The sequence below is a fragment of the Coregonus clupeaformis genome, chromosome 20 (genome assembly GCF_020615455.1).
Source record: "Coregonus clupeaformis isolate EN_2021a chromosome 20, ASM2061545v1, whole genome shotgun sequence".
NCBI lineage: Eukaryota > Metazoa > Chordata > Actinopteri > Salmoniformes > Salmonidae > Coregonus > Coregonus clupeaformis.
Genome location: NC_059211.1, coordinates 24,457,521 through 24,709,375, shown reverse-complemented (window position 1 = coordinate 24,709,375; position 251,855 = coordinate 24,457,521). Strand labels below are relative to the sequence as shown.

Here is a 251,855-nt window from a genome sequence, read left to right as displayed (position 1 = left end):
CCGTCCCCCCCTACTCACAAGGCAGGCAATACGCTTGACCTCATCTTTACTAGATGCTGTTCTTCTACTAATCTCACTGCAACTCCCCTCCAAGTCTCCGACCACTACTTTGTATCCTTTTCTCTCTCGCTCTCCTCCAACACTACTCACTCTGCCCCTACTCAGATGGTAATGTGCCGTCGCAACCTTCGCTCTCTCTCTCCGCTACTCTCTCCTCTTCCATCCTATCATCTCTTCCCTCTGCTAAATCCTTCTCCCTCCAATCTCCTGATTCTGCCTCCTCAACCCTCCTCTCCTCCCTTTCTGCATCTTTTGACTCTCTATGTCCCCTATCCTCCCGGCCGGCTCGGTCCTCCCCTCCTGCTCCGTGGCTTGACGACTCATTGCGAGCTCACAGAAGAGGGTCCCCCGGGCAGCTGAGCGGAAATGGAGGAAAACTAGACTCCCTGCGGACCTGTCATCTTTTCACTCCCTCCTCTCTACATTCTCTTCCTCTGTTTCCGCTGCTAAAGCCACTTTCTACCACTCTAAATGTCAAGCCTCTGCCTCTAACCATAGGAAGCTCTTTGCCACCTTCTCCTCCCTGCTGAATCCTCCTCCTCCTCCCCCTCCCTCCTCCCTCTTTGTGGATTACTTCCACAGGTCGACCATTTTGAAAAGAAGGTTGACGACATCCGATTCTCATTTATTAAGTCAAATGACACCGCTGGTCCTGCTCACACTGCCCTACCCTATGCTTTGACTTCTTTCTCCCCTCTCTCTCCAGATGAAATCTTGCGACTTGTGACGGCCGGCCGCCCAACAACCTGCCCGCTTGACCCTATCCCCTCCTATCTTCTCCAGACCATTTCCGGAGACCTTCTCCCTTACCTCACCTCGCTCATCAACTCATCCTTGACCGCACCCCTCCTCAAAAAACCTACACTCGATCCCTCCGATGTCAACAACTACAGACCAGTATCCCTTCTTTATTTTCTCTCCAAAACTCTTGAGCGTGCCGTCTCTAGCCAACTCTCCTGCTATCTCTCTCAGAATGACCTTCTTGATCCAAACCAGTCAGGTTTCAAGACTGGTCATTCAACTGAGACTGCTCTTCTCTGTGTCATGGAGGCTCTCCGCACTGCTAAAGCTAACTCTCTCTCCTCTGCTCTTATCCTTCTAGACCTATCTGCTGCCTTTGATACTGTGAACCATCAGATCCTCCTCTCCACCCTCTCCAAGTTGGGCATCTCCAGCGCTGCTCACTCTTGGATTGCGTCCTACCTGACAGGTCGCTCCTACCAGGTGGCGTGGCGAGAATCTGTCTCCGCACCACGTGCTCTCCACACTGGTGTCCCCCAGGGCTCAGTTCTAGGCCCTCTACTATTCTCTCTATACACCAAGTCACTTGGCTCTGTCATATCCTCACATAGTCTCTCCTGTTATTGATACGCAGACGACAAACAATTAATTTTTTCCTTTCCCCCTTCTGATAACCAGGTGGCAAATCGCATCTCTGCATGTCTGGCAGACATATCAGTGTGGATGTCGGATCACCACCTCAAGCTGAACCTCGGCAAGACGGAGCTGCTCTTCCTCCCGGGGAAGACCTGCCCGCTCCATGATCTCGCCATCACGGTTGACAACTCCATTGTGTCCTCCTCCCAGAGTGCAAAGAACCTTGGCGTGACCCTGGACAACACCCTGTCGTTCTACGCTAACATCAAAGCGGTGACCCGATCCTGCAGATTCATGCTCTACAACATTTGCAGAGTACGACCCTACCTTACACAGAAAGCGGCACAGGTCCTAATCCAGGCACTTGTCATCTCCCGTCTGGATTACTGCAACTCGCTGTTGGCTGGGCTCCCTGCCTGTGCCATTAAACCCCTTCAACTTATCCAGAACGCTGCAGCCCGTCTAGTGTTCAACCTTCCCAAGTTCTCTCACGTCACCCCGCTCCTCCGCACACTCCACTGGCTTCCAGTTGAGGCTCGCATCTACTACAAGACCATGGTGCTTGCCTACGGAGCTGTGAGGGGAACGGCACCTCCTTACCTTCAGGCTCTGATCAGACCTTACACCCAAATGAGGGCACTATGTTCATCCACCTCTGGCCTGCTAGCTCCCCTACCTCTACGGAAGCACAGTTCCCACTCAGCCCAGTCAAAGCTATTCGCTGCTCTGGCACCCCAATGGTGGAACAAGCTCCCCCACGACGCCAGGACAGCGGAGTCACTGACCACCTTCCAGAGACACTTGAAACCCTACCTCTTTAAGGAATACCTGGAATAATATAAAAGTAATCCTTCTTCCCCCACCCCCAATTTAAAAAAATAAGAAAAAAAAGTGGTTGTCCCACTGGCTATCATAAGTTGAATGTACCAATTTGTAAGTCGCTCTGGATAAGAGCGTCTGCTAAATGATGTAAATGTAAATGTCTGAGGGAAATATGTGTCTCTAATATGGTCATACATTTGGCAGGAGGTTAGGAAGTGCAGCTCAGTTTCCACCTCATTTTGTGGGCTGTGTGCACATAGCCTGTCTTCTCTTGAGAGCCAGGTTTGCCTATGGCGGCCTTTCTCAATAGCAAGGCTATGCTCCCTGAGTCTGTACATAGTCAAAGCTTTCCTTAAGTTTGGGTCAGTCACAGTGGTCAGGTATTCTGCCACTGTGTACTCTCTGTTTAGAGCCAAATAGCATTCTAGTTTGCTCTGTTTTTTTGTTAATTCTTTCCAATGTGTCAAGTAATTCTCTTTTTGTTTTCTAATGATTTGGTTGGGTCTAATTGTGTTGTTGTTGTTGTCCTGGGGCTGTGTTCGGTCTGTTTGTGTTTGTGAACAGAGCCCCAGGACCAGCTTACTTAGGGGACTCTTCTCCAAGTTCATCACTCTGTAGGTGATGGCTTTGTTATGGAAGGTTTGGGAATCACTTTCTTTTAAGTGGTTATAGAATTTAACAGCTCTTTTCTTGATTTTGATAATTAGCGGGTATCGGCCTAATTCTGCTCTGCATGCATTATTTGGTATTTTTCGTTGTACACAGAGGATATTTTTGCAGAATTCTGCATGCAGTCTCAATTTGATGTTTGTCCCATTTTGTGAATTCTTGGTTGGTGAGCGGACCCCAGACCTCACAACCATAAAGGGCAATGGGTTCTATAACTGATTCAAGTATTTTTTGCCAGATCCTAATTGGTATGTCAAATTTTATGTTCCTTTTGATGGCATAGAAGGCCCTTCTTGCATTGTCTCTCAGATCGTTCACAGCTTTGTGGAAGTTACCTGTGGCGCTGATGTTTAGGCTGAGGTATGTATAGTTTTTTGTGTGCTCTAGGGCAACTAGAGATGGAATTTGTATTTGTGGTCCTGGTAACTGGACCTTTTTTGGAACACCATTATTTTTGTCTTACTGAGATTTACTGTCAGGGCCCAGGTCTGACAGAATCTGTGCAGAAGATCTAGGTGCTGCTGTAGGCCCTCCTTGGTTGGTGACAGAAGCACCAGATCATCAGCAAACAGTAAACATTTGACTTCAGATTCTGGTAGGGTGAGGCCAGGTGCTGCAGACTGTTCTAGTGCCCTCGCCAATTCGTTGATATATATGTTGAAGAGGGTGGGGCTTAAACTGCATCCCTGTCTCACCCCACAGCCCCGTGGAAAGAAATGTGTGTGTTTTTTGCCAATTTTAACCGCACACTTGTTGTTTGTGTACATGGATTTTATAATGTCAGATGTTTTTCCCCCAACCCCACTTTACATCAATGTATAGCAGACCCTCATGCCATTGTATAGCAGACCCTCATGCCAAATTGAGTCAAAATCCTTTTTGAAATCAACAAAGCATGAGAAGACTTTGCCTGTGTTTTGGTTTGTTTGTTTGTCAATTAGGGTGTGCAGGGTGAATACGTGGTCTGTCGTACGGTAATTTGGTAAAAAGCCAATTTGACATTTGCTCAGTACATTGTTTTCACTGAGGAAATGAACTAGTCTGCTGTCAATGATAATGCAGAGGATTTTCCCAAGGTTGCTGTTGATGCATATCCCACGGTAGTTATTGGGGTCAAATTTGTCTCCACTTTTGTGGATTGGGGTGATCAGTCCTTGGTTCCAAATATTGGGGAAGACGCCAGAGCTAAGGATGATATTAAAGAGTTTAGGTATAGCCAATTGGAATTTGTGGTCTGTATATTTGATCATTTCATTGAGGATACCATCAACACCACAGGCCTTTTTGGGTTGGAGGGTTTGTATTTTTTACTGTAGTTCATTCAATGTTCATTCTCTCTCTCTCTCTCTCTCTCTCTCTCTCTCTCTCTCTCTCTCTCTCTCTCTCTCTCTCTCTCTCTCTCTCTCTCTCTCTCTCTCTCTCTCTCTCTCTCTCCCTCCCTCCCTCCTCCCTCCCTCCCTCCCTCCTCTCTCTCTCTCTCTCTCTCTCTCTCTCCCTCCCTCCCTCCCTCCCTCCCTTCCTCTCTCTCTGCACTTTTTTCTTTTTTCCAGGAGCTATTTTTATCACGTTGAACATTTGCATCACAAAAGGAGGCAGAGCCTGTAACTTAAAGAAGGAAAGCCAGGTTTACCGGGTCGACCGGATGTTTGATATTTTGGTTGTATTAGGAGTTTTGGCACGGGTTGAACAACAGGCGGTACGGGGCTCATTGAACTTAGGGGGTGCTGGGGGTGTGTTAGGGGCGAATAGAGGGCTGCTATTTTGGAATCTTTGAAGATGAAGCGATGGCAGCCTGCGCTCAGCTGTGAGCTCAGGCCAGGGGGGACATCCTGCCCTCTGCCTCATATTCATCAGGCGATGAGGAGGAAGTCAGACAGACTGACAGCACTGGCACCCACACACCTGGACAGAATTACACACACCTGGGGAAAAAGACACGCACCCATAGAGTGCACACTCATGCGCACGTGCACACAAATACACGTACACAGTCGTACACACACCCACACGTTTATGTTAACCTATCTGCGTTCACCTCCAACTCCCAAACCTGTGCTTCAACATGCAGTGTTATTTATTATCTCTTATGGTGCCTGTCCTTCAGGGGTTCCCAGCATGGGATTTACACCTGCAACTCTCTGGGTTACACTTTCATCTGTTCCCCCAAACCCCTCAACTGTACTAATGATGCACCCACACAGTGAGAGAGTAAGGCCCTTTTTACATTGGTGAGAGTTGAAGGATATTCGAGGTATCGATTGTCGAGACACATTACTGTAATGAGAGGGGGGTGAGCGAGAGCGTCAAAGTTGAACACCATCTTTCCATGACTCCAGGGAGCAAACATCCCTTGATGTCACGAGAGTGTCTCTCACCAGTCTGTCTGTCTGACCTATGACCTTCAAGCAGTGTCTTTATTCAATCCATAACCTTGCCATTTATATTGCATAACTGTTCTGCTGAAAAGAGGGCACACAGACAGAGAGCAATGTTTGTATTTGTGTGTGTGTGTGTGTGGGGGGGGGGGTTGAGGTAACTTACGTGGTGGAGGAATGAGTGGAAGGGTGGAGTTGACATTGTTTGGTGGAGGAATGAGTGGAGGGGTGGAGTTGACATTGTTTGGTGGAGGAATGAGTGGAGGGGTGGAGTTGACATTGTTTGGTGGAGGCAGGAAAGGAGGCAGGGGGAAGAAGGGGGGCATCTTAGTGGGAGTAGGCTCAGCATCAGACCGCTCGGAAAGCACCTGTAATGCATGCACACACCCACGTACACACAAAAACAAAGCTCAGACTAGGTAGGCAGATTTACTAGATTAATCAAGAGGAAAGACAAGGTGTAGTTTAGAATAACACAGACACACAAACCTGGATGTTATTTCCTATATTGTGACGTCTCCGTCCCTCTACCCGGCTGATGGTACCATTTTGTCCTCTAATAACATTGATGGTGCCGCTTGACTTTCTACTGGCCAGAGCAGAACAGAGTAAATATACAAAAAAACCAGCACAATATGTCTCTGTGCATGGATCATGTATAAAAAGGTATGCATGTTTGGGTAAATCTCTTGTTTTTGACATGTTTTAAATCTCAGGATGTGATCTGCTTACCAGTGTCTGGGTAACACCCTGATGTGGCATAAGAAGTAAGGCCTTTGCCTTAAAATATATACATTCAGCAAAAAAAGAAACGTCCTCTCACTGTCAACTGTGTTTATTTTCAGCAAACTTAACATGTGTAAATATTTGTATGAACATAACAAGATTCAACAACTGAGACATAAACTGAACAAGTTCCACAGACATGTGACAAACAGAAATTTAATAATGTGTCCCTGAACAAAGGGGGGGTCAAAATCAAAAGTAACAGTCAGTATCTGGTGTGGCCACCAGCTGCATTAAGTACTGCAGTGCATCTCCTCCACATGGACTGCACCAGATTTGCCAGTTCTTGCTGTGAGATGTTACCCCACTCTTCCACCAAGGCACCTGCAAGTTCCTGGACATTTCTGGGGAGGAATGGCCCTAGCCCTCACCCTCCGATCCAACAGGTCCCAGACGTGCTCAATGGGATTGAGATCCGGGCTCTTTGCTGGCCATGGCAGAACACTGACATTCCTGTCTTGCAGGAAATCACGCACAGAACGAGCAGTATGGCTGGTGGCATTGTCATGCTGGAGGGTCATGTCAGGATGAGCCTGCAGGAAGGGTACCACATGAGGGAGGAGGATGTCTTCCCTGTAACGCACAGCGTTGACAACAAGCTCAGTCCGATGATGCTGTGACACACCGCCCCACACCATGACGGACCCTCCACCTACAAATCGATCCCGCTCCAGAGTACAGGCCTCGGTGTAACGCTCTTTCCTTTGACAATAAACGCGAATCCAACCATCATTCCTGGTGAGACAAAACCGCGACTCGTCAGTGAAGAGCACTTTTTGCCAGTCCTGTCTGGTCCAGCGACGGTGGGTTTGTGCCCATAGACGACGTTGTTGCCGGTGATGTCTGGTGAGGACCTGCCTTACAACAGGCATATAAGCCCTCAGTCCAGCCTCTCTCTGCCTATTGCGGACAGTCTGAGCACTGATGGAGGGATTGTGCATTCCTGGTGTAACTCGGGCAGCTGTTGTTGCCATCCTGTACCTGTCCCGTAGGTGTGATGTTCGGATGTACCGATCCTGTGCAGGTGTTGTTACACGTGGTCTGCCACTGCGAGGACGATCAGATGTCCGTCCTGTCACCCTGTAGCACTGTCAAGCGTCTCACAGTACGGACATTGCAATTTATTGCCCTGGCCACATCTGCAGTCCTCATGCCTCCTTGCAGCATGCCTAAGGCACGTTCACGCAGATGAGCAGGGACCCTGGCCATCTTTCTTTTGGTGTTTTTCAGAGTCAGTAGAAAGGCCTCTTTAGTGTCCTAAGTTTTCATAACTGTGACCTTAATTGCCTACTGTCTGTAAGTTGTTAGTGTCTTAACGACCGTTCCACAGGTGCATGTTCATTAATTGTTTATGGTTCATTGAACAAGCATGGGAAACAGTGTTTAAACCCTTTACAATGAAGATCTGTGAAGTTATTTGGATTTTTACTAATTATCTTTGAAAGACTTTGAAATACTTTTTTTGCTGAGTTTATATATACTGAAAAAAAATACCAAAATATAAAATGCAACATGTAAAGTGTTGGTCCCATGTTTCATGAGTTGAAATAGAAGATCCCAGAAATGTACATCCCTGTTAGTGAGCATTTCTCCTTTGCCAAGATAATCCATCCACCTGACAAGTGTGGCATATCAAGAAGCTGATTTAACATCATGATCATTACATAGGTGCACCTTGTGCTGGGGACACTAAAAGGCCACTCTAAAATGTGCAGTTTTGTCACACAACACAATAGCATAGATGTCTCAAGTTGATGGAGCATGCAATTGGCATGCTGTCTGCAGGAATGTCCTCCAGAGCTGTTGCCAGAGAATGTAATGTTCATTTCTCTACCATAAGCCGTCTCCAACGTCGTTTTAAAGAATTTGGCAGTACGTCCAACCGGCCTCAAAACCGCAGAGCATGTGTAACCACGCCACCCCAGGACCTCCCTATCCGGCTTCTTCCCCTGCGGGATCGTCTGAGACCAGCCACCCGGCTGATGAAACTGAGGAGTATTTCTGTCTGTAATAAAGCCCTTTTGTGGGGGAAAAAATAATTCTGATTGGCTGGGCTTGGCTCCCCAGTGGGTGGGCCTAGCCCTCCCAGGCCCACCCGTGGCTGCACCCCTTCCCATTAATTTGAAATCCATAGATCAGGGACTAATTAATGTATTTCAATTGATGGATTTCCTTATATGAACTGTAAAATCATTGAAATTGTTGCATGTTGTGTTTATATTTTTGTTCAGTATATACACACACACCGTGTGTACAAAACATTAAATACACATGCTCTTTCCATGACATAGACTGACCAGGTGAAAGCTATGATCCCTTATTGATGTCAGTGTAGATGAAAGGGAGGAGATAGATAAAAGAAGGAATTTTAAGCCTTGAACCATTTGAGACATGGATTGTGTATGTGTGCCACTCAGAGGGTGAATGGGCAAGACAAAATATTTAAGTGCCTTTGAACAGGATATGGTAGTAGGTGCCAGGCACACCGGTTTGAGTGTGTCAAGAACTGCAACGCTGCTGGGTTTTTCACGCTCAACAATTTCCTGTGTGTATCAAGAATGGTCCACCACCCAAAGGACATCCAGCCAACGGCAGGCCAGTGGTCGAAAATGGGTCATTGATGAAAGAGGACAAAGGAGGCTGACACGAATTGCGCAGAGCAACAGACAGTGTCCAAAGTCCAGTACAACATTGGTGCCCAAAGACACATAAAATAATGCACAACTCTTCATACCTTGACATGAATGGGGTATGACAGCCGACGACCTTACAGAGTTCCACTTCTTTCAGCAAAAAACAAGAAACTGCGGTTGCAGTAGGCAAAGGAACGAAAAAACACTGGACACTGGACAATTGGAAAAACATTGCCTGGTTTGATGAATCCCGGTTCCTGCCGTTTCACACTGATGGGAGGACTAGAGTATGGAGAAAACCACATGAGTACATGCATCTATCCTGCTGCGTTTCAGCATTGCAGGCTGGTGGTGGTGGTGTGATGGTGTGGGGTGTGTTTTCATGGCCCACATTGGGCCCCTTGATAAAGGTGGAGCAACATTTGAATGCCCCAGGATATCTGAACATCATTGCCAATCAGGTGCATCTCTTCATGGCAGCAGTGTATCCATCTGCGAAAATATTTTTTCAGCAGGATAATGCCCCATGACACAAGGCTAGGATTGTCCAGGAATGGTTCCACGAACATGACAGTGAATTCAGCTTACTGCAGCGGCCTGCCCAGTCACCAGATCTCAATCCAATTGAGCATCCGTGGGATGAGATGGAACAAGCTATTTGGAGTAGAGATCCACTACCAGCCAACTTGACAACTGTGGGAAGTATTGGCGTGAACATGGGCCAGCATCCCTGTGGAACGCTTTCGACACCTTGTAGAGTCCATCGGCCAACGAATTGAGGCTATTCCGAGGGCAAAAGGGGGTGCAATTCCGAGGGCAAAAGGGGGTCCCCCCCAACACAGATGGGACACTAACCCCTTTTCGGTCACTAGGATTTCATCTGAAGTAAACGTTATAAAGGGAAAGCATAAAAACTGCAGCAACCAGCCCCCCCCCCCCCTCTCTGTCACTCCCTCTGGCCTCTAAAAGCACCCTAATATCAAATCAATATAAAACACAGCAGCTTTGCTGAAGCCGATACTACTTTACCTACTTTCTCAAAGATACATGGAAATAAAATGTGACAGACAAGAAAGGCCCACACAGGCTCCTAAGCAACTTTGCAGTATTTTTGTTGTTGTTGTTGTTGTTATTTCACACGTTATTAGTCTGTTCTTTGCATTATTACATACAGCCGGAAATAACTTTTGAAAAAATAAAAAATACTACAAAGAGGCGGTTACTCACCAGCATTTCGACCAGGAACACGACTTTCCTGAATTGGATCCTTTGTTCTTTCTTAATTCCATGATTTTACTTTTAGATTTGTGTGTATTGTTGTGTATTGTTAGATATTACTGCATTGTTGGAGCTAGGAACACAAGCATTTTGCTACACCCACAATAACATCTGCTAAAATATGTCTATGCGACCAATAAAATGTGATTTGATTTTAGGGAATGTGGAGAGAATACAATACAACACAATATGTGCTCCTTCAACCAAGCATCAAGTTTGCACCACAGAGTTTCTAAACCTAGAGGCCCAACATTGCGAGACTTCCGGGAATGCTTGCGAAGCAGACTCGGCAGACCAGACAGGGGTTTTGAGAGGTCAATGAGAGAAGTGAAAAATGATTCCTTAGTTGTTAATTTTCTCGAAATCTAAAGGCACAACATAGATTCGAGCCAATGTCTTAAGTAGCTGAACATGTTATTACTACAACCTCGTGAAAGTGACAAATGGACATGTTTTCATTTTCGTCAAAAACAACTTTATTTCAAAGGAGTGCCATTGATTTGAGAGCCTGCACATATGCAGTTCAGCGTGAGACGACCGTTAGAACCAATTACGTGTTTCTGCGAATTGGCTTAGCTAACCGAACGTTGCCATGACATCGCCTACAAGCATGATCTGGGATTTCTACTGAAGAAGCAGTTTCTACACATCTTCATATTAAACCATCTTTGTTTGAACTTTTACCCTTCCGGAGCCACCAGTGTTCTCACAGCTCAACAGAGGGAGAGAGAGGGTCTGTAGTGTAGGGAGGCCTCATTTAACACTTCATCTGCTGTACAATGCTGTGTGTATTTGTGTTTGTCATGCTCAGACTTCCTGCTTCCCCTCTGGCCCGGTCGGTCGTGTCACCGAGAGAGAGGGAGAAGCATGACCGCTGAGTAACGCTCAGACTCACATCACCTCCCCTGAGGGGAACCTTGCTGAGGGAGACGGGGAGCGTGGGCATCGTATAGAGACGGACCTTTAATTAAGTGGCCTGTGTTAGTCACCCTTATCCCCCTCAGTCTGTAGTCTGGACCACCGTGACAGGAGCCCTGCTAAACTCACAAGAGACAGGATTGGAGGGAGCGAGCGAGCGAGCGAGCGAGCGAGAAAGTAGGAGGTGAGCGGGACAGAGCCAGAGGGAAAGCAAGAAGGAGGGGAGGGGTGGAGGAGTGTGTGTTTGTGATAGTCCATCACTCTTCCTTATGAGGCGTAGAGCACCTGGTCCCTGAGTGGAACCAGAATGAGGCCATGGGGCTGAGAGGACAGGAGTGTTTACGAACACAGTCTGCTAATGTCTGCTGCTACGGGCCCAAGCCCGTAAATGATTGGCCACTGTAATTGAGCAGTAAAACTCCATGGTCCCAGTCTTCACACGGTAAAAGCAGCCCCCCGTAGGGCTCGGCTTGCCCCAATGCTAAAAACTTCCCTTCACAGGTGGCCGTTAACGGGAACGTGACGGGAGGTGATGCACATGAGGACTTCATTAGAGGGAACAGACCAGATTAACTAAGCAACGCTCGCAGCACCTATACCTTTATTTCTAGCCATTTAATAGTTAAGTGACTTAACATACCTTTCATGACTTATCACTTCAAAACATTTCAGGATGTAATGTGTTCGGTAAGAACATTACCTCAGACACAGGTACCACTGACCAATACAAACCATTGACCACCCTGATGGGTTCCAGGTGGCAGTGACCAGGGAAGTGAGGCAGTGATGACCGGCTGGTAGTGGTTACCACAGACATGTGTAGTATGGTTATTCATGCCACAGCTGCTGTGATACATACAGTGGTAGAGAGGGGAGAGGGGGACAAACCAGGGTACCTACCTGGACAAGGCTGATTTGTAGTGGTTGCTGGGGGAGGTGTAGTCAGACCTAAAGCAGGGAAGGGCACATCCCTATCTCTATGGGCTGAACGTCCCTGGTGGACTTAAGAGGAAGAGCAACTCACTCACACAATGTCAAAGCCTGAGAATGTTTCTTTAATGGGAACAATTATTGCACTTATATTGTGATAATGCATAATCTTGAGTGGCGCAGTGGTCTAAGGCACTGCATCGCAGTGTTAGCTGTGCCACTAGAGATCCTGGTTCGAATCCAGGCTCTGCTGTAGCCGGCCGCAACCGGGAGACCAATGGGGCGGCGCACAATTGGCCCAGCGTCGTCCAGGGTAGGGGAGGGAATGGCCGGCAGGGAGGTAGCTCAGTTGGTAGAGCATGGCGTTTGCAACGCCAGGGTTGTGGGTTCGATTCCCATGGGGTATGAACATTTTTAAAAAAAGAATAATGTATGCACTAACTGTAAGTCGCTCTGGATAAGAGCGTCTGCTAAATGACGTAAATGTAAATGTATCCATGTCCAAAAATAAATACATATTTTACCATGAGTTTAGTGGCTGAAGCGTGGTTCATGACCTCATACCCCATGCGTAGTCTCCTCTGTTTTTCACAGTAGGCTTTCCAGGAGTCCTCGTTAAAGCCATAGTTAAAGTAGTCCGAGAGGTCCGAGCCTAAACACAAACACAACCGAAAGCTGAACATACCGTATCACAGACCATTCATCAGCCAGGCCTGAGCTTACACCTGCAACAGAACACGCACACAGACATCATCTCACTCCAGGGTTTTCGTTAGGAAAATGTGGCACTGGACATTTGACCGGCAGCATTTGATTTTACCGGACATTTGAAATTGGGTGCGTAACCTGCTTAGGGCATCCACCCACATTGTTCAGAATGACAGAAATCACATTTAGATTATGGTAATTCATATTAACAGAACATGCAAGTCAAGGATGCAACGACGTGCGTCATTCTTACCAAATTCCGATGCGCACTTTGAAGATGTTAGAATAACCATCCACATTTACTTTCTCAGCCAATCTACTGTCCCCCATAGTAGAAAAGTTGACAGGACACACAGTCAGTGACACATTCACTTCACACCCTTGTCACTATAATTAATGAGGGTCTGGATGAGTAACTAATGCCGCGTTCACGTGCTAGTCGGAATTAGGAAACTCAGAAATGTCCAACTAGCACGTGAACTCGGCATAAGCATGCACTGACACATACATGACCTAGGTGGCCTAGGTGAGGGGTGTTTACCTGACGCATGTGTTCTCCCTGCAGCCTTAATGTTGAAATTAACAGGCGTGGAGCCAAAGGCACTACACAATGAAACAAACAAACCAAACACACACAGTTATCATCATCACCACCAAGGGGACACGCACTGAGAGACATGCTGCCTCCATGACTCTGGGCAATGTGCTTTGAAGACCCCTGAAAGTGACATGGGTGGTGAGAATAAGGCATGCTGCCAAATATGCATACTGTAACTTGGAACCATAATCATGACTCATAAAATGATCTGAGAAAGGAGAGGCAACAGCAACTGATGTCAGTCGTGCTGACAGTCAGGTGAAAAAACGCTCTCTACAAAAGGTTTTTCCATTTAACAGTGTACAGGGTCTGATATATTATGCTCTTCTCAACTCAAATTGGAGCTTCAAAACTAATCCAGATTTCAGGACAGTAACACACTGCTGTATTTAACACATTGCTGTTGTCTAGATTCTCATCTGAACGGCTGAGACGAGGCTCCGGTCTTTATATCTCCAATGGTTACACACACGTCATCATCATCATCCTCATTGTCTTGGTCTTCGTGACCTGTATCCTGACATTACAGAAACACAAAGACAAAGATGGAGACAACATACATTCATAAAAGCATGACATGCATCACACACACAGTTAATGAGGAATATGCCAAGTAGCAAGAAGGGTTCTGAGGGACTTCCATGATGGGTTTCCATCAAAACAGAAAAGTGTTGTTTATCACAGGTCGACTCCTCCATAACCCTGAGCAGTAGGTACCTGCTTCACTATTACATTCTCATGGACCTCAGCAGTTGGCTGGGGCTTTGCACTGTGGAAAAAACATAACATCACTAGAAACACACAGTCTGCTTACATTGAGACTTTTGTAACATTTGAAGAATAGAGTACAGGGAAATGTTAGAGATTTGCAAACAGGGGTATTACTTAACTTGTCTGCAGACTGCATACTGTACATTTCCTTGTAAAGAGATGAAAGTAAAATGACAGCCTATTGCTTGAAGAATCCCTAATGTAACGTAATGGTCGAGCAGCTCAAAGAGAGACTGTTTGATTCTGAAAACGCTGCGTTTACTCTGAGGTGATACGCTTTAACAAAGCCGAACACAGCGACCATCATAGCCCCTATCTAATGGAGCCTTAGATCCACTTTACCACGCTCACAAACAAACAGCGCCTGCCCGGCCAAGGATTTAACAAGCATCCAAATAGTTCTTAATGTTCCACTTGACTGGCTGCACATTTCAGGCGTTGCACATAGTGGCGTCAGACACACACAACCCAGAGATAACGATATTGCTCAGTCATTATTGAGCAGTGAAAAGTGCATTATATCTAAACGCTTCATTAATAAAGCACAATTGGTCCTAATGGGAAATTAAGCTGCCATCCCATATTATTCTGAATCAGTTCACTGCTTACTGTCGTAAGTGATCACTCATGGTCAAAATGGTTTGAAAGCAAGAATCATTTAGTGCAAATAGGGGAGATGAAGCTGGAGATTATAAAACAGGTAGGCTATAATGGCAAAATGTGTAGAATCGGTACTGGCTGACTGAGTGAATACTGTGACTATGTGTTGTGAATATCAAAAAACATCAAATAGAGGTGTGATGACTATTATTCGTGTAGAAAACTAAAAAGGTGTCATTTGTGTAAAAGCCAAGTTATGCTTGCTTTGGAAATATGGAGGTTGTGACGCAATTTCGAAGACTCCGTAGGCTTTTGGAGGCCACATCGAGCTCTGTCCCGCATCGCTGTGCGCCTCCCAAATTGTTTAACAATGCGAGGGCTCGGTATAGCTCCCCATTGACATGATTGGTTGAAGGTAGGTCGGGGCGGGAGGTCCTTTATAAAAAACTAACTTCCTTGACAACTTCCTTCACAACATATATGCTCTGCTCCACGAAGAGCAAGAAGTATGAATGCTCTGACTGACTTCTGCGGAGGCCGCATCGCAGTAAATGCTGTACGGCCACTGCAGATATCAGATTGACTATGCAGTGCTTTAAGTGGCACAAACAATGTGTGTACCACAGGTGTGAACAAATAATGTGTGAGTGTGAATGTGAACAACATTTGTATTTATTATGTTGCGAGTATATACAGCTAATTTATGTGGGGCATAAGTATTTTACAAATCTATCACAGATAAGAACAAGTATCAACATGTTTACATCATACACTCAAAATCAAAACAGACAATATCCCAGCGATCTTCAAATATCTAAATGCCGGAACTCAATAATTCCTTCATAGTCACTGGACATTGTTCTCATATTCGCTCCCTACCAAAAAGGTCACAGGAAATAAGCAGTAGGAGAAAACATCCCAAACAGCTGTCGCACTGTCAACGTGGTACGCTGTCGCACGTGTTGTTTCTGGTGTTGTGGTTAGCTTGCTAGCTAACAGAAATTTGACAGCCCATCATTTGCCAGACACCGAATGGTAGCCATACAAAAATGTAACTATTTAAGAGCTAAATAGTGTCATAACATCTGTTTTGACAACTTCCATATAACCATTCTTCCTCTTCATAGCCCCTGCTTGCGTCAGAAGCTTTGTCAATTTCTTCTGTGGACATATCTCTCCAAATTCAGTCACTTCTTCTGAATCACACAATTTGACAGTTACTCTAGCAAATAAAACAACTCGCAATGAAATAACAGTTATTTCGCCAAACTCGCCAAACTATTTCACAGCACAGATTTTCAAGTTTCAAACTGTTAGTTACAACGGTGAAATTAAAAAAATAACGGAAAGGACAGCGTGTCACCTTATCGGTCAAAAATAGTGACAGTTTACTTTAACACACACGTTTCTATAGGGACGTTCACTTTTCACCGACGTATATGCACGTTGGAAGAAAAACGAGTCTCCTATTGGTCAGTATGTCTTGAGATTATCTTTTTTTGCTACAACGTATAAATTTCTTGCAACTTTGTTTCTGAGCTTCATGATAAGCATATATATTTATGTATGTTTTTCTTATTTTCTTCAATTTATTCAAGGCATGTATTTTTGTGTCGTGTAGCTAGTATATTGCTATATGAGGAAACTCAATTCAGGCTAATTTCATTTTTTTGTAAATAGCAAATGCAGAACAATACAAAATTAAACCGGTGCAGCAGATGTATGATTACGTATATCTGTCGCGACGTGGAATGCCACGTCACCATTAAGAGACTCACATGTGTTTGTGTTGTTGTTTTGGAATGGCGTCTGTCTGACAATTTTATAGAAATCTTGCACTTTTCGGTCGGTCTAAACAACAGTATCATCTCCACAATGTTACCAACTGAGGGCTTTACATGTTTCCCCGGTCAGATGTGGGACAAAGTGTTGTCAAAGGTAAAGAAAGCGGTGGTTTTCATGGACGACAAGTGTGCTGAGAGTCTTCATTGGAACGGTGGAGCTTCCATTGTATTTGAGGCTGGTGCTCGTAATTTAAAGCAGTTTTCGAGCTTCGAAGCCGGTGGTGAAAACGAACCAAAGGCGGTGTTTGTGGTGAGCACTCTGCTCAAAGGGAGAACAGCTGACATTATACAAGACATCGTTGGCCTCAGTCATTTTCAGTACTGTGTCGTTTTCACCACCGTAGCCCACTCCATACACCTCCTCGCTAACAATGTCACTGCTGAATTAGAGGGGAACCCTGTGTTCGAGCAGTTTGAAGATAAACTGTGCGAGTGGATGGGAGATATTAACTACACCGCTGAAGTCATGCATGCACCTGTAGTCTTTGCTCCCATATCACCACAGCTCCTTCTCGCGCCCACCTTCGCGCACCTGTTCCCGCTGCTGCCACCAGACCTCGAGACCATCAATATAAAGCGCCCAGAGAAGAAGAGGTTCGGTAGCTTGACTGATGTTGACATGCACTCTCTTACTCCGGAGCTGCAGATTGAAATTAAATCTCTGGCCTCTGCGGTTAATTCCATGTTTGAGTCCACCAGCACCCGGGAGGAGAGCTTTGCCTTGGGTCCAATGAGCCGTCTCATTGCTGGGGAACTGGCCAATCATCCTCAAGCCAAAAACCGCAGAAAGACAGCCCCCAATAAAGCATCCATCGTCTTCATCGACAGGACACTGGATCTAACAGGTGCATAACACAGTCTTGTACAACTACTGATGTCCATAAACATGCCAAGCCAACCCAGAGTCCAACATTCTATTGTCACACTTCCTTAGTCCATAGTCTATTCCCCTTACGCACAGAATGAATTCATGTTTACTTGGACCTTGTTTTTGGTTTAAATCTCTCTCTGTTTTTCCTTGTCCTCAGGGGCTGCTGGTCACCATGGCGACAGCCTGGTGGAGAAGATTTTGACTGTGATGCAGCCTTTGCCAGGGCACACCACTGATGTGCTGGTGGACATGCTGGAGCTCACTAACCAGCAGCGCACCCCTGATTCACAGCCTACCCTGGCTCCAGGCTGCCTGGCACAGACCCAGTGAGTACATCTGTGCTGGAGCAGTTATAGTAAAAATATTATACTACTGTTGAAAAGTCTAATTTCACATGATTCAGATACTGTATGATAGTTCATTTTTATGGACCCTGGAAATACCTTTTTGAGAATCAATCTGGGATTTGAATGGGGATGGAGCGAGATATTGTTAGGGCTAGGGTTAGGATTTGAAAGAGGGTTGCATTTTGGCTGGGCCTAGAATTATGGTTCACGTAGGCACAGGGGATATAGAGAAGGCGGAGACTAGAGAATGGGTTTTGTATGTTTATCTGGCCTAGGTCACCTCTGATCAGCAGTCATTATACTGCTGTAACTGTTCTTATTTTCTCATAATTTAAGCAAAACTTTGCTTGACTTGGTGGCCTTTCTGCCCATGTTATTTCCTTTGGCCAGGTTTTTGTGTTAATCTGACTGTAGTTCTGCTATGATGTATGTTTATTCATCCAAGGCTCTAATATATCATATCTACTGTATAACAATGTTTCTAATGTTGCTGTAAAACAGAATATGTTCTCAGTCAACTTACCTGGTAAAATAAGGGTAAATAAATAATATATGTTGAGGTTCATTTCTCTTGGCCCACAGGGGGTAAACAGTGTTGTGTTGTGCTTAATCTCTCTCCTTTCTCTCTCTCTTTCACTCATTCTGTCTCTCCCTCTTTCTCTCACCTACTCTCTCTGTCTCTTGCTCTCTCTAATTTTTTCTCTCTGAGTCTATCCCAGTCATTCTCTCGCTCTTTCACCCTCCCCCGTTACCCCCTACGTTTATGGGGAACACATGACTTGTATTAAGTAACAGAGGTTCAGTGGAGCTTGCCTCCAGTCTGGCTATTGGGCGTGCACGTGTTGGCGTCTCGCAGTGAGGCTGTTGTACATGGCAGGGATTAGTCCTAACATCATGTGTTCCACTCTTCCTCTGCCTCTTCATGTGGTTGCAGGAGGAAAATACTTTCATTGGCTATGAGAATGGTTGGCCAGCTCTGCTCTACAATGTTTTCTAACTCTTGTCTGCCTGAATGGGCACCCGCTCCTACCCAGTGGGTGGTTGATCTGGAATGGAGCAGGCCCAGTTTGAGCGAGGTGGGAGGTTCAGTTCTAATGGAACGGTTCTGCTGGTTCTGCTGGGTAAGAGCAGCTCAGACAGGGAGGGTACTGTAGCGTTTAATGTGAGCACAGCAGGGGGTAGGGCAGGCCCCACTGACCCCCAGACAGAGGTCTTCGTCTGGAGCATTTAGGCTACACCAAGCACCTGCACATTCCCACAGATCTCTCACCATGTGGACGTACTCAACTTACTGTGTCCTGATTAGCAAATCCAAAGTGTGTTGATCATTTGGAGGTTCTGGTGGCTCTACAGGAAGTCTTGCAAATACAGCCTACTTCAGACTTTAGTCATGTGACATGAGATTACTAGCCATATTGTCTAACATCCAAAAAGGGGGATTGAGGTGATGGACAAGGCTGCAGTTTGTTGACCTGTATTGGGAAGCAGACCTTAGGGGGTGTTAGGCTGTATTAGATAGTATCCTATTCCTTGCTATCAGTTTTTAGCATCAGCATTCAGACTTTCATCAGAGAGAGACTCCGAGCCAAATGTCTTATCGCAGAGAGCAGTCGGGAAGGATGGGATCAGCTATATCTCTCTCTCTCACACACACACAAGTGGAGATAGCAGTAATAGGATGATCTCGAACCCGGGGGCCGTGGTGTCTGTAGGGGCTGAGTGTGTGATGTGCCAGCAGGAGCGTTATTGCCTTCCCTATCTCGTAGCAGATGGGCCAGTTATCTTATCACAGCTGTTTAGGAGATTGAAGCACGGCCCAGACACAGTAAAGTTAAAGCACCTGGAGCTCCTGGCCCATTTTACACTCAAATAACATTTGTTCACTGTGGAGTGAAATTACAATCTTTTGGTCTGAAGTTGTAATGTGTTCGTCTATACCGGGAACATAGTTTCAAGTTTTTAATGTCACATGTACAAGTACAGTGAAATGCCTTTCTTGCAAACTCAAAACCCAACAATTCAATAATCAGTAACAATGTAATACTAGAAAAAAACATGAGAAATAAGAACAATTATGAAGAACACAAATGGCTGCATGTAACTTCATAGACTGGTGGAACCAGCCTGATCGCTGCGTTCACCATTCTATTTCACTTCAAATAGAATGGTGAAAGCAGCATCAGGCTGGTTCCACTAGGCTAATAACTGTATGCACATGTTTTGATTTATTGATGGATGGCTTGGGATCAAGTCTGTATAGTTTGGCTGTGTAGCCCTGTTCATATGATACAGGTACAGTATGAATTGTTATAGGGCCCAGCCAGGCAACACAGTATGATTGGCTGTATTATGAAATTCCTCCCAGTCAGCATTGATATGATTTGTGTCCGACCGCCTCGATTCGGTCTTATATTGCAACATTTTAAATGGTGTTTTTTACATTGGATAAAAGTAGAGACTCAGAGCTAGAAAAGGGTATATCATACACTGCAGTTGAGGAACAATGGGAAAGTAATTCTGCTTTGAAAGTTGATAAACTTGTAACCCCACTTTTGAAAAAATGTCCCTTGAATGTTTTGGTACACTTACTGGAGACCTCTTCTTTGTCTATACCCAATCAGCATCGCTCTTAAGCCCCACTCATCTCTTTAAGGATTCACATGTGAGGCCATGTGCTAAACAGAGTGAGTAGTTTAGTAAACAACCAAAGATTTCAAGACTAAAAGTGGTAAAAGTAGTAGCCTACAATAAGGAAAAACTCCTGGTAAAAATACACTTTATCTAGTCCTTGGCCTATACCCTAATCTGACTTTGGTGCAGGTCATGTTGTTCTTCACATTACCGTCTCTGTTAAACACACACTATATCAAATAAAATCTAAGTTTATTTGTCACATGCACAGGATACAGAAGGTGCAAACGGTACAGTGAAATGGTTGCTTACATAGTAGCAATATCAAAAACAGAAAGTGTCCAGATAAAGATATTTCATTAATATTTTATAATTATTCGATGACGCTTACCAGACACACTTGTCTAAATTGATGGGTAATGTGCCACATCTAGCTAAGTGGATGGATCACTATTGTTTAGACATGTACACATGAAATACAATAGATGGCCGTAATCACCCCCAGACACACCTGGCTTCCCCAGAGTCAGGTAAACTCATGGATACCATTTTCATGTCTCTGTGTCCAGTGAGAGGAAGTTAGAGGTAGTTTTGCGAGCCAATTCTAACTAGCGTTTGCGCAATGACTGGAAGTCTATGAATATCTACTAGCGTGCTAGTTAGCGTTGGCTTGCAAAACTACCTGTAAACTTCATGCTGGACTTCATGCTGGACACAGAGACATAAAAATGGTATCCACGAGTTCATCTGACTCTTGGGAAGTGGATAAAGAACCTCATTGCCAAAATCCCGAAGTATCCCTTTAAATAGTAGGCAGGGCCTAATTTAGTATTTTATTGTATGATATTTCCCTTTTGTAATTTTAGGATATTTTTATAGATCACTATGTTTAGGGCTCCTATGGGTGGTCGTTGATTTTAGCTTCCCAAACGGACCCCACACTTTGCTGTGCAATTAGTATGATGTTTCATGACCTGGTGTGAGTTTACCTTCAACACGAGCCTGGACTTTAACTGTGTTTTTCCAGCTCGTACCAGACAGACCCCAGATTTTCTCTAAAGTCTAAAAGTATACTGTGTGTGGCTGTGTGCCTACACATGTTTTGCATTTAAGTTTGCTATGTGTTCAAGGTTCTGTCTTTGTCAGTGAGAGTAGGTTATATGGTGGTTTTGAGCATGTGTGTGCTGTATTTTGGTTCAAACTCTGCATTGGTGTACAGTATGAATGTGGTGATGTTGAGAGTGTGTGTGTGAAGTCCGGTATCCTCCAGACCACTCTGTGTAATGTAATGTGCTTGGCTGGTACTCAGGTTGGTGCACTTTGATCCTGTATGGGACACATGAATCCTCTTGGCCCAGGGGGCTATGTTTCCCCTTCTCAGACTGAAACCAGCACCGCCACCTCTACCCCCACCGCTGGGTACCCTGGACTCTGATCCTATGATGGGCAGACAGGCGGGTAAAGGCAGGGGTCTGTGCGTGTGGCCAAGGTGTTCCTGGTCTGGTCCAGGGGCTGCCGAGCCTTGAGACAAGCCTCAGAAAAAAGGAACCAACCGCACCCTGCCGTGAGAAAGCGCAGCAAGTCTGACTCTGCCTGCCACCAGAAAAGATGGAAAACACACCTATTTGGACAAGCTAGGAAAGGAGAGAGTTAAAAGAAAGAAAACACACAATTATTTCTGTGGCAGCTGCATGGTAAAGACATGGGAATGAACAGGGATAGAGTTCGCCAGCCTGTAGTCCTAAAACCCGGAAATGAGTTACCTCTGGTTCGTTCAGCCATTCCTATGGGGAAAATGAATGGGGTTCTGGGATAAACGCCGAAAAGAAGGTCTGAGGTAAACACAGGCTTATACATTTTGTTCTATAAGTCCGTCAACATGACCTTTATCAATTATGAAGCCTTTATGTTCTTTTTTTGGTCTTTTGGTATTTTATTGGATCCCCATTAGTTGTTGCGAAAGCAGCAAAAAATGGCTTAAAAATTCACAAAACGTGACGTTAGCTGATGAAGATTATCTCATAGAACAAAACGAATAAGGTCTCCTAAGCCTGTGTTTACCACAGACCTTATTTTCGGCGTTTATCCAAAAACTCTATAAAAAGTCAATTCATTTTCCCATAGGTTCTGTCTAACGAACCATTGCGGAGTTAGTGCCTACAAAAATACGCTATTACTATTGCTCTCTATCGGAGAGGACTAGCAGGAAAAAAATAAAAAGAGAGACATGGGTGTGGTCTGTGTAAATTACCCGCTGTTGTTTTCTTTGGCCACACCCATCCTCTGGGTTTCCTATACTGACAGCTTTTGCTTTACTTATTAGCCTGTCAAAATGATATTGTTCAGCTCCATATCACACACCCAGCAAGACCAAGAGAATGACCAACGCTTGTGGCTGGCTTTTGGCTGCTCACTGCATCTTCTGGCTGTCTGACTGACAGAGGTTGTGCTGTTGAAGTCTAAGGCAGTTCAACTGTATCTAGTACAGCATCGAATAGCATACTCTGTCAATAATAAGGCCAACCAATCCTGCCCTGATAACCTTGGCATCAGCTCTGGTTCTCTATGAGGCTTGTCTTGATTGTATTTCATTCTGTATTTCATGTACTTGGCTAACTGGTGATACAGACCTGTTGCTTGACTCTTTTGAGTAGTCTGGTCAAGTGGATCATTTATACTCCACTCACTAAATACTTTTAAAAGGAGTTCCTGTCCTGCTAAGGAGCTATGCATTCTAGGCAATGCTTTTCTTGCTAGATTTCTGGAATGTGTGGAGCCAGAATCTAGTTTTTAGGTCCATTCCATTTGATTGAGACTGAAATTGTCTTGATTACAACAGCAATTTACTCTACAAACATTTACAAACAGGCTGTGTAAAATGTTGGAAATAGGAATCATTTCTAAACCACTTTACAAATGCAGGCACATAGGATCAGATCAGCTCTGAAAAAGATCTGATGTGAAAAGATCTGATGTGAATGGTCAAAAGACCAATTAGTGTTAGGTCAGCACGGGTACACAGTCTACAGAAGGGACAAGAGTGCCCCTTTCAGGTTTAGAGAAGCCTCTTCTAGCAGAGCGAGCCACACTGGAGCTGCACTCGCTCACACACACACAAATACAGGATGTCAGGCACACGCACCCCATGGCCTCAAGCCCCTCTATAGTAGAGCAGTTACTCAACAAGACCCTGGCTGGTTATTGGGCCTTGTCTCACACCCTGCCAGTACAAACGTCACCCCCACCCCTGTCTGACCAAACGGCCTGGGGAAAACACCAGGGGAGAGGGGCGGCGGGGCAAAATTGAACCATACCTCCTCAACCCCCCACATTCTATCCCTTTATAAGACCTCTCGTCTTCCTGGAACCCACAAAGATATACAGGCTCATGGGCTCTTCCCCTCTCTCTCTCTATCTGTCTTTTCCCATCTCTCTCCCCCCTCTCTCAATCTCTCTCTCTCTCAATCCCTCTCTCTCCCCTCTCGATCTCTCTCCCTCTATCTCTCTCTCTCTCTCTCTCTTCCTCTCAATTCAATTCAAGGGGCTTTATTGGCATGGGAAACATATGTTTACATTGCCAAAGCAAGTGAAATAGATAATAAACAAAAGTTAAATAAAAAATAAACAGTAAACATTACACAAGTTCCAAAAGAAAAATACATTTCAAATGTCATTATGTCTATATACAGTGTTGTAACGATGTGCAAATAGTTTAACTACAAAAGGGAAAATAAATAAATATGGGTTGTATTTACAATGGTGTTTGTTCTTCACTGGTTGCCCTTTTCTTGTGGCAACAGGTCACAAATCTTGCTGCTGTGATTGCACACTGTGGTATTTCACCCAATAGATATGGGAGTTTATCAAAATTGGATTTGTTTTCAAATTCTTTGTGGGTCTGTGTAATCCTGAGGGAAAAATGTGTCTGTAATATGGTCATACATTTGGCTGGAGGTTAGGAAGTGCAGCTCAGTTTCCACTTCGTTTTGTGGGCAGTGTGCACATAGCCTGTCTTCTTTTGAGAGCCAGGTCTGCCTACGGCGGCCTTTCTCAATAGCAAGGCCATGCTCACTGAGTCTGTACATAGTCAAAGCTTTCCTTAATTCAGGTATTCTGCTGCTGTGTACTCTCTGTTTAGGGCCAAATAGCATTCTAGTTTGCGCTGCTTTCTTCATAATTCTTTCCAATGTGTCAAGTAATTCTCTTTTTGTTTTCTCATGATTTGGTTGGGTCTAATTGTGTTGCTGTTCTGTGGGTCTGTTTGTGTTTGTGAACAGAGCCCCATGAGCAGCTTGCTTAGGGGACTCTTCTCCAGGTTCATCTCTCTGTAGGTGATGGCTTTGTTATGGAAGGTTTGGGAATCGCTTCCTTTTTTGGTGGTTGTAGATTTTAACGTCTCTTTTCTGGATTTTGATAATTAGCGGGGATAGGCCTAATTCTGCTCTGCATGCATTATTTGGTGTTTTACGTTGTATACAGAGGATATTTTTGCAGAATTCTGCATCTGGTGTTTTTCCCATTTTGTGAATTCTTGGTTGGTGAGCGGACCCCAGACCTCACAACCATAAAGGGCAATGGGTTCTAGAACTGATTCAATTGGTATGTCGAATTTTATGTTCCTTACAATGGCATAGAAGGCCCTTCTTGCCATGTCTCTCAGATCGTTCACAGCTTTGTGGAAGTTACCTGTGGAGCTGATGTTTAGGCCGAGGTATGTATCGTTTTTTGTGTGCTCTAGGGCAAAGGTGTCTAGGTGGAATTTGTATTTGTGGTCCTGGCAACTGCACCTTTTTTGGAACACCATTATTTTTGTCTTACTGAGATTTGCTGTCAGGGCCCAGGTCTGACAGAATCTGTGCAGAAGATCTAGGTGCTGCTGTAGGCCCTCCTTGGTTGGTGACAGAAGCACCAGATCATCAGCAAACAGTAGACATTTGACTTCAGATTTTAGTAGGGCTCTCTCTCTCTCTTTCTTTCTCTCTCTCTCCCTCTCACTCTCTCCCTCCCTGCCTCTCTATCTATCAATCTCTCGCTCCCTCTATCTATCTCTTTGTCGCTTATCTCTCTCACATACACTTACACAAACAGTGCACATTAGGTCCCATTCACATGCATGCATACACACGTATGGCCAAGTTACAGCCCAGGTATTTAAACCACGATAACTGTGTCCGTTTTTACGACACGCTTAATCATAACAGGCCCCCTCTACCCAAGCCCAGCATACAGCTAAGCCCATGATGCATGTCTTCCTGAGGAAAAGTCTTAGCAACTGTTTTTCTATAAATGACTCCAATGTCTCTGTCATGCTTTTCAGAGAGTTTGTGGCGTTTGTTGAACGTTTTTAAATTCTTCTCACCCACATTCATCATCATAGTGACAGTGAAGTGAACCAAATGTTTATCTGGCAGTGTAACTTCTAATATTCCATTATAGCTGTTCTCTTTGTGGAGGAGCAGTGAGTCTCTCTTTGTGTCTCGTTTTCAATGTGAAGATGGCGGTCGGCCCAATTTGAGCCCCTCTCTCCCCGTCCAGCCCAGGGTCTGGAACCGATTACATCTGATATTAAACACATGGCAGTTAGTGAAAGAGAGAGTGTGTGAGAGTGTGTGTGAGTGTGTGTGAGAGGGAGAGAGACTAATAAGAAAAACAGAGTAGATTTTAACATTTTGGGATCCGTGTCAGTGAACCCCCTCCTCCCGCTCTCTCTCCACCTTTTCTTTCTTCCTCTCTCCTTCATCCTTCTATCAGAGTAGAAAGGAGTTGTCTAACTTATTTTTATATTTTTTTCACACCAGATACAAACATACACATACGAACAACAACTTACAGACGCACACAAACAACTACTACATCTCCTCTGCCCAGACCAGCATGCTCACACCCCCGTCCCTACTGCCTGCATTATTGTTTGCCACTTGGCCTTAAATTGGACCAATTTGTTTTTCTCGGGTCGCCCATGCTATTTCAAATGTTCAATAATAAATAATTTTTCCATTGTGTTAATTATGGCAGATTGATTGATTTCCAAGTTTTTAGTATGTGTTTTTTCAAGATGAGTGATGAGAAGAGAATCGTCCAGCCCATTGGGTATCTCACTACACCCCCATATGCCATGTCTTGAAATATGCAGACAGACGGATTAAAAGTAAGTTTACATTGTAACACTTCTGACAGCCAACTTTCTAGCTCCGCCCATAACTTTTGGACTTTATAGCATTTCCAGAAAGCATGGATTATTGAGTCATTGATAGTTTTACACTTAAGACATGACTCTACCGTTGTGCTGTAGAATTTGTTAATTTTGTCTCTTGTATAATCAATTCTATACATTAGTTTATACTGGTTTAAGTGTACATTTTAGTTAACTGTAATTTAGTTAGTTATGCTCCAACTTTCCCTCCATCTTGTGCCAACATCAGTTCTTTTTAAGTCTTGGTTCCAATAGTTTTCTTTTTCTTTTTTCTAAGAGATTGTCTGTTGGATATGCTCTCTGCCAGGTTTTGTACATCTTCCCTATCATATGAACATCCTTTTCTGACTCAAATAAGATTCCCTGAAGGTTGCTCTGATGTCTAAAAGAGTTCAACTCAAAAAATTGTTATATGTTACTTTTAAATTACATGTATTTTAAAATATCGGTCAGCCCAAAATTGCTTTTTAATTCTGTCATGGAAATAAATGTATTTCCTGTTACCAAGTCATTTACGGTTTTTATGCCTTTAGTTTTCCATGGGACCAATTTATCTGTGAATTCTGAAAAGCTATCCAAGGATTGTTCCATAGGGTTGTGTTTTTAGGGAGTGAGAATACATTTAATTTTCTTCCGTAATGTTGTAGTGTTCTTAACTATGAAGTTGTTAATGTTCTTAGCTTTATCCTTTTGAAAATAGACACGTAAAAAGATTCTGGGGATGAGCACGCGCATGCACATCTTCAATATGTACCCACTGTTCCTCTTTAGTGCATTTAACTACACTGAGTATACCAAACATTAGGAACACCGTCCTAATATTAAATTCCCCCCTCACCCTCAGAACAGCCTCAATTTGCCGGGGCAGGGCCTCTACAAGGTGTCAAGCGTTCCACAGGGATGATGGCCCATGTTGACTCCAACGCTTCCCACAGTTGTGTCAAGTTGGCTGGATGGGTGTTGGACCATTCTTGATACACATGGGAAACTGTTGAGCATGAAAAACCCAGCAGCGTTGCACTTCTTGACACAAACTGGTGCGCCGGGCACCTACTACCATGCCCTGTTCAAAGGCACTTAAATCTTTTGTCTTGCCTATTTCTCCTCTGAATGGCACACATACACAATCCATGTCTCAAATATCTCAAGGCTTAAAAATCCTTCTTTAACCTGTCTCCTCCCCTTCATCTACACTGATTGAAGTGTGCATCTTAACAAGTGACATCAATAAGGGATCATAGCCTTACCTGGATTCACCTGGTCAGTATAAGTCATGGAAAGAGCAGGTGTTCTTAATGTTTTGTTTACTCAGTGTATATGTCGCAAGTAAAAGCCTTGGGTAGCGAGTTGATACAATTCCAAGTCTGGAAGGTTAAAACCACCCTCAGACTTAGGAAGATGTCAAAGTTTCCTTTTTATTCTATGAATTCTATTTGCCCATATAAAGTCTGTTGTCAGAGTATACTTTTTTAAAGAATGTCTTCGGTGGGGTAATTGGTATTACCGAAAATAAATACAAAAACTTTGGGAGCCATGCCATTCTGAAGAGGTTTATTCTACCTGTAATATTTATGGGAACATTTTTCCATTTCATTAGATCTGCTTTCATATTTTTGAGTAATGAGATGAAGTTATCTTTATATATCTGGTGTTTGTTGTAATTTATTAAGCATCCTAACTACTTTCATACTTTTTGTGGTCCACTTAAAGAAGCTCTAGATCGTGAGTTATTATTATTTTTCCTATTGCCATTATTTCATTTTTTTCCACGTTAATTTTAGATCCAAAAGTTTTTGAGTATTCTGAATTTTTCTTTAGCAAAGGGGGCATTGAGTTTTCAATATTGGTCTGGTATCTCAGGAGATCATCTGCAACTAAGTTTGTAATTTATATTCATTTTTACCATTACTGATACCTGTTATGTTTGGGTCCTGTCTGATTCTTTCTGCAAGAGGTTAATTTGCCAGTGAAATTTCATCAGATAATGTACTATTTGTGTATATTTATTATTTCAGCTAGAAAGTTGAAAGTTTCCAACGTTTTGAATATAAGAGGCCATTCAAGACGGTCAAAAGCCTTTTCGGCATCAATAACCATTAGTGATCAATCTATATCTTGTTTTTTTGCGTACTGTATTAAACTGAAACATGTTATTGTAGTTGTTTGTAAGTGTCTATTTTTAATAAACCGTGTCTGATATGTATCAAGTCTGGGAAGACTTTTGCCATTCTATTGCTTATAAGCGTTGTTATTATTTTATAAGGCAGGTCCTCACCAGACATCACCGGCAACAACGTCGCTTATGGGCTCAAACCCACCGTCGCTGGACCAGACAGGACTGGCAAAAAGTGCTCTTAACTGACGAGTTGCGGTTTTGTCTCACCAGGGGTGATGGTCGGATTCGCGTTTATCGTCGAAGGAATGAGCGTTACACCAGCGGGATCGATTTGTAGGTGGAGGGTCCGTCATGGTCTGGGGCGGTGTGTCACAGCATCATCGGACTGAGCTTGTTATCATTGTAGGCAATCTCAACGCTGTGCATTACAGGGAAGACATCCTCCTTCCTCATGTGGTGCCCTTCCTGCAGGCTCATCCTGACATGACCCTCCAGCATGACAATGCCACCAGCCATACTGCTCGTTCTGTGTGTGATTTCCTGCAAGACAGGAATGTCAGTGTTCTGCCAAGGCCAGCGAAGAGCCCGGATCTCAATCCCATTGAGCAAGTCTGGGACCTGTTGGATCGGAGGGTTAGGGCTAGGGCCATTCCCCCCAGAAATGTCCGGGAACTTGCAGGTGCCTTGGTGGAAGAGTGGGGTAACATCTCACAGCAAGAACTGGCAAATCTGGTGCAGTCCATGTGGAGGAGATGCACTGCAGTACTTAATGCAGCTGGTGGCCACACCAGATACTGACTGTTACTTTTGATTTTGACCCCCCCTTTGTTCAAGGACACATTATTCAATTTGTCTGTGGAACTTGTTCAGTTTATGTCTGTTGTTGAATCTTGTTATGTTCATACAAATATTTACACATGTTAAGTTTGCTGAAAATTAACGCAGTTGACAGTGAGAGGACGTTTATTTTATATATATATATATATATACAGTACCGGTCAAAAGTTTGGACACGCCTACTCATTCAAATACTTTTCTTTATTTTTAAATTGTAAAATAATAGTGAAGACAATAAAAAAACTATGAAATAACACATGGAATCATATTGTAACCAAATAAGTGTTAAACAAATCAAAATATATTTTATATTTGAGATTCTTCAAATAGCCACCCTTTGCCTTGATGACAGCTTTGCACACTCTTCACATTCTCTCAACCAGCGTCATGAGGTATTCACCTGGAATGCATTTCAATTAACAGGTGTGCCTTCTTAAAAGTTAATTTGTGGAATTTATTTATTTATTAATGCGTTTGAGCCAATTAGTTGTATTGTGACAAGGTAGCCCTATTTGGTAAAATACCAAGTCCATATTATGGCAAGAACAGCTCAAATAAGCAAAGAGAAATGACATTCCATCTTTACTTTAAGACATGAAGGTCAGTCAATCCGGAAAATTTCAAGAACTTTGAAAGTTTCTTCAAGTGCAGTCGCAAAAACCATCAAGCGCAATGATGAAACTGGCTCTCATGAGGACCACCACAGGAATGGAAGACCCAGAGTTACCTCTGCTGCAGAGGATAAGTTCGTTAGAGTTACCAGCCTCAGAAATTGCTGCCCAAATAAATGCTTCACAGAGTTCAAGACAGACTCATCTCAACATCAACTGTTCAGAGGACATGTGTGAATCCGGCCTTCATGGTCGAATTTCTGCAAAGAAACCACTACTAAAGGACACCAATAAGAAGAAAAGACCTGCTTGGTCCAAGAAACACGAGCAATGGACATTAGATCGGTGGAAATGTGTCCTTTGGTCTGGAGTCCAAATTCGAGCTTTTTGGTTCCAAATGCCGTGTCTTTGTGAGACGCTGTGTGGGTGAACGGATGATCTCCGTATGTGTATTTCCCACCATAAAGCATGGAGGAGGAAGTGTTATGGTGTGGGGTGCTTTGCTGGTGACACTGTCTGTGATTTATTTCGAATTCAAGGCACACTTAACCAGCATGGCTACCACAGCATTCCGCAGCGATACACCATCCCATGTGGTTTGGGCTTAGTGGGACTATCATTTGTTTGACTACCAATTGAGATGGTTTGGGATGAGTCGGACGGCAGAGTGTAAGAAAAGCAGCCAAGTGCTAAGCATATGGGGGCCTCCTGTAGCTCAGTTGGTAGAGCATGGTGCTTGCAATGCCAGGGTTGTGGGTTCGATTCCCACGGGGGGCCAGTATGAAAAATGTATGCACTCACTAACTGTAAGTCGCTCTGGATGAGCGTCTGCTAAATGGAAAAATATATAATATACGTACAAAAATGTTTTAAATGTAAACTCCTTCAAGACTATTGGAAAAGCATTCCAGGTTAAGCTGATTGAGAGAATGCCAAGAGTGTGCAAAGCTGTCATCAACGCAAAGGGTGGCTATTTGAAGAATCTCAAATAAAAAATATATTTTGATTTGTTTAACACTTATTTGGTTACAATATGATTCCATATGTGTTATTTCATTGTTTTGATTTCTTCACTATTCTACAATGTAGAAAATAGTTAAAAAAAAAAAAAAAAAAAAAAACTTGAATGAGTAGGTGTGTCCAAACTTTTGACTGGTACTGTATGTAGCTATCTAGCTGAAATAACTGTTTGATACATGGAACTAGGAAGTACTGAATTGAGTGACATGTGTGTTGTCATTTGTCTAAATAGGGGCGCTATTTGTCCCAAAATGTTGAATAGAATTCTATGGGAAAGCCATCCATTCCTGGTGCTTTTCTCCGCACGATTGTTTTAACAGTATCTAATATTTATTTTTGGGTGTTCTCTGTTTTTAGTGCTCATAATTTTTCAGGGTTGTTGAATCTAATAAGGCTATAAAATTCGTCCAGCTGTTGTTTAATTCTGATTTATATACATCTTCATAGAAGCTTTTAAAGTTGTCATTAATCATGTTGTTTCTAATTAATGCATTTGTATCTTTATCTTTTAAAATTATAACTGGTTTAGCATGTATTCGTTTTGTGAGAGCTGCAAGATATTTACCAGGTTTATTTGCCATTAAGTAGTATGCTTTATTTGAGTTTAACCTGTAGTTGTAGTCTCTCTTCAAAAGTTTTCCTGCTTAAGTTCAGAATTTTTATTTTCTGATGTATTTTTCTTTCATTTTCCTTTCTAAATTAGATGTATCTTTTGCCGAGTATGAGATTATCATTCCCATAATGTATGCCTTAAAGGCATACATTATATCGGGGGTCAGCTTTTCTTTGTCCTCTGTCTACATTTGTAATGGTAAAAGTTTTAATTTTTTCGTTTACGTATTTAATACATTTCCGGTCCAGAAGATGCGCTCTGTTCATTCTCCAAATTCTGTCAAGTTTATTTTCTATTGGTTTAATTAAGCATGATACTGGAGAATGATCCGATATCAATATATTATGAATTTTTTAATCCAGTAAATTGTTGAGTGCAGATGAAAATGTAGTCAATTCTTGAATAGCTTTTATTACTTTGAGAAAAAAAGGAATAGTCTTTTGTAGTTGGGAATAGTAATCTCCAGGTGTCCTGTAAATTACTATAGAGATTACATTTTTCAGCCTCTTTGGCGGCTCCCTAAATTAGCCTTTTTTATGTCAATCTTATCGAATGTATGATTTAGGTCACCTGCTAAAAGAATAGTTCCTGTCTGGATTTGATCTAATATAGCTTGAATTCTATTTAAAAACACCCGATTTCCACCTGGTGGGATATAAAATTAAATCAATGTGTATTTTTCACCATGTAAGGTACAATTCAACATTAGAAAACATTCTTCTTGGTCCATGTGCTGGGATATAAGCGACAAAGGGCGTATTCTTATTTATCAGGATGCCTACACCTCTGCTGTTACTACAGTAGGTGGCAGCATAGGCCTCTCTAACCCAGCTCCTCTTTAAATATTACATTTCTCTTTTTTTTTTTTATGTAACTTTTGCAAGAAAACTGAATTTATAATTTACAGTCTATAATTTTAATGGTAGGTTTATTTGAACAGTGAGAGAAAGAATAACGCATGTCAAAAATTTTATAAATTGATTTGCATTTTAATGAGGGAAATAAGTATTTGACCCCTCTGCAAAACATGACTTAGTACTTGGTGGCAAAACCCTTGTTGGCAATCACAGAGGTCAGACGTTTCTTGTAGTTGGCCACCAGGTTTGCACACATCTCAGGAGGGATTTTGGCCCCTCTTCTTTGCAGATCTTCTCCAAGTCATTAAGGTTTCGAGGCTGATGTTTGGCAACTCACACCTTCAGCTCCCTCCACAGATTTGCTATGGGATTAAGGTCTGGAGACTGGCTAGGCCACTCCAGGACCTTAATGTGCTTCTTCTTGAGCCACTCCTTTGTTGCCTTGGCCGTGTGTTTTGGGTCATTGTCATGCTGGAATACCCATCCACGACCCATTTTCAATGCCCTGGCTGAGGGAAGGAGGTTCTCACCCAAGATTTAACGGTACATGACCCCGTCCATCGTCCCTTTGATGCGGTGAAGTTGTCCTGTCCCCTTAGCAGAAAAACACCCCCAAAGCATAATGTTTCCACCTCCATGTTTGACGGTGGGGGATGGTGTTCTTGGGGTCATAGTTGAGTTGAGTTGATGCCAAAGAGCTCGATTTTGGTCTCATCTGACCATAACACTTTCACCCAGTTCTCCTCTGAATCATTCAGATGTTCATTGACAAACTTCAGACGGGCCTGTATATATGCTTTCTTGAGCAGGGGGACCTTGCGGGCGCTGCAGGATTTCAGTCCTTCACGGCGTAGTGTGTTACCAATTGTTTTCTTGGTGACTATGGTCCCAGCTGCCTTGAGATCATTGACAAGATCCTCCTGTGTAGTTCTGGGCTGATTCCTGACCGTTCTCATGATCACGAGGTGAGATCTTGCATGGAGCCCCAGGCCGAGGGAGATTGACAGTTATTTTGTGTTTCTTCCAATCGCACTAACTGTTGTCACCTTCTCGCCAAGTTGCTTGGTGATGGTCTTGTAGCCCATTCCAGCCTTGTGTAGGTCTACAATCTTGTCCTTGACATCCTTGGAGAGCTCTTTGGTCTTGGCCATGGTGGAGAGTTTGGAATCTGATTGATTGGTTGCTTCTGTGGACAGGTGTCTTTTATACAGGTAACAAGCTGAGATTAGGAGCACTCGCTTTAAGAGTGTGCTCCTAATCTCAGCTCGTTACCTGTATAAAAGACACCTGGGAGCCAGAAATCTTTCTGATTGAGAGGGGGTCAAATACGTATTTCCCTCATTAAAATGCAAATCAATTTATAACATTTTTGACATGCATTGTTCTGGATTTTTTGTTGTTATTCTGTCTCTCACTGTTCAAATAAACCTACCATTAAATTTATAGACTGATCATTTCTTTGTCAGTGGGCAAACTTACAAAATCAGCAGGGGATCAAATACTTTTTTCCCTCACTGCATGAGGGCGGTGGGCATTCCATAGAATGGGAGAGTCATGGTATAAAAATATAGTTATTGTATACATTACATATACACTGTATAGAGCGTGTGGGCATGTAGGCTGAGCAGACATTTAACAAAAAGCACCCCAAAAAAAGCTTTTACGGTTCACCTCTCTTATTGTACCAAGAAATACAGTGGATGCATTGGAGAAAGACTGCCACTTAAGTACTGTGGTCAGTTTGTATTACAGTGGCTTGCGAAAGTATTCACCCCCCTTGGCTTTTTTACTATTTTGTTGCCTTACAATCTGGAATTAAAATGGATTTTTTGGGGGGTTTGTATCATTTGATTTACACAACATGGCTACCATTTTGAAGATGCAAAATATTTTTTATTCTGAAACAAACAAGAAATAAGACAAAAAAAGAACTTGAGCGTGCATAACTATTCAACCCCCCAAAGTCAATACTTTGTAGAGCCACCTTTTGCAGCAATTACAGCTGCAAGTCTCTTGGGGTGTGTCTCTATAATCTTGGCACATCTAGCCACTGTGATTTTTGCCTATTCTTCAAGGCAAAATTGCTCCAGCTCCTTCAAGTTGGATGGGTTCCGCTGGTGCACAGCAATCTTTAAGTCATATCACAGATTATCAATTGGATTGAGGTCTGGGCTTTGACTAGGCCATTCCAATACATTTCAATGTTTCCCCTTAAACCACTGAAGTGTTGCTTTAGCAGTATGTTTAAGGTCATTGTCCTGATGGAAGGTGAACCTCCATCCCAGTCTCAAATCTCTGGAAGACTGAAACAGGTTTCCCTCAAGAATTTCCCTGTATTTAGCGCCATCCATCGTTCCTTCCATTCTGACCAGTTTCCCAGTCCCTGCCGATGGAAAAATATCCCCACAGCATGATGCTGCCACCACCATGCTTCACTGTGGGGATGGTGTTCTCGGGGTGATGAGAGGTGTTGGGTTTGCGCCAGACCTAGCATTTTCCTTGATGGCCAAAAAGCTCAATTTTAGTCTCATCTGACCAGAGTACCTTCTTCCATATGTTTGGGGAGTCTCCCACATGCCTTTTGGCGAACACCAAACGTGTTTGCTTATTTTTTTCTTCAAGCAATGGCTTTTTTTCTGGCCACTCTTCCGTAAAGCCCAGCTCTGAAGGAGTGTACGGCTTAAAGTGGTCCTATGGACAGATACTCCAATCTCCGCTGTGGAGCTTTGCAGCTCCTTCAGGGTTATCTTTGGTCTCTTTGTTGCCTCTCTGATAAATGCCCTCCTTGCCTGGTCTGTGAGTTTTGGTGGGCGGCCCTCTCTTGGCAGGTTTGTAGTGGTGCCAGATTCTTTCCATTTTTTAAAAATGGATTTAATGGTGCTCCGTGGGATGTTCAACGTTTCTGATATTTTTTTATAACTTCTGATCTGTACTTCTCCACAACTTTGTCCCTGACCTGTTTGGAGAGCTCCTTGGTCTTCATGGTGCTGCTTGCTTGGTGGTGCCCCTTGCTTAGTGGTGATGCAGACTCTGGGGCCTTTCAGAACAGGTGGATATATACTGAGATCACGTGACAGATCATGTGACACTTAGATTGCACACAGGTGGACTTTATTTAACTAATTATTTGACTTCTGAAGGTAATTGGTTGCACCAGATCTTATTTAGGGGCTTCATAGCAAAGGGGGTGAATAAATATGCACGCACCACTTTTTCGTTATTTGATTTTTTTGAATTTTTTTGAATTTCACTTCACGAATTTGGACTATTATGTGTATGTCCATTACATGAAATCCAAATAAAAATTAAATTAAATTACAGGTTGTAATGCAGCAAAATAGGAAAAACGTCAAGGGGGATGAATACTTTTGCAAGGCACTGTACCTTTATAAATTAAATTAAATTAAAGTATAGTGGCTGGTGTGGGTCTACTTGGGTAGTCGGTCCACCAAGAGACTGAAATGGGATGAATGGAGGCCCCGGTCACCCCCAGTCACCCCATCCCAATCCCCGGATAAAGCCCCTCTCCATTCTCACCAATAAACACCATTGAATCTTAGTTGTAATGAGAAACAAGGAATAATTATTAATCGACATCCTTTCCTAATCTGTCCAGAACTCTTATTCATTTTACAGCAGGTTTTCAAGTCATAAAAAAAGAAATACAATTACATTGTAGTATAATTAAGTCCTTCCTTCCTTCTCTCTCTCCCAAACCAAATACATCCCTCTCCACCACCCCCTCCCAGTTCTTCCCTCTTTACACCACCCAAGCCAAGCTTATCCTAACCTCCCATCTTTACTCACCCTTGACCACCCAAGACAAGCTTGTCCCACCTGCCCACCCAAGTCAAGCTTATCACCACCTCCCATCTTTCCCTCTCTTACCCACCCAGGCCAAGTTTATCCCAACCTCCCGTCTTTCCCCCCCTCCCTTCTCAGACATATTTACACCACTCTTCACATCTACTTACTCATCCATTCTCCTAAATTCGGACACAACATATAGCCTATGCGTCTGTGCACCCATTCTCTCCGCCCTCCTACACATATTAAAATTCACCCTCCTTCAGTCTCCCATTCATATGCAGACATATACACACATACACCCTCTCACCCACACACATCCATAGAACAATTATTGACATGCATGCTATTTTTCCTCTTTTATGTTGTCTTTTCAGTGTCCATGTATCTCATTGGCATTTGCTAATTATATCGTTACTTCCTAGAGAAGAACAGTTACTTGGAGACAATAGAGTCTAGATTGTTGTAATAATAATAATAATAATATGCCATTTAGCAGACGCTTTTATCCAAAGCGACTTACAGTCATGCGTGCATACATTTTTGTGTATGGGTGATCCCGGGGATCGAACCCACTACCTTGGCGTTACAAGCGCCGTGCTCTACCAGCTGAGCTACAGAGGACCACTCTGTATTGGGGGGAGGGGGAAAGAATATTGTCTCAACTTACGATAAGCTGGTTTTGGGCATCACTGTATGTAGCCTAGTGTGCTTATCACTTTTTTCCACTTCTTCCTCTTCACAGGGTCCTGGGCTCTCTTTCAACTGGAAAGGTTTCCTTCATCCTGTTTAGGCCTTCATCGGCGCTTGTGAACTCCATTCTCTGTGTTCTCTTCCATACCCACAGCACTGCCGGGAATCGGAGTTGAGACTTGATTCTTTTTTTTCTACAGTGACTGTCTGATCGGAATTAATTGCTTGCGTTTTTTCCTCAGACTAGCAGACCGATCCTGGACGAATCTGATGGGCTGGTCATGTATTTGGATCGCCTATGCCTTCAGAATGTTGACTTTGGTCTGATAGTTCCACAGCTTACACATTACCATGCGAGGGTATTTAACTTTCTTCTGTTTCACTTCGATGGCATCGCTCCAGATCCTTCGGTGATACATCTATGCCAAGCTCCTCCCATATCAGCTTGATCACGTAGCTGGAAAGGTCTCCTTTTTCCTCGTCTTCCAGTAGGAACAATACTCTCATGTTTTGTCATGTTCTGTTTTCTTGCTGGTCCAGTTCATCGTCTAAAGTTTGCACCTTTGTTTCCAGAATGTCAATTCTGTTGTCCTGTTCGTCCACGCGCCTGCCCTGTATATGCATATCTGACATGATGGACTCTACTTTCCTACTTTTTTAACAACAGATTGTAACAGTTTTAGCTATGTTTTCCTGGATATCCTTTAGCTGTTTGTTGCTCTCATTTGCATCTCCAAGTTGTTCTTTGTCTTTTCCTCTAAGGGAAGCCACGGCTTGTTGGGTACAAAATGGAGCTACTCACTCCCCATGTGTCTTATCGGTACGCTCAAGCGCCTCCCTTGTCTAACCATTCTAACATTCTCTGTTGTTGTCTCTTTAGTCCTGAGTTTGTGTACTAACTTCTCCCTCTCTAGTGATCACAGGCTCATTAGAAGTATGTACACATCAGACTGAAGGTCACAGATACACTGAGGACAAATCGAACAGAACAGTACAGATGCTCTGCCCATTTGATGGCCTTTTATAGAACCATCAAAGCATTGACATGTCTTTAAGAGGGGTGAGATATCTGAACAGAGAGAGAAATAGAGACATTGGCTCAGGTTCAGATGCAGAGGTCCTTTATAAAACCGTGTCAGCCTCAGTGAGGGTAATGATGATGAAATGCATTCGCAACACCCTTTGATTCTCTGGGTAAACGCTGGAAGCTCGTTTTACTGCTTATGGCAGATAAGTCTTAAGTTACACACATGACTCTCCTCGTAGTCCTGTTCTCCCATCTGAGATGTGTGATCAGTGTACTTCTTGACCTGGTGGAAAGAGAGGGAGGGTTACGGTGGAGCCAGATATGGTTCCTTGGTCCAGGTTCTGGTTTTGGGAGGTTCTGGTCATGTTGGAAAAGGGTTGCTCTGGGGAATCGGCAGCGTTTAGAGATGATTGGGATTGGGAAAGTTCCTGATGTTCCTCCTGCTAATTTTTGTTTTTTCCGGTGAGGGGTCCCACAGGGAGTGAACGCCCCCTATTACCCAGCATCCCCAACCTACAGGACGAGCACTCACTCATGTTCATGGTGGTGTGTGTACTGTGTATGATGTGTGTGTATGAGAGTGGGAGCGCTTTCCCTGATTTGTCTGTGTACAGGATATATGAACAAGACACACATATCTATATATTTGTGTGTGTGTTTACCGGTCTTTGGGAATATACATGTTGAGAGTGTTTTTCCAGTAGCAGCTGGGTGACCTTACTGATGTGTGTCTGTCCTCTACCTCTCAGGTCGTCCACGGCCAGGTTGCTATGGGAGACCATGCTGGCCAGTAAGCAGAAGGAGGCTGTGATGGAGGTTCGCAGACAGCTGGTGGAGGCCGCCAGCAAGGAGAACCTGCCAATCAAGATGAGTCTGGGTAAGGAAGGACCAGGACACACCAACCATCACACACAGACATACTGACTACACTCACTGTTGACACTCTCCAAGTTAACAGGCACTCTCTGACTCGCTCTCCCAAATCCCAATGCCACAGAATACACAGACACTATCTGATCTAGGGCTGAATAATAAAAGAGGGGGAATTTATTGCAATGAGTAAACACATAATTACATTATTATAATATATAGTCAAACTCTCAGAATTTGGAAGGCATAGCAGAGAGAGGAAAAGAGGATGGGGGGGAGGGGGAGGGAGGGAGAGAGGGAGGGGGAGGGAGGGAGAGAGGGAGGGGAGGGGAGGAGAGAGGGAGGGGAGAGAGGGGGGGGAGTGGGAGGGGAGAGGGAGTGAGGGAAGGGGAGTGGGAGGAGAGGTGAGGGGCGGAGGGGGAGGGGGAGAGAGGAGGGGAGTGGGAGTGAGGGAGAGAGAGAGAGAGAGAGTGAGTGGGAGTGAGGGAGTGAGGGGGAGTGGGAGAGAGTGTGAGGGTAGGAGAGAGAGTGAGGGATAGAGAGGTCCTGCTGTTTTAACAAAGAGCCACAGCGCCACCTACAGAGAGCTGCCTCTGTGTGTGTTTGCCCATGTGGCCACAGAGGAAATGTGAACCACATGTTGGCTCTCTGACTCACACACACACACACACACACACACACACACACACACACACACACACACACAGCTCTCAATGACTTTTGTTGTTTGTTAATGAAGCAAAAGGGCCTTAAGCAGAGGGTAGAAATACTTGCAGAGACGTACACATCACACACATTTTGTGTACTTAGACTCCTATTTGACTCACTTAGGTGTTTGCATGCCATGAATCATATGTAGCATGTCTTGTACACACACACACACACACACACACACCACACACACACATTGACTGATATGTATGTTAGCATGTGGCAGGTCTGTGTGTCTGTGCAACAGTAATGGAGGGGAGGTGAGCTGGGAGGGGCTCTGTGGTCCCACTGCTCCTGTAATCACAGAGGTAACCCGGCTCGCTTAACAAGCAGGTTGGAATATGTGCCGGGGGGGTCACACACACACACAAATGCTACGCACACACACATGCTGCCGCCATGGTGGTTTCCTTTCACACATCTGTGTCTGAGAGCAGCGCCGTCGTTCTTTCTAATCCTGGGTGGCTCGCTCTCTTCTGGGTTTATTTTGACCAACACACCTCAGAGAAAGAGAGGGTAGTAAAGAGAGAGAAAGAGAGGGGGAAAGGGAGAAGGTGAAGGGTATGGATCTAAAGAGGGGGTTTGAGAGAGGACCAGACCTGCCCTCCCCTTCCACTCCCCTCCTACCCCTCACAGTGCCTGTCCCACCCCCACACTGTTCCCATCATGCCCACCAGCACTGTGGGACAACACATTCTACTCTAATGCCTGTGGGGTCACATGTCAAGGGAGGAAACAGAGCTGTAAGTTAGACAGATTTCACACAGACTACACACACTCACACACGTAGTAGTATTCATCCACACACTGTACACTAACGCTCACACACGTAGTAGTATTCATCCACACACTGTACACTAACGCTCACACACGTAGTAGTATTCATCCACACACTGTACACTAACGCTCACACACATACAGTACTGTTCACAGCATCTACTTCCACTGTAGCATTGTTCACATACATACTGTGTAGCTTCATGCAAGTTGTATGACATGTACTGTACTGTATGTATATATCACAAGCACATATAGTGTCTGGATCCAAGTTGGCTTCATTTCACCTCACAGGAGGATCAGACTCCAGAGAAAAAGAGACAAGTCATCTCTCTGATGCTGCTGAGCACGTTCAGAGACGAGACACATTCTCACAACAGAATAGGCTTGTGAAACCCTGTGTGCACGTGTGTGGATGTGTGTGTGTCAGTCTGAGGGCGTTCAACGTTGTTTTTGGGTGTTTGGACAGCTTTGGTTTCAGTGTGTCAGTATACGTGCGTGTGCGTGTGCGTGTGTGTGTGTGTGGAGATCTGTATTTGTGTGGGGGTGTTTGTGTGTGCCTTTGATTGTGTGTGTGCTTTGTATTTTATGTGTGTGCGTGGATGCATGCGTGTGTGTGTGTGTGTGTGTGTGTGTGTGTGTGTGTGTATACAGTGGGGAGAACAAGTATTTGATACACTGCCGATTTTGCAGGTTTTCCTACTTACAAAGCATGTAGAGGTCTGTAATTTTTATCATAGGTACACTTCAAATGTGAGAGACAGAATCTAAAACAAAAATCCAGAAAATCACATTGTATGATTTTTAAGTAATTAATTTGCATTTTATTGCATGACATAAGTATTTGATCACCTACCAACCAGTAAGAATTCCAGCTCTCACAGACCTGTTAGTTTTTCTTTAAGAAGCCCTCCTGTTCTCCACTCATTACCTGTATTAACTGCACCTGTTTGAACTCGTTACCTGTATAAAAGACACCTGTCCACACACTCAATCAAACAGACTCCAACCTCTCCACAATGGCCAAGACCAGAGAGCTGTGTAAGGACATCAGGGATAAAATTGTAGACCTGCACAAGGCTGGGATGGGCTACAGGACAATAGGCAAGCAGCTTGGTGAGAAGGCAAAAACTGTTGGTGCAATTATTAGAAAATGGAAGAAGTTCAAGATGACGGTCAATCACCCTCGGTCTGGGGCTCCATGCAAGATCTCACCTCGTGGGGCATCAATGATCATGAGGAAGGTGAGGGATCAGCCCAGAACTACACGGCAGGACCTGGTCAATGACCTGAAGAGAGCTGAGACCACAGTCTCAAAGAAAACCATTAGTAACACACTACGCCGTCATGGATTAAAATCCTGCAGCGCACGCAAGGTCCCCCTGCTCAAGCCAGTGCATGTCCAGGCCCATCTAAAGTTTGCCAATGACCATCTGGATGATCCAGAGGAGGAATGGGAGAAGGTAATGTGGTCTGATGAGACAAAAATAGAGCTTTTTGGTCTAAACTCCACTCGCCATTTTTGGAGGAAGAAGAAGGATGAGTACAACCCCAAGAACACCATCCCAACCGTGAAGCATGGAGGTGGAAACATCATTCTTTGGGGATGTTTTTCTGCAAAGTGGACAGCACAACTGCACCGTATTGAGGGGAGGATGGATGGGGCCATTTATCGCGAGATCTTGGCCAACAACCTCCTTCCCTCAGTAAGAGCATTGAAGATGGGTCGTGGCTGGGTCTTCCAGCATGACAACGACCCGAAACACACAGCCAGGGCAACTAAGGAGTGGCTCCGTAAGAAGCATCTCAAGGTCCTGGAGTGGCCTAGCCAGTCTCCAGACCTGAACCCAATAGAAAATCTTTGGAGGGAGCTGAAAGTCCGTATTGCCCAGCGACAGCCCCGAAACTTGAAGGATCTGGAGAAGGTCTGTATGGAGGAGTGGGCCAAAATCCCTGCTGCAGTGTGTGCAAACCTGGTCAAGACCTACAGGAAACGTATGATCTCTGTAATTGCAAACAAAGGTTTCTGTACCAAATATTAAGTTCTGTTTTTCTGATGTATCAAATACTTACAGTGGGGAAAAAAAGTATTTAGTCAGCCACCAATTGTGCAAGTTCTCCCACTTAAAAATATGATAGAGGCCTGTAATTTTCATCATAGGTACACGTCAACTATGACAGACAAATTGAGAAAAAATATCCAGAAAATCACATTGTAGGATTTTTTATGAATTTATTTGCAAATTATGGTGGAAAATAAGTATTTGGTCACCTACAAACAAGCAAGATTTCTGGCTCTCACAGACCTGTAACTTCTTCTTTAAGAGGCTCCTCTGTCCTCCACTCGTTACCTGTATTAATGACACCTGTTTGAACTTGTTATCAGTATAAAAGACACCTGTCCACAACCTCAAACAGTCACACTCCCAACTCCACTATGGCCAAGACCAAAGAGCTGTCAAAGGACACAAGAAACAAAATTGTAGACCTGCACCAGGCTGGGAAGACTGAATCTGCAATAGGTAAGCAGCTTGGTTTGAAGAAATCAACTGTGGGAGCAATTATTAGGAAATGGAAGACATACAAGACCACTGATAATCTCCCTCGATCTGGGGCTCCACGCAAGATCTCACCCCGTGGGGTCAAAATGATCACAAGAACGGTGAGCAAAAATCCCAGAACCACACGGGGGGACCTAGTGAATGACCTGCAGAGAGCTGGGACCAAAGTAACAAAGCCTACCATCAGTAACACACTACGCGCCGCCAGGGACTCAAATCCTGCAGTGCCAGACGTGTCCCCCTGCTTAAGCCAGTACATGTCCAGGCCCGTCTGAAGTTTGCTAGAGTGCATTTGGATGATCCAGAAGAGGATTGGGAGAATGTAATATGGTCAGATGAAACCAAAATATAACTTTTTGGTAAAAACTCAACTCGTCGTGTTTGGAGGACAAAGAATGATGAGTTGCATCCAAAGAACACCATACCTACTGTGAAGCATGGGGGTGGAAACATCATGCTTTGGGGCTGTTTTTCTGCAAAGGGACCAGGACGACTGATCCGTGTAAAGGAAATAATGAATGGGGCCATGTATCATGAGATTTTGAGTGAAAACCTCCTTCCATCAGCAAGGGCATTGAAGATGAAACGTGGCTGGGTCTTTCAGCATGACAATGATCCCAAACACACCACCCGGGCAACGAATGAGTGGCTTCGTAAGAAGTGTTTCAAGGTCCTGGAGTGGGCTAGCCAGTCTCCAGATCTCAACCCCATAGTAAAACTTTGGAGGGAGTTGAAAGTCCGTGTTGCCCAGCGACAGCCCCAAAACATCACTGCTCTAGAGGAGATCTGCATGGAGGAATGGGCCAAAATACCAGCAACAGTGTGTGAAAACCTTGTGAAGACTTACAGAAAACGTTTGACCTGTGTCATTGCCAACAAAGGGTATATAACAAAGTATTGAGAAACTTTTGTTATTGACCAAATACTTATTTTCCACCATAATTTGCAAATAAATTCATTAAAAATCCTACAATGTGATTTTTTGGAAAAAAAATTCTCATTTTGTCTGTCATAGTTGACGTGTACCTATGATGAAAATTACAGGCCTCTCTCATCTTTTTAAGTGGGAGAACTTGCACAATTGGTGGCTGACTAAATACTTTTTTTCCCCACTGTATGTCATGCAATAAAATGCCAATTAATTACTTTAAAATCATACAATGTGATTTTCTGGATTTTTGTTTTAGATTCCGTCTCTCACAGTTGAAGTGTACCTATGATAAAAATTACAGACCTCTACATGCTTTGTAAGTAAGAAAACCTGCAAAATCGGCAGTGTATCAAATACTTGTTCTCCCCACTGTATATATATATATATATATATATATATATATATATATATATATATATATATATATATATATATATATATATATATATATATATATATATAGATGTGTGTGTGAATGTGTTTAATTGCAGTGGAAGAGAAAAGTGTTGACAGGATCTGTACTGGCTCTGTAGCATATGGCCTAATTCCCCCAGTGTATTGTGGGATTTCTCACTTTGCAGAAATAGGGGACTATGGCAGATACTTGAGTGTACGCACACACACACATTTGCAGCCAAACCAATGCATCAAACAACAGCTATTTCCTGCTCTCCCAGCCAACAAGATCAGAACCATGCCAGAGGAATCAAAACACACACATTCTCACATATTATAAACAGGAGAAGAAGAGCTAGGCTACATATTCTGTGCACTTATGAACATGACACATGCTGTATGCAGCTACACAGTCTCTCTCTTTCTCTCTTGCTGCTTCACTCATTTATAAACACACACACCCACACACACACACACACACACACACACACACACACACACACACACACACACACACACAGGTGCAGCGATGTGGCTGAGCTAGGTGTGTTGTGTGTACTGTACTCTACTCTACTGTACTGTACAGTCTGGGAGTAGGCCCAGTGATGTGTCCATAAATAAAAGCCCCAGGTCTTTCCCCTGCATAAATACAATTCCCTGCTCCTTCCTCTGGTCCAGGCAGCACCGTGACTTACGAGCCAGGACTGTGAGCGAGGCAGACCACTGTTCAGCTTCATGCTCAAACAGTCAGTACTTCATAGTCCCTGAATCACCCACATACTGTCCAACAAAAATGCAAGTCATCCCCCTGGTTCAGTTTTAGGGTTAATAATGGTTGGCCCTTGGCTTCCTAGCATTGTTCAGGGGTTGAATGATGGTTGATCCTCAGACTCATTGTGGGCCTTTCATTCTTCTCTCTCTCATTCTTCTATAATTTTCTATTTCTTTCCCTAGCTTGTACTCCCTCTCACACTGTACCCCTACCTCTGGGTTAGATTATGGTTTTCCCCCAGTATATCCCTCTCTCAGGCCTATTCTAGGGCTAAATTATGTTTGGCCCTGGCTGTGGTTCTCCTTCCCACTCCTGGGCTGAGTTATTGTTGGCACATCAGGCTCAGTGATGCTTGGGTATACTGCCAGGCCATTTTACTGCCATGGCCGGGGCTGTTCACAATAGGGCTTTTCACTGTCTGGATATTCCTGGACCCGGATCCATTCCTCAATTATGTTTTAATGTTGGAAAGGTAACTTGATTCGCTTTTGAACACATATCTTCCATTCTGCCCATTGGTGCCACACAGAGAGCACACAGGTTGGTTTAGGATGATGAGAAGACCACATTACCCAACAGGCTGAGTTTCAGCAGTCTTGCACACTGTCAACTTTACTCAGCACCAGACAATGCTTTCTGGGAATAGGAGTCCTTTGTTGGTAGGTTAACGCTGCTTGTCTAACCGTTCTTGACGAAAACGCAACACGTTTTATAATCCAGCATTAATAACAAAGTTGTTAAATTGAAGTCGTTACGTCTGTACTTGACATGACTCCATACTTTTTATATTTTGTATTCTGGAACGTTGTGCCCCATTTTTCATTCCGTCTGTCTGTTTCTCTTCTATTCATGTGTTTGGCCCCGCTAAAGAAAACATTGGCCGTGTAATCCAACAGGAAATAGTCCCACATCTGTTCCTGGTTCTGAACATCAACATGAAGAAGTGGGGTTTATGGGGAGTTAATGTGTACCCCTCTCGCCCCCAGTCCTGGGGTCGCTCCGTCCCCCTGTCCGTCTCCCTTGCCTCTACCTCCAGGCTGCCCTCCTCACCCCCACCTCCCCCCTTCTTCCTGTGTCTCTGTGAATCATCCTTAGAGGAGGGAGGGCCTTAAATAGTATGAGGAACCCAACTTCACTCTGCCAGCTCTGCAAATAATCAGAGACAACCACTGATTCACACGTATTAGGCAGACTTAGACAGCCTCACAGGGACTCTTATCAATAGTACACACACACACACACACACACACACACACACACACACACACACACACACACACACGTATATACAGTGCCATGAAAAAGTATTTGGCCCCTGTCTGATTTTCTCTAATTTTGCATGTTTTTGATACTGAATGTTATCAGATCTTCAACCAAATGCTTCCTGTAGTTGTTGATCAGTCTCTCATATCGGTTTTGGCCCACTCTTCCATGCAGAACTCAGCAACATTTGTGGGTTTTCAAGCACAAACTGCTCGTTTCAAGTCCTGCCACAACATCTCAATTGGGATTAGGTCTGGACTTTGACTAGCCATTCCAAAACTTCAAATGTGTTGCTTTTTAGCCATTTTCATGTAGACTTGATTGTGTGTTTGGGATCATTGTCTTGCTGCATGACCCATCTGCGCTTCGGCTTCAGCTCACAGACGGATGGCCTGACATTCTCCTGTAGAATTCTCTGATACAGAGCAGAATTCATGGTTCCTTCTATTAAGGCAAGTCGCATCCCCAAACCATCACACTACCACCACTATGCTTGACCGTTCTTACTGTGGAATGCAGTGTTTGGTTTTCGCTAGGCATAATGGGACCCATGTCGTCCAAAAAGTTGACTCAAGTGTGCCAAAAAGCACCTGGATGATCATCAAGACTCTTGGAAGAATGTTCTATGGACAGATTATTCAAAAGTATAGCTTTTTGGATGACATGGGTCCCATTTATGCCTGGCGAAAACCAAACACTGCATTCCAGAGTAAGAACCTCTGTCAAGCATGGTGGTGGTAGTGTGATGGTTTGGCGATGCTTTGCTGCCTCAGGACCTGGACGACTTGCCTTAATAGAAGGAACCATGAATTTTGCTCTGTATCAGTGAATTCTACAGGAGAATGTCAGGCCATCTGTCTGTAAGCTGAAGCGCAGCTGGGTCATGCAGCAAGACAATGATCCAAAACACACCATCAAGTCTACATGAAAATGGCTAAAAAGCAACACATTTGAAGTTTTGGAATGGCCTAGTCAAAGTCCAGACCTAATCCCAATTGAGATGTTGTGGCAGGACATGAAACGAGCAGTTTGTGCTTGAAAACCCACAAATGTCGCTGAGTTCTGCATGGAAGAGTGGGCCAAAACTCCTCCACAGCGATATGAGAGACTGATCAACAACTACAGGAAGTGTTTGGTTGGAGTCATTGCAGCTAAAGGTGGCACAACCAGTTATTGAGTGTAAGGGGGCAATACTTTTTTCACACAGGGGTATTGGGTGTTGCATAATGTTGTTTATGAAATAAATGAAATAAGTATGTAATTGTTGTTATTTGTTCACTCAGGTTCCCTTTCTCTAATGTTAGGTTTTGGTTGAAGATCACTGTGTCCTCCTCCCAGAGTGCAAAGAACCTTCGCGTGACCCTGGACAACACCCTGTCGTTCTCTGCTAACATCAAAGCGGTGACCCGATCCTGTAGGATCAACATTCGCAGAGTATGACCCTACCTTACACAGGAAGCGGCACAGGTCCTAATCCAGGCACTTGTCATCTCCCGTCTGGATTACTGCAACTCGCTGTTGGCTGGGCTCCCTGCCTGTGCCATTAAACCCCTACAACTCATCCAGAACGCTGCAGCCCGTCTGGTGTTCAACCTTCCCAAGTTCTCTCACGTCACCCCGCTCCTCCGCACACTCCACTGGCTTCCAGTTGAAGCTTGCATCTACTACAAGACCATGGTGCTTGCCTATGGAGCTGTGAGGGGAACGGCACCTCCTTACCTTCAGGCTCTGATCAGTCCCTACACCCAAACGAGGACATTGCGTTCTTCCACCTCTGGCCTGCTGGTCCCCCTACCTCTGCGGAAGCAGAGTCCCCGCTCAGCCCAGTCAAAATTGTTCGCTGCTCTGGCACACCAATGGTGGAACAAGTGGACAGTGGAGTCACTGACCACCTTCCGGAGACACTTGAAACCCTACCTCTTTAAGGAATACCTGGGATAGTATAAAAGTAGTCCTTCTACCCCCCCACCCCCTACCCCCACAATTTTTGTTTATATATATATATATATATATATATATATATATATGAAACAAATGAAAATTAAAAATATACTCAAAAAATTTAAAATTAGAAAAATATTTGTTTTTAAATTGTAAAGTGGTTGTCCCACTGGCTATCATAAGGTGAATGCACCAATTTGTAAGTCGCTCTGGATAAGAGCGTCTGCTAAATGACGTAAATGTAAATAACATTCAGTATAAAAAATAAGCAAAATTAGAGAAAATCAGAAAGGGGGCAAATACTTCTTCACACATTCCATCACACACTATGACTCATATAAAACATAGAACCTCACACTTCAACAATAACAGTTGAAGATACAGATACACACTTTCACAGAATATACAGTATGCCCAATACATGATTATGGCTGAGGTTCTCACAGCCCGTCTCCTCCAAGCTTCTCTTCTCTCTCCTTTGCCTGTGGAGTCTGGCTCTCTGAGATAATATTATGGTCTGCTATGGTATCACTCACACTCTCTCTGTATGCCTGAGCTTACTCTACCCCAACAGGCTGCCGCCCCAGGCAGACTAGCATGAGTATGCTAGTGTGTATGCACTGAACAAAACAATATTGTTTATTTATTTTATTTATTTTTATTTTTAGGGGGTAGATCAGCTTTAATATTTCAGATAGATTGTAACTTCCATCAATGTAATTGTCTGCATCACTTCCAATCCCCCATATGTTTTTTTTCTCTCAAATATATATATGTGTGTGTATATATATATATATATATATATATATATATATATATATATATATATATATATATATATATATATATATATATATATCATACATATCCTTTTAAAAATTATATTTCCCTTCATTACTTTCCAACCCCACCACCCCTTCCCCAATTGGAGTAAACTAGTGAACAACAATGGACACAGTCAAATTCTACAATAATTATATTTTGTTTGTTTTTACTCCTGAACTTCCTCCGATCATTTTCATGTTAGCAGTTGAATGATCGACTGTTTAATTAAAGGACATTGAATAGATTAATAAGAAATTAATATAATTTCCTCATGTCTGTTTTGTCTCTCCCTCAGGCCGTGTGACCCCGGAGCAGCTGTGTTCCTACGTGCAGCTGTTTAAGAGCAACTGGGGGGCTCTAGAGAGTCACTGTGGGGTAATACAGCTGGGCCTGGCCACCGCCCATACCCTCCGTCACCCCACACTGCCCCGCTGGGACGCCTGCCTTGCTTTCGAGAGGCTCCTCCTGCAGGTATACTACACACACCCTGGACACACACACACTCCGCCACCCCATCCTGCCCCGCTGGGACGCCTGCCTGGGGGGGTGACACTGGTGAGGCAAGGTGACCACAACTTTGTTGGGATAAACTGTCTGTCAGAGAGAGAAAAATGCACTCTGACTGTCTCTACTGTGGTTTATAAACACATCCAGTTGTGTTTGTAGGAAAAAACATGCAGATCCTGTGTAAACTTCTGGGGGGAATAGCCTGCTTTCCAGTCAGTGTGTTGTTGGGGCAAACGGGAGAAGAGGAAGCAGTTTACCAGGGCAGACTGGGGCGGATGTGCACGTGTGTCAGACCATGGCAGGGTCAGAGGTTATTAGAGAAGGGGACAGAGGGAAAGACTGACAGGACAAGAGTAAGTTAAAGAGCAGAAGTGTGTCTCATCACACCTCCGACCTATAGCAGTGGTCTCCTGACAGTTTAGAATCTCTCTCATGCTGAGTGGAGACTCATGTTCTAGAGTCTTCTAATCTAACTAATACTACTCTATTCCAAAGCCTTTTCCTCCTCCTCTTACCTCTCTGTTTTCATAGTCTCTTTATATTCCTGAAGCTCTAAAGCCAGCAGCAGGACAGCACAGTATTTAGGAACTTATTAAAGTAAATCACGGAAAAACAAAACAGGCCTGCACCAGCCAGCGTCCCATGCCAAAGTGGAATTTGAAAACAACCTTGTAAATCTTGTTTCTTAGCTGAGCTCCTGGGAGGAAGATGCTTCGGCTTATTTGGTACCAGTATCCTTCATACCATGTTAGTCCACATCAATCCATATTACTCCCTGTCTGTCCTGTACCCTTCTGACCTCAGTAGTTCTCACAGTCCACTCTGCCTTTCAGCTTCAGTATCATAGTAGTCAGCAGGCTTTTATAGAAGAAAGTGGAAAATGTGTCCTCAGGTAAAAATAGATACCAGGTTGGCCCAGTGATAACCATCTTATCTCAACTGTGTATTGTTTTTGTTTGTGTAGGTGTATGTTTGGGACCCCATTCAAAACACATTCTTGGGAAATCAGCAGACCTGGGTTCAAATATCTCAATTACTTTTACATATATTCAAAGTAAGTAGCTATTCAGATATAAAAAAAAAAAAAAAAAAGTAGTTGCATATTTTTATTTTAAAATACACTTGGAAAGTATTTTGACAGTATTTTCAAATGCTATTTTCAAATACCTGGGTTAAATGCATGGTAGTGTATTTGAGTCAGTGTATTTGATATACAATTTGGCAGACTATTTGTTTTTTACAAATAACCATTCAAATACACAACAAAAAGTATTTAAAATACCAGATACCCAAATGCACATGTATTTTAACCCAGGTCTGGAAATCAGATCTCACAATCAAGCCTTGCTTGACTCGTGAGAGTTGATGTTTGCAATAAAAACGGACCCGTAATGTGAGCCCCAGTTTTCTATTGAGGTATTAAGTTAAATAGGATTCTGTGTGCTCCTCTCCCTCTCTCTGTTGATTTCATCTCACCACGATGTTTGGGCTCTGGCTACAGGGTGGACACAGAGAAGGGTAATTACATTGGAAACTGCATGGCTGGATGAAATGGCTCTTTTCTCTGGCTGGTGTGGTGGTTGCGCTGTTTACCCTGCCTGAGTGTGTGAGGGGAGCAGTGGGCAGAGCTGGGCACATGGTGCTGATGGACACAGTGCCAGACCCTGGTGGTGGTGTAAGGTTAGTTATGCCATGGGAACAGACTGTAACCATGAGAGTGGAGGTCCTGTGAGGTCAGATCAGGCCTTACTGTGATAAGGTCGACACCTTTAAACTCTGACCTCCCATTCACTCAGTGGTTAACAGTGAAACAATATCTGACTACAAACCACCAAACAGGATATTTCCTACTTTAAAACGCATGTAGTTCCAGTATGAAAAATGTATGCACTCACTAACTGTAAGTCACTCTGGATTGTCTGCTAAATGACTAAAATGTAAATGTAATGTAGGTACGTTTTCCCTCATGTTAGAAGTTAGTTACAGCATATTGGAATGTTTATAGGGTGACAGTTTTTATTTTTGTGATAAAGATGTGGTTGTAGTGATATAGATCTGGTTGAGTAGGCTGGCATGGTGGTTGGCCAGTGATCTAGCTAGATGTGGTCAGTGTGATAGATGGTGTTAATTCAGGGTGTTTACAGAGTAATGAAGGGGGCAGTTCAGGTACAGTAATTACCTCTGAGTAGTGCTTTACCTCAAGGTTGGGGGCACTGCCACCCTACCTACCAATGCTGCCCCTGCATCTGCCCCCTGCTATGTCCCATGCTGTGGACCCAGGGGCCCTGGAATGGAGGAGTGTTGGTCTGAATGGGGCAGATTGAGCAGGTTTGGGTCGTACCCAGCCCACAATCACAGGGCCTGTGTGCAGCCTGGGACTAGTACTAGACAGGGGTGGGGGGCAGCAAGGACAGTCTCAACAAACCCTTCCCGGAACATCACACTAGCTACCTCTACACCAACGGCCCAGACAGAGCTACTCCCAAACCATACATGTACTACATTCCTCCCATAGACTAGCTAATGGCTGAGTCAGTTAGTGAGGGATACAATCTCTCTGAAAGACTGAGTGTGTGATAAACTGAATGAACAGGGAATAGGCCTAACTCATGGGGGAGTAAGACTACTTCATTGAATGATGATATGAAAGGGATAGCGACAGTCAGTCAGTCAGTCATGGTGTGGTGTCTGTTGTTCATTAAGAGTCAGTAGTAAATGTGTTAGCAATAGGAGAGCAGAGCTAACCTCTCCACCCAAGCCTGTTTCTCTATCTCTGCTGAGATTAGCCCGGCCTGCCTCTCATAACATTCCAGCTGCCAGTTATTACTGGTCAGAAACAAGACTTCTGCTCTGTCCCCCTGCCGCTGGGTCACACATTACTAGAACAGCCAGCCAGACTCCATATCCCTGTCTGATTGTCTGTGAGTTGCAATTTCTGGCTATCTGACTCTGTTTGAATGTGTTTCTATTTTCATGGCTTTTCTGTTGTACTAATGTGCCATGAATGTATATGTATGCCTGTCTCTCTGTCAGACTGTTTGTCTGGAAGTGTATATGTTGTTTGTAGGTTATCTGTATGTATCTTTCTGTCTGAGCTCTGAGGTATTGTTAACCTGCAGTCTGGAGCCTAGTGACCCACGCGCCTCATCAGCCTCCAGTTAGTCTTGTCTTCCCCCTCTTCATGACTCCTAACCTCTAACCCCTGAACTCTCCTGCACAGGCTCAAACCTACAGCTGTGATAGGCCCTGCAGAGTGTCAGGGGGTTGCTAGATTTTTTTGTTGTGCAAAATCAATGTGTGCTTTCTCTTTATGTACAGTCGTGGTCAAAAGTTTTGAGAATGACACATATTAATTTTCACAAAGTCTGCTGCCTCAGTTTTTATGATGGCAATTTGCATATACTCCAGAATGTTATGAAGAGTGATCAGATGAATTGCAATTAATTGCCATGAAAATGAACTTAATCCCAAAAAAACATTTCCACTGCATTTCAGCCCTGCCACAAAAGGACCAGCTGACATCATGTCAGTGATTCTCTCGTTAACACAGGTGAGAGTGTTGACGAGGACAAGGCTGGAGATCACTCTAATAATAATAATATGCCATTTAGCAGACGCTTTTATCCAAAGCGACTTACAGTCATGCGTGCATACATTTTTTATGTATGGGTGGTCCCAGGGATCGAACCCACTACCTTAGCGTTACAAGCGCCATGCTCTACCAGCTGAGCTACAGGGGACCACTCTGTCATGCTGATTGAGTTAGAATAACAGACTGGAAGCTTTAAAAGGAGGGTGGTGCTTGAAATCATTGTTCTTCCTCTGTTAACCATGGTTACCTGCAAGGAAACACGTGCCGTCATCATTGCTTTGCACAAAAAGGGCTTCACAAGCAAGGATATTGCTGCTAGTAAGATTGCACTTAAATCAACCATGTATCAGATCATCAAGAACTTCAAGGAGAGAGGTTCAATTGTTGTGAAGAAGGCTTCAGGGCGCCCAAGAAAGTCCAGCAAGCGCCAGGACCGTCTCCTAAAGTTGATTTAGCTGCGGGATCGGGGCACCACCAGTGCAGAGCTTGCTCAGGAATGGCAGCAGGCAGGTGTGAGTGCATATGCACGCACAGTGAGGCAAAGACTTTTGGAGGATGGCCTGGTGTCAAGAAGGGCAGCGAGGAAGCCACTTCTCTCCAGGAAAAACATCAGGGACAGACTGATATTCTGCTAAATGTACAGGGATTGAACTGCTGAGGACTGGGGTAAAGTCATTTTCTCTGATGAATCCCCTTTCCGATTGTTTGGGGAATCCGGGAAAAAGCTTGTCCGGAGAAGACAAGGTGAGCGCTACCATCAGTCCTGTGTCATGCCAACAGTAAAGCATCCTGAGACCATTGATGTGTGGGGTTGCTTCTCAGCCAAGGGAGTGGGCTCACTCACAATTTTGCCTAAGAACATAGCCATGAATAAAGAATGGTACCAACACATCCTCCGAGAGATCCTTCTCCCAACCATCCAAGAACAGTTTGGTGACGAACAATGCCTTTTCCAGCATGGTGGAGCACCTTGCCATAAGGCAAAAGTGATAACTAAGTGGCTCGGGGAACAAAACATCAACATTTTGGGTCCATGGCCAGGAAACTCCCCAGACCTTAATCCCATTGAGAACTTGTGGTCAATCCTCAAGAGGCGGGTGGACAAACAAAAACCCACAAATTCGGACAAACTCCAAGCATTGATTATGCAAGAATGGGCTGCCATCAGTCAGGATGTGGCCCAGAAGTTAATTGACAGCATGCCAGGGCGGACTGCAGAGGTCTTGAAAAATAAGGGTCAACACTGCAAATATTGACTCTTTGCATAAACTTAATGTAATTGTCAATAAAAGCCTTTGCCACTTCTGGAATGCTTGTAATTATACTTCAGTATACCATAGTAACATCTGACAAAAATATCTAAAAATACTGAAGCGGCAAACTTTATGAAGACCAATACTCGTGTCATTCTCAAAACTTTTGACCACGACTGTACTGTATAGCCATAGCTAGACCGATCAATCAGAGAAAGTTACTAAGTAGAACAACATGCAGTCTATTCAGGTCAACACAACCAGTTTAGTCTAACATGCTGAAATAGGAAAAATTGCAGTATTGGCCGGGTCCTCTCTGTACCTGTACCTACATGCCACAGACAGAGGGGCTTTAAGCCTGTAATTGTCTTTACCCCAGGGGTATGGTGCCTGTCCAACAGCCAGCCAGCCAGCCCAGACATTCATTCCCGCTCTGGACTGTCTGCTGCTGCTGCCCCCTGCCTACCCCACAAGGCATTGTGACGTTATAGGGGGCTGGAGACTGTAACAAATGAGTGTGAATGACTGTGTGACATGCTGGTCTGAGACATCCAGGAGTCCATCGTCGCTGACCCCTCAGACTCCCCACCGCTTTACAGCCTCATATCTGAGCTGACCTGGACTGACCGTCCCCCCATCCAGCCCCGGGGGAAGAGAGCGGCCGGTAAGCCCGGTGGAGCAGCAGGGGGCTGGGAGTCCCTCAGTCTCTCTAGCGCTATGACAGGGACTCTCTGTCTTACTTCATTTACTCAGTCTCTATATATTTCCCTCCCTCTCGCTCCATCTTTACTCTGTCTGTACCCCTCTCTCTTAATCTATTTTCCTCTCTCCATCTCCCCCTCCTAGCCTATCTCTTTCGTTGTTCAGCATGTCATAAAAAATATAGTCTGGTTTATCAGAGAAGTTAGTTATTTACCAGTCTCTTCCTTCCTGTGTTTAGTTGGGGGGGATTACAGTGGGCCCAGACGGCCGGCTGGGAGTGAGAGCAGAGCGCTGATGGAGTTTACTCCCTGCCCCTGTCAGGAAACCCAGAAATAACCCCCTCTCTCTCCCCCACTGCCCTGGACCCTGAGACAGTCTAAGATGGTCTGGGACGGCTGTGTTTACATACATACAGCAGGCCTGACTATACCGCCACTGCACGGCCCCAGCCCCGGCCCAGACCCTGGACTAATGTACTATCTGTTTAATAGGGAGAGAGAGACCTGTTTATAGAGAAGGACCTTTTTAACTGACTGATGGACTGTTAGGTCAGAGGTCAAAGTTAACCCATGTTACTTCCTGTTATCATCACCACTCGACGGTCAGTGCTATCCGGTATCCTTTGGACGTCCCTACCCTAAACCGTAACCCTTACCTAACCCCAACCTTAAAGGGGAATTGAAACACTAGGCTTTAGAACACCAGCTAACTGTAATTAACTCGCCATACTGGCATTGTTGCATTACTGGCAGGATTTCCCAAAAATGGCTGAATCCCAAAACTGACTCAAAGACCATGACCTCTGCGTGCATTAATGAGCAAAATTTGCTGGTGTCAAACCATATATGAAAACATGATACATATTTTGAAAGCTAAGAAACAGCCCTTTCAAATGATATGACATACAATAGCACCACATCAATCAAATGGTAATCAGTCAAGAATAAACACCTGTGAAAATGTGTATCTTATACGAAAATCATTGCTTTTTTCCCCAAACAACTACCATTTACACAGCTTCCTATTGGAGATTGAAAAACGTAGAGTATATTGATGCTTCGTTATTTTGTGAGGGTTGAACATCTGAAATCAGAATAATAATACCTTTTTAGTGTGAATGAGTTACAGCCGTTTTAGAGAATGGTGGTATTTTTCTAGAATTCTATGGAATGTTCCATTATCAGACACTTTTTTATCTGGATTGTATATTAAAACGCATATCTGCACCAAAACATACACTACATGACCAAAAGAATGTGGACAATTGTTTGTCGAACATCTCATTCCAAAATCATGGACATTAATATGGCGTTTGTCCCCCTTTTGCTGCCATAACAGCCTCCACTCTTCTGGGAAGGCTTTCCACTAGATGTTGGAACATTGCTGCGGGCACTTCCTTCCATTAAGCCACAAGAGCATTAGTGAGGTCGGGCACTGATGTTGGGCGATTCGTCCGTCGGACTGCCAGATGGTGAAGCGTGATTGATCATTCCAGAGAACGTGTTTCCACTGCTCCAGAGTCCAATGGTGGCAAGCTTTACTCCGCTCCAACCAACACTTGGCATTGCGCATGATCATCTTAGGCTTGTGTGCGGCTGCTCGGCCATGGAAACCCATTTAATGACGCTCCCGGCGAACAGTCCTTGTGCTAACGTTGCTTCCAGAGGCAGTTTGGAACTCAGTAGTGAGCATTGCAACCAAGGACAAACGATTGTTTTACGCGCTTCAGCACTCGCCAGTCCTGTACTGTGAACTTGTGTGGCCTACCACTTCGCGGCTGAGCCATTGTTGCTCCTAGACATTTCCACTTCACAATAACAGCACTTACAGTTGACCGGGGCAGCTCTAGCAGGGCAGAAATTTGACGAACTGACTTGTTAGAAAGGTGGTATCCTAAGACGGTGCCACGTTGAAACTAACTGAGCTCTTCAGTAAGGCCATTCTACTGCCAATGTTTGTCTATGGAGATTGCATAGCAGTGTGCTCGATTGTATACACCTGTTAGCAACGGGTGTGGCTAAAATAGCTGAATCCACTCATTTCAAGGGGTGTCCACATACTTGTGTGTGTATATAGTGTATTGGCAATTAATCTTACATATGCTAAGAAAAGACATACACAAGTAATGTAATATTAATAAATGAAGAACGTTATTGAAATAACTTTGAGGAGAATACAATGTCTCATTCAAACCTGAAAACAAAATGCAAGTTACATTGAAAATTGGAATTACAAAATATGATAAGAATAAGGCATATAATAACAATAATTGTATTTTACAACATCAATTTCTTTGGTACATACATTCCACTAGGCCTATTGCCTAATACCGAGTGGTGCAGTGGTGTCAGTGCTTGAGGCGTCAATACAGACCCACTGGTTCGATTCCAAGCTTTATCACAACTGGCCGTGATTGGGAGTCCCATAGGGCGGCGCACAATTGGCCCAGCGTCGTCCAGGTTTGGCCGGTGTAGGCCGTCATTGTAAATAAGAATTTGTTCTTAACTGACTTGCCTAGTTAAATAAAGGTAAAATAAAAATAAACAAATAAATACACAGTCAGAATGGGAACAAATTAAAAGAATGCAAGGGAGGTGAAATGACCAGTGACAATCTGAGCTACTGGGTGAAGACTAGGAGTCCCTTTACTAGTGCCTGTGTCTGCAATGAGTCACACACGCTGGAGTACCACAACCTAACACCATTTCGGTTCCGTGCAATGCATAACTGCTTTCTCTTTCATTCTTGTGCAACACAAACAAACCATGTCATATCCTCCTTTCTATCTTTCCTGTAACAATGCCAACAATTTATAGAGTAGACATCCAGTACATTGAAGTTCACTTAGGCTCAACTAGGCTGTGATGGTGTGAATGTCCCTCAGCCTTGTCTGCAGCCTCAGCAGCATGTTGTCTAGTTTCTCCAGCGCCTTTCTGTCCTTGACACGATGGGGACAGCTACTGTATATTGACTGCCTGGTGCACAGGTGACATGTCTACAGTGTCCTCCTCCTCACACAAAGGTCTGAGAGCTGACAGTCCACCAGTGTCCTACAGACAGAGAGATAAAGAGAGAGAGAGTATTTAAAAAACATACACCTTATATACAGTGTATATAGGCCTAACAGTACACAACAATAATACATAATTTACAGTTTTTGATTTAGTTACCAAGCTGACTACCAGCCTGAGCTTTCAAAAGTCATAGCTATTAGCTAGCTAGCTATCATCATAAGGGTTAGGCTTCAGGCTTAGGCTACATTCATTCTTCCAATCCACAGCCAGCAGGCTTACTATATTTAGGAATCATATCACATATAAACAGACACCTAATGAGATATCAAACTATGTAGCTAGTTAGCTAGCTAGCAAATCACTATATGGGTGTCATACATTTTACTGGTAAATTAGCAATCCTGCAGCAGCCCTCTCTTAGTTGTGGCTGGTTAACTAGATAGTTACTCTAGCTAGCTAGCTACAAATCGAATCAGACACTAGCCAGTTCATTTTAGCTCTTAGCTAATACCAATGACAAGTGGTCTTCATATTGTCAATCTGATAATTTTATTTTGGACAGTTATCAAAGACACCAAGTAGGCTAGCTAGATACCTTGCCTCGTTTTTGACTGACTGTCTATCGTTGCTCGGCAGAAGTTCATTTCACAGACTCATCTTATCAATCGGAAAGAATACTCTAAAATGTACATATTATAATTACCAACATAAAAACAAATTGTATACAGTTTTGTAACTTAATATTGTTGTCCTGATCTCTGACAAAGCTGTCAAAGTTGTGAGAAACCATTCAGGTCCAGTGGAGGCGAGGCGCCTCCCGGTGGCAGCATTCAATTTCAGTCCCTGCACCAAAACTCACAATTTGCTCAAACCTGCCAATTACTTATTGGCGTCTGTTGTTACTATGGCAATTCAAGATGGCGCTACCCATACCTCTAATAAATGTTTTTCAATATCAAAAAATACAAATAGAGGTGTTTCTATGTTAAATGCACATGTTTAGTATATAGTGGATGGAATGCATCTCTTTGCTTAGCTTTACTTCCTAAAGTGTTTCCATTCCCCTTTAACCCTTACCTTAACCATTTTAAATGTAATCTTCAATGGATGTCCCAAGGATCCCGGATATCACGAACCATTACCACTCTGCTCTGAGGAGGATAGGTGCCTGGCTAGCTGGACTCACAGCTTTCCTAATCCTACATTGACTGGTTAGCCTAGTATCCCTTTAATGATAATGAATTTTTGTCGGTGGAGTGAAGTAGTATTTTGGATGGAGACCTACTTGCCTGATGACTCACCCTGAATTGAATTCCGCTGCTCTATCGATCGCTACATACATTCAGTCTGAAACTGCCATCCTATAAATAGTTTCTGTGACTTTAAAATGAGCGTTGTGCAAAACAAAATCATCAGTGATTGGATCGTCTCTAACCGATCGAAGCAATCAGAGTATCAAAGTTGATAACGAGTCTGGCCCAACCCATTGGTTTCTGGGACAAATCAGAACAGTCAGAATGTGTTCGTATTCTAGAAATCATCAGGGAGGGTGGCAAATCTGCGCTCATCGTGGAGAATAAATGTCAGTTGGCCTGAGCGATGTGTAGCCAGGCAAGAGACCTACAGTAGTTATATGAAAACATTCCCTCATTGAAGATCATTGGCCCATCACCATATTTTAGCTCTATAGTATTTACAGGATGTACTGCATTTTTATATGCACTATCACGCATTACATGTTAAGATTGTCATTACATTTACATTTTAGTCATTTAGCAGACGCTCTTATCCAGAGCGACTTACAGTTAGTGAATGCATACATGTTTTTGTTTTTTTCATACTGGCCCCCCGTGGGAAACGAACCCACATCCCTGCCGGCCAAACCCTCCCCTACCTTGGACGACGCTGGACCAATTGTGCGCCGCCCATGGGTCTCCCGGTCGCGGCCGGCTGCGACAGAGCCTGGACTCAAACCAGGATCTCTAGTGGCACAGCTAGCACTGCAATGCAGTGCCTTAGACCACTGCGCCACTCGGTCATCAGTGGAAAGCCTTCAAATCCATATCAGACACCGTTGAACTGAGACCTAATGACAAAGGCCTTGGTGTAGATAGAAAATGAGTTAGCCTACATTACTCCAGTACCGGTATACAGTATGCCAGAGAATGCTGAAACAGTTGAAGTACATAAAGGAGCCTTGGCTCTCATATCCTCACTTTTCTATCTTTCTTTCTTTGCATGAGTTAGTATTTTCCTTTGGCAGCGCGCCACGTGTTGTTAGAGCCATGTTCACCACATCAGTACTTCTCATCTGTGACACATTTTTTTACTCGTATTGTTTGCTATGGCTGTTTGGCTGAGGAGTCAGAACCATTGATGTCAGGAGTTTTCATGTGGCTAGGATTTATTTCAGTGTGGATGTGTGTGTTTTTGTATGTAGATAGCTGTAGATCTAATGCTTTTCCCAGTCATGGGAGAGAACATTGGGTGGCTCAGCAGGCTCACTTTTCTGACCTAATATCTCAACGTAGCCAGAAATGCACACTTTGTACAGACAACTCAAAGCAAACATCCTCATAATACAATACTAATTGCTAGCAAAGGGTACGTATCATAAAACACCCAAAATAAAGTCAGACATGAGAGGTTTTTAAACACATAGGTGATGTCATCTTCTGCATAGCGTTATGATGTTTGGTCTTCCCCTCTGTGTGTTTGGGGTTGAGACTGTGAGTGTCCAGGGGAGAGGGTTGCTGTGCGGTAGGGAACAGGGTCTAACGGTCCTCAGTAGAACCTCTCCTCTCCTGGTGAATCGGGTCAGTGTGGTCTGCTGTCTGGTCCCCCTGGCATCTGGCTGTTCTGAGCACTCTCCACTGCAGCTGGAGACCACAGACTGGGGAAAATCCCCCACAATCCCTACTTTCACCCCTTCACTCTAATGAGGAAGGTTCTGGAAAGAGCGTTGGGCCTTTGGAGAACGAGACCTAACAGTGACCCAGTGTCCCAGACGGACCCTGTAGTAACAGATTCAGCTGGAATCCTCTCCTCTGATGGACCCTCATCCTGCTGTCTCTACACCTCATCTACCTTTCAGTTCATTTGTCTATTAGTTTGGATGATCAATTCCCCTGCTTATACTGATTATGGTCTAGTTACGATTCATTGTAGATACAGTAAGTAGGTAGATGTATTGGCCTGAAATGCTTACACCTTCTGGTTCCTCTCAACACTGTGTGTTTGTATGGGTCTATGTGCGTGCACTCAGGCTGTAACAGTGGCTGTGCTTCCTGCCGTGTCCCATGGCATCAGCGTCGTTCCATTTCATGTCAGCAAGCCATGACACTCACCATTGTTCTGTAGTTAGAAATGGATAGGATAAACATTCCTTCAACATTATTTTGTTGAAAGTCAATTTGATCTCTGAGAAATCAAGCTAATTGATTGCACCCAAATTGGCCATTTAAATGTATAGAATTAATATAATATTAATTAAATATAATACCCAACATCCGATTTGGACCAAACCACTTCTTAACAATGGCTCAGACGTGAAGAATCCAAATAAATGGTCAAAAGCCACGCACGGACTCCAAAACCCCACACCAAGCCCGCCCCAATGGCCAGTATACAGTATCAGTTCTCTATGTTTGACAAGTAGTATGAAGCTGCGGCTTGGAGAATTGTTTATTTATACTATGTAATGTATTCTCAGTGAATTTGGTGATGTTTTTTTCCTCTGTTCAGAGAAATTAGCCATTGAAGTAGCTTGTATTTCTCCCCATAAATTAGTGTGAAAGTACCAGCCTCATTTATCAATATTGCATATAAATTTTTCTAAAACACTACTTACTAACAGAATTTAGAATGTTTGTACGCCTCCCGAGTGGCGCAGTGGTCTAAGGCACTGCATCGCAGTGCTAGCTGTGCCACTAGAGATCATGGTTCGAATCCAGGCTCTGTCGTAGCCGGCCGCTTCAGTTGTGGCTTGACCAGTAAAAATAAAAACATAGCTACAAAGAGAGGACCATTAGGACAATTAAAGTTGCTTTAACAATGGCAAATATACTTCAAATGAGTAGGCAACACTCACCAATAAGCCGTACATCCTCAACAGCGCCCTCCTGTAGACATATAGGCCAACATTGCTGTTCTGCAGAATGAACGAGCCATGCATTCCACCTGGCCACCTTGCCACCACATTCAGCAGCGCCTTTTGTGCATCACAACTCCTATCACCTGTACATTTAAGAGCATGGAAGCCTTTTCTGTTCGCATAGTTGAACTCGTTTTGGGATGTGCTTTTATGGCGATGTGTATTTGGGAACTCATTGATGGCAAAGAAACCCCTCTTGACTTCAACCTGTTGTGCGATGGTGTATGGAAATTGGATGTAACAGTTTTTTTGCTGATGATTGCATCCAAAATATCGGCTCATCGAGGGCTGTGAGATGCCGATCGGCAAGCTCCCGCTGAATAGTGCCCATAGCCAAAAACCTGAGGGTGTATAGCACTTGGATGTGCACCAGAATGGCATGTGTTTGCCTTTCTAAAGTAGGTCTTAATCCTCACAGAAATCCATAAGATTGTTTTTGGGAAACTATATCTGATGAGCCAATCTGTACTTTCTGCAAAAAGTCCCAACTGTCTCTAAAAATGTGCTCTATGCAAAATGCAGCATGTGCCAAATCTTCCAACAGAGCAAGATCAGCCGTCTCCCATTATATCGGTCTTTTATAGTATTTCAACAATGGTTTCACTTTCACACGTGCCTCTAATTTAACAAATTACTGTACTTTATATGGATTATTATCATAACAAATGCACTGATGTGGTCAAATTATATGATATAGCCTGTCAAGATATGTTGCATGAATTCACAATGGAAATAATTGTAACTCTCACAATTTCAACATACAGTGCATTCGGAAAGTATTCAGACCCCTTGACTTATTCTAAAATGGAGTAAAGTGTTTTTTTCCCTCATCAATCTACACACAATACCGCATAATGACAAAGAAAAAAAAGGTTTTTAGACATTTTGGCAAATTTATTAAGAATAAATAACATCACATTTACAATAGTATTCAGACCCTTTACTCAGTACTTTGTTGAAGCACCTTTGGCAGCGATTACAGACTCGAGTCTTCTTGTGTATGACGCTACAAGCTTGGCACACCTGTATTTGGGGAGTTTCTCCCATTCTTCTCTGCAGATCCTCTCAAGCTCTGTCAGGTTGGATGGGGAGCGTCGCTGCACAGCTATTTTCAGGTCTCTCCAGAGATGTTTGATCGGTTTCAAGTCCGGGCTCTGGCTGGGCCACTCAAGGACATTCAGAGACTTGTCCCGAAGCCACTCCTGCGTTGTCTTGGCTGTGTGCTTAGGGTCGTTGTCCTGTTGGAAGGTGAACCTTCGGCCCAGTCTGAGGTCCTGAGTGCTCTGGAGCAGGTTTTCATCAAGGATCTTTCTCTACTTTGCTCTGTTCATCTTTCCCTCGATCCTGACTAGTCTCCCTGTCCCTGCCACTGAAAAACATCCCCACAGCATGTTGCTGCCACCACCATGCTTCACCGTAGGGATGGTGCCAGGTTTCCTCCAGACGTGACGCTTGACATTCAGGCCAAAGAGTTCAATCTTGGTTTCATCAGACCAGAGAATCTTGTTTCTCATGGTCTGAGAGTCCATTAGGTGCCTTTTGGCAAACTCCAACCGGGCTGTCATGTGCCTTTTACTGAGGAGTGGCTTCTGTCTGGCCACTACTATAAAGGCCTGATTGGTGGAGTGCTGCAGAGATGGTTGTCCTTCTAGAAGGTTCTCCCATCTCCACAGAGGAACTCTAGAGCTCTGTCAGAGTGACCATCGGGTTCTTGGTCACCTCCCTGACCGAGGCCCTTCTCCCCCGATTGCTCAGTCTTGGTGGTTACAAACTTCTTCCATTTAAGAATGATGGAGGCCACTGTGTTCTTGGGGACCTTCAATGCTGCAGAAATGTTTTGGTACCCTTCCCCAGATCTGTGCCTCGACACAATCCTGCCTCGGAACTCTACGGACAATTCCTTCGACCTCATGGCTTGGTTTTTGCTCTGACATGCACTGTCAACTATGGGACCTTATAAAGACAGGTGTGTGCCTTTCCAAATCATGTCCAATCAATTGAATTTACCACAGGTGGATTCCAATCAAGTTGTAGAAACATCTCAAGGATGATCAATGGAAACAGGATGCACCTGAGCTCAATTTCGAGTCTCATAGCAAAGGGTCTGAATACCTATATAAATAAGTGATTTCTGTTTAATTTTTTTATGAATTAGTAAAAACATCTAAAAACCTGTTATCGCTTTATTATTATTATGGAGTATTGTGTGTAGATTGATGAATTTTTTATTTAATCAATTTTAGTATTAGGCTGTAATGTAACAACGTGGAAAAAGTCAAGGGGTCTGAATACTTTCTGAATGCACTACATACGCTGAACAAAAATATAAACGCAACAATTTCAACGATTTTACAGAGTTACAGTTCATTTAAGGAAATCAGTCAATTGAAATAAATAAATTAGGACCTAATCTATGTATTTCACATGAACAGCTCTGGTGGACATTCCTGCAATCAGCATGCCAATTGCACACTCCCTCAAAACTTGAGACGTCTGTGTCATTGTGTTGTGTGACAAAACTGCACATTTTAGAGTGGCCTTTTATTGTCCCCAGCACATGGTGCAATTGTGTAATGATCATGCTGTTTAATCAGCTTCTTGATATGCCACACCTGTCAGGTGGATAGATTATCTTGGCAAAGGCGAAATACTCACTAACAGGGATGTAAACAAATTTGTGCCCAACATTTGAGAGAAATAAGCTTTTTGTGTGTGTGAAACATTTCTGGGATCTTTTATTTCAGCTCATGAAACATGGGACCAACGCTTTACATATTGTGTTGATATTTTTGTAAAGTATATTTTCCCCATTCACTAGACTACGCATGACAAACAGTTCCCTTATTCCACCACTTGGCACTTTGCGCACGCATGGTCATGGCTGTGCATAAATGTACGTAAACTCTCAAGAATACATTCATATTGGTAAATCTCACACTTTGCATCCAAATGAGCCCACACCGCTTCCGCACAGATTTGTGCCTACGCATGATTGATAAATGAGGCCCCAGGTTTTGCCCACTAGATGCCGCTGTTCCTGCAGTTTCTGCCACTCTCTTTTATCCATTTTGCTGGTCTCTTGTGTTTATTAAATGGACCCTTTGCAACTTTGGGTAGAAAACCAATAACTTTTGCAATGAAAATAATGGTGTGGTCATCCTTACAATTCAAGCCAGTCCTCCATGAAAACAATTCAAAGACGCACAAAATGTCCTTCTATTAGGCTTAATCTGTGTCCAGGAAACGGATCCACTGTGTGTGTAGTTTATTCCCTTCAAAAAGGGTCTGGATTAGTTAGACCATTCCTGGTGAACTAGCAAACCATTAGGCTACAGCAGTGTTGGATTTGGGTTGGGTTTAATGTTAAATGTCATTAATCAAACAACATATAGAGATGTTTTTTCTAATCATTTTATTGAAAAACATGATTGCTATGTAATGGTTTATAATTGTATTATTTTATTAGGGTTGTCACAATATTTTAGTCACTAGCCCATTTCTCCATCATATTCTTGGGCTTGGAGGAAGTCTTCTTATGAGAATTGCACCATAGGGTCATTTGTTCTGCCATTTGTCATCTGCCATTTGTTGGACTATTCGAAAAGAGTTGTGTTGAAGCATTAGGTTTCTAAGAGAAGGACAAACTGAATTGCTTTCCTGCAGGACTGGCTTGACTTGTGAGGATGACCACACAATTTATTTTCATCATGAGCAAAAGCTTTTGGTTTTCTACCCAAAGTAAAAAAAATTAAAATAAATGGTGGTCCATGTAATAAACACAAGAGACCAGCAAAATGGATAAAAGGGTGTGGCAGTAACAGCAGGGACAGCAGTGTCGGAGGAAGGGTGTGGCAGTAACAGCAGGGACAGCAGTGTCGGAGGAAGGGTGTGGCAGTAACAGAGGCAGTGTCGGGAAGTGTGGCAGTAACAGCAGGGACAGCAGTGTCGGAGGAAGGGTGTGGCAGTAACAGCAGGGACAGCAGTGTCGGAGGAAGGGTGTGGCAGTAACAGCAGGGACAGCAGTGTCGGAGGAAGGGTGTGGCAGTAACAGCAGGGACAGCAGTGTCGGAGGAAGGGTGTGGCAGTAACAGCAGGGACAGCAGTGTCGGAGGAAGGCCCAAAAAATTGTCGAAGACTCCAGTCACCCATGTCATAGACTGTCCTCTCTGCTACCACACAGCAAGCGGTACCGGAGCGCCAAGTCTAGGTCCAAAAGGCTCCTTAACAGCTTCTACCCCCAAGCCATAAGACTGCTGAACAATTAATCAAATGGCCACCCGGACTATTTGCATTGTTTTTACACTGCTGCTACTCGCTTTTTATTATCTATGCATAGTCACTTTACCACTACCTACATGTACAAATTACCTCGACTAACCTGTACCCCCACACATTGACTTGGTACCGGTACCCACTGTTTACCCCCTGTGTATAGCCTAATTATTGTTATTTTATTGTGTTACGTGTTTTATTTATTTATTTTTTACTTTCATTTATTTAGTAAATATTTTCTTAACTCTATTCACTTAAAACTGCAATTTTGGTTAAGGGCTTGTAAGTAAGCATTTCACAGTAAGGTCTACACCTGTTGTATTCAGCACATGTGACATAAAATTGGATTTGATTTGAACTAGTGGGTAAAACCTGGTACTTTCACACTCATTTATGGGGGGAAATGTAATCGACTTCAATGGCTAATTCCTCTTAACAGGGGGAAAAAAACATCACCAAATTCACTGAGAATACATTACATAGTATGAATAAAGAATACTCCAAGTCACAGCTTCAAACTACTTGTCAAACATAGAGAACTGATACTGTATACTGGCCTTTGGTGTGGGGTTTGGGGAGGTTCGTGAGTGGCTTTTGACCATTTATTTGGATTCATCACGTCTTAATCATTGTTAAGAAGAGGTTTGGTCCGAATCAGATGTTGGGTGCTAGATTTATTTATTTAATATTATATGAATCCTAAAAATTGAAATGGCCAATTTGAGTTAAAATAATCTTTCAACAAAATAATGTTTCAGGAATGCTAATCTTATCTGTTTCTAACTACAGAAACAATTTCAGAACAATTGGAGATGGTGGGTGTCAAAAACCTCTTTGTTGTGCTTTCTGTGGTGGAACAACTCTGCTCAACCTTCTACCAGCTCCACCTCAGCAGAGATTAGCTATCAGCTCATTTGTCACTACCTGCTGAGCACAGGCCAGCAGAGGTCACATGCCAGAGAGTGTGTGTGTGTGTGTGTGTGTGTGTGTGTGTGTGTGTGTGTGTGTGTGTGTGTGTGTGTGTGTGTGTGTGTGTGTGTGTGTGTGTGTGTGTGTGTGTGTGTGTGTGTGTGCGTGTGTGCGTGTGTGCGTGTGTGTGTGCGCGTGTGCGTGCGTGCGTGTCCTCTGTGGAGGATCATGAGAATAGATTTAAGTTTTCATGGTGATTGAACAACCAAGGATAAAGGGCGTATCTGATTTGAAGAGTTAAGCATGTGAATTAATCCATTTGAGGGGCTGTAATGGATGATTGGGCTGTAGAGGGTAAACCCCAGCATGCCAATGCTGTACAGATGGAAACCTGACTGACTGGAATGTGTGAGTGTGATGATGAATGACCAGTCTGTGTGTGGGTGGACAGTGTACTTTTCAGTCCCTTATGGGAAGTTCAGAGCTGATCTGGGCACCATGGGTAGGGCCCTGTTGGCCTATAGGTTCCTGGGCAGTCTCAATTGGAAGACAGCAGATTGGTAGCACCCCCTACTGCCCACAGTTCCCTGGATGGGGCACAGACTCCCTCTTTGTGGACACAGGGAATGGGATGGTAAAACCCTGTAATTATACCCAGCTAAGACCCCTGGGCCCCTCCAGTCCTGCCCCAATCCTCCTGTCACTCTCTCTTCCCCACCCCAGTGCTTAGTGCTTACTCATGCCCACCCTACAGACCGCCCTCTCTCGCCCCAGGGATGTACTCAACCAAATGGAACTGGACTCCCCGGTCACTATGGTGACCGTGACCCCAGTCTCCATGGTAACTGTCAATCAGAGACAGAATCCTGCCACCCTTATACCCTGTAACTAATTACCAACAATTCCAAGGTGCTCTGATGCAATGTTAGCCTGTGAAACCCAACAGAATAGGTCCAGGTGAAGTTTAGTATGATGGGTTTGGCGTTTATCTGTCTGTAGCAGGGTGATGTTATGTGTTACACTAATCACACAGGTGAACCACCTCTGACAGGGTTTAGGAAACAACATACTCATGTTAGCCATAACCTGAGCCCACTCTTTGACATTTCTGTTCTTCTACAATATCTTAATTTAGGGAACCGTGTGGCCCTTGTCAGCCATGTCTTGGATGATCTTTGCCCTGAGAAGAGATATGTTCTTTCCTGTCAGATTGAATCATGGCAAAAGACCCATGCTATGGCAATGGGATGTAATGCTATTCTCTCAGCATCCAGGAGTCCTGAGCGCCGGTTGGTTGGCAAAGCGGACCGTGTTTGATTTGAGCGACCGCAGTATACAGAACTCCAGTCCTGTCCAACGTCATGTGTTTATATGTTTTGACAACTTCGGATGTATCTGTTTTTTAACTCAGCTTTCTTTCAACTGAAGCTGGTCTTTGCATTTGTGAGGAAATATGTGCATGCTGCTTTTTCTTTTCTTTTTAGACGGGGAGGGGGGGGGGTTCACATTTGTTGTTCTTGGAATCAATTTCTATGAAATGAATCTCTTCTGTGGAGAGCTTTCTGGGGGCAGCCCCCCTGTTACCTTCCTACCCCCCTCACAGTGTGATTGACAGATGGACACAGAGAGGGGGGAGATTTCTGCTAGGGTCTGGAAATGCTTAAATATCCTTCTATCGCTCCCTCCTATATCTCTCTTCATCCCCAATTTGTTTCTATAGGCTACCTCCTTTCTCCCTCCCACTCTGCGCCTCCTCTCAAACGTTTGTTTGGCCGGAGCGATGTAGATGGGTAGCCAGGCAAAAGGGATGGAGCTCTGAGAGCTGTGTGATTGACAGCTGGCTGACACATCATCCAACATACACTGATCCTTCCAGACACACACATACTCACACCCATTTACTCCAGCGCTAAGTCTGAGTGTGTGTACATATGTTTGTGTTTGAGTGTCTCTTGCTCTCTCTCTCTCTCTCTCTCTCTCTTTTCCCCCTTCTTTCTTTTATTTGTTTTATAGCCTGATTGGTGTCATGTGGTGATTGGTAGATCTGGGTCCCCTCATTGTATTCGAGAGGGATGAATCTGGTCCTGCAGTGTAAATGAAGACCATATAACCACATACTGTCAGATGTCCTCTTTCTGTGAAGGATCAATACCAACTCCAAACCCAGACCAGAGTTGCCTTCAGCAGTAAATATCTCCCTGGTCATAGCCAAGGCAGTCATCTGAATGTTATAAAGGTCTGAGAACAATGGTCAAAGCACTGGACATGTTTATCGCTAAAGCATGGTTAGTTAGAATGTATGATGCTTTTCATGACTATTTAGCAATGATAACACAAGGTCAGGGAAGGTGGGAGCATAGGTAGAGAGCTCTGAGCATGGTTATGATGCTGAGCATGGTTGAAGATACTGTCAAACTGAGTGAGTTTTTCCATCGCCTGCCATGATGGTTTGCAGTGTAAAACCAAACTACGCCATACTTTATACAACTGGAAAAATACACTCGGAAACACATGTAGGCAAAACCTCACTTGTTTCCCCATCTAGCTTTCATCTGTGGAAAACTCAAATGCCTCGTCTCTCTCTGCCTATTGTTCTGACTAGATAGACACATGTGGGCCTGTTTGTAGCAGTGTTGTTTTCATGAAAATGGCAAAAGGAATGAAAGTAACCCAAAACGAGCCGCCGACGCCAAACCGCTAATTATGAGTGGGTTTGGTTAAGGCGGACGAGAAGGGGCTAAGAAGGGGGAGTGGGGTGGCTCATACGCCTTCCATTCTCTCTCTCTCTCTCTCTTTCAATTGAATTTAATTTAAGGGCTGTATTGGCATGGGAAACATATGTTTACATTGCCAAAGCAAGTGAAATAGATCTCTGTCTCTCGCTCTCTCTCTCACTCTCTCTCTCTTTCTCTCACTCACTCTCACACACACACACACACACACACACACACACACACACACACACACACACACACACACACATATGTCCCTGTGTGTTATGTATGATGGCAGTGTTATGGCCAACAGCAGAGATGTCTGCTCTGCTCCTCTCATCATGGAGAGGAGGGTGTTGTCTGTAGCTGAAAGCCTTTGACATGAAGATGATTTATGGTTACCTTATGTGTTTGTGATCTGATGTGTGTATGGGTCGCCTTGTATGTGTTAGAAAAGTGTAATCTAGTGTTCTGGACCAGGCACCGTTGGTTGAAGGTTAGATGTTTTTCAACCAGTGATGGTGGAGGTCTCCAATCACTCTGACTTGTTGGGTTATGCTCCAGTATACTGAGTTCACAGTGAACATGCACACCCTTCAATAATGGAAAAGTCAGAAGTTCAGTGGTCTACTCAGATTTTGACACCACCACATTGTACAGAATCTAACCACTGCTCCACATCCTGCTCATGGCATTATAATAATACAAATATCAAAGTGCAGAATCCACACTGTATTCTGCAGGTTTGCATATCTGAAGTCGGCTAACTCATCCATTCTACCAGTCATCTCTGTCCAGCAGGGCTATTCCTATTTTAACTCTGAGTTTTTCCACCAACTTTTGATCTCTCCATTTAGGTGCTTTGCATATACTATCACTATTTATTTTCAGACTTTTGATCTCTCCATCTCTCTCTTTTGCTCTCCATCTTTAGTTTCCCAGAATATCTCCCCTATCTGTGTCTGGAGTGGTAGCAGACATCCAGGATGGAGAGAGAGGTGGAGATACAGATACCCCTTTCCTCGGGCACTTCCAAGCGGTGCTTGCCTGCAGTCTTATTCTTTCGTTAGGGTCCATCTATGGTCTAGCTCTTTTGATACAGTCCAACTCAACCCTGTATGGCAGACCAATGTAAGATACAACAGGAAGCTAGAGAGGGAGAGTGAAGGAGACTGGTGATTGAAGAAGGGAGTGATTGAAAGAAAATAGGAATGTAGAGATACAGTAAACAAAATAGTTCAGAGGGGGAAAGAAAGGTTTGTGAGCAAAACATAGAGAAAAAGTTGATGGAGGAGAGTCAGGTTGATGTGACCGTGTAGTTTGGTCTGTCTGGGTTATCAGCCCAGTTCCCAGTGGAGTAAAAGGAAGCGGGGAGCTCTCAGTTCTTTCCATAACAGGGTGATGTTTTATGGGCTTGTTTAGGGGCTGAAGTTTGGAGTGTTGTTAAAGGCTGGATGAGGCATTAGTGATGTGTTTACCATCTGGTCAGGAAGTGATGACCAGGGAGGATGAGGAGGAAGATACATTTTCACGGTATGGAGATGGGGGAGGGTGGAAGGGGTGGTTGTAGTCTGAATATTGACATTTATACAATCAGAATGTCAGAAAACTCCCACAAACAGCACTGTTCTATCACTAACTGTCATTCTGCGATAAGGCTACATACATCTTTACTATCAATTCAGAGGCATCGAGAAACAACCATTTAGAAAACAGCTGCACATATTCTGAACCTCTGCAGTACTTTCTTTCCATTTACAGTAGAAACAAGTCAGAACTCACAATGTAATATGTCAGAAAAACAACTGCTAGAAAAGAGTCAGGAAGTGTGAGAAACACAGCCAAGCTGATGCTTGATGGAGAAGCTGCTCTCTCTTGGTGTGTGAGGGGTCACAGGGAGGGACACGAGAATTCTGGAAAATGTAGGTGATCCATTAAACCCCAGGGAGAGGAGAGGGGGAGGGCTAGGCTGTTTACCCTGGCTGACTATTTTCCAACACCCTACACACACACACACACCGCCTCCATCCCTGCCCCCAGAGCCCTTCTCCTAATCACACACATAGGCTTTCCTGTGAAGCCTTGGCTGATTTGATTAGAGCTGTGTTATTGTAGTTGTGAGTTATTGTAGCTCTGAGTTTATTGTAGATATATCTTATGATTACTCAGAGTTATCATTGCTGGAATAGGAATTCTTATCTTCCCAGACTGGGAGGAGAGAGATACTCCGGGTCAGTGTGGTCTGGATGGAATAGAATCATACCCTGAGAAGCAGAGATGGGAAGGATGAGGGTAGAGGGAGGCATACAAAGAGGTTTAGAGAGCTGGAAAGAGATAAGAGGTAGAGAGAATACTGCATGTCTGGTTATTACTAACTGCATGACTGGTTATTACTAACTGCATGACTGGTTATTACTAACTGCATGACTGGTTATTACTAACTGCATGACTGGTTATTACGAACTGCATGACTGGTTATTACTAACTGCATGACTGGTTATTACGAACTGCTTGTCTGGTTATTACAAACTGCATGACTGGTTATTACTAACTGCATGACTGGTTATTACGAACTGCTTGTCTGGTTATTACGAACTGCATGACTGGTTATTACAAACTGCATGACTGGTTATTACTAACTGCATGACTGGTTATTACTAACTGCATGACTGGTTATTACTAACTGCATGACTGGTTATTATTTTTTGTTGGCTCTGGGAAAGTTTGTCCTGTAGAGACCAGGCTGTACCCCTGGCTTAGTGGATGTGTGTTGTTGTATTGTTCTGTTTCATTTTGTGTGTAGAGCGAGTGTCAGCAGACATGGGCTTGTGTTTTCACACACACACAAAGACCGATCCGCTGTGCATTCATCAGCCTGTAATCTGTCTCCAACCTGACTACCCCATATAAACACAATCCCTCTGCCAGCACCCTCAGAGAGCGAGAGAGAGAGACACTCAAACACAAACATATGTACACACACTCAGTCTTAGCGCTGGAGTAAATGGGTGTGAGTATGTGTGTGTCTGGAAGGATCAGTGTATGTTGGATGATGTCAGCCAGCTGTCAATCACACAGCTTTCAGAACTCCATCCCTTTTGCCTGGCTACCCATCTACATCGCTCCGGCCAAACTAACGTTTCTTCTCCACGATGAGTCTGGATTTGCCTCCCTCCCTACGATTTCTAGAATGCAAACACATTCTGACTGTTCTGATTGGTCCCAGAAACCGATGGGTTGGGCCAGAGCCAGCCTACATTATGACGACTGCCAGCCTACATAGATTTGTTATAGACTATCTAAGCGCTGATGAATTTGTTTTGTACAACGCCCCTCATTTTGAAGTCACAGAAACTACATATAGGATGGCAGTTTCAGACTGAATGTATGTAGCGATCGATAGAGCAGCAGAATTATATTCAGGGTGAGTCGTCAGGCAACCATCCCTGTCAGAGGAAGGCCCAAAAATTGTCAAAGACTGCAGTCACCCAAGTCATAGACTGTTCTCTCTGCTACCGCACGGCAAGCAGTACCGGAGCGCCAAGTCTAGGTCCAAAAGGCTCCTTAACAGCTTCTACCCCCAAGCCATAAGACTGCTGAACAATTATTGCATTGACACCCCCCCCTTGTTTTTACACTGCTGCTACGTGCTGTTTATTATCTATGCGTAGTCACTTTACCCCTACCTACATGTACAAATTACCTCAATTACCTTGACTAACCTGTACCCCCGCACATTGACTCGCTCGGTACCGGTACCCCCTGTATATAGTCTCCTTATTGTTATTTTGTGTGACTTTTATTTTTTATTGTTATTATTTTATTTTACTTTAGTTTATTTAGTAAATATTTTCTTAACTCTATTTTCTGAACTGCATTGTTGATTAAGGTCTAGTAAGTAAGCATTTCACGGTAAAGTCTACACCTGTTGTATTCGGCGCATGTGACAAATACAATTTGATTTGATTTGATCCTCATGTGAAAACTATATTTATATGGGTCTGTATGTTCACAAATGACCAGTGAAAACTGCCCTCTGTATGAGGGTGTGCTTGTTTGTCATTGTGAAAACATGGGTCTCGTTATGACTATGGGCTCCTTTTTTGTCTGGCGATAAGGAGGCGCATGTGTCAGGAGTGGGAAGGGTGGAAATATTTGAGGTGTGTCCTTAAAAAACGTATGCCAATTTCAGTGAGCGCAAATAGGGATATTTAAGACTGACCAAAAGCTGGTCTTAGTGGAAACGCATTTGGTTATGGCATGGATTTAGCCAGCGGAGGCGCACACAGTAGCCTAATGTACATCACCAATATTTTATTAAAATATCCCGAGCAGCAAAACAGTCAACAGACATGACCCTTTTTTATTCATATTGAACATTATTTTTGTCCATCTTTAGTGAAACTTTTGGACTCATTATGTGTGATGTCCATTGCATGAAGGTGTCAGTGACTATAGGAAGTCTGTTTTGGAACAACAAGTTATTTAAAAAGACTACTTATTGTTGTTTTTTTGTTTATCTTGTTTTTTTAAAGCCTATCCACTTTCCTCTGTTGGACTTAACTGTCAAATCACGTGAATTCCTATCACTCTCCGTGTTGCTGAAGCCGCTTGTAGGCTATACAGTGAGGGGGAAAAGTATTTGATCCCCTGCTGATTTTGTACGTTTGCCCAATGACAAAGAAATGATCAGTCTATGATTTTAATGGTAGGTTTATTTGAACAGTGAGAGACAGAATAACAACAACACAATCCAGAGAAACGCATGTAAAAAAATATATATAATTTGATTTTCCTTTTAATGAGGGAAATAAGTATTTGACCCCTCTGCAAAACATGACTTAGTACTTGGTGGCAAAACCCTTGTTGGCAATCACAGAGGTCAGACGTTTCTTGTAGTTGGCCACCAGGTTTGCACACATCTCAGGAGGGATTTTGTCCCACTCCTCTTTGCAGATCTTCTCCAAGTCATTAAGGTTTCGAGGCTGACGTTTGGCAACTCGAACCTTCAGCTCCCTCCACAGATTTTCTATGGGATTAAGGTCTGGATACTGGCTAGGCCACTCCAGGACCTTAATGTTTTCCTTCTTGAGCCACTCCTTTGTTGCCTTGGCCATGTGTTTTGGGTCATTGTCATACTGGAATACCCATCCACGACCCATTTTCAATGCCCTGGCTGAGGGAAGGAGGTTCTCACCCAAGATTTGACGGTATATGGCCCCGTCCATCGTCCCTTTGATGCGGTGAAGTTGTCCTGTCCCCTTAGCAGAAAAACACCCCCAAAGCATAATGTTTCCACCTCCATGTTTGACGGTGGGGATGGTGTTCTTGGGGTCATAGGCAGCATTCCTCCTCCTCCAAACACGTTGAGTTGATGCCAAAGAGCTCCATTTTGGTCTCATCTGACCACAACACTTTCACCCAGTTCTCCTCTGAATCATTCATATGCTCATTGGCAAACTTCAGACGGGCATGGATATGTGCTTTCTTGAGCAGGGGGACCTTGCGGCCGCTGCAGGATTTCAGTCCTTCACGGCGTAGTGTGTTACCAATTGTTTTCTTGGTGACTATGGTCCCAGCTGCCTTGAGATCATTGACAAGATCCTCCCGTGTAGTTCTGGGCTGATTCCTCACCGTTCTCATGATCATTGCAACTCCACGAGGTGAGATCTTGCATGGAGCCCCAGGCCGAGGGAGATTGACAGTTATTTTGTGTTTCTTCCATTTGCGAATAATCACACCAACTGTTGTCACCTTCTCACCAAGCTGCTTGGCGATGGTCTTGTAGCCCATTCCAGCCTTGTGTAGGTCTACAATCTTGTCCCTGACATCCTTGGAGAGCTCTTTGGCCTTGGCCATGGTGGAGAGTTTGGAATCTGATTGATTGCTTCTATTAACAGGTGTCTTTTATACAGGTAACAAACTGAGATTAGGAGCACTCCCGTTAAGAGTGTGCTGCTAATCTCAGCTCGTTACCTGTAAAAAAGACACCTGGGAGCCAGAAATCTTTCCCTCATTAAAATGCAAATCAATTTATAACATTTTTGACATGCATTTTTCTGGATTTATTTGTTGTCTCTCACTGTTAAAATAAACCTACCATTAAAATGATAGACTGATCATTTCTTTGTCAGTGGGCAAACGTACAAAATCAGCAGGGGATCAAATACTTTTTTCCCTCACTGTATTTGCTTGTTTGTTTACCTTTCTCAAAGTCACTACTGGTCATATCAACAGCGATGGAAGGCTATAGCTATATATATTTGGGAACAGTAACAAGTAGTGGACATTCACCTTTTTTATTCAATCTTTTTTCAACTCCTGTGAAAGTTTTAGATATCTACTTTGTCTTAGTTCTAATATTATATGCGCACGGGGAGCAATTATGGTGCCTCTGTAACTGCATTTAGACAGCCTATTTAAAACAAGTTGTTTTGTTTTATTAGAATTTGATTATAATTATTCATTGTCTTTTTAGGTCTTATTATTAGTGAACGTAATATTCCTTATTGTCCATGGTTCAGACATAATGCATTTTACAGTAGGCTTATATCAGTGCAAATGCTATGTCAGTGCAAATGCTGTTCAAAAACATGTTCAAAATATTTAGCAAATATGGGATAGGTCTACATTGTGTTATTTTGATTCTGTAAGCTATTTAACAAACTAGGCTATAACGGACTAACATTCGAATTGAAGTTGATGTCAACGCAGTACATAAGACTGTTGATACACAACTTAAAGCAACCACGTATTTAGCCATGGAGCACGTTCTGATTAGCCAGTGAGGGGTCAAGCCTCGACACACCTTCAACTTGCTTATTCATCAAAACCCAACCCTTTCGTGCTACTGCGCCCAAAATTCTGGTTGTGAAAATAAGACAAATATTTCTGACACCCCTGAACCTATAGCGCTACAACCGGCGCTTAGATTTACCATTGCACTAGGTTTGTTAAGATAGAACCCTATGTGTCTTTGTCATTGTGAAAGTGGCAGTTTGTGTGTTGCTCATGGTGAAAACAGCCCTCTGTGTAAAGGTGTGTTTGCCTTCTGGGGTCAGACTCAGCAGTGTTTTGGTGGAACTGCGTGGTTCCAACCAGTCTGTGTTAGCAGCACGCTAGCAGGGACGCTGACAGAGGTGTGCTGTGTGTGCAGAAAGCCTCTCTCACCTCTTAGATTACCTACAGAAAGAGCTTTCTCTTAATGCTCTGCTGCCTGCTATGCACTGACTGTAGCATGCTGTGACCGATGTGTTTACTGTGCTCGTTTGGGAGGAACCAAGCCTTTACACGCTTGTAAATGATTGTAATTCTGGCCTTCCATATATTGAATCTTTAACCATCAACCGTAGGTGTTGAGTTTCAAAAGACATTACCAACATTTTTAGAGTGGATTTGTCCACTGTCAGAGGAGCATTTATTTTGACCTTGCCTGTTTAACCTAACCGTTTTAGAGGCTTGACCGTTTGAAAAGAGGACTTTTGCTTTGAAAAGAGCACCCCCACCCCCTGCTGCGGCTTCTATTTCGTAACATTTCTTCTTTTCTTTCCTTTCTTTTGTGTGAAGAGTGGCTTTCCAGTAAAAAGGATGAATAACGGAGAGAATATGTCTGTACTCGTTTATCACGCGGTGCCCCTTGATTAATGCTTTCATTATGCGTGCGTGTGCGTCGGCATCATCCACTGACTGTTTTCTCTCTGTTAAACCAAATACCTCTGCTGTCAGCATGCAGGCCCACAGTGAATAATCATGATAATAATAATTGACTCATAAATATGAGTTTTATGAGTCACCTCACTGCTGCGGTCACTGGCGATTGCACCCCCTTTTCACCAAGGCGATAACATCTCTCCAAAGACGTCTCCTTTTCTCTCTCTCTGTTTTCTGTCTCTCTTTATCTGCCCAAACCCCAGTACACTACATCCTGAATCGTAAGTCCTGAATCTTTGGATTTTTCTGTTTTTCACAATCTTTAACTTTTTCCCGTAGATGACATTGAGCAAGAAGTTTCTGTTAAAGTTTGTAAAAAAAAACATGTTGTACAACTTTTTGTTGAATCATTTTTGTTCATTCACTTGTTCTTCCCCTAACTCTCTCCCACAGTTATGTGCTGCAGGCTGGATGTGACTCTGTGAATGTGTGAGTACAGGATTGCGTAAGTCTGTTTCCTGTGTATAGCCCTGGCAGACAGATGACTGTAAATGTTTGGAGAAGTGTAGGTGTGAGGAGGTGTGTTAATAGAGATGCAGGTTGAGGAAAACAGATGCAGCTTCAGCGTAATCTAAGTCAGACAGGGTCAGAGTGAAGGGTGAAGAGGTGAGTGCATAGAGGGGACTGGGATGGAGACTATTTATTTACTCACTCACAGCAAAGTCCCCCTCCCCATCAAACAGATGTGCAGATGTTGGGCCCCTTGCTCTCTGTCAGACACACACATGTGCGCGCCCGCACACAAGCACACACACATTATAAACACAGGGTTATCTCTGTGACCCCTGTACAACTGTGGGGGTTGTAAGTGGGGTACTGCTTCTCCCCATTTACATGACAAGTGTCAGCAACCCCCCCCGTGCTAACGGACTGACAGCAACACAGCTGTGCTGAAACTAATGTCTCAACCCTAGTATTCTAACCAATGAGACACTGCTAGGTACTCCTAGAGCCTTTGCAATGTTTTATACAAAACATAAGATACCACACCCTTGCTGGAAACGATGTAACAATGGCAGTTATGACTGACTGAATATCCATAGCTATGACGTACCGCTGAAGTCAACAGTGCAGAATGTTCAGTCACAAAGCAACAACACACACAAAACACACACAGCTAATAGTCTAAAAATATACTATCAGTCAAATGGTTTGGTCCCTGTCTAATAAAGACTTCCTCTCCTCTCCCTTGCCCTGGTTAGAGTGATGTAAAGAACCACTGATTGAGATCATCTGCATACTGAGGCAGTGACCGGAGGACCAGGGCTCTGCATGGTGCAATACTGACACCCACTGGTTCACTATAGAACTGTCTGGACGGACAAACAGTCAACAACTGAGAGGTTCTCGCATCCACACACACATATTTTCCCTCTTGGCCTCACACACTCATACACCCGCCCATACTTAAATGTTTTTAAACACACTAGTTAGGTCAGATCACACACACCCATTTCCAAACACACACGCTCAAACTTATTCAGATTCACAGTGAATGAAGGCACAACTCTTATTGTGAAAAAGCCCTCCCTCCATTCCTTTGTACTGCTCACACTCATACTTATTCACTGCTCCCCTCTCTCCCCTCTCTCCCCTCTCTCCCCTCCCTCCCTCCCCTCTCTCCCTCCTCTCCCCTCCTCTCTCTCCGTCCTTTCCCCTCCCCTCTCTCCCCTCCTCTCTCTCCCCTCTCTCCCCCTCCCAGTGTGTGAGACACTGAAACTGGAATCAGATGGGCTAGTTTAACCATTTAAACACCGCTTTTTCTCACTTTGAGAAAACATTTTTGGAAGAGAGACCAGACTCTTTCATTTAAAAATGAGGGAGATGGAGCTACTGAAGGATAGAGGAAGATGAGGATGGAGTGAGTTGTTTTGCTCTGATTATCAGTCGGTACACACTCTGTTTCACTTAGTCCAGAAAATGTCTATTTGCCTCAGGAAGTTTTTCTCTCTGCTGGAACCAGCAGAGTAAATGAGGAGTGGGTGTTATGGACTGTAATCCTTGGCTTTACCAGAATGGAGTGTACCCAAATTATCTGTGTGAATTTGTGTGTAAATCTGTGTGTGAGTGATTCATAATATCTCTCTGTCTCTGTGAGAAAAGTGCGGGAGGTTTTACATGGCCCAGGGGTTTGTGGCTGAATAGTAACTCTCATCTGGTGAATTACACCATAATGTGTTGCAGCCCATGTGGCAAAAACAGAAAACAGCTTCACCAATTCCCCCCAGTGTCCAAACACTTGGACGTGAACTACTTTAATACACACACACCCCATTACATGTAGAACTTGAGGTTATATGACATACACTACCAGTCAAAAGTTTGGACACACCTTCTCATTCAAGGGTTATTCTTTATTTTTACTATTTTTGACATTGTAGAATAATAGTGAAGACATCAAAACTATGAAATAACACATATGGAATCATGTAGTAACCAAAAAAGTGTTAAACAAATGAAAATCTATTTTATATTTGAAATTCTTCAAATAGCCACCCTTTGCCTTGATGACAGCTTTGCACACTCTTGGCATTCTCTCAACCAGCGTCATGAGGCAGTCACCTGGAATGCATTTACATTTTCAGGTGTGCCGCCTTAAACGTTAATTTGTGGAATGTCTTTCCTTCTTAATGCATTTGAGCCAATCAGTTGTGTTGTGACAAAGTAGGGGGGTATACAGAAGATAGCCCTATTTGGTAAAAGACCAAGTCAATATTATGGCAAGAACAGCTCAAATAAGCAAAGAGAAATGACAGTCCATCATTACTTTAAGACATGAAGGTCAGTCAATAAGGGAAATGTCAAGAACTTTGAAAGTTTCTTCAAGTGCAGTCGCAAAAACCATCAAGCGCAATGATGAAACTGGCTCTCATGAGGACTGCCACAGGAATGGAAGACCCAGATTTACCTCTGCTGCAGAGGATAAGTTCATTAGAGTTACCAGCCTCAGAAATAGCAGCCCAAATAAATGCTTCACAGAGTTGAAGTCACAGACACATCAACTGTTCAGAGGGGACTGTGCGAATCAGGCCTTCATGGTCGAATTGCTGCAAAGAAACCACTACTAAAGGACACCAATAAGAAGAAGAGACCTGCTTGAGCCAAGAAATACGAGCAATGGACATTAGACCGGTGGAAATTTGTCCTTTGGTCTGGAGTCCAAATTTGAGATTTTTGGTTCCAACCGCTGTGTCTTTGTGAGACGCGGTGTGGGTGAATGGATGATCTCTGCATGTGTAGTTTCCACCGTAAAGCATGGAGGAGGTGTTATGGTGTGGGGGTGCTTTGCTGGTGACACTGTCTGTGATTTATTTAGAATTCAAGGCACACTTAACCTGCATGGCTACCACAGCATTCTGCAGCGATACGCCAATCCCACTAAGCCCAAACCAGATGGGATATAATTTGTTTTTCAACAGGACAATGACCCAACACACCTCCAGACTGTGTAAGGGCTATTTTACCAAGAAGGAGAATGATGGAGTGCTGCATCAGATGACCTGGCCTCCACAATCCCCCGACCTCAACCGAATTGAGATGGTTTGGGATGAGTCGGACAGCAGAGTGAAGGAAAAGCTGCCAAGAAGTGCTCAGCATACAGTGGGGAAAAAAAGTATTTAGTCAGCCACCAATTGTGCAAGTTCTCCCACTTAAAAAGATGAGAGAGGCCTGTAATTTTCATCATAGGTACACGTCAACTATGACAGACAAAATGAGAGAAAAAAATCCAGAAAATCACATTGTAGGATTTTTAATGAATTTATTTGCAGATTATGGTGGAAAATAAGTATTTGGTCACCTACAAACAAGCAAGATTATTGGCTCTCACAGACCTGTAACAACTTCTTTAAGAGACTCCTCTGTCCTCCACTCGTTACCTGTATTAATGGCACCTGCTTGAACTTGTTATCAGTATAAAAGACACCTGTCCACAACCTCAAACAGTCACACTACAAACTCCACTATGGCCAAGACCAAAGAGCTGTCAAAGGACACCAGAAACAAAATTGTAGACCTGCACCAGGCTGGGAAGACTGAATCTGCAATAGGTAAGCAGCTTGGTTTGAAGAAATCAACAGTGGGAGCAATTATTAGGAAATGGAAGACATACAAGACCACTGATAATCTCCCTCGATCTGGGGCTCCACGCAAGATCTCACCCCGTGGGGTCAAAATGATCACAAGAACGGTGAGCAAAAATCCCAGAACCACAAGGGGGACCTAGTGAATGACCTGCAGAGAGCTGGGACCAAAGTAACAAAGCCTACCATCAGTAACACACTACGCCGCCAGGGACTCAAATCCTGCAGTGCCAGACGTGTCCCCCTGCTTAAGCCAGTACATGTCCAGGCCCGTATGAAGTTTGCTAGAGTGCATTTGGATGATCCAGAAGAGGATTGGGAGAATGTCATATGGTCAGATGAAACCAAAATATAACTTTTTGGTAAAAACTCAACTCGTCGTGTTTGGAGGACAAAGAATGCTGAGTTGCATCCAAAGAACACCATACCTACTGTGAAGCATGGGGGTGGAAACATCATGCTTTGGGGCTGTTTTTCTGCAAAGGGACCAGGACGACTGATCCGTGTAAAGGAAAGAATGAATGGGGCCATGTATCGTGAGATTTTGAGTGAAAACCTCCTTACATCAGCAAGGGCATTGAAGATGAAACGTGGCTGAGTCTTTCAGCATGACAATGATCCCAAACACACCGCCCGGGCAACGAAGGAGTGGCTTTGTAAGAAGCATTTCAAGGTCCTGGAGTGGCCTAGCCAGTCTCCAGATCTCAACCCCATAGAAAATCTTTGGAGGGAGTTGAAAGTCCGTGTTGCCCAGCGACAGCCCCAAAACATCACTGCTCTAGAGGAGATCTGCATGGAGGAATGGGCCAAAATACCAGCAACAGTGTGTGAAAACCTTGTGAAGACTTACAGAAAACGTTTGACCTGTGTCATTGCCAACAAAGGGTATATAACAAAGTATTGGAAAACTTTTGTTATTGACCAAATACTTATTTTCCACCATAATTTGCAAATAAATTCATTAAAAATCCTACAATGTGATTTTCTGGATTTTTTTTCCTCATTTTGTCTGTCATAGTTGACGTGTACCTATGATGAAAATTACAGGCCTCTTTCATCTTTTTAAGTGGGAGAACTTGCACAATTGGTGGCTGACTAAATACTTGTTTCCCCCACTGTATGTGGGAACTCCTTCAAGACTGTTGGAAAAGCATTCCAGGTGAAGCTGGTTGAGAGAATGCCAAGAGTGTGCAAAGCTGTCATCAAGGCAAAGGGTGGCTATTTGAAAAATCTCAAATATAAAATATATTCGGATATATTCTTTTTTGGTTACTACGTGATTCCAAATGTGTTATCTCGTAGTTTTGATGTCTTCACTGTTATTCCACAATGTAGAAAATAGTCAAAATAAAGAAAAACCCTTGAATGAGTAGGTGTGTCCAAACTTTTGACTGGTACTGTAAACTAAAAGATTTCACATGTGGATTATTGAGCGATAGAGAAATGTGAGTTTAGTAAGTAATGGTAAATTACTGAATAATGTCTTCTGGGCTTGAGGGGTTGTGTGTGTTATGTGATACAACTTGTGTTTGATAGTGTGTGTCGTGTGCCTGGCGGTCTGAGGTCTGAGTTAAGCCACAGTGACCAGTGTGTGGCTGGCGGCGGTGACAGGGTGGAGCGTGGGGGCTGTGTATGTCTGTGTTTGTGTCCTGTATACACAGTCTCCACTAAATTACTGCCTCTGAACCCAGAGGTCAGGCCAACACAGCCTCTGAGAGAGAGAGAGAGAGAGAGAGAGAATGAGTCAAATGGGGGAGTGAGAGAGAAAGGGGGGGTAGCTAGAAAGAAAGAGGGGGGAGGGATGGGCATTGGATTCAGAGTGAGAGGGAAGATGCGATAGGCAGAGAGAGGAATTGGCAGTGATAGCTGATGTGTGTCTCTCCCTCAGTGGGGTTGATGGGGGATGTCTGTCCCTGCCTCTGCCTCTAGTCTAACTCTGAATATGGCCGAGGAGAGTGTCCAGGCAAAGCCAGCTGGGTGGAAACGGGCCGGCTTGAACACACACTGTTGTTTGGAAATACAGGGCTCATTTAAAGGGGAAGATTTATGACCCCATGTTTCTATAAACCGAACAGGCAACAGGCTGATGGGCCTGAGTAGGCTTCACCTTACCTTTTAAGAGCTTTTCCATCCCCCTCCTGGAGTCCCTATCACTCCATCTCTCACTTTTTATTTCATTCTAAGTGCATATGTATCCAACAATCTGTCTCTCCATATCCACTTACTCTATCTCTCAACATATTTTTCTTTGTTTCTCTTTATTTTCCTGTCCATCTCAACCCCATTTTTCTCTCACTTTTCTCACTCATTTTGATAGTGATATCCTACACTGAGGATACCAAACATTAAGAACTCCTATGTAATGTTGAGTTGCACACCCCCTTTTGCCCTCAGAACAGCCTCAATTTGTTGGGGCATGGAATCTACAAGATGTCGAAAGTGTGACACAAGCCGGTGAGCCTGGCACCTACTACCATACCCCGTTCAAAGGCACTTAAATATTTTGTCTTGCCCAGTCACCCTCTGAATGGCACACATACACAATCCATCTCTCAATTGTCTCAAGGCTTAAAAATCCTTCTTTAACCTGTCTCCTCCCCTTCATCTACACTGATTGAAGTAGATTTAACAAGAGACATCAGTAAGGGATCATAGCTTTCACCTGGATTCACCTGGTCAGTCTATGTCATTGAAAGAGCAGGTGTTCTTAATCTTTTGTACACTCAGTGTATGTCATGTCCATTTTGAGTCTCGGTACCAGGTCGTATTGTATAATGTGGGTTGTTCGTGAACTTTTTCCAGAGCCTGACAGACAGCACAGAAACTGACTGACTCTGACCACTTTAGAGCAGAGCCTTTGATCCGCTCAGAAGAGGCCATCTTAGGTGCTGTAAAAGAGCCAGTGGGAGTAAGACATGTTTTACACGAGACGTTAAGGAGATAATTCACTGATGGACAGCTCACTGTCTCAACGCTAATAGATAGAGATAGAAAGAGTGAGTAGTTAGAAGACAAGATAGTCTGGATGAGTGGTGACCTGTGGACTGTAAGATGGAAAAACAGTAAGCCTGTGTTTAGAAGCACCGATGAAAAGAGTTGAATATAGATGCTGCAGAGCATAGAGGCAGAGGGACTGTGTTTATGTCTATGGTGCATTTCCGTTATGGTTATGTCTGTCTATGTATGAGTGGAGATATTCTAATGCAAATCCAATTCCATTCCCTTTTCGGCTCGCTTCTCTTATCTCCCTCTTGGTTTTATATTATAAGCAGGCCGGCCGGATGCAAATGTGTCTGAGATAGAAAGCAATGACCTGTCTGTGCACTACACACACATACACACACACACACACTAGAACTACTGTGTATAGGTAAACTCTGTGACCAGTTTCTCAACCATTCTTCCTCATTTCATCTACAGTATGAGTGTGTACAGTGCCAGTAGTCAGTGTTTATAGTATTATTTCCGCTCTCCTCTAAAGACTGTTTGATGTCCACACCTCTCACCCTGGACAGATTAATGGCCCTAAATAGAGACAAATATCAACTTCAGTTTTCCATTTCCGACAGAACTGAATAGAACATTTCCGTCTTCTGGTAAACAGAGAGATTCCGGTGAATGGGCTAGGATTCATATTCATCATAGTTGTCACTGTGGATTACAGTGTGCAGCGTGTGTGTCTGTTTTTGTCCTGGTTTTGGTGTTGTTTACATGTTCAAAGCCCTGCCACTCTATTTGGAGTGTGGCTGCAGTTGATTATGTTTTCCTCTTCTGCTCCGACAAATCAATAAAAGGCAAACCATGCTCACTATCATTTAGCTCTGAGAAACTCAATCATTCTCTTCTCTTCATCTCAAGATGTATGACTTATGTTGTCACCGTGTTGCCTGTCTCTCTTCCAGCTGCATATGTCTGTTGTGAATGCAAATTGTTGTGTGAGCCCATCGTGCGTGTCTGTTTCAGTCAAATTCTAAATTGTTTTTCATCCTCGTAGCCATAGCGATGGCAAGCTGTCAGTCATCCAATGAAAAGTGACTGTTGACCAGTGACGTGTCCTGCTCTGAAGCTCTCCAACCTGTCCCTAAAACTCTGTGCTCCCCCCCTGTCTCCCCCTTCCTGCTCCCCTCTCTACTCCTGGGCCCAGAAAAAGGTTCATTGTGCAGCAGCGAGCGTTCAGGGCCTGGTTGTGGTTAGCTCAGCTCCATCTGAAACACTCACCTTCCTCTAGGGACTGCATCTGGAGCTGGTTTCCTGTTCGGGCTGGCCGCGCAGCTCTGTGCTTGCCGGGGGAGGGGTTTGGCCCCAGCCCTGTGATTGGGCGAGATGGAGGCTTTATGAACCCCAGGATGGATGGAAGTGCCAAACAATAATCTGTCAATCACTGACTGAACTGACAGCATCAGACTAGAGCTCTCTGAGGGAGAGAGGGGGGCAGAGAGAGGGGGGGGACTGATAGAAATAGAGTTTGATTGGTGCAGATTGCCAAGCTGTTAAATCCCCTATCTGTCATCAAGTCTCCTTTTTTATGAAGCCTCTTTTATTTTCTAGTGAACAAAGAAGTAGTATTTGCAAGTTTTATTTTGTTTCAGTGTAAATAGTATGTCACGATAATGAACTGTACTGTATAGTATTAATTTAAAGTAATGGCATTATTTCAGTAATTGCGTGCCCTAATATTAGCATTGTTTGACAGAGTATTGCCATGGTTATTCTGTAATTGTGTGCAATGATAGCATTAGTGCATGGTGACAGGACCAGTAGATCCAGTAATGATAGCATTAGTGCATGGTGACAGGACCAGTAGATCCAGTAATGATAGCATTAGTGCGTGGTGACAGGACCAGTAGATCCAGTAATAATAGCATTAGTGCGTGGTGACAGGACCAGTAGATCCAGTAATGATAGCATTAGTGCGTGGTGACAGGACCAGTAGATCCAGTAATGATAGCATTAGTGCGTGGTGACAGGACCAGTAGATCCAGTAATGATAGCATTTGTGCATGGTGACATGACCAGTAGATACAGTAATGATAGCATTAGTGCGTGGTGACAGGACCAGTAGATCCAGTAATGATAGCATTCGTGCATGGTGACATGACCAGTAGATACAGTAATGATAGCATTAGTGCGTGGTGACAGGACCAGTAGATCCAGTAATGATAGCATTCGTGCATGGTGACATGACCAGTAGATACAGTAATGATAGCATTAGTCCATGGTGACAGGACCAGTAGATACAGTAATGATAGCATTAGTCCATGGTGACAGGACCAGTAGATACACTAATGATAGCATTAGTCCATGGTGACAGGACCAGTAGATACAGTAATGATAGCATTAGTGCATGGTGACAGGACCAGTAGATACAGTAATGATATAATTAGTCCATGGTGACAGGACCAGTAGATACAGTAATGATAGAATTAGTCCATGGTGACAGGACCAGTAGATACAGTAATGATAGCATTAGTCCATGGTGACAGGACCAGTAGATACAGTAATGATAGCATTAGTCCATGGTGACAGGACCAGTAGATCCAGTAATGATAGCATTAGTGCGTGGTGACAGGACCAGTAGATCCAGTAATAATAGCATTAGTGCGTGGTGACAGGACCAGTAGATCCAGTAATGATAGCATTAGTGCGTGGTGACAGGACCAGTAGATCCAGTAATGATAGCATTAGTGCATGGTGACAGGACCAGTAGATCCAGTAATGATAGCATTTGTGCATGGTGACATGACCAGTAGATACAGTAATGATAGCATTAGTGCATGGTGACAGGACCAGTAGATCCAGTAATGATAGCATTCGTCCATGGTGACATGACCAGTAGATACAGTAATGATAGCATTAGTGCGTGGTGACAGGACCAGTAGATACAGTAATGATAGCATTAGTCCATGGTGACAGGACCAGTAGATACAGTAATGATAGCATTAGTCCATGGTGACAGGACCAGTAGATACAGTAATGATAGCATTAGTGCGTGGTGACAGGACCAGTAGATACAGTAATGATAGCATTAGTCCATGGTGACAGGACCAGTAGATACAGTAATGATAGCATTAGTGCATGGTGACAGGACCAGTAGATACAGTAATGATAGCATTAGTGCATGGTGACAGGACCAGTAGATACAGTAATGATAGCATTAGTGCGTGGTGACAGGACCAGTAGATACAGTAATGATAGCATTAGTGCATGGTGACAGGACCAGTAGATACAGTAATGATAGCATTAGTCCATGGTGACAGGACCAGTAGATACAGTAATGATAGCATTAGTGCGTGGTGACAGGACCAGTAGATACAGTAAGGGTGTGTAAAAGTAACAATAGCGTTTAGCCAGCAGGTTACAGCTCCCTGTTAGGTTATTACTACAGTAATGGTCTGGTTTGGGGCTGCCTTCACGACAGCCACTAAAATAAGTATATTTTTACAGACTGGACCTAAAACTTTACCTGGATTTGGCATCAGACTTTTAGAGCCTGTAATGTGGATACTTGTATAGTGACAGGCAGGCTGAGGGGAAGGGCTCTGTCAGAGTGGAGGGGGAGGTACAGTGGCAGGGATGTCTGGCTCTAGTTTAGGGATGTCACTCTGGTATGACCAGGTAATGGTCTGTCAGAATTACACAATACCTTGGCTTGGTGCTGTTGGAGTCATTGTCTGTCAGCCATTGTATGGACTTTGGTGCTGTCTGTAAACCTGTTGCATTAAGTCCTCTCTGTTCACATCAAATGTTATTTTTCACATGCGCGGAATACAACTGGTGTAGACTTTACCGTGAAATGCTTGCTTACGAGCCCTTCCCAACGATGCAGAGTTTAATAATACAAATTAAATAGTGCACGAGGAATAAAATAAAATACACAAGAATGTAACTATATACAGGGAGTACCAGTTCAATGTGCAGAGGTACGAGGTATTTGAGGTAGATATGTACATGAAGCCAGGGTAAAGTGACTAGGCATCAGGATAGATAATAATAAGAGTAAAATAAAGAACAGAGTAGCATCAGCAAATGATGAGTATAAAAGTATGTGTGTTTGTGTTGTCGGTTTACGTGTGTGTTATGTATGTGAATTGTAGTGTATGTGAATGTGTGTGGGTTTTATGTCGGAGTGTCAATGTAGAGTGTGTGTGTGTATGTATGTATGTATGTATGTATGTATGTGTATATATATATATATATATATATATAGTCTAGTGAGAGTGCGTAGGGTCAGTGCAAGATATTCTGTGCAGATAGTTTGGGTACCATTAATTGAATATTTAGCAGTCTGGCTATTTAGCAGTCTTATGGCTTGGGGGTAGAAACTGTCTCGGAGCCTGTTAGTCTGAAAGCCGATGCGCCGGTACCGTTTGCCGGACGCTAGCAGAGTGAATAGTCTATGGCTAAGGTGGCTGGAGTCTGGCAATTTTTCAGGCCTTCCTCTGACACTGCCTGATATAGAGGTCCTGGATGGCAGGGTGCTCGGCCCCAGTGATGTACTGGGCTGTCCACACTACCCTCTGAGGCGATTTGCGGTCAATTTTTTTTTTTCCTTTATTAACACTTTCACGAAAACATATATTGTAACAAAAAAAAAACAAAAAATTTTCAACATTTAAATAATGGAGAAAAGAAAAAAAATATGGATAGAAAAATAAATTTATTTTATCACTGACTGGATGAAATGAAAAGATGATAAAATTGTAGTGAGAAAAAAATAAGGTGGTTGGTGGGTGGCGAATTTATTTGTGTGTACTGTTCGGAGGGACGGGAACTGGTACAAATGAAGTATGAGATAAGTGTCTCCAGCTTCAAGATTTTTGCAATTTTGTTCCAGTCATTGGCAGCAGAGAACTGGAAGGAATTGCGAGCCAAAGGAGCTGTTGGCTTTGGGGATGACCAGTGAGATATACCCGCTGGAGCGCAGACTACGGGTGGGTGTTGCTATGGTGACCAATGAGCTAAGATAAGGCGGGATTTGCCTAGCAGTGATTTATAGATGGCCTGGAGCCAGTGGGTTTGGCGACGAATATGTAGTGAGGACCAGCCAACAAGAGCGTACAGGTCACAGTGGTGGGTATTATATGGGGCTTTGGAGACAAAACGGATGGCACTGTGATAGACAACATCCAATTTGCTGAGTAGAGTGTTGGAGGCTATTTTGTAAATGACATCGCCGAAGTCAAGGATCGGTAGGATAGTCAGTTTTACGAGGGCATGTTTGGCAGCATGAGTGAAGGAGGCTTTGTTGCGAAATAGGAAACCGATTCTAGATTTAACTTTGGATTGGAGATTCTTAATGTGAGTCTGGAAGGAGAGTTTACAGTCTAACCAGACACCTAGATATTTGTAGTTGTCCACGTACTCTAGGTCAGACCCGTCTAGAGTAGTGATTCTAGTCGGGTGGGCGGGTGCAAGCAGCGTTCGGTTGAAGAGCATGCATTTTGTTTTACTAGTGTTTAAGAGCAGTTGGAGGCTACTGAAGGAGTGTTGTATGGAATTGAAGCTCGTTTGGAGGTTTGTTAACACAGTGTCCAATGAAGGGCCAGATGTATACAAAATGGTGTCGTCTGCGTAGAGGTGGATCTGAGAGTCACCAGCAGCAAGAGCGACGTCATTGATATACACAGAGAAAAGAGTTGGCCCAAGAATTGAACCCTGTGGCACCCCCATAGAGACTGCCATAGCTCCAGACAAAAGGCCCTCCGATTTGACACATTGAACTCTATCTGAGAAGTAGTTGGTGAACCAGGCGAGGCAGTCATTTGAGAAACCAAGGCTATTTAGTCTGCCAATAAGAATGCGGTGGTTGACAGAGTCGAAAGCCTTGGCCAGGTCAATGAAAACGGCTGCACAGTACTGTCTATTATCGATCGCGGTTATAATATCATTTAGGACCTTGAGCGTGGCTGAAGTGCACCCATGACCAGCTCGGAAACCGGATTGCATAAGCGGAGAAGGTACGGTGGGATTCAAATGGTTGGTGATCTGTTTGTTGACTTGGCTTTCAAAAACTTTTGAAAGGCAGGGCAGGATGGATATGGGTCTGTAACAGTTTGGATCTAGAGTGTCACCCCCTTTGAAGAGGGGGATGACCGCTGGCAGCTTTCCAATCTCTGGGGATCTCAGACGTTACGAAAGAGAGGTTGAACAGGCTAGTAATAGGGGTTGCGACAATTTCGGCGGCTAGTTTTAGAAAGAAAGGGTCCAGATTGTCTAGTCCAGATGATTTGTAGGGGTCCAGATTTTACAGCTCTTTTAGAACATCAGCTGTCTGGATTTGTGTGAAGGAGAAGCGGGGGGGGGGCATGGGCAAGTTGCAGCGGAGGGTGCAGAGTTGGTGGCCGGGTTAGTGGTAGCCAGGTGGAAAGCATGGCCAGCCGTAGCAAAATGCTTGTTGAAATTCTCGATTATTGTAGATTTATCGGTGGTGATAGTGTTTCCTAGCCTCAGTGCAGTGGGCAGCTGGGAGGAAGTGCTCTTATTTTCCATGGACTTTACAGTGTCCCAAAACTTTTTGGAGTTAGTGCTACAGGATGCAAATTTCTGTTTGAAAAAGTTAGCCTTTGCTTTCCTAACTGCTTGTGTATATTGGTTCCTAACTTCCCTGAAAAGTTGCATATCACGGGGGCTATTTGATGCTAATGCAGTGCGCCACAGGATGTTTTTGTGCTGGTCAAGGGCGGTCAAGTCTGAGGAGAACCAGGGGCTATATCTGTTCTTAGTTCTGTATTTTTTGAATGGGGCATGTCTATTTAAGATTGAGAGGAAATTACTTTTAAAGAACAACCAGGCATCCTCTACTGACGGAATGAGATCTATATCCATCCAGGATACCTGGGCCAGGTCAATTAGGAAGGCCTGCTCGCTGAAGTGTTTTTGGGAGCGTTTGACAGTGATGAGGGGTGGTCGTTTGACCGCGGACCGCTACGGACGCGAGGCAATAAGGCAGTGATCGCTGAGATCCTGGTTGAAGACAGCGGAGGTGTATTTAGAGGGTAAGTTAGTCAGGATGATATCTATGAGGGTACCCATGTTTACGGATTTAGGGTTGTACCTGGTAGGTTCGTTGATAATTTGCGTGAGGTTGAGGGCATCTAGCTTGGATTGTAGGATGTCTGGGGTATTAAGCATATCCCAATTTAGGTCACCAAGCAGTACGAACTCTGAGGATAGATGGGGGGCAATCAATTCACATATGGTGTCCAGGGCACAGCTGGGGGCTGAGGGGGGTCTGTAGCAAGCGGCAACAGTGAGAGATTTATTTCTGGAAAGGTGGATTTTTAGAAGTAAAAGCTCAAACTGTTTGGGCACAGACCTGGATAGTATGATGGAGCTCTGCAGGCTATCTCTACAGTAGATTGCAACTCCACCCCCTTTGGCAGTTCTATCTAGACGGAAAATGTTATAGTTGGGGATGGAAATTTCAGAATTTTTTGGTGGCCTTCCTAAGCCAGGATTCAGACACTGCTAGAACATCAGGGTTGGCGGAGTGTGCTAACGCAGTGAATAACTCAAACTTAGGAAGGAGGCTTCTGATATTTATGTGCAGAAAACCAAGACTTTTACGGTTACAGAAGTCAACAAACGATAGCTCCTGGGGAGTAGGAGTGATACTGGGGGCTGCAGGGCCTGGGTTAGCCTCTACATCACCAGAGGAACAGAGGAGGACTAGAATAAGGATACGACTAAAGGCTTTAAGAACTGGTCTTCTAGTGCGTTGGGTACATAGAATAAAGGGGACAGTTCTCCGGGCGTTGTAGAAAAGATTCAGGGCATTATGTACAGAAAAGGATATGGAAGGATATGAGTACAGTTCAGGTAATCCTAAGTGTTGGGTAACAATGAAAGAGATAGCGTCATTTGAGGCATCGATTGAGCCGGTCTCGGCGTGTATGGGGGGAGGAACAAAGGAACTATATGAGACAGTTTGAGAGGGACTAGGGGTTCTACATTGAAATTGTATAATAAGAACTAACCCAAACAGCAATAGGCAAGGCATAATTGACATGGGAGAGAGGCATAAAGCAGTCACGTGTTATTAGAGAGAGCTAAGACACAACTGGAAATAGCGATAACGTTTGGGCTAAGACTAAACAGAATAAACAGGACAGAGTACCGTGTAAAGGAACAGTCCAGCAGGCATCAGCTGTGCAGCTGAGTGATCATAAGGTCCAATGAACAGCAATATGTGAGTCCGAGAGCAGTTCAAATTGGTGCTTCAGCACAGCTAGCAGGGAGCTAGCAGGCTAGCTCAAGGCTAACTGGTGCTTGCTATATGGCAATGGTAATGGTAATCAGCCAACAACAGGTTGCAGCTAGCTAGCTGGTTGTGATGATCGGCGCTAGGGTCCAGTGATTCCGGCAGAAAGTCCAATAAGCTATGGGTCGATAAGCACGCTGGGTCGATAGCACGCTGTGCAGACTGGCGCGACTAATTGTCCAGGCTAGCTAGAGCTGGCTGGACATACTCTGGTGATGCATTTGCCATACCAAGTGGTGATGCTCTCTATGGTGCAGCTGTATAACTTTTTGAGGATCTGAGGGACCATGACAAATCTTTTAAGCCTCCTGAGGGGGAAGAAGCGCTGCCATGCCCTCGTCACGACTGTGCAGGTGTGTGTGAACCATGTTAAGTCTTTAGTGATGTTAATGCCAAGGAACTTGAAGCTCTCGACCCGCTCCACAACAGCCCCTTGGAGGTGGATAGGGGCATCCTTTCCTTTCTCTCTCCTATAGTCCACGATCAGCTCCTTGGTCTTACTGACGTTAAAGGAGAGGTTGTTGTCCTGGCACCACACTGCTACGTTTCTGACCTTCTCCCTGTAGGCTGTCTCATCGCCGTCGGTGAACAGGCCTACCACCGTTGTGTCGTCAGCAAACTTGATGATGGTGTTGGAGTCGTGCCTGGCCTTTCAGTCGTGGGTGAACAGGGAGCACAGGAGGGGACTAAGCACACACCTGCTGTAAGAGTGGTACTGTACCTCTGTAGTGATAATCGAAGTGCAGTGATTGAGTGCCAAGCATGTAGTGTGTGTGTGTGTGTGTGTGTGTGTGTGTGTGTGTTGTGTCATGTGGGAGAAAGCTGCAGTCAATCTTAAAGCTCCATACGTATACCTCTATTTCCTGTCCTGGCGCCACAGCAGCCAGCTGACAGCAGCTTTTATATGTCTCCTGAAGGGACTGAGTTTTACACACACACACACACACACACACACAAACTCACAGGATAAAGAAAGAAAGAGAGAGTGAGTGGGGAGATGGAGGGGAAAAGAAAGAGTAAAAGTGAAAGGTGGATCAAAAAGAAGTATACTGAACAAAAATATAAACGCAACATGTAAAGTGTTGGTTTCATTATTATTATATATATTTTTTTGTCATTTAGCAGCTCTTATCCAGAGCGACTTACAGTTAGTGAGTGCATACATTTTTTCATGAGCTGAAATATGCACAAAAAGCTTATTTCTCTCAAATATTGGGCACAAATTTGTTTACATCCTTGTTACTGAGCATTTCTCCTTTGCCAAGATAATCCATCCACCTGAAAGGTGTGGCATATCAAGAAACTGACTAAACAGCATGATCATTACACAGCATGATAATTACACCTTGTGCTGGGGACATTAAAAGGCCACTCTAAAATGTGCAGTTTTGTCACACAACACAATGCCACAGATGTCTCAAGTTTTGAGGGAGCGTGCAATTGGCAAGTTGACTGCAGGAATGTGCACCAGAGCTGTTGCCAGAGTATTGAATGTTCATTTCTCCACCATAAGCCGCCTCCAACATCATTTAAGAGAATTTGGCAGTACGTCCAACCGGACTCACAACCGCAGACTACGTGTAACCACGCCAGCCCAGGACCTCCACCTCCGGCTTCTTCACTTGCGGGATCGTCTGAGACCAGCCACCCGGACAGCTGATGAAACTGAGTATTTCTGTCTGCAATAAAGGCCTTTTTTGGGGAAAACCTCATTCTGGTTGGCTGGGCCTGGCTCCCAAATGGGTGGGCCTATGCCCGCCCAGGCCCACCCATAGCTGCCCCCCTGCCCAGTCATGTGAAATCCATAGATTAGGGCCTAATGAATTCATTTCAATTGACTGATTTCCTTATATGAACTGTAACTCAGTAAAATCATTGAAATTGTTCAGTATAAAAGGTCCAGTGAGAGCCAAAAGTAGAGAGAGAGAGTGTGCGTTTGCAGGGAGATGGAGGTAAAAGTAAGAGTAATTATGAAGGCTAGAGGAAGCAGTGACAGCCAGAAGTGGGAGGTAGAACAACAGAAACAGGACGGTGGAATTAGGAAAGATGGATACATACAGTTGAAGTCGGAAGTTTACATACACTTAGGTTGGAGTCATTAAAACTCGTTTTTCAACAACTCTACAAATTTCTTGTTAACAAACTATAGTTTTGGCAAGTCGGTTAGGACATCTACTTTGTGCATGGCACAAGTAATTTTTCCAACATTTGTTTACAGACAGATTATTTCACTTATAATTCACTGTATCACAATTCCAGTGGGTCAGAAGTTTACATACACTAAATTGACTGTGCCTTTAAACAGCTTGGAAAATTCCAGGAAATGATGTCTTGGCTTTAGAAGCTTCTGATAGGCTAATTGACATAATTTGAGTCAATTGGAGGTGTACCTGTGGATGTATTTCAAGGCCTACCTTCAAACTCAGTGCCTCTTTGCTTGACATCATGAGAAAATCAAAAGAAATCTGCCAAGCCCTCAGGAAATAAATTGTAGACCTCCACAAGTCTGGTTCATCCTTGGGAGCAATTTCCAAATGCCTGAAGGTACCACGTTCATCTGTACAAACAATAGTACACAAGTATAAACACCATGGGACCACGCAGGCGTCATACCTCTCAGGAAGGAGACGCGTTCTGTCACCTAGAGATGAACGTACTTTGGTGCGAAAAGTGCAAATCAATCCCAGAACAACAGCAAAGGACCTTGTGAAGATGCTGGAGGAAACAGGTACAAAAGTATCAATATCCACAGTAAAACAAGTCCTATATCGACATAACCTGAAAGGCCGCTCAGCAAGGAAGAAGCCACTGCTCCAAAACCGCCATAGAAAAAGCCAGACTACAGTTTGCAACTGCACATGGGGACACATATCGTACTTTTTGGAGAAATGTCCTCTGGTCTGATGAAACAAAAATAGAGCTGTTTGGCCATATTGACCATCGTTATGTTTGGAGGAAAAAGGGGATGTCTTGCAAGCCGAAGAACACTATCACAACCGTGAAGCACGGGGGTGGCAGCATCATGCTGTGGGGGTGTTTTGCTGCAGGAAGGACTGGTGCACTTCACAAAATAGATGGCATCATGAGGAAGAAAAATTATGTGGATATATTGAAGCAACATCTCAAGACATCAGTCAGGAATTTTAAGCTTGGTCGCAAATGGGTCTTCCAAATGGACAATGACCCCAAGCATACTTCCAAAGTTGTGGCAAAATGGCTTAAGGACAACAAAGTCAAGGTATTGGAGTGGCCATCACAAAGCCCTGACCTCAATCCTATAGAAAATGTTTGGGCAGAACTGAAAAAGCGTGTGCGAGCAAGGAGGCCTACAAAACTGACTCAGTTACACCAGCTCTGTCAGGAGGAATGGTCCAAAATTCACCCAACTTATTGTGGGAAGCTTGTGGAAGGCTACCTGAAACGTTTGACCAAAGTTAAACAATTTAAAGGCAATGCTACCAAATACTAATTGAGTGTATGTAAACTTCTGACCCACTGGGAATGTGATGAAAGAAAGAAAAGCTGAAATAAATAATTCTCTCTACTATTATTCTGACATTTCACATTCTAAAATAAAGTGGTGATCCTAACTGACCTAAGACAGGGAATTTTTACTAGGATAAAATGTCAGGAATTGTGATAAACTGAGTTTAAATGTATTTGGCTAACGTGTATGTAAACTTCCGACTTCAACTGTACAAAGTGGCTTGGTATTTTCCACAGATCCCATGACTACAGGTCAAGGTGAATCTCATGTAGAGCCGTCTTATTACCATGGCAATTAGTTTTTCCTGGTCAGATCATGTGGAACATTCCAGGGGGCAATAGAACCCATTTCCCTACCCTTCACCTGCTTCTAGAACCAGGCCAAGCCATTCTCAGCCCCCTGTGGTTGCTCCTGAATCCCTCTCAGTACAGATGAGCTCCTGGACATGTGTGGACTGACTGAGCAGTAGGATATCTATGGTTTCTCTGCTGAGAGTAGAGAGTGATGACAGATAAAGGGTGTTCGTCTTACCATGAAACCCTGAAACCTCTCTACTTTCTCCTCACAATGGAGAAAAAAAAGGAAGAGCCCAAACAAATACTTTTGAGTGCGGCTCGGAGAGATATTTGATTTCACAATGTTTAAGGAGAAAAATGTGATCTGTGATTTGGTTTGTGTGTTTGGATACCCCCTGGGGGCGGTGGTTGGCTGCGTCTGAGGCCTAGCTGGAAGAGAACAGGAGACTCAGAGCTCTGACACACTACAGTCATGCAACACATGTACTTGCCCTGGATAGATATCAAGCACGTTTACATTTTTACATTTTAGTCATTTTAGCAGACACTCTTATCCAGAGCGACTTACAGTTAGTGAGTGCATACATTTTTCATGCTGGCCCCCCATGGGAATCGAACCCACAACCCTGGCATTACAAGCGCCATGCTCTACCAACTGAGCTACATGGGACTAGACTTTAGCTCTCACCTGTAACACTGCTAGAGGGTAGTGCCAACTGTGATGGTCATTGGATCATTGGGCCCTTGAGACCATGGCCCGTATACACATAGCGTCTGAGCGTAGGAGTGCTGATCTAGGATCATTTTTGCCTTTTTTATCATAATGAATCAGATTATAATCAGATAATATGGACAGATCAGCACTCCTACTCTCAGAAGCTTTGTGGATAAGGGCCCAGATCTGAATTCACACACATACACACTCTCAAAGGCAGTTAGTGCAGTACTGGTGCTGGCCCAGAGGTATGTGTTAAGCCGGATTCCCCTCTCACTGGCCCAGAGGAGGTTTGTGATGGGTCGGACACTGGATTCCCTCAGTGGACCAGACCAGGCCCCGGGGCTCAGAGCTCAGCGATAGGAACAAGGTAGAGAGAGAGCCTGTTTGTCTTGATGGAAGGAATATTGAGGTCTTAACACACAGCTCACTCATTAAAATGTCATCTAGCCACAGAGGCATCCGACTGCAGCTCTATCTGATACACTTTCTCTCGCTTTCTCACGTTCTTTCCTTCTCTTTCTCTCTCTTTCTCTCTCTCTCTTTCTCACTCTTTTGTACACACACCCCTGGTCAATAGGGGTATGAGCCCATTCTGACTGTTAGGCTGTATATTGTGCTGTATGAAAATCATGTGGGACAGGCAGAACCAGCATGGGAGCAAACTCACTCACAGCAACACAGAGAAACAGGTCACTGCTCCTAAACAGTACAAAACACACTGTGTGTGCGTGCATGCAAATGAACAGGTCAATGATTTCTTATACACATTTGCATCATAAAATGAATGCACAATGAAGAAAAGTAAACGATAATTCATTTCCATAAAACTGGATAACTCATAGTCATAAAATAAGCAAATGCAAAAACATGCCGCTCTAGACATTCATTGACTTTGTGTTGGTATTGTAATTCTTCACATTTTTCCAAAGCAGTGCTAGTTGCTGTACAGTATTCACAACCCTTGACTTTTTCCACATTTTGTTGTGTTACAAAGTGGGATTAAAATTGATTTAATTGTTGTTGTTTTTCAAGGATCTACACAACATAGTCTGTAATGTCAAAGTCTAAAATAAAAAAGGATAAAATCAAATCAAATCAAATCAAATTTTATTGGTCACATGCGCCGAATACAACAGGTGCAGACATTACAGTGAAATGCTTACTTACAGCCCTTAACCAACAGTGCATTTATTTTTAACAAAAGAAGTAAAAATAAAACAACAACAAACAAAAAAGTGTTGAGAAAAAAAAGAGCAGAAGTAAAATAAAGTGACAGTAGGGAGGCTATATATACAGGGGGGTACCGTTGCAGAGTCAATGTGCGGGGGCACCGGCTAGTTGAGGTAGTTGAGGTAGTATGTACATGTGGGTAGAGTTAAAGTGACTATGCATAAATAATTAACAGAGTAGCAGCAGCGTAAAAAGGATGGGGTGGGGGGGGCAGTGCAAATAGTCCGGGTAGCCATGATTAGCTGTTCAGTAGTCTTATGGCTTGGGGGTAGAAGCTGTTGTGAAGTCTTTTGGACCTAGACTTGGCACTCCGGTACCGCTTGCCGTGCGGTAGCAGAGAGAACAGTCTATGACTAGGGTGGCTGGAGTCTTTGACAATTTTGAGGGCCTTCCTCTGACACCGCCTGGTATAGAGGTCCTGGATGGCAGGAAGCTTTGCCCCAGTGATGTACTGGGCCGTACGCACTACCCTCTGTAGTGCCTTGCGGTCGGAGGCCAAGCAGTTGCCATACCAGGCGGTGATGCAACCAGTCAGGATGCTCTCGATGGTGCAGCTGTAGAATCTTTTGAGGATCTGAGGACCCATGCCAAATCTTTTCAGTCTCCTGAGGGGGAATAGGCTTTGTCGTGCCCTCTTCACGACTGTCTTGGTGTGTTTGGACCATGATAGTTCTTTGGTGATGTGGACACCAAGGAACTTGAAGCTCTCAACCTGTTCCACTACAGCCCCGTCGATGAGAATGGGGGCGTGCTCAGTCCTCTTTTTTTTTCCTGTAGTCCACAATCATCTCCTTTGTCTTGGTCACGTTGAGGGAGAGGTTGTTGTCCTGGCACCACAGGGCCAGATCTCTGACCTCCTCCCTATAGGCTGTCTCATCGTTGTCGGTGATCAGGCCTACCACTGTTGTGTCGTCGGCAAACTTAATGATGGTGTTGGAGTCGTGCCTGGCCATGCAGTCATGGGTGAACAGAGAGTACAGGAGGGGACTGAGCACGCACCCCTGAGGGGCCCCCGTGTTGAGGATCAGTGTGGCAGATGTGTTGTTACCTACCCTTACCACCTGGGGGCGGCCCGTCAGGAAGTCCAGGATCCAGTTGCAGAGGGAGGTGTTTAGTCCCAGGCTCCTTAACTTAGTGATGAGCTTAGAGGGCACTATGGTGTTGAATGCTGAGCTGTAGTCAATGAATAGCATTCTCACGTAGGTGTTCCTCTTGTCCAGGTGGGAAAGGGCAGTGTGGAGTGCAATAGAGATTGCATCATCTGTGGATCTGTTGGGGCGGTATGCAAATTGGAGTGGGTCTAGGGTTTCTGGGATAATGCTGTTGATGTGAGCCATGACCAGCCTTTCAAAGCACTTCATGGCTACAGACGTCAGTGCTACGGGTCGGTAGTCATTTAGGCAGGTTATCTTAGAGTCCTTGGGCACGGGGACTATGGTGGTCTGCTTGAAACATGTTGGTATTACAGACTCAGTCAGGGACATGTTGAAAATGTCAGTGAAGACACTTGCCAGTTGTTCAGCACATGCTCGGAGTACACGTCCTGGTAATCCGTCTGGCCCTGCGGCCTTGTGAATGTTGACCTTCTTAAAAGTCTTACTCACATCGGCTACGGAGAGCGTGATCACATAGTCATCCGGAACAGCTGGTGCTCTCATGCATGCTTCAGTGTTGCTAACCTCGAAGCGAGCATAGAAGTGGTTTAGCTCGTCTGGTAGGCTTGTGTCACTGGGCAGCTCGCGGCTGTGCTTCCCTTTGTAGTCTGTAATAGTTTTCAAGCCCTGCCACATCCGACGAGCGTCAGAGCCAGTGTAGTACGATTCAATCTTAGTCATGTATTGACTCTTTGCCTGTTTGATGGTTCGTCGGAGGTCATAGCGGGATTTCTTATAAGCGTCCAGGTTAGAGTCTCGTTCCTTGAAAGCGGCAGCTCTACCCTTTAGCTCAGTGCGGATGTTTCCTGTAATCCATGGCTTCCTGTAATCCAACACTCATATATCTTGATTAGATAAGTATTCAACCCCCTGAGTCAATACATGTTAGAATCACCTTTTGCAGCGACTACAACTGTGAGTCTTTCTGGGTTAGTCTCTAAGAGCTTTGCACACCTGGATTGTACAATATTTGTCCATTATTCTTTACAACATTTTTCAAGCTCTGTGAAGTTGGTTGTTGATCTTTGCTAGACAGCCATTTTCAAGTCTTGCCATAGATTATCAAGCCGATTTAAGTCAAAACTGTAACTAGGCCAATCAGGAACATTCAAAGTTGTCTTGGTAAGCAACTCCAGTGTATATTTGGCCTTGTGTTTTAGGTTATGTCCTGCTGAAAGGTGAATTTGTCTCCCAGTGTCTGTTGGAAAGCAGACTGAACCAAGTTTTCCTTTAGGATTTTGCCTATGCTTAGCTCTACTACGTTTCTTTGTATCCTAAGAAAACTCCTTAGTCTTTTCCGATGACAAGCATACCCATAACGTTATGCAGCCACCACCATGCTTGAAAATATGAAGTGGTACTCAGTGATGTGTTGTTGGATTTGCCCCAAACATAACGCTTTTTTCCCCCCAGTACAAAAAGTGTATTTCTTTGCCACACATTTTTTATAGTATTACTTTAGTGCCTTATTGCAAACAGGATGCATGTTTTGTAATATGTTTTATTCTGTACAGGCTTCCTTCTTTTCACTCTGTCATTTATGTTAGTATTGTGGAGCAGTGGCGGCTCCTGAAAAAATTCTCAGGAGGGGCAATTTTTCTGATGATTTAGGTGACCTACACACATTTAAAAAGATAAATGTCCAGCAACAACATGAAGACAGGGGGCAGCATATAAGTCAATACCAGAAGCATTTATTGACTGATCTCAAAAGTGTTGGCTTACCAGGGTTGGTGGAGCCCTCAGTTTCATCTTTGCCTGTAAGGCTAACTCAAACACTCGCCGCAAACTTCACACACTGGATTAGCCGGCTGAGGATGTGGCGGTTCTTGCTAATGTCGTAGTAAATATATTTGTTATAGTGAATATGGAATATGATATGTTGAGTAAAATGTTGTGCTAAGATCTATTTAGGTCAGGAGCTGGTTATAAGTTATGCTCCTATCCAATAACAATGGACAAAAGGGTCCTATCTTGTCAGCCTTGTCAGCAGGTGGCCAAGGACAACACCCACGCCATAGGCCTCTCAGTTCTTCCAACTCACGAGTTCTTGCTCTGAGGAGACACACACACACAAACACACACACACACACACATCATCACTGTTAAACACACACACACACACACATCATCACTGTTAAACACACACACACACACACACACACACACAAAAATCCCCTCTCTTAGGCTGAACATTTGAAGACAGAAAACCCGACTCAGAGCCAATGCAACAGTGACAGTAGCCTGGAGGGGACCTCGCCCAACTCATCAGGACCAATCAGAAGATCAGAACTACTAGATTGAACCTACTTCATTTATTGCATAAAATGTCTGCACACAATGTTTCGGGCTCTCTTCAGATAATAATAATAATAATAATAATAATATGCCATTTAGCAGACGCTTTTATCCAAAGCGACTTACAGTCATGCGTGCATACATTTTTGTGTATGGGTGGTCCCGGGGGATCGAACCCACTACCTTGGCGTTACAAGCACCATGCTCTACCAGCTGAGCTACAGAAAGTGGATACTCATGGATGCGCATTGCAATTGTAAAATGTCAACACAATTGGAGACACCACGTCATTTTTGGAGACATGTTATTGACAGTAAACTATTGTAGATGCGACTGCTAACTAAATAAAACATTTTAGCTGGCTAGCTAATCATCTTAGCTAAATGTGGGGCAAACAATTCAGTTATTTACCGTTAATTTGAGGGATTGGGGTGAAAGAAATCGAGTTACATAGTGATACTTTACGATATACTGTATTGACAATATCGCAATATTTTAGCGCTAGTTGGCTGTACCTGCACCAAAACACCATTATTGTTCCTTCATAGCTTGTTCTCAATCTTTTCACATTGGGAGCCAATTTGTTTTCAGCACTTTTATTTCCATGACTGATCAAAACTCGTTCTCATGGCTTTCTGATCCCTCTGCAACAGACATATGGTGCGCAATAAAATCACAGTATCGAATCGCAATACGTATAGAATCATGAGACTCACCATGCTGAGGCATATATCTTATCGTGAGGTTCCTGGCAATTCCCAGCCCAAGTTCATTTGCCACAACAAATCTCTTCGCTAGCAAACGCAATGTGTCTCCAGCAATGTTTACTTTTTTGACGTTCTATGGCATCTCCACTTTCCAAGCATATATGACCACATGTAATATTTTGGTAAGTGATGCAAATAGTGAACTATGTAGGGCCAGGATGTAAAATATATGTAGCTGCAGCAATTTCTCTTATCTGATATGGTAAGTAATAGGTGATTTATAGCTCCCCTAAGAGTTTGACGAACGGGTCCGTGAACGCGATTGCAGATATCTTTACCTCTGAATAAACTGCCTTATATTATACAATTATCCACCTTGTCCAAAAGTCTCTACTTTTTCTCCGTTCTCCAGTAAACTTGTTTTATCAACAATAGTAAGGTTCAATGACACAGAAAGCAGTTCAATGTCGGGGTACAGTCGCTCTCTTACCAGGATCGCGGTCCGCTCTGACCAGGGTGAAGGTGGCCGGGCGCGCCACCTCTCTGCCAGCAGCGTTTTCATTATTTAGTCCGTTCGTAGCGGGTATGTACACGATCAACAAGATCAGTCCAAAACCGAAGATCAGTCCAAAGCAGAATGTTTGCAGAATGTTTGTAAACTAAGTCTACAAATTAAAAACATAAAATAACGCCACACTGCAGGTCGCAACATAGACGCTGATAGCCGCCATTGTCTTAGTTACGTTCAACGTTCGTCACGTAATGACGCGTAAGTGCATGCACACAGACACCCATAGAGAATGTATTGAAAGCTTTGAAATGTGAAAAAAATAGATTTTACATGACAGGCTATGAGAGACTTCTGGGCGATTTTCAACCTGACTGAAATCGCCCAAAAACGGCGGGCCATTTGAAGCACGACTTTAGCCTGATTTGACATTTAGTGGCTGGCAGATCAGACGTGAACACTGATAACTGCTGTTGCCGTGATATAATTTTTTATAAATTTATTTAAAAAAAATATAAATTTTTTTATTTTTTATTTTTTTATAATTGATTAGAAAAAAAATCCCTTCCTTTTCCCGTTTGGCAGTGCGTCGCCCATATCGCCCTATTGAACAAGCCGTCCCTGTTGTGGAGTAACTACAATGTTGTTGATCCATCCTCAGTTATCTCCTATCACAGCCATTAAACTGTAACTGTTTTAAAATCACCATTGGCCTCATGGTGAAATCTCTGAGCGGTTTCCTTTCTCTCTATCATGGTGAAATACCTGAGCAGTTTACTTTCTCTACGGCATCTGAGTTAAGAAGGGCGCCTGTATCTTTGTACTGTCTGGGTATATTGATACACCATCCAAAGTGTAATTAATAACTGCACCATGCTCAAATGGATATTCAATGTCAGCTTCTTTTTTTTTACTCATCTACCAAAGCCCTTCTTTGAGAGGCATTAGAAAACCTCCCTGGTCTTTGTGGTTGAATCTGTGCTTGAAATTCATTGCTCGACTGAGGGACCTTACATATAATTGTATGTGTGGGGTACAGAGATGGGGTAGTCATTTAAAACTCATGTTAAACACTATTATTGCACACAGAGTTAGTCCATGTAACTTATGTGACTTGTTAAGCACATTTTTACTCCTGAACTTATTTAGACTTGTCATAACAAAAGGGTTGAAAAGTTATTGACTCAAGACGTTTCAGCTTTTCATTTTTAATTCATTTGTAAACATTTCCAAAAACATAATTCCACTTTGACATTATGGGGTATTGTGTGTAGATCAGTGACACAAAATCTCAATGTAATCCATTTCAATTCAGGCTGTAACAAAACAAAATGTGGAAAAAGTCAAGGGGTGTGAACACTTTCTGAAGGCATTGTATGTGTGTGGTAATTTGATGTGTTTTGTGTCACTCAGTTTGTAGTTTCTACTTCATATCTCTAAAATGTCTCTGTGTATCCTGTGTGGTTTGCAGGCTCTGGGACACTCTGACTTTGCTGGTGTTCTGAGGCAGCTGCTGCCCCTGATGAAGCCTCGCGCTGCTAAGGGTGAGGAGGGGTCCAGCTCAGAGTCCAGTTCAGGGTCCCGGTCGGGGGAGGATGAGTGTGGTCCTGATGAGCTGCTGGTGCTGCTGGTCTACCTGTACTCACTGGCTGGAGAGGCCCAGCCTGCAGATGATGATGAGGAGGAGGAGGAAAAGGTGGAGAGGGAGCTGATTGGAGCGCTCACCCTAGTCATCACCAGAGAGACGGAACTCAGCCCCCTGCTGCAGAAACTCACCGGTTAGTACCTAACACAACCATAATAAAACCATAACACAACCACACCAATGCTGATCACTAATACTGTAACCAAGAATTACAACATGCTCTCGATAAGACTCAGCTGAACCAGATGCAACATATCACCACATTATAGTCATTCTAGAATGACCCCAGTTAACTGTTGATATGGTAGCAGAGAGATGGAGAAGGCATTGTTTATATCTCTGTGCTGCTGATGGCAGGAGGACTGTTAGCGACTTCACACCCCATCTCTCTCCCCGCTTCTCACACACACCCCTGTCAGGTCACATGGTAACAAACATCACTGTGGGAACCTGCTGCAGAGTGTGTATGTGTGTGCGTGCCCTTTGACCTCTCTCCTGGTGCCTGTGTACTATCTTAGCTTTGCTGGGCCCTGCCCACTTGCAATGTACTTTGTGAGAACATTTATATTCTAGAGGTTGGGAGTTGGTCTCTCTGTCTGGACTGGTCTCTGTGTGGCAGCAGGTCTTGTGGCCAGCTCTGGGGATGATGAATTAGCTCTGTACCTCCAGATCATAGTGTACCTCCCCCAGTTTGAGTTTCTATAACCTTGAAGCTGCACACACAGTCCTCCCCAGCCACGTAGCTCATCATTAGTGCTTCTTTTAGTTTGGCCCACTCTTTACCTTCTCTAGCTAACAAACACCCTGAAATATTACACTGCTTATTATTACTATGTTTTGTTGCCTCGTATCACACATGGACATGGTTGGGTAGTTTTCTCACTCTGTTTTTCTAAATGTTCTCTCTCTTTCTCTCTCTCCTTTTCTCTTTCTCTACTTCTCTGTCCTTTTCTCTCTCTGTTCTCTCTCTCGCTCTCTTTCTCTCTGCCTCCCTCTCTCCCTCTCACTGTAAAGCTGCTAATGAAGAATTCTGGCCTCTTTTTCTCTCTTCCTGTCCTATTTGGCTGAGGGGCCTCCTGGCAGGCGCTGGCCCAGAGATGTAGCCCATGTTAAAAACTTGACTCTCTGTAAACACTTCACTAGAAATTACGCTGTAAATGCGCACCAGGTGTGTCTGAGAAAGAGAGTACTTTTTCTTAGCTGTGTGTCCGTGTCCGTGTGTGTGTGTCGGTTTGGTTTTTATGGTTCCAGATTAAATGGTTTGTGTGTAATATGAGTCAGGGGGGCGTCTTTGTCCGAGCAGCAGAGAACAACATTGATTGTGACATTCGCCCCAATTAAAGGAGTCAAATGGAAACCAGACGCTGAGTGAAACCTGGTCGCCATGAGAACAATGTTTTTACAAATCTCATTTTTCTGTTCCCCTTGGCTACAGTAAGCAGCCTGGGCTCAACAGACACACACACACTCTCGCATACACAAACTAACAGATGAAATAACAGGAGGAGGACTGAGTGAGCATACAAACAGAGTGAATAGCAGAACAAACACACAGCTGGTTAAAGGCAGGCTAACAGTCTGTCACACTCTGGCCCTCCTAACAACCGCCTTCAGAGACACACATTAAAGAGCAGCGCATCCCCGTCCTAGAGACAAGCATGATGCTGCACTAATGCAATACATGCACACACACACAACAAAAGACACACACAAACACAGAAATGCATGCACGCACACACACACACACACACACAACAAACCCAGGAACAGCTGCGAGTCTCCTAGTCGGAGGGGATGTTGTTTACCAACATCAGCTGCTAGAGATGGAGGGGTACAGTAAGTGGAGGCAGCAGGAGAATAGACATGTTCTCAACCTCTCTCAGGGAAAGAAGGGATTGAGAGGAGAAGATGGAGGACAAAGAGAGAACAAAAACTCACCTGGAGAGTCTGAACGAGGGATTGTCTAGTGTGGATTTAATTGAAGGGAAGTGTGTGTGTAGCCTAAATGTGTGTGTGTGTGTGTTCATGTTCATGCATGCACTTGATGAATGTGAATGAGTACTGTATGAGTTTTGTGTGTGAAGTTAAAGTATGGGTTCAATTAAAGGGAGAAATGGTGTTTGCCCAAGAAAATGGTTCCGCTCAGACTAGGAAATGGGCTCTTGAACCAAGTGCTCCGCAGCCAACACCACATGTGGGAGGTAGAAGATGATTGGCTAAGAATATCACTGAATAGCAGAGGATGATGGTGATTGGACATGAGCCTCATCACACTTTTCAGATGTGGCAGATGATTGGCCGGTTCCTTTCTGTCTGTCTCAGACATGATTAGTGTATCAAATCAAATCACATTTGATTTGCCACATGCGCCGAATACAACAGGTGTAGACCTTAGAGTGAAATGCTTACTTATAAGCCCTTAACCAACAATGCAGTTTTAAGAAAAATAAGTGTTAAGTAAAAAATAGATAAAGGGCAGCAGTAAAATAAAATAACAGTAGGGAGGCAATATACAGGGGGTACCGGTACAGAGTCAATGTGCGGGGGCACAGGTTAGTCGAGGTAATTGAGGTAATATGTACATGTGGGTAGAGTATCAGCAGCATAAAAGAGGGGGTGGGGTGGGGGGGGACAATGCAAATACTCCGGGTAGCCATGATAAGCTGTCACTGCCTGGTATAGAGGTCCTGGATGGCAGGAAGCTTGGCCACAGTGATGTACTGGGCCGTACGCACTACCCTCTGTGTGCAGGTTGTAAATAGTTTTAATAGTTACTTCGATAATTTCCCATTTTCAGTTGTGGTTTTGTGTTTTAGTGTGTGTGAGAGAGGTTGGGGAACAGGAGAGAAACAGAGGGAGGGAGGAGAGGGGGTTTGTGGCAAATATTTAGAGGTAGAGGCCAATAGTTTGAGTCTAGTTTCTTCAGTGTGCCGTGGTTATGTGTGTTTAGGGGGTGTTATTACATTGGCTGTGACTCCCATTTGGTTGATGCTGTAATAAGGTGTAGGACTATATGTCTCAAAGTCACTGACAGCACAGTCATACACACACCAATACCTGGGGATTGGGTCAGGAACTCAACCCAGCAGCAGCAAATACCATCATAGTTGGATACTGCAGACACACCATAATATCCACATCCCCCTTCTCTGTCGTTCCTTGAGTTTGTTCCATTGCCTGTCAGGTTTCCTGCCAACCCGGGTAGACCCAGGTTTGGTTTAGCCCACAGTCATCCACCCCCTCTATTGTCCCACACTGGGAGGTAGCTCAAGATGGGGGTTTCTTGCTTTTCTGTCTGAATGTGTGTTTGTGAGAGTGTGTGTGTGTGTATGTGTTTATATAATAAGATGGTGTATATCTGTGTTTGTGTATTCTCAGCTCCGGTTACAGGAGAGTATGTATTTACAGTGAGAGTGTGAAATCCCAGTCCAGGCTCTGACCCATGATAGTGTTTTAGCCTGTACAGGATGGGTGATGATGATGATGACAGGGGGGTTTAGGGGAAGTATATTCTACTGGACTTGCACTCTTTTATGTTCTGAGCACCCCTGTCTCTCTCTCACACACACACACACACACACACACACACACTGGTTGAGTTTGTTTTCCATCCTGTCCTTGGAGTGTGTGAGGGGAAGCAGGGAGCGACAGGACAGATGGACCTCCCCAATGCGGCTGTTTAGGTTGGCATGGCAACGTGTTCTCTCTCCATGGACGGGAACAGTTCTGGGACATAAAAGTTATCTTACACACTCTGGCCATCAGATCTTTCTCTTTCTCTTTTCTTCTCTCTGTCTTTCCCCTTTCTCTCCCTGTCCCCCCTCCCCTCTCTCTCTCTCTCCCAGGCCCTGCAGCAGAGAGCTAGTTACAGGGGAAGCGGAGCGTGAGGGTACATGGGTGATGATTAGGCTTGATTAAGATTATTTCCCCAGTTTCACTGCATTTATGAAATGACTCAAAATTAGTCTGCATTTTTAATTGGAAGACTTTCCTCACATAAACCCATCGACCCCCTCTATATACACACACACACACACACACACACACACACACACCACTCCCTAAAGTCAGCGCCCTTAACCATGCTGAGAGGTGAACAGAGAAGCCAGTAGCTCTTTCTGGTTCATCAGATGACATGGAACCCCAGGCTTTAATCAACAGAAATTAAAGTAGACTCCACAACAGGACACGACCGGTCAGGAGGTTAGACCACGGGAGTGTGTGTTACACTCTGCCCACTTCACTTCCTTTGTAGTCATCAGTGTGTACAGTAATACATCCACAGTAATCCTGTTTTGAAGGTCTACCATTTAAATAGTGCTATAGGTTTTAACACAGACACTGGGATCATCTCTAGACCAGGTCCAATGTGTTGTTTACACCTCCAGACCAACCATCTGCTTTATGGAGGGTGTTAAACCTCAGCTCAGAATTCCTCCTCTGTGTATTTATGACAGGAAATGCACATCATAAAAGTCGTAAGCAGATATAAGCCTAGAGGGAATTGAACTACAAGGATGGAGAGGGACACTCCTCTCGTCCTCCTACACACACACACACACACACACACACACTCGCTCTTTCACACACACACACACACACACACACACACACACACACACACACACACACACACACACACACACAGAGACACACACAGAGACACACTCAGGCTCAGAGGGACGCTGTGACATTGGCCCCGCTGGCCCCTGCACACGCATCAGTGCAGGCTGGGGTCACCCTATAACACAGGGTCAGTGGAGAGGTGCTGTTGGGCCTGCTGTCCTCTCTACTCCCCCGTGTCTCTTTTTCCTCTCTGTCTTCTCTGACCCCTTTTACCCCCCTCTCCCCCTCTCTGTACAGTATGTGTGCTGCAGATGCAATAGTAGTTTCATATGACAGGATGACCCCCTCTCAGCCCCAGAACTAACCACATGGAGGGGGTCATCATGTCATATGAAACTACTATTGCATCTGCAGCACACATACTGTACAGAGAGGGGGAGAGTTTGAGGAGTCTCAATGCTAATGGAAATAGAAAAGGGACTGTGTGTCTGCGTGTGTACTCCTGTTCCCAGAGTGCTCAGTGTTTTACGGTATATCTGTGTTTAATCTGGCTGCTGTGGAAGAGCCTGTTTACATTACGGATTCCAGACCGCAGTGAGAGATGACCTGTCACTCTGTACCCGCTTTCCTCCCCAAACTGTCCCCTCACTCTCTCTCCCTCTGCCTCTTTCTCTCTCTCTCCCCTCACTCCTATAGCTCTGTTATCATCTACTCTCTACTAGCTATCTCTCACTCAGCTCAAGTTACTCTGTGATTGACTTGTTTTCTCTTTACAATTACGGCATGAAATGATCATACGCATTTTAATTATAGTTGCTTTGGGACTTTTGAGGAGGATTTGACAGCTTTCCTTGGCTATAAAGACATTTCTGCCCTATTTTTGACACCCCTGGCATACATTAGATGGTGGTAAAGGGACAAGAGGGGACTGCCTGTACTGAGCAGTAGTAGGGGGGGAAATACTGATACTGTGGTGTTACTCAATACTGGACAGTAGAGAAAGGATAAAGATACTAGATTGGTAGTTCTGTGGTTGTGTGTGCTCCTCCTAGGCGTGGTAGTTTGTTCCTCTACTCAGCCCTGACGCCAGATGGAAGTTCTCCCGCCTCTCGGCTCTGCTCGGTGCTGTCCGGGTCATTTCCTGTCAGGAGGCCTGGTGTTAATCAAGCCCAGAGCCAGGGGGAACGCCCCCTGCCCCCCCCTTCCTCTCCCCCATATCCTCCCACCACTGCCCCTCTCCTCCCCCTACTGCCCCCTCTCCTCCCCCTACTGCCCCCTCTCCTCCCCCTACTGCCCTCTCTCCTCCCCCTACTGCCCTCTCTCTCCCCTACTGCCCCTCTCCTTCCCTACTGCCCCTCTCCTTCCCTACTGCCCCCTCTCCTCCCCCTACTGCCCTCTCTTCTCCCCCTACTGCCCCCTCTCCTCTCCCTACTGCCCCTCTCTCCTCCCCCTCTCTCCTCCCCCCTACTTCCCCCTCTCCTCCCCTACTTCCCTCTCTCCTCCCCCTACTGCCCCTCTCCTCCCACTGCCCCTCACCTCCCCCTACTTCCCACTCTCCTCCCCCTACTTCCCCTCTCCCCCCCTACTGCCCCTCCTCCCTACTTCTCTCCCCCTACTTCCCCTCTCCTCCCCCCTACTTCCCACTCACCTCCCCCTACTTCCCACTCTCCTCCCCCTACTTCCCCCTCTCCTCCCCCTACTTCCCCCTCTCCTCCCCCTACTTCCCTCTCTCCTCCCCCTACTGCCCTCTCTCCTCCCCCTACTGCCCCTCTCCTCCCACCACTGCCCCCCTCTCCTTCCCTACTGCCCCCCTCTCCTTCCCTACTGCCCCTCTCCTTCCCTACTGCCCCCCTCTCCTTCCCTACTGCCCCTCTCCCGCCCCCTACTGCCCTCTCTCCTCCCCCTACTGCCCCTCTCCTCCCCCTACTGCCCCCCCTTTCTGCCCTCTCTCCTCCCCCTACTGCCCCGCTCCTCTTCCTACTGCCCCCTCTTCTCCACCTACTTCCCCCTCTCCTCCCCCTACTGCCCCTCTCCTCCCACCTGCCCCCTCCCTACTGCCCCTCTCCCTACTCTACTGCTCTCTCTCCTCCCCCTACTGCCCCCTCTCCTCCCCCTACTGCCCCGCTCCTCTTCCTACTGCCCCCCTCTCCTCTTCCTACTGCCCCCTCACCTCCCCCTACTTCCCCTTCCCCTCCCCCTACTTCCCTCTCTCCTCTTTCTACTGCCCCCTCTCCTCCCCCTACTTCCCCCTCTCCTCTTCCTACTGCCCCCTCTCCTCCCCCTACCTCCCCCTCTCCTCCCCCTACCTCCTCCTCTCCTCCCCCTACCTCCCCTCTCCTCTTCCTACTGCTCCCCTCTCCTCTTCCTACCTCCACCTCTCCTCTTCCTACCTCCCCTCTCCTCTTCCTACTGCTCCCCTCTCCTCTTCCTACTGCCCCTCTCCTCCCCCTACCTCCCCCCTCTCCTCCCCCTACCTCGCCCTCTCCTCTTCCTACTGCTCCCCTCTCCTCTTCCTACTGCCCCCTCTCCTCCCCCTACCTCCCCCTCTCCTCCCCCTACCTCTCCCTCTCCTCTTCCTACTGCTCCCCTCTCCTCTTCCTACTGCACCCTCTCCTCTTCCTACTGCCCCTCTCCTCTTCCTACTGCCCCCTCTCCTCTTCCTACTGCCCCCTCTCCTCTTCCTACTGCCCCCTCTCCTCTTCCTACTGCCCCCCTCTCCTCTTCCTACTGCCCTCTCTCCTCTTCCTACTGCCCCCTCTCCTCTTCCTACTGCCCCCTCTCCTCTTCCTACTTCCCCCTCTCCTCTTCCTACTGCCCCCTCTCCTCTTCCTACTGCTCCCCTCTCGTCTTCCTACTGCCCCCTCTCCTCTTCCTACTGCCCCCTCTCCTCTTCCTACTGCCCCCTCTCCTCTTCCTACCTCCCCCTCTCCTCCCCCTACCTCGCCCTCTCCTCTTCCTACTGCTCCCCTCTCCTCTTCCTACTGCTCCTCTCTCCTCCCCCTACGCTCCCCTCTCCTCCCCCTACCTCGCCCCCTCCTCTTCCTACTGCTCCCCTCTCCTCTTCCTACTGCCCTCTCTCCTCTTCCTACTGCCCCCTCTCCTCTTCCTACTGCCCCCTCTCCTCTTCCTACCTCCACCTCTCCTCTTCCTACCTCCCCCTCTCCTCTTCCTACTGCTCCCCTCTCCTCTTCCTACTGACCCCTCTCCTCCCCCTACCTCCCCCTCTCCTCCCCTTACCTCACCCTCTCCTCTTCCTACTGCTCCCCTCTCCTCTTCCTACTGCCCCCTCTCGTCCCCCTACCTCCCCCTCTCCTCCCCTACCTCTCCCTCTCCTCTTCCTACTGCTCCCCTCTCCTCATCCTACTGCACCCTCTCCTCTTCCTACTGCACCCTCTCCTCTTCCTACTGCCCCCTCTCCTCTTCCTACTGCCCCCTCTCCTCTTCCTACTGCCCCTCTCCTCTTCCTACTGCCCCTCTCCTCTTCCTACTGCCCTCTCTCCTCTTCCTACTGCCCCCTCTCCTCTTCCTACTGCCCTCTCTCCTCTTCCTACTGCCCCCTCTCCTCTTCCTACTTCCCCCTCTCCTCTTCCTACTGCCCTCTCTCCTCTTCCTACTGCTCCCCTCTCCTCTTCCTACTGCCCCCTCTCCTCTTCCTACTGCCCCCTCTCCTCTTCCTACTGCCCTCTCTCCTCTTCCTACTGCCCTCTCTCCTCTTCCTACTGCCCCCTCTCCTCTTCCTACTGCTCCCCTCTCCTCTTCCTACTGCCCCCTCTCCTCTTCCTACTGCCCTCTCTCCTCTTCCTACTGCTCCCCTCTCCTCTTCCTACTGCTCCCCTCTCCTCTTCCTACTGCTCCCCTCTCCTCTTCCTACTGCTCCCCTCTCCTCTTCCTACTTCCCCCTCTCCTCTTCCTACTGCCCTCTCTCCTCTTCCTACTGCCCCCTCTCCTCTTCCTACTTCCCCCTCTCCTCTTCCTACTGCCCCCTCTCCTCTTCCTACTGCCCCCTCTCCTCTTCCTACTGCCCTCTCTCCTCTTCCTACTGCTCCCCTCTCCTCTTCCTACTGCTCCCCTCTCCTCTTCCTATTGCTCCCTCTCCTCTTCCTACCGCCCCCTCTCCTCTTCCTACCGACCCCTCTCCACACCCTACTGCCCCTCTCCTCCCCCTGACCCCCCTTCTTCTGCCCCCTCTCCTCTTCCTACTGCTCCCCTCTCCTCTTCCTACTGCCCCCTCTCGTCCCCCTACCTCCCCCTCTCCTCCCCTACCTCTCCCTCTCCTCTTCCTACTGCTCCCCTCTCCTCATCCTACTGCACCCTCTCCTCTTCCTACTCCACCCTCTCCTCTTCCTACTGCCCCCTCTCCTCTTCCTACTGCCCCCTCTCCTCTTCCTGCTGCCCCCTCTCCTCTTCCTACTTCCCCTCTCCTCTTCCTACTGCCCTCTCTCCTCTTCCTACTGCCCCCTCTCCTCTTCCTACTGCCCCCTCTCCTCTTCCTCACTTCCCCCTCTCCTCTTCCTACTGCCCTCTCTCCTCTTCCTACTGCTCCCCTCTCCTCTTCCTACTGCCCCTCTCCTCTTCCCTACCGCCCCCTCTCTCCTCTTCCTACCTCCCCCTCTCCTCCCCCTACCTGCCCTCTCCTCTTCCTACTGCTCCCCTCTCCTCTTCCTACTGCCCTCTCTCCTCCCCCTACCTCCCCTCTCCTCCCCTACCTCGCCCTCTCCTCTTCCTACTGCTCCCCTCTCCTCTTCCTACTGCCCTCTCTCCTCTTCCTACTGCAATCCCTCTCCTCTTCCCTACTGCCCCTCTCCTCTTCCTACCTCCACCTCTCCTCTTCCTACCTCCCCCTCTCCTCTTCCTACTGCTCCCCTCTCCTCTTCCTACTGACCCCTCTCCTCCCCTACCTCCCCCTCTCCTCCCCCTACCTCGCCCTCTCCTCTTCCTACTGCTCCCCTCTCCTCTTCCTACTGCCCCCTCTCGTCCCCCTACCTCCCCCTCTCCTCCCCCTACCTCTCCCTCTCCTCTTCCTACTGCTCCCCTCTCCTCATCCTACTGCACCCTCTCCTCTTCCTACTGCCCCCTCTCCTCTTCCTACTGCCCCCTCTCCTCTTCCTACTGCCCCCTCTCCTCTTCCTACTGCCCCCTCTCCTCTTCCTACTGCCCTCTCTCCTCTTCCTACTGCCCCCTCTCCTCTTCCTACTGCCCTCTCTCCTCTTCCTACTGCCCCCTCTCCTCTTCCTACTTCCCCCTCTCCTCTTCCTACTGCCCCTCTCTCCTCTTCCTACTGCTCCCCTCTCCTCTTCCTACTGCCACCTCTCCTCTTCCTACTGCCCCCTCTCCTCTTCCTACTGCCCTCTCTCCTCTTCCTACTGCTCCCCTCTCCTCTTCCTACTGCCCCCTCTCCTCTTCCTACTGCTCCCCTCTCCTCTTCCTACTGCTCCCCTCTCCTCTTCCTACTTCCCCCTCTCCTCTTCCTACTGCCCTCTCTCCTCTTCCTACTGCCCCTCTCCTCTTCCTACTGCCCCCTCTCCTCTTCCTACTTCCCCCTCTCCTCTTCCTACTGCCCTCTCTCCTCTTCCTACTTCCCCCTCTCCTCTTCCTACTGCTCCCCTCTCCTCTTCCTCTGCCCCCTCTCCTCTTCCTACTGCTCCCTCTCCTCTTCCTACTGCTCCCCTCTCCTCTTCCTACTTCCCCCTCTCCTCTTCCTACTGCCCTCTCTCCTCTTCCTACTGCCCCCTCTCCTCTTCCTACTTCCCCCTCTCCTCTTCCTACTGCCCTCTCTCCTCTTCCTACTGCTCCCCTCTCCTCTTCCTACTGCTCCCTCTCCTCTTCCTATTGCTCCCTCTCCTCTTCCTACTGCCCCCTCTCCTCTTCCTACTGCCGCCCTCTCCACACCCTACTGCCCCCTCTCCATCCCCTACTGCCCCTCTCCTCCCCCTACCCCTTCTTCTGCCCCCTCTCCTCTTCCTACTGCTCCCTCTCCTCTTCCTACAGCTCCCCTCTCCTCTTCCCTACTGCCCCCCTCTCCTCTTCCTACTGCTCCCTCTCCTCTTCCTACTGCTCCCCTCTCCTCTTCCCTACTGCTCCCCCTCTCCTCTTCCCTACTGCTCCCCTCTCCTCTTCCCTACTGCTCCCCTCTCCTCTTCCTACTGCTCCCCTCTTCCTTCCCTACTGCTCCCCTCTCCTCTTCCTACTGCTTCCCTCTCCTCTTCCTACTGCTCCCCTCTCCTCTTCCTACTGCTCCCCTCTCCTCTTCCTACTGCTCCCCTCTCCTCTTCCTACTGCTCCCCTCTCCTCTTCCTACTGCTCCCCTCTCCTCTTCCCACTGCTCCCCTCTCCTCTTCCTACTGCTTCCCTCTTCTCTTCCTACTGCTCCCCTCTCCTCTTCCTACTGCTCCCCTCTCCTCTTCCTACTGCTCCCCTCTCCTCTTCCTACTGCTCCCCTCTCCTCTTCCTACTGCTTCCCTCTCCTCTTCCTACTGCTCCCCCTCTCCTCTTCCTACTGCTCCCCCTCTCCTCTTCCTACTGCTCCCCTCTCCTCTTCCTACTGCTCCCCTCTCCTCTTCCTACTGCTCCCCTCTCCTCTCCCTACTGCTCCCCTCTCCTCTCCCTACTGCCCCCTCTCCTTTTCCTACTGCTCCCCTCTCCTCTTCCTACTGCTCCCCTCTCCTCTTCCTACTGCTCCCCTCTCCTTTTCCTACTGCTCCCCTTTCCTCCTACTGCTCCCCTCTCCTCCCCCTACTGCCCCCTCTCCTCTTCTCACTGCTCCTCCTCTCCTCCCCCTACTGTCCCCCTCTAATCCACCCTCCCTTCCCCTCTCCTCTGTTGCCCCGTGTCTCTGAGTAGAGCCCTGTATCTCACCAGGCTCAACTGGTGGGTGAATGGAGAGATAGAGGAGGGAAAGAGATGAGTGGTTGTGTGTTTTGTTTGATCCTGTGTGTTGACATGCTGGTTAGTGTCTTTTCCTCTCTCCTTCTATCTTACTGTCTGTTTAGTGTTGTGGTGGACAGGCAGATAAGCTTATCTTAGTGCTTCTCCCCATCTCTCCTTACTGACCTCAGGACAGGGATCCATACCTATACCAGTAGACTTGTGACTCACTCAAACCCACTGTTCCACAGTAATATCCCGTCTCTTACACTGTTCCTTAGAAATGACAGACAGGTGTCAATCAGTTTCAGCATCATTGGTGTAGCTGCTGCTTCCAGCTGTGCCTTCAGGTGGAAGAGAGAGCAGCTGTTCCCCCAGCAGCAGCAGTGAGTGCCTAGTGCAAATAGGCACCACACCTGACCAACTGAGCTAATTGATCAGTTCAGTGATTGCCTAAATTTAACACACCTGATCTGCCATGTCGGTTACCTCAAAAACATGAAGTGCCTGCGGCACTCCAGGACCAGGGTTGCCTACCCCTGACCTAGAGGGAGATGAGTGTTCTTCCTGTGCTGTTAGTGTTACGCTCCACAGAGGAAGGGGATCAGGGTCTCTAATAAGCTCTGGCCTGAGTAAATACAGAACACTCACTCTCATGGTCTCACCCTCCTCTTTCTCTCTTTAACTCAAGCTCTCCACTCTCTCTTTCTTTCTCTATTACTCTTTCTCACTTTCTCCTTTGTCGTCTCTGTTTTCTTTCCGTTTTGCTCTCTCTCTCCCTCTCTCTTCCTTGCACATAAAAACACACTCACGTTCTCCCTCTTATCTGTTCTGAATGAGACAGGTCTGTGTCTTGGTCCTCTCAGGCTGTCTGTCTGTCTCCTGCTGGCTCACACACACACACACACACACACACACACACACACACACACACACACACACACACACAAGGTCAGCTCCACTCTTTGATGCTGACAGCTGCTTTCCGTCTGTGCTCCGTCTATGAGATCACCCCTCTCACGTCGGTCCGGCTAAACACTGTTTAAACCCAGGTGAACCTCTTACTGAGAGATGGAGAGAGGGATGGAGAGAGGGGTGGAGAGAGGGATGGAGAGAGGGATGAAGCTATGGATGCTAGAGCTGTGCAGACTTTACTAGGTGAGATGCAATTTATAGAGGAGCCCTGTCATCTCACCGCTCTGTTGTAGTGTGTCACGTTACAGTATGTGGTGTTAGGTTAGTACACACACAAACACATGTGCAAACACACACCTTCCTCCTAATGGGTCATTTCACTAGGGTGAGAACATGCTTTGGTGATGACATTTCACTTCTTTATGTTATAAAATACATTTGACCAAGACAAATATGATTCTTCATGTTCTGAATCGTTCAGTGGGGTCTTTCTCTAACATATCATTAAGCAATAAGGCCCCGAGGGGGTGTGGAATATGGCCAATATACCACGGCTAAGGGCTGTTCTTACGCACGATGCAACGAGTGCTAGGACACAGCCCTTAACCGTGGTATGTTGGCCATATATCACAAACCCCCTTATTGCTATTATAAACTGGTTACCAATGTAATTAGAGCAGTAAAAATAAATGTTTTGTCATACCCATGGTATACGGACTGATATACCACGGCTTTCAGCCAATCAGCATTCAGGGCTCGAACCAACCAGTTTATAATTAACATTATATTCAAAAAGTCTGATTTCATAACCTAATACATCCGATAATAAGCACTGAGCTCTGTTGACAGAGCAATGCAGCTTCATCGGCAAAACTTTGGAAGATTTGACATTTTGTGGTAGTCGTCAAAATTAGCACGAGCTGAATTAAATGTAAAAGGCTTTGAAATTAAAAAGATTGGGGTACGCTCAGTCCTCTGTTGACGTTTCACAGAGATACGCTTGTAACAGGAACTTCACATTAATATGAACTGCGTATGCTAAAATATGAAAATACTGCATGTCGTCTCAAAATCGACATCTATCTTACCTCAATTTTTTTTTACGTCCTCCGGATTTGAGAAGAAAGATTATTCTCACACAGCATGCAGCCTAGCTGACGCCATGCTTTTTTCCTGATTAAGACCTTTTTTATAAATTTTTTTTGACCATCCTACAAGGGTAAAAACTCATACATTTTGTGATAGAGACATGAGGTTTGGACACCCTACATTTAGTCCGTTGGGGTAAACCCTCAGAGCCTTCATACTCTGTAAGACCTGTGGATCCCCTCAGCCCTCTCTGACCCTGCAGACTGCCTGGCTGCCTGCCTCTCTCTCTGACTCCCCTGTTCAAACAACCACTGTTTTTGGCTGCCTTTTTAATTTCCCCTCTACTTTGTAGAGATAGCATATCCTAAGAATATTCACTGGAGGGTGTATGTGTTTTGTGTTATTGACTTACGGAATCTATGGTTCTAATTTTCTCGTTTCCTGTTGGCTCCATCTCTCCGCCAACCCTACCTCTCTCCTCCTTCCTCCTCCCTTCTTCATATTGGCTGCTGGAAGGATTCCTGGCTCCTGAGTAACACATCACTGTAGTGTTGATTAGTAGTACACAGTTTTTCTCTAACTCTTTTCATATTGATTCATAAAACACCAACTCATTGCATACAGTATTGTTAACAGTATCACATTAGTGTTCTAATACAGTGGTTCCCAAACTGTGGGGGGGGAAAAAGGCAATTTTGAAATTGGATAGCGCATCAGCAGTTTCCTCGTCTTGTCAGTCATTGAAGACCTTAGAGAGCTATTTATAATTTGTCAGAAATGTCCAGATCAACTAGCCCTTGTCAGCTAATGTTTTTAAATTTAGTTGTAATGTTTGAGTCACTCAAATATCACATGAACACACATAAGACATGGCAAATTTTGTAGAATTGCAGGAAATGAGCTTTAAAATGGCCCCCAAAACTTTCCCCAATGCTGGAAGGGGGGCCCGAGTGAGAGTTTGGGGACCCCTGTTCTAATAGATCATCATCTGAGTGTTGACAAAGGAAATTTTATAGTTTTATTCAAATTTGTATCGCGAGACAGATGTTTTTGTGCACTATTGTTGATTACCAAAGAGTTAATTGTTTTCAGTTTAACATATTAAAGTCTTCACATAGTAACACATTTATTTCTACATGTGTGTGTATTTTTACAGTAACACACTCTCCAGCTCCAACCCTCTTCATCCAGTCAGACCCCCTCTCGCTCTCTGTAACATCTGGGTCTCAGGTGGGAACACAGGCCTCCTGTAGGGCCTCCATGCATCACTGCACCAGTCAAGAGCCCTGACACACACTCCAACACACACTTTCAACAAGTCCACAGCCCTTACACACACCCATACTTCCCTTCTCTCTTTAATGTTGAACCATTCTTTATCAGGCTCAGTAAGATATGCACGCTGTCATTTAGAAATGCTCTCTCATAGTCTCCTCAGTCTTTTATCTATCTCAAATAATATTTTACCAAATCAAAATATTTTTGGCGTCTAGTGTACAACATTTGATAGGTTTGCTTATACAGTGCATTTTCTTTAACTCCTCATAACCTCTTTATTTCTCTTTCACAGTGTTGTGTGAGATTGGATTCGTTTTGTATGTTTCTATAGGACTCTGTGTGTATTGTGTGAGATTATGTTTGTGTTGGGTAGAGCCAGAATGAGGCTGGTAGTGCTGTGTGTTATTGTAACCCATTTCTATAAGCTACTGCTCCTGGGGTTTATGACTATACCCCTCTGTCCTCAGGCTGCATGGGGCTCACATACACACACAGACACGCTTTCCAGAGGGCAAAACCTGTGTGCGTGCGTGCGTGCGTGCGTGCGTTTAACCAGAAGTTGCACCAACTGGGGACAGTCAGTCTTCAGTCAGTCAGTCAGTCAGTGAGGTGTAGTCTACCTAACCCATGTGTGGGGCCAACAGCTCAATGCTGAAAATAATAAGTGGAGTGTGTGGGTACTAGTGGTCACCATGGCAATGGGCTGACCTCACCCACCCTATAATTGAGTCCGATGTGGACCTTCAAAGTGTGTGTGTGTGTGTGTGTGTGAAAGTGTGCGGGTGCTTGTGTAAAAGTGTGTGTATGTGTGTGACCAAACTGAGGGCTAATGATTGCCTTTGCTGTATGATGATGTTTATTTTCTTTTGTGTTCGTAATGATACTCTAAACCTTATAATCATGGCCATCATCCATCAACCTCTACACACTGTAGTACTATAGGTGTGTGTGTGTGTGTGTGTGTGTGTGTGTGTGTGTGTGTGTGTACTGTAGGTCTTCTCTGTGTGTCGTCCAGCTCTTGGTGGTTCATAACAGGAAGTGGGGTGGTGATTAGGAGGATCTGTCGGCTTCCTGTGATATGGAGCTTCTGCTGTGTCTGTGGGACTGCTGCCTCTTATCTCCCTTATTCTCTCGCTCTCTTCTTCTCTCTATCTACAAAGGCCTCCCTTCTTCCCTCTGTCTCTCTCCCTGCATATTAGACTTTCTCACACACAGGTGAGCTTGTCTGAGCAAATAGCATATATGTCTGTGTGTGTGTTTTTGTGTAAGTGTGTGTTTAATGCTTTAGTTTGGTTGTGTATGTGCCCCTATCCTGTATGGTTCCCAGTTCCTAGCGCTGCTGGTATTTGATGTGTTTGGATATGAGGTAATGCTTAGAGAGGCCTGTTTATTCTGACCCTCTCACCTTTCAGCCCTCACCCTCTACCCCTTCCACCCTTCCCTCACCCTCTACCCCTTCCACCCTTCCCTCACCCTCTACCCCTTCCACCCTTCCCTCACCCTCTACCCCTTCCACCCTTCCACCCTTCCCTCACCCTCTACCCCTTCCACCCTTCCCTCACCCTCTACCCCTTCCACCCTTCCACCCTTCCCTCACCCTCTACCCCTTCCACCCTTCCCTCACCCTCTAACCCTCCACCCTTCCCTCACCCTCTAACCCTCCACCCTTCCCTCACCCTCACCCTCCACCCCTCTCAGGCCTCTCAGCCCAAACATACCTCACTCCATCCTGCACCCCATCTCAGCCAGGTGAGGTGAAGTTGACATCAATGTGCTCCTTTAAGTATTGCTAAGAATAGCAATTTTGGAGATGCAGCAGATAATATTTTGTCTTCTGTTGAGATACCATTAGATCTTTAAGTTCACTATGCACTGTTGAACACTAGTTTCTAATGTAGTTCTTTCTAGTTTATTTCTGTCTGTATTATATAAGTACAGTATCACTGTGACTGTAGGTCTGCTGTAAGTACAGTATATCACTGTGACTGTAGGTCTGCTATAAGTACAGTATATCACTGTGACTGTAGGTCTGCTATAAGTACAGTATCACTGTGACTGTAGGTCTGCTATAAGTACAGTATATCACTGTGACTGTAGGTCTGCTATAAGTACAGTATATCACTGTGACTGTAGGTCTGCTATAAGTACAGTATCACTGTGACTGTAGGTCTGCTATAAGTACAATATATCAATGTGACTGTAGGTCTGCTATAAGTACAATATATCAATGTGACTGTAGGTCTGCTCAGTACCTCATCACTCTCCAGTGTGTACGTGTATGTTCTGACAGAGTCAGTCCTCAGAGGTATAGTGTGTATATGACTGGATCTGAACCACTCATGGTGAATTTGATCGTTTGTGAGTGTGTATGCATTTTTTGGGGGGGCAACTCTCAATTAATCAATCAAGTCATGAGTGTGCGTGATCTGCACTGTGCCTCAACATGTGGCTTCAATCACCAGGCTCTGTTTGGTCCCAGCCCAATCTACCCTTCACTGAGAGTTATGGCTATTGATGCTGTCTTCATGTTTTTCAAACTGGTCATTTTTGCCTGGGTTTCAGAAATGTAGCCCCTGTTACTGTCCAGTATGTCTTTTTGCAGACATTTTTACAAATCTGTTTCTATAGGAAGCCTGTGTGTGGCTGGCTGTGTGTTGACTGATGAGCATGTAAACAGATGTAGAGTGTCAGGTATCACCAAGGTTTATTGTACGCTCTAAGTGCAGATCTGGCAGGTCTGAGGGGTTTATTTGGGTTTCAGGTATCAAATGAAACCCACTGCTCTGTCTCACAATCACTCCCATCCACTCTATCTGTTTTCACAGTAATGGTTTTACAGAGTCAATACACACTCATACACACTTACTCACGCAAATACACACACTCACACACTGCTACCAAGTTCCCATGCCTTGCCTCCTTGTCTCTCAGGTCATTGTGGTTTCAGAGATCAGACGCAAACATTCATTCCACTGTACCCCGCCCCCCACCTACCCCCAACCCGCGTAATTCAGACCAGGAGCACCCAGGGACCACCAGAGGGGAGAGGCCACTCCCTCCCCTCCTCCTATCATCTACCCACAACCCCCCAGCCCTAAACACATTATCATAGGATCTGAACACAACACAGCCCCTCCACATTCACATTATCTGTCTCCCCTGAGAGCTAGCCCCATATCATAGTTATCATTCAACACACACACTCTCTTTCACACACACACACACACACACACAACCACACACACACACACACATTAACACAGAACAGAAAGGGGATCAAAGGTTAATCTTGTCTTTTCATCAGTCAGGGCACACTGCTGTCTCACTGTCCTCCTCAATGTAATAGATGTGTGTGCACAGTTTTTGTGTGGCGGCAGGTAGCCTAGTGGTTAAGAGCGTTGGACCAGTAACCGAAAGGTCGCTGATTTGAATCCTTGAGGCGACTAGGTGAAAAATCTGTCGATGTGCCCTTGAGCAAGGCACTTAACCCTAATTGCTCCTGTAAGTCGCTCTGGATAAAAGTGTCTGCTAAATGACTAAAATATAAATGTGTGACACACCCAGTTTGTGTGTGAGCTTGCCTTGTATATGTCTGTCTGTCCTAACTAATGAAGTATTTATTTCATACAATAAATAAACAGTCCTTTCTTTCTTCTCTGATTAATTATTTTTCTCTTTCTCTCCTCCTCTCCCCCTCTCTAGACCTACTCATGCCAAGGGTAGTTTTCCCTCTGAAACTGAATCTCTGTTTACTTTAGTTGATTTAATGCAAACAGTGTTTTCTATTGTAGTTGTAAAAGCAGCCATTAATTTGATCTACACTCTCCTATAAAGCTGTGTGTGTAATAGAGCCATCCAATCATTGAATGTGTTGGAGGGATTGCTCTGGGCTCTGCCAGTGTTTGTGAGGAAACATAAATACTTTGAGCGTGTTTTAATGCCTGCTCCTTACTCTCTGAGTGGTGTGGTATTGTTAGTACTGCTGGAGAGAGAGTGGCATGGTCTTATACATTTCAGACCATAAACCCCCCTGACTGCAACCGGAAGTGCTTATTCATTCAGTACGTATACATTTACAGAACACCCTCTGCTCTGCACGCTCTGGGATGGAGCATTTTGTGAAATGGGGCAGGAGCAAAAAATGGCTCTGAAATTCTATGAAGCGGTTCTGTGAAATGGAAGCCATCCTAAAGTGTTAAGGTTTAGAGAATACCTCCACCAGGGTCCCCCTCACCCTTTGTCCTCTCTCTTAATCTGTCTCGCTCACCACTCTTTCACTCTGTTACCCATCTTTCCTTTCCTGTTCTGAATTGTATTTTTTATTCTGCTGTCGCTCTTTGCAATGCAACTGCTTCATGTTGCAGATATCTTCATATTTCTCCTACAGGGGAAGAAAAAGTCATCCTTTGTTGATTTTACACATACTGGCTGCATGGCTGTATAATTTAGTCACTGTTTGAGATGTCGGTCTGCATATTTGTGAAGCATTAACTTTCTCATAAATCATGCATTGATCTCTAGATTAGTTTTCCAGGAAGTTGTACATGCAGTTAGGATTTGGCCCTTTGTGACCGGTTGTGGGCCAGAGTTCACATTTAGCTCCATGCCCAGCTCTGTCCTTATCCCCCATTATATACCGGGTGGTTTGAGCCCTGATTGGCTGAATGCTGTGGTATACAGTGGGGAGAACAAGTATTTGATACACTGCCGATTTTGCAGGTTTTCCTACTTACAAAGCATGTAGAGGTCTGTAATTTTTATCATAGGTACACTTCAACAAAATCCAGAAAATCACATTGTATGATTTTTAAGTAATTAATTTGCATTTTATTGCATGACATAAGTATTTGATACATCAGAAAAGCTGAACTTAATATTTGGTACAGAGACCTTTGTTTGCAATTACAGAGATCATACGTTTCCTGTAGGTCTTGACCATGTTTGCACACACTGCAGCAGGGATTTTGGCCCCCTCCTCCATACAGACCTTCTCCAGATCCTTCAGGTTTCGGGGCTGTCGCTGGGCAATACGGACTTTCAGCTCTCTCCAAAGATTTTCTATTGGGTTCAGGTCTGGAGACTGGCTAGGCCACTCCAGGACCTTGAGATGCTTCTTACGGAGCCACTCCTTAGTTGCCCTGGCTGTGTGTTTCGGTTCGTTGTCATGCTAGAAGACCCAGCCACGACCTATCTTCAATGCTCTTACTGAGGGAAGGAGGTTGTTGGCCAAGATCTCACGATACATGGCCCCATCCATCCTCCCCTCAATACGGTGCAGTCGTCCTGTCCCCTTTGCAGAAAAGCATCCCCAAAGAATGATGTTTCCACCTCCATGCTTCACGGTTGGGATGGTGTTCTTGGGGTTGTACTCATCCTTCTTCTTCCTCCAAACACGGCGAGTGGAGTTTAGACCAAAAAGCTCTATTTTTGTCTCATCAGACCATATGACCTTCTCCCATTCCTCCTCTGGATCATCCAGATGGTCATTGGCAAACTTCAGACGGGCCTGGACATGCGCTGGCTTGAGCAGGGGAACCTTGCGTGCGCTGCAGGATTTTAATCCATGACGGCGTAGTGTGTTACTAATGGTTTTCTTTGAGACTGTGGTCCCAGTTCTCTTCAGGTCATTGACCAGGTCCTGCCGTGTAGTTCTGGGCTGATCCCTCACCTTCCTCATGATCATTGATGCCCCACAAAGTGAGATCTTGCATGGAGCCCCAGACCAAGGCTGATTGACCGTCATCTTGAACTTCTTCCATTTTCTAATAATTGCGCCAACAGTTTTTGCCTTCTCACCAAGCTGCTTGCCTATTGTCCTGTAGCCCATCCCAGCCTTGTGCAGGTACAATTTTATCCCTGATGTCCTTACACAGCTCTCTGGTCTTGGCCATTGTAGAGAGGTTGGAGTCTGTTTGATTGAGTGTGTGGACAGGTGTCTTTTATACAGGTAATGAGTTCAAACAGGTGCAGTTAATACAGGTAATGAGTGGAGAACAGGAGGGCTTCTTAAAGAAAAACGAAGAGGTCTGTGAGAGCCGGAATTCTTACTGGTTGGTAGGTGATCAAATACGTATGTCATGCAATAAAATGCAAATTAATTACTTAAAAATCATACAATGTGATTTTCTGGATTTTTGTTTTAGATTCCGTCTCTCACAGTTGAAGTGTACCTATGAAAAAAATTACAGACCTCTACATGCTTTGTAAGTAGGAAAACCTGCAAAATCGGCAGTGTATCAAATACTTGTTCTCCCCACTGTATACCATGAATATGACCCCCAAAAATGGTTTTACTGTTCTAATTGCATTGGTAACCAGTTTATAATAGCAATAAGGCACCTCAGGGGTTTGTCGCTTCGTGCCTTATCGCTTAAGTATACTACAGTACAGACTCCCTGCTTCCTGTAGTCCTCCCACACCACAGACTGTACTGTCCAGTACATCTCTACCCCTCATTAGCACCATCTGAGGAAGAAACCCACTGTGAACTCTAGTTCAGTGTGTAAGGGAAACTAACTAGGCTATTTTACATTTTTAAACCTCCCCACATACATTGAGCAATGCATATCAACTTCTTATGTGTGTGTTCGTGCTCATGTTAGTGAGACATGTTGAACTTCCCCACTGTCCAACTTGCCTGACAACATCCCATTCCCTAGTCCGTACTGTAGTTCATTACTGTGTACCCCATGAGCCTGCCCTGATGTGCCCCCTTCCTCCACTCCTTCATTAGTGATGTATTCTGTAGAGGAGCCAGGCAGGCTACACTCTGGTGCTCTGACACCATGTGGCTGTCACACTGGCTTTCATACAGCCTGGTTGGTGACATAAAGCTTGCCCCTTTCTGGCCCACTATGGACACTTCTGTAGAAACCTGGTGAATATTTAAACAGGTTAACTTTTCACTTTTAGCACTTCCAAGAGTTTTAAACAAGAATCATGAACTTGGGTTTGTCCAATTTTTAAGTGTAAGAAAAGAAAAGAGCATTGGGAGAGAAGGATGGAGTGAGGTAAGTGGAAAGAGAGAGTAGACCAAGCGAGCAGACAGAAAGAGTAGAGAGGAAGGGGATGGGATGAGCCTTTAAGCCTCTTCAGCATAGTGCTGCACATCTGGGCCACAACCCGCCTTTTTTATCGAAACCAGAGAGAAGTTAGAGTAAAAAATGACGCTAATCTCCCTGAGGAGACTGAGAGAAAACAGTCCAGTCGTGGCAGCAGCAGCGTTTAGGAGAGAGGGAGGAGAAGGTGGGAGAGGAGAAGGAGGAGAGGGTGACTGGGCGTGGAGAGAGTGACTGCGTGGGGAGTGTGTGCGTGTGTGGGGTTTTGGGACTGTGGGGGTGGTGTCAGTCCACAGTGTACCAGTACCCTCTAGTGGTCATGTTGACTTTATCTTCTTCATGTTGAAGATGTGTGGAAAACAGCAGACTACAGAGAGATGTGGAAGCTATTCCAACACACAGGCAGACAGAGCCTCCAATAAGCTGTAGATTAGATCAGATCCTCTCTATTCTTAGTGGGCATCTGTGTCTGTGTTTCTGTCTGTCAAGCTGTGCATATTCAGAGATGTAGAGCTCTGTGATTTCCCTCTGCCTTGAGAACACTAGGCTATGTTTTGTCTCAGTCCCTTTACTGCCAACAGGGGAAAGGCTTGTACATACTTCTGATGGAAGAAAGAGACCTGTGACAGACGCCAGATGCTTGTCCAAATTCAATATGTTAGTGCTTACATGCTTACACAATATTTACCCAAGAGTTGTTTTTGAGCCCTGGTTCTCTTGGTTTTGTAATACAACAACAACTGCAGCCACTGCCAAGAGACAGTAAAACGGTCCATGTAGACTTTAGCCAGCTGTACATCATCCTTAGTTGTCAATCAAACAGGGAAATATGTGAGCTTAATCCAGCTAAGGTTTTAGAGACTTTCAAGGCTGATCATGTTTATTCATTTATTACATTGTAGTAACATGATTATAACAGCATTGTACATCTATGCATGAAGTGTCTTTTGTTCAGATATATATATTTTTTTACTGTCTTCTGTCTGTGCGTATGCATAGTTGTGTGTGTGTGTGTGTGTGTGTGTGTACTGCATATGTGTTTGCGTGAGCAGTGCGTGTGTGTTGCGGTGGTCTGTTACTTTAGCCCAGTGTGTTGCTCTCAGGAGTAACACAGATGTTTTTCTCTGGAAAACAAACAGAACAGAGGCCCTTTCTCCAGGACAAGGGACTATCAAAATAAAAGCTTTCCCCGACCTCCACCTTCCCCCTGTTTCATGGGGCGCGTTTTTGCTCTCACATATGCTGGGTTGTTCGGTTCTTACAGATTCTTCTATCTTGTCAATTTTCTTTCACAAAACGTGTGTACGCATGTGTGTGTGCGTGCGTGTGTGTGTGTCTGGTCCCTCCATTAGTATTGGAGCTGTTGGTGGGACTCGGGGTGATGACTCTTCAGACTGAGAGAGATTTAGAATCCTGAGGGGGAGGGAGGGAGGGAGGGATAGGGGGAGGGAGGGAGGGAGGGATAGGGGGAGGGAGGGAGGGATAGGGGGAGGGAGGGAGGGATAGGGGAGGGAGGGAGGGATAGGGGGAGGCATGGGAGGAGAGGAGAACAAACTTTGCCAACCCCCTTCCTCCCTGCGCCATGATTTATTGGCCCTTTCCCAAAATGCACTGTGTCATTCCACAGGGGCGTTGTGAGCCCACAGGACCAGTAGTAGACCTCAGGGATACAGAGAGAGAGAGAGAGAGAGACAGGCAGACAGAGTTTATGTGCACACAATAACTTTGATATTTTATGAATGTTGCATCAATAACATGAGTCTTCTGTATAGGCTTTCAAAATGGAAAGCACATGAGGCACATCAATCTCTAGGAGTTCTCTGGGTGAGGGATTGAAAAAGAGCACAAGGTGGATGAGTAAGGGAAAGTGCACATTGATAAGTGAGAGCGGTAAATAGTGCAGTTTGGAGAGAATGAGAGAACAAGCTTTTTGAGCTGTGAAATTGATGAGGATGTGAATGACGGGATATCATAAATAGCAGTCCTGAGTCTTCTCCATGGGCTGAGCAGACGCTGTATTTCTCAGGTTAGCGCTGCATTGTGACTGCTCTGTGAGCATCATCACTACTCGCTTCATGCAGAGCCAAGTGTTTGTGTGTGTGTCTGTGTTGACACAGCTGTGTATGTGTAATGTTTTGTGGGTGTGTTAGTATTTTGTGGGCCCTTAGAGAGGACAATAGCTACCAATATCATTACTCATTCAAACAGGAATGATGCTCCAGCATCCTCATTGAGCCAATACAGTTTACCGAAGGGGAGGGGAGGGTGTGTGTTTGTTGTTGTAATGGGAAGTCCAGGTGCAGACTCTCTGCCCAGAGGGAGGAAGCTCTTGTTGACTATATTTAACGTTGTGTTCGACCTCCTACTCCTATGACCTCTTTAAACATATACAGTCATATGCTGGTAACTTTAGATAATCAAGATGTTTAGTTACATATGTTGTAACTTAGTTGTGTTGTATTGTGTCAGATTTGATATTGGTAATCATATCACAACTCAAATTCAACCTCATGATTTTACCTATTTTCAAACATTGCTTGCAACATACACACGCTCACGGTCACACACACACACACTTGATTTTCTTACCCAGAACCTCATAGCCTTTTCTTTTTACTGTCTCAGTAAAATTTGTGCAGTGTCTCCCTTGGGGTTTATTTTTCATTTTATTTTAAGAACATGGTTAGCTACGTTTTCATACTGTAGTGTAGTCCCACTGCGTTTTGGTATATGAGTGTTGGTATATGAGTGTGTAATATGCCAGAGTCCAATGCTGCCAGAAGGAAGCACTGTTTCCCTCTGTGACAGCCATCAATGACTGCTGTGGTGTCTATGAAGTAGAAGACTACCTCAATACTTTCTGGAAGAGTTTTGGTCCATCCATGAGATATTCCAAAGAATACAATTTATTCATGAAGTATCAAATGTCGGAGACTGTGAAATGATCAGATCATCAATACATTCACTGAAACAATTATTATTGCAGCAGTGGTACGATGACATCCACTTCTCTGTACTGTTGAATAGTTTTCAGGATGGAATTCCAGAGTAGTTTTTCCAGGGTAGTCCAGTAGGGGGCAGAACAGACCTGCATTCTCTTCCTGGAAGTTAACCAGCTGTAAAGGATGACTCTGGCTTTGTGTGGCCAGAGAACAGTCTGAGAGATGTCCACAACCAGTTCATGATAATAATTCATGTTTGGGAGAGCATATCCTGACCCAGCTTTAAACAGCACATCTCTGTATTTACATTTAGTGGCGGTTTCCCAGACACAGATTGAGACTAATCCCCTGACTAAAAAGCATTTCTAATGGAGATTCTCCATTGAGCTTGGTTTTTAGTCTAGGACTAGGCTTAATCTGTGTCCAGGAAACCGCTTTACAGTGTACTGTACACTCCTCTAGTCAAGCAAGAAACGTAATGAGACAGACAAAAAGTAGGTCCAAATCAAGGCCATCCACCTCCGGTAAACGGTGCTCACATTGTGCCAACACTAGTGGAGAGATTGGGGAGAAAAGAGAAACTATTTGCTGACTTTCTCTGAAGAATAAAGTGATGTCTAGGATCTGTGAAGCCTTTTTAGCTACCTGGAATTGAAGGGTGGTGTAAACACGACTCACTTGTGCATCAATGTAGACACATGCTCGTCGCATATATCCACACACATACTTTTATTAAAACACTCAGAGACATGCATTTAATGGTATAGATTTGAGTATGACTGCGCACACATATCCACACATTGTCATCACACCTCTAATGATGTTCTCATGCACGCACGCACGCACACACACACACACATAGTTGCATGTCAGTATAATCACCAGGATTTGGCTGGATTCATTGACCTACATGTAGAGAAGTGGTCGTTGACTCTTTTCCGGAAATCCAGGTCCTTGACTCTATTTCACTGTTGAGTGGACTGAATACATGAACATGAATATGCGCAGCCGTGTGCTCCCGATCTCCGTGGTCGATGCAAGACATTCAAGTGTGTTAACCCTCACAAGGCTGCTGGCCCAGACGGCATCCCAAGCCGCGTCCTTAGAGCATGTGCAGACCAGCTGGCTGGTGTGTTTACGGACATATTCAATCTCTCCCTAGCCCAGTCTGTTGTTCCCACTTGCTTCAAGATGTCCACCATTGTTCCTGTACCCAAGAATGTGAAGGTAACTGAAATAAATGACTATCGCCTCTTAGCACTCACTTCTGTCATCATGAAGTGCTTTGAGAGGCTAGTTAAGGACCATATCACCTCCACCTTACACGACATCCTAGACTCGCTACAATTTGCATACCGCCCCAACAGATCCACGGACGACGCAATCGCCATTGCACTGCACACTGCCCTATCCCAAAAGGAATACCTATATGAGAATGCTTTTCATCGACTACAGCTCAGCCTTCAACACCATAGTGCCCTACAAGCTCATCACTAAGCTTAGGGCCCTGGGTCTGAACCCCACCCTGTGCAACTGGGTCCTGGACTTCCTGACGGTCTGACTCCAGGTGGTGAAGGTAGGCTGATCGTGGACTACAGGAGACAGCAGAGAGAGTCAAAAGCTTCAAGTTCCTCGGCGTGCACATCACTGAGGACCTGAAATGGTCCCTCCACACCGACACCGTGGTGAAAAAGGCGCAACAGCGCCTCTTCAACCTCAGGAGGCTGAAGAAATTTGGCTTGGCCCCTAAAACAATCTCTAACTTCTGCAGATGCACCATCGAGAGCATTCTGTCGGGCTTTATCGCCGCTTGGTACGGCAACTGCACCGCCCACAACCGCAGGGCTCTCCAGAGGGTGGTGTGGTCAGCCCAACACATCACCGGGGGCACACTGCCTGCCCTCCAGGACTTCTACAGCACCCGGTGTCACAGGAAGGCCAAGAAGATCATCAAGGACCTCAGCCACCCGAGGCATGGCCTGTTCAACCTGCTACCATCTAGCAGGCAGAGACATACAGGTGCATCAAAGGTGGAACAGAGATAATGAAAAACAGCTTCTATCTCCAGTCCATCAGACTGTTAAACAGTCATCACTAGCCGGCCTCCACCCGGTACTCTACCCTGCACCTTAGAGACTGCTGCCCTATGTACATAGTGTGATGTCACGAGAGGCTACACAGCTTTCAGCGGGATTGCTCAAGTAGTGCAAGGAGACCAGGTTCAACCAAAACAAGGATTTTATTAAAGGTCTTGGGAAACTAACGAAAGTATAACACAATACTGTTCTCTGGTGGCTCTGAAGGGTTAACAGTTCAGGGATGTCTCTTCCACATCCAAAATCATAACTCTCCCTCGCTCAAATAACTTTTCCCCAGTCTTACTGTCTTCCACGTTGCAGCTAGTGGCCAACCCAGCAAAACGTCCTTCCAAATGTCCCACACGTATTTCCACCGGTGCATATATCCAAAGGTGAGTATTTCCCCAAAGGTAAGTATCTCCAAATCCTTATATTCCTCCTGGAAGTGGACGTGCAGCACTCTTGTCCTCCAGAGAGCCCAGCTTGGAGACCGTGTCTCTTCCCTTCCCAAACCTTCAGCTCATCAGCTCCTCATTTGTTTCAGCTGCGTGGGAAGATTGGCCATAGAGGGGTGGAGTTCCCGACCATACCAGCAGATGGAGCCATAGCTGTCTGGGTTTGCAGCCACCTCAGGGGGATGTAACGTCCCTCCAGGACACAGCCTCTCGTGACATCACACATCCCCCTCCCTCGGGACCGACGTCCTCGTCGGGTAAAGGCAGCGAAGAAGGCATCACGCCGGGAGAGGGCGTCCGCATTGCCGTGGTGCTTGCCAGCCTGCTCTCTCTTCAACTCCTCCACCTCTAGGACCAGGGACTCAGCCTCCTGTTGTCTCTCCTTGAGTTTCTTACTGAACGCATCAGCCTTGGTTTTAGCAGAGTTTAGCTTCTGTTGAGCAGCTTTCAGTTCCTTCTCTCTCTCTGCCTCCGCATTCTTCATCTTGTTCTCCAACACCTTGTACTTCTCCTCTGCCTTCTTCTGGACCTCCTTACTACTGCGCAGGGTCTCCTCACACTCCTCGATGGTCCTGCGCAGCCTCTCCAGCTCCTCCTGTTGCTTAGGGAAGGAGCTCTGTTGGAGTTTAGCCTGGAGGATATCTAACTCTTCTGTCTTCATGTCTAACTGTTGCTTTAACAAACGATACCTCTCAGCGGTCCCCTTCAGACCAGACAGTTCTTTGTCCAGATTCTGTAGCTCCGTCTCTGTGTCGGTCTGGGCACCTGCCATCCCTATCAGAGCCCGGGCGGGAGTGAGTAACTCGGAGGATTGCACCGGAGCCTTCCCAGGATGAGTCTTGCCTCTCCGTTTCCGAGGTACTCGGGTTATCCTCTCCTGAGACTCTCCCAGAGTGGGTAAAAGGCTGGGCAGTCTCGTCCAATTAGGACAGGGACGGGGAGGGAATCAACCACCCCCGCCGTCGTGTGTATGGTTCCCCGTGTGCTGGTCATTGTAAGTTCAGTAATGGGGTATTCTCTGGTGTCCCCATGGACACAGGAAACTGGGAGGACTTTCCCCGGGGTCAGACACGTTGGGCCCACCAAATCCTTACGCACCAGGGTGGCCCGGCTACCAGAATCCAGTAAGGCCTCCACATCATGGTGATTCACAGTTACCGGGCAGGTGGGGGGTCGATCTGGGCCGCCATCTACGACTCCCAAGAGCGAGGCAAAGCGGTGTGTGGGTGCTGAGCTGGAGGACTCCGCAGTGGGCATAGGTTCATCGGCTGGTTTCCCACACTGCCAGGAGATATGTCCCATCTCCCCACACCGGTAACACTGTCGAGTTTCCCCCTCCTGGTGTACTCTTCTTGGACCCGCCTGGTTTCTGGCTCCCCCTGGAGCCGGGATAAGTCCTGACGTGGCTGGGTTCGAGACCTTGGGGTCCTTTGGACGGGTTCTTCCCATTTGTGGTGGGGCCGCACTCCTGGGGTCTTTTCGGAAGCATTCAGCATCTCCGCTGTGGCCTGGTACTTTTCCACAGCTTCCACGGTCAGATCAGCCGTGGTCAAGGCCTGTTGACTGATGAACCGTTTTGCCTCATAAGGCAGGGCGCGTAGGTAACGATCCACCACAACGGCCTCCACCACCGCCGCTGCTGTATTCCTCTGCGGATCCAGCCATTTCCTTGCGATTCGGACAAGTTCATGCATCTGCGCCCGAGGAGGTTGGTCTGGTTGGAAGGTCCAACTGTGAAAGCGCTGGGCCATACCAAACTTTGTGAGTCCATATCTGCTGAGGATCTCAGACTTCAGGGCATCATAGTCAGTCACCTGGTCAGGGCCCAGGTCCCGGACAGCATTCAGCGATTCCCCGGTTAGAAAGGGGGCTAACAGACCAACCCACTGTTGCTTGGGCCAGGCTTCCCTAGTGGCCGTGGCCTCAAATGCATGCAGGTATGCCTCAATGTCATCGGTAGCTCCCATCTTAGATATAAAGTCACTTGCCTTTATTGGGCGGGTATTTTGGACCACCCTCTGTCTCTGCAACTGCAATTCCTCTGCCTTCAGAAGGTTGGCTTTCTTTTGCTCCTCCAAGAGAGCCACGTTTGCTTGCATCTGGGCTTGCTGGCCAGCAACAAGGGCTTTCAATATGTCCTCCATTTCAGTCGGCAGGGAGCCTACGGCCAACTTGGAAAACTGGGTGATCAAACCTTCGGTATCCTCCTCTGACATGCACTATTAACGCTTGAGCGTGCCTGTGTTCTCCACCATCTGTGATGTCACGAGAGGCTACACAGCTTTCAGCGGGATTGCTCAAGTAGTGCAAGGAGACCAGGTTCAACCAAAACAAGGATTTTATTAAAGGTCTTGGGAAACTAACGAAAGTATAACACAATACTGTTCTCTGGTGGCTCTGAAGGGTTAACAGTTCAGGGATGTCTCTTCCACATCCAAAATCATAACTCTCCCTCGCTCAAATAACTTTTCCCCAGTCTTACTGTCTTCCACGTTGCAGCTAGTGGCCAACCCAGCAAAACGTCCTTCCAAATGTCCCACACGTATTTCCACCGGTGCATATATCCAAAGGTGAGTATTTCCCCAAAGGTAAGTATCTCCAAATCCTTATATTCCTCCTGGAAGTGGACGTGCAGCACTCTTGTCCTCCAGAGAGCCCAGCTTGGAGACCGTGTCTCTTCCCTTCCCAAACCTTCAGCTCATCAGCTCCTCATTTGTTTCAGCTGCGTGGGAAGATTGGCCATAGAGGGGTGGAGTTCCCGACCATACCAGCAGATGGAGCCATAGCTGTCTGGGTTTGCAGCCACCTCAGGGGGATGTAACGTCCCTCCAGGACACAGCCTCTCGTGACATCACAATAGTCATTGAACACGCGTCATTTTAATAATGTTTACATAATGTTTATTGTTCTGAAATCGTTTCTGTAGTTAGAAACAGATAAGATTAGCATTCCTGCAACATTATTCTGTAGAAATGTAATTTGATCTCTGAAAATTGTTTTTACATTTTAGTGTCTTGTTTCTTATTCTTTTTTTTATTTTCTTGGGATTATTTGTGTATTAGTATTGTACTGTTAGACATGTACTGCACTGCTGGAGCTAGAAACACTGCGTTTCACTGCACCTGCTTTAACATCTGCTTATCTGTGTACGCAACAAATACTTTGATTTGTGTAAAGATGTAGCCTATAGAGAGACAGGCAAAGTCACACACATACACATGATAACACACACACTCTACACACACATACACATGATAACACACACACTCTACACACACATACACATGATAACACACACACTCTACACACACATACACATGATAACACACACACTCTACACACACATACACATGATAACACACACACTCTACACACACGTACACATGATAACACACACACTCTACACACACATACACATGATAACACACGCACTCTACACACACATACACATGATAACACACACACTCTACACACACGTACACATGATATCACACACACTCTACACACACGTACACATGATAACACACACACTCTACACACACGTACACATGATAACATACACATGATAACACACACACTCTACACACACGTACACATGATAACACACACACTCTACACACACATACACATGATAACACACACACTCTACACACACGTACACATGATAACACACGCACTCTACACACACATACACATGATAACACACGCACTCTACACACACATACACATGATAACACACACACTCTACACACACGTACACATGATAACACACACACTCTACACACACGTACACATGATAACACACGCACTCTACACACACGTACACATGATAACACACGCACTCTACACACACATACACATGATAACACACGCACTCTACACACACATACACATGATAACACACACACTCTACACACACATACACATGATAACACACGCACTCTACACACACGTACACGTGGATATTGTATTGTCGATATGTGTTAGTAGAATAGGGGCCTGAGGGCATATACTTAATGTGTTATGAAAAGTGTTATGAAATGTAATGTAATATAATATTTTTTATTGTATATAACTGCCTTAATGTTGCTGGACCATAGGAAGTGTAGCTGCTACCTTGGCAGCAGCTAATGGGGATCCTTAATAAATACAAAAAAAAATTACAAATACTCAAAAGGCTTACATCAGTTCAAAGTTGCACACATTTCTTTAGTGGCGAGTCTGTGGTGTCAGAAAAATATAAATACTAATTTAAGCTGAACTGTTGAATTCTTCCTTTACATAGTTTGAATGTGTGTATGGAGGAGTGTCTGAGCTATTCAAGCTTATATAACAAAGCCCCAAAAAATCTAATTCAATCACACTCAACCTTCACATTGGAGAACAAAGTACCCTTTATACCTTTAAAACATGCTCAACAAGGGTCACCTTAATAATTGTACCTCTCTTTCTCACACACACACAATGGCAAACACAATTGCATAAGCACTCTGCCTATTCATTCAGACTGGCCTCCTCTGCCTTGTTGATCCCCTCGGGTTGCCATGTCAACAGCAGCCTCCTGCAACACCTCAACCATAGACTTAAGAGTATAAATAAAGCATCCCTGATATACAGGGTCACTGCTCCCTTGATCTCCACATAGCTTACAGTACAACAGAGTTAGCAACAGCTGTAACACAGTACTGTTATCATCATCCTATTATATGCCATTTAGCAGATGCTTTTATGCTAAACGACTTGCAGTCCGGCGTGCATCATTTGTTTGCGTATGGGTGGTCCTGGGAGTCGAACCCACTAGCCAGGCGTTGCAAGCGCCATTCTCTACCAACTACACTACAGTGTACCAGCTCAGTTGTCAACCCCACTTAAATGCTATGTTGATTGTTACCATGCATTTTCTAGTTGTACTATTTATCTGATTTTAATTGCATGTATGACAAGTATGGAATTTTTACTTCCTGTCCCACATACATTCAGTATGTGTGAGTGGGTGTTTATTTGTGTGGATGCTTGTATGAAAGCGAGCATCTGTATGTCCCTGTGTGCGTGTGTCTGTGTCCATGTGCATGTGTCTGTATTTCCATGTGAATCATGGCGCTTTGATTATGTAACCTATGGTACATTTATGAGACAGGAAGAGAGGTAACAGACCCAGTCATCCATGCAGCTAAAATAATGGAGCTTCACTGCCTTCTAAAGGTTTCTGATGGGGTTTACATTATTAAACAAGGAAAGTACAGAACAAACTCTTTCTTTCTCTCCCCCACTCTTTCTTACTCTGTTCTATATTTAAAACAAACTGTATTGCGTGAGGAGTTGTACTTGTCTTTATCTGAAATTACTGGCATTCTCTCTGCCCTGCTGTTTCTTATCGGCGCTACTTGGCTTGAAACAATATAACCACTGTTATTTTGATACACACTCATTCACACACTCCCTTACACTCTCACACACACACATATATGCCTACACACACTTGCAGACACACAGCACTATAATTATAGAGAAAAAATAAAGTATGGGAAGTTTTGGGCTGCCCCTGCCAAGGAGAGATGATGGGAAGGTGACAGGAAAACTGAATATGGCACCAAATCAGAGTGCACTAGGTAAAGGCCTCAGATTATCACATATAGTCAGGTGGTTGCGGATGGGTTATTTGCAATTGCGTGCGGGTGAACAAACAGCTGACCCGCACACCACTAACACACGTGTGTTGGTTGTGTTGCTGGGAGTTTCCCCCTCAATGGGCTGGTCCCATGCATCTGCCAGCTGTTTGATCTCCTCATGGCTGTTTAGAGAGAGCAGGACATCAGAGGAGTGTGATCACTGGCCTACATGCTCATCTATTAACACACAGCTCTGTGCTGTGCAGTCTGGCCTCACTATGGTAAATAACATCTTAAGTCATAACCTGCTTTTGTTTTCTCATCTCTGGGGATTTACAGTTAGGGACGCAGACAAATCATGGAAACATGACCATATGAGCACATTAACACAACAGACACACACCTGTGGATATGCTTTGATCTCATCCACAGTAACATACTTTGTTACACATGTCTCACACTCAGAAAGAGGTGAGAAGTGTTGGATGCTGTGAGAGTGTAGACCAGTCTCTCTGGCCTGTCTGTAGTCTGACTCAGTCTTGCAGGGCTCTCCAACCCTGTTCATGGAGAGCTACTGTCCTGTGAGTTTTCGCTCCAACCCTAATATAGCGCACCTGATTCGAATAATTAGCTGGTGACCTCATTCTCTAGTTCAGCTTGTGGTCCGGTGTGGCTCAGTTGTAGGGTTTTTTCTCGATCAAAATGGGGCTTAGGTGGTGGGTTTGGCGGGGGCGTGGCCGTGGCCGTGACCCATGGTGCGGTTGCGAACCCTTTATTTTGTATTTTTTAAGAGCTGCAATGACTACATTTGACTGCAATTCTACACATTTTGCCATGTAGCGGAGATTACTTTTAGCCATTTTTAAAGCTAATTTCATGCAATTCTACAGATTTTGCCATGAGGCTGAGAGAAAAATTTGCAGTTTTAAAGGGAAACTTCACCGCTATTTGGGTGTTTTTCCAGTCTCCCTACATAATAATTATGCTCTATAGCTGTATTTTTTTTTCTCGACGGGAGATCAAAACATTCATGGAGTCATGTTTGGTAGCAATTATTGTGGCCTTTGTGTTTCGTTGATTGCATGATCACGCTAGCAACGAGTAGATATGGTTGTCCTTGTTCAATAGAGCCATTGGACTTGTCTCAACGATGTTCCCATCTGCCAAGATATTGCAGGATATCTAAGTCGACTCATTTTCCTTGGCTTTGTAAAGACTACAGCCAGACAGGAGCCCTAATTCCTTGTTCCCACACTCGAAGGCAGGCTTTTCAAAACAGGAGCGGCACTAGTTTACAGGTTCACAGAAGCTATGTTACCGTGCACTGTCTATCCAAGATTGCTAAATAATTAGCTACAATGGCTGCTTCTGATTAATCGTCTTTCTATGAAGAGCTGGACGACATAGGAACGTACAGCCCTATTTATTTTAGCCGGAAAACACTGAAGAGGAGTTGAGATGGCAAGAAATATAATTGCCAGACCAGCAAACAGCGGCTGCGGCCTAGACCAGCTGCACCAGGACTCAGAAGGGCAAATGACAAACAAATAAGTTGTTTTGCTGTCGGTAGCTAGCAAGCAATATAAGCTCTCTTTTTAAACGAGGCAGTGTTGTTCAGTACAATACAATTTGATGATTGTTTCGGCCATAACGGGGCTTGCTAGTATCATTTAAAGGCAAGCTAGCCAAGTTTAGCTAGCTAGCTAGCTGTGTGTTTTCTATACCTAAAATCTACTGTAGTCTAATGTTATAGCTGGCTAGCTAACTAGCCTAGCTAGCCTCAGTGCCTCTCATTAGGAGCAAAAATTGAGAAATGTTACAGAGAGTAAAGAAATGACTCTGACGCTAGTTTATCCAAATACATTTCATGAATATCACAGTACACTTCTAAGAAATATTATATAAAACACTATTGTATACATATGTACAACAGCTAGCAATATTTATACCACAATGTAGTTGTGAGCATACTAGGCATTATATATTATACTACAACATCAGTCTAACTGAATATGGATGTATTGGTTGAATGTTCCAGGCAGGTTCCAGAATGTTCTTCTGCTGTAGAACCTCTTCTTGTGTTGGGTAATGGCAGCTGGTTTAGCAGGCTTTGGCACTGTGGCGATGTTGGCAGGGATGTTGGGTTTAAGGAGCTGTGACTCCGGCTCGCTGTAAACAACCGTCTGGTCCTTTCTGCACTCCACAGCCAGGTGGACAAGCCTCGTACACTTTATTCACCACCTACTGCTACAACCTCTTGCTGAAGATGTATTTGTACTGCAAGTCTCCTGGAAAGACATGAAGACTGATCATGAGTATGTGTAACCATACAATAAACAATGTTAATCTGTAAACATAAAAGGGTACAGTGGACTGGTATGTGTTTTGTTAGACTTAGAGTCAATAATGGGGCATTGAGATGGGCTGTTAGCAAATTATTAGCATATGTGAAAGGTTTAAGGGGGCTTGACTTGTTGACAGTCTAGTCATGTATTGTTGTGTTTTAGCACCTACAGTTGTGCTGTTGAGTAGACAAGCACTGCCAACAATAAAGTGAAAGGCTAGAAGAGTATACTATGAGCCCCTCTCCCCCATGCCAAATAAATAACTGCAAGGGGGGGAAAGGTTTGAGGAGCACTTGCCTTGTAGACAGTTTAGTGTATTGGTGATTTTGTTTTCTCAAGAAGGTATTGTGCTTTCATAAATACCTTTGGCTGTCCTGGCTTGTTTCAAAGTCAGATCATGTTGAGCTTGAGTTTATTCCAGGCTGAAAACGTACATCCAGTGGGTCTACAGGCTCTGTACTACTAAAGCTGGGGTCAAGGTCATCGTCATCAGCAGCAGCAGAATTAGTCTGTAGGACACACAGTAGTCAGTGATTAGCTAAGATTTTACACACTCAAACAAGATACTATATCCATCCACTCTCCTCATGTCAATAGATCACACATACTAACCTTTACACACAATACCCAGCCCCAACAGACACCAGTCAGTCACCCACACCATCCCCTCCTTACTAATACGGTAACCTCCCGAGTGGCGCAGTGGTCTAAGGCACTGCATCGCAGTGCTAGCTGTGCCACTAGAGATCCTGGTTCGAATCCAGGCTCTGTCGTAGCCGGCCGTGACCGGGAGACCCATGGGGCGGCGCACAATTGGCCCAGCGTCGTCTAGGGTAGGGGAGGGAATGGCTGGCATGGATGTAGCTCAGTTGGTAGAGCATGGCGTTTGCAACGCCAGGGTTGTGGGTTCGATTCCCACGGGGGTATGACAAATTTAAAAATAATGTATGCACTCACTAACTGTAAGTCGCTCTGGATAAGAGCGTCTGCTAAATGACTAAAATGTAATACCTCCTTTTCTCCAATTTAGACTTCAATAATAATATAATAATATGCCATTTAGCAGACGCTGTTATCCAAAGCGACTTACAGTCATGTGTGCATACATTTTTACGTATGGGTGGTCCCGGGGATCGAACCCACTACCCTGGCGTTACAAGCGCCATGCTCTACCAATTGAGCTATAGAGGACCAAGCATTGCATGAACAATCAACTAAGCCTCCATAATACAGAGACAACTACAATAGAAGTTGTAGCCTACTTGTAAACACACCAACTATAACAACAAGACACGGACCATGTTTATGCCTAGCTCCAGTATATTTATTTGCTCATCATCGAGTCATGGAAAGAAAGATTTAGTCGATTATAGAAGGTGACTTACAATAGTTCCTGGTGCTGAGCTTGATGTTGATGCCTCTGCAGATGTTGATGGGATCGGACTCAAACATTTTTACATCTATACTCCTGAATGCATAATTTTGGAAATGTTAGATTCTCCCCGACTGTCTAGCTTTTATTTAGGTTATTGTTAGTTCTCAAAGATGATATTATTTAAAAATATTTAAGTCCATTATCTTTATCTAGTTATTATCTAGTTTTAGTCGTTTAAGTTTACACTGAAAATGTTTTTCCATCCCGAAAATTCTTTACTGTTTGGACATAGGTGGCCCGAAGAAAACACTGAGGCCCGCCCAATACTTTTCTATGAAGAAAAAACCCTGAGTTGGTGGAGCATGGCTCTTGCAACGCCAGGGTTGTGGGTTCGATTCCCACGGGGGACCAGTTTCAAAAAGTACCAAAAAAATGATGCACTCACTCTGGATTAAATTAAGTCGCTCTGGATAAGAGTGTCTGCTAAATGACTAAAATGTAAATGTAAAATGTAAGCTCTCTGCCTCACATTTTACTCTGCCTCTTGTCCAAAATACCTCAGGAAGAGAGGACTAGCCAGCCATCTATTTTCTCTTCCCTATCTGAAACACAGCGAATAAACACTCATAGATCCACAATTTGCCCCCCAAATCTTCATGAATATGATGCAGGCATAGCTGAGTTACATCACTCTATCGGCTGTGGACGTCAGTAGAGAGGTATTGTTCTGTCCATACAGAGAGGGAGGGAAAGAAAGATGGAGAGAGAGAGAGATGGAGGCAGAGCGAGAGAGATGGAGGGAGAGAGAGAGGGCTGATCCTGGTCTGATTAGCTGGTCTTGTGTTTCTCAGATCACAGTCAAGAGGATTATGGTGTAAAACCGGAATCTGGCCAACTACAGCAGGAATTCTTTGTCTTCAGGAAATCATTAAGACTGGTCAGGTCGTTATTACTGGACTGTTGGACCGTTTGTTCATTCAGAGCCCCCACTTGAACTGACTCCTGAAGACGTGTGTGAAACAGGGACATTGTGGGCTAGCTTTGTGTCATATGGGTTTCCTGTGCCAATACATTATCATCAAATGAGCAGTTGCATAAGTAGGCTAAGATAATAAGAGAAGATGTAAAATATTCACTTGCTGTTTGCCCAATCCGTGATTTATAAAGGTTAATAATACATACAGAGCCCTCAAACTCAACTCTGGACCTCAAAGCCAGTTCCACTGCATTTTTTCATTGTTCTGCTCTAGTCAGGGACAGATTTAGACCTGAGACATCAGGTGGGTGCAATTCATTATCAGGTAGAACAGAAACCCAGCAGGCTCCAGACCGTAGGGTAAGAGTTGGATACCCCTGATATAGAGGTTAATACTGTGATTCATGACTTTCACACTCTGTGTCACAATATTCCTACCAAAACACATAACTTAGTAACAATATCCCAATTCATAACTGGCTATTTTGCTATGCTAAGAAAACAATTGCTCTGATTTTCACACTAAAGCTTTGTCAGAATTTTCCAACCAAAACACATCACTTAGGAACATTATTTCAATTCATAACTATTTTCCAATGGTTTATAAAAATATATTTCTCATGTCGTTTGTACATAAACCGGTACAAATGATATCGTAGCTGACAGTGTATCATTAGCACTGAGCTCTTCATTCTTTATCTAATCTTCACCAAGCTCTTCTCTCAGTGGCCTCTGCTCCACCCTGCCCAACAGCTTCACTTACAGCTCTGAGCAGCTCTGATTGCAAGTGACCAGAGTGTACTGTAGATTCTGACCTCAGATCAGAGGTTACACTACTACTATCCCTATGTGTCTCAGCAGGTCTGACAGTAAGGCAGGAAGCATCATCACGTAGCCTCTGCCTGATGTAGAGATGTTGTCCGCTAGACCTGACATTAACGTGTTACCATGGGGATGACGGGCACACCATGACCGGATGCGAAGTTGTTCCCTGAGACATGACTAAACCATATCTCTACAGAGACAACTGTAATATTCATGACATGTTAGAAGATGTCCTCTTCCTTACCCCCTACCTTCTCATAGTGTAGTGCCCCAGTCCTACTGTATATATACTTCCTCCCTGTACCCTTCTCTATCAGTGGGATTCCAGAGGACAGGAATGGGATCCAGGAGCCAGGCTAGAGCTCCCAAGTGCCAGCCAGCATTCTACAGAGGATTAAGTGGGAATGCTGATATAAGCTCTGGTGATTCCTCATCCCCAGGAATCTGTGTCTATTTCTCTCCCTTTGAAGTTAGGAAGCGCACCTCCTCTGCTTTTCTCACACAAAATAGAATTTCGGTCAGATGACAAAATCAGCTTAAGTTATTTATAGTTGGTTCCACTGTCTGACTCTGACTCTGCATTCCAGTGATAATTCTGGAGCGATTAGTCTTTATTCTGGGGCTGGGGTTGGGACTCTGGGGGAGTGTTTAGAGAGGTTGTTGAGGAGACAGACTGTGTACTCTAATTCAATGTTCTCTAGTGGAGCGGATCCTGGAAGCAGAGCTGTGTGCTGGTGATGAGTAATAAGTTAAATACCGGAATGTCTTTTGTTCTTCCTTACATTCTTTCCATAAGGACAATTTGTGCCCATCATTCACTAGTTAGAGCTGAGAGACTGTGCATGCACACACACAGCATCACCTCCCAGCATCACCTCCTGTCCCTACTGCTCTATTAGACCTCATTAAGAATGTTCCAGAAAGTCTACATCAACCACTTCCTGTCATAATGCCTGACTGTGTTCTCACTGATCTACTTAACACACATCAATACATTCTCTCTCCCGTTTTCTCCCTCCTATTCTTTCTCTCTTTCTCTCTCTCTCGCTCAGTGACAGGGTTCAGTGTGATACTGAAGGTGAGTCAGGGGCAACATCACATTAGTTGTGATTTGATAATGGAGCTGGTGATGGTATTAGGGGATAGGATTGGTAAATAGGCCTAAAAGCTGTTTTACAACAGAAACGTTCTATATGTACATACGAGGCCATTACAGACACAGGGCTATTACAGAGAAACAGTCATAAACCATATCACATTATGCATCTGTATGCATACGAGCAGACACACATTCATTCACAAATACACGTTCATATTCATATGCATGCTTATGCATGCATAAGTAAACCCAACATTTTACACACGCATACAGGCGTGCACCTACATAAGCCAACTAATTCACATACAGTACACTTATAAGCACTCACACACACACACACACACTAATGTTTGTGCTCAGTGTTGTGGTAGATCTGTCCCAGAGTTGCGTGAGAGGCAGGCAGACAGACAGATGGTGTGTGTGACAGAGTCCCGCAGCAAGGTGTTCTGCTCTACCACGGACATTTCGTTCCGCCTGGCTGTTGTCAGAGCAGCAGCACCTGGGCCGGGTTGGGCCGCTTGGTGCCGTGGCGTGGCGGTGGTGTGATCAACATCTCAACCACAGACTGTGTCCCGGCCTGGCAGGGCCTGCAGCCTGCTCCAGACATGCAGCACTGTGTGCTTTGGCAACCAGTCAACCAGCCCTCTCACGCTCCACACAGACACACCTCCCTCCCTCTGCCGCTCTACATCCATCCTCAACCCCCATCACAGCACTCTCACGCTATACATGCTGAGACACACCCTCACTGCAGCAGAATGGCATGGATATAAACCCTGGCGTTGTCAGTGTGAGTGTATCTGAACTGTGAGTCAGATGTTCTAACTGTAAATATAGCTGGTTTGCATAAGTTCCTGTAAATGCAAGTCTGGCTTGCCTTTTATTTCTGTGAATAGACATTTTTGGGTCTGTTTTCAGAATTTATACTTGACAAAATGCAAACATGCTCGCACACACACACACACTCACACTTTTTACGTAGTGCAGGATGCCTCTCCTGTGCAGGCCGTCTTACATCCACGCTGTGGAATGATAAAGCCCACATCCGACCCACTCTCTCTTCACGCTACTGTCCATCTGATAGGAGAGCAGGGCTGTTTTTCCAATTAGCTAACCCCTCCGACTGAATGGGAAGTGAAAGCCACAGCGCAAAACGCTTTACATTCCAATAGCCAGCAACTCATAACAACACACCCGCCAGGGTTAAATATGATATCAGCTCTATTTGGAGAAGGGCGTAACAATAACCATGATATAATACAGATGAAATCATGACAGTCCTGACATTGAGTCAGGCCGCTCTGTGTACATTATCTCTCTGTGTTGTTGAAGTGCATGTGGGCATATTTAACTCTCCAAAGTAGAATGGACCAAAATACAACTGGCCAGCGCTGTTGACTTAAATTACAGATCTTAAACACTTCAGAGGGAGTTATGGGGCAAAATAACTCGCTGTCAAAGTACATTGAGTGTACAAAACATTAGGAACACCTGCTCTTTCCATGACATAGACTGACCAGGTGAAAGCTATGATCCCTTATTGATGTCACTTGTTAAATCCACTTCAATCAGTGTAGATGAAGGGGAGGAGATTTTTAAGCCTTGAGAAATGGATTGTGTATGTGTGCCATTCAGAGGGTGAATGGACAAGACAAAACATTTAAGTGCCTTTGAACGGGGTATGGTAGTAGGTGCCAGGCGCACCAGTTTGAGTGTGTCAAGAACTGCAACGCTGCTGGGTTTTTCACGCTCAACAGTTTCCCGTGTGTGTCAAGAATGGTCCACCACCCAAAGGACATCCAGCCAACTTGACACAACTGTTCTGAGGGCAAAAGGGGGTGCAACACAATATTAGGAAGGTGTTCCTAATGTTTGGTACACTCAGTTAATATCAATTTATACATGGGCACAACTCCAGTTCAGTTTTGTTAATGTGCGTGAACAAAATACATTTCATCTGGAAGAGGTTTTATGAATATTTATGGCAAGTAGGGATTTTTGTGTGTAGACATACATACATACTGTACACACACACACAATGTAATGTTGTATTTTCCCCCAAAGAGGGAAGGGGAGTTCTGGATAAGAGCGTCTGATAAATGACTAAAATGTAAATGTAAAATGTGGTTATGTACTGTTAAATTAAGTGCTTTGCTTTTGTTTCGTGGTTTGACGGAAACCCCGTGGTGAATAAGGGGTTTATAAGTCATGCATGCTAATTGACATCCAGTCAGAGTTGAGGTGTCTGGTAAATCTAATCTACAAAGAAAACAGGCAGCGCACTTAACTCTCAATAGTAGTACTGTTTTTAGCCAATTATCTTGTTCTATACTTTGGGTTTACTGGGTTGGTATTGGGTTGCTTTCTGCTCTTAGCTCACAGGAAGTCAATCCACTGGGTTAATCTGTTGGTCAGTAGTTGTGTTCCTGATTATGGAGGAAACAGAAGCTTAGCGCTCCAGACTGAGAGAGTGATTGGACAGTATGGTAGCAAAGTATTCCTTTTGATATGGAGTCTTTGGACTGAACTCTAACCTCTAGGCTAGTAGCCTACATATATAACTGTTCCATTAGGAGAAAACAACCCCAGAGAATCTTATGTAAGTACAGGTAAGAATGGCCGTTTTTTACGATACCAATTGTGCTATTATGTGTTTTTTCTCGTTATTTTTAATTTATTATGTACATAATGTTTCTGACACCATCTCTTATGACCAAAAAGAGCTTCTGGATATCAGGACAGTGATTACTCACCAATATTTTTTCTTCAACAAGTCGGACGCAAAGGATATTCTACAGACACCCGACAAGGCCCAAATCCCCGTCATTCGCATGAGAAAGAGACAGAGATATCATGGACGTAGGTCGGGGTGCCTTGTAAGGATCCGACGGCGAGTGAGTACTCTGCCTCTACCATCAGTCCTATTAGCCAACGTACAATCATTTGAAATCAAAATAGACGACCTACGATCACGGATATCCTACCAGCGGGACATTAAAAAGTGTAATATCTTATGTTTCACCGAGTCGTGGCTGAACGACGACATGGATAACATACAGCTGGCGGGATAAACGCTCCATCGGCAGGATAGAACGGCTGACTCCGATAAGACAAGGTGTGGCGGTGTATATTTGTAAACAGCTGGTGCACGAAATCTAATACTAAGGAAGTCTCGAGGTTTTGCTCGCCTGAGGTAGAGTATCTCATGATAAGCTGTAGACCCCACTATTTACCAAGGGAGTTTTCATCTATATTTTTCGTAGCTGTCTATTTACCACCACAAACTGATGCTGGCACTAAGACTGCACTCAATGAGCTGTATAAGGCCATAAGCAAACAGGAAAACGCTCATCCAGAGGTAGCGCTCCTAGTGGCCGGGGACTTTAATGCAGGGAAACTTCAATCCGTTCTACCTAATTTCTACCAGCATGTTAAATGTGCAACCAGAAGGAAAAAAAACTCTAGACCACATTTACTCCACACAAAGAGACGCGTACAAAGCTCTCCCTCGCCCTCCATTTGGCAAATCTGACAATAATTATATCCTCCTGATTCCTGCTTATAAGCAAATCTAAAGCAGGAAGCACCAGTGACTCGGTTAATAAGGAAGTGGTCAGATGACGCAGATGCTAAGCTACAGGACTGTTTTGCTAGCACAGACTGGAATATGTTCCGGGATTCTTCCGATGGTATTGAGGAGTATACCACATCAGTCACTGGCTTCATCAATAAGTGCATCGATGACGTCGTCCCCACAGTGACCATACGTACCCCAACCAGAAGCCATGGATTACAGGCAACATCCACACTGAGCTAAAGGGTAGAGCTGCTGTTTTCAAGGAGCGGGACTCTAACCCGGACGCTTATAAGAAATCCCGCTATGCCCTCCGACGAACCATCAAACAGGCAAAGAGTCAATACAGGACTAAGATTGAATCAGGCACCGGTGGAGCGGACTGCTCTGGCTCCGGAGTGGAGCAGCTGACCGGTGCAGGATCAGGCACCGGTGGAGCGGACTGCTCTGGCTCCGGAGTGGAGCAGCTGACCGGTGCCGGATCAGGCACCGGTGGAGCGGACTGCTCTGGCTCCGGAGTGGAGCAGCTGACCGGTGCCGGTGGAACGGGCACGGGCCGTGCCGGACTGGACACACGCACCACTGGTCTGGTGCGAGGAGCAGGCACGGGCCGGACCGGACTAGGAACACGCACCACTGGCTTGGTGCGGGGAGCAGGCACCACTGGCTTGGTGCGAGGAACAGGAACGGGCCGGACCGGACTGGGAACACGCACCACTGGTCTGGTGCGAGGAGCAGGAACGGGCCGGGCTGGACTGGCAACGCGCACCACTGGCCTGGTGCGAGGAGCAGGAACGGGCCGGGCCGGACTGGGAACATGCACCACTAGTCTGGTGCGAGGCGCAGGAACGGGCCGGGCCGGACTGGGAACACGCACCACTAGTCTCGTGCGAGGCGCAGGAACGGGCCGGGCCGGACTGGGAACACGCACCACTAGTCTGGTGCGAGGAGCAGGGCCGGGCCGGGCTGGACTGGGGACACGCACCACTGGCTTGGTGCGGGGTGCAGGCACGGGCCGTACCGGACTGGGAACACGCACCACTGGCCTGGTGCGAGGAGCAGGAACGGGCCGGGCCGGACTGGGAACACGCACCACTAGTCTGGTGCGAGGAGCAGGAACGGGCCGGACCGGACTGGGAACACGCACCACTAGTCTGGTACGAGGAGCAGGAACGGGCCGGGCCGGACTGGGGACACACCACTGGCTTGGTGCGGGAAGTAGGTACGGGGCGTACCGGGCTGGCGACACGCACCACTGGCTTGTTGCGGGGAGCAGGCACAGGCCGTACCGGACTGGGAACACGCACCACTGGCCTGGTGCAAGGAACAGGAACGGGCCGGGCCGGACTGGGAACACGCACCACTAGTCTGGTGCGAGGAGCAGGAACGGGCCGGACCGGACTGGGAACACGCACCACTAGTCTGGTACGAGGAGCAGGAACGGGCCGGGCCGGACTGGGGACACACCACTGGCTTGTTGCGGGGAGCAGGCACAGGCCGTACCGGACTGGGAACACGCACCACTGGCCTGGTGCAAGGAACAGGAACAAGCCGGGCCGGACTGGGAACACGCACCACTAGTCTGGTGCGAGGAGCAGGAACGGGTCGGACCGGACTGGGAACACGCACCACTGGTCTGGTGTGAGGAGCAGGAACGGGCCGGGCCGGACTGGCGACACGCACCACCGGCCTGGTGCGAGGAGCAGGAACGGGCCGGGCCGGACTGGGAACACGCACCACTGGCTTGGTGCGGGGTGCAGGTACGGGGCGTACCGGGCTGGCGACACGCACCACTGGCTTGGTGCGAGGAGCAGGCACAGGCCGGACCGGACTGGGAACACGCACCACTAGTCTGGTGCGAGGAGCAGGAACGGGCCGGGCCGGACTGGGGACACACCACTGGCTTGGTGCGGGGAGTAGGTACAGGGCGTACCAGGCTGGCGACACGCACCACTGGCTTGGTGCGGGGAGCAGGCACAGGCCGTACCGGACAAGGAACAGGAACGGGCTGGGCCGGACTGGGAACATGCACCACTAGTCTGGTGCGAGGAGCAGGAACGAGCCGGACCGGACTGGGAACACGCACCACTGGTCTGGTGCGAGGAGCAGGAACGGGCCGGGCCGGACTGGCGACACGCACCACCGGCCTGGTGCGAGGAACAGGAACGGGCCGGGCCGGACTGGGAACACGCACCACTGGCTTGGTGCGGGGTGCAGGTACGGGGCGTACCGGGCTGGCGACACGCACCACTGGCTTGGTGCGGGGAGCAGGCACGGGCCGTACCGGACTGGGAACACGCACCACAGGCCTGGTGCGAGGAACAGGAACGGGCCGGGCCGGACTGTGGAGGCGCACTGGAGGTCTGGAGCGTAGAGCTGGCACAACCCGTCCTGGCTGGATGCCCACTTCCGCACAGTAAGTTTGTGGCGTTAGCACAGGACGCACTGGGCTGTGCACACACACTGGCGACACAGTACGTAGAACCGACGCAGGATATGCTGGACCGAGGAAGCGTACTGGAGACCAGGACCGTTGAGCCGGCATAACCCGTCCTGGCTGGATGCCCATTTTCGCACGGCACGTGCGTGGCGCTAGCACAGGATGCACCGGACTGTGCCGGCGCACTGACGACACACTGCGTAGCTCTGCATAACACAGGCGTTCTAGCGTGACTATGGGGAGTTGGCTCTGCTCTGAACCCTGGCTCCGCCAACCACCCTGTGTGCCCCCCCCCAAAAAAAAATGTTCTTGGGGCTGCGTCTCTGGCTTTCCTCCTGACCGAGTCCTTTTTGGTCGCCGTTTCTCCTCTCCTGCCTGGGCATCTACCTTCGCCCATGGTCCTTTCCCAGCAAATATCTCCTCCCAAGACCACAACTTACCCACCTGTGTCCAGGGTGTTTGTTCCTCTTGGGCACGCTGCTTGGTCCGTGTTTGGTGGGCTCTTCTGTCACGTACGTTGAAGGACGGGTCAGACCAAGGCACAGCGTGAAATGCATACATGTTTATTATATAAACTAAACACACGAACAAAACAACAAAACAACGTAACGTGAAGTCCTCAGGCTAAACACAATACAAGCCTATACACGGAACAAGATCCCACAACTGAAGATAACAAACAGGCTACTAAAGTATGATCCCCAATCAGAGACAACGAGCGACAGCTGCCTCTGATTGGGAATCACACCCGGCCGAACATAGAAACACAAAACCTAGAATGAGAACATAGAACTAATAACATAGACCTCCACACCCTGACTCAACATGCAAGAGTCCCATAAATCAGGGCGTGACAGTGCCCAAGAACACTAAGATAACCTGCCTAAATGACTACCGACCCGTAGCACACCTGTTAATTGAAATGCATTCCAGGTGACTACCTCATGAAGCTGGTTGAGAGAATGCCAAGAGTGTGAAAAGCTGTCATCAAGGCAAAGGGTGGCTATTTGAAGAATCTCAAATATAAAATATAAAACACTTTTTTGGTTACTACATGATTCCATATGTGTTGTTTCATAGTTTTGATGTTTTCACTATAATTCTACAATGTAGAAAATAGTAAAAATGAAGAAAAACCCTTGAATGAGTAGGTGTGTCCGAACTTTTGACTAGTTGTGTATTTTATACTGTATGTCTTAATACCACTGACCTTCTCATTAACCAACGACAACCGCATTCCTTAGCAGGGAGAGAGAGGCGCAGGTGCCGATGTTACCTACACCTACCCGCCTAGCTAACAGCACTCCGACATGGGCATGGAGAGCCCCCGTTCTCTCTGTCGCCCTCTCGCATTCTCTCTCTCTCTCTCCCGCCCTCTCTCGCTCTCTCTCTCTCTCTCTCCCGCCCTCTCTCATTCTCTCTTTCTCTCCCGCCCTCTCTCTCTCTGTCATTTTGGTTTTATTGCTGAGCAAACTTTTGCTTCCCCATGCATTTTTTGGAAATGGGGCCTCATGAAATGTTGATTAGACGTGAGGAGGACATTCTCTGGTAAATAAAGGGCCTCTTTAAAAATAGCCTAAATTGAGTTTTACTATGGTGTCTGCCGTGCATGGCTGGATGAAATCTCGGGCCCGGTGAAAGACCATTTAAAAGATCCGCCTCTTGGCATCGTAGAGAAAATGTTGCCGTTTTCAAGCTAATTTCCTGCAATTCTAAAACATTTTTCATGGGGCAGAGAGATCTTTAGTTGTTGCAGCGTTAAAGCTAATATCCTGTGTAACCTCTCTCTCTCTTCCTCCCGCTCTCTCTCTCTCTCTTTCTCTCTGTAGGGTGTGGAAGTATTGAAGAGCTGACCATGGAGAGGGCCCATACGGCTGTAGAGGGGGTGTTTGACACCCTCAGAGAGTTGAGCCATGCCCGAGACCACCTCAAACAGCTCAACTCCGTCTACACAGCCAGCGATGGAGTACACCAGGTCAGTCATTCACTAACACACACCTCAACAACGTCATTGGCATCAGTGGTCGCCCTCAGTCAGGCTTTATGTGTTTGGAGGTGACTGTGGAACCCAATCCCTCACTAACATACAACTACTCTCCATCACACCTCCACAGCATCCTCCAGTACACATTACTATTACTATTTCCTAGTATTGAGTTCAACTATTCATACATTTTCTGCTCATACGTACATATTGTACGTACTGTATCCATAGATCTCAGGCAGTTATTCCCCAATTTCTCCTTCCCTCTTTCACACACACCCTCGTGGCAATGACATTGACATCAGTCCATCCATTCACTTGGAGCCACCCCATTCTACTGGTAATGTCACAGGTAGAATAGAAGACTTTGACTTCTGCTCTTCCTTTCTCCCTCTCATCCCAGTCTTGCGTCAGAGCCACAGTCTTCTGAATGAATCTCTCACATCATTGTGTGTCAGAGTGGCGCATTTTCCTGATGTAGCACACAGACAGTCTTCCTCCTCTTTAGAGTGAGTTATTGGTGTTTGGAGGAGGGCACTGCAGGCAGGCACCTGTGAATGGCTTGCCTTTACCCTCCGGTTTCAGCAGGAAAAACAACAATGACTAAACCAGTGTGGTAAAGTACTTAAGTAAAAATAAGTAGTTTTTTGGGGTACCTGTACTTTACTATTTATATATCTGACCACTTTTACTTTTACTTCACTATATTCCTAAAGAAAATAATGTATTTTTACTCTATATTCTTTCCTTGACACCCAAAAGTACTCATTACATTTTGTAAAGGTCCAATGCACACACTTATCAAGAGAACCTCCCATGTCATCCCTACTGCCTCTGATCTGGCGGACTCACTAATCACAAATGCTTAGTTTGTAAAGATGTCTGAATGTTGGAGTGTACCCTTGGCTATGCGTAAAAATAAAAATAAAGAACTTGGTGCCGTCTGGTTTGCTTAATATAAGGAATTTGAAATGATTTATACTTTTACTTTTGATACTTAAGTACATTTGAGCAATTACATTTACTTTTGATACTTAAGTATATTTAAAACCAAATACTTTTAGACTTTTACTCAAGTAGTATTTTACTGGGTGACTTTTACCTGAGTCATTTTCTATTAACGGATCTTTACTTTTACTCAAGTATGACAATTTGGTACTTTTTCCACCACTGGACTAAACAACACAAAGGAATAGCCGGATCGTTCCACTTCCACTGTCCTGAGCCTCCACTGTGATCTGAGAGCTGATGAGGAAGGCATTGTGTTGACAGGGAACTGAATGATTAGATGTAGTGAATGGATTCATCTAGATAACCATGTCCTTAACTGTCAGAGTTATTGTCTAGAGTGGATGATGTGACATAATGCTACCTCTCTTCTGAAAGGAAAACCATTAGCCCAAGTCATTTAACAGAGTGCTACTGTGTAAAAGGGAAGGCATGTGAAGATGGCTGTTGAAAAAAGGTGGAAAGTAGTAGTAGTGGAAAACTGTTTAGGGGACAAAGGGAAACATGACCTTGGTATGCTGGGGTTTTCAACTTTCTGTCTGTCCATGTCTCTCTGCCTCTCTCTCTCTCTCTGTCTGCCCCTGTGTCTCTGCCTCTCTCTCTCTCTCTCTCTCTCTCTCTCTCTCTCTCTCTCTCTCTCTCTCTCTCTCTCTCTCTCTCTCTCTCTCTGCCTCTCTCTGTCTGCCCCTGTCTCTCTGCCTCTCTCTGTCTGCCCCTGTCTCTCTGCCTCTCTCTGTCTGCCCCTGTCTCTCTGCCTCTCTCTGTCTGCCCCTGCCTCCCTCTCTCTCTCTGTCTGCCCCTGTCTCTCTGCCTCTCTCTCTCTCTGTCTGCCCCTGTCTCTCTTCCTCCCTCTCTCTCTGTCTGCCCCTGTCTCTCTGCCTCTCTCTCTCTCTCTCTCTCTCTGTGTCTCTGACATAAAAACACACTAAAGAAGTGCGAGACACTAACCAGATATGGTGTGTTTCGTAGGCAGGCTGAGAACATTGCATAACTTTGGGCTGACATAAATGTCTCCTTCCACAAAACACGTGTGTGTGTGTGTGTGTGCATGCGTGCGTGCGTGCGGGCGGGCGTGCGTGCGGGCGTGCGTGCGGGCACGTTTCTTTGTTTTTTTTCTCTATCAAATAAATCAGTACAGTATGTGCTGCCCATTGTAATATGACATGCTCACACTGGCATTTGCTTTTTGCACGGATTCTCTCACATGTCTATACATATGAGCTTTAATGAATAAATCAGGAATTACACTATCCTCATAACTGAACATCATAGCACACACACAATGCTCAGTAACATATGCAGTGCACACGTATATGCCTGCAATATCCATTGGAACTTTTCATGCTGTGGGGGGGTAAGAGCATGACTGGGATGGCTTGAAGAGGAAACATCCATGATCTCAGTACTGCTATCAGTGGGAGATAATTCCAAGACGATCTATCAATTGAGTTTACCTGCACACACACACATCGTACTGAGAAACCTAGAAAGGATATTGGTTTTGGTTGGAAGGTTGCAGTGGTATTGTTAGTCTTACATAAAGTAATCATTTTCTTCCATTGCCATAGTAACCACTCTCTCTGAGGAGTCTGACGAGACTCTTGTCAATCTGGGGGCTAAACGGAGGAAGGTCCACCTATTCAGCAGGAAGCACTCAGCAAACTAACTAAGTGGGACTAATTCGCTCTCAACACACAATACAAAGTTCTGTCCATAGACTCGCGGACGGTGTTGGTTTAATTTTTTCAGGGTTTAGCGCTGATCCTAGACCAGCTTTTGGAACCTGAAGCCAGCCAGAGACATGTTATATCAACTGATAATCCAGGTCATCCTAACCTCCATTATAAACTGGGTGGTTCGAGCCCTGAATGCTGATTGGCTGACAGCTGTGGTATATCAGTCCGTATACCACAGGTATGACAACATGTATTTTTACTGCTCTAATTACGTTGGTAATCAGTTTATAATAGCAATAAGGCACCTTGGGGGTTTGTGGTATTTGGCCAATATACCACGGCGTTGCGTCGTGTATAAGAACATCCCTTAGCCGTGGTATATTGGCCATATACCACACCCCCTCGTGCCTTATTGCTTAATTATACTGTTGTTAATGGTGTGGGTGTTTGGCGTGAATCATTTGTTATCCTCCTCTTTAGTAGGTGAGTCCCAGGGGGAATGAATATCTATTAGTAACAGGGAAACTCATTCAAACGTCATGGGAGGCCTGGATGATAGCAGGATGACTAAAGATGAGTCTATAAATGACTGTTTTTGTCTTGTGGGTGGATTGGGACATGAATGAATTGGTTTGTTTGTTTCATTTGAACGCGTAGGCCAATGTGTCCAAACCTCTCTCTCTCTCTCTGTATGTGAGTGTGTGTTTAGATGCGTTAGTAATGTGTTTACTCCCAGGTTTGTTTGTTTGTGTTTGCTCACAGAGCTGACCTGTAGTTGCATGGGGAAGTTGAAGTGCTGGATTATGTTTTTTTTAATAAAATGTTGCTTTTATATAACAGTCGGTCTCCCCACACATGCCTAATATGGCTGAGATGGCTGTCAGCATGGGGTAGAGTCACTTCATTAGATACAGGGCAGGGCTGATGGGATGAAGTTGGTTGACAGTTGTCAAAGGTGTGAGGATGCCATGTTTGAGGTCAGAAGGGTGTGTCTACCTGGATATTACTGTATCACACCTGAGTCAAGCAGAGGAGGATGGAACTCTTTGCTCTTTGTTGATACTGGTTGCTAGTTGTCAAGAAAATCTATCTCTTCAAGTATTGAGAGCACAGTTTTGTGTGTGTGTGTGTGTGTGTGTGTGTGTTAGCTACCCTTTCCAGAAAGAAGCCAACCTCCAGACCAATGTTCCCGCAAAAACATTTAGGCACTGAGCAAATTTCAGGTCTGCTGAGCGCAAACTTGAACGTTGAGAAAATTCTGTGCAAATTCCAGTGCGCGTTTACTGTGAACACTGAGGCTGTACCCACTTTAAGTTACAGGTTTAACAGTGGCCATGTAGGCTACGGTGGCTTTTTGATTGTAATGTAGGCCTACCAGTGGCCTACCATCACAAACAATGGAGAAAATGCATCCTATAACATTTTAACATGGAAATAGCTGTTCTATCATTCAGCCTACAGTAGCAGCCAATGTGTGGTGTTCAATGTAGGCCATTCCATGAGACTTTTGAAAAAAAACATGCAGGGCTTGACCTTAACCTGTTTATCCACTTGTCCTTCAGACAAGGAGGTGACTGAAAATGTTGTTTTTGATGCAAGAAACCCTTTCACAAAATAAATTATTATTATTCCCATTCCATTATTAAAGAGAATCAGACAAATTATGTTACCCTCTGCCTATTGGCTACTTAGCTTATTCAAGCCTGTCTCAAAATACAACACTGCCCCTTTAAGACCCCCCAAAAAACACATTTTGTGCTCTTGTAGGAAGCAATCACTCCCCTATTGCTGACTACAAATGACCTATTACTGGGCTAATAACTCACTAACTAGCAAAGGATATGAACAAAATGTGCACACGTGGCTACATGCAGCTCTCACTTTGATCTCAAAACAAGCGCATCTACTCACAACCGCTCATGCTGTAAACACAGTCCAGTTCAAAGTAAATGGCACAGATCCATATATGGCAATGGTCTGTTTACATATAGGCCTACTGCAGCTCTGATTGTTTATGCAGCACCGGTCTGTGTAGAGTACGGGCTGAGTAGTGCATGTCGATGCAATAGAATCCTACTCCGATGCGTTCTGCCTACAACAAAATCCTTACCACTGCTACACCTGGCTATCAGCAGAGCCTTGTCTGGCAGCGAAACAGTTAATTCAGCCTCATTTACTGCCTTTTCAAAAAACATAGCTAATATGGCTGACTTGCTTAAACAACTGTGGTTTCTACTGACAATTGAGATGTACAAACTATGGCATAAGGGGACGACGAGCAGATAAGAGGCAATCCGTAATTTCGATTAAGACATTAATGAGCGAGCTAGGATGGACGTAGTCAATATAACCATTTGTTCAGCACTTTTGAAATGTACAGCGACAGAATTCAGAACATGGGCCTACTTGGTGCGCAGTGCAGCTGAATCCGGTGCACCTACCATCAACAGCCCAAGACGAATAAAAAAAAATACGAACACAAGGCTTTATCGTTGAGATTTATACAGAAATGTTTGGCAATCGACTAGGAATGCCTTGGTGACCACTGCTCTAGAAAATGGAGTGAAGTTCAATCAATTCAATTCAAGGGCTTTATTGGCATGGGAAACATATGTTTACATTGCCAAAGCAAGTGAAATCTCTTGCTTCTCTCTGTTGGCTGATATTTCTGCATGGCAGTCTTGGGGCTACTGCGCGCGCACGTACGCGCACATTTTAGAGGGAACCTTGCGCCAGACCCTTTTCTGAGCGCTCTGCTATTCAGAGAATTATCATTAAGCTCTGCCAAACGTTAACTGTGGCTGCATTGTTCACTCAGGGAATGAACTTCTCGCACATAAAAAACCTGGTTACCTTGTAATCTAAAAATGGACGGCTTTATAGGCCTGGGTAGCTGGGCAGATTAAACCTTCGTTCAATGAATTCCTCTCTTTCTTTCTTGCTCTCTTTCTCTCTCTCACTCTCCCTCTCATTCACGCTTTCTTTTTTTCTCTTTGTCTTGTCTCTGTCTCTCTACAAACAATAGCATTGTATGGAGTTTATCAAGTGCAATCGGAAAACATTACTGGGTTTATCCTTAGCACATAACAATGAAGATAACTTATTGTATAAAGGTCTTTTCAAAGTGCCCTCTCCTTCATGCTCAGCACTCCAAGGTAGAACTTTTGAACTGAATACAGTAGCGTGTTAAAGTGATAGTGCTTTTAGTGTGCAAGGATACAATAGGTACAGAATATATATATCAGTCAAATGACTATTTAATTAAGAAACTCTAACTGGTGAGTGTGTGTATGTGTATGTGTGTGTTAGAGGTGGAGTGATGACATATGCAGCTTGTGAAATATACACCTCCTGGGTGTGTATCTGTAGGGGTATAGTGTTCTGCCAGGGTTTATCGGAATGCCTTGCCTGTCTGGAGCGGTTGGGTATTTTGGTGGAGCAGGTTGGGTCATGTCGCATTGACTATTCATCCATATTCACCTAGCTAACAGCCGAACAGCCTGCCTGGCTGACTAATACCTGGCTGCAATCAGTGTATGAGCCTCACAATAATCACCACGGTAGACTAATCACACAATAACAAGGCAATTTTCAACCAAATCATCAGCACACACACACACACACACACACACACACACACACACATAAACACTTATCATACAAACACGTCTTCAACAATACCCTCCACAACACACTGGCTCATAACCGAAAACAAATCTATTTAAATCCCCAGCAACAATAACCCACTTATAAACAACTCAATACCCTCATCTCATCTGCATGGACCATCTCAATCAGAGGCCTTCCCTACAGAGAGGAGCTGTTTATAACTCTACTTCATAGTTATTCACATCACACATCTCTCATACATCCAGTGATGGGGGGGACTAGAGGATCACACCACTGTTGAGGGCTCTTCACACACAATATTTATTATAATAACCCAGACAGATACATACCTAGCACAGAGACTTAATACACACTACCACTCAATATACAATCCCTGTGCTATATATCACTCACCATCCACTTTGTTGTCACTATGGCATAACTCACAAGTACAAAATAGGACAAAGCACAAAGAGACTGGTAACTGGGTTTTTATTCTGCAGTAGCTAACTAGTGATGTTTGTATAAGATGTTTTGACTGGCCCTGTTCCTGTGTGTTCTCCAGGCGACGTACCGTCCGTTCCTCAGACAGGTTCTGGAGGAGATCTTCCACCCAGACAGACCTGAGTGTCCCGACATAGAACACATGTCTGGAAGCCTTACTGACATGCTTAAGACTGGCTTCAGTATGTTCATGAAGGTGAGAGACTGAACCAACAACACACACACAGAAGTCACACACGTGAGAGGGCTATTTATCAAAGGGTAATATTTGGCTGAGAGCTAGGGGTTGATGGATATAGAGATTGGGCCAGAGGTTTATGTGTGTAATGCACTGTATATCCACCACAGACTCCTTTCAGCCAGTGGTCTGACTTCCCCACATCTGGTGTGACTGGCCTGTATAGAGAATTAGACTGGTGACTGGCATGTATAGAGAATTAGACTGGTGACTGGCCTGTATAGAGAATTAGACTGGTGACTGGCATGTATAGAGAATTAGACTGGTGACTGGCCTGTATAGAGAATTAGACTGGTGACTGGCATGTATAGAGAATTAGACTGGTGACTGGCATGTATAGAGAATTAGACTGGTGACTGGCCTGCCTGTATAGAGAATTAGACTGGTGACTGGCATGTATAGAGAATTAGACTGGTGACTGGCATGTATAGAGAATTAGACTGGTGACTGGCCTGCCTGTATAGAGAATTAGACTGGTGACTGGCATGTATAGAGAATTAGACTGGTGACTGGCATGTATAGAGAATTAGACTGGTGACTGGCATGTATAGAGAATTAGACTGGTGACTGGCATGTATAGAGAATTAGACTGGTGACTGGCCTGCCTGCATAGAGAATTAGACAGTTTCACTGAAATGAAGAACCATGCTCCACAAACAGACAGCCTACCAAGAAAGCCCATACCATAAAGGTCACTTTCTCTGAACCATAAAACCTCTATAGTAATACTATACACACCCTCCATACAGTAAAGCTTCCATATAAAACTCACTGACCATGGCACAGTATAACCTTTAACCATAAAACACATGGTTACACCCTTTAGTCTGTACCACAATGTACCTTCACTGTCTAGCTCCCTGTCTTCACTGTCTAGGGAACAACTCTCAAAAGACCCCATCTGTAGTTCCTTAGAGGTGTGTGTCTGTCTGTCTATGCTAAGGTGTGTGTGTTGCTGTTTTTGTTCGCTGGGTTCCTGTGAAGTCTTGTCTAGACAGACTTTGAGTCGTACAGACTCCTTGGCTCCTTTTCAGCTGCAAACCTCATGCCACTCTGATTCAGCCTGCTGAAAACAAAGAGGACACGTCTGTCAGTGGAACGCTTTTAGCTCACACATACATTTACATTTTACATTTAAATTTTAGTCATTTAGCAGACGCTCTTATCCAGAGCGACTTACAGTTAGTGAATACATATTTTTTTTATACTGGCCCCCCGTGGGAATCGAACCCACAACCCTGGCGTTGCAAACGCCATGCTCTATCAACTGAGCTACATCCCTGCCGGCCATTCCCTCCCCTACCCTGGACGACGCTGGGCCAATTGTGCGCCGCCCATGAGTCTCCCGGTCGCGGCCGGCGGCGACAGAGCCTGGATTCGAACCAGGATCTCTAGTGGCACAGTTAGCACTGCAATGCAGTGCCTTAGACCACTGCGCCACTCAGGAGTACATACAGGGAGTGTGTGGATGTGTTAATGTGTTTAAGTGAGTGAATGGAGAAATGTTACATTTTGTCTTCATAGCACCCCCTCCTCTCCTCTTCCCTCCTCCTTTCCTCTCCCCTCCCCTCCCCTCCGCCCTCCTCTCCTCTCCTCTTCCCTCCTCCTCTCCTCTTCCCCTCCTCCTCTCCTCTCCCTCCCCCTCCTCTCCTCTCCCCTCCCCCTCCTCCCTCCTCTTCTCTTCCCTCCTCCTCTCCTCTTCCCTCCTCCTCTCCTCTTCCCCCCTCCTCTCCTCTCCCCTCCCCTCCTCCCTCCGCCCTCTCCTCTTCCCTCCTCCTCTCCTCTTCCCCCCTCCTCTCCTCTCCCCTCCCCTCCTCCCTCCTCTTCTCTTCCCTCCTCCTCTCCTCTTCCCTCCTCCTCTCCTCTTCCCTCCTCCTCTCCTCTTCCCTCCTCCTCTCCTCTTCCCCCCTCCTCTCCTCTCCCTCCCCTCCTCCCTCCTCTCCTCTTCCCTCCTCCTCTCCTCTTCCCTCCTCCTCTCCTTTTCCCCCCTCCTCTCCTCTTCCCTCCCCTCCTCCTCTCCTCTTCCCTCCTCCTCTCCTTTTCCCCCCTCCTCTCCTCTCCTCTCCCCTCCCTCCTCCCTCCTCTCCTCTCCCCTCCCCTCCTCCCTCCTCTCCCCTCCCCTCACTCACTCATACACATGTATCAGACACTTGGTTGGTGCTACAGTGCAGTGGGTTTGTGTTGCCAGATGGGGGGCAGGTGTTCATACCGCTTTAAGGATGCACATGTAGATGCTGTGTACTGGTCTGCTGTTCTGTGTGTGTGCAGGTATAACTAATTCACAAATGCATGCACACGCATACAAAGACTCATACAGTACATACTGTATGTAGTATGAATACAAATGAACACAAAGACCCATACCCATCTGACCTACCACATTGCACACACATGTTCGGTCTGACATCCACACACTTGTGCATATTGATGAATGTAAACACACACACTCACTTACTTACTCACATACACACACACACACACACACACACACACAGGCTGCCTATTGTAAGACACATGTTGAGCCAGCCCAGGCAGACAGTCCTGATGCACATGTCCGGCCATCCCAGACCAGTCCCCACCCCCCTGCAGCTTTGATTGCACGGTTATTTTTCAAAGGCTGTTGTTGTGGTGTCGTCGTCGCTCCCCAGCCAATAGAACACAGCCATTATCTATAGGCCAACCAATCACACATAGCAGGCGCACCAGACCCCCTGACTCACACTCATGGACAAATCCGTGTGTGTGTCTGGAATGAGTGTTGTTTAAAGCCTTCATGCTGAATAGTCCCGCCAGCTGGGCAGTGACTCAGACCAGAGAGAGGAGAAACTGAAGGACAGAGGGGGAGAGAGACAGAGAGAAGAGAGAATGAGTCAGTTTATGCTGAACTGTAATCTGGCTCCACAGATTGCCTTTAGAGTTTCAGCTCACAAACCATAACATAACCTTCAATTATGATATGGTTAACTTGTGCCAATTAAATTACATGAGCTAATTTTGTCATGTTCTTTTCATCCCAATCCCTAACCACTCCCTAGGTGAGCCGTCCACACCCCAGCGACCACGCCCTGCTCTTTCTCTTCCTGGTGGGAGGAGTCACTCCCTCTGAGCTCCGCCTGATCCGCGAGTTAGTCTCCACCCACAAGCCGGGCACACAGGTGAGAGACCACAGCCATTTGCTCTCAACTCACCTGGCAGAGCTTGAATCGAACAAACAAAGCAAAGTAGGAGGATTTGGAGAGAGAGGGGAAAGAGGGTGAGGTGTAAATAAATCAGAGGAGAGGAGATGTGAGAGGCCAGGTGCAGTCTTCGCTGCTGTGGTATGGATGTGTTTTTTAGGCTACAGCTCTCCAGGTTATGGCTCGGTGGCATTACATAACACACTGTGATGGCTTTGTCATCAGTCTGAGTGACATCAAAAGAGGAGCTTGAGGATAAAACAAAGGGAGGGGACGACCACAAAAATCTGGGTGCTGAGTTGACGATGTTCCTTCATCTGCCCTGGAAGAAAGTCAAGAGTAGCTAGATATTATATAAACAGTCACTCACACACACACACACACACAGAGACATATTCTCAGGCGACAGACAATGGATAGTGCAGAAAGGAACTAATGTTATATACACACATAAGTGTACAGTCATTGTGTGTGTTTGTGGTAATGCATCTGATTGTGTATTGTGTGTGATGCAACAGACACTCCGACTCAACCACACTCTAAACATCAGTGTGTATTGTACGTTGTGTGTACATGGTTAGTGAACTGTAAGCCAGTGTACTGCAGTACAGTCTAATCCCTGGCTAGCTGTGTTAATGAAAGTCATGTATAATGGAGTTTAGAGGGAATGAAAGGCCTGAGCAGCATCAAAGGATGATGTCATGAATACATCTCGAATCAGAACAACAGAAGAAAGAGAGGCTCTTACTGTAGGACCCTCATCCTGCAGCCAGCGGCCCACACAATGTCTGACCTCAACACGCACTCCGACCCCAACCCATTCAGCCTGCTCGAGTTGTCTGTCTGCCTCTAGTAGTGTTCTGATAAAGGCTGCGTCCAGGAACATAGAGGTCCTCTAAGTCATTAATTAACCCAGATTTAAAAGCAGTCTGGACTAATGACACGTATGATATTTGTTCAAATACAGTTCAAAGTGAATAGCGTGGGGTTTGCCTAATGTAAGAACTGAGTCATTGGGTCATATACTGAATGTGGAAGGAAGGCACAACAAACTCATCTTTATCTGAATCAATTTGAATGATTTCTATGGAGAGAGTGTTGTGCCTTCTGTTCACATTCAGTATCTACTTATTTAAAGCAGGATGTCTACTCCAGTTGTCTGAACCAATGGTCTGAACACAACCAACTGTTGTCTTTGTCCTTTGCTGATTTAGCCACTAGCTAGTCTGACTCTCTATCCCAGGTGCTGGTCCTCTCCACCAGACTGCTGAGACCTACAGACGTCCCTGAGCTGCTCTTCACCACCCAAAGACTGGTGCCAGACATCGGTGTGTGAGCACGGAACAAGGACCACACACACACTCTCCACCGACACGTACCGCTGTCTGGAGAGGAGAAATTAGATGCTCCATTGAGGTTGTGTGGTTTGGTAATGGATTGGAGTCATGGGTGTAGTGAGCAGCGCAGATGTGGAGGTTCATACCTAAGACTAGATGATATAAAAACAGGATCTATTTAGGCTTTTTCAAAGGCATTCCTAAATGTATTCTTCAGTTGTCCCTTCCCTTGTACTCCCTAAATCACGTTTTAAGGCAACAATTAAGTGTTTATGGATTTATTCCAAACTGTACTGAATGTAAACTGGGGTAAAGAGGATTCTGTCTCGAAGCTCAACTTAAAACAGACAGATGACATTCAAATCAAGTTGCTTTAATATATATTTGTTTGAATTGAATCTGAATACGTTGAATAAACCTTGTATATTTGTGAAACTCATCCATGTGAAATGAAACGTTCTTGTGTTAGTTGGTTAGTGAGAGTTGTATTGTTCCGACTGTGGCGCTAACTGTCCTACACAATGTGTGAACTCATTACAGGTGAGAGTGAAGTAACGTGAGGAGTCTTGCTGGTTTTTATATTCTGGCACAGTGAAGAATTAAACCACTACACTGTCTAATAATAATAATAATAATAATAATATGCCATTTAGCAGACGCTTTTATCCAAAGCGACTTACAGTCATGCGTGCATACATATTTTTTTGTGTAGGGGTGGTCCCGGGGATCGAACCCACTACCTTAGCGTTACAAGCGCCGTGCTCTACCAGCCGAGCTACAGAGGACTGCATCGGGTTCTCCCCGAGAGAGAGCTAAGGCGTAGGACAGAGATGAGTGTGGAGGGCCTCTGTAGTACTGACAGGCCATGGTCTGTCCAGCAGGAGTCACCAGTTGAGTTTTACACAGTACACGTCACTAACTCTGCCCTGAAGCGTAATTTTTGTAAATGTTCAGATGGGTGTTTCACGTTGACTGGAGCCTGATATTCTCAGTCTAAAAGGACAGTAGACTACAGATCAAATCAGCATGAACTGTGAACCTCGCTAGTGACAGGAACTGTCACATTACCTTAGAAATGACGATCAGTCACGTAACTCTGGCAAAGACACCACAATGCAATCACAGTGACAACTGCCGTCAGTCACACCACCCAGGTTTAGGAACAGCACCTGAGGACGAGCCTGGACTATGTTCATGGGTAGAAATGGCGTGGTGTATTATGCTTCATTGTAGGTAATGTCTATGCACATACCCTCACCTATAATCCATATGTCTTTACCTGGTTCATACCTGGCCCGTATAAGTCTGTTTGTATTTTACTCATATGAGGTTACAAATCAGAAGACAAGAGTCATCATGTAATGCAATCATTTTATTTTCAAAAGTATAACAAATACAAGTAAACCATTTGGATTTCTTAAAGTGCATTACAAATACCTCCTACACCCCACCCAGCCCTGTATCCAATCCCTGCTGCCCCACAGTGATCCTGCCTTCCACTCATAGTTCACTACCATGATGTGCAGAATGATGATTTTGGCTGTTGTACAAGTAATGCACTGGGGAATTGGAGATTGTGACAGATGAGAAACTGAACAGTGAACAAACTCAGAGCTCTGACTCAAGTGCATGGCTTGTCTGACCATATCAGTGCTCTTTTAGCATTGCCATGCAGAGTGGCAGCCTGAACAAAAACAAAAAACTGTCAATTGGCGCCAGCTAAAAATACTCTGCGCAGTGTCCTTCAAGGCTTCTGTTGCCAGGAGAAGATGTCAGTGTTCACACAATCATTCAGCTCAAGGACCGCTCCTCTTTGTCCCTTCTGGTGGCCTGACATACCAACACCACCCAGCTGCTGTCCCTCATAGCAGATGTCTGCAGACTCAGTGAACAGTTTCAGACAGGACAGGAGTGACGGTGACAGACAGGCTGACACCTGCCCACCCCACAGGTCATTACCTCTGTCAAACAGTGACCTCGGTCAGAGGTCAAAGTTGAGCCTCCATTTTGTCTCTGCTTCTCGTCGCAGGTCAGGCTGCTCTAGCCATACAGAGGATTGAGTCCCCAAACGAGACCGGAATCTTCTGCCCTCATTTCTCCTCATTCAATTTATTTTCTGTAGCCACTCTGGACCACGTTGTGTAGTAGACGAACCCAAGGCCTTCTCACACAGAGGTGACCGTCCTGACTTTAGCCGACAGAGCCTGCTTGAAGCGCCTCTTCAGGTCCTGCATGTTGGGGGACTTGGGCCTGGGGATGAGGGGTGAGCGCCCCTTCTTTTCTGCTGCTCCAGTTGTGGTGGTGTGGGAGGACAGGGAGGCTTGGGGCTGCTGCTTTGCCATGTGGCAGCACAGCCTGTGGAACGCCTCATGCACCTGGCTGTAGTCCTCACTGGCTGACACCTCGTAGAAGGAGCAGCCCAGCGCCACCGCCAGCAGGGGACCCTGTTCGGCATCCACCCGCCTCATGTGCAGCAGGTCCGCCTTATTGGCCAGCAGGATGACAGGCGGCACGTTGGCCCCACCTGCGCGGGCCACCAGCTGGTGCAACTGGCCAATCAGGTCGAAGCTATGGCGGTCAGTCACAGAGTAGACCAACACCACGGCGTCGGCCCATTGGATGGAGCAGGTCACATGATCAGGGAGGCTGAAGCCGTTACCTGTCACCTGAGGAGAACATGGAGGAGATCATGGTTAGAGAACTGTTACATTGGAACCCATTTGGAACAGTGTTAAAAATACATTAACTTAATAAAATCCAACCTAGACAGACTCACAGCTAAGTGATTTAAATTCATGCCAGACCAAACATGTTCCCATCATTATTCAACAGGTATTTTTTTATGAATGGAGTGCTGTAGTCTAGTCAACCAGTGGGCTGTAATGTTACTCCTCTCCTGCTGAGTGAGTAAAGGGGGACAGGGTGAGGGTGATTGAGGAGCCAGAAGTGGGGTATCATTTACCCCTGGCTCAAACATCCTCTCCTCTGAATGGGAAATTAGAAGGCTAGACTAAAAGGCTCTGTACTTTAGTAAGAAAAAAACTATGCGGGTTTGGACCACTGCCCAGAGCAGGGATGGAAGAACTCCGAACAGAAAGCTCAAACTCCACATAGCCTACTATGGTTATGCGACTACTGTAAATACTGATTTAATCATTCATAAAACCTCACACTGATCACAGAGAGGCTCTGGTGGACTAGCCTAAATAATGTTGGTCTGTGGGCACTCAAACGCAGCGGTCTCGAGCGCATTTGGGAACGTAGCAAACGGCAGATAGTGAACTTACATCAACACCCGGCGTGTCCTGGACTTGGATGGCTGCTTGCTCTCCTCCGTCCACCTGGACCTCTCTTGAATAAAGGTTTCCTGCGTTTCTCTCATAGTCGCCGATAAAGCGCCTTGTCAGGAATCTTACTACCAGAGCTGGAATACAAGACCATAAGTTAATCATCATGTAGCCTATGAATTTATATCAGTTACTGAAATACAGTTGTCAAATCATTTAGTTCAACGGATTTGTCAATTTACCTGTTTTGCCAACTCCGCTGCCCCCAATCACCGCTATTTTGATAGTCCGTTTGGACGGACACTCTGGGGCCGCAAACTCCGCGATGGTTGACATGTTCTGGATCAGACGCATTTTGGCTAATTCCTTGTTCAGTTTTGAAGACGATGCAAAATCCAAATTGTATTCAGCTCTGTCAAATAATGTCTCTGAAGAAGGAATCGCTTTTATCCGTGGGTTATTTTTATTTTTTTTAAACACTCTTGTTCACTGGAACCAACCGTGTGAATACTGTGCACTCCAAAAGCTCGGTGGCTTTTATAGTGCCAACGAAATGCTTCACGCTGATTGGCTACTGGCAACAGCACGCTCGCTCGGCTCCCTGCGGCCCTTCACGTGGATCCGCGAGCCAAACACAAGGAGAAAAATAATGCCCCGTGCTACAGGTTGGTCAGTTCGGATGAATTAACAAAACATCCTTTATTTGACAGAAAAAGTGTTAATAACTGCTGTAGAGGGGCTGGGGCGATAGTAATTGTCCAGATATATGTAATCTTCAATGACATGGAGCTAGGAACGCAAGCATTTAGCTACACCCACAATAACATCTGCTAAATATGTGTATGCAACCAATAAAATGTGATTTGATTATTATCTAAACCACGTGAAATGGTAAATGAGATTATAGGATAATTATTTATCCTAAATAGAAACCTAACATCCAAAAAAGTAATTTAGGCATTAAAAAATTTAAAGTTAAAAAAGGAGCATATAAGTATGATTGGACCACATGCACACATTTGCACATCTGCAGGAGTCTAACACATCACAGCACAATAGGCTTCACAGCAAAGTAAAAATGTATTGTTTAATAGTTTTCCTATTTAGAGATGCATTGACTGTAATTGTCTGTATAAAACATGCACAAAAACATCCAGGTAATTTGTGTCTGTCAGTCTGCATGTGCAAAAGGACTGGGAAGATGATAGCTGTCAGTTGTTCAGTGGCAGCCATTCCCTGTTGTGTAAATGGTATTTAGCCAGTTCCTATGTACTTCTTGGACTGTTGTGGTGAAATAGATCCATGCTTATGGTGGTGGGTGTGGTGTATTGGGGTTGTGCCGCAGATCATCATGGGAGTTGTGTATGTGTTGATGATCACTTTCAGATAAATGGTTGAACTGAATTCCTGTCTCCCGTCTCATCCTTATTTAATTGTTATAAATACGTGGTTATGAAACCCGTGAGACATAACAAAAGATTGCAGACGAGTATTCTTTGAGTATGACAAAAAGTATGAAAAATGTATGCACTCACTAATTGTAAGTCGCTCTTGATAAGAGCGTCTGCTAAATGACTAAAATGTAAAATGTATTCTGAACCTACAGGAACTTTTCTGTCCGGAAAAAGTCGGATTTAACAAGTTTAAAACGGTTATTTTCCGTGGTACAGTCTAGGCTAATGTTAGCACAGTGTATTGCTAGCAGAGGTAAGTAAGCATTTCACTGTTAGTCCTACACCTGTTGTTTACGAAGCATGTGACAAATCAAATTTGATTTGAAGTGCATAGTCGAGCTAGCTAAGAGAGAGAGTTAGCATCGTCATAGACGGCAGAAAAAGATTTGAGACGGACGTCGGAGTAGGAAAACAACATGATTAAAAGGGGAGGAATATACAGTGAGCAAAAGAAAGGACATTTATTCAACAGTGAAGACAAACTTTGTAATTAAAAACTGAATGGATGAAACGTTAGTGAATGAAGATCACGTGACTGAGGAAAATATTGCTGTGGTTGAGGACATCATTGAAGTGAGTGACAATCAGGAGCCTTTTGAGAAATAAAAAATGGCTGGAATTGTTGGAAACATTGAACAGTTTGATGAAAGTATTGAGCAATATACAACGGGCGGGTCTAATCCTGAATGCTGATTGGTTAAAACCGCATTCCAGCCGGTATCTATTCCACAAATTACTACCAGCTAAATCTATTACATTAAAATGCCTATTTACACTGTTCCATCTGACTGCGCAATCCACTGTCTCATCAACCCAGTCAGGCACTTTATAAACGTCATCTCCACTATACAAAGCATCTAGACATTATCTCACATTTGTTTTAGACTAACTTTTTGTTTTCAACAGTGGATATTTGTGTAAACCTTGCTGTCTGTCTCCGACATTTGCAACACTGTTTCAATATTCAAATTCGATCTCCTGCTGTCACAGAGTATTGAACGAGTCGGGACGAGACAGAAAGGCAGGCAGCGTTTCTCGGCCGGTCGAAATCATGAATCAGCTGGAATCATTTTTATGGATACAAAAAAAAATGTCAGTTGAAAAGAGGTACAACAAAATGCACCTAATTTGCAGTCTTTCCATCTTCAGTTTGAAGTGATTGTGTTACTGTAGCTGTGTTGTTGGCTAGCTCCTCTGAACAACAGTGTCCTGACGAGTGAGCACATTCTCTATGCCAGACGAAATCGCGCCTCATTAGCTCATTGTTATGGTTGTATCCAAATACATGTCACTTGAAAACAGCTTAAACAAATGCAAATGAAGCTACTTTGCTGTTATTCTGGCAGAACTTTTTGACTAAATTGGCCGTAGTTGGCTGGCTAGCAAGCAAGGGATAAGAACGTTCCCAACCAGTATGGCAATAGAACATTTAGAACGAACGACTGGGTCGCGTCTATAGATACTGAACGACTGGGTCGCGTCCATAGATACAGAACAAAAATAACGAATGACTGGGTCGTGTCTCTAGCAACCATAGATTTGTGTCGGGGCTATATCTTGTGGAAGGATGAAATAGTACGAATAAATTGATCAAAATAACGTTTTTAATGAAAATATGTCAATAATTATTTGAATACACTACCGGTGTTAAACAAATCAAAATATATTTTATGTTTGAGATTCTTCAAATAGCCACCCTTTGCCTTGATGACAGCTTTGCACGGAGTGAAGCTACACAAAAGAGACTATTGACTGAAAGTAATCTGACCTTGGCAAAGGCCATTGAAGTCAGTGTGTCTATGGAACTAGCTGCTAAAGAGGCTCAGCAGTTGAGTTAATTAGGAAAAGTACACAGAGTTGCAACTGAAAATTAGAGACTTCAAGGCACATGCTTCTGCTGTGGCAAAGCGGGACATGGGGCATCTATGTGCTGGTGTAAGGACATGGATTGCTGAGAATGTGGTAAAAAAAGGGCCACATCGAGCAAGCCTGCAGAAACCAAAAGAGCTCAGAGAAAACAAGAAAGAGACATTCCAACGAAAGGAAAATAGATATGATCACGCTGTTGAGCAAGAAAACACAGAGGTGAGTGACTCATCAGACGAGGAAGTCACACTGAATATACTGACTGTTGCTGGGGGTCCGCACGGCCAGCGCTTCTCCAGAGGGCGATGGACCAGATCTTGAGTGGATTACCAGGAGTACAATGCTACCTGGATGACATCCTCGTTACTGGAAAGGACGAAGAGGACCATCTCCAGAACTTGGATGCGACCTTACAGAGATTGAAGGACTACGGACTGCGAGTTTGTAAGTACAAATGTGCATTCTTCCAGTTATCGGTTGAATACCTTGGACACGTCATCGACGCCACGGGCGCATTTTAGCGTTTTTCGTCATCAATCTTGTTCTGGAGGCAACTCTGCAGAGTGGTCACTAGCTGGCACAGCCACAAAGTCATAAAATCTGATTTTAAACCTAAACCTAACCTTAACCACACTGCTAACCCTAATGTTTAACCCTAACCTTAAATTAAGACCAAAAAGCACATTTTAGGTTTCATGAACTTTTACATTATAGCTCATTTTGACTTTCCAGCTGGCCCATCTAGCAGAAATAGCTCAGTTCTGCCTCCAGGGCAAGATTCATGACAATAAACGTCATCCGGCACCATGGGCATTCACAAGGCTCCGTTCAAGGTCAAGGCTATCTTGGATGCCCCAGCTCCTCAGAATGTCAGCCAACTACGTTCACTTCGTCGGATGTGGCAGGGCTTGCAACCTATTACAGACTACAAAGGGAAGCACAGCTGCAAGCGGCCCAGTGACATAAGCCTACCAGACGAGCTAAATTACTTCTATGCTCGCTTCGAGGCAACACTGAAGCATGCATAAGAGCATCAGCTGTTCCGTACGACTGTGTGATCACGCTCTCCGTAGCCGATGTGAGTAAGACCTTTAAACAGGTCAACATTCACAAGGCCGCAGGGCCAGTACGTGTACTCCGAGCATGCGCTGACCAACTTGCAAGTGTCTTCACTGACATTTTCAACATGTCCCTGACTGAGTCTGTAATACCAACATGTTTCAAGCAGACTACCATAGTCCCTGTGCCCAAGAACACTAAGGTAACCTGCCTAAATGACTACAGGCCCGTAGCACTCACGTCTGTAGCCATGAAGTGCTTTGAAAGGCTGGTCATGGCTCACATCAACACCATTATCCTAGAAACCCTAGACCCACTCCAATTTGCATACCGCCCCAACAGATCCACAGATGCACTCCACATTGCCCTTTCCCACCTGGACAAAAGGAACACCTATGTGAGAATGCAATTCATTGACTACAGCTCAGCGTTCAACACCATAGTGCCATCAAAGCTCATCACTAAGCTAAGGACCCTGGGACTAAACACCTCCCTCTGCAACTGGATCCTGGACTTCCTGACGGGCCACCCCCAGGTGGTAAGGGTAGGTAACAACACATCTGCCACGCTGATCCTCAACACGGGGCCCCTCAGGGGTGCGTGCTCAGTCCCCTCCTGTACTCCCTGTTCACCTATGACTGCATGGCCAGGCACGACTCCAACACCATCATTAAGTTTGCAGACGACACAACAGTGGTAGGCCTGATCACCGACAACGATGAGACAGCATATAGGGAGGAGGTCAGAGACCTGGCCCTGTGGTGCCAGGATAACAACCTCTCCCTCAACGTGATCAAGACAAAGGAGATGATTGTGGACTACAGGAAAAGGAGGACCGAGCACGCCCCCATTCTCATCGATGGGGCTGTAGTGGAGCAGTTTGAGAGCTTCAGTTTCCTTGGTGTCCACATCACTAACAAACTATCATGGTCCAAACATAGCAAGACAGTTGTGAAGAGGGCACGACAAAGCCTATTCCCCCTCAGGAGACTGAAAAGATTTGGCATGAAACATGTTGGTATTACAGACTCAGTCAGGGACATGTTGAAAATGTCATTGCTCAGACTGGTCCTGTGTCCTACACTGTTCAGACTGCAGAGGACATAATCTGGAAAAGGCACACAGATCAGTTACTGTTGAGTAAAGCACCACTGACAGAAACACCAGTGGTGAGTGGTCCAGAACTGTTACTGGTTGACACCCTGACCCAGTAGTCGTCACCTAGGGGCTCACAGTCACCTTCTCAGGACAGTTGTTCATAATGAGGAAAATCTAAGTAGGAGGGGAGGAGATGTGGTGAATTAGGGGTGTGTCGCAGAGGATCATGGGAGTTGTGTATGTGTTGAGATGATCACATTCCGATAAATGGTTGAACTGAATTCCTGTCTCATTTTTACATTTTAGTCATTTAGCAGACGCTCTTATCCAGAGCGACTTACAGTTAGTGAGTGCATACATTTTCATACCGGCCCCCCGTGGGAAACAAACCCACAACCCTGGCGTTGCAAGCACCATGCTCTACCAACTGAGCTACAGGGGACTTCATCATTATGTAAATGTTATGAAGACGTGGTTATGAAACCCATGAGACATAACCATGGGTAATGGGAGCAGGCAGATGTGCTCCTACATGTCCCCATCCCTCTACACAGGGGGTTGATGTTCTCTGATGTTCTCCAAACGGAACCCCCCACCGCACTATCAGACCCCATGCAAACACACAGAGATGTGAAAGCCCTGTACCTCCTCAATTATTTACAACCCTCCATGTATAGCAGAGCACTTTAATATTTCCAGAAACAATGTAACTCAAGTTCAGTAGCATAACTTATTTTCTTTTTTTTTCTAACTTTGACTTTCTTTTGCTCACTTTGTGTGTGCGCTCGTGTTTGTGTCAGCAGCATATGCCGCAGCAGGAGTGTAAGTGCCTGTGTGCTGAGAGAGCAGTGTTTCAAAAGAAAGCATTTTGTCTTTATTGTGTCAAATGAGTTCAAATACTGCTGTTGAATAACCTACTTCTCTTTTTCAACCTATCCCTTCTCTTTGTCCCACTTTCTTATGTCTCCCTCTCTCCCTTCACCCACTAGCCCTCTCTCTGCCCCCCATCTTTCATCCGTGTTCATGCGTCTGCCTCCTGAGGTATGTTGGCAGCCAGTCGTAGTGTGATTATGGTCTGGTATGTATTTTTGATAAGAGCCCTGATGACAGGCGGGGGCGCTGAAATGTGAAATTAATGCCTAGAATTAGTCAGCAGACAGGTCCCTGCTAGCTGCACAGCACGACACGCCACCAGCCCCCCCACAGGCCACCTCACTACATCACAACCAAGCAGCAGCCCCACCATAGCCCCAGCCCCCAGTGCCTCATGGGCGTGTTTACCATGCCCATAATCAGTATGTTCAAGAGCCTCCTTTGTCCTGGTGAGTGAACTGCAACAATAACGGCTTCATAATTGTAGCTGCAGGATCTGTGTTGGTGATAAAGTAGTCTAGCTAATGTTACTCGAAGGGGTTTGTGACTGTGCCCTGGCTACACCTACTATATTATGCCATGATGGTGACACTCAGACTGTCCCCCCTCTACCCTGTCCCCATACAGGTGACTAACGGTGACACATCAGAGCCGTCATAGAGATGAGCTCGGTGGTCACCATCATGTCCGAGGTGTGGCGTTAGCAGCTCTAGGTGCCTGTTAGCCTATTGAAGGACTGGTGATGTCAACGTATTAGCTCCATAAAAGACTCAGGTGTCTGATACGCTGTGAGTCATTCATATAAAGAGTTTAAGGTGTCAGGTCATCCATCCATATAACATCTCACTGAGGGCATGCAGCACATGTCCTATTATGATATATTGTGTATTGTTGCACTGACAAAGTGAATTGATTGTGTTTTTATCAATGTGGGTCATAAAACGTCCCATTATTGGGTGAATGATACTGTGATACATACAACCTGGCAGTAAATCAATTGATCCTCATACCAAACTATAAGGATAGTTGTTGTTACTATTTTAGAGAGATATACTGTAAAGCCGGGATCGTCAACTAGATTCAGCCGTGGGACGATTTTCTTCTTGAGCAGATGGTCGGGGGGCATAATTATAAATAATGTGCAGACTGCAAATTGACCACAAGCAGGCCAAACAGATATCATATTTTACTAAAACATAATCATTTCAAAACGTAGTTAAATTTGTATACGATCACGTCTCTCTATTACACGTGGGAATACTTGAGAACAGATTTCCAAAATTAAAATCACTTGGAGCTGATTTGCTGGTATTTTTAGAGTCTTATGTCCAACAATGAAACATAAAGAGCAGACAATTATCCAGAGAGAATAAACAAATAACGGGAGTAGAACAAGGAATAAGCCAGGGATAGGGGTGTCACTCACACAGGGGTGACAATAGAAGGCTAGAGGGGACAGAATGGGGGTGATCTCTAGGTGGGGTGTGGACCCTCGAGGGGACAGGGCATGGAGCAGCAGGGGAGTGTCAGGGTAATTGGGCTGGTGGAGGGGGCAGGGGGAGGGAGTGATGTGGGGGTATTCTCAGAAGGATGTCCTTGTTGACACAAAGGTGAAGACTGACTTCCCGTGGTGCGGAATGGAAGTACCCCGCCTTTTACTCTCCACAAAGAGGAGAGGGCAGCGAGGAGAGGCATTCATTTAGGCCATAGACTGGGCCTCAGTACACAAATGCAGTGATCTGGGGGACAGGGACAGTCTGACATGTCATGCTTTGGGTCACACTTGTTAAGTCTGGATAATGTTTGATTTGTGTGTCACGAAATGGATGTTGGTGATATGCAAATCATCAGATTTCATCACTCAATGCCAAAACAGAACATTTTCGAAGTGGAAGCTGTGTCACGTAAACTTGCCCACTAGCAACTCATATAGTCATTTTGATAATTGCCATGTTTAGGGTCATACCTGTAACATTGCCAATGCCTGGTATCTGATATCAGTGGGATGTGTGCCATCCTTAACGTTTTCCCCACACCATTCCTAAGCTCCCAAGTGGCGCAGAGGTCTAAGGCACTGCATCTCAGTGCTTGAGGCGTCACTACAGACCCCCTAGTTCGATTCCAGGCTGTATCACAACCGGCTGTGATTGGGAGTCCCATAGGGCGGCGCCCAGCGTTGTCCGGGTTTGGCCGGTGTAGGCCGTCATTGTAAATAAGAATATGTTCTTAACTGACTTGCCTAATTAAATAAAGGTAAAAAAATAAATTTAAAAAAAGCAGGGGGAATTTGGAAAACAGCAAAGAAGGGAAAGGGCTATTCACTTATCTGTTTATATCTCTCAAGTGCATTAGCATTTGCAGTGACCAATATAAATGGTTTTGACCCATTTGTCACAGCAGCTCTTGGCCTGGACAAAGGATGAGAGGTTGTTTTTTCTAATTGAAATGTAAACATTCAAACATGTTGGTCTATTTGCATAGTCCTGCATGTCAACATAGAGACTGGGGGGGATGAGGGTGCTGGTGGGATCTGTGTTGCTGTGCTGCTGAGTCTGAATTACAATAGCCCCTCTCCTCTCTGTGCTGAATGTGCCCCAGGCTCTTACAGTGTGAAGTTAACCATCATTGACTTCTTCAGAAAGGAGATATTTACATCAGGATTTCACATCGCTTTTATTGCTCCTGTTTACATTCCGAGCCTGATCTCTAGCAGAAGATTGGGTAATTGGTGTGTGTGTGTGTGTGTGTGTGTGTGTGTGTGTGTGTGTGTGTGTGTGTGTGTGCTTGCGTGAGATTGAGAGAAAGAAAGCCCAATTACAACAGAAGGTATGGGTATGATATACGTGTGACCATACGTGTACTTACTGTAAACCACCAGGATGATTACTCAGTTTTCTCTCCATGTAAAGTGGTTGTTTTTGCTGTTCATATGAGGGAGCTTGTAAGTGAAAGAGGGACAAAACGTGCCCTTGGAGGCTTTAAGTTGATCCGTTATACAGTATATTCCTTAAACCTATAAGGAGATAATCCACACGTGCTTTGTTTTTGTGTTTTTGTCTGAAATATGCATGAGCAGTTACAGTTATGCTATCTTGTGCATACTATCATAAAGGTCATGCATACCTTCTATGCATACTTTTTTGTGAGGTGACCCAATTTGCCATACACACTCTCACACTGAATAGAGAACCGGAGTGAATCAGTGAAACCAACTCTTTGAAACATTGATGTGTTACTTTAGTCTACTGTACATTTACTGTAGCTGAATAGATATCTCTTGACTTCAAAGAGAAGCAATTAGCAGCTTCAGGTAGTCCTTTATACTTGTACCCCTATACGTCTTGAAAATTGGAGATTTGGGCACAAATAACTGCCTAAATTGGAACGTAGTGGCTGTACAGTAACATGCTATACATGTCAGAGCTCTTGCTCGGCGCTTCACAGCGCTGTATGGGTCAAGAAGTTGAGCACCGCGCGCGACAAGAAGTTGCCCCCATCCCTCCCAATGATTGGGTAACTTTTGTACATTTGTCGTTGTCTGAATGAGGGAAATGCTTCAAATTAAGAGGACTTGATATATATTTTGAAAGATGAGACATTGAGGATTATAATAAATACTGCTTTGATGTCATACACACAAGCCAAACACCTTGCACTTCACATTTCCAAATCAAGTCTTACCCTAGGTTGTTCTCAACAGAATGAGCCTGTTTGTTTATTGTGAAGAAAATTAGTTGAGGCACAAGCACCTGAATGCACTCATGACTCCTTTCTATGCGCACCAAAATTGCCTTGTGAAAAACTAACACTGTAAGATCTTATTTTATAACTTAGCTAGTCATGTTGGAAATACCTGCCCACATGACCCAGATTGCGATTTATAATGGACTGTTTTTGGATTGTGTAAACAACAACAGTAATTGTGTGATGGGGGATGCTGGGTTGTGTTCCAAATTAAACAATTACAAGTGTGCTAGTTCCTCAATGGCGAGCGCTTAAAAAAGTACCTTATAGTTGAAGACTCTTCTTTGAGTCATAAAAGTGCATAGAAATTGATTAGGAACTGTGCACACATTGGAGAGGTGTGTGGCCACTTGGAGACACCAGTTAATCCTCACACTCAAACCCTCGTTATCAACAAATGCGGCGAAAAGTACACTAAATGTAAAATGCACATAAAATCAACAGTGTAATGATTGGATTCAGTCTTGTGTCTGGTGAACTGTCTTGTACTCACCTTTGGTCTAATACTTTTCCCATTATCTCCAAACTGTTCCCTTTCAATTGCTACAATGATTATGCATTTCATATTCCTTCTGTAAGAAACATTTCAATTTAGCCCTATCCATATAGGCCAATTCCCAACGAGTGTAAAGGGTTAAATGGCTGTGTTTATGACTCCCTAAAAACATACACACACACCCAGCAACAGTCACCAAAACAGAATCTAGCTGTATCAGACAGAGGAATTGGAGTTGTAAAGTGATTACAGCTGCACAGGGAACGTAAAGAAGCACAGACAACAGTAGACACTCTCTACACACACACACTCCTACAGTACAGATCATGTCGGGACGCAGAGCTAAGGGTCTGAGATTTATGGGTTTAGGCTACTGTCGAAGGCCCTCGTTTAGCTGGTAATTTAGTTGTACCCCTGGGGCCCTGTCCGTCTAGCCTGCTTTACAGCCCATTCCTCGTCTGGTCTGGTCTGTTTCTGGAGGGGTACAGCTAGGACTTCTGTTTTCAGATGCAGACAGTAGACACAGAGCTTCCCTAGGGGCTGCCTCTGGGCCAGCTCTGCTCTGTGTAGAGGATTGTGGTTACAGTCTGGAGAAGAGAGGGGAATGCAGGCCCTGGACCAGCACTTTAGGCTTTATATTCATGTGGGTTATAAATCTGACAGACAGGCAGACAGAGGTGAAATGAGAGTGCTCCAAAAATCAGACATTCTGTTATAAACAATTTTCCAATTGTTTCGTTATGAACAGAACCATTATTTTTTTTGTTCCGTTCCACCTTTCCAACCAGCAAAATAAAGTTGTGAACCAGTTCGAACCCCCCAAAAAGTAAAGGTTTAATCGTTCCTTTCAGTTCCTATTTAAACCTCTGAAATTGATTTTTTTTTAAACATTTAGCTCAACATTAAATGACTTCACCAATCAGTGCAGATAGAGCAGCTTGCTATGGAGGGGCAAGCTATTTACAGGCATTGGACAGAGGAGTGTAGGGCGCAAGATGCGACTGAAATCTTGCGGGTGGGGAGAGAGCGAGAGAGGGAGGAGGAGAAGTCTTGACTTGAAGCGCTGGGCATCTTGTTGTTAGGACATGCATTATCTGAATTAGGCCCACAGAATTATATATATGGAGAAGCAGCTTCTATGAAGGAACTTTTAATGTCTTTGAAATTCAGAGAGTTGGCTTTCCGTTGGACCAGCTAGCTAGCTAGTTTACGGAACGGTATAGATCACTTTTGTTCTCGGTTCTGATTCTGTTCCTCAAAAAATGACGTTATTTTCCAGTTTTCGGTTCTGTTCCCTGAACCGGTTCCAACCCCTGGTTATAAGAGGCATCAGTGAAAGGTTATTTTTGGTATTCAGACAGATTTGCATCACCCACACTCAGGTCGTCTCTCTGTGTGGTACTGTGTCACTCCTGCCTGGGTGACCGTCACAGCAGCCCCCCTCTCCTCCCATTACTGTAACTGCCCTCCTCACAGGAACGAGGTGACCTAGCTAATCAGCACACTCATGCTACAGTGGAGGCTCCTCTAGGAGAAAGGGGAGGACCATCCTCCTCAGTGAATTTCATAAAAATAAAAATGTTAAAACATTAAAAAAGTTATCCTTTTTAGATAAAACTATTCTAAATATATTAATATGTTACCAAATAATTGATTAAAACACACTGTTTTGCAATGGAGGTCTACAGTAGCCTCAACAGCACTCTGTAGGGTAGCACCATGGTGTAGCCGGAGGACAGCTAGCTTCTGTCCTCCTCTGGGTACATTGACTTTAATACAAAACCTAGGAGGCTCATGGTTCTCAGCACCTTTCATAGACTTACACAGTAAGTCCGGAGGACGTCCTCCAACCTATCAGAGCTCTTGCAGCATGAACTGACATGTTGTCCACCCAATCAAAGGATCAAATAATTAATCTAGTACTGAAACCATAAGCTACAGCTAGCTAGTACTGGAATGCATAAAATGTGGTGAGTAGTTGACTCAAAGAGAGAGAAAGACAATAGGTGAACAGTTTTGAACTACTGTAAATAATTTATTCCAAAATGAAGGAGAAGAAAGAGAGCGAGATTGTCATTTTTTACACTTACTTAGCTAGCAAATGCAGCTAGCTAGTTTAGCCTACTCAAACACCCTGCTCAAACAGAGGGATGCAATGTTAGCTAGCTGGCTTTGACTAGCCAACACAACACTGGAACTCTTCCAAGTCAAGGTAAGCTTTTGGTTTTACTAATTTATTGCCACGAGGCCCGCTAAAGTGCTTACTGACTGTACACTGTAACGTTACTGCATGATTAGAGCGGGTTTACTAATGTGTTAGTTCTATTAGCTATGCTGACTATGGTGTTACTTTGTTACACTGTAGGCTGTGTGTAGCAGTTATGATATGGTTTGTAAACGTTTTTTTGCCTGGTCACATACAGCTGATGTGTTGTGCATTGAAGTCCACAAGCGAAGGGAAAAGGTGAGAGGAGGAGAGCGCATAGATGTGAGAAGGAATACAACGTGGCTGCTATGAAAGTGGACTGTGTTTACTCGTGATCAGGGGTGTATTCATTACGCAGATCCTGTTGAAAACGTTTCTTAAATGGAAGCAAACGGAACGAAACGGGGATAAACATACCTGAATTTGACCAATAGAAACTTGTTTGCAACTGATGGACTAATGATTACACCCTAGATCAGCTAGATGCAGGCAAGAGCGGTATTGAATGTGTCACTGTCTGTCCATGTGTCACTGTCTGTTACCTCAACATTTTCTCTCAACCTGTGTGCACCTACATTGTAAACTTTCATTCAGATTCTAGGTTGTAGCAACCTCATGATGGGTATAGGTAAAATTAGAGTATCATGTAGTAGCCTAAACCTATTGCTGTTACATTGAACTGGGTGAATGGAATATGAATGAGTCATCCAATATACTGTAATAGAAATAAGGCCATGCTCATTCAACAAAAAAAAAAGTCGTGCTCCCTCTCCAGTGCTTTAGAATCCTACTGTGTGTGTGTACAAGGCGGCAGGTAGCTTAATGGTTAAGAGCGTTGTGCCAGTAACCGAAAGGTCGCTGGTTCTAATCCCCGAGCCGACTAGGTGGAAATCTGTCAATGTGCCCTTGAGCAAGGCACTTAACCCTAATTGCTCCTGTAAGTCGCTCTGGATAAGAGCGTCTGCTAAATGACAAACGTTCTCTTTTGTAATTATTTAGTCGCAGCATTGGTGATGCAGCTCACTGTTATTACAAGCAGATGCCACATTTTATAACCATGAACCGCTACGACACGTTTTGTCTGTCCAGTGTCTCTCATCACAGACTAAAGGTTGCTGAGTTAGCTGACAGACAGGCTCACCCCTAGGTCCTGTCAATATAGTCTCTCACTTAAAGAATAGAGAAGTTTTACTATGGATTTAACACCTGTGGACATATAGCAGATCACACATGAACATGCACAAACACATACATACCAAAAAAATTATAGTTATATATGTATTTAGCTCATGTTAGAGAAAATATAAATGTGTAACTTGTCTGGAGTGGACGTTACGTCAACGTTTCCACCACTGTACCCTACAGGTGACACAGACATGAAAGCAGCACGTTTTGAGACGCATCACAGGAGTGGAGCGGGCTATGAGGTGACCGACACGTTTTAAACATGAGGGGGTTGAAAAATGAAATATGAGAAGTTTGTTTATTGTGACGGTCTGTTGAGCTCTCTGAATGCAGACCAGACACAGACAATGGCTCTCATAAACGTGCTGCGGCATGCTGCAGTTCTCCGCAGGTTTTCAATTTAGTTTCGGTTTAGTTTGATTTAGTTTAGTTCAGTATGATCAAAAGTCATGTTAGTTTTCAGATATCTGCAGTCCAACTACGAAATCAACAATATTGTTTACTAAATTGTATGATTATTTTCCGTGGTCTTTTCTCTTTCCCTAGCTGTAGAACCAGAGCTCAGTGAATAGGGTTGATCATCTCTTTTTAGATGGAAGGCAGTGTGGCTCCACTCCACAGGTCAGGCCACAGTGCTCCTCTTCTCTTTAAGGGATTCATTACTTCCCATTTCTCTTATTCGTCCTGGTCGAGGTCTCTGAGTGAGGAGGCCTCAAATTGCACCAATAATTGTGTGAAGAAGAAATGGGAGAGTAATTGTCTGTGACATGAAGCAGGTTCACTCTCAGTCAGCCTTCACCCACATGAAAATAGAGTAGTCATGTGGGGGACATTGCCTCTGGCCTAGTTTAATGTAATTCATTTAGCTTATGTTAGACTCTATGTGCTCCAGTTTGATTATGTGGAAGTTCAACCCGAGGTAACAGTCATCGTAGTGGATGCAATTAAAAGACTTTAAGTCCGGGAAAACTCCAGGGTTGGATGGCATACCAGTCGAGGTATACCAAACCTTTTTTGATATACTAAGCGGACCGTTATTAGCATGTTTTAACCACTCCTATGTAAATGGTAGATTATCTGACACTCAAGAAGAAGGTCTGATCTCATTATTACTGAAACAGGATACAAGTGGAAAATATAAAGATCCAGTCCATTTACAAAATTGGAGGCCCCTTACATTTCAGTGTTGTGATGCAAAAATCCTAGCAAAATGTATAGCGCATAGAATTAAAAAGGTATTGTCGGATATTATTCATTCTAATCAGACAGGTTTTTTACAAGGAAGATACATTGGAGATAATATAAGGCAAGTATTGGAAACAATAGAACACTATGGAAAATATGGGAAACCAGGCCTGCTATTCATAGCAGACTTCGAAAAGGCTTTGATAAAGTTCGACTGGGGTTTATATATAAATGCCTGGAGCATTTCAATTTTGGAGAATCTCTTATAAAATGGGTCAAAATCATGTATAGTAACCCTAGGTGTAAAATAGTAAATAATGGCTATTTCTCAGAAAGTTTTAAACTGTCAAGAGGAGTGAAACAAGGATGTCCACTATCGGCATATCTATTTATTGTGGCCATCGAGATGTTAGCTATTAAAATCAGATCCAATAATAATATCAGAGGATTAGAAATACAGGGCTTAAAAACAAAGGTGTCATTGTACGCTGATGATTCATGTTTTCTTTTAAATCCACAACTAGAATCCCTCCACAGCCTCATAGAGGATCTAGATACATTTTCTAACCTCTCTGGATTACAACCAAATTATGACAAATGTACTATATTACGTATTGGATCACTAAAAAATACAATTTTTACATTACCATGTAGTTTACCAATAAAATGGTCTGATGGTGATGTGGATATACTCGAAATACATATCCCAAAGGAAATAAATGATCTCACTTCAATAAATTTTAATAGAAAGTTAGCAAAAATAGATAAGATCTTACTACCATGGAAAGGAAAATACCTGTCAATTTGTGGAAAAATCACCCTGATTAACTCTTTAGTATTATCCCAGTTTACCTATTTGCTTATGGCCTACGCCTAGCGAACAGTTTTTTAAATTATATAAGAAAAAAATATTCAATTTTATTTGGAACGGCAAGCCAGACAAAATTAAAAGAGCATATTTATATAATGAATATGAATTCGGAGGACAGAAATTATTAAATATTAAAGCATTAGACCTATCACTAAAAGCTTCAGTCATACAAAAGTTATACTTAAATCCGAACTGGTTCTCAAGCAAATTAGTAAGATTGTCTCACCCAATGTTCAAGAAAGGCTTTTTTCCCTTTATTCAGATTACAACCTCTCACTTTCAGTTATTTGAAAAGGAAATAATCTCCCAAATGTCACTATTTCTAAAACAAGCCATAGAAAGTTGGTTGCAATTTCAATTTAATCCTCCAGAAACGACAGAACAAATAATGCAACAAATATTGTGGTTAAATTCAAATATACTAATTGACAAAAAACCTTAATTTTTTGACAGAATGTTTAAAAAAGATATAATCTTCGTATATGATATCATCGGTAGGACTGGTGGAGTTATGTCGCACATGCAGCTAACAAAAACATATGGAAATGTCTGCTCTACCCAAAATTACAACCAAATAATTGCAGCCTTACCGCAAAAGTGGAAGAGGAAAGTGGAAGGGGGAGAAAGTAAGGAACTTGTCTGTCGGCCTTGCATTAAAGAACATAATTGGTTAAGGAAAACTGTGATAAATAAAAAAGTATATCAGTTTCACTTAAGGACCAAAGGATTGACAGCCGTCCCATATAGATTGCAAAATAGTTGGGAAGAGATCTTTGACGTACCGATCCCATGGCATAGTGTTTATGAACTGACACGCAAAACGACACCGGATTCAAAAATTAGAATCTTTCAATTTAAATTATTATATAAAATTCTTGCTACCAATATAATGTTATTTATATGGGGGATACAATCTTCCCAGCTCTGCAGGTTTTGCTGTGAAGAGACAGAATCATTAGATCATTTGTTTTGGTTCTGTCCATTTTGTAGCTTGTTTTTGGACACAGGTCCAGGAATGGCTAAAGGATTGCAATATTTACCTGGAACTAACCTTGCAGATAGCATTACTGGGTGATCTGAAAAATCATAGTCAATCAATCAATAATATAATAATACTTTTAGCAAAAATGTTTATTTTTAATTCACAATCTGTAGAAGCAATGAGAATAGAAAGGTTCAGAATTTTTGTAAAACATCACAGTACGGTCGAAATATATATGGCAAATAGAAATCCTATATGGATGGTGTTAAGAGATAGATGGGAGGTATTGAATAGAGTTGAAGGATGGGACTAATAACAAATAACAACAAATAATAACAAAGATAGCTAATAATGTAAGCATACTGTGTCCATAATAAGTATATAGGTTGTATGTTGGGAGCTTGTGGGAAGGAGCACAGTTAGAAAGATATGGCATATAGAAGCAAACCGGATGGACACCATGAAAATGATCGGAGAGGTTGAGAGTAGAAGAAGTTCAGGAGCAAAAAAAATAAATAATAATATATATATATAATAGAATTATTGTAAAATTAACTCTGTCCATAAGGTGTAGATAGTAAGTATAGACCGGAAGTAGAGGCCTGGGCATTGTTGTTCACTAATTTACTCCAAGTAGGGAAAGGATGGTGGGGTTGAAAAGTAATAAAGGGGAGTATATTTATAAAAAATAAAAAAAACATGGGGGATTGGAAGTGATGCAGACAATTACATTGATAGAAGATACAATCTATCTGCAATATTAAGCTGATCCATTCCCCCCCCCAAAAAATAAAATAAAAATAAAAATAAAAAACAGTCATCGTAGTAAGCCTACATATTTGATGGTTTCACTTGTGTCCAGGGGGGAAGAGACATTGGCAAGTTTCCTTCTCTCTAGTGTTAATGTAACAAAACATTGAAGTCTTCACAAAGAAAAGGTGAAATGTGCATTATGGCACAGGATATACCACCAAATAAACACTCCTGTATGAGTCAATAGTTGTGTTGCAGTGAGATCACTACGCCTCCCGCCTGCTTCCGGACCACTAAGAGACGCTCCAGCATACACAGGCACAGCTCCAGGCCACTCTCACATAGTTTACCTTTGAGTCTTACACACATACACATACTGACACATTCAGTAAACACACACATACACACAAGGTGTAAACACTCAGTCAAACAGATACTGTGTAACATATACACACACATACAGTTTCCACGTCCTCCCCCTAGTCGCAGCCCGTCTGGTCGCAGCCCGTCTGGTGTTCAACCTTCCCAAGTTCTCTCACGTCACCCCGCTTCTCCGCACACTCCACTGGCTTCCAGTTGAAGCTCGCATCTGCTACAAGACCATTGTGCTTGCCTACGGAGCTGTGAGGGGAACGGCACCTCCGTACCTTCAGGCTCTGATCAGTCCCTACACCCAAACGAGGGCATTGCGTTCATCCACCTCTGGCCTGCTGGCTCCCCTACCTCTGCGGAAGCATAGTTCCCGCTCAGCCCAGTCAAAACTGTTCGCTGCTCTGGCACCCCAATGGTGGAACAAGCTCCCTCACGACGCCAGGACAGCGGAGTCACTCACCACCTTCCGGAGACATTTGAAACCCCACCTCTTTAAGGAATACCTGGGATAGGATAAAGTAATCATTCTACCCCCCCCTTACCCCAACCCAAAAACAAAATTGTAAAGTGTGGATCCCACTGGCTATAAGATGAATGCACCTATTTGTAAGTCGCTCTGGATAAGAGCGTCTGCTAAATGACGTAAATGTAAATGTAAATGTAGTCTGTGTGTAGCGTTGGCGAAGCTGATTCAGAGAGAGATGAGCCTCTGTCTGGATTCCCAAGGTCATTCTCTGATGGCTCGTGTGTGTGTGTGTGTGTGTGTGTGTGTGTGTGTGTGTGCGCGCGTGTCTGCGTGTGTGTAAGAGGTCAATGAAAATCTCTACGTCTGAGTCTCATTTAAAATTCTCACCTACAACAATGCTTCTGTGTATGTATGACATTTCTAAGACTATATGAGCTCATAGTTAACTTTTATAAATAAGCCCAATTTCCCTATATATGTAGTTGTTTCCATGGATGTGTGTGTGTGGTTGTGTGTCTTGATGAGTGTCTGGTTGTGTGTTTGCATGTCTGTTTGGTTGTGTGACTGTTCCATTTCCACTTTGCTGAGTGGACAGTGGTTAACGCTGAAGGTTCATGCCTGAGGCGATATCTGAAGGTCAGTAAGTGCATCCTCTCTCTCCCGACCTGGCCCGGCTCTCACTAACACATTCCCAGCAGCACCAATTATAGCTGAGGCAGAGACGAGGGACCAGTGGAGAGAAGATGAGATGTGCATCAGATATAGCTGGAGAGCAGTCCCCTTCGTCCTTACCAAAACATGCCTGGCATCTGAGAGGGACTCGCTGTGCCTGCAAATGGCTGGTTCACATGGTGCTGCTTTGTACCCCTGGGGAGAGAGAGCAGGCCCAGCCATTTGATTAACTTAGCAGAACCACAGTTTGTGTGCGCGTGGCGTGCAAGACAAGAAATCTAAGAATGTGTGTGACTGAGGACATAAGGAGGCAGACAGAATCATTGACAAGAGAAACGAGTGAGGAAAGTGAGAATAAGCAAGAGAACTTTCTCTAAAATCAATATTCCCTCTGTCACACAGAACCATCCTGCCATCCTAGTCCTGTGTGGCTAAGTCGGTAGAGCATGGCGCTTGCAATGCCAAGGGTCGTGGGTCCGATTCCCGCTAGGGCCACCCATATGTAAAATGTGTGCACGCATGACTGTAAGTCACTTTGGATAAAAGCGTCTGCTAAATGGCATATATTGTGATTATTATAATTATATTATAAGCTCTAGATAAACCTGTTTCAGTAAGATCTATTCTCCCTTTCCCCAAATCTCTACATCCTCCCTCTGAATTAGATTAGAGCCATATAAGAACAATGTTCATGTGGTAGCTCCTCTCCACCTGGCACTGTAACAGAGTTAAGGCAGTTCAAGGCGGTAGAAATTGGGTCAGAGCTGCCATGTGCACTGTAGCCTGTTGCATCCTGATCTGCCCGGTTTCTCCAGAAAGTTCCTTAAATAAACACAATTGTGTGTAATCAGGACAAGATACTACTGAGTCACTTCAACTTGAACATTCAGTTGGACTTTTGGCAATCGTAGATGTACATTTACATTTACATTTTAGTCATTTAGCAGACGCTCTTATCCAGAGCGACTTACAGGAGCAATTAGGGTTAAGTGCCTTGCTCAAGGGCACATCGACAGATTTTTTCACCTAGTCGGCTCGGGGATTAGAACCAGCGACCTGGCTTTATATGTATACACCAACAGATGATCAGTATCTCTCCCTCATTACTACTCCATGGTAACTCTTCTTCAGGTGATTGTGAAACTGTCACTCTCTCATAATACCTCCTGAAAGGTGAGTCACCCACTGCCCACTGTAGGGCTCTCTTAAGAGTGGATCCCCAGACACACACAGAGTATGAGTATGTCCATCCCATATTTTCACTGTCATTGTCCTTGATAGCAGTGGTATGCTGGGGAAAGACTAGGGCAGTGCTTCATTTAGTCTGGTCACACAGTGATGGAAGGTTTATAGAGTGATAGAGCATGAAGCTTACAGAAAAACCACATGAATTTCACGTGATCACATGTGAAGTGTTCCAAAAACACGTTTTCATGTGATCACGTGATCTTATGTGAAGTTAAAGTGATAACATATGACAACATGAAACTCACATGTGATCACGTGAAGTGTTCCATGTGAAATCATAAACCAATATACACAAGCAGTCAGGAAAGCAAAGGCTAACTTTTTCAAACAGAAATTTGCATCCTGTAGCACTAACTCCAAAAAGTTTTGGGACACTGTAAAGTCCATGGAGAATAAGAGCACTTCCTCCCAGCTGCCCACTGCACTGAGGCTAGGAAACACTATCACCACCGATAAATCTACAATAATCGAGAATTTCAACAAGCATTTTGCTACAGCTGGCCATGCTTTCCATCTGGCTACCACTAACCCGGCCACCAACTCTGCACCCTCTGCTGCAACTTGCCCATGCCCCCCCGCTTCTCCTTCACACAAATTCAGACAGCTGATGTTTTGAAAGCGCTGCAAAATCTGGACCCCTACAAATCAGCTGGGCTAGACAATCTGGACCCTTTCTTTCTAAAACTAGCCGCCGAAATTGTCGCAACCCCTATTACTAGTCTGTTCAACCTCTCTTTCATAACGTCTGAGATCCCCAGAGATTGGAAAGCTGCCGCGGTCATCCCCCTCTTCAAAGGGGGGTGACACTCTAGATCCAAACTGCTACAGACCTATATCCATCCTGCCCTGCCTTTCGAAAGTATTCGAAAGCCAAGTTAACAAACAGATCATCGACCATTTCGAATACCACCGTACCTTCTCCGCTATGCAATCCGGTTTCCGAGCTGGTCACGGGTGCACTTCAGCCACGCTCAAGGTCCTAAACGATATTATAACCGCGATTGATAATAGACAGTACTGTGCAGCCGTCTTCATCGACCTGGCCAAGGCTTTCGACTCTGTCAACCACCGCATTCTTATTGGCAGACTAAATAGCCTTGGTTTCTCAAATGACTGCCTCGCCTGGTTCACCAACTACTTCTCAGATAGAGTTCAGTGTGTCAAATCGGAGGGCCTGTTGTCTGGACCTATGGCAGTCTCTATGGGGGTGCCACAGGGTTCAATTCTTGGGCCGACACTTTTCTCCGTGTATATCAATGATGTCGCTCTTGCTGCTGGTGACTCTCAGATCCACCTCTACGCAGACGACACCATTTTGTATACATCTGGCCCTTCATTGGACACTGTGTTAACAAACCTCCAAACGAGCTTCAATGCCATACAACAATCCTTCAGTAGCCTCCAACTGCTCTTAAACACTAGTAAAACTAAATGCATGCTTTTCAATCGAACGCTGCTGGCACCCGCCCACCCGACTAGAATCACCACTCTCGACGGGTCTGACCTAGAGTATGTGGACAACTACAAATACCTAGGTGTCTGGTTAGACTGTAAACTCAACTTCCAGACTCACATAAAGAATCTCCAATCCAAAGTTAAATCTAGAATAGGCTTCCTATTTCGCAACAAAGCCTCCTTCACTCATGCTGCCAAACATGCCCTCGTAAAACTGACTATCCTACCGATCCTTGACTTCGGCGATGTCATTTACAAAATAGCCTCCAACACTCTACTCAGCAAATTGGATGTAGTCTATCACAGTGCCATCCGTTTTGTCTCCAAAGCCCCATACACTACCCACCACTGTGACCTGTACGCTCTTGTTGGCTGGTCCTCACTACATGTTCGTCGTCAAACCCACTGGCTCCAGGCCATCTATAAATCACTGCTAGGCAAATCCCCGCCTTATCTTAGCTCATTGGTCACCATAGCAGCACCCACCCGTAGTCTGCGCTCCAGCAGGTACATCTCACTGGTCATTCCCAAAGCCAACACCTCCTTTGACCGCCATTCCTTCCAGTTCTCTGCTGCCAATGACTGGAACGAATTGCAAAAATCTCTGAAGCTGGAGACTCTTAAAAATTTCCTGTAAGGGTAAGAGATAAACACTACTTTCTTCTGACTGATATTTTACATTTTAGTCATTTAGCAGACGCTCTTATCCAGAGCGACTTACAGTTAGTGAGTGCATACATTTTCATACTGGCCCCCCGTGGGAAACAAACCCACAACCCTGGCGTTGCAAGCGCCATGCTCTACCAACTGAGCTACAGGGGACTATCCCCACCAACACACTTGACTGTTTTTGCACGACAGAGAAAGAATGGAGGAGGTTTATATCATAATTGTTAAAGCAAAAAGGTTGTATAAGCATGCATTACTTTTTTTATTCTGCCACTATGCATGCATGTGTGCACACACATAGACACAGTTACACATACACTTGAACTCCTTGTAATAGATGGTCCCTCAGCATTTATGACCTTTTAAAGTCTGTCATGCAATGCACCTGTCTGCACATACATGCACTAACACACACACAATTACACACGCACTCACACATAGGTCACACTGAACTCTGCTTCTCCCAGCTGCTCTCTGTTTTAACGAGCACAGCGTGCCTGTTGTTCTGCTGTTGCTATGGCAGCGCTGTTGGTCTCAAATGACTGGGGCTAAATGTGTGGTAGCAGCACAGGTGCATTGTGGGGGAGTTGAGACTGACTACGAAGGCATCTGTGGAGGAGGCTGTGACAATGGGCCTTGCTCTTGCATGTTTCTGCATGTGTACAGTACCAGTCAAAAGTTTGGACACACCTACTCATTCAATGGTTTTTCTTTATTTTTACTATTTTCTACATTGTAGAATAATAGTGAAGACATCAAAACTATGAAATAACACATATGGAATCATGTAGTAACCAAAAAAGTGTTAAACAAATCCAAATATATTTTATATTTGAGATTCTTCAAAGTAGCTTTGCACACTCTTGGCATTTTCTCAACCAGCTTCACTTGGAATGCTTTCCCAACAGTCTTGAAGGAGTTCCCACATATGCTGAGCACTTGTTGGCTGCTTTTCCTTCACTCTGCGGTCCAACTCATCCCAAACCATCTCAAGTGGGTTGAGGTCTGGTGATTGTGGAGGCCAGGTCATTTGATGCAGCACTCCATCACTCTCCTTCTTGGTCAAATATCCCCTACGCAGCCTGGAGGTGTGTTTTGGGTCATTGTCCTGTTGAAAAACAAATGATAGTCCAACTAAGTGCAAACCAGATGGGATGGCGTATCGCTGCAGAATGCTGTGGTAGCCATGCTGGTTAAGTGTGCCTTGAATTCTAAATAAATCACAGACAGTGTCACCAGCAAAGCACCCCCACACCATCACACCTCCTCCTTCATGCTTCACGGTGGGAACCACACATGCGGAGATCATCCGTTCACCTACTCTGCGTCTCACAAAGACACAGCGATTGGAACCAAAAATCTTAAATTTGGACTCATCAGACCAAAGGACAGATTTCCACCGGTCTAATGTCCATTGCTCGTGTCTCTTTGTCCCAAGCAAGTCTCTTCTTCTTATTGGTGTCCTTTAGTAGTGGTTTCTTTGCAGCAATTCGACCACGAAGGCCTGATTCACGCAGTCTCCTCTGAACCTTTGATGTTGAGATGTGTCTGTTACTTGAACTCTGTGAAGCATTTATTTGGGCTGCAATCTGAGGTGCAGTTATTCTAATGAACTTATCCTCTGCAGCAGAGGTAACTCTGGGTCTTCCATTCCTGTGGTGGTCCTCATGAGAGCCAGTTTCATCATAGCGCTTGATGGTTTTTCCGACTGCACTTGAAGAAACTTTCAAAGTTCTTGAAATTTTCCGGATTGACTGACCTTCATGTCTTAAAGTAATGATGGACTGTCGTTTCTCTTTCCTTATTTGACCTGTTCTTGCCATAATATGGACTTGGTCTTTTACCAAATAGGGCCATCATCTGTATACCACCCCTACCTTGTCACAACACAACTGATGTGTTATTTCATAGTGTTGATGTCTTCACTATTATTCTACAATGTAGTAAAAAATAAAGACAAACCATTGAATGAGTAGGTGTGTCCAAACTTTTGACTGGTAGTGTAATATCTCTGGATTGTTTATCGTTCTGTAACTTTGCTGCGGTTTAGTCTGATACCAGTTCAGTATGTCCTCTGCCTCCTAAATGATGACTCAGCATCAGGATGATAACTCAGACAGACATGTACATGCCAAGAGGAGAGTTGACCCCACAGTGTCAGTAGCTCTGAGTCTATGAACACACAACTGGCTCACATCAACACCATCATCCCAGACACCCTGGACCCACTCCAATTCGCATACCGCCCCAACAGATCCACAGATGGCGCAATCTCTATTCACTCCACACTGCCCTCACCCACCTGAACAAAAGGAATACCTATGTAAGAATGCTGTTCATTGACTACAGCTCAGCATTCAACACCATAGTCCCCTCCAAACTCATCACCAAGCTCAGGACACTGGGACTGAACACCTCCCGCTGTAACTGGATCCTGGACTTTGACGGGCCGACCCCAGGTGGTGAGGGTAGGCAACAACACATCCGCCACACTGACCATCAACACGGGGGCCCCTCAGGGGTGCATGCTTAGTCCCCTCCGGTACTCCCTGTTCACCCACGACTGCGTGGACGCACACAAATCCTACACAATCAAGTTTGCTGATGACACAACGGTGGTAGGACTGATCACTGACGATGATGAGGCAGCCTATAGGGAGGAGATCAGAGACCGGGCAGTGTGGTGCCAGGACAACAACCTCTCCCTCAGTGTCAGAAAGACAAAGGAGCTGATGTGGACTACAGGAAATGGAGGGGTGAGCACACCCCCATCCACATCGATGGGGCTGTAGTGGAGTGGGTAGAGAGCTTCAAGTTCATCAGTGTCCACATCACCAAGGAATGAACATGGTCAACACACCCACACAGGCTGAAAATATTTGGCATGGGCCTTCAGATCCTCAAAAAGTTATACAGCTGCACCATTGAGAGCATCTTGACTGGCTGCATCACCAAACATTTCTGTAGAAAAGCCAACGATAAAGGCTTGCGCTCCTTTTATTCATTTTTTCACTGTTGCCGGTAGATGCACTTGATTCAGAAGTCCTGCGCACCGGGTAAGCAAAGTGCTTCCATTTCAAACTATTTTATTTGTCTCAAAAGACAAACTCTGCCTATCTGGCGGACTGGGAGATCTGTGGCTAAATGAGTATGTCTACTGTGCTGGCCAATCAGATAGCTGAAATCACCGTGCCTACAGCTTCCATGACCCCAGCCACAGCAAAGTTTGATACTAGCCTACATGAGATTTCATAACTTTTAAAACCTTGACCAGAGAGAGACTGTCAAAGAATACAGCAACAAGTTCATGTTTAAGTTTTTATTCAGGACTGTCAACACTGATTTTATTCAACACTATTACAAAGAATGTAACACGCTTCTCCCTACTTCAACTTGCGCTGCAGCTGCAATGAATGAGTAGCCAAGTGTATCGATAGCCCTGCGTTTTTATTATTATAGCAGCTTGTTCTAATATCGATTTAATATTTCACTTTTTCTGGTCATAGGAACAACATGAATTTCTGCATGAGGCAGATGCGGTGCGACACCATCAGGTGGAAGACTGTGTCCCCTCTCTCTGGTCAGTCTCACCAGAGAAAAGGAAAGAGAGAGCAGGGACTATGAGAGGTGGACCCTCTGCTGCGCTCTCCCTCCCTCCGCTGAGACTGATGCTCTGGAACTCGGAACTCATGGCGTTTAAGACAACTGTGAACTCTGAAAAAAACTAGATCCGACTGGGAAAAATCTTTTTGAACAGTCATCCAACTCTGAATTCCAAGTCGGAAACTCTGGCATCTTTCTTGAGCGCAGGCTTTCCGACCTGAAGATCACTGATGTCAGGATTTGACCTCATTTTTTCCACGAATTCCCAGTTGTCTTGAAATCACCATGACCATCAGATTACAGGTACCATCAGTCCAGTAAAATAAAAAAGCAAATTATTAAAATGTATGCTCAGCTGTGCCTCGCAAGTGCTACACCAACTGATCAAGATTGTTACACCAACTGTTCCAAGATGGCGAAGTAGTGCAGTCCTGTTTCTGTCGTGTGTCTGTAAATAGCCTGTAAATACCCTGTTTTTTTGTATTTTTCGTACATATTTCCCTATCAGACTTTTCATCCTTCTACAAAATATACTTTCCTGCAACCCGCCTCACTCAATGTGGAACGGATTCTATTATTGACTTACCTTTTATCTAGAATCTAGAATCTCCAGTTGAAACTAGCTAGCCAGCTAACTAGCTACTTGCTATTAGCCACAGCTAGCGGTGTTTTCACCCAGAACATTGGATTTTTTTCCGCGGGATTAATTTTAATCACTGGACATTGATCACCGGATATTCGGGCCAGTCTGCACAGCGCGTTATCGACCCAGAACATATCAGTTTTTCCACGGAATCACTGATTCACTGGACCTTTAACTCCGGATTCATCGCTACTAGCTGGCTACAACAAAACGGACGCTGTGGTCTGGCTAATCAACCTGAGCTAGGCCCATCTCCCGGCTATCTACCTCTCTATCAACCGGACGGGACCACATAGTATTGACACGGAGCCCCGCCGATCCTACACGACTGGTCTGCCGACGAAATCGTCTGATGTGGTTACGACGTAACCACGAAGATTCCATCCATCTGCTAGCCCTGGCCCGTTAGCACACGCTTACTCACTAAACTGAACTAGCTACTGAACTAGCTACTTGCTATTAGCCACAGCTAGCAGTGTTTCACCCAGAACATTTGATTTTTTCCCCGCGGGATTAATTTTAATCACTGGACTTTGATCACCGGATATTCGGCCAGTCAGCACTGCGCGTTATCGACCCAGAACATATCAGTTTTTCCGCCGGAATCACTGGACCTTTAACTCCGGATTCTTCGCTACCAGCTGGCTACAACAAAACGGACGTAGCACACGCTAGCCGTGGCCTCTTACTCACTAGCACTTCACCACCGGACCTTATGATAACTCAGCTATACAGCTGATATCTGCTGGACTGTTCCTTTTACGGTACTACATCCTGTTTATGTTTAGCCTCAGCCCAAACATGGTTAGTTTATTGTTGTTTCGGTTATTTCTAATTGTACTATATCACTGTAGACCCCCCAGCCTAGCTAAACCAGCCTTAGTTAGCTCCTTTGTCCCTCCACCCATACACTCAGAGACCGACTCAATTGATGCCTCTAGAGATACTATCTCTTTCAGTGTTACCCAACGCTTAGGTTTACCTCCACTTTACTCATATCCTTCCATATCCTTGTCTGTACATAATGCCCTGAATCTTTTCTATAACACCCGGAAATCTGCCCCCCTTTATTCTATGTACCCAACGCACTAGAAGACCAGTTCTTAAAGCCTTTAGCCGTATCCTTATTCTAGTCCTCCTCTGTTCCTCTGGTGATGTAGAGGCTAACCCAGGCCCTGTAGCCCCCAGTATCACTCCTACTCCCCAGGAGCTATCATTTGTTGACTTCTGTAATCGCAAAAGTCTTGGTTTCTTGCACATAAATATCAGAAGTCTACTTCCTAAGTTTGAGTTATTCACTGCGTTAGCACACTCTGCTAACCCTGATGTTCTAGCAGTGTCTGAATCCTGGCTCAGGAAGGCCACCAAAAATTCTGAAATTTCCATCCCCAACTATAACATTTTCCGTCTAGATAGAACTGCCAAAGGGGGTGGAGTTGCAATCTACTGTAGAGATAGCCTGCAGAGCTCTATCATACTATCCAGGTCTGTGCCCAAACAGTTTGAGCTTCTACTTCTAAAAATCCACCTTTCCAGAAATAAGTCTCTCACTGTTGCCGCTTGCTTACAGACCCCCTCAGCCCCCAGCTGTGCCCTGGACACCATATGTGAATTGATTGCCCCCATTTATCCTCTGAGTTTGTACTGCTTGGTGACCTAAATTGGGATATGCTTAATACCCCAGCCATCCTACAATCCAAGCTAGATGCCCTCAACCTCACGCAAATTATCAACGAACCTACCAGGTACAACCCTAAATCCTTAAACATGGGTACCCTCATAGATATCATCCTGACTAACATACCCTCTAAATACACCTCAGCTGTCTTCAACCAGGATCTCAGCGATCACTGCCTTATTGCCTGCGTCCGTAACGGGTCCGCGGTCAAACAACCACCCCTCATCACTGTCAAACGCTCCCTAAAACACTTTAGCGAGGAGGCCTTCCTAATTGACCTGGCCCAGGTATCCTGGATGGATATAGATCTCATTCCGTCAGTAGAGGATGCCTAGTTGTTCCTTAAAAGTAACTTCCTCTCAATCTTAAATAAACATGCCCCATTCAAAAAATACAGAACTAAGAACCGATATAGCCCCTGGTTCTCCTCAGACTTGACTGCCCTTGACCAGCACAAAAACATCCTGTGGCGTACAGCATTAGCATCAAATAGCCCCCGCGATATGCAACTTTTCAGGGAAGTTAGGAACCAATATACACAAGCAGTCAGGAAAGCAAAGGCTAACTTTTTCAAACAGAAATTTGCATCCTGTAGCACTAACTCCAAAAGTTTTGGGACACTGTAAAGTCCATGGAGAATAAGAGCACTTCCTCCCAGCTGCCCACTGCACTGAGGCTAGGAAACACTATCACCACCGATAAATCTACAATAATCGAGAATTTCAACAAGCATTTTGCTACAGCTGGCCATGCTTTCCATCTGGCTACCACTAACCCGGCCACCAACTCTGCACCCTCTGCTGCAACTTGCCCATGCCCCCCCCGCTTCTCCTTCACACAAATTCAGACAGCTGATGTTTTGAAAGCGCTGCAAAATCTGGACCCCTACAAATCAGCTGGGCTAGACAATCTGGACCCTTTCTTCCTAAAACTAGCCGCCGAAATTGTCGCAACCCCTATTACTAGTCTGTTCAACCTCTCTTTCATAACGTCTGAGATCCCCAGAGATTGGAAAGCTGCCGCGGTCATCCCCCTCTTCAAAGGGGGTGACACTCTAGATCCAAACTGCTACAGACCTATATCCATCCTGCCCTGCCTTTCGAAAGTATTCGAAAGCCAAGTTAATAAACAGATCATCGACCATTTCGAATACCACCGTACCTTCTCCGCTATGCAATCCGGTTTCCGAGCTGGTCACGGGTGCACTTCAGCCACGCTCAAGGTCCTAAACGATATTATAACCGCGATTGATAATAGACAGTACTGTGCAGCCGTCTTCATCGACCTGGCCAAGGCTTTCGACTCTGTCAACCACCGCATTCTTATTGGCAGACTAAATAGCCTTGGTTTCTCAAATGACTGCCTCGCCTGGTTCACCAACTACTTCTCAGATAGAGTTCAGTGTGTCAAATCGGAGGGCCTGTTGTCTGGACCTATGGCAGTCTCTATGGGGGTGCCACAGGGTTCAATTCTTGGGCCGACACTTTTCTCCGTGTATATCAATGATGTCGCTCTTGCTGCTGGTGACTCTCAGATCCACCTCTACGCAGACGACACCATTTTGTATACATCTGGCCCTTCATTGGACACTGTGTTAACAAACCTCCAAACGAGCTTCAATGCCATACAACAATCCTTCAGTAGCCTTCAACTGCTCTTAAACACTAGTAAAACTAAATGCATGCTTTTCAATCGAACGCTGCTAGCACCCGCCCACCCGACTAGAATCACCACTCTCGACGGGTCTGACCTAGAGTATGTGGACAACTACAAATATCTAGGTGTCTGGTTAGACTGTAAACTCAACTTCCAGACTCACATAAAGAATCTCCAATCCAAAGTTAAATCTAGAATCGGCTTCCTATTTCGCAACAAAGCCTCCTTCACTCATGCTGCCAAACATGCCCTCGTAAAACTGACTATCCTACCGATCCTTGACTTCGGCGATGTCATTTACAAAATAGCCTCCAACACTCTACTCAGCAAATTGGATGTAGTCTATCACAGTGCCATCCGTTTTGTCTCCAAAGCCCCATACACTACCCACCACTGTGACCTGTACGCTCTTGTTGGCTGGTCCTCACTACATGTTCGTCGTCAAACCCACTGGCTCCAGGCCATCTATAAATCACTGCTAGGCAAATCCCCGCCTTATCTTAGCTCATTGGTCACCATAGCAGCACCCACCCGTAGTCTGCGCTCCAGCAGGTATATCTCACTGGTCATTCCCAAAGCCAACACCTCCTTTGGCCGCCATTCCTTCCAGTTCTCTGCTGCCAATGACTGGAACGAATTGCAAAAATCTCTGAAGCTGGAGACTCTTATCTCCCTCAATAACTTTAAGCATCAGTTGTCAGAGCACCTTACCGATCACTGCACCTGTACACAGCCCATCTGAAATTAGCCCACCCAACTACCTCATCCCTATATTGCTATTTAATTTGCTCTTTTGCACCCCAGTATCTCTATTTGCACATAATCTCTTGCACATCTAGCATTCCAGTGTTAATACTATTGTAATTATTCTGCACTATAGCCTATTTATTGCCTTACCTCCATAACTTGCTACATTTGCACACACTGTATATATATTTTCTGTTGTATTTCTGACTTTATGTTTTTTTTTTACCCCATATGTAACTCTGTGTTGTTTTTGTTGCACTACTTTGCTTTGTCTTGGCCAGGTCGCAGTTGTAAATGAGAACCTGTTCTCAACTGGCTTACCTGGTTAAATAAAGGTGAAATAAATAAATAAAATAAAATCAATTTTGTTATCAAAGCTTGAGTTTTTAAATATATGGTCTAAGAAGAAGTCATGTTTTTTAAAATCTGAGCGGTATATGTATATCTTGCCTTGCTTTTTGACTGCGAGTGATCTTGTCTCCGAGAAGGTTGTTGACCACTGTGGTACGGTAACTGCAAGGCACCCGACCGCAAGGCACTACAGAGGTTGGTGAGTACGGCCCAGTACATCACTGGGGCCAAGCTCCCTGTCATCCAGGACCTTTATACCAGGCAGTGTCAGAGAAAGGCCCAAAAATTGTCAAAGACTCCAGCCCCCCAAGTCATAGACTGTTCTCTCTGCTACCACACGGCAAGCGGTACCAGTGCACCAAGTTTGCTAAAAAAGGTTGCTAAATAGCTAAGCGAATGGCTACCTGGACTACCTGCGTTGACCCTTTTTTTAACGTACTCTCTTGCACTGACTCTATGCACACACACTAGTCTCTACCCACACACTCACAGATACTTACACTGACACCCCAACAAACACATACACACACTACATATGCCCACACACACGTTCACACTCACCACACGCGCTGCTGCTGCTACTGCTCCACATACGCTGCTCCTACAGCTCAGTGTATTATCTATCCTGTTGCCTAGTCACTTTACCCCTACCAATATGTACATAGCTACCTCAATTACATCGTACCCCTACACATCGACTCGGTACTGGTACTCCCTGTACATTGAGTATACAAAACATTAAAGAACACCTGCTCTTTCCATGACAGAGACTGACCAGGTGAATCCTGGTGAAAGCTATGATCCCTTACTGATGTCACTTGTTAAATCACCTTCAATCAGTGTAGATGAAGGGGAGGAGACAGATTAAAGAAGGATTTTTAGGCCTTGAGACAATTGAGACATGGATTGTGTATGTGTGCCATTCAGAAGGTGAGTGGGCAAGACAAAAGATTGAAGTGCCTTTGAACGGGGTATGGTAGTAGGTGCCAGTCCATGTGCACTGGTTCGTTTCAAGAACTGCAACGCTGCTGGGTTTTTCACGCTCAACAGTTTCCTGTGTGTATCAAGAATGGTGCACCACCCAAAGGACATCCAGCCAACTTGACACAACTGTGGGGAGCATTGGAGTCAACATGGGCCAGCATCCCTGTGGAACGCTTTCGCCACCTTGTAGAGTCCATGCCCCGACGAATTGAGGCTGTTCTGAGGGCAAAAGGGGAGGTGCAATTTTTGCATGCACTACAGACGGCTATATTGGTCTGCTAATATAGGACTAGTAAAGGCCTAGTGCACTACTTTTGTGAGAAGAAAGAAAATCCACATTAATGTAGAAGTGTTCAGAAACATTATATTCTTATTTACAATAAAAGTGACTCCAAAATGACACAATACATTATTTACCATTTATTTATATTGGGCACAACATAATCCGAAACACAACCAAAATAAACTGCAAATGAATCCAACAAGTTTGCAGTCACAAGCTTGATGTAGTCATTGCGTGCTAGGAATATGGGACCAAATACTAAACATTGACTAAATTTCATACACTATAAGTACATTTGTCCAAATACCTATGACACCTTCAAATGGGGGGACTAGATACATCAAGTGCAATAATTTCTAAACTGTAAAGCAGATATGTATGAAAATACCCTGAAATAAAACATGACATTCTGTAGTTGCCTCATATAAAACATTTGATCTCAAATCCAAAATGCTGGAGTATAGAGCCAAACTAAACGTTTTAGCTTCACTTTCCAAATAAATACATAGGGGAGTGTATGTGCATGCTTGCTTGCTTTCCCAGTAATGAGCAGACAGAGGAGGTCCTGTTACCAGAAAATGTGCAGCGGGTATATCAGTCCTGTAAAACCCGTCCAAGCATGAGGACAGAGGCACATCTGAGACAGATTAAAGGCCTGAAAACAAAGGCACAAAACAGACGACCTGCCCTCCTTAACAGCCCTTCTCTTCATCTGTCATACTGTTACTGTACAGGCTTGATGCCAGTTACCAACATGGCTGCACAGCCCCAGTTCTCCTCTCTCCAAATAAGAGACCCACTGCAAGGACGTTATGGGGTTTCAGGAGGATTATCGTTGGTATAGCGGAGTAAAAAGTAATTGGACTGATCTTTTGTGGATTATTATGTTCTTTTTAATAAGCAGGCAGCCAGAAATGTGTAAAGGACACAATTCTACTTACTGCCCATTTAGAGGCATCTTAAAGCCTTTCTGAGATGAAACTATTCAACACATTTCTCTAATGGCTATTCCAAAGACTAGTGGCATTCCATTATCCGCTATGCAGTATCATTTATTTTACTAACCTTTCAGTCTTAGTTGTTCCCCTGATTCATTCTTAGTGGCTGTAAATAGTAATAACAATAATAACCATTTCTAAAGCTTTCAAACACTTTATCAATGTTTTGAGTGGCAGGGAAATTAAAATGTTTGTGAAGATAAGATTCAAAGTACATCAACAGTGACTTGAATAAAAAGCTGTCTGAATGAAAATGAACCAATCAAATCCCCTGATTGAAAAAAGTAGCTATGGAATTGGGCAGCTTGTATTATAATTAGAATATAAAAACAGGAAAACTGTAGTGAGAACATTCTGTTCAGACACAGTGTGGTTAAGAGAACCTAGCAGCTACCATTCTTAATTGTTACCGATTCATAAATAAACTCTGGTACGTACGAAAACCTGACAATCAACCTGTTCTCAAATAAACCCCTGGTACATTCCAGATATCAGGCCAACAATGAGGCTTGAAGACTTCATTCCCAGCTCCTCATACCGCAAACTGACAACACTGATGTTGTTTCATTTCATTATTTTCAATTCCTTCCTCATTTTTCTTGAAATCTGTTATTTATTCTTATCTGGATGTTTTCCTTATTTTTGTTCACATGTAAATGGTAAGGAGATGATTGCTGGCAGTATCGTGACAGCCCAGACAAATCCCATGTTAAAGAAGAGAGACCTAGGGGCCCGGGTCCCCTGTGGAGCGTCAGAGAGATCGGTCGCTCCTTCCCTCCTCTTCGTTATTGCCCTCTAATTGGTGTTTAGGGTGCATGCTAACGGCCCATCACCCTCCTCCCTCCCAAGATACAGGTACTGTGCCTCAAGGCATGGCTGTCCTGGGAGAGGGGAAGATACTGGATCTTTTCTTTTTCAGTCATTCTTCAAAGTGAAACTTGGGAAGATCATATCCACCCTGCATCAAGACAGTCGTTTTCTAATTAGGCCCTTCCCTCTATTATAGTCTAAGCCCCTATTCTGCCAGTGCTGTTCAATGTAACTTTTGTCATCTTCCATGATTCTGTGTGTAGCCTGTTCACATCCTTCCCCAAAAGGCATGCGTTTACACAGGCAGCCCATGTCTAATCTTTTGCCCAATTATTGGCAAACGAGCTGATCAAGTATAAATTAGTCAAAAGACCAATTTGTGGAAAAATATCAGAATTGAGCTGCCTGTGTAAATGCAGCCTTAGGGTCATGTAGGGTTACACAGTTTAAGGGGTTTTCACAATACCACTCAGTGAAAATTACTTAATGGGTAATGAATGCGTTACATAAACGTATTGGTCATGGGATCCTGGAAGCACCACACATCTCAATGGAGCTCAGATAGGGAGAGGATATCACAGCTTCCAGTATCAGGTGATTAGACAGGCCTGCTGAAGTCACAACAGAGTACATACAGTATGTGACCGATAGCCTTATGTTGTGCAGTGCTTACCAGGACCTGGGCAATGACAGTGGGTGAAGGTCTTGTCTGTGTTGACCATTAACAGCAGTGGACTGTGAGCCTCTGAAGGGTGATTGCTATGTCCACATTAGCTTTGCAATCCATCCTTTACTTCCCTACAAAGTTATCAAAGGAAAATATATTTCACTGCAAACATGACTACATCATAGAAGCAAAGTGTGATGCAGTAATAGTATTCAAACATCCTGTGATTCATCCTCTAGTCTAGTTAGTGATTTTCAGTAGGACTGATAACTGGCTCCGTAAAGCAGGCAAACCCTAGATGACCTGTGATCAGTTTAGTGGCCTTCACTGAGACTTGAAATATTGGCAGAAAACATATTTCAAACGCTCCAGAAAACATTCCAGTGAAGTGAAATGTTTAATATTGAAAATACAGCTTCCACCATATCACGTTTGAGGGAGAAAACTTGACACTTGACCATTCTGTCAATAGTTTTATTTTGGCCTGTGTTTCAGGAAAGGTTTCTGTACCCAACCATGACAGGCTGGACTGAGCAGAGCAGAAGAGATGATGGGTAGCATGGACTGCTATGTTCTCACCCACAGTGCCACCTCAGTTCAATCCACGATCAAAGCTTCGGTTTCCCCTTCCATCACCTGCACACAAGACCAAGAAAACATTCAACTTGACAGTCATGGGGCACATAGGACAGCAAAATGACATTCATTGTGTACATCACTGTGTACAAACAAAGACAATGTACCAGCATTGACTTATTAAGACAAAGCAAAAGATGTCCAAGTAATGGTTTATTTCACCCGACAGGATCCGCAGAGAGGTTTTGGCCTTCACAACAGGTTTATGAGAGAACTGCCTTACCCCCCTGTGTTCATCATTTAGGACATTTCAAGTTTTAAATGGGCAAAAAAGGCATTACCATCATAGATAAGGTTAAATGAGGTATCTGTCTGGTGACGTTAGTCTTTTCCAACCATTCATTTCTCCAATTCGAAGACATCAGGGCACCCGTTCTAGAAAGAGGCAAAATTAAGATGTCTTAGCAGAAATTCAATCATCAATGGTTGGTTCCTAGGGCAAAGTGCAGTAGTGCACATCCTTCACAGCCATTTCAGGTGTGTTTGCTGTCCTTCAGACGAGTGTGTTCCTCTGAACAGGTCCAGTGCCAGGGGTGGAGCCCTTGACCAAGGTTGAAGAGAGTGTTGCTCTGTCCCCAAGATATGGCCACTTGGAACAGGCACTAGTAGGCTAAGCTTAGAGGGAGTGGGACTCAAGTCACTTGTCATGGCCATACTCACCTCACAAGGTCTTTCACATGACCACTGGCACAAGCCATCCTCTGGCCCTCTGCACATGATATGTGCCTCAGTGAGTAGAGACAGAAAGCTGTTAGAATACATCTTGAACTTTTAAACACCACTTATGAAGACATTCAGCTGCATGGCAAATATCAAATTGTGTTCCTCCTGACAGGATCTGCAGAGAGAATGTGGCCTTCAATACATGTTTATGAAATAATTCCTCTTCTTGTGTTGTCAGCAATGCCTACATCACATAAAACTGTATGACTAGACACCATGTGGCCGTAAACCATGGGATTGGTTATGCCATACTGCTGAGCAAAATCAAATACTTGACATTGCAACCACAACTTAGTCAATATCTCATGCTTACCTGGGCTGGGCCATAATTGACTAGTAACTGTACTGAATGAATGCACACCGACTCTGACAGGTCAAAGTCATTCTACTGTGTGGTCAACCCATAGACTGTATAAATAAAGGGTCAACCAGCTGAACGTTTGCAACATTGTAGCATTTCATGTGTCTTGCACAGCACAGCTGGAGAAAATCTCTGATTAAAGGATCCAGCAGACAAGCATATCAAGACACCACGGCTACCCATGGCTGAAACATTTGCAGACATGGTCGTAATGATTAACGAAATCAAATATTTGTGTCTGTCTTTTTCAGCTGCTTCAACTAGCTACCCTTCTTCACCCAGTTCTGAAACTTCTTCTTCGAGATTGGGTTGGCGGATCGCATCCAACTTTTAATGTGCATACACCGCCACCTACTGTACTGGAGTGTAAGGCCAGTCACGGCCTACCTACATTCAACTCTCTTCATGAGTCCTATTCCTCTAAAAAAGTGAAACAGAGCCCTAGACACCACTTCCCTCCCCCAATACACTACCCAAACCCCAACCCCGTCCAGCCTCTCTAACCCTTTCACACAATCTCTCCCTATCTATGTCATACAGTTCACAAAATATCAACACATGCTCCAACGTTTCCTCCACTAAACACTCATCACACAGACCTGTTTCATGTCTCCCTATCATCCACAACGTGGCATTCAAACCTGTGTGTCCAAGTCATAGTCTAGTCCACACAACTTCCTCTCTCCTACATCCCATACTCCCCACCTCTTCCTTAACTGACCGGTGCACGCGATATAATTGCCTCCCCTTACTACTAGCATCCCACTCCCTTTGCCAAAGCTCGAGCACTTTTGTCCGGATCAAGGACTTGACTTCCCTGCATCCCAGCGGTACCTGAATATCTACCCCTTCTCTCCTTACCGCACTTTTAGCCACCACATCAGCCTTCTCATTACCCTCCACAACCACATGGGCGGGAACCCAGCAAAAGCTTACCACCCCTCCCATCCTCTCCAATCCCATTAACAGCACCATCATCTCCACAAACAAGTCTCCCCTATTCGACCTGCCAGACTTCACACTACTCAACACTGCAGCCGAATCAGAGCAGATCACCACTGAGTGGTTTCACCTCCTCCACCCATCTAAAACCTATAATCATGGCCATCAACTCGGCCGCATACACTGACACATAATCAGTTAACCGCTTACATACTCTAACATTGGATTCTGGAATATACACCCCTGCCCCCACCCTAGCACTGACTGGATCCTTTCAACCATCTGCAAAATATTAAAATCTCTCCACACACCGTCTCACGTCCTCACCCCATTCTCTCCTACCCTCAATCATATCCACATCTACACTTGGTTTCGGAAACAGCCAAGGAGGAACGTTCCCCAATGCAATTGCCGGCCCGATCCCCCAATCCATATTCTACCACTTTCTTCCCAATTGTCCACCCGTACGCCCTCTGCTTACCCACTCCTCGCTCCCAGCATTCCCCAGTTGCCGTGACCACAGGATATCCTTCTGAACTCCCTTTCAACCTCGCCCAGTACGCTAATGCAAGTTTGTCCCGCCTTATCCTCAGTGGCAGTGCCCCACTATCCACCTGCAATGTCTAAACCGGTGCCGTCCTGAAGGCACCCACACACAATCTCAGGGCCCTTGACTGTATCCTATCCTGGCGCTGTAGTACAGAGGAGCCTCTTAAAGAAGAAGTTACAGGTCTGTGAGAGCCAGAAATATTGCTTGTTTGTAGGTGACCAAATACTTATTTTCCACCATAATTTGCAAATAAATTCATTAAAAATCCTACAATGTGATTTTCTGGATTTTTTTTCTATCATTTTGTCTGTCATAGTTGACGTGTACCTATGATGAAAATTACAGGCCTCTCTCATCTTTTTAAGTGGGAGAACTTGCACAATTGGTGGCTGACTAAATACTTTTTTTCCCCCACTGTATATCCTGACCGTATATTTGCAGCCAAACATCTTTAAAATTCCTCCTAGAAAACACCATAAAGCAGGACAGCCACAGACATCCTAAACCACCATGTTAGAGACCAATCTTCCACAGCTTCTTGCATCTTCCTCATGACGTATTTCACATTCCCACCTCTCTTCCATACAGCCCCATCATCAGCATACAAGGCCACACCCTCTCCCTGTCTCACCTCCTTAAATGTAATCTATCATCAACAACACTGCACTAACCACACTTCCCTGAGGAGTACCATTGTCCACTTCAAACTACATTGACAATTCTGACCCCACCCTCACCTGCATGACTCGATCGAACAGGAAGTCCATGATCCAGTTATACAGACGTCCCCCAATGCCCAATGCACTCAACTTGATCAACAACCCTTCCCTCCACATAGTATCGTAAGCTTTCTCAATGTCAAAATACACAACACTCATCACCTCTTATTGTCAGAGCCTTGGCTATCTCTGTACTAACTATCACCAGGCATCCAGGGCAGACCTCCCTCTCCTGAACCCACTCTGTGCTACGCTCATCAAACCCCTAACTTCCAAGAAATACATAATCCTACTCACTATCATATTTTCTATTGACTTACAGTTGAAGTCGGAAGTTTACATACACCTTAGCCAAATACATTTAAACTGAGTTTTTCACAATTCCTGACATTTAATCCTAGTAAAAAATCTGTTAGGATCACCACTTTATTTTAAGAATGTGAAATGTCAGAATAATAGTAGAGATAATTATTTATTTAAGCTTTTATTTCTTTCATCACATTCCCAGTGGGTCAGAAGTTTACATACACTCAATTAGTATTTGGTAGCATTGCCTTTAAATTGTTTAACTTGTTGTCAAACGTTTCAGGTAGCCTTCAACAAGCTTCCCACAATAAGTTGGGTGAATTTTGGCCCATTCCTCCTGACAGAGCTGGTGTAACAGTCAGGTTTGTAGGCCTCCTTGCTCGCACACGCTTTTTCAGTTCTGCCCACACATTTTCTACAGGATTCAGGTCAGGGCTTTGTGATGGCCACTCCAATACCTTGACTTTGTTGTCCTTAAGCCATTTTTCCACAACTTTGGAAGTATGCTTGGGGTCATTGTCCATTTGGAAGACCCATTTGCGACCAAGCTTTAACTTCCTGACTGATGTCTTGAGATGTTGCTTCAATACATCCACATAAATTTCCTTCCTCATGATGCCATCTATTTTGTGAAGTGCACCAGTCCCTCCTGCAGCAAAGCACCCCCACAGCATGATGCTGCCACCCCTGAGCTTCACGGTTGGGATGGTGTTCTTCGGCTTGCAAGCATCCCCCTTTTTCCTCCAAACATAACGATGGTCATTATGGCCAAACAGTTCTATTTTTGTTTCATCAGACCAGAGGTCATTTCTCAAAAAAGTATGATCTTTGTCCCCATGTGCAGTTGCAAACCGTAGTCTGGCTTTTTTATGGCGGTTTTGGAGCAGTGGCTTCTTCCTTGCTGAGCGGCCTTTCAGGTTATGTCGATATAGGACTCATTTTACTGTGGATATAGATACTTTTGTACCTGTTTCCTCCAGCATCTTCACAAGGTCCTTTGCTGTTGTTCTGGGATTGATTTGCACTTTTCGCACCAAAGTACGTTCATCTCTAGGAGACAGAACGCGTCTCCTTCCTGAGCGGTATGACAGCTGTGTGGTCCATGGTGTTTATACCTGCGTACTATTGTTTGTGCAGATGAACGTGGTACCTTCAGGCATTTGGAAATTGCTCCCAAGGATGAACCAGACTTGTGAAGGTATACAATTATTTTTCTGAAGTCTTGGCTGATTTCTTTTGATTTTCCAATGATGTCAAGCAAAGAGGCACTGAGTTTGAAGGTAGGCCTTGAAATAAATCCACAGGTACACCTCCAATTGACTCAAATGATGTTAATTAGCCTATCAGAAGCTTCTAAAGCCAAGACATCATTTCCTGGAATTTTCCAAGCTGTTTAAAGGCACAGTCAACTTAGTGTATGTAAACGTCTGACCCACTGGAATTGTGATACAGTGAATTATAAGTGAAATAATCTGTCTGTAATCAATTGTTGGAAAAATTACTTGTGTCATGCTCAAAGTAGATATCCTAACCGACTTGCCAAAACTATAGTTTGTTAACAAGAAATTTGTGGAGTGGTTGAAAAACAAGTTTTAATGACTCCAACCTAAGTGTATGTAAACTTCCGACTTCAACTGTACACGTTGGATGTCAGCGTGATAGGCCTATAACTGCCTGCCCTAGCGGGATCTTTACCTGGTGTTACAAACAGCAACACCACTGCACGTTTCCACCCAGCAAGTATCATCCCAGTCCTCCACACCTTACTATACAACCCTAACACTGCTTCCAACACACTGTCCGGTGCATGCTTAAACATCACATAGCACACCCTATCTTCTCCAGTAGCAGTCTGCCCGCAGTCCTTCAATGTCCTTGTCATCTCAGACATAGAAAAATCTGCATCCATAGCTTCTCCTGACTCCACTTTTTTCTTTAAAACCTCTCCATGCTCCTTTAACTTTTCCCTATGTCTCTTACTCGCATCACACAGGTGCTCATATCTATGAACCGCTGCAAATGCACCACCTAGGACATTTGCCTTTTCTTACTTGGTACAGCTGTGACATTTCCTTCTATCAGCACTGAAATTCCATCATTTTTACCCTTTCCCATCATTTTTTTTTTTTTAATCCGAACCGCACCAATTTCGGTCCCTCTACCAATAGCGGAGCAAAATTCCCACCATGCCTCCCTTTTCGCTGTCTTAATCGTTCTTCTCACCATCACTCTCTTCCTTTGATACTCCATGACATTCCTTTATGTCAAGCCATTCTTCAGTACCTGTCAGTTCTGAAACTTTAACACCAGCATGGTTTTGACTGGAAAACAGGGTTGCCAGGTCAAGCTAAAATTTCTAGTCCAATGACTACTCAAAACCAACACCAATTATTTATTTTTTACAGCAAGAGAGGAGTTACCATATCTAGACAATAAACCCTTTTTCCATAACGTTATCGAGCCAATTAAGAAGGAATACCATAGTAACTTGTAACGTTAGAAGCAAAATTCGGGTTTCCTCAAAATAATAATTATTGCAAGCCATGACATTACATAATAAAGGAATTTATAAATAAAGGAATTTGATCATTCACCCTTATTAAACTCGCCAGATAATTTTCCATCAATGGATGTCGATTTAACTTGTTTGACTGCTATGATTAAACAATAAGGCACAATGTTCTTAAGCACGACACAACGTGGAGTGCCTGGATACAGCCGTTAGCCGTGGTATGTTGGCCATATACCACAAACCCCAGGGGTGCCTTATTGCTATTATAACCTGGTTACCAACGTAATTAGAACAGTAAAAAGTAATGTTTTGTCATATCATTTCAGCCAATCAGCATTCAGGGCTCGAACCAGGTTTATAATTGTAAATAAATCCCCTTTGCGCATGTGCATAACTATATATAAATTCGACAGAGTTTGGGTGATGAAAGTTGTACAAAGGATTTCGAAATCTCTGGCAATTGTGTTGTTATTATATGCCAGATGTTAAGAATTGCCCATTTGCGAGATTGACTTGTCATTTCAATAGGCATAGGCTACAGACTAAAATATGGGTTTATGATTCTAATTACATTTTGCCATAGTTTGCTTGGATAAAGGCAGGTAGCCTATAGCCCCTGATAGGCCTAAATCTAATTTCAGATAGTCTACAGTAGCATAGACAAGATGTAGGAAAGATGTAAACTGAACGATATAGCAGCTTGCTTAGTTCAAATTAACAGACTAATTTATTCAATATGAATAGCGATGCAATTTCGCAATAAGAAGTGCTTGTGTTTCCCAATAGCCTGCTGGAACAGGCTACTAAGGATGGCGTCACAATTTCAATCACTGAATTAAATATTAATAATATGCATATGAACTGAATATGCTTGTCAACAACAACCAGTGTTTATTTTTTAGAATTTGTTTTACCTGTAGCCTAATCTGACTACTGTTACCATTAATCTAATGCGTTCATAATAACACAAGGCTACAACAACAATAAATTGAAGTTATAGGCTATTCATTAAATTGGTTTGCCAGCTCCAGGTAGGCTACACTGGTCGCACAAATTGATTTGCAATGACTCCAGTGGTATCGTCATTTCAACATATTTATTGTATAAAATGGTAGCCTACAATGGCATAAACATGAATAGGCTACTTGATGGCCAACAGAGGCAAATGGATAATTCTCCACATTTAGCCTAATGTCAGTTTCATTGAGGACTTTTCCCCATAAAAAGAACCACGCGAGGGAGTTCCATAACTTCCATTTCAAATGTCCACTCGGGCAGCCCCCGAGACCCAAGAACTGAGCATGCATAAAGCACTTCGAGTGATACAGTTTTCTTTAAACAGTTAACGTTAGAATGCAGTTTAAACCCCCTCAGCGCGGACTTAGTAATGGGCTCTCGTGCGCCCAAAGTCGTTTTCAGTGCTTTGTCTCCATTATTTATTGATGTGCATCAATTCTAGCGTATTAACATGTTTTATGTTAAAAGGTTTGTAAATAGGTGTCTCCATACTGACAATCTAAATAGCCTACCTACAACTTGTAAAAAGTTGTCACAACTTGCGCGCGTGCTGCTCGCTCACGTGACTCAGCCATTAACTGTAGTGCTCATTCAACACACACACACACACACACACACACACACACACACACACACACACACACCACAGGAGGTTGGTGGCACCTTAATTGGGCATTAAGGGCTCGTGGTAATGGCTGGAGCGGAATCAGTGGAACGGTATCAAATACATCAAACACATGCTTTCCATATGTTTGATGCCATTCCATTTGCTCAGTTCCAGCCATTATTATTTCTGGGTCTCTATGTTTTTGGTTGGATAAGTTTCTCAATTTCTTTCTTAGGTTTTTGCATTCTTCATCAAACCATTTGTCATAGTTGTTAATTTTCTTAGGTTGTCTACTTTTTGTCTACTTTTTGATTTGATAGGGAAGCTGAAAGGTCAAATATACTGTTTAGGCTTTCTACTGCCAAGTTTATACCTTCACTATTACAGTGAAATGTTTTGTCCAATAAGTTGTCTAAAAGGGATTGAATTTGTTGTTGCCTAATTGTTTTTTGTACTTTCCTTCCATCTATAGCATCTCTTGATATTGTGCAGTTCCTTTGGCTTTGATGCCTCATGATTGAGTATTGCTCTGTTAAGGTACTGTGATTTTGCTGTGATCTGATAGGGGAGACTCTGGGTTGTGGTCAGTGATAAAGTAATCTACAGGACTACTGCCAAGGGATGAGCTGCAGGTGTACCTACCATAGGAGTCTCCAACAGCCTGCCTCACAGTCAGCAGCAGGTCACAGTGAAATATATATTTTTAAGAGAAACGCCATGGCGGCCGCTGTGCGACTTAGTAATAGCCCAAAAACTGCTATCCGCGGCCAATACATTTTCACCCGCGACATCGTTTTCAAAATAGTCCAATTTGTCGAAAACCGCAAACATGGCAACACTGCTGGAGAATGATGTGACTCCTTAAAGACACAGGCAACATTTATGGCAAATATGTCTGTAAATTAAGTTTCAAACCAGTATAACGCGAGCAACATCAAACTTTAGTTTCATCATATGTCCGTCCAAACGTTGGTGTAAAATGTGACGTGAATAATTGGTGCAAGTAAATTATGAATCAGTGACTGTCCACAAGTACTAACTGTCCACTACAACTACCAAAATCCATTGCTTCATGCAAACCCCAATCCGATTAGTCTGTATTTTATGTCAATCATACAGCAGAGCGCTCCATTCGCTAGCAATGCGGTAGTCGTTTCTTTAATTGGGCGGGTTGTACATTACCTTACGTAGCTGCTTTTTGTAATCGTTCGTATTATAGCTCAGTAGTTGTAATCCGTTGCTGTCAACCTGCCGCAACTTCGTGTGTTTACTACTCACTAATCTGTTATGTTATATAAATGATACGGTAGTAGTCTCCGATAATGAAGTAAAAATAGCGTTAAATATTGCTTTATTTTTTATTTCGTGCTGATTGGTCTCTAGTCCAGACATTCATTGCCTGTTTTTTTTACGACTGGGGAGTGGGGTTGCAGTCTGGCCTCTAGCCGCGGCTGCGAATTAGCTGAATCTTTTCTCAATATCGTCCTGCATTGAAACATGTTTATTTTATAAATATGATGGTGAGGGGGACTCTGTAAACTAAATGACTGTCAGAAATATCGCCTCCATTTGTAATATGGTAAGTAGTCATAGCGCTATCGATTGCCTGCTGCAGTCACTGTTGGGCACCTTGTGTAATGACAATGAGAGAGGGTCATTGTCGAATTGCTCCTGGGGGCTCGAGCTGATCGGTTGTAGCAATCAATCCACCGGTCCTTGCTTGACGGGGATGCAAATGGGGCGGAATGTTCCATCATTTCGGAAATGTAGCTATATCTTGAATGAATCATCAATCAAGTACAAGGGAGGAGCAAAACCCACAGACACTCGGCCCTCCCTGGAATGAGTTTGACACGTGATCTAGAAGGTCCCTAGGTCACACTTATAACTGTATAATTAGTCCTAAGTACAATGTAACAAGTAATTATAATACGCCTAGTTGTTACACTGTGCGTGAATATTTAGTCTACACATTAATAAGGACAATAATGTAAAGTGTTACCTTTCTTAACTAACAGCACCACCACAAAATGGAATGTGTTCATTGAATAAGGCAGTTGATAAAGATTCAAAACTTGAGGAAAGTGTCATGTTTTGAAGTTCAGTAGCATTATTGTGACACAGAGCATTTCATTGGTGATGAAGGGACCTATATTGCCATCATCTGGTCTTTGTTGTTTTTCTCCTTTATACCAATGTTTGTAAGCTTTGATTGAACAGTATTATTTAGATGAGACAAGCAAGTGTACGTTGTCTAGTTTGATAAAACACTAAATGTGTCTTTGGGGATATGAGGACAGGCTCAGCGGTGTGTGTGCAAACGTACATATGTCTGTATGAGAAAGTGAAGCTTGGGAACTCAAAGTCAAAACGAAAATCAGAGACAACAAAGCAAAGTATTCTGTTCTGCTTTGACTGAGAGAAAATTACAGTGATTTAAAGACTTTAGCAGAAGTCTCTCAACAAAGCCACGGTTTCATCTGGAGCCTCTCTAAGCTCTGGTTAGTCAATGGGCTCTGTCAGGAGATAAGTGCCCTGTCTCTACACTAACAGAATGTTAAATGCTCTTGAATCTTTACATTGTAATAGCCCCCCCAACCCCCAAGTGAAGAGGTTGGTACTGAGTATCTCAGACGATTAAACCAAAGGATTCCTGATTTCCAGTAGTATGAATAAGCAAAGTTTGTGTTTGTGATGGGAAACTGCGAGCTTCATGAAAACCATAAAAGGCTGGAGTCGACTGCCATTCAATGTCAGAAATAATCCAGGCATTTATCTGAAGCAAAGGTTAGGCTATTATGTGAAACAGAGACGTGCAGCATGTGACCTCTCTATAAAGAGGTTTTGGTCTGTCAGTTCCCTGCTATATACTTACCAAGATGACTCCGAGGCCAGAGAGCCCTTGGCCAGATCCACTAGCTTAAGGGTTTGCAACTGTCTACCTCTTTGCTCACAATACACTCACTGAAGAAGATAGAACAGACACGTGTGGTGTGTGAGTGGGACACTCCAGATGATGATGTGTAGCCTATTTCATGCATAATAAGGATGTTTTGACAGTGCACATTAGAGCTCATGTTCTCTCTCTCTGGTCTCCCTTAGGGCACCAATGCCTCTGCTCTGGAGAAAGACATTGGTCCGGAGCAGTTCCCAATCAACGAACACTACTTTGGATTGGTCAATGTAAGTGTCATTCACTCGGTCACCTTCTGGATGATCATTATAAACACAGGTGTCCTTTTCAGAACAAGCTGTCCACTAGGTCACTACTGAGTCATGTTTCCCATTGGACAGGTGATTGGTGTTAACTCTTTGTATTAGAAACAGGTTGTTTTGTCTGTTTCACTGCTATTTTATTTCAGTTCGCAAAAAAAACAAATCTTTGAGGAACTTCTGTTACCAACTAGTCTGTTAGCCAACCCTTCAGATGGAGATAGTTGATACTCAAAGCAGAGTTTGGCTGCACTAAGTTGATATTCATTAATCTATCTGGCTCTTATATCCTTTTTAGGTCTAAGTACTAGGGTTGCAAAATTCCTGGAACTTTCAATAAATTCCCTGTTTTTCCCGAAATACCGGTTGGAGGTTTCCCGGAATCAGAAGAGATTAAGCAGGAAATCCGCAATCCTCAAACCAGGATTTCTGGAAGACCAGGAAATGTATTGAAAGTTCCCTGAATTTTGTAACCCTAGTAAGAACACTCAGCATCTATCCTTGTGTATACAAACAGTCTCTGTTGGAGTTGACAGTCATGCTGCATGCATCTTCTCTCCATGTTTACAATGTTAAGTTTACCGGTCCTCAAACGCACTCATAAAATTCTCACCGCTCTCTCTTTCTGTTTGTCCCTGCCGGGGTGGACCCTCAGTTTGGGAACACATGTTACTGTAACTCGGTGCTTCAGGCCCTGTACTTCTGCCGGCCCTTCCGGGAGAACGTGCTGGCCTATAAGGCCCAGCAGAAGAAGAAGGAGAACCTGCTCACGTGTCTGGCAGACCTCTTCCACAGCATCACCACCCAGAAGAAAAAGGTGGGAGTCATCCCGCCCAAGAAGTTCATCTCACGCCTGCGCAAGGAGAATGGTGAGATAGACTACACCAAACCTAAATTCAATCACTGTCTGCCCTGGACTGACTGGGAGAGGACTGAGTCTGGGTACAAATCAACTAGAGGACTATGGTGTTATACCATCATAGCTACCATGTTGTATAGATTAAACCTGCCATATGATGGTTGTTGGTAGTATTGGTAGTAAGTCAAACTGACTGTGTTGATCGGTTTCAGAATGCTGAGACCAGTTGTCTTGAATCAAGTTTTCAGCACAGATAGGCATGTTTTGAGCTGGTGGTAGGGATAGGGCAAGAGGGGCAGTGGAAGTGTTTTTGTCAGGTGATTGTCACTGTAGGGTGAAGGGCAGGTGCATGTTGTGGTGGCGGTAAGGTCATTCAGAGCATGGAACTGGAATAGAGGCAGATTGTTCTCAGTAGTCTGACTCCAGGAAGCTCTCTCTATGAATGAACAATGAACATCTCTGTGTGGACTAGGGACTGGTCAGCTGCCTTCTCTCTTTCATTCTCTCACTTTCACATTCTCTCTCTCCACTTTCACTTTTCACACACATATCTGATTTATGTGTGTCCATGTGCATCAATGTGCCCTGATTCACCTTGAACACGACTGTTGACTGACTGACCACCTCTCCACACAGAGCCTCCCCTCGCAAGTGTTGCCCTAACAGCCCCTGTCCTGTGTCTCCCCCTACAGACCTGTTTGATAACTACATGCAGCAGGACGCCCATGAGTTCCTCAACTACCTGCTGAACACGGTGGCAGACATCCTGCAGGAGGAGAAGAAGCTGAACACGGTGGCAGACATCCTGCAGGAGGAGAAGAAGCTGAACACGGTGGCAGACATCCTGCAGGAGGAGAAGCAGAACGGACGCCTCAAGAACAACGGAACGGCAGTCACCACGGAGACCGAGCCCGAGAACAAGACCACGGAGCCCACCTGGGTGCATGACATCTTCCAGGGCACATTGACCAATGAGACACGCTGCCTCAACTGTGAGACGGTGAGTCCATCAAGGCCGTTGTTTCTGGGGTAGTGGGTTTTATGTTCTCTGGCAGTGACTGAAATGGGTGCTCGTAATTCCACCAAGTGAGACTAGTCCACACAGAGATGTTCATATGTAAGAATACTTTATTGATCCATTTTCCTTACAGTCCACGAAAATGTGTCTCTTGCTTTTTTACTCAACCCCCCCAAGACCCTTCCTCAGCAGTGTTGGTAATACTTTGTCAGTACCCTACCAATCCATCTGTTCCTCTGAGTCCCTGTGAGTCTTGTCCCTGTCCACCCGCTGTGCCCTCGGCTGGTGCTGGGGTGAATGATTGCGTCCCACAGAGGGATTAGCTCTGTCTGTAATAAAGGAGGAGATGAGGAGATGGTGAGCTGAGCTGTGACCGAGATCCTCCACACAGCCCCCAAAGGCTGTGTCACCGGCCTCCCATTATGCCACTCTCAGAGCGGAAGAGCAGAGGGAGGGAGGCAGAGATTGGCCCCAAACAACCCTCTTCACCACGCTACAGGCACTCAGCTTCTCACTGATACATCCTTACAACCCTATCAACACATCAAAGAGACCCGCTCTCTCATCTCGTGTGCCAGTGTGTGATCTGGTCTCAGAGCAGGGGCATCATCAGTGCCTTTCAGCCCGTGAAGAGGCCAGTAGTACACTGATTAATCTCATCTCTCTCTCCCTGTTTCTGTGTGTGCGACAGGTCAGCAGCAAAGATGAGGACTTTCTGGATCTTTCTGTGGATGTAGAGCAGAATACATCAATAACACACTGTCTCAGGTAATATTTACAGTGCCTTAGGAAAGTATTCACACCCCTTAAATCTTTCCACATTTTGTTGTATTACAAGGTGAGATTAAAATTGATTTAATTGTCATTTTTTGTCAACGAGCTACACAAAATACTCAAATGTCAGTGGGAATAAAATTCAAACATTTCAAAAAAAATTATAAATAAATATATATATGAAAAATAAAACACTAATGGGAGTATACAGAACATTAGGAACACCTGATCTTTCCATGACAGAATGACCAGGTGAAAGCTATGATCCCTTATTGATGTCACCTGTTAAATCCACTTCAATCAGTGTAGATGAAGGGGAGGAGACAGGTTAAAGAAGGATATTTAAGACTTGAGACGTGGATTGTCTAGGCCCAAGCCCTGAGAAAGTGTTATGGGTACTCAGGGCCTCCCGGGTGGCAGCAATGCAGGTAGAGTTGGGAGAGATGCCGTTAATGTTAAGGAGACAACAGCTAACCATGACATATTGGGTAACTCTACAAGGACATAAGGTTACACATCCTAAAAAAAAAAGGTGCTCCTGGAGTGCTGGGAACATGAACGAAATCTGAATAAAAGTTTTGGGTGGATCGCCAATGGCATGGCGAGAGAGATGGGGTTGTTTGGGAGGGAGTTTAGCCCCTCTGTGGTTCTTCCTGCTATCCCACCTTGGTTGCTACCTCTGCCAGTGATAGCTCTAGGGTTGCTTGAGAGGGTAAGAGATGTTGAGGAAGGAGTAGATTAAGTTGTAAGTGAACATTTTAAGAACACAATACTATGCTTTCTTGAACATATTCACAGATGGATCTAAGGATCCTAAAACAGGGAGGACAGGTGCAGCTTTTAGTGTTCCTGAGTTTAAGGTGGCAGTGACAAAAAGAGCAATGGATAATTTATCTGTTTACACAATGGAGTTGCTGGCCATACTATTGGCTGCAGAGTGGGTGGAGGAGGTGTGGCCAGACAGGGCAGTCATCTGCTCTGACTCCAGTGCAGCACTGAAGAGCTTAAATTAATTTGTATCTCAGAGCAGACCGGATGTATTGTATGAGGTTTTGCAGTGCTTGTATAGGGTGAGACAGATGGGGGTATTTGTGATGTTCCTATGGGTACCAGCTCATGTGGGAGTAGAGGGGAATGAGGAGGTGGATGTTATCGCCAAGCAGGCTATTAAACATCCTAATGTTGGAATTGTCAATCAGTAAAGCAGAAGCCAAGGGGTTGATAAAAACAGTGGTTAAAAAAAAATGGCAAGAGTTGTGGGAAAGGGAAGACACCTGTATAAGATTCAGGAAAAGGTGGGGGCAGGGAGGTCCTCAGGCTGAGAGAGAAGGGAGGAAAGTGTAGTCACAAGGCTCAATAGTACAGTGGCTTGCGAAAGTATTCACCCCCCTTGGCATTTTTCCTATTTTGGAATTTAACCTGGAATTAAAATGGATTTTTGGGGGGTTTGTATCATTTGATTTACACAACATGCCTACACCTTTGAAGATGCAAAATATTTTTTGGGGCGAAACAAACAAGAAATAAGACAAAAAAAACAGAACTTGAGCGTGCATAACTATTCACACCCCCAAAGTCAAAACTTTGTAGAGCCACCTTTTGCAGCAATTACAGCTGCAAGTCTCTTGGGGTATGTCTCTATAAGCTTGACACATCTAGCCACTGGGATTTTTGCCCATTCTTCAAGGCAAAACTGCTCCAGCTCCTTCAAGTTGGATGGGTTCCGCTGGTGTACAGCAATCTTTAAGTCATACCACAGATTCTCAATTGGATTGAGGTCTGGGCTTTGACTAGGCCATTCCAAGACATTTACATGTTTCCCCTTAAACCACTCAAGTGTTGCTTTAGCAGTATGTTTAGGGTCATTGTCCTGCTGGAAGGTGAACCTCCGTCCCAGTCTCAAATCTCTGGAAGACTGAAACAGGTTTCCCTCAAGAATTTCCCTGTATTTAGCGCCATCCATCATTCCTTCAATTCTGACCAGTTTCCCAGTCCCTGCCGATGGAAAAACATGTGGTGTTCTCGGGGTGATGAGAGGTGTTGGGTTTGCCGCTAGACATAGCGTTTTCCTTGATGGCCAAAAAGCTCAATTTTAGTCTCATCTGACCAGAGTACCTTCTTCCATATGTTTGGGGAGTCTCCCACATGCCTTTTGGCAAACACCAAACGTGTTTGCTTATTTTTTTCTTTAAGCAATGCCTTTTTTCTGGCCACTCTTTCGTAAAGCCCAGCTCTGTGGAGTGTACGGCTTAAAGTGGTCCTATGGACAGATACTCCAATCTCCGCTGTGGAGCTTTGCAGCTCCTTCAGGGTTATCTTTGGTCTCTTTGTTACGTCTCTGATTTATGCCCTCCTTGCCTGGTCCGTGAGTTTTGGTGGGCGGCCCTCTCTTGGCAGGTTTGTTGTGGTGCCATATTCTGCCATATTTTTTTATAACCCAACCCTGATCTGTACTTCTCCACAACTTTGTCCCTGACCTGTTTGGAGAGCTTCTTGGTCTTCATGGTGCCGCTTGCTTGGTGGTGCCCCTTGCTTAGTGGTGTTGCAGACTCTGGGGCCTTTCAGAACAGGTGTGTGTATATATACTGAGATCATGTCACAGATCATGTGACACTTAGATTGCACACAGGTGGACTTTATTTAACTAATTATGTGATTTCTAAAGGTAATTGGTTGCACCAGATCTTATTTAGGGGCTTCATAGCGAAGGGGGTGAATACATATGCACGTACCACTTTCCAGTTATTAATTTTTTAGAATTTTTTGAAAGAAGTTATTTTTTTCATTTCACTTCACCAATTTGGACTATTTTGTGTATGTCCATTACATGAAATCCAAATAAAAATCAATTTAAATTACAGGTTGTAATGCAACAAAATAGGTAAAACGCCAAGGGGGGTGAATACTTTTGCAAGGCACTGTACATTGAAATTGGTGGGGAAACATCTGACTGGGAGGTGTGATCATTGTTAGGAGGAGATGGAGACAGTGGAACACGTTCTATTTCAGTGCCAGAAATATGAGCGAGAAAGGGAGTGATTGTTATTAGATTTGAGGAGTAATGGGGTTGGAGAGCCAGGATTAAGTGAACTGCTGGGGAAATCTTCAGGGGATGTAGTATTTAATTATGTATTTAATTTCCTTAGGGAGATGAGAATATTGGGTAGGATTTAGACCTTCCCTGTCTCTGGTCCACACTCCAGTTCAGCTGTTGGCAGTAATGCACCTTAAAGTTGGTTGCCAACTGCCATAAAAATCCACAGAAGAAGAAGACATGGATTGTGTATGTGTGCTATTCAGAGGGTGAATGGGCAAGAGAAAAGATTTAAGTGCCTTTGAACGGGGTATGGTAGTAGGTGCCAGGCGCACCGGTTTGAATGTGTCAAGAACTGCAACACTGCTGGGGTTTTCACGCTCAACAGTTTCCCATGTGTATCAAGAATGGTCCACCACCCAAAGGACATCCAGCCAACTTGGCACAACTGTGGGAAGCATTGGAGTCAACATGGGCCAGCATCCCTGTGGAATGCTTTCGACACCTTGTAGTCCATGCCCCAACGAATTGAGGCTGTTCTGAAGGCATAAGGGGGTGCAACTCAATATTAGGAAGGTGTTCCTAATGCTTTGTGTACACAGTGTATCTTGATTACATAAGTATTCAACCCCCTGAGTCAATACTTGTTAGAATCAACTTTGGCAGTGATTACAGCTGTCTTTCTGGGTAAGTCTGTAAGAGCTTTGCACACCTGGATTGTAAAATATTTGCCCCATTATTATTTTCAAAATTCTTCAAGCTCTGTCAAATTGGTTGTGTTGATCATTGCTATACAATCATTTTCAAGTCTTGCCATAGATTTTCAAGCAGATTTAAGTCAAAACTGTAACTCGGCCACTCAGGAACATTCACTGTCTTCTTGGTAAGCAAGTCCAGTCTAGATTTGTGTTTTAGGTTATTGTCCTGCTGAAAAGTGAATTAATCTCCAGTGTCTGGTGGAAAGCAGACTGAACCAGGTTTTCCTCAAGGATTTTGCCAGTTTATTTTTTTTCCTGAAAAACTCCCCAGTCCTTAACGATTACGAGCATACCCATAACATGATGGAGCCAACACTCTGCTTGAAAATATGGAGAGTGGTCCTCAGTATTGTGTTGTATTGGATTTGCCCCAAACATAACACTTTGTATTCAGGAAAAAAGGTTAATTGCTTTGCCACATTTTTAACAGTATTACTTTAGTGCCTTGTTGCAAACAGAATTCATGCTTTGGAATATTTTTATTCTGTACAGGCTTCCTTCTTTTCACTCTGTAAATTAGGTTAGTATTGTGGAGTAACTACAATGTTGTTGATCCATCCTCAGTTGTCTCATAAAACTCTTTAACTGTTTTAAAGTCACTATTGGCCTCATGGTGAAATCCCTGAGAGGTTTCCTCCCTCCCGGCAACTGAGTTAGGAAGGACGCCTGTATTTTTGTATTGACTGGGTGTATTGATACGCCATCCAAAGTGTAATGAATAACTTCACCATGCTCAAAGGGATATTCAATGTCTGCTTTTTTTTATTTTGACCCATCTACCAATAGGTGCACTTCTTTGCGAGACATTGGAAAACCTCCCTGGTCTTTGTGGTTGAGTCTGTGTTTAAAATTCACTGCTCGACTGAGGGACCTTACAGATAATTGTATATGTGGGGTACAGACATGAGGCAGTCATTCAAAAATCATGTTAAACATTATTATTGCACACAGAGTCCATGCAACTTATTATGTGACTTGTTAAGCACATTTTTACTCCTGTACTTATTTAGGCTTGCCATAACAAAGGGGTTGAATACTTATTGACTCAATACATTTCAGCTTTTAATTTTTAATTAATTTGGAAAAATGATGGGGTATTGTGTGTAGGCCAGCGACAAAAAATCTATATTTAATCAATTTAAAATTCAGGCTGCAACACAACAAAATGTGGAAAAAGTCAAGTGGTGTGAACACTTTCTGAAGGCACTGTACCTGTTACCTTTCTCAACTAGAACTATTGTATACTTGCCAACCCTGCTGTAGATAGAGCATCCTCTACTCTGTGTATCAGCCATACTGACACAGTCCCCTCTGTGTGGGTTGTGTTCCCCAGGGACTTCAGTAACACAGAGACATTGTGCAGTGAATACAAATACTACTGTGAGATATGCTGCAGCAAGCAGGAGGCCCAGAAACGGTCAGTACACACTGTTTAGCTGTGTGTCAGTCTGTCTGTCTGTGTGTGTCTCAGTCTGTGTATAACTCCTCTGTGTCCCTATAGCATGCGTGTGAAGAAGCTGCCTATGATTCTGGCCCTGCACCTGAAGCGGTTTAAGTACATGGAGCAGCTGCACCGATACACCAAGCTGTCCTATCGTGTCGTCTTCCCTCTGGAACTCCGCCTCTTCAACACCTCTGGAGACGCTGTCAACCTCGACCGCATGTACGACCTGGTCGCTGTGGTCGTCCACTGTGGCAGGTAGGACACACACACACAAGAAATTGTATCCAAACTGAAATCTACTGTACCTATAGACACCATATTATTCTCATATCACCGCTTTCCCCTTCTTTCTTCCTCAGTGGACCCAACAGAGGACACTACATCACCATAGTGAAGAGTCATGGCTTCTGGCTGCTGTTTGATGATGACATCGTGGAGGTGTGTGTCTCAGTCTTCTTTATTCCTGTTTGTTGGCCATCACACCTGTTTATATGGCTCATACAGCATGTTGCATTATTTGTTGTCTCACTCTCTGGTTTGCTCAGAAAATCGATTCCCAGGCCATCGAGGAGTTCTATGGGCTGACGTCAGACATCTCCAAGAACTCAGAGTCTGGATACATCCTCTTCTATCAGTCCAGGGAGTAACTGGAATAAACACCCAGCCAGAGAGAGAGCAGGATTGGAACCCTGACCCCTACTGACCCCTCTTTGAGACGTGTGCCAACACCATTCCCTGTCCCACCGCCTGCCCTGGGTCTACCGTCACTTCATTTCCCATAACCCCCTTCTCACCCTCCCTGCGTTCAGCATGCTGGGAAGACTGTGTAAACTGCTTTTTGCCCTTCAGCCACCTGCATCTGGACAGCACTTTAGAACAACAACAACAAAAACAAACAAACAGTCACAGCAAAAAGGAGCAGGAAACAAAAGTAAGTGGCTGGTGTGTGATGCCTGTTTGTCTCCGCATGGGGCCAGGTCTGGAGGTCTGAAGACCCACCATGGGTCACTCTCTCCCTGGGTCTGCCTGGCATACAGAGTTGGCTGGACTGGTACAGATACAGACGGCTTTTGGATAGAAGATTGTATCATATGTATATCTGTATAGTATGTCTATTTTCATGTAATGTCACAAGTTCATAAATCCTTTTAGTAGAGTTATCCCGTGACCTTATATTTACAATGTCCAGCCCATAGATGTCTTCTACCTGGGGAATGGCTAGAGCTGGGATGGAATGGAAGTTTTAGGGAGAGATATAAACTAGTTGAAAGAGGGTCTATGCATCTGATGTCGCTGAACTGCATGTTTCAGTGTTCACTGTTTGAGCTGGTGTGGATTCAAGTTGACATGAGTTGTGACCAAGCCAAACCTATTCATTGTAATGCTGAGATATTGTAGTCTTGCAGAAGACCAGGATGCATCTCTGTCTACTGCTCCCATCCTCTTCCATAGAGACTGGCCAAGGCCTGAATGCTCCTCTCCCTTGTGACCCTTATGTAATATCCATGTAATATCAAATGTTATGATCCAGCCCCCACTCTAGAACATAGTCACTCACTGACACAAACTACATCTCTACTAGTCACTAGACTAGTTTGGTTTAGTGCAGTTCCAGTTTATTCTCTGTCTACTCCCTGTTTTGTAAAACACTATGTATTGCTCTTATTTATTTATGCTGGGGAGCTGTTATAATGTTGACTGTGCTGGTAGGTGGAGGAGATTGTGTCTCAGGGCTTTACCCATCCAGACTCAATCTTGTCTTGTTTATGTAACACCTCCCCCCTCACTGAGTCCGGTAGGTCAGTTTCCCGACTCCGGTCCTCGAGTACCCCCCAAACGGTACACATTTTGGTTGTATCCCCGGGCAAACATACCTGATTGAACTCATCGAGGGCTTGATGATTAGTTGTCAAGTTGAATCAGGTGTGCTTGTCCGGGGCTACAATAAAAAGGTGTACTGTTGGGGGTACTGGAGGACCGGAGTTGGGAAACACTGGTGTAGGTAATACACATGCAGAGCTCTATGGGGTTGACAACGTCTTTATTAGCTTTACTTTGAAGTATGTGGATAGCTGGACTCTGTCGAAAGAACCACATAATCCACAGTTGTCAGGTATCCATGAAAAGGAGTGTTTCTCACAGTGAGATTGGTGCAATAGGAGGTCAAGTGAGCTGATAAGATGTTGACTTCCCTTTGAAGTCAATATAGATGTTGATATTAAATGTTGGTGTGTTTTGCTACCAGCTAGTCTCCTCCCAGTCGGTAGTGTGTATCTGTGTGAGATGATCAAAGGAGGTGGAACTATTTTGCTAGGTGCAATATGGGGCAGCGGTCAACATAATGTTGGTATGATGACTTAGAACCTTCCTGTTTATTCTTCTGCAGCTACACCATAGTCTGAATATGAATATTGGTCATTCCTATGTTGAATTATTGGTGTCTTTACATGTGTTCTTCTAACACCTTGTTATTTTGCGTAGTTGTTCCCCCCATTGTTAGGTACTTGACTTGGAACCAATGTTCTTTACTCAGAAGCTGTGCCTGGCAGACACTTACATCAAGTTGTGTTAAGGTGACCAGTGGTCCATAGAGACAGCTAGCTTACCATTCCATAAGGTTAGGACCATGTACTGTAGACTATAACCATATCAAATGTCCATATAGAGGCATATGAAGAAGCAGTGCTGCTCACTGTCCTGTGGCACTCAAATTCACTGTGATACTGGAAGAATACTGACTCAAATGTATCTCGCTAATGTGAAATAGAGATGATGTGAGTTATGTGTGTGTTTCTGTTCCCTCTCCTTTTTATGTGAGTCAGCATATTATGAAATGTGTGAGAGAGTGCATAACTGCCTTTCTCCTTCTGTTAGTATAATTGGGTGAAGTCGATTATTAATATGTGCCAAACTGGAGTCTCTAGTGACCTTGCAAAACTATGTTATCTGCTAAGATACAAGTGTACATATACATTATGTATAAAATACTGATAAAATATATAGGAAATATATTTTTTAAAACCTAGGAGCACAAAAGAAAGAGGAGTTACTTGAAAATAAAAACAAACCCTGTTTAGAAATATGATGCTGCTTTACAATCAACCAATCAGTCAGTCAATCACATAATCAACTAATCACACAATAGATACACAACCGATGAATCACAATCAGTCAGTCACATTGGGGTTTTGTTCATTACAGGCTTAACAGAACCATGGTAGATGAAGAGAACACTAGCCAGCACTGTTTGAGCCATTTGAAATGGGTTATGATGAGCAGAGATACTGTGTGTGCTAATCTTCCAATTACTGTTCTGCACACACCCTTATACTACCTTTAGACAGGCAGGCCAATTCTGATCTTTCTTCCACAAATTGGTATTTTGACCAATCATATCAGCTCTTGTTCAGAGCTGATCTGATTGGTCAAAATACCAATTATTTAAAAGATATATATCAGAATTGGGCTGCCTGTCTAAACGCAGCCTATATCTCTCAAAAGCTCTCTCATTGCACTCATTGTGGTCCTATCAGTCTATAACAAGACTCCGGTTGGAATCCGGTGTAGTGCCTAGAGATGAAGAAGTACTGTTATAGCATGTTTGGTTTGATACAGTGAGGGAAAAAAGTATTTGATCCCCTGCTGATTTTGTACGTTTGCCCACTGACAAAGAAATGATCAGTCTATAATTTTAATGGTAGGTTTATTTGAACAGTGAGAGATAGAATAACAACAAAGAAATCCAGAAAAACGCATGTCAAAAATGTTATAAATTGATTTTGCATTTTAATGAGGGAAATAAGTAAGAGTAGAAGTTAAAGGGAGATCCAGGCACTAGATAACTCGCAATTCTGATTAATTGTTTGTGAACTGAAAGTGCACTTTACTAGTGATATGCTTGAATGAGAAGCACAGACTGACTGAGTACTTTTTGGATTTCCCTTTCCTCTGTTCAATAAAAGGACTTTATCAGTTGAGGCACTGGGCTTTTCAAAGATTTTGTTAGTCATGTTCTTTGTATTGGTATTTTCAAAGAGTTCTCAACCCGCTCACCAGCTTCTAATTCTCCCTTTCTCCTCTTATCCTCCTTTACCCACCTCTCCTCTTCTCATTACCTCTGTTTACCCCAGTGCTTTCACATCCTCCACAGTCATTGTTTTCTTTACCCTTTAGTCACACACACACAGTTCATTCCCTTGTTCTCAAGCTTGTCAGTTCCTCTGTCACATCATGTTTACCAGGCAGCGTGTTGCTGTGTGTGGTGTGGTGACAGACAGCCACGGAACGCAGCATCACAGAACACAACAAACTGGACAACAACAGCCTGTGGGGGGAGACAGACAGAGAAAGACAATGTTCCAGTACTATTAGACACCTGGCTTTAACCCCCTCCTCTCCTTCCTTCATCTACTCTATATTACAGCAGTCAGTCACAAAGGAGAGGAGGAAAGAATGCCTTTGTTTTATTCATATTGGAATGTGTTTAGTGAAGCCTGCAGAGAAGTTCTGACCCCTGACAGCACATATTGTAGAATCTAAAGCCAATATGTCATGAGTTCTAGCAGACAGGTCTTCAAGTTCGGGTGGCAGCCTCTGCTCAGCCTCCACTCTCCTGGGAAGGCTTTCCACTAGATTTTGGAACATTGCTGCGGGGACTTGCTTCCATTCAGCAACAAGAGCATTAGTGAGGTTGGGCACTGATGTTGGGCGATTAGGCCTGGCTCGCAGTCTGAGTTAAAATTCATCACAAAGGTGTTTCGATAGGGTTGAGGTCAGGGCTCTGTGTAGGACAGTCAAGTTCTTCCACACTGATCTCGATAAACAATTTCTGTATGGACCTCGCTTTGTGCACCGGGGCATTGTCATGCTGAAACAGGAAAGGGTCTTCCCCAAACTGTTGCCACAAAGTTGGAAGCACAGAATCGTCTAGAATGTCATTGTATGATATAGCGTTAAGATTTCCCTTCACTGGAACTAAGGGGCCTAGCCCGAACCATGAAAAACAGCCCCAGACCATTATTCCTCCTCCACCAAACTTTACAGTTGACACTATGCATTGGGGCAAGTAGCGTTCTCCTGGCATCCGCCAAACCCAGATTTGTCTGTCGGACTGCCAGATGGTGAAGCGTGATTCATCACTCCAGAGAAAGCGTTTTCACTGCTCCAGAGTCCAATGGCGGCGAGCTTTACTCCACTCCAGCCAACGCTTGGCATTGCGCAAGGTGATCTTAAGCTTGTGTGCGGCTGCTCGGCCATGGAAACCCATTTAATGAAGCTCCCGATGAACAGTTCTTGTGCTGACGTTGCTTCCAGAGGCAGTTTGGAACTCGGTGGTATTTGTATTTGTATTTATTATGGATCCCCATAAAAAGTTTGAAGGTAGGCCTTGAAATACACCTCCAATTGACTCAAATTATGTCAATTAGCCTATCAGAAGCTTCTAAAGCCATGACATCATTTTCTGGAATTTTCCAAGCTTTTTAAAGGCACAGTCAACTTAGTGTATGTAAACCTCTGACCCACTGGAATTGTGATACAGTGAATTATAAGTGAAATAATCTGTCTGTAAACAATTGTTGGAAAGATAGCTTGTGTCATGCACAAAGTAGATGTCCTAACCGACTTGCCAAAACTATAGTTTGCTAACAAGAAATGTGTGGAGTGGTTGAAAAACTGGTTTTAAAGACTCCAACCTAAGTGTATGTAAACTTCCGACGTGTGCTATTTTTAACACTTTTCTGGGATGCTTGATTATTTTTCTTGCTTTACTTTGAAGCGTAGCAGAGATAGACATGCTCAAGTTATTTTTATTAGTGCAGGGTGAGCTGCACACAGTGGACTTCCTACTATGGCACACCACCTCAGTGCTAACAGTATTACTCTTGTTCATAGGCATATGATTACTGCATATAGTAATAGCTGTAGGATCAGCAGAGGCTTTCAGGGCAGTAAGAGGAACATCAATTAGGTTACTTATATTGTGTCTTCCAACGGCCCTAGGATAATGTACATTTGCTGAAGCATTATGACAACTCAGCGACACAATGGTAGGGATTAAATTAGCTGGACTTGGGTCATTGATAAGTCATTGTCTCAACGTAGCCTTATAATGCTGTGAAAGGATCCAGGAACCCAAATGATTTGGGTGGATCCCATCCTCCTTATAATACGAGCTTTGTTTCCAGAAGGTATCAACATTGTCAATAAATGTTACACCCACAGAGCTGCAATAGTCTCGTAGCCAGTTATGGAGGGCTAAAAGTCTGCTGAACTGTTCAATGCCACAATTTAGGGAGGGAGTGTTACAACCAAGGACAGACGATTTTTACGCGCTTCAACACTCAGCAGTCCCGTGCTGTGAGCTTGTGTGGCCTATCACTTGCTCCTAGATGTTTCCACTTCACAATAACAGCACTTAAGGTTGACCGGGGCCACACTAGCAGGGTGGAAATTTGACAAACTGACTTATTGGAAAGGTGGCATCTTTTGACAGTGCCACATTCAAAGTCACTGAGCTCTTCAGTAAGGCTGTTCTACTGCCAATGTTTGTCTATGGAGATTGCATGGCTGTTTTCTGCTTATCCCAACTCTCCCTGAGACACCCTCGGAGAGTGGGGTCACAACAAGGGTCTGCCATTATCAACGGCGACCCTGGAGCAATTGGGGTTATGTACCTTGCTCAAGGACCACACACAACAATGTGGGTGGGTACAGTATGTGTGTATGTGTGTTATGTGGAATGACTGTATAAAAGTGTATGTCCGTCCGTCTGCCCATCCTTCCGTCCGTTTGTCTCTGTGAGCATTAGAGCATCACTAGGGCACAGTAGTGCAAGTTATCTGGGATCAGTGAAAACAGCCAGAACAGGGTGCCTAACCAGGCCAGATCTGATCTGAGATCAGAGTTAGTGAGGTCAGAGGTTCTGCCTCATCATGATAACATTCCTGAGTGTCTCTGCATCTGCCACATTATTGTAATTACACATCATTATAATAATTATCTGCATAATTAGCTCTGATGTAGCAGCAGAATGATGCTAATGATGAATGTCAAAAGGGCAACAAATATTTCACTAATTAAATAACTCCATTAAATAACGGATTAAATAATTACATAAATCCCTGTAATAATTACATAGATCTCTACTATCTGGTAAGTGTTGTTCTGTAACCTGTAAGTACCGTACCCTCCTAGTGTATAGACAATCAACTAATTGACCTGGGAATAGGTTTTGGTGCTTGCGCGTGTGTGTGCATATCGGAGGAAGGCAAAGGATGGATGGGGGAGGGTGCTTATGTCTGGTCATACATACAGTGCATTCAGAAAGTATTCAGACCCCTTGACTGTTTGCATATTTTGTTTACGTTACAGCCTTATTCTAAAATTGATTAAATGCATTTTTTCCCTCATCAATCTACACACAGTACCCCATAATGACAAAGCGAAAACAGGTTTTTAGACATTTACGTAAGTATTCAGACCCTTTGCTATGAGACTCGAAATTGAGATCAGGTGCATCCTGTTTCCATTGATCATCCTTGAGATGTTTCTACAACTTGATTGGACTCCACCTGTGGTAAATTCAATTGATTGGACATGATTTGGAAAGGCACACACCTGTCTATATAAGGCCCCCCAGTTGACAGTGCATGTCAGAGCAAAAACCAAAGCCATGAGGTCGAAGGAATTGTCCGTAGAGCTCCCAGACAGGATTGTGTCGAGGCACAGATCTGGGGAAGGGTACCAAATAATGTCTGCAGCATTGAAGGTCCGCAAGAACACAGTGGCCTCCATCATTCTTAAATGGAAGAAGTTTGGAACCACCAGGACACTTCCTAGAGCTGGCCGCCCAGCCAAACTGAGCAATCGGGGGAGAAGGTGCTTGGTCATGGAGGTGACCAAGAACCCGATGGTCACTCTGACATAGTTCCAGATTTCCTAAGCACACAGCCAAGACATGCAGGAGTGGCTTCAGGACAAGTCTCTTAATGTCCTTGAGTGGCCAAGCCAGAGCCCGGAATTGAACCCGATCGAGCATCTCTGGAGAGACCTGAAAATAGCTGTGCAGCGACGCTCCCCATACAAACTGACAGAGCTTGAGAGGATCTGCAGAGAAGAATGGGAGAAACTCCCCATATACAGGTGTGCCAAGCTTGTAGCGTCATACCCAAGAAGTCTCGAGGCTGTAATCGCTGCCAAAGGTGCTTCAACAAAGTACTGAGTAAAAGGTCTGAATACTTATGTAAATGTGATATTTCAGATTTTTTTTAAACCCGTCTTTGCTTTGTCATTATTGGGTATTGTGTATAGATTGATAAGGGGGGGAAACAATTTAATCCATTTAAAATAAGGCTGTAATGTAAAAAAATGTGGAAAAAGTCAAGGGGTCTGAATACTTTCCAAATGCACTGTATGGATATTCAGAGAGAAACTACCCACAATAAACACCATAGGAAGGCTAGCATATGATGCTGCTATTTCATCCTGTTTCAATGGAAAGCATCGCACTGACACTGGACCATTTTCAGAAATGGGCAGCAGATAGCCTAGTGATTAAGAGCGTTTGCCAGTAACCGAAAGGTCGCTGGTTTGAATCCCCGAGCCGACAAAGTGAAAAATCTGCCGTAGTTCCCTTGAGCAAGGCACTTAACCCTAATTGTCCCTGTAAGTCGCTCTGCTAAATGACTAAAATGTAACTGTTCTTCCTCACAAATACACATAAGGAGAAATATACAACCATCAAAGCAGAATAATAACAATTTCTTGGAACAAACTAATCCCAGAAGCAACCTCTTCCCAGAACATATTATGGCAACAAACAAAAAAACCTTGCAGTTCCTAGAGTTAGAACTGAGCATAGCTTTTTTTAAAGGTCCCCTGTTATGCATCATTATCTAAAAATGTCAGATCTATTTTTAAAGAGAACAGAACAGAGAACAGCAAGTGTAATTGAAATGTTGCAGATTTGGTATAACAGGTCCTTACAGTGTATCTGCATTTATATTGCAATACCAAGGAGTACTGAACAACATTAAAGATAACACACAGGTGACATGCTATTTGTCCCAGTGCTGACCACCCAAACACCAGAGAAATACTTGCTTGAGTTGTGATGTAGACATATGTAACTGAAAGTTTACAGTAATTTGATCTGGCCAAACAAATAAACGTTTTTGTTGATGCACTCTTGTTTGTCAAATGTCCATTAGTGAAGTTGCATGGAAATGGATGCACTGGATGACATAATACACTGATTATCTTTCCTAATTCAGAAGCACTACTGTCTTTGGTGCTTAGTCACTTCTATTTTGGGAACATTCATTTCAGAACCAAAACAAGCCCATGGATTCCTTGTCGCTCTTACGACAGAGGTTTAAAAATAGCAGGCATTTTAATTGGATTTAAATTCCTGGGCATGGCCCCCACAGAGAGAAGGTAGGTACTTCCAGTCCAAGCTCCATTGGTATCCCATCTAGCTTCTGCCAGCGCCGCTGTGACGGTCAGCCTTCTACTATGCGTCAAGAGTCCTCTGCGTCAAGAGGACTGAGTTTATGCTTGGAGTTAAGAAGACCAAAGCTAGGATTAGGGTTAAGGGTTAAGTTAGGGTAAAGGTTAGGGTTAGGGTTAGAATTTAGGCTAAGGTTAGGGTTGAGCTGGGATGTGGACATGAAGCTATAGGTTTAGGGTTATAGGGTTGAGGCTAGGGATACAGTTGAATGAGGGATGTGGACATGAAGCTAGGGTTAGGGTTGAAGGTTAGGGTTAGGAGACCCTTAGCTACCAAAACTCTCTGTCATGGCCTGTGTTTCTCTGTGACCCCATGCAGCAGCCTGACATTGGAGCTGAGATAATGCACTGCATGAATAGCAGAGTTTCTGGGTGAAATCGGATCCTATGCATTCCTGCACACACACACATACAGGAATTTCTGGGATAGTAAATTCCCAATTATGCATTAACAAGTTTCTGGACATTTCCAGGCTGTGCATGTCACATAAATGTTCAACGGCTGCAGGCACGTGACTCCCTATTTTGTCATGTAGTGGAAGAGAAGCCCAGTGAAAAGAAGTCTGAATATTTATTCTGTTTTCAGATTTATAACATTTAGAAGTATTGTTTCGCTTTTAAAATCTAAAGATAACATGTTTATCTAAACTGTTATGAGTTTTCTGGTCATTTTGATGTATAATTTTAGTGTTTTGACTGAGTTATTTCTGTTATAAAACATATATATATATATATATATATATATATATATATATATATATATATATATATATATATATATTTTTTACAAAGGATGGCTCAAATTAAGTGTATTTAGATGTGTACATATGAACCAAGCAAAATCTATGTATTTTCTACGTTTATTTTTCATGAAAAGTCTATCTTACGGTCACCTGCTAATTGCTAACCGCAACGTCAGCTAGCTCAACTCTAGGTGCTAGCTAGCCTACCATTTCGCCCTACTAGCTATCTTATGTTGTTGTTAGCTAGCTGTTCATGTTTTCTTTTACATTTAATTCATAGGCCTCTTTCATAATTTGCTTGTACAATTAGCACTGTATAAATAGAGTGAATTGAATGGGGGAAAAAAGTATTTAGTCAGCCACCAATTGTGCAAGTTCTCCCACTTAAAAAGATGAGAGAGGCCTGTAATTTTCATCATAGGTACATGTCAACTATGACAGACAAAAAAATCCAGAAAATCACATTGTAGGATTTTTAATGAATTTATTTGCAAATTATGGTGGAAAATAAGTATTTGGTCAATAACAAAAGTTTCTCAATACTTTGTTATATACCCTTTGTTGGCAATGACACAGGTCAAACGTTTTCTGTAAGTCTTCACAAGGTTTTCACACACTGTTGCTGGTATTTTGGCCCATTCCTCCATGCATATCTCCTCTAGAGCAGTGATGTTTTGGGGCTGTCGCTGGGCAACACGGACTTTCAACTCCCTCCAAAGATTTTCTATGGGGTTGAGATCTGGAGACTGGCTAGGCCACTCCAGGACCTTGAAATGCTTCTGACGAAGCCACTCCTTCGTTGCCCGGGCGGTTTGTTTGGGATCATTGTCATGCTGAAAGACCCAGCCACGTTTCATCTTCAATGCCCTTGCTGATGGAAGGAGGTTTTCACTCAAAATCTCACGATACATGGCCCCATTCATTCTTTCCTTTACACGGATCAGTCGTCCTGGTCCCTTTGCAGAAAAACAGCCCCAAAGCATGATGTTTCCACCCCCATGCTTCACAGTAGGTATGGTGTTCTTTGGATGCAACTCAGCATTCTTTGTCCTCCAAACACGACAAGTTGAGTTTTTACCAAAAAAGTTCTATTTTGGTTTCATCTGACCATATGACATTCTCCCCAATCCTCTTCTGGATCATCCAAATGCACTCTAGCAAACTTCAGACGGGCCTGGACATGTACTGGCTTAAGCAGGGGGACACGTCTGACACTGCAGGGATTTGAGTCCCTGGCGGCGTAGTGTGTTACTGATGGTAGGCTTTGTTACTTTGGTCCCAGCTCTCTGCAGGTCATTCACTAGGTCCCCCCGTGTGGTTCTGGGATTTTTGCTCACCGTTCTTGTGATCATTTTGACCCCACGGGGTGAGATCTTGCATGGAGCCCCAGATCGAGGGAGATTATCAGTGGTCTTGTATGTCTTCCATTTCCTAATAATTGCTCCCACAGTTGATTTCTTCAAACCAAGCTGCTTACCTATTGCAGATTCAGTCTTCCCAGCCTGGTGCAGGTCTACAATTTTGTTTCTGGTGTCCTTTGACAGCTCTTTGGTCTTGGCCATAGTGGAGTTTGGAGTGTGACTGTTTGAGGTTTTGGACAGGTGTCTTTTATACTGATAACAAGTTCAAACAGGTGCCATTAATACAGGTAACGAGTGGAGGACAGAGGAGCCTCTTAAAGAAGAAGTTACAGGTCTGTGAGAGCCAGAAATCTTGCTTGTTTGTAGGTGACCAAATACTTATTTTCCACCATAATTTGCAAATAAATTCATTAAAAATCCTACAATGTGATTTTCTGGATTATTTTATTCTCAATTTGTCTGTCATAGTTGACGTGTACCTATGATGAAAATTACAGGCCTCTCTCATATTTTTAAGTGGGAGAACTTGCACAATTGGTGGCTGACTAAATACTTTTTTTCCCCACTGTACTGTTGTTGCCCATACAATGCATGGGTGTCATAGCTACATACACATCTAGTGAGACAAGGCTGTGTTTACACAGGAGAAAAAAGAGTGAAACTCTCAAAGGTATGTTTAATGCCCTTTTTACATACAATAGCTAGGCGATGCACCGGTGTCCTGGCCACCAAAACAACATAAAATTAACCTTTTGCTTATATCCACTGCAGGTTCTTGAACCACATATTACGAGATTGTGAGGCGGGCGTATCTCTCAGGTTTACCTGAGAACATAGGGGACACAATCTTATAGAAACATGCAAAGGGTCGCCAGGGGAGAAAGATGGTAAGCCTTTTTGTACAAGAAGCTTCTGTGTAACACTAGGTTTATTACTCCTGTATTACTCCTGGAATACAAAGTGAATACATATCCCTATTACATGTTTCAAGTTATACTGTATATTTGAGTCTAGAAGAGTAGAATGAAAACAGACGTTGAATTCCACCCACCTGGTCTAGAGTGGCTGCTATAGCCCCCAAAGTTCCATTATTAATCACTGATTGCTGTACTTTGTTGTAACACTAATTGCCTCTGTATCAGAACTGCATTGACTGTTTTACTGAAAATAACAATAATCATGAGCTAGGTACATGTTTTGGCAACATTTTTGTGTCCTACTCTAGTCCACATGCCTGTAGCTCTGTACACTGCCAGTATCACATGCACAACTTGCATATCTCGTTTGATTATAATGATCTTTGGGTAGGTGTTTGTGGTTGATACATCCAGTGCACAGAGCCAAAGGCATGTGGAGACCCTTTCAACCAGGTGGATGAAATTCAGCTATTGTTTTCACAATAGTCCAATAATACCTATAATCTCAGTAATTTCACAAGATATCAAAACATTTTGGGGGAACTACCATCAAGGTCAGAGTGATATATGTCAAAGGTTGTAATTCCACTTTAATATCTCTCAATCTGGGGTTGATGGGGCTTTAAAGTAAAGTTCAGACTTTAATTATATGAATATGCATGAGTTGAGACTGATGCATTTGTTTACTGTGTTCTATTGTTTTCTTAGTTTTTTGCTTCTAGATGCACGGTCGAGAGTGCTTGCAGAAGATGAGAGACATTTGGACAGGAGTTAATGTTGACCTGATGAGCGATGAGGAGGATGGCCTGCAAAACGGCAAACCAGTGTGGTTCGTCAAGCCCCCCCTACTTCCAGAGTGAGGTGCTCTCTGCCCTTTGTCAAGAACTACAGTGCCACTTGGAGAGGAACCAGAGCTACTTGGAGAGCCACACGGATCATGGCTGGGGAGTTTTCATCAAAGCAACCTAGATTCCATGGACCCCTCAACACTATAGCACCCCAGTAACCCCAATGGAGGCTCGCCCTGGGCCAAGCTGCATGACCCTGGGCCAAGCTGGATGACCCTGGGCCAAGCTGGATGATCTTTGAATTTTGAATAGACTCGTTCATATTTCCTTAATCTGGTGCTTACCTGTTTACACCCATGTAAGCAAGTAAGCACCATATTCAAAATTCAAAGATTAAAAAAGTAAAAAAATTATAATAACCAAGCAGAGTACTGGCAGGAGTCATCCAGCTTGGCCCAGATCGAGCCTCCATAGGGGTTACTTTAGTTTCAGACCCTTCTTAGCCTAAATGCAGATACTATTACCTGCCTTCTCCTGCTCTACTGAAATTAATTGTAAATGTAAATGTAAATGAATGTCATCCATCAAGAAGTGATTAAGTGAATTTGTGTTTTTTTTTCAAGGAACTAAGAGATGTTTAGCGATAGTATAGTATACTGTAGTATAGTATAGTATGGTATAGTATAGTATAGTATAGTATAGCAATGTCGTGAGGTGCTGGGAAAACCTTGATAGGCTGTCCTGTAGCTCAGTTGGTAGAGCATGGCACTTGCAACGCCAGGGTTGTGGGTTCGTTTCCCACGGGGGGCCAGTATGAAAAATGTATGCACTCACTAACTGTAAGTCGCTCTGGATAAGAGTGTCTGCTAAAGATTGAAATGTTAATGTAATAGTGGTGTTCAAGTTTTTTTTATGAAAAGGTTTAGGAACCCTGACTTCATAAAACATATTTAAATAATGTATTAATTTATTGATTCATTCATAATTCACTGTAATGAATTCACTCAATAATGATTTGTGTTTTTAATATACCAGTGACAGCCACTAAGGCAAGCTAGCAATGACTAGCATTAGCATTCAGTGGGGCAAATAAGCATGCGCAGCCTTGAGCAAGTGCACAGACATTTACTGACATTTACAGTATGGGAGAGATGTGGGCGGACATGGATGGAGATGTAATGCAACTGATGTCAAACGTGCACTGTAATTTAAAGATGTGTCCTGGTACATGGGTGGATGTGTGTGGACGTTTCAGGGGATTTATTGAACCGTTTCCGGACATATACACGCCCGTGCACGTCCACGCACAAAAGTGGTCTGTTATCGGAGATATACGGGACATGTGCATGGCCGTACATGGTGGACACTTGCCCGCAAAGTGTTCAACCCGTAAATGTGCCTTTTCATGCAGTGATGTGGACCAGGTGTAATACCTGTGAGTTTCACAGCATACTTATAATCTGGAACAAATTCCACCACCTTCCAGTTATCCTCAGCTCTCTCTGTACCCTCCAACCTATCAAAGATTCTCTAGTGAGAAGGGTGGCTAAATCACTGCAAACAGAGTTGTCACCCTATCTGACGTTATACACTTACATGCACTGCTTTTTGGTGCAGTTTTATTCATCACTGATAATTCAAGGCAAAGATGGTCCATTCACTCAAGTGATGGGTTTCTTTTTTTAGGTTTGATTGCCCTCCAATGGCCATTTGCTGTCATCACAACTGCAACCTGAGAAAGCCGTTCAGCACGTTCCATTCTTATAACATTCCTAACCATCACTCTGAGTCCTGTTAACACGGTTGTATTCTAAGACCAGGGTCTGTGTGCCTTTCAGAGGCCTTCTAGACCAGCAATCCAGCTGGTAATTGTGACCCTCCATGAGCAGGTTATAGGTCTGGAGCTAAACCATGCTAAATAGTCAGATATAGTCTGCTATGGCTGGATGAAGTGTGTATCTTCTGCTTTTTGAGTTTGGTTCGGTTTCGGTTAGATTATTAAATAATAATCACAGTTTTCGATATTGGTGTAGATTGTATTTATTTTTTACATGAAATGCACTATGCATTATGTGGGTTGAATGCTGTAACACAGAATAAAACAATTAATACAAGTCCCATGATGGTAGTGACTGCCCATTACTGCTTATCACTTATTAACCATAATTTATTCACATTACTTTACTTTAATGTAAAAAACTATGTATATAAAATGTTTATTTGATGACTTTATTATTTCATTCCAGGTCATCATCTCATCTCTATAGAGCTGCTGCCTATGCTGTCTGACATAATCACTATTTTAGTAATTCTTCAAAGTAAATAAGGCATACTTTTATGACTGGTGATTACCAACTATGATCGTGTATTTTCAGGTAGAGATACCTCGCGAAGCAACTGCTCTCCATCCCTCTCAATCATGTGTCTTCTGTCTCTTCTCTCCCTCTCAGTGTCTGCCCCACACAGACTGGACAAGTAGGCGCGCAATGGATTATTGTCATTGTAGTTAATTACCACGTTTTCTACACTAAACTACGTAGAATATTGGCCTGTGTCACGGATCCCCCCGGTACTGCAGCTCATTCCGTTCATCAGTTCTGGAGGGCTAGGTCACCGGCTTTCTAGGCATTACTGACATGGATCATTACCACCAACCCCGGACTGTCTTGTCTCATTACGCACACCTGGTTCCCATTCCCCCTGATTAGTATGTGTATATATGTGCCCTCTGTTCCCTATTGTCCTTGTCAACTATTGTCCCATGTCCGTTGGTCTCGTGAGTACTGTGTATAGTGCTCTTGTTGTTTACAGGTCTCGTCCCGTGTATTGTGTAGAGGTTACACCTCGCTCTTTGTTTGGGTTACATCCCTTTTGTATATATATACACGTGTTTGTGTTGTGTGGAGTAAATAAAACCCCTAATACGTACTCCTGCTCCTGTCTTCTAATCATACAACGTAACAGCCTGTTGGAAACTACAACTCTCTACAACATCGCACAGTTCGGTCTTGATCTGATTTATCTCTAGAGAAACTGTACTGAGCTCACAAAAATTATCAAATGGAATTCAAACAATTGAACTGATGTCAGTCAATTAGTTGTTTAAAAACTGAAAAATAATTAAAATGTCGGTTAGCACTAGTCTGTGAATTCCTATACACACACTGTGAAAGCGGCTCGACAGGCTTTGGCTGAGACATTTCCATCTTTCATCCACAGATAATAAATGTGGTCTCAGAGGCAGCTCAGCAAATATAGGAAGCAATAAAAGTGTAAGAGGTATTATTAATACAATCATCCATAATTGTGACTGTGTGCTGGGTGTGCGCAGGGAGAACAAGGACTTCACTGTGCTATTCAGGAAATGAATGATTCAGACGGGAAAAACCTTTGTAAAATGGATTAATTTATTTCTGAGGATTGTAACAGTTCAGCAGTTGTTATGAAAGGAAGGCACGTGGGTTGCTATGGCAACATCTGACGCAGAGGGCAAAGATGTCAATGAAGGACAAATTAGGTTTTGGCATTATATGATCACTAAGTGTGCCCTATATAGATCATACCAATGATGTTTATGTATACATGTATACTCTAAGTCAGTGGTTCCCAACCAGGGGTACTTGGCCTATCCACAGGGGGTACTTGAGAAGACTCATGAGACCATAGGCCTACTTGTAAAATGCACATGAGGAGGTACTTCAGGGACTAAGTTCAGTTGGTGGTACAGTAACCGAAAAAGGTTGGGAACCCCTGCTTTAAGTGATATAGTGCATTGAATCATGTGAATGTGAAGTTACATGGACACAACACTTGTTAGGCTATGTGCACTTTAAGTGGTCTGGAATAGACACCTGTAGACACACTGTGCTAAAGCACTGAACGGGAGGAATAACATTCATGGATAAATGGTTATTAAGAATCATGAGTCATGCATTCTCACAAAGGAAAGCAGCGGTATGAACACTGTGGGAGCGGCACATGTGTGACACACATTGGCGCATGGCTGGAAACGTGTTCCAGCTGAGCACACAAGCCTACTGGACAATTCATCTATCTTAGAGACACACACAAGTACTATACACACACTGGGACAGGTCTGCTGCAGCTAAGCATTTCATGATTGCAATGACAAATGCACACTGAGTGTACAAAACATTATGAACACCTGCTCTTTCCATGACATAGACTGACTAGGTGGATCCAGGTGAAAGCTATGATCCTTTATTGATGTCACTTATTAAATCCACTTCAATCAGTGTAGATGAAGGGGAGGAGAAAGGTTAAAGAAGGATTTTGAAGCCTTGAGACATGGATTGTGTATGTGTGCCATTCAGATGGTGAACGGGCAAGACAAAATATGTAAGTGCCTTTGAACAGGGTATGGTAGTAGGTGCCAGGCTCACTGGTTTGTGTCAAGAACTGTAACGCTGCTGGGTTTTTCACACTCAACAGGGATGCAACTCAATATTAGGCCACGTACACTAAATTAAAAAGCATTTTCTCTGGAAGGGTGACCTCCCAACCCCTCTCCACCCCAGAGAGACCCTGTCCAGTCGTCCCCTCCCCACCCCTCCAGGTCACCAGGTTAGGTCAGTGCCTCAGTCAAACAAAGCCATTGATCACGACCGTAGTCAGGACCGTTGCCGTGAAGTCGGTCAGAGGAAGTCACAGTAGCTTTCCTGCCATCCACACTCCCTCACACTCCTTCACACTCCCCCCGTTTCATCCCAGCAGAAATATTTATCTTCCTGTCCCTGCTGGGGATGAGATGTCGGGGCGAGGGGCAGAGGTGAGGGGCACATGTCTGGACACAAGTCACAGAGCTCCCCAAACATTGTTGTGTTGGCTTAAGGGCCCCAGTGAGACAGAGGGGAATAAAGCAGAGTACAACGCCCCTGTCCCAGCTCAGCCATTAACAAGTTCATGTGTGAAGTTCACTGTTACTTTAGGCATTACGCTACATCAGGCAATGTTCTCTCACAACACATGGATTTATGAGTCAAATAAATGTATATAACAAATGTCAGCTCTCTAAACTGCACCAATTTGTCTTGGAGTATGTAATAGTGTACCATAACTTCAAAATATAGTTCATGGCTGTTTTTATGACTGCAATCTAGGTCCAGACTTTCTCTGATGGGGTCTGTCGGGCAAGCCACTAGCCTCTCCTCACTGATATAAAACAGAAGTAGACAGCTTTATGACTCTGAGTGGATGGAGTGCTTGGTGGCATTGCTGGGGGCAGTACTAATATCAGTGTACTGTGGTATAATGATGCCCCCTATGAAGTCCTGTCCAGACTCTGGAATGAGTTCAGCAGATCGAGTAGAGAGGGAGGGAGGGAGGGGCTGAACAGTACAATCTCAGTTCCCCGGGGGACTTCAGCTCAGGTACGCACAGGGGAAAGATTTATCATCCTGCACTGTGTGCAGTTTTGCAGCTGTGTGGTAGGCAACTGTAATGTTTGTGTATGTTGGTTTGTGTTTAGGAGAGAGCGGAAAAAAGAGACAGAGAAAGAGAGAGAGAAACAGTGTGATGCACCAACAAATAAAATCATGGAAGTGTGTTCTCCATGGAAGTTGGCTTTTTGCTGTACTAATCATCGCAGGGCAACTCAGTTAGTGAAAAGTCCTTACTGCAGTGGGCTAAATCAGGGTCACACAGAGTGTTTCTTGGTAGCCTTAAACAAATATACTTTGAAACAAAAGTATACACCTCACACACATGGTTATAGGATTTTAAAAAAAGAAGCCACCTGTACCATGTCAGATATACAGTCGTGGTCAAAAGTTTTGAGAATGACACAAGTATTGGTCTTCACAAAGTTCGCTGCTTCAGTGTTATGAGATATTTTTGTCAGATGTTACTATGGTATACTGAAGTATAATTACAAGCATTCCATAAGTGTCAAAGGCTTTTCTTGACAATTACATTAAGTTTATGCAAAGAGTCAATATTTGCAGTGTTGACCCTTCTTTTTCAAGACCTCTGCAATCCGCCCTGGCATGCTGTCAATTAACTTCTGGGCCACATCCTGACTGATGGCAGCCCATTCTTGCATAATCAATGCTTGGAGTTTGTCAGAATTTGTGGGTTTTTGTTTGTCCACCCGCCTCTTGAGGATTGACCACAAGTTCTCAATGGGATTAAGGTCTGGGGGAGTTTCCTGGCCATGGACCCAAAATGTCGATGTTTTGTTCCCCGAGCCACTTAGTTATCACTTTTTCCTTATGGCAAGGTGCTCCATCATGCTGGAAAAGGCATTGGTCGTCACCAAACTGTTCTTGGATGGTTGGGAGAAGTTGCTCTCAGAGGATGTGTTGGTACCATTCTTTATTCATGGCTGTGTTCTTAGACAAAATTGTGAGTGAGCCCACTCCCTTGGCTGAGAAGCAACCCCACACATGAATGGTCTCAGGATGCTTTACTGTTGGCATGACACAGGACTGATGGTAGCGCTCACCTTGTCTTCTCCGGACAAGGTGTTTTCTGGATGCCCCAAACAATCGGAAAGGGGATTCATCAGAGAAAATGACTTTACCCCAGTCCTCAGCAGTCCAATCCCTGTACCTTTTGCAGAATATCAGTCTGTCCCTGATGTTTTTCCTGGAGAGAAGTGGCTTCTTTGCTGCCCTTCTTGACACCAGGACATCCTCCAAAATCATTTGCCTCACTGTGCATGCAGATGCACTCACACCTGCCTGCTGCCATTCCTGAGCAAGCTCTGCACTGGTGGTGCCCCGATCCCGCAGCTGAATCAACTTTAGGAGACGGTCCTGGCGCTTGCTGGACTTTCTTGGGCGCCCTGACGCCTTCTTCACAACAATTGAACCTCTCTCCTTGAAGTTCTTGATGATCCGATAAATGGTTGGTTTAGGTGCAATCATACTAGCAGCAATATCCTTGCCTGTGAAGCCCTTTTTGTGCAAAGCAATGATGACGGCACGTGTTTCCTTGCAGGTAACCATGGTTAACAGAGGAAGAACAATGATTTCAAGCACCACCCTCCTTTTAAAGCTTCCAGTCTGTTATTCTAACTCAATCAGCATGACAGAGTGATCTCCAGCCTTGTCCTCGTCAACACTCTCACCTGTGTTAACGAGAGAATCACTGACATGATGGCAGCTGGTCCTTTTGTGGCAGGGCTGAAATGCAGTGGAAATGTTTTTTGGGGATTAAGTTCATTTTCATGGCACAGAGGGATTTTGCAATTAATTGCAATTAATCTGATCACTCTTTATGACATTCTGGAGTATATGCAAATTGCCATAATCAAAACTGAGGCAGACTTTGTGAAAATTAGTATTTGTGTCATTCTCAAAACTTTTGACCACGACTGTAGAGTTGACATGTATTACATTTTTGAGTTTGCATCCCAATATTACACTTTATCTACATCTTATTTTAGGGCGCAGACTGAAATATAACAAAACCGTTTGACATAGAAACACCATATTTTCAGCAGTTTTTTAAAATAATGTTTATTAATTATGAAATTATGAAAAATATTAAAACATTCCACCCATGAGGCCACTAGAGGGCGATTTGTTCAGTTGACTTCAGGAAAGGGTTTTAATAGTGCTGAAATAAACTTTTCACGAGTAGCTACCTCACTTCAAAAGTATTTAGGAATGTTTTCATTGAAATATTAAGACCTGAAAGGGATGTTGATGAAGAAGGGTCAAGGACCAAAGAGAAGAGTGTAGGGAGTGAACTTTATTTATAATAAGGGTTACATGGAGAATGTCGGACCTCAGCAAAATATATTTTACATAAACCCTCCCTGAAAGCTTGAAAAATAAAAGTGACCCTCCCCTATACCCAATATAGTAAATCAAACAAAATGGATAAAAAATAACATACCCTCACTTCTTGGACAGAACAGAGCCTTAGATTTGCAGTTTTAGAAACTGTTCTTTGTCATGTAAGCATAAAATGGCACGATAGAACACAAGGCTGCGGGCCAGAAGGGAGTGGGTTCGCAGACCATCAAGGACACGAGTAGGGGTGGAAAGATCTCCTTTATAATAAATGCATAAAAAAATTGACTTTCATAAATAAACATTTCTTGCAATTCTATGTCATTTTACATATTAGCAGAATATTTTTTAATACCATTCAAATTACCGAAATTACAGGTTAAGAATGGACAGAGAGATAGGCGTATGTGTTCATTTTATCAGTGTGTCTTGTTTGCAACGAAACTGTACCTGTTTGCAAATAATTAAATCTGAGACATCATTAGGAATCTGAGCATGGTACTTTCAAAAGTTCGCCCTACCTTTCCACCCCAGAGGGAGTATACCTAGTAACAACGCAGAAAAATTTAAGCTTTAACTGCTGCCTACTCTTCGTCCGTGGCTTAACCCAACGAGAGGTCACAAGTGTTTCCCTAAAAGCTCTGGGTTTAAACATCTTCTATTGTACAGAAAATGAATAGCTTAATAAATTGATAGTGACAGAATTAGATTACTTCCCAAGCAAAGTCTATTTTTTTCTCCTCGGCTATAGGTTGTAGATCAGCTTCTGAATGTCAAAGAAACGAACAAATGATATTCCCATATGCATAGGAGTCACGTCTTTCCCGGGTATTTTACAGCTTGTTTCAAGCATAAAGCATCGCGGACCAAAGTGCTGTTATAGATCACTTTATATAATCGGATCCGTTTAATTTTCTTCAAAATCTTAAGCTAACAAGGGGTAGGCCTGTGTATTTTGCCAAAAATCAAAGATAGGCATATGGCATACCCTCTCATGCCCTCTCAATTAGAGTCTTGGTTTTAAATTAACAGCCCTTCACTGACATTGAGGTAGGCTATTTAAAGAGTGCATGGTGGGTAGAAGAATTGACCAACAAATCTATGGATATATCCTGTGTTGCAACACAACACAACAATATAACAGCCTATAGCCTAATTTCGTCTGTCAAACAGGTAGGCTCTTATTTCTTAAATAGGAAAAAATAGGCTCCAACACAAAGCCCTCTTGTTGTTAGTAACGTCTAATTACATTGAAGTGAATTATGCCAACTCGAATTTGCCTACATTCAGCACCATGAGCTGTCCATTTCCGACTGATTGTGCTTAAAGTTTCGGCACCAAAATGTAAGTTACTTGAATCTGGTTTATTGTGATATCAGTAACTCTGATAAATACATAATCTTCGCGATCTCCTTCTCAAACTGAACAGAATATAGGATAGTCCGCGCGCATTTTTTGGACTAGGCCTAATAAACAATTATTTTCAGATGAAGCCTTTGACTCTCATCCTGAACTGCCACCGTAGTCCTACACAGCACAACCATTGGTTAGGCAGCACACAAAAAAGTGAAGAGCAGAGCAGAGCAGGCCGGGGCCCACTCACGGTTGGAATATCCATTGCATTGTGTAATGCAGCCTAGCTGTATTTACACCAACCCATCAGCTGTCTTAGAAATATAACTTTGCTCTGTTCTTCTCCTAGCATGCGCTTGGTAGCCTATAGGCTATGGATCATTTGATTGAGACCACACTAAATTGCCTATAGGCGCACTTGATAGTGCGTGCCCAGCAGAGGGGCAGCATTGGGCACACATCGATATATAGCCTAGTAAGCAACTCATTACAAAACACTGAGAAATACAGAAATGGAATCAATTATAAATTACATGACCCTCCCCTGGACTAGATTTAAAAAATACTAAACCCTTCTCTTGACTGAAATTGAAAAATCATGACCTTCTCCCATTTTCCTCCAGGTAACCATTCTGTAAATGTAGATCCATCCCTTACAGCATACAGCTGTTTGGCTCAGGGAGATGCAGTGGTTCAAATGTTTACTCTTCTCTTCATGGAGAATCAACATGTTGCACAGCACACATACAGTTGAAGTCGGAAGTTTACATACACCTTAGCCAAATACATTTAAACTCAGTTTTTCACAACTCCTGACATTTAATCCAAGTAAAAACTCCCTGTCTTAGGTCAGTTAAGATCACCACTTTATTTTAAGAATAATAGATAATTATTTATTTCAGCTTTTATTTTTCCTCACATTCCCAGTGGGTCAGAAGTTTACATACACTCAATTAGTATTTGGTAGCATTGCCTTAAAATTGTTTAACTTGGGTCAAACGTTTCGGGTAGCCTTCCACAAGCTTCCCACAATAAGTTGGATGAATTTTGGCCCATTCCTCCTGACAGAGCTGGTGTAACTGAGTCAGGTTTGTAGGCCTCCTTGCTCGCACACGCTTTTTCAGTTCTGCCCACAAATATTCTATAGGATTGAGGTCAGGGCTTTGTGATGGCCACTCCAATACCTTGACTTTGTTGTCCTTAAGCCATTTTGCCACAACTTTGGAAGTATGCTTGGGGTCATTGTCCATTTGGAAGACCCATTTGCGACCAAGCTTTAACTTCCTGACTCATGTCTTGAGATGTTGCTTCAATATATCCACATACATTTCCTTCCTCGTGATGCCATCTGTTTTGTGAAGTGCATCAGTCCCTCCTGCAGCAAAGCACCCCCACAGCATGATGCTGCCACCTCCGTGCTTCACGGTTGGGATGGTGTTCTTCGGCTTGCAAGCAACCCCCTTTTTCCTCCAAACATAACTATGGTCATTATGGCCAAACAGTTCTATTTTTGTTTCATCAGACCAGAGGAAATTTCTCCAAAAAGTAGTCTGGCTTTGTTATGGCGGTTTTGGAGCAGTGGCCTCTTCCTTGCTGAGCGGCCTTTCAGGTTATGTCGATATAGGACTCATTTTACTGTGGATATAGATACTTTTGTACCTGTTTCTTCCAGCATCTTCACAAGGTCCTTTGCTGTTGTTCTGGGATGTGATTTGCACTTTTCGCACCAAAATACGTTCATCTCTAGGAGACAGAACGCGCCTCCTTCCTGAGCGGTATGACGGCTGTGTGGTCCCATGGTGTTATTACTTGCGTAATATTGTTTGTACAGATGAACGTGGTACCTTCAGGCATTTGGAAATTGCTCCCAAGGATGAATCAGACTTGTGGAGGTCTACAAATTTTTTTCTGAGGTCTTGGCTGATTTCTTTTGATTTTTCCATGATGTCAAGCAAAGAGGCACTGAGTTTGAAGGTAGGCCTTGAAATACATCCACAGGTACACCTCCAATTGACTCAAATGATGTCAATTAGCCTAGCTGTTTAAAGGCACAGTCAACTTAGTGTATGTAAACTTCTGACCCATTGGAATTGTGATACAGTGAATTATAAGTGAAATAATCTGTCTGTAAACAATTGTTGGATAAATTACTTGTGTCATGCACAAAGTAGATGTCCTAAAAAAAAAACGAGTTTTAATGATTCCAACCTAAGTGTATGTAAACTTCCAACTTCAACTGTAAATGTGGATGTCTTAGAAGTAGAACTCACAAAATATACAGTAATCCTGGAACAGTCATTACTATTTCAATACAACAACAAAAGCAGTCAAGCATGCTCACATAATGAAATAGTAATGACTGTATATTTCTGTCATCTTGCTGACACTGAATGTGGACACCTTTAGGCCTACTGGAAAGACTAAGGGAGCTGTGTGATTGTGGACAGAGACAGTTGTATGTGGCCAGACTGCCATCCAGTGGTTATGTCTGCTAATTTAGTGTGAATTCAGAGTCCTGAGGGATGCAAGTGAATATTGGCACAGATTCTACAAATTGTGTTCTTAGGGACCCTAAAGTTGGCCATGCTCCCGAAACATGTCCTCAATGCTCACTCAACGCTCCCGGAATGCACCCTCAATGCTCTAGAGCTCCAGAATCCAACAGATTCCCTACGAATGTGTGTGTGTGTGTGTTTGTGGGTGTGAGTGCGTGTGTGTGTGTGTTTGTGTGTCTGTGTGTTTGTGTGCGTGTGTGCGTAGCGTGGGTGCATGCATGCATTTGTGTGTAACACACATGTATATTATTTTGTGTGTTGTTACATCTTGTGCCCAATACCTTTCTCTTTGCCCTGTTCTCTCTCTCTCAATCTCTCTCTTCATGAGTATGTGCTTTGGTTGGCACGTATCAACGCTCCATGAATTGAACCCACAAACAGCACAATGGAGGTTATTCTCACAACTCAGAATCTTGGTAACAGAGCATAGTAAAACAACAACAAGGAACAGGCCTGAGACCAGAGAGACCACAATCCTAAAATGAGCATTGAAAACCACAGCAAGCAGATTAACATCACAGCACATTGTTCGCATGTCCTCTTTCAAGTGTTGAAATCCTTCACCATGCACATGGGAAAAACCCAAATTGCTCTTGAAAGCTGAATATTTTTGTTCTATTATTAAAAACGTTGTTGAGGCTAAAACAGAAATAAGCTAAACTGCCACTCATATTGGTAGACATGTAATATGTACTCCACATGTTCTCTCTGCCTTGCGCCAGTCCTTCTCTTTACTTTGGTTGTGTGGGTGGAAAGAATGGCTCTTAATTTATTTCTGCTCTCAAAACATAACTTTTAATATAGCCAATTAAGTCATCTATTTTGCTTGTTTTATAAGGTCAGCATGAAGTGCTCATTGTAGTACTTTCGCTAGTGTCAGTGTGTAAATGTGTGTGTTTGTGCGTCCATGCGTATTTGAGAGAAAGCTAGAGTGTGCAGCTGAGTCAGTATAAGAGCTTTAGCAGCTGCTCCATAAAGTCTTTTGTTTTAGCGTTAGACCAGGGGCTCAGGGAGGGCAAACCACAGCTTTGAAAGAGTTTCTATTTATTGAATGTGACACGGTCTGTTACACATGCCCCCTGTGAGGCCACAGTTACTCCATCGCTCAGATCCACACAGACTCCCTACGACAAACATCAGACTCCCAGATGTACCCCCTCCCTCTCTTCCCCTCTCACTCCCTCCCTCTTTTCCCTCCCTCCCTCTAGCTGTGGGGTGGAGCTGTTAAGCGTTGAGTTAGGGCCAGTCGGACGAGGGATTGGCACCGTTTTTTAATTGCCGGTTTCCGTGAGAGTATCAAATCAGGCTTCGGTGTAACAAGTCTCCAGGGTGCAGTAACACTGGGAAACACCTGCACAAACTGCACTCTACCCAGAGCTGCTCTGTAATGGATGGCTGCTATAGTCATTAAACAAATCACCCAGAAGTTTTTTATAAGTTACATTCCAGAGTCCAGGCAGACAGGGCTCCCTGGTCTGAAGCTCACTGATCTATAGATGGCTCTGGTTCTGTACCTGGCTCATTCCTGACTCTATAGCTGTAGACTCTGCATCTTAGACCACCTGTGAAGAGAACGGGTTTGTTCATTGAAGTTAAATATTTTTGCTCCCTTTTCATGCTCCCTCGTTCATTTAGGTTTAAGGTTACAACATACACCTATAGTTTTTGTTAATCAGAAAAGCAGAACACTTTTTTTCCATTTCTGTTAGGAACTGGCACGACACTGTTATTAAAGATCAAACTGCCCAAATACATTTTGAACCTAGCTGATTCTGCACTCCTTCAGAGAGAAATGATCATGACAGCCTTCACGGCTTTAACGACGTGTGAAACACTAGTCTGTGAAAAACATGAACCAAATCACCTCACTTCTGGGCCCCTTGTGTCGTTGTGCTTTTAAGATCATTTAAGAGGAAATGTTTTATTCAAATTACTATATGACTGTTTGAACAGGCTAGCGGAGCCACAATGCTCTCTGTATTCTGAGCCCTGAATGTCAGCCAAGCTTATCGTTTCAAACACTCAGTTACTGAGAGCTTTGATTGGCACTCTGGTGGCACTAACCAGTCACCCATCTCCTAGCTGATGACATCATCCTATGAAACCTGAGCTCCAGCAGGCCAAACATTGATCTTATACCTCCATGTTTTAAAAGACAGGCCTTTCTTTTGAACAAACGTATTGAGGCTACACAACTCAGTCACTTTCATTGATCATTGTTGCTTGTGAAATTCCAGATGTGCTACAACAGAACAGGGGGAGGAAAGAAATGTTGACAAATCTCTGCAGAGGGAGATGCAGTGGCCAAAAATATTAATAAAGCCTAGTTGATGTGAGGTAGGTTGATCTTCAGAGAGAAGAGTGGAAGGAAGTGTTTGGCCATGGAATCGCTGTCAGAGTGGTCCGGCCAGTCTCTGATGTCTGGAGCAGAGCTACGGAGGTGATGTTGTGTCACGGCTGTTTGAACTGTCCTCTTCAGGGTCCGGAAGTCTGGCCGGCCGGTAATCAGGCTAACGACCTCACACTGACCTCACAGACTCAGCAGAGTCTAAGGCCCTGGGCCGTTTCACCACTGGCCAACTGGGAAATAGAGAGATACACTACATCCACTCCCATACTTTATACTCCAACACATTGTACTTCTGTTTGAATAAAGGTACACATACACTGTACATGCACTATATCTTTCTAACATACACTCACCAATCATACCTCTCATAACTCTCCATCTCTGCCTGCCCTGGTCCCTGTTGTCATAAACAGGTCCCTCCTCTGCTCTGGTCCAGATGTGTTTTTATGGCCCTCCAGGGCCACACAGACCCAGAGTCTCTCAGAGCGTCCAGCGGTTTCCTTACTGACACTGCCAGTGAGGCATTACTCCATCAGAGTACAGAGTAAACCTGCCACACCCTGCCTCTCTGGCCACTCATCAGCACAGCTATGGATCGCTGCCCCAGTCTGTTTCACATGGACCAATATCCACAACCCTATCAACAGTTTAATAAAGTTTGTCTGTGAGAAAATATAATGTAATCAAACTTTGGAGATAATGCAATGTGTAATCATCTCTAGAGTGAGCATATTACAAGTTCCCATGTTCAGAGAGTGTTGTTGATTGGGAATTGGGAACTGTTCTTGACAGTAGACACACACACAGCCTTGCTTTTGTTCAGTCTTGCGAGTCTACTGAAACTTTTCCTCTAGATCTCTTTTGTTTTATGTTGAATTTCTTGCACTTCTTTCTCTTGCCCTTGCCTTCCCCCTCCCTCTCGACCCTCTCCCTCCTCACTCCTCACTCCCTCTCTCCCTCCTCCCTCCTCCCTCCCTCTCTTTTTTCCTCCATTTTCATATTCTCTTTGATTTATGCACTGTGGTCCGGTCACCCGTAACCGTGTCATCATGTGCAGTGATATACGACCCTATTAATGTTCCCCTATTAATCTGGCAGGCTGCAGGGCCTGGAGCTGGGACCCAGAGGCCGGGCCAGGGTGGGTATTCACTCAGACCTCCACTTGTAGGAGAGAGAGAACCTCAGGGCTGGCCAGAACTGAATACAACCCACTGAAAAGGGCCCAGGGTGAATGAGAGGAAGCATCATACACTCCATCGATGTTGAAACAGAGCTCTGAGACTGAACTGGCCCAATTTGGACACATCTCTGGATCTACCCAGGAGGAGGTCCAACTATAACAGAGCTCCTCCATCTAGGGCTGTGAATGAATGTCTCACTTCTCTCTACAGCTGCTCATCCATGTTCTCACCCTGGTTCAACAAGAAACAGTAGTCCCATCTTGTCTCTTCCTGACTATGCAGCGTTTACTGTGAATGCAGTCTCCACTAACGCAGGAACATTGCCTTTAAATTTCAATCACACTGTCATGCTGAACTTCCGCGATATGGATTGAATAGAGCCCTAAGTCTTTAAATTCAGGAAGTGTTTCAGAAGTGTCCATTAGTCTGTGATTTGAAGGCCTATAAAAACGGTAGATCTTTGGGACACTTTGATGGTTTTTAATGCAGATGACAGCAGCAGGCCTGAATGGTTTTGTCACATGTGGAGCCAACAGAGGGCTGGAAGAGGGGGATCTACCTGACCCCAAAGGTTCAGCCTGGGCCCAGCGTCAGGAAAAACACACCTGTAACTAGGGCAATAGATCACATGTGACCTGTGACCAGGGAGATAAATCCCAGGTGACCAAACAGGAGTATCAGATGGGTTCTGTTTTGTTCTGCCTTTCCTTCCCCCAGGCAGCTACTCCATGGATCTCTGTCTCCTAGAAAGCAATATGACTCATAAGGTTCTAGTTTATGTATATAATGTCCACCTAATGAAAATTGAATCTCTTTATTTTTCACTTTTTCCAAGCTTCTAGGTTTACCACCACAGGTCTCAGCTCCTCCGTTCCCGTCAGCCCATAAAGAATTTTAGAAAAGACAATCTGCACTGTGATAGGGGTTATTACACATTCTACTGGACATCCAAGTCCCAGGTATGGAACAAGATGAAGTGGAGACAGGAAACCACAAAGTCCAGAGAGAGAGAGAGAAAAGGAGAGAAGGAATGTGTATGTGCATGCATCTGTGTTATAGCATGTGACTTCATACATACAGTAAATATAGTGTGCAGTATGGTCATGTTGGGATGGACCTGCCTCTCCCTAGGGGAGAGTGTTGTTATTGTCCCCAGTAGAGACCCAGCAGAGCCAACAGAGACCCCCTCTCTCTCTCCCATCTGTCGCCTCAGAGCTACTGAGCTCTGTGCTTAAC

The 251,855-nt window shown here is 44.4% G+C and overlaps 3 protein-coding genes, 1 long non-coding RNA gene and 1 other non-coding gene across 7 annotated transcripts; 3 read left to right on the top strand and 2 right to left on the bottom strand.

Annotated features, from left to right (window-relative positions):
• Positions 1-16,302: 16,302 nt before the first annotated feature.
• Positions 16,303-164,709, top strand: LOC121533302 (sec1 family domain-containing protein 2). Its single transcript, XM_041839116.2, has 9 exons — positions 16,303-17,214; positions 17,398-17,566; positions 38,742-38,869; positions 49,335-49,510; positions 105,077-105,383; positions 152,568-152,713; positions 159,581-159,715; positions 162,793-162,912; positions 164,177-164,709. Exons 1-9 carry the CDS (start codon positions 16,401-16,403, stop codon positions 164,267-164,269), a joined length of 2,088 nt encoding a protein of 695 aa, XP_041695050.2. The 5' UTR covers positions 16,303-16,400; the 3' UTR covers positions 164,270-164,709.
• Positions 164,710-164,997: 288 nt separating this feature from the next.
• On the bottom strand, positions 164,998-168,948 carry LOC121533303 (ras-like protein family member 11B). Its single transcript, XM_041839118.2, has 3 exons — positions 167,800-168,948; positions 167,558-167,694; positions 164,998-166,936 (listed from the first exon to the last, which is right to left on the bottom strand). Exons 1-3 carry the CDS (start codon positions 167,909-167,911, stop codon positions 166,436-166,438), a joined length of 750 nt encoding a protein of 249 aa, XP_041695052.1. The 5' UTR covers positions 167,912-168,948; the 3' UTR covers positions 164,998-166,435.
• Positions 168,949-203,418: 34,470 nt separating this feature from the next.
• Positions 203,419-203,536, bottom strand: LOC121534391. Its single transcript, XR_005994622.1, has one exon. It is a non-coding gene; the product is annotated as a small nucleolar RNA SNORA26 (small nucleolar RNA).
• An 8,652-nt stretch (positions 203,537-212,188) lies between these two features.
• LOC121533304 (ubiquitin carboxyl-terminal hydrolase 46) lies at positions 212,189-225,810 on the top strand. 3 transcript variants are annotated; one of them, XR_005994446.1, is made up of 10 exons: positions 212,189-212,583; positions 214,107-214,187; positions 214,873-215,086; positions 215,769-216,076; positions 216,786-216,862; positions 221,994-222,077; positions 222,162-222,359; positions 222,464-222,542; positions 222,650-223,894; positions 224,080-225,810. XR_005994446.1 is itself a non-coding variant. In XM_041839119.2 (9 exons), exons 1-9 carry the CDS (start codon positions 212,548-212,550, stop codon positions 222,749-222,751), a joined length of 1,179 nt encoding a protein of 392 aa, XP_041695053.1. In that variant the 5' UTR covers positions 212,189-212,547; the 3' UTR covers positions 222,752-225,810. The 3 variants fall into 3 exon arrangements, 2 of the variants coding, with proteins under 2 accessions (XP_041695053.1, XP_041695054.1); XM_041839119.2 differs by having other exon boundaries at positions 222,650-225,810; XM_041839120.2 differs by lacking the exon at positions 221,994-222,077 and having other exon boundaries at positions 222,650-225,810.
• An 8,441-nt stretch (positions 225,811-234,251) lies between these two features.
• Positions 234,252-236,380, top strand: LOC121532666. The gene is made up of 2 exons (XR_005994358.2): positions 234,252-234,602; positions 235,341-236,380. It is a non-coding gene; the product is annotated as an uncharacterized LOC121532666 (long non-coding RNA).
• Positions 236,381-251,855: the final 15,475 nt, after the last annotated feature.

Excerpts from the sequence above, each read along its gene's own strand:
- LOC121533302 (XM_041839116.2), top strand. The coding sequence starts at position 16,401 with ATGTTACCAACTGAGGGCTTTACATGTTTCCCCGGTCAGATGTGGGAC. Across the intron at positions 38,870-49,334 it reads GCCAATCAAGATGAGTCTGG|GCCGTGTGACCCCGGAGCAG; the intron begins GTAAGGAAGGAC and ends TCTCTCCCTCAG. Across the intron at positions 159,716-162,792 it reads GCTTCAGTATGTTCATGAAG|GTGAGCCGTCCACACCCCAG; the intron begins GTGAGAGACTGA and ends ACCACTCCCTAG.
- LOC121533303 (XM_041839118.2), bottom strand. The coding sequence starts at position 167,911 with ATGCGTCTGATCCAGAACATGTCAACCATCGCGGAGTTTGCGGCCCCA. Across the intron at positions 167,695-167,799 it reads CAGCGGAGTTGGCAAAACAG|CTCTGGTAGTAAGATTCCTG; the intron begins GTAAATTGACAA and ends CTTGTATTCCAG. Across the intron at positions 166,937-167,557 it reads AGGACACGCCGGGTGTTGAT|GTGACAGGTAACGGCTTCAG; the intron begins GTAAGTTCACTA and ends TGTTCTCCTCAG.
- LOC121533304 (XM_041839119.2), top strand. The coding sequence starts at position 212,548 with ATGACTGTCAGAAATATCGCCTCCATTTGTAATATG. Across the intron at positions 216,077-216,785 it reads GCTGCCTCAACTGTGAGACG|GTCAGCAGCAAAGATGAGGA; the intron begins GTGAGTCCATCA and ends TGTGTGCGACAG. Across the intron at positions 222,078-222,161 it reads AAGCAGGAGGCCCAGAAACG|CATGCGTGTGAAGAAGCTGC; the intron begins GTCAGTACACAC and ends GTGTCCCTATAG.